General features: G+C 56.9%; 5 protein-coding genes across 16 annotated transcripts; 3 read left to right on the plus strand and 2 right to left on the minus strand.

Annotated features, from left to right (window-relative positions):
- The first annotated feature begins 242 nt into the window (after nucleotides 1-242).
- Nucleotides 243-31408, plus strand: CD72 (CD72 molecule). 2 transcript variants are annotated; one of them, XM_043515200.1, is made up of 10 exons: nucleotides 244-361; nucleotides 429-550; nucleotides 584-918; nucleotides 1014-1112; nucleotides 5174-5263; nucleotides 11430-11807; nucleotides 13420-13568; nucleotides 23237-23331; nucleotides 29173-29364; nucleotides 30366-31408. In XM_043515200.1, the coding sequence occupies exons 3-9, from the start codon at nucleotides 834-836 to the stop codon at nucleotides 29318-29320; spliced, it is 1044 nt and encodes a 347-aa protein (XP_043371135.1). In that variant the 5' UTR covers nucleotides 244-361; nucleotides 429-550; nucleotides 584-833; the 3' UTR covers nucleotides 29321-29364; nucleotides 30366-31408. The 2 variants fall into 2 exon arrangements, with proteins under 2 accessions (XP_038259111.2, XP_043371135.1); XM_038403183.2 differs by having other exon boundaries at nucleotides 243-361; nucleotides 429-918.
- A 3184-nt stretch (nucleotides 31409-34592) lies between these two features.
- Nucleotides 34593-59696, minus strand: TESK1 (testis associated actin remodelling kinase 1). Its single transcript, XM_038403647.2, has 10 exons — nucleotides 58920-59696; nucleotides 44595-44716; nucleotides 44160-44208; nucleotides 43483-43629; nucleotides 42021-42103; nucleotides 41360-41450; nucleotides 39857-39940; nucleotides 37985-38074; nucleotides 37426-37576; nucleotides 34593-36942 (listed from the first exon to the last, which is right to left on the minus strand). The coding sequence occupies exons 1-10, from the start codon at nucleotides 59163-59165 to the stop codon at nucleotides 35867-35869; spliced, it is 2139 nt and encodes a 712-aa protein (XP_038259575.1). The 5' UTR covers nucleotides 59166-59696; the 3' UTR covers nucleotides 34593-35866.
- Nucleotides 59697-83260: 23564 nt separating this feature from the next.
- LOC122460406 (complement factor H-like) lies at nucleotides 83261-104373 on the plus strand. 4 transcript variants are annotated; one of them, XM_043515201.1, is made up of 13 exons: nucleotides 83262-83492; nucleotides 87718-87906; nucleotides 88542-88721; nucleotides 89183-89365; nucleotides 89780-89968; nucleotides 91288-91467; nucleotides 92297-92479; nucleotides 92894-93082; nucleotides 94403-94582; nucleotides 99944-100126; nucleotides 101421-101609; nucleotides 102314-102530; nucleotides 104236-104373. In XM_043515201.1, the coding sequence occupies exons 1-13, from the start codon at nucleotides 83390-83392 to the stop codon at nucleotides 104303-104305; spliced, it is 2235 nt and encodes a 744-aa protein (XP_043371136.1). In that variant the 5' UTR covers nucleotides 83262-83389; the 3' UTR covers nucleotides 104306-104373. The 4 variants fall into 4 exon arrangements, with proteins under 4 accessions (XP_043371138.1, XP_043371139.1, XP_043371136.1 ...); XM_043515203.1 differs by lacking the exon at nucleotides 99944-100126 and having other exon boundaries at nucleotides 83261-83492; XM_043515202.1 differs by lacking the exon at nucleotides 92297-92479 and having other exon boundaries at nucleotides 83263-83492.
- On the plus strand, nucleotides 104307-120260 carry LOC122460407 (receptor-type tyrosine-protein phosphatase mu-like). Its single transcript, XM_043515205.1, has 9 exons — nucleotides 104307-104541; nucleotides 105248-105345; nucleotides 106072-106264; nucleotides 106708-106819; nucleotides 107512-107767; nucleotides 110140-110179; nucleotides 111138-111246; nucleotides 112088-112146; nucleotides 117981-120260. Exons 2-9 carry the CDS (start codon nucleotides 105298-105300, stop codon nucleotides 118607-118609), a joined length of 1446 nt encoding a protein of 481 aa, XP_043371140.1. The 5' UTR covers nucleotides 104307-104541; nucleotides 105248-105297; the 3' UTR covers nucleotides 118610-120260.
- A 1568-nt stretch (nucleotides 120261-121828) lies between these two features.
- LOC119856159 (receptor-type tyrosine-protein phosphatase U-like) lies at nucleotides 121829-190585 on the minus strand. Of its 8 annotated transcripts, none has more exons than XM_038403349.2 (33): nucleotides 190301-190585; nucleotides 167720-167908; nucleotides 166905-167084; nucleotides 166261-166443; nucleotides 165658-165846; nucleotides 164159-164338; nucleotides 158719-158901; nucleotides 155620-155808; nucleotides 154700-154915; nucleotides 152690-152995; nucleotides 151886-151983; nucleotides 150967-151159; nucleotides 150412-150523; nucleotides 149464-149719; nucleotides 147054-147093; nucleotides 145999-146107; nucleotides 144658-144722; nucleotides 144145-144293; nucleotides 142445-142532; nucleotides 141456-141526; nucleotides 140635-140671; nucleotides 137843-137940; nucleotides 136945-137061; nucleotides 135973-136130; nucleotides 135759-135894; nucleotides 134097-134246; nucleotides 131417-131516; nucleotides 130849-130928; nucleotides 130014-130148; nucleotides 127865-127990; nucleotides 126430-126587; nucleotides 123460-123595; nucleotides 121829-122839 (listed from the first exon to the last, which is right to left on the minus strand). In XM_038403349.2, exons 1-33 carry the CDS (start codon nucleotides 190401-190403, stop codon nucleotides 122765-122767), a joined length of 4605 nt encoding a protein of 1534 aa, XP_038259277.1. In that variant the 5' UTR covers nucleotides 190404-190585; the 3' UTR covers nucleotides 121829-122764. The 8 variants fall into 8 exon arrangements, with proteins under 8 accessions (XP_038259277.1, XP_043371143.1, XP_043371142.1 ...); XM_043515208.1 differs by having other exon boundaries at nucleotides 144145-144290; nucleotides 149464-149688; nucleotides 150412-150575; nucleotides 190301-190527; XM_043515207.1 differs by having other exon boundaries at nucleotides 149464-149688; nucleotides 150412-150575; nucleotides 190301-190526.
- Between the last annotated feature and the right edge of the window lie 45999 nt (nucleotides 190586-236584).

Raw genomic sequence — 236584 nt, forward strand, 5'->3', positions numbered from 1 at the left:
GGCATCTCCGTACAGAGCGTGGGGTGAATCGCTCCAGCCCCTCCAGCCTGCTCCTGGCCTGGGCTGGGGCCTTTCCTGTAAGTTCATTAGATCCAGGGGAGGGGTCGGGACTTTCTCTGCTTGGAGAAAGTAAAAAAGAAGTTGGCTGCTGGTGAAAGCCCGTCTGCGCTTGGCTAGTCCCACCTACTCCCAGCTCTATGCAAACTTCTGCTTTCTGCTCTCTGTGAGATCACTTTTCTTCTGCCACAGAGCGAGTGAGCTAGCTCCTCTGCCAACGCCGTGGGCACAGCCGCTGGTTCCCCCACAGCCGGCGACGCGGACACAGCCGGTCCCACCACAGCCGGCGCCGCGGACACAGCCGGTTCCCCCACAACCAGCGCCAAGGACACAGCCAGTCCCTCCACAGCCAGTGCCGCGAACAGAGCCAGTTCCCCCACAGGCAGCGCTGCAGGCACAGCCGGTCCCACCACAGCCGGCGCCGCGGACACAGCTGGTTCCCCCACAGCCAGCGCCGCGGGCACAGCCGATTCCCCCACAGCCGGCACCGCAGGCACAGCCAGTCCCTCCATAGCCGGCGCCACAGACACAGCCGGTCCCTCCACAGCCAGCGACGCGGGCACAGCCAGTCCTTCCACAGCCAGCATCACGGACACAGCCGGTCCCTCCACAGCCAGTGCCACGGGCACAGCCGGTCCCTCCACAGCCAACGCCGCGGGCACAGCCACTTTCCCCACAGCCGGCGGCACGGGCACAGCCGGTTCCTCTCCAGCCAGCACTGCACAGGCACTGCCAGCCCCTCCCCAGTGAGCCCCGGAGGTGCAGCCAGCTCCGAGATGGCCCAGAGCGTCGTTTATGCTGACCTGAAGTTCGTGAAGGCCCCTGGGGGGAACAGCGTGTGCCCCAGGTCTTGGGAGGCAGGTAAGAGCTGACATGCCCCCTTCATGGTGCCACCCCCTGCCCTGAGCCAGGCCTGCAAACTAACCAGCGCGTCTCCCGTCTGCCCCTCCCTGCAGCGCCCGCAGAGGACAACGATGCAGAGCTCACTTACGAGAACATCCAGCTGGCCCAGACTGGGGAGGTGAAGCAGGGGCAAGGGACAGAGCAGAGCAAAGGTGAGTGTGTGGCTGTTTGCCCTGCCCCTAGCCCGGGGTGCTGGGGGTAGCAAGCCGGGCAGGTACCCAGGGGCCTCCCGCTCCCTTTGCAGGGACCCTGCCCCGTCCCCAGGCCTGGCACATAGAGCGAGCGGGATCACTTGGTAGGCTGGGCCCAGGTAAACAGAGGCAGAGCCCTCCCCGTGGGGAGCAGGACCGCAGCCGGCGTGCAGAGAGGGGCTGTATCTGGGGAGCAGTGACTCGGAAGGGGAATTGGGGTCACAGTGGACAAAGGGAAGATGAGAGCCCAGCGCGATGCTGTGGCACAAGGGGCTAACGCAACCCTGGGGTGCACAAAGAGGGGAGTAGGTGGGGGGAGGGGTCGGTGAGGCTGAGCCGGGATCCCGCGCCCAGCTCCGGGGGCTGCGTTCTATAAAGGATGCTGGGGGCCAGAAGTGTCACACCAATGACTGGAGGGCTGGAGGAAAGGCCGGGGAGCGAGTGAGACGCCGTCTGGCAGCAGCTGGCCAGGTGACATGCTCAGTGTCTGACGCCGGCCCAGCCAGAGACCCCGGCGCTGAAGGGCTCCTCGGTCTAGCCGGGGCAGGCAGGACAAGAGCCCAGACCTGGAAACTGGAGCCAGACAAAAGCCAGTTCGAAACCATCCCATGTTTAACACTGAGAGTCGTTGACCCTTGGCACAGCCAGCCAGGGGCTGTGGGGGGTTCACCGTCTCCTGGTGGCGTCAGCGCCAGCCTGGTGACTGTCTGGAGCATGCGTTAGTCAGACCCGCCCTGGGCTCAGTCCAGGGGGCTGGGTGCGAGCCCATGACCTGGGCTCTAACTCTAGGACCCCCTGCAGTGCTGGCTCAGGCCCCCAGAGGGGACCTTACCCAGGTGGCTATGCCCTGAGGGGGCCCCCCCTTAGCATGGCCCCCAAGCCCTGACTCTGGGGAGGAAAGCCACTCACTATCACACCCTGCAGTGGTGCCTATGTGACCAGATCCCTGTCAGGAAAGCGCTGGAGCCCCCTGGCACAGGCTTGCACAGCCTGCCCCACTCCCCGCCCCACTGCAGCAGCCCCACCGCTGGAGGGCTGGAGGAGCGGTGCAGGACAAGGGGGAGCCAATCTGTGGGGCTGAGGGGTCCATTTGCAGGAATCCCCACCAAGGGACTCCAGGGTGTGGCTTGGCCCCGGGGTGTCTCCTTGCCCGGGCTGGGAGTGTAGCCCATAGGGCTAGCTTGCCTTTTCCTTCCTTCCCTTCATGATATTTAGCTGCTGTTGTGATAGTCAGCAGTAGCGCGAGGAGCCGACAGGCCTGTCTCCCGTAAGACATTAGCATCCGCAGTTAGCGTACGTCTTGAGACCTATGAGCTTTGAAGAGATCAACGGCCCAATGGAAACCCCAAGTATTTGGGGAGCTGAAAATAGAGGGTTTAAGGGGAATTTCTGTCCTCAGGAACAACCAACCACCAGTGTCGCGGCCGTGAATCCACGGACGTGTCAGCAGAGTCAGACTGAGCTCTCCCCTGACATCTGGTGGTGAGCTGTGGAAAAGGCCTTCAGGGGCTGATCTCGTTTGCATGGGCACCCACCCCGCCTAGCATGATGGGACTGCTCGCCCAAAGGAGGACTCGTGGCATCTTAGAGACTAACAAATTTATTTGAGCATAAGCTTTCGTGGGCTACAGCTCACTTCATCGGATGCATCTGATAGCTTACGAAAGCTTATGCTCAAATAAATTTGTTAGTCTCTAAGGTGCCACGAGTCCTCCTTTTCTTTTTGTGGATACAGACTAACACGGCTGCTACTCTGAAACTTGCCCAAAGGGTCACTTTGCCTGCTGTGGGATCCCCAGTCTCTTTGTTATTGGGGCAGGAGTAATGAAGTGTTGTTATCCTGGTTATTTGAATCAAGGACAGTAGACCTGTACTTGGCATTTTATGACTGAGAGACTCTCCCTCAAAATTTGTTAGTCTCTAAGGTGCCACAAGTACTCCTTTTCTTTTTGCAAATACAGACTAACACGGCTGCTACTCTAAATCCCTCAACTGAGAAGCACTCACTAGGCAAGGGACGTGGGTTCCAAAGGCCTGTGGCTTAGGACAGGTAGTTGTATGTGGTAGTATGGCTTTGAAATGTTGCCCTGTTGTTGTGGTTTTGTTTTGTTTTTTACTGTGTAATAACAGAGCTAATTTAGACTCATAAAAGAGTCCTGTTAAATGCTGTTGAGCTGAGATCACTGATACCTGGGTTTAAGCATGAGATCTGCTCTGGGCTAGTGATTCTAGCGTAAGAAGCTTAGGCAGGTGCACCAGCAGTGAGGCTCCTCTACTAACAGCTGAAATCACGGAGAGCTGTGTTACGTGGGGGGGCGGGCCTGAGGACATCTTGGTGAGTGGCTGGAGGAGAGGACTGGAGCAGAGCCCCACAGAGCAGTGAGGCAATCGGGCCTTACGGGGCTTGAGCAGCGGAACGTGTAAGGTGCCTCTGTACCTTCCACCTGGGCTGGGAGGTGAACTCTGCAGATGAACTTCTGAACTCTGGGGCTGCACTGACTTAGGACAGCGTCTGAGAGTTGGGTGACTTTTGGGTTGCTGGATTTAAGACCCTGAGAGGAAGAGGACACTGCCCAACTCACTTGAGGGTGGGTCTTTTGCTCACGGTTGGTGTTATGAATCCTCTTTGTGGTGTTTCCCCGACATAGTGCCGCATTGTTTCCCTCCTTTATTAAAAGACTTTGGCTACACTCAAACTCTGGGCTGGCGAGAGGGGACGTATTGCCTCCTAGAGGCGCCCAGGGGGTGGTGTGTAATTGTCCCAGGTCACTGGGTGGGGGCTCGAGCCAGTTGCATTGCGTTATTGAAACGGAACCCCTACATACTGAACCCGGCCCTTGTTGCTGCCAATGCTGATGGGCAGAAGGATGATATATATAGCAGGTACATGAGCTACATCCGCAGACACCTCAACACAAGTGGGCCACGGTAACGAATTGCCGTATATGATAACAAGGGCTGTGTCCTGGGTCCCCGCTGGCTGCAGAGCTCCTGTGGAACCACCCTGGGGCATGGAGCCCTACAGAACTGCCGCGGCCGATGCTCGCTGGAGCCTCCTTTGGGGGTGCCCGGCTGGAGCTGCCTCCCCCTGCCGCTCGGAGGGGCTGGGGCCTGGGCCCTGCCGCTCACCCAGCTCTGAGTGGAGCTGTGAGTGCCCAGAGTAGCCAGGCAGGCACGAGGCTCCAGGTCCAGTGCCTGCAGCAGGCCGCCTGGCCACAGAGAGGAAATCCAGCGGCTGGTGGGGCATGCGTGGGGAGAGCCCACACAAGGGAGCCCTCACAGGAGCTCAGACCTCCCACACTGCCCTCTCTGACACGGCCCCCATCAGGCTCCAAATGAGGGAGAACAGACCTCTTGGGCAGGGATGGGCACTATAGTGAACTGGCCCCTGTCTCCCCAGGAGGCTGAGCCAGGCCCCAGGCGATACCTGGCCCAGCCTCGGGGATGGGCTTGGGGGGCTGCTGGGGCTCTTCTGTCCACAGCGTCCATGGCTGGCTGACTCAGGGATCAGGTTGGAATGACCCAGCACCTGGGGTCAGCCCAGACCTGCCCACGGGGTGCTCTCCTGCACTCCAGCAGCTGGTGCTAGCCATGCCCCCAGGAGCCTGTCCCGACCCCTGGGCAGTGTGTCCCTGTTCCTGATGGGGATGGGGGAGTGTGGCTGGTTGAGGGCGGAGGCCCTAGCTGGGCTGGCAGGAGAACAGGGCAAAGCCTGCGTGCGTGGCCTACTGCACGGGCAGAGCTCCGGCGCCCACCCCACCAGGCTGCCAGCCATACACTGTGAGGGAACCGGAGCTGGTAGCCTAAGCCCAGATTGTGTCCCTGCAGCCCCATGGCACTGGGAGCTCTCCCCTGGCTCCCACTGCCCTCCTGGGGGGCTGAGCCCCATTCCCTGGGTGGCCGGAGGGGGAAGCTGGGCCATGGGTTTGGGTTCCCAGGCATGCTGCTCTCTCGGGGGAAGGGGATGGAGGACCCGGTGCCCAGGGTTCCCCCTCATTAATGCAGCTGGTTCTCTCTGGCAGAGCCCTGGTGGAGCACGCGGTACCTGCCCCTCGGCTTGCTGGGGACCTGCCTCTTCCTCCTGGCCACCACCATCGGCCTGGGGGTTCGCTGTGAGTAGGGGACTCGGGCTCTGGGGGGCTTGTGGGGACGAAACACCCGGCCAGGGGTGTGACGCAGCAGGGATGGGGCAGTGTTGACCTGGGAATGTGGCAGGGGAGTTTCACTGGGGATGGGAGACCTGAGAGCCTGTCACCTGAGCCAGGAGGGGGAGGGGGAGGTAACACCTCTGCCCTGGGAATGTGGACAAAGGCCACAGAAGAGAGCCTGAGGGGAGGTGGGGGGTGGTGGTGTTTAGTTTCAGTTTGGTGCTGAGTGCTGGAATGCAGGGAACCCCAAGGCTGGGGTCTAAGCTCCCTGCCCCCTAGAAGGACTTGACTGAGGGGTTCTGGTTGTACCCCCAAGCTCTGTTTTAGACTGTGTTCCTGTTGTCCAATAAACCTTCCATTTTACTGGCTGGCTGAGAGTCACAGTGAATCCCAGGAAGAGGGATGCAGGCCCTGGATTCCCCCACACTCCGTGACAACTGGTGGCAGAGGTGGGATCTACTGCACCCCATGAACGGCGCTTCCTGCAGTAAGTGAATAGGGAACAGTAAAACGAAGGGGGATTGACGGGGACCAGGCGAGCTGAAGATTCAGAGAGAGATGGTTTCAGGGGGTGGTTAACCCCTGGGAGTGTGTGACCAGAAAGAAGAACTTTTGCAGTAACTGGGTCCCCCGGGGGATTGCAGCGAGCGGTCCCAGGGGCGGAGGAGTCTGCGGCTCGACCCTGGCAAAGAGGTGGTGACCTCAAGAAGGGCTGGAACACTAGGGGTTCTCCCTGGAAACCGTGGAAAGCTGCCCAGGCCTGCGAGTGGCCAGCAGGGAGATGTATCCTAAATGCCTTAAGAGCGACCTAGTGGAGCTGTGCAGGCAGAGGGGCCTGTGCACTGGGAGGTCCACCCAGGAACAGCTGATTGCCCAGTTGGAGGAGAGGGATCGCTTGGATGACCCGATCCCTGTCCCTGAGGGAAGCTGCCCAGTGGATGCAGCGTGGACCCTGGCACCTGACCAGGCTGGGAGGGGTCAGACTGCTGCCGGGGACCTCCTGAGACCCTTCCTACCTATGCCTGGGGGAGGGGTTGGGGGAAGCCCAGCGAATACCGAGGGCACCCTGACCCCAGCAGCCAGCATGGGATCCTCCCAGAGGAGCTCCCCATCCCTGTAGCGGAGGCAGCTGGAATGGGAAAGGGAGATGAAAATGAGGGAGCTGGAGGATCATGAAAAGCAGTGTCAGCATGAGCAGGAAGAGAAGGAGAAACAGAGGCAGCATGAAGAGAAGCAGAGACAGCATGAGCTGGAGCTGGGCAGGCTGAGGAGCAGTGGGGCCCCAGCTGCGATGAGTGAGGGGGGACCCAAGACTGAAAGGAACTTTGATAAGTGCTTCCTGGCCTAGCATAAGGAGGGGGAGGACATAGATAGCTTCCTGAAGGCCTTTGAGAATGCCTGCAAGATGCACAGGGTTGACCCTGCAAACAGGCACCAGTTTCTCACCCCTTTACTGGACCCCAAAGCCATGGAAGTGTACAGCCGAATGAAAGGGGCGGAGGCAGGGGACTACGAACTGTTCAAAAAGGCCCTGCTCTGTGAGTTTGGGCTGACCCCCGAGATGTACCGGAAAAGGTTCCGGAGTCAGCGTAAAATGCCTGAGGTCATATACCTACAACTGGTCGACCGAATGCAGGGATATGCCCGCAAGTGGACAGCTGGGGCCCAAGCTAAAGAGAACCTGCTTAACCTAATTGTACTGGAGCAACCGTATGAACAGTGCTCTTCTGATCTTTAACCCTACCAACAAAGTAAAACTATTTCCCCATGGTATTTCTCCCTCCCACCCCACCCCCCACTGTTCCTCTGATATTCTTGTTAACTGCTGGAATTAGCCTACCTGCTTGTCACCATGAAAGGTTTTCCTCCTCCCTCCCCCCCTCCCCCGCTGCTGGTGATGGCTTATCTTAAGTGATCACTCTCCTTACAGTGTGTATGATAAACCCATTGTTTCATGTTCTCTGTGTGTGTATATAAATCTCTCCTCTGCTTTTTCCACCAAATGCATCCGATGAAGTGAGCTGTAGCTCACGAAAGCTTATGCTCTAATAAATTTGTTAGTCTCTAAGGTGCCACAAGTCCTCCTTTTCTTTTTGCGAATACAGACTAACACGGCTGCTACTCTGAAACCTTCTGATCTGAGGCTATGGTTGATGGACAAAAAGCTAGAGAACCCACAGCATGCAGGGCAGCTGGCCAACGAGTTTGTGAATAGTCGGTCAGGGGGTAGCAGGGAGGAGTCCCAAAAGAACAGGCCCCCCCATGATGCAGAGAGAGAGTCACCATGGGACCTCCCAGCAGGGAAATATGGAGAACCCCCTCCCAAGGGGAACGTCTGGCATTGGGACCCTCCGACTCGCTAGAGGGGACCAACGTGTCCTGAGCTGCTATCACTGTGGCCAGAGAGGCCACGTACGGACCCAGTGCCCCAGGCTCAGGGACAGACTGAGCAGACCCAACCTACCCAGGGTTAACTGGAGGCTCTGGACTCAGGGTTCTCAGTTTACAGGGTGGGCGTGGGACTGTCCCTGTGGAGCGAGTGCCTTGTTCCCCTGGAGGTGGATGGGAGGAAGGTCAATGGTTACTGGATACGGGCGTGGAGGTGACGCTGGATCGGCCCGAGGTGGTGCCCAACACCAACCTGACCCTGATGGGGATGGGTGGGACCCCATTCAAGGTGCCCGTGGCAAGGGTACACCTGAAATGGGGGGCCAAGGTGGGTCCCCAGGATGTGGGGGTGCACCACCATTTGCCCACTGAGGTTTTGATGGGGGGGGACCTGGAGGACTGGCCAAGCAACCCCCAGAACGCCCTGGTGGTGACCCGTAACCAGAGCCGGCAAGGGAAACTGCGCCCTGACCTTGGGGAGGGTACCACACCGGAGGCGCAGGACCCTACCCTGGTGGGGAGGGAGCGCCGAGGGGCACGGCTCAGAGAGGCTGTGGCCTCAGACCCGGCCAGCGAGAGGGAACCGGGCCCCATCCCTTCCCCAGACACTGAGTTCCAGGTTGAGTTGCAGAACGATCCCTCCTTGCGGAAGCTCAGGGACCTGGCCGACCTCAGCGTGGGATGGACCATGAGGAGAGGTTGCCAGGAGAGGTGCCTGTGGGAGGAGGGGTTCCTGTACCGAGAATGGGCTCCCCCAGGGGAAGTGGAGTCCTGTGGGGTCAGGAGGCAGCTGGTGGGTCCCCCAGAAGTATCGCCGCAAGCTCCTGTACCTGGCCCATGACATCCCCCTCTCAGGGCACCAGGGAATCCGGCGCACCCGGCAGAGGCTGCTACAGAACTTTTACTGGCCTGGGGTCTTTACCACTGTCCGGCAGTATTGCCGATCCTGTGACCCCTGTCAGAGGGTGGGGAAGGCCCGGGACAAGGGGAAAGCGGCTTTGAGACCTTTGCCCATCATAGAGCAACCTTTCCAGAAGGTGGCCATGGACATAGCGGGGCCTCTCAGCAAGACGACCCGGTCGGGGAAGAAATACATCCTGGTGGTGGTAGATTTTGCCACCTGCTACCCCGAGGCAGTGCCCTTAGCCTCCATTGAAGCAGACACCGTGGCAGATGCGCTGCTGACCATTTTCAGCCGAGTGGGGTTCCCCAAGGAAGTCTTGACAGACCAAGGATCCAACTTCATGTCGACCCTGCTCCAGTGCTTGTGGGAGAAATGTGGGGTCTGGCACAACTGGGCCTCAGCGTATCACCCCCAGTCCAATGGGCTGGTGGAGAGGTTCAATGGGACGCTAAAGATGATGCTGAAAACTTTCATGAACCAGCACCCACAGGACTGGGACAAGTACTTACCTCACTTGCTGTTCGCGGAGAGGGAGGTACCCCAGGAGTCTACCTGATTTTCACCTTTTGAACTGTTATATGGAAGGAGGGTGAGGGGCCCCCTGGACCTGATGAGAGACGAATGGGAGGGGAAGGCCACTCCCGATGGAGAGTCAGTGGTAGAGTATGTCCTGATCTTCCGAGAGAGACTTGCTGAAGTCATGGGCCTGGCCAGGGAGAATCTGGCCAGAGCCCAGAAGAAGCAGAAGCTCTGGTATGACTGCACGGCGCGGGCCCGCGCCTACGCCACTGGGGATCCGGTGATGGTTCTCATCCCCGTAAGAAAGAACAAACTACAGGCTGCCTGGGAGGGCCCTTCCCAGGTTGTCAAGCAGCTAAATGAGGTAAACTATGTGGTGGAGCTGTCGAACCGGGCGCACCACCGCCGGGTGTACCATGTGAATATGATGAAGCCAAATTATGCCAGAGGGAATGTGGTGTTGGCCGTGTGTGGACATTGGGAGGAGCAGGGAGATGACCCTTTAGTAGATCTATTCCCTGGGACCAGAGCTGGTTCCCCCCTGGAAACAATTCCCCTCTCGGATCAGCTCACCGCTGCCCAGCAAGCTGAGATCAGGGGGGTGCTGCATCCGTACCAACAGCTGTTTTCCAACCAGCCTGGACTCACTAGTCTGACTGTCCACCTGGTGCAGACAGGATCACACCCGCCGATAAGATGCTCCCCCTTCCGCGTCACAGGGAAAACTGCTCAGGACCTGGAAGGAGAGGTCAGGGACATGCTGGCTTTGGGGGTGATCCAGCCATCTGCCAGCCCTTGGGCCTCGCTGGTGGTCCTGGTCCCCAAAAAGGACACATCGATCCAGTTCTATGTGGACTATCGGATGCCTACCCCATGCCCAGGCCTGACGAATTGGGAGAAGCTCGGTACCTCACCACCATGGATCTTACAAAGGGCTACTGGCAAGTGTCGCTGGATGCAGATGCCCGGCTGAAATCGGCCTTTATCACCCCTCTGGGACTCTATGAGTTCCTGACCCTGCCTTTTGGCCTCAAGAGAGCGCCGGCCACCTTCCAGCGCCTGGTGGATCAGCTACTGAGGGGGATGGAGAGTTTTGCCGTGGCGAATATTGATGGGATCTGTGTCTTTAGCCAGACCTGGGAGGACCATGTGTCCCAGGTTAGACAAGTGCTGGACCGACTCCAGGGGGCTGGGCTGACCGTAAAAGCGGAGAAGTGCAAGGTGGGGATGGCTGAAGTATCTTACCTGGGCCATCAGGTGGGGAGTGGCCGCCTAAAGCCGGAACCAGCTAAGGTGGAGGTGATCAGAGACTGGCCTGCTCCCCAAACCAAAAAAGCAGGTTGAAGCCTTTATTGAGTTAGCAGGATACTACCGAAGGTTTGTGCCCCACTTTAGCACCATAGCCACCCCCATCACTGAGCTATGCAAGAAGGGGAAGCAAGACAAGGTGGTCCGGACTGAGCAGTGCCAGGAGGCTCTTGGGGCGCTGAAGGAGGCTCTAGTCAGTGGCCCAGTTCTGGCAAACTCAGACTTTGACAAGCCCATGGGGGGCCCTGTCCGGGCATTTGGGGGCCCTGTCCCAGAGTAGGAGGGGGCCCTGTTACCAGGGAGATGTGGGGGGCCCTGTCCTGGGGAAGCCAGGGGCTCTGTTACCAGGGAGTTGTGGGGGGGCCCTGTCCGGGGCAGTTGGGGGTCCTGTTACCAGGGAGATGTGGGGGGCCCTGTCCTGGGGCAGTCGGGGGGGGGGGCATGTCAGGGAATCCTCTCTGGGGAGGGGCCCATGGGGAGAGGGGTGGGGCCCTGTTTCTTGGCCCTCTACCGACCGCCCACCTGGCGCCCGCCCACCAGCACAGACGTTGCTGGGGCCAGTCAGCGCATGGGGGGCTGACGCTTCCCCAGCTCTGCTGGCCAAGGGCTGTAGAGCACAGGTGGGTCCCTGGCAGGGCCAGGAAAGGCTGCTGGGGTTGGCACTCGGCTGGCCCCCTGCAGGGCGCTCTGCCTGGCCCCTCGCTGCCTGGCACCGGGGCCCCTCGCTGCCCGCTGGCTGCAGCCCCCACTCGCCTCCAGCTGTTTGAACTGCCTCGGCCCAGCGTTTCTGAGTCTCCGTCGCTGCTGCTGGAGGCTCTGGCATTACGGGGCTGTGCTCCACGGTCGGGAGGGTCCCTGTCCCCCTGAGGCCCTGCTGGGGTGGATGAGTGAGCCCAGTTCTCGAGTCGCCCTCCCGGCCCCGTCCTGCCCTGCTGGCATGAGCCCGTTGGCCTGTGCCGGAGCACGTGCGCCCCTGCGTCCGGCCCAGCTCACGCTGTCTGTCCCCTGCAGACTGGCAGGTTTCCCAGCATCTGCAGCAGGCGTCCCGAGCGCACAAGGCAGAGAGCAGCCGCCTCTCCCAGCAAGTCAGCACCAAGGAGGCGACCCTGACGCAGACGGCGAGGGAGTTGGAGCAGGCCAGGCGGGAGTTGGAGCAGGCCAGGCGGGAGCTGGAGCAGGCGAGGCAGGAGCTGGAGCAGGCCATGCAGGAGCTGGAGCTGATGCGGCAGGAGAAGAACAGCACCCAGGAGCAGATGCGTCAGCAGGAGGCCGTGTTAGAGGGAACAAAGGAGGAGCTGGCGAGGGTACAGGAGGAGAAGAGAGAAATTAAAGAGAAGCTGAAACAAACAGAGAGTGCGCTGTCCAGCATCCGCCCCTGCGAGCAGACAGGTACTGCCTTCCCGGGGTGGGGGTCACCAGGGTGCCCCACCTCTCGGCAGGGACAGCCGAGCCCTGGGGGGGGCGAGGGGAGCACCCAGCACCAGGGCCATGCTGCAGCAAGTGGCTCTGGTCATTCAGGAGGGGCAGCTCTTCCCCCAGCAGTGCTGGCCCCCAGGTCTGCATGGTGCAGGGGAGTGTGTGTGTATTGGCGGGGGGGGTCACTTCTGGGTGACAGGACAAGACAGATCACCCTGGGTGGTGGGCACTGGCTGGTTCCATGGAACAAGAGTTGGGACCTGAACCTGCTGTCCTGGCCCAGCCTGCCCCAGTTCCAACCAGCTCCCTAAATCGCCCTGCTGTTTCAGCTGTTAAACACGCTGCATCCCACCCCAGAGGTGGCTGCATTTCAGGGGTGCAAGAAGCAATGCCTACGTGTGGCTGGTCTAACGGTTTATCTGTAGAACCAAGCTAGGATCTTTGGAGAAAAGGTGCTGGCTAAATACAAAATATAAACATGCTAATTAGTCAGACGAGCTCCAACGATTCAGTCTGGCTAAGAGATAACACCTGGACTAACTGAATTCAGAGTGGGAGGGCTGCTTCTCCACCACTGAGCTCTGCTTGCACCCCCCTGCTCTCCCTGCCCCTACCCCCCCGATCTGCTGGCGCTCCTCAGACCTGACCTGCAGCCCCACAATCCAGGTCCAGGCCTCTCTTCAGGCCTTTTTCCCATGTGTTCAGAACTGGGTGACGTGCGCAAACAGCCCCTGGGGCCCAGCACACAATGGCCCATTCGCCTTTGGGATTTTTTGCAGCAGACGCTCACACGCAGGGCAAGTTGAGTCACTTTTTGTGCCCGTGATGCTCTCGGTGCTTCACCCACCCCAGGCAAATAAACTATCCCAGGTCTTAAAAAATGAGATCAGATTCCCTGAGGGTGCCACTGCCCCTGCCAGTCCTGCCCTGGGCTCCCTGGCAAGCGAGCTGGTATTGACTCTCCAGCTGGGGCTCTGGTGCACTGGAAACACCCAGGGCCCTGCACCCTCACCAAGGGCAGAATCCCAGCCCTGAGGACGACGCGCCATCGCAGATAGCCTGCCCCCCCCAACGGGCAAAGCAGGGCACGGGGAGGAGGCAGCTGCCAGGTGACAAGGGCAGCGAGTCGCTGTCTGCTCACACGGAACAAGGAGCTCTGTCAGAATGAGGGAAACAGCCTGATCCCTAGAACGGCTCAGTCTGTCTGCGCATCACTGCCCAGCCCTCCGGCCACAGCTGTAATGGAGCAGTGCCCATGTCCTCACGGTGGCTGAATCCCTGGGGGTGGGGGAAAGCGAAAGGACAGGGATATGCGGCTTGTTTGCCCCACCAGAGAAATGTTGAACCCCATGAACAGTTACACTTGTATCCGAGTCCTGGACTCAGCTCCCAGCCTGCCCCAAACCCTCAAGAACCCTCCTCCCTTCCACCAGCTCGGAGCAGTTCCTGGGGCAGCCTTGAGTCTGGGGGAGTGTGAGCCCCTGGGGAGGGACCAGGCCTTCTTTGTACAGCCCAGGGCATGAGCCTGTTAGCTGCACTCAGGGCCAGGAACGCCTCTGAGAATCTCACCCCCTCTTCCCTGCAGGCTGCTGCCTGGCAGACTGGGTGTTGTACAGAGGAAAATGCTTGTTCATCTCGAAGGAGGTGAAGACTTGGGAAGAAAGCAAAAAAGACTGTGAACGGAACTCTGCTCGGCTTCTTATCACCAAATCCTGGGACTCGAGGACAGTGCCGGTACGGTACATGCACGGCCGGTGTGAGCACAGCCGGAACACTGTGTAAAGAGGGGGTGTCTCCAGGCTGGAGGGGGGAGGGGGAAGGGGACATTGGCAAATAGGCAGGGGCTCAGATAAGAGCAATGGCAATGATCCAGGGGCTGGAGGAGTGTCACCAGCTCACCTTCTCCACTGAGCAGCGCACCCGCACTGTCCTGGATTGTGATTTTGTGTCTGACAGATTTGAAGAACCCCCGTTCCCATTGTCTCTGACATTCCTTGCAAGCTGTAACTCGTTCCTTGCCTTGGCTTTCCTGATTTTGTCCCTGCATGCTTGCACCATTGCCATGTCTACTCCCTTGGTGCCGTGCTCCGCCCTCCGTTCCTTGGATTTGTCCCTATGGGGTTTGTAGAGAGGTAAAAAGCTCCTTGTGCAGCCACATTGGCCTCCTGCAGTTCCTCTTATCTCTCCTCTGCCTCGGAATAGCCTGAGTGTTAAAGTTTTTAGGAAAAAGAAAAGCAGTACCTGTGGCACCTTAGAGACTAACAAATTTATTTGAGCATAAGCTTTCGTGAGCTACAGCTCACTTCATTGGATGCATTCGCTTTTAGGAACTGCCAGCCCCCTTCGACTCCTTCTCTTCCTTCCATGGGACCCTGCCTGCTATTTCTCTGAGTCCATTGAAATCCACCTTTCTGAAGTCCAGTGTCTTTGTTTTGCTGTTCTGGGGTCCTCCTTTCCTTAGGGTCTTGAATTCCATCAGATCATGGTCACTTGCTCCCAAGCTCCTGCCCACCTTCACGGCTGCAACTGATTCATCCCTGTTGGTCAACACCAGATCCAAAATGGATGACCCCCTAGTTGTTTGCTCAACTCTTCCTGAATCAGAAAGCTGTCCCCGACACATACTAAGAACTTGCATGTTATGTCTTGTTGTAATAGTCTTCCAACAGATACCAGGGAAGTTAAAATCCCCCATTAATACGAGCTCATGTGTGTTAGCTAATCCTGTTACCTGCTTGTAGAATGACTTGCCCACTTCCTCTTCCTGATTTGGTGTCTATAACAGACAACCCCCATCCATAAGATCACTGCTGTTCTTTTCCCTTGTTATCCTCACCCAGAGACTCTCAGTAGTTCTGCCACGTACTTCGCCTCGCAGCAAGTGTGCCCATTCCTGACGTACAGCAAACACCGCCTCCTTTGTCCCCATATCTGTCCTTCTGGAACAAGCTATATCCCTCAAGGCTGGTACTCGAGTCATTGGAGTTGCCCCACTAAATCCCATTAATGCCAATTAAGTCATAATTTTCTTCATATGCCATAACTTCTAGTCAGGGCCGGATTAACTCTCTTGTGGGCCCGGGGCTATTAGATATTGTGGGGGCCCCTGTAAACAAATCTCCTTTCTGGAAGGGAGTTTGGTGCAAGATGGGCTGGGGCAGGGAGTTGGGGTGCGGGAGGGGGTGTGGGGTCTGGGAGGGAGTTGGGGTGTAGGAGGGGGATTCTGATCTGGGGCAGGGGGTTGGGGTGTGGGAGGGGGTGCAGGGTCTGGGAGGGAGTTGGGGTATAGGAGGGGGATTCTGATCTGGGGCAGGGAGTTGGGGTGCAGGAGGGGGTGCGAGGTGCAGGCTCCAGCCGGGAGGCACTTACCACAGGTGGCTCCCGACCGGCCGCAGCAGGGCTCAGGCTGCCTGCCTGCTGTGGCCCCACGGTGCTCCCTGAAGTGGCCGGCTGCTGGCACGTCTTCGCGGCCCCTGTGGGGAGCGGGACAGTGTGTCTCCGTGCACTGCCCACGTTCACAAGCGCCGTCCCCATAGCTCCCACTGGCCAGTTCCCAGCCAATGGGAGTTGCAGGGACAGTGCTGGGGGCAGGGGCAGCGCACGGAGTCGCCTCCCCCCACCCCGCCAGGGGCCTCAGAGATGTGCTAGCAGCTGGCCACTTCCAGGAGCGGTGTGGGGCTATGGCAGGCAGGCAGCCTGAGCACCCCGCTGTGCCAAGGGACTCTTAGTGGCCCGGAGTTGGAAATCCCTGCCTGTGATTTATTTTTGCGGGGTCCCCTTGAGCCGGGACCCTGGGTTCCAGCCCCTAATGCCCCTGCCTTAATCTGGCCCTGCTTCCAGTTCATCCTGCTTGTTCCCCAGACTCCAGGCATTGAAGATATTTTGCAGACTGCCTGCTGCTTTTCTTCTTGCCTTTTAATGCAGTTGTGGTTTCTAGTCCCTTCACCAGAAATTAGCCCCTTCCCCCATCTTCATTACTAGAGCCGAGATGGATGCTGGCTGGATTTTTGTCACCATTCGCCAGGAGACCGAGTTCAAAACTCTCCTTTACTAGTACTATGCCCAGTGTTGGATGCAAAGTCAAAGGGTGCTACCTTAATTCGCAGCCTGGTGTGTATGTGTTATGATACAGCATTTACTTACATGGCCACAGGCCATTGTTCCCCCAGGATCCCTACAGGATCATTCAGGGCACAAGATGGACCTGCTCTGGGGATGTTTCTTTTATCCTCCTCATTCAGGGTGTGGCCCCTGCCTTATTCACTGCACACTATTCAAACCCTGCTCTGAACACTGAATTATTGCTTTCCTCGTGGGCTTCTCCATGGGATGATCAGGAGTTCAGTGTTAAGCTGTAGGTGAGACATCCAGGAGGAGATGTTGCCAAGCCTGGCTGAAATGCGGGATCGGAGGGAGGCGATGGGGCAGGAGCTGGGAGGCAAATCTGTGAGTGGCTGTGAAGATGAGGTCACCCAGAGCGAGCGGTGAGTGGAGGGAGAAGAGGAGGGGGCTGAGCCTTGGGGGACCTGACACAGCTCATGGCTGATGGTTCATCTGGGCTGAGGAGCAGGGAGAAAGGGCTCATTAGCTAGGGGAGAAGCAGCCCCTCTCCATGCAGTGGGGCAGTACACTCTGGCTGGGGCAGCTGGGGCCAGGCAGGGTAAATGCAGCTCTCCCAGCTTCTGCAGCAGCAAACTCCCTCGCTATAGCCATGGAGCACTGGTCTGGTCTGGGCCTGCACGTCTGTTGTATTGATTTAGAGGGAATGTAGCAGCCCAAAGAGTCAAAGGTGTTAACACGACCCTGTCACTGTCCAGCTCTGAACAGTTTTAAACAACGTTCAGGGTTTGGTCTACAGAGACCTCGGCCTGCTGAGTGCCCCGGCAAACACACCATTCAACAGCCTCTTAACCTTTCATTAAAGATACAGAAGAGAAGGAAAAACAGTTAAAGCTTTTGGAATTAAAGTATTAAGTAAGGCCTGTGTGACGAAGCGGGACTGTTCTCAATGTTGCCTCTGAATAGTGTGGGGGTGCCTCAGTTTCCCCTATACAGTTTTTAAGTATCTAGGTGGTGGGATAAGGGTGCGTGATCCTTGCAGAGCCCTACAGGGCAGGTGTGTGCAGGGGTCTGGACACAGAGAATGGCCGACACCCTGTTTCCTGGCCACTGATGGCCTGGGCCCTTCCCCCCTGCAAGGTGAGAGCTAAAGGGTTGGAGAACAAAGGAATCCGGTGCCCTCCTGGCCCGGGAAAGGGACAAAGCCCAGAGGAGGAGGGGCTGGAGAGAGTTTCAGTTTGGGGCTCGCTGGGGACATGGAGAGAAGTGCAGACGTGGTTGTTTGGCTCACTGCCCCGCAAAATGGACCCAGCTGAGGGGTCCTGTTCTCTGCAGCTACAAGTTCTGTGTTAGACCCTGTTCCTGTCATCTAATAAACCTTCTGTTTTCCTGGCTGGCTGGCTGAGAGTCACGTCTGACTGCGGAGTTGGGGGGCAGGACCCTCTGGCTTCCCCAGGACCCCACCTGGGCGGACTGGCGGTGGGAAGGGCACGGAGGGGCAGAGGATGCTGGATGCTCCGAGGTCAGCCCCAGGAAGGGGGAAGCTGGGTGAGCTGTGTGTCCTGCAGACAGGCTGCTCCCAGAGAGGAGACTCCCCCAGAGTCCTGCCTGGCTTCGTAGGGAGCAGGTCCAGAACATCGCCCGGGAACTCCGTGACAACTGGTGGCAGCAGTGGGATGTACTGCTCCCCGTGGATGGCGCTTCCTGCAGTAAGTGACTGGGGAGCAGTAAAACGAAGGGGGATTGACGAGGACCAGGCATGCTGAAGGCTCAGAGAGGAGCGGTTTTGGGGGGGGTGGTTACCCCCTGGGAGTGTGTGACCAGCGAGAAGGGCTGTGCAGTAATGGGGTCCCCCTGGGGACCGCGGTGAGCAGTCTCAAGGGCGGAGGAGCCTGTGGCTTGGCCCTGGGAGAGAGAAGGACTTTTGCAGTAACGGGGTTCCCTTGGGGATTGCAGTGAGCGGTCCAAGGGGTGGAGGAGTCTGCAGCTCGACCCTGGCAAAGAGGTGGTGACCTGGAGAAGGGCTGGCACACTCAGGGTTCTCCATGGAAACCGTGGGGAGCTGAGAGCACACAGGCCTGTGAGTCCACCACAACTTGGGAAGAGTGGAGTGATGGCCTGTCACCATCTCCTTAAGAAGGACATTGTAACCCTGTGCAAAAGGAGAGGGTTGAACATTGGAAAGTTCATCAAAGCACAGTTCATCGTGTAGCTGGAGGAGGATGACCGCTTTAAGGAGCAGATTCCTCATCCCAAATGAGGCTATAGCAGGATCTGGGAGCAGCTGGAGTGGTGGCCAGGCATCCCCAAGACTCCTGTCCCCGACCAGATGGGGGTCTTCGCAATCGGGTTCCCATCGGGGGATCGGAGACAGACGGGATTGGAGCTGAGTCCGAGAGAGCAAAAGGACTGTGAGAGACAGCGAGAGCCCGAGAAAGAGCTGCAGGAGCAGCAGCAGCAGCATGAACTGGCGATGGTGGAGCGGAGAGGCAGAGGGGACCTCCCAGGAGTGAGCGGGGATAGACCCCGGGGTGCCAGTTCCACAGGGAACCTCGAGACTAAATTGCTGCCCCTGGTTAAGGATGGGGGGGGATGTGGATGCCCCCCTCACTGCCTTTGAGCAGGCTGGAGATTTGAACCAGGGGGACCCTGCAGAAAAGCCCCAGTGTCTAGCTCCCTTGCTGGGTCCCAAGGCCATAGACTCCGTCAGCCAGATGGGTGGGGAGGTGGACAGGCTCCCACTCCTGGTCCCAACCAATATGTCTGTGTGGAGTTTCCTGGGGTCAGGCCCCTCGGACCCACAGTGGGAGTAAAAGGTGACGGTCAATGGGGAGACATTCCTGGGGTGGCGAGATCCTGGGACAGAGAGATGCTCCCTGCCCCCTTGCACACCGTAGAGGGGGCTCACGCTGGCTCTGATGCAGTGAGGAAAGCAGCGAGCTCGCTGCCTACCCCCACTGGGACAGCAAGAGCAGCGCTGAGCACAGGGGGAGCTGAGACCCCAGCTGAATGGGGGGAGACACAGGCAGGGCAGGGGATTTGTGGGGAGTGGCAAGTTGCTTGGTAAGGAAAGTCTGGATGAGCCTAGGCAGCCTTGTGAGCTGATGACTTTGTCTAGTCAGCAGGGTGGGAAGGCGAGGAGAGTGGAAGACGAGTGTCCCTGCACCTTACCTGTTAGCTGGGTGGAGAATTGGGACAGGGAAGGAAACGTGCCTGTGTCTGTCAGGGGTATTGACTTGCCTGTGGAGGGAGCTACCCCGGTCTCCAAGCAGTTGTCTGTGAACAGCCCTGTGTGCTGGGACCAGGGGAATGATCCCGAGCTGTGTGTCTGGGAAAGGAGAAAGTGTCTCCGGCTCTTTGTCTGTGGAGCATCTTTCAGCCTGTGATGGTGGAGAATAGTGCAGTTGGTTCTGGATTCAGCTAAAGCCCAGGAAGGGAATGGTCCTAAGTTTGTGTCGGCTCGGGAGACTGGCCCTGTAACTAGGTCGCATCCAGTTAGTGTCTATGTAAAATCCCAGAGCCCAGACAATTCTGGTGCTTGTATTTTGCCTGTTGCTAGTGTGTTGTTGGGGAAAGGCTGTAGCAACTCTGTCTAATCAGGGTGAGATCCTAGCCAGGGCACAAGGAGAGCAAAAAGGTGATTTGATTGTGTTACCTCCTGAGGGTGTGGAAACCTGTAGCAAAAAGGAAAAGATTCCTGAACGTGTGTGTGGCAAAGGGAAGGAGAAGGCTTCTAACATTTATCTAGGAAGTCTGACAGTTTGCCTGAAAGGGGATTGTGTAGGAATCCGCCTGATGGGCCAGAGGTGATTCTGGATGTAAGTGAGACCCAGAAAGAGTCTGTTGTTGCTCAGGAAAGTGTTCCTCTAGAGCAAGCCCTAGGTGAAGAGGGTAAGGGCAGAATTTCTGTGAAGGGTGAATTGTTGCATAGAAAAGCCCCTAGGGAAAGGAATCCTCATGGAGTCTTTGCAAGCAGTTTACTGCCACTGAAGGGTGGGAAAGTGATTTAATCAAGAAAGTTTCAGTTCCTAACAGCCAGAAATTTTCTGTTGTGAATGAAGCCACTGACTTTCCGGTTGAAAGATCCAGTGTGGATAGCTTTGAGAAGGTCTCAGATGAAGTGAAAGCTGTTAAGAAAGTTAAACAGTCCTATAACCAAGTGGCTGTGTTTGGCCAGCTTATTGGGGAGACAAGGTTGTTGAGAAAGGGATGTCTCCATGCTAGTTCTGTAAGTGAACAGTATGTGGCCCAGGTCAAGATGGGGGCTCTTAACCAAGAGAGCCCGAATTGCAGGCCTCCAGACTGGAGCGCTGGGAGAAGACCCAATTCCAGTTTGACCCCCGGGGGTTTTGGGGTGGCAAAAGGGCACGGGCCGCATAAACCTTCCCACATGCGGCATGCAAGTGCTATCGACCAGCCCCGTCCCAAGGGAGGGTGTGAAACTGGAAGGGCCTGGTGTAACTCCCACCAAGGAACGGGAGAGATGCTGGGGGATCCATGGGAACATTGATGGCTTCGAACTTCCCCAGGTCACCGGCTAAGTGACCCCGCTCAGTTAGATCCTGAAGGGGGGAGAGATGTGTCAAAGCGGGACTGTTCTTAATGTTTCCTCTGAATAGTGTGGGGGTGCCTCAGTTTCCCCTGTGCAGTTCTTAAGTCTCTAGGTGGTGAGATAAGGGTATATGATCGTTGCAGAGCCCTAGAGGGCAGGTGTGGGTGGGGTCTGGACACAGAGAATGGCCGACACCCTGTTTCCTGGCACCTGATGGCCTGGGCCCTTCCCCCCTGCAAGGTGAGAGCTAAAGGGTTGGAGAACAAAGGAATCAGGTGCCCTCCTGGCCCAGGAAAGGGACAAAGCCCAGAGGAGGAGGGGTGGAGAGAGTTTCAGTTTGCCGCTGGCTGAGGATATGGAGTGAAGTGCAGATGGGGTTGTCTGGCTCACTGCCCCCCAAAATGGACCCAGCTGAGGGGTCCTGTTCTCTGCAGCTACAAGCTCTGTTTTAAACCCTGTTCCTGACGTCTAATAAACCTTCTGTTTTACTGGCTGGCTGAGAGTCCCGTCTGACTGCGGAGTTGGGGGGCAGGACCCTCTGGCTTCCCCAGGACCCCGCCTGGGTGGACTCGCTGTGGGAAGCGCACGGAGGGGCAGAGGATGCTGGATGCTCCGAGGTCAGACCCAGGAAGGGGGGAGCCGGGTGAGCTGTGTGTCCTGCAGACAGGCTGCTCCCAGAGAGGAGACTCCCCAGAGTCCTGCCTGGCTTCGTAGGGAGCAGTTCCAGAGCATCGCCCGGGGACTCCATGACAGCTTGCATTTGAACAACATCCCTTGTTCCCTTTCCCTTCAGCTGGAGAGAGTTTTTAAAAAGAACCTGCCCCCCTTTTGACAATCTCTAGATGGTATCAAAGATGGTGATAACTGTCCTTCTGGGGAGAAGAAAAGACGTTAGCTGAGTAGGGCTAGTGCTGCTGTTAAAGTCCAATCCTGTTTCTTAAAAGACAAACACCCAAAAGGGGAGAGAAGAGAACAGCAAAGAGAGAAAATGCAGCTTCTCTCTCAGGTGCTGACTCTCACGTGCACCCTCACTGCTGGAGAGACTCAGGCCCAGCACAAGGTCTGATCGGCCACTCTGAGACCTGAGAAACTCGTACCAGCATTGGGCTGGTTAGGGCATTGCATTCCTCTGCCTCCCTGGTCACAGGCTCACAGCTGTGCTGCAAAATGTACAGTCTTGGCTGGCTACCCAGACTCTTATTAGACAGAAGTCAAAAGGAGAAGACAGGGGAGGGAAGAAATAAGGTGGGGAAGGAAAGGGACACCCAAGGGAGATGGAGTCATGAAGTCTCACATCCCAAATGGTGTTCAGGACTCAGCCAGAGCTGGAGTCATCTGGGTCCCACTCTCTGGTCCGATCAGGTCAGGACAGAACATCTCAGGGTCCGGACGACGCTCCCAGGAGACAGGGTGAAGGGCAGCCAGGATGGTGAAGCTGGCTCCAGTAGGCAATTTGTCTCCCAAAATCTCTTTCTTTAAGGATGCCGAAGGGAGTAGTGGGTGGAACAGCCCCTCCGCTCCTTGTTTTGTCCACCAATTTGGCCTAATTTCCAACACACCAATTTCAGCTCCCTGACTTCAATCCCACATGTCTCTTGTTCACCAGGCAAGGCCTTAACACAGTCTTTGAGGTATATCTAGGGCCCTACCAAATTCTCCGTCCATTTGGGTCAATTTCATGGTCAGCGGATTTTAAAAATCGTAAATGTCATGATTTCAGCTATTTAAATCTGAAATGTCACGGGGTTGTAATTGTCGGGGTCCTGACTCAAAAAGAAGTTGTGTGTGTGAGGGATGGGGAGGAAGGGGGTTCACGAGGTTATTATACGAGGGGGTTGCGGTACTGCTACCCTTACTTCTAGGCTGCTGCTGGCGGCGGCACTGCCTTCAGAGCTGGGCAGCCGGAGAGCAGCGGTTGCTGGCTGGGAGCCCAGCTCTGAAGGCAGCACCGCCGTCAGCAGCAGTGCAGAAGTAAGGATGGCATGGTCTGGTATCATCACCCTCACTTCTGCGCTGTGGCCTGCAGAGCTGGGCCCTCAGTCAGCAGTCATAGCTCTCAGGCCACCCAACTCTGAAGGCTGCGCAGAAGTAAGGGTGGCAATATCACAACCCCCCCTACAATAACCTTGTGATCCCCCCCTGCAACTCCCTTTTGGGTCAGGACCCCCAGTTTGAGAAATGCTGGTCTCCCCTGTGAAATCTGTATAGTATAGAGTAAAAGCACACAAAAGACTAGATTTCATGGGGGGAGTCCAGATTTCACGATCTGTGACATGTTTTTCATTGCCATGAATTTGGTAGGGCCCTAGTTACATCAGGGGGCCTTTTTGTTTGGACTAATTCCGTCTCTGTCTCCTTTTTCCACCTTTTCCCATCACATTTGTTGTCCTAGGGGTATTGTGACATCTTAGGAACTGTTGCTCACTTTTCACAGCTGAGCTCACACTTCGTGGAAACTCATAGGTCCAGTTATCACAGCAGGTCCCAGCCGGTAAAGTACCCAGGGCCTCTCATTTCTGGTGGGCTGGGGTGAGTGGGATCCAGTACAATGGATAACAAATAGCAGGGCGTGCTGGGAGGATGCTGTTAGCTGCCCCACACCTGGCTAGCTGGTAACCTCACTTCCGGAGCAATGTGATCGTGCTCATGGAAACATCCTTTTCTCCACCAGCTAATCCTTTCCCTGCAGTTCAGCTCCCAGTCTCCACACACACATTCATGTGCGCACTCTGCTTCTTCACAGCTGTCACTTGAATGCAGGGGTGTCATTGTGTAACTCTTTTCTTCCTAGAATTTTCTGAAAAACACTGATGTCCTGTACTGGATTGGACTAGTCCAGAATAAGGATTCACCATGGCAGTGGGTTGATAACTCACCCTTTGAAAAGTAAGTATCATATTTATTTCTTAAGCTAGATGCTTCATTTGCTAACCAGTGGCACCATCCAAAAGAAACATGCACATTAGTAATTGTAGCTAAAGGTAGAGACTAAAGTGCGCTGGAGCATTAGAAGTGGCGTCCCTGTCATGGAATCAATGGGCCTGCAGTTCCTCATGTGGACCCTTGCCAGAGGGGAATATTTAAAGCAACACCATATACTTGAAAGCTGTGAAAAACGAGTTTCAAGCAGTTTCAAGTCCTCTGAGTAAATTCTTTATCGGTAGTGCCCAGGTGGTTACTGGGAGGGCAAGAGGCAAAACCACAGAGCAAATGCGTGTACAACACAAATCCAGATGTCAAGAACGTACTGAACTGCGCTGGCAGGGAACATGAAGAGGAGACATTTCTTAATTGTCTCTGACCCAATACTGGGAATCTGGCTAACAAACCAGAGGGATTGGAAATTCTCATTGATGAGAAAAAATTAGGTATTATTGTCATTACTGAGGCCTGGTGGGATGAGTCACAGGACGGGGATGTTAAACTCACTGGTTACAGCCTCTTTAGGAAGGTTTTTTTGGGGGGCGCTCTGCATGAGAGGCAGGATCATGCCTATGGATGAATGTGCTAACAAAGCCCAGCAGGTGCACGGGTGGGGTCTGTTACAAATCAAACCAGAAAACAGAATGGGATACTCACTAACCTCTTGTTTCTGACTTGGGAAGAAAAACTGTGTTATGGGGGACTTCAGTCTGGGAGAGGTGCAGGAGGTCTCCTGCAGCCAGTAGTAAAACCTCACTTAAGTTTCTAAACATTAGTGATAATATTCTAACACAGTGGGTGTTTAATAGGCAGCAGGTTTAAAATAAACAAAAGAAAGTATTTTTTCACACAACACTCAGCCAACCCGTGGAACTCTTTGCCAGAGGATGTTGTGAAGGCCAAGTCTATAACAGGGTTCAAAAAAGAGCTAGATAAGTTCACGGACGATAGGTCCTTCAATGGTTATTAGCCAGGATGGGCAGGGATGGTGTCCCTAGCCTCTGTTTGCCAGATGCTGGAAATGGGGTGACAGGGGATGGATCACTTGGTGATTCCCTGTGATGTTCATTCCCTCTGGGGCACGTGGCACTGGCCACTGTTGGGAGACAGGATACTGGACTAGATGGACCTTTGGTCTGACCCACTCTGGCTGGTCTTATGTTCTTACCCCCAACACGAGGTAGCTATTTTGGCCCTCATTCTGATGGATACAGCTGAATTCATCACTAAACTGGAAGCTGGTGGTTGTCTAGAGACCAGTGATCACGACCTGATCACATTCAGTGTGGGCACACAGAGGACAGTCCCAACCAGTAATTTATTCGTAGACCAGTAGGGACCATGATGTTCATTTAGCCTGATGTCCGTCACACTCAGACCAGAGCATTGCTACCCAAAGATGCACTAAAACATATCTTCTAGAAAGCTATCTGACCTCGATCTAATGACTCCAAGACACCACCACCTCCCATGGTCATAGAATCATAGAATATCAGGGTTGGAAGGGACCTCAGGAGGTCATCTAGTCCAAGCCCCTGCTCAAAGCAGGACCAATCCCCAACTAAATCATCCCAGCCAGGGCTTTGTCAAGCCTGACCTTAAAAACTTCTAAGGAAGGAGATTCCACCACCTCCCGAAGTAACACATTCCAGTGTTTCACCACCCTCCTAGTGAAAAAGTTTTTCCTAAAATCCAACCTAAACCTCCCCTACTGCAACTTGAGACCATTAGTCCTTGTTCTGTCATCTGCTACCACTGAGAACAGTCTAGATCCATCCTCTTTGGAACCCCCTTTCAGGTAGTTGAAAGCAGCTATCAAATCCCCCCTCATTCTTCTCTTCCGCAGACTAAACAATCCCAGTTCCCTCAGCCTCTCCTCATAAGTCATGTGTTCCAGTCCCCTAATCATTTTTGTTGCCCTCCGCTGGACTCTTTCCAATTTTTCCACATCCTTCTTGTAGTGTGCGGCCCAAAACTGGACACAGTACTCCAGATAAGGCCTCACCAGTGTCGAATAGAGGGGAACGACCACGTCCCTCGATCTGCTGGCAATGCCCCTACTTATACATCCCAAAATGCCATTGGCCTTCTTGGCAACAAGGGCACACTGTTGACTCATATCCAGCTTCTCATCCACTGTAACCCCTAGTTTCTGCAGAACTGCTGCTGAGCCATTTGGTCCCTAGTCTGTAGCAGTACATGGGATTCTTCCATCCTAAGTGCAGGACTCTGCACTTGTCCTTGTTGAACCTCATCCGATTTCTTTTGGCCCAATCCTCTAATTTGTCTAGTCCCTCTGTATCCTATCCCTACCCTCCAGCGTATCCACCTCTCCTCCCAGTTTAGTGTCATCAGCAAACTTGCTGAGGGTGCAATGCACATCATCCTCCAGATCATTTATGAAGATATTGAACAAAACCGGCCCCAGCACCGACCCTTGGGGCACTCCACTTGATACCGGCTGCCAACTAGACATGGAGCCATTGATCACTACCCATTGAGCCCAACGATCTAGCCAGCTTTCTATCCACCTTATAGTCCATTCATCCAGCCCATACTTCTTTAACTTGCTGGCAAGGATACTGTGGGAGACCATGTCAAAAGCTTTGCTAAAGTCAAGGAACAACAAGGCCACTGCTTTCCTCTCATCCACAGAGCCAGTTATCTCGTCGTAGAAGGTAATTAGATTAGTCAGGCATGACTTGCCCTTGGTGAATCCATGCTGACTGTTCCTGATCACTTTTCTCTCCTCTAAGTGCTTCAGAATTGATGGTGAGCTGTTCTAGTTGTTAATCACCCTCACAGCTAGGAAACAGCATCTTATTTCAAGATTGAATTTGTCCAATTCTAACTTCCAGCTATTGGACCTTGTTATGGCTTTGTCTGCTAGCCTGGAAAGCCCCTTGGTATCAGCTCTCTTTTCCATGTGTCAGAACCAGCTCTCAGGGACTGTCAGCTCTTGGGGGGGAACTGCCTTGCTGAACAGGCTGGGCAGAAACGCTGCCCCCCCCAAGTGTTGTCAGCTCTAGTGAGCAAGTAACGGAGCCACACTTAGCTCTGTCTGTGAACAGTGGGGAGGGGCAGGTTAAACTGTACCTGGGATCCTTAAGTATCATCCACACCTCCTAGCAGGGACACCTGTCCCCACCCCTCTTACTTTCACAGGGGAGGGCTCTGGCATTTGAGCCCCCGGCTTAGCAAGCTCCTTTTAGTTGAGGGGGACCCTCTCAATCAGAACAGGCTCAGCACGGTTCGGCTGCCCTTTAGTCAGACAATAAAGGTAACATGGATAACACCATTTCACTCCTCCTGCATTCAGGAGTGAAGTGATTTGTATCCCAACACCAGCCAACCTTGGTCACTTTGAGCAGCACCGCTCTGAATGCTGGATACCAACGCCGAGGGGGTGTGTTCATGTAAATACAGTCTGGTCCTGAAATCTTTTCCCCTCCCCAGCTAGCTGTCAGGGGAGAGCTCTTTCAGACCCTGCTTACACCTATACTGCAAGTTTTTAAATCAAAATAACATGTGGTACTAAGTCAACTGCCTTGGAGAAATCCAAGTACATTGTACCTTTATCACCACAGCTATCTTTATCACGCTGTACTTGTATGAACACAGCTACTTTTATCACACTGTACCTTTATCAACACAGTGCCTTGATCACACTGTACATTTATCCACTAGACCTGTAATCCTGTAAAAAAGGCTTGACAAGCCTGACCTTCCATGAAACCATGCCGACTGACATTCATCATATTATTAGTCTCTAGCAATAAAGAAGTAGAGTTCCAAATGAACCATTCCATTTTTCTGCCCAGGATCGACACCAGGTGAACTGGTCTGTAGTTCCCTGGGGCATCCCTTTTACCCCTTTTAAATATTGGAGCTACACCGGGAGGTCTGCAATCTTTTGGAATTGGTGTTTTCCAAGACTTATTAAAAATTAGCCTTAGTGTTTCAGAGAGCTCCCTGGCCAGTTTCTTTAAGACTCTGGTGTGTAAGCTATTGCTTTGAAAGTATACATTTTGAATGTAGAATGGTGTACTCACCACTGGTGCGCCCCTTCACAGCAGTGCAGGGAATGGCAGGATCGCTGCTTCGCACACCCCCTGTTGACAACTACTGTGGCCCTGCTGTGGTCTCTTTCTTCCCATGACTCAGCCCTTCGGCCAGGTCACATTTAGCCCACCTCTTCCAGGGTAACAAAGAACCACAGAAACAAATATCTGCCCTAGGAATTATTTTAGGGCAGGTCTCTAGCCTGTGCTGTAAAGGGAGTTCTGACAAAGTGGGGTTTTATTCATCTTGTTATGTTGCATGTGAGTCTTACTGTCCTATACTAATACTGTGTGTACCTTAGTTTCCCTGTGTACTGCACCAATACTTCGGGCTGGGAATTGGGTGTGTGATTTTGCTGAGGCCCTCAGGGCAGATGAGGTTGCCCAGCTGTTTGCACCTATGTAACCTGGGACCCAGGAGGGGGATGCGACCAGGTGACACCTTTTGCCTGGGAAGGGAGACAAAGACAAGGAGGAGGAGTGACATGGGGGCATTGGAGGTCCAGTCGCTGGAAGCTGGCAGTCAGCTTGGGGGACTGGAAGAGGGGGAATCCAGGGCGTCTGGCCCAGGACTCCCCAGGATGGACTTGGCTGAGTCACTGATTTCTGTGCTAACAAGTTCAGTTCTATGATGTGTTCCTGTCGTCTAATAAACCTTCCGTTTTACTCTGACTGAGAGTCCCGTCTGACTGCGGGACAGGACAGGACCCTCTGGGGGGCAGGACCCTCTGGCTTCCCCAGGACCCTGCCTGGGTGGACTTGCTGTGGGAAGCGCACGGAGGGGCAGAGGATGCTGAATGCTCCGAGGTCAGACCCAGGAAGGGGGGAGCCGGGTGAGCTGTGTGTCCTGCAGACAGGCTGCTCCCAGAGAGGAGACTCCCCCAGAGTCCTGCCTGGCTTCGTAGGGAGCAGCTCCAGAGTATCACCCGGGGACTCCGTGACAGGAGTCAGACTAGATTTGCAGTGGTCCCTTCTGGCCCTGCAATCCATGAAGCTGAGTATGGAGAGGCAGAGCGGAGCCACTGCAGAGCCGGGAGCGGGAGCAGCACGACTGGACCAGGGTGTACAGGGAGATGAGCCCTGTGCCAAGCCCACCGAGAGGGGCAGGGGGCAGGAGAGGCTGAAGGGAGCCGGCAGAAGCAGCAGCAGGCAGGGGAGGTGTGACTGCCTGGGGGGGGACAGGATTCCAAGGCAGAAGCTCAGCTGTGACCACAGCAGCCAGGGCCAGGAAACCTTGACTGCCAAAGTTTAGGTACCGAGTGACTTTAGGCTCCTCCAGATCTCAGCGGCAGCCAAGGGGGGATTTTCTGGATCGCAGGGTGTCTAGACCTGGGACGTACATGTCTTTGTGGATCTGGGCCCAGGCACCTACATGCAGAGCAGATTTCTGGGAGTAGGCGGCTCCTCAATCTAGCTGCAGATGAAAGCAGAACAAGCCCCAGTGGCTGGAAGACGAAGTGAGACAAAAATCAGACAAGAAATAAGTCAGAAAACCGGGATGGGTATTAACCAGTGGAACAGTTCACCCAGGCACGCGGTGGAGTCTCCATCCCCCAGGTTTCTGTGATGAGTGGGTGTCGCTTTCGCTGAAGGAGGGGCTCCTGGTGGGCTGCAGCTGTCACTGGGTGATGTGACTCTGGCCTTGAAATGGATGGCGACCTGGCATTAGTGCGCCAGGGTGGCACAGCTGACAGCCAGTGTAGGGCGGGATGTGCCGTCTCAGCAATGCCCCTTCTCTTTCCAGAGATTGGAGCTATCCGAATTACCGCTATGGGAAGTGTGGAGCAATAAGAAATGGCTTCATAAACAGGGAATTTTGCTACTATTCGAAGCCGTGGATCTGTGAGAAGGCACCCAGCCAGCGCAGCCCAGCCAGATTCTGGTTTCCTTAGAGTCCCTGGAGAGACAATCAGCGAGAGCCCTACAGGACCATCCTGTGAGTCTGCACCATCCTCGTATTGGGGACATCTCGGGCAAGGTCCAGGTTTGCAGGGTAGTGCTGGGGGGCAGGGCACATGGGGGCAGGGGAGCAGTGGCTTTCCAGGACGGTGATGGGGGGGCAGGGCACTTGGGGGGCAGGGGAGCAGTGGGTTTCCAGGGTGGTGATGAGGAGCGGGGCACACGGGGGGTGAGGGAATGGGGGGTTTTCACGGTGTGCTGGGGGGCAGGGCACATGGGAGCAGGGGAGTGGTGGGTTTCCAGGGCAGTGCTGGGGGGGCAGGGTACACGGGGGGCAGGCACATGGGGGGTTTTCAGGGTGGTGCTGGGGGGCAGGGCACTCAGGGAGGAGAGGAGCGGTGGATTTGCAGGGCAGGGCACACGGGGGGCAGGGGCGCGGGGGGTTTTCAGGGTGGTGCTCGGAGAGCAGGGCACTCGGGGAGGAGAGGAGCGGTGGATTTGCAGGGCAGGGCACACGGGGGGCAGGGGCACGGGGAGTTTTCAGGGTGGTGCTCGGGGAGCAGGGCACTCGGGGGGGAGGGGAGCGGTGGGTTTGCAGGGCGGTGCTGCGGGGCAGGACACACAGGTTAGCTGTGGTTCAGTGGGTTGTGCTGGGATAACGGGGGGCCCAGCGAGCACGCCCGTCCCCCTCCTCCCGTGGTGCAGATCCAGGGCTTGGTATAACCGAGGATGTTTCTGAACTAAAGCACCAGCCAGGCTCCCCTGTGGCTCCGGGCACCAGTCGGGTCGATTCACATCGCCCTGGGCATGCCCCAAATCAGCCGCCCCGAGCCAAAACTCACCCCGTTCCCCTGGCTGTGCAGAGCCACAGGATCAGGCCCCCTACACTCCACAGAGCTCCCCCATCCCGGCTGTACGAGGGGCAGAGGCCAGGCATAGCTGGCACTGCCATTGCATCCATTGGGGTCTTAGGCCTGCCCCAGCCAGGGGTGGGGGACTGACCCCCCGGCCCAGCTTACCCTGGTTGTTCCCTTACAGCTCCCGCTGCGCCAGGCTTGGCTCCTGTGTCATCTTCCTGCCCTGCTCCCAGTGCCGAGGACACAGCACCCGAGGGCCAGCCCCACCAGCACTGCCCGCTCCACACTCAGCCTTGTCCCCTGCCTGGGGGACAGGTCCCCTGCTCCAGCCTGGAGCCCGGCCTCGCCCCCAGAAGGTGCCAGCTTGTGCGCTGGGCAGGGCAGGGTGCTCGCAGCGAAGGGCTGGGAGCGTCATGCCCAGGAAAAGAGCTGCCGGCCATCAGCACACAGCCAGCCCCCTTCCCACACATGGGGCTGGGTTCCATGGGGGCGAGCGGCCACTAAATGTCCCAGTGGGGCAGGCTCCGGGGAGGGTCGCCCAGAGCTCTCCCCACCGCTGCCAACACCTGCCAGCAGGGTGGGAGCAGGGAGCTGCTCTCTGTCCCACAGACCCTCCTGCAGCCCCATGGCTGTGGGCGTGGGCCCCATGCAGGGCAAGCACCCTACCCCTTTCTAACGGTGATGGGCTCCACGCAGGCCGGGTCACTCGTGCGGGGCGATTTCTGCTGCCCACAGCCTGGCATGGCTGGGACTGGGGCACTGCCCGGCAGCTGGGGCAGCTGAGCAGTGACCCGGAGCAGTGACCCAGTGACCCAGGGGTGTCAGTACTGGGCCTGGGGCGCAGCCCTTGCCACCCCGCCTTCCGCACCCGGCGTTTGATGGGTCAGCGGGGCAAGGGCCGGGTGAGCACAACACGGCCGCCTCGGTCCTGCCCCCGGCCTTCAGAGACACAACACGCCCCCCCATGGCTCCCCCCGGCCTTCAGTGACACAACACACCCCACACACACACCCCTCCGGCCTTCAGAGACACAACATGCCCCTGCCCCTGCTCCCCTGGGCTTCAGAGACACAACATAGATTCAGAGACTCATAGACATTGAGGTCAGAAGGGATCATTCTGATCGTCTAGTCTGACCCCCTGCACAGCGCAGGCCCCAGAATCTCACCCACCCACTCCTGTAATAAACCCCTGACCTATGTCTGAGCTATTGAAGTCCTCAAATTGTGGTTTAAAGACTTCAAGGAGCAGAGAATCCTCCAGCAAGTGACCCGTGCCCCACGCTGCAGATGAAGGCGAAAAACCCCCAGGACCTCTGCCAATCTGCCCTGGGGGAAAATTCCTTCCCGACCCCAAATATGGCGATCAGCTAAACCCTGAGCATGTGGGCAAGACTCACCAGCCAGATACTACAGAAAATTCTTTCCTGGGTAACTCAGATCCCATCCATCTAATGTCCCATCACAGGCCATTGGGCATAGTTACCACTAATAGCCTAATTTTTGGCAATTAATTGTTCTTTGACTATCCCATCCCCTCCATAAACTTATCAAGCTCAGTCTCGAAGCCAGATATGTCTTTTGCCCCCACTGCTCCCCTTGGAAGGCTTTTCCAGAACTTCACTCCTCTGATGGTTAGAAACCTTCGTCTGATTTCAAGTCTAAAATGGCCAGTTTATACCCATTTGTTCTTGTGTCCACATTGGTGCTGAGCTTAAATAATTCCTCTCCCTCTCGTGTATTTATCCCTCTGATATATTTATAGAGAGCAATCATATCTCCCCTTAACCTTCTTTTAGTTAGGCTAAACAAGCCAAGCTCCTTAAGTCTCCTTTCATAAGACAGGTTTCAGAGTAGCAGCCGTGTTAGTCTGTATTCGCAAAAAGAAAAGGAGTACTTGTGGCACCTTAGAGACTAACAAATTTATTAGAGCATAAGCTTTCGTGAGCTACAGCTCACTTCATCGGATGCATTTCACGAAAGCTTATGCTCTAATAAATTTGTTAGTCTCTAAGGTGCCACAAGTACTCCTTTTCTTTTTTCATAAGACAAGTTTTCCATTCCTTGGATCATCCTAGTAGCCCTTCTCTGTACCTGCTCCAGTTTGAATTCATCCTTTTTAAACATGGGAGACCAGAACTGCACACAGTATTCTAGGGGAGGTCTCACCAGTGCCTTGTATAACGGTACTAAAACCTCCTTATCCCTACTGGAAATGCCTCTCCTGATGCATCCCAAAACTGCATTAGCTTTTTTCACAGCCATATCACATTGGCAGCTCATAGTCATCCTATGATCAACCGATACTCTGAGATCCTTCTCCTCCTCCATTACTTCCAAGTGATGCGTCCCCAGTTTATAACAGAAATTCTTGTTATTAATCCCTAAATGCATAACCTTACACTTATGTCCTTTCTCTTACCCACGGCTGTAGCCTTTCTTACTTCGTTTTCTTCCCTCTCAATGTTAAAATCTGGCGTGGAGATTACCTGGACATCTCCCAACCATCTCCCCCTAATTCCTAGTTTAAAGCTCTCTTTATCAGTTGTGCCAGCCTTGATCCTAGAAGTCTATTTCCTTCCCTACTCAGATGAAGTCCATCCCTAGAGAACTGTCCTCTGTCCGTGAATGCCTCCCCGTGGCCATACATCCCAAAGCCCTCCTTATAGCACCACTGCCTAAGCCATCTGTTGACAGTCATAATCTTGTCACACCTTTGTTGCCCTTCTCTAGGAACAGGCAGGATCCCACTAAAGATCACCTGAGCCTCAATTTCCTTAAGCCCCCCATACTCCCCCAGGCTTCAGAGACACAACACGGCACCCCCCGCTCCCCCAGGCTTCAGAGACACAACAGGGCCCCCACCCCCGCTGGGCTTGCAGGGGCCTGTCAAAGTGCAGCCCAGCAGCCATCCCTGGAGCTGGGCAGTGCAGGCGCCGAGAGTGGCCGGAGGCTGGGGGCGAGCAGAGGGCGTGGGAGGAGGCCGGGGCTGCAGGAAGGGGAGCAGAGCAGACCCAGGAGTTTGGCTGATGGCGGCGTGTGAAGGATTATGACCAAGGAGGGTCACTAAGCGGTGAGCCCAGGGGAGTGGGAGCCGGCCGCGTGCCTGGGGCAGGTGAGAAGGGGGCCAGGCTGGAGTGGGGAGCCGCACTGCAGTGGGGCTGGGCTGAGCGGGGGGGGGGGGCAGCACAGGGCCAAGGTGCAGAGACGGGGCAGTGCCCATGGCCCACCCAGAGATGCTGCTGTGACAAAGTGGGACTGTTCTTAATGTGTCCTCTGAATACTGTAGGGGTGCCTCAGTTTCCCCTAGGCAGTTCTTAAGTCTCTAGGTGGTCAGATAAGCAGGTGTAATTGTTGCAGAGCAAAGGGCCAGGTACATAAATGGCCGACACTCTGTCTCCTGGCACCTGATGGCCTGGTGCTTCCCCCCTGCAAGGTGAGAGCTAAAGGGCTGGAGAACAAAGGGATCAGGTGCCCTCCTGGCCCGGGAAAGGAACAAAGCCCAGAGGAGGAGGGGGCTGGAGGGAGTTTCAGTTTGGGGCTGGCTGGGGATATGGAGTGAAGTGCAGACGGGGTTGTCTGGCTCCCTGCCCCCCAAAATGGAGCCAGCTGAGGGGTCCTGTTCTCTGCACCTACAAGCTCTGGTTTAGACCATGTTCCTGTCGTCTAATAAACCTTCTGTTTTACTGGCTGGCTGAGAGTCACGTCTGACTGCGGAGTTGGGGGGCAGGACCCTCTGGCTTCCCCAGGCTGGGCGGACTGGCTGTGGGAAGCGCACGGAGGGGCAGAGGATGCTGGATGCTCCGAGGTCAGACCTAGGAAGGGGGAACCCGGGTGAGCTGTGTGTCCTGCAGACAGGCTGCTCCCAGAGAGGAGACTCCCCCAGAGTCCTGCCTGGCTTCGTAGGGAGCAGCTCCAGAGCATCGCCCGGGGACTCCGTGACAGCTGCGCCGAGCATTATGGTGCAGGGATGGAGCCAGGGTGGCCCCAGCTGCCATGCTCCCAGCACAGGACCGGCTCCATCCCTCCCACCCGTGTATCCCCCTGGGCCGCAGCCAGAAGGCAGCAAGGATGAGCCCCCTCCCCAGTAACATCTCCCTTCACACCAGCAGCTGCTGAGCCATACCTGCCCCACTGCCTGCTCCCCACGACCCCCTCCTCCCTGCGCTGCAACCAGGGGCCTCATGGGGCTGAAACCCACAGGAACAGCCTTCAGTGCTGCTGACACACTCCCCACCCCCAGGGCCGTGCAATCCCAAAGGCACAGATGGGGAAACTGAGGCACAGCACCGAGGGGCCTCACTTGAGGTGGGTTTTCCTGACTCTCACTCTCAGGCCAGGCTGTGTCCCTGTCCTGCGACCAGCAAGATCAGCACCGCCCCCCAGTCACGCGGCACACACACAGTGGGTGCTGGGACAGTCACTTTTATTGGAACACCTTAAATAAGCAGTATATATTACTAGCAATTATCAATCATAATAAAAAACAAGAGTTTGCATTCACCAGTGCATCGTACACGTTGGATGCGGGGAGCCTGGGTGCCGCCCCGGGCAGGGACTGGGCAGCTTGGGGACGCAGCTGGGGGGAGGGGGTCACGCCCCAGCCACCATATTGCAAACAGTCCTGCCCCATTGGCCACTCCACAGCCACCATGGAGGGGGCAGGGCCTGAACCAGGAAGTGATGATGGGGGTGTGTGGGGGGGTATTTATCCCCACTTGCCAGGGACTGGCATCCAGTCTGCTCTGTGCCTGGCGGCTCTGCCCCCCGCATGGACAGGCAGGTGCCAGGGGGGAGGGCATTGCGCTGTCTCCCCTGCTCAGCGCCCGGCTCACCCGTTACCCAGCCCCCTTACCCCTGGGCATGATGGACAGAGGGGAGCCCCACTGCACACTGCTGCTCCCCCAGGCTTGTGCTCCCATCGCCTCTGAGCATGGGGGCTGGGGAGTGGACAGGCAAGGACAAGCAGCCAAGGAGGAGCCCCAGGCCGTGGAGTGACCCCCTGACTGCACCTGCTCAGGGGTCACCCCTGCTCCTCTCCCCACAGCCGCGGGCAGGGAGGGTGGGATGGAGGGCCAGCCCAGCCCACCTGCCCCAGCGAGCCTTCCCAGAGACTCCTGAGTGGCACTGCGCCCTGCTGGTCCATCAGCACCACACCTGTGTCTGGTCGCTGGAGACCCCAGCTTTGAGTGGGGGCACAGAGCCCCTCCGCCCAGCCACGTCCCCACAGTGGGACATGAACCGGCACCGCTCCCCCCTCCTAGGAGAAGCGCTGCCCCCAACATGGTTGTGCGCACAAGGTTGCCATGTTATTGCACGTCAGCCCAGCACGACTCGCCCGCCGCAGAGCCACTGCAGGGAGCCAGCCCCGCACAGAGCCGGTGCCACCTCGCTGCTGGGTCTGTGCCCAGCCTGTAGCTCCCTGCGCGAGGTCCCCCTCCAGCCCGGACACACTTGGCCAGCCAGGACCCGAGCCCAGGTTGTGCGTGGCCTTGGCAATGGCTGATGGTCTCACCAACGTGGCGAGCGGCCCTGAGGTGGCCCTAGGGGAGAACCGGGGTCCCGGCCGGCGGGCCAGGTGCAGGGGTTCCTGGGCTCCTTGCTCCGGGCCCTGCTCAGCGCAGGCCGTGGGGGGAGCGGGAGCTGTGGCGGGGGGAGTGTCCATCGCCCCATCTGCCCCGCACTAGGACTGCGCCTCCGGCAGCTGGAGGCTGGGCTCGGGCAGGCGCTTGGGGTGGCGGCTCCTGTCCTGACAGAGGAGGCTCTTGGCCTCGCAGGTGAGGTGCTGGTAGCGGGGCGGGCTGGGCGCGGGCCGATGGCAGACGGAGGTGAAGCTGAAGCCGAAGGGGCCCAGGCAGCAGCCAGGGCAGGCCAGCACCTCGTCCTGCTCCAGCCCGGCGCTGGAGGCGTGCCGGGGCGGCGCGCTCGAGTGCTCCGTCCGCTCCAAGGCCACCACGCGGGGGATGCTGAGCTCCGAGCAGCTGCGCTCCAGGCCGTGGCCCCAGCCGTGCGGGGTGCTCACCACCACGCTGTTGTTGTTGAGGGGCAGGCCGTGGGGGGGCCCCAGCGGCCAGGGCTGGGTGCCCGACGCCGAGGTGCTGATGAAGGTGCCGTTGGTGAGTGGCGGGGCGGGCGCTGGCTCTGGCTCGGGGCTGTCGGGGCTGCAGTCCATCTGCTCCACGGCGGGGGGGTTGGGAAGGGGTGAGCGCCCTGCCACCTCCCCCGCCGCCCCCCAGCTCTGAGCGGGGAAGGGGTTGTGAGGCTGGGAGCCTTCCCCACACACCGGGGACTCCTGCCGGAGGCAGGCGCGGGCCAGCTCCCCCCACAGCGCCAGGCTCCCCCGGCGGGCCGGCTCGGGGGATGCGGGCAGCGAGCGGCACTTGCGTGTCAGCCCCAGGGGGGCGGAGAAGTCGCACTGCGCCTCCACCACGGGCTCGGGCGTGACGGGCGTGCCCAGCTGGTAGGGGGCGGCCGGCGGCAGGGCGAAGGTCAGCGAGATGACCGACTTGCTGGGTGTGTCGAAGAGCTTGATCTTCCCGCCCTTCAGGTCCTCGCGCCGGGAGAAGGGGTTGAGGCGCGGCAGCGTCTCCTTGGGGCGGGCGCCCGCGTCGGGCTCCTGGGGTGGCAGCAGGGCCAGCGACCTGGGGGGGAACATGTCCGAGCGGCTGCGGGCGAGGCGGGGGTCGGGCTGGAGGTGTGGCCGGCTCAGATCCCGCGGCGGTGGCTGCTCGGGGAGCACGGGCTCACTCGCTGCCTCGCCTGGCACAACACAGACAGCGGCTTAGCAGCCCCCCAGGCTGGGCCGGGCCCGCGGCCTCCAGCCCCTCCTGCCCGTTTGGAGAGCGCCAGGCGGGAGAACCCCCTGGGCAACCTGCTGCCCGGCTGTCTGCCCTGCCACAGCAGGCCTGCGTCACGCCAGCCCCCTCCCCTCCCGTCCCGCAGAGTGGGGCTGGCATTTCCGCCTGATCCCACCCCAGGGCTGTGGGGCCTCCCCATTAGTTCAGTGGGCTGAGAGACAGGTCCCTGCAGGGGGACACCCAGCTGCAGCGCTGTCCAGCTAGCACCCAGGGGACAGGCTCAGCGTCCGCAGTGCCCAGCTCTGGCCGCATGGGGGCAGCACATGCCCTACCATCCCTTCAGCACCCGCAGTGCCCAGCCCAGTGCCAAGTGCTGCTCGGGGTGCCGGGGGGGGGGGGGGGGTCAGCAGGACGGACAGGCCCGGGGGAGGGGCAGTCACGGTACCGTTCAGCGTGGCCGGTGTCCCGGGCGAGGGCACACTCTCCCCATCGCTCTGTGGGTCGGCGCCAGTGCCCCCCGCTCCCCGCTGGTGCTGCAGGATACCCTCCAGGCGCTGCGTGATCTCCACGAAGGCGGGTCGGGACGTCGGCTCCATCTGGGTGCAGGAGTCGCCACGTCACCGACAGCCACGGGGCACCAACACTCCCACCCGCCTGCCCAGCATCACCGGGGCCCCCGTGGGACTCGGGAGGGATTGCTGGACAGGAGACGGGGGCAGCTTCCCTCCAGAGCAGGGAGCAGCTTGGTTGTGCTGCCCCCGTCCCGCATGCTGGGGGTGAGAGAGGGGAGAACAGGTACGGATCCCAGTGGCTCTGTGGTGCCAGAATCCCCCCCATTCGTGGACAGGCTGGCAGGGGGGCAGGCCTTGGCACCAGGAATCTGAATTTCAGATGAGAGTCTCTGTTTGAGGCCATCACCCGGCTGCCTCATCTCGGTGTCTGGGAGACAGGGGCAGCCCAGGGACCCTGCCCAGGGGGAGGGAAGGGAAGAGAGGGACACGTACCCTGCAGCAGTGGAAGGCCAGCTGGAGGAAGGCTGCAGGGCAGTCATCCCCCACCATGTTGCAGAAAGCGGCAACGTCCAGCCCAAAATCCTGCCCGGGGAGACGAGGGGAGGTCAGTGACTGAGCCTGAATCACGGGGTCCAGGGGAGGAGGCCTGCCCCCATCCCCAGAGCCCCAGCGCCCCTCTGCATTGAGCTCCTGCCTCAGACAGCACCCCAGGGGGATCCCAGCCACAGGTGTCGCTGACCACTGGGGCAGGAAGTACCCCAAAGCCCTGCCCCACACAGGAGCCGTCCCTGGACCCAGGGAGCAGGGCCCCGTGTCTCCGGGGGTGGGGGGGTGCATGGCCTCCTGCGGTGCGTCTACACTGCACTAAAGGAGCCATGGCACAGCCACAGCTGGCCCAGCTCAGCCGACAGGGGCTGCGGGGCGATGGGGAGGGTCCCAGCGCCCACGCTGCTGTCTAGCCCCACAGCCTGAGCCAGCTGACTCGGCTCTGGGACGGTGCCGCGGGTTTCGCTTGCAGCGCAGAGGTGCCTAGGGGGGATCGGGGCCTTGGGCCGCAGGGTCAAACTGGGACCAGGAGTACAACTCCCCTGGCATGAGGAAGGGTTGAGGGCAGCCAGTGTCTCCTGGGACGGCGCCGGAGATGGCTCAGCCCGACAGGTCACTGCAGGGGCTCTACCTCCCTCCCAGCACCGGGGGCCCGGGCCCAAGAATTGCTTGGCCTCGACCTTGCCTCCCGCTGTAGCTGGGGGCGGCTCCTGCTCATCCCCAGCTCCCTGGACAGGGACACTGGGCAGGCTGGTCCGTGCGCTGAACACTGGGTCCAGATATTAGCACAGAGCAGCACGTCCCAGTCACCCCACACGTAAACCAGAGCCCCGACCCCAGGGCAATGCAGAGGGGAGCAGCACCTCCACCCCTGGGCAACAGGCACAGCCTGGGCAATGGGCTGGCACCCCCAGGGTCCTTGGGGCAGGACAGCCCAGCTAGAGAGACAGCGACCCTAGTGCGAGGGCTGCCCAAGCGTCCCCACTCAGCCCCTGCTTCAGTCACCCACAGCTCGCCGAGCTTCGGGCCAGCTTTGGAGCATGACCCAGCTGGGCAGTGGTGTCTGCACAGCTCTCGCAGCGTGTGGGAAGAGATCTCTTGGGGCTTGACGCCCGTCACCCTGGTGTCACCCTTGAGCCGGGGCGTGGCACATAGGGAGGAGACGACGCCGCGTACTGGCGCTGAGCGAGCTAGGAGCCTGTGGAACTCCCTGCTGCAGCGCAGCGTGACTGGCGGGATCACTGACCAGTGTGGGCCAGCTGCAGGGGCCTCCCCTCAGGCCATGCTTACAGCCCAGAGATGCTCAGCTTGCACAGCCCAGATGGCCCCGCGAGGGGACAGGAGGGGGCTCCCCACACAGCCCTGGCCAGCCAAAGGAAAGGGCGTCCCGGGGAGCAGGTCAGACACTTGAGACAGGAAATGCCAGGGGATGCCGGCTGTGGTGCCTCTGCCCCGTTGGCATTGTCTGAGGGGGTCCTGGCTGCCCGCAGAGAACGCAAGAGCCTGGCCCCCAGGGGCTGCTCCCCGCACAGGCTCCAGGTCACACGATCCGCTTGTGCTGGCTCGCAGCTAAGCAGTCCCATGGGCCGGGTGCCCCAGGGAGCCTGGCATCTGTAGCTGAGCCCGTGGCAATGCTGCTGGCACATAGGGGCAGAGTCATGGCTGCAGGGTTGTAGTGGGAGCCAGGCAGCATGCAGGCCTCTGCACCCCCGCCACGTGCACCCCCCCACGCTCCGCTTCACCCCCCCCCCGGCTCGCACCCAGCCCCGGGACAGGCCCTCGTCCCTCCCGGCACCAGGCGGCCCAGCCGAGCGTTACCTCGGTGCGGGGCAGGTAGTCCGGATCTGCGGGGACCCGCGCGATGGTCTCACACAGGATGATGCCGTAGGCAAAGACGTCGGCCTGCGGAGAGGAGCGGGAGGTGGAGGATTTGGCAGCAGTGCTGAGGGGAACCCGACTGCCCTTCCACTGGGCACGCATGAGCCACGACATCCCCGCAGCGCCCGCTGGGGCCACAGCCCCACCGTACAGCATGGCACATCACGGCTTCTGCAGCCCCAGCCTCTCCCAGTGCGGTGGGTGGGGTGCTGGCTGTGGGGGGCTCCCGGCTACTCCAGCCTGGCCTCTCCCAACAGGGTGTGTGTCAGGGGTGTCGGGGGTTGGCCAGGGGAGTGACAGGTTCAGGATGCCCTCCAGGAAACGCTGGAAGGACAGTGTCAGTAACCACTGTGACAAAGTGGGACTGTTCTTAATGTTTCCTCTGAATACTGTAGGGGTGCCTCAGTTTCCCCTAAGCATTTCTTAAGTCTCTAGGTGGTGGGATAAGGGGGTGTAATTGTTGCAGAGCAAAGGGCCAGGTACATAAATGGCCAACACTCTGTCTCCTGGCAACTGATGGCCTGGGCCCTTCCCCTGCAAGGTGAGAGCTAAAGGGTTGAAGAATAAAGGAATCCGGTGACCTCCTGGCCCTGGAAAGGGACAAAGCCCAGAGGAGGAGGGGTGGAGAGAGTTTCAGTTTGGGGCTGGCTGGGGACATGGAGTGAAGTGCAGATGGGATTGTCTGGCTTACTGTCCCCCAAAACGGACCCAGCTGAGGGGTCCTGTTCTCTGCACCTACAAGCTCTGTGTTGGACCATGTTCCTGTCATCTAATAAACCTTGTTTTACTGGCTGGCTGAGAGTCCCGTCTGACTGCGGAGTTGGGGGGCAGGATCCTCTGGCTTCCCCAGGACCCCGCCTGGGCGGACTGGCGGTGGGAAGCGCACAGAGGGCAGAGGATGCTGGATGCTCCGAGGTCAGACCCAGGAAGGGGGGAGCCGGGTGAGCTGTGTGTCCCGCAGACAGGCTGCGCCCAGAGAGGAGACTCCCCCAGAGTCCTGCCTGGCTTCGTAGGGAGCAGTTCCAGAGCATCGCCCGGGGACTCCGTGACACCCACATAGCCCCCTCGCCCTGCCATCCCCCAGCACCCCCCATGTCCCACCACCTCCCCATGACCCCCACACTCTGCCCCCACATCCCCCCCACACCATGCTGGCCCCCTCACCCTCTCCATGCCCTACCGCCCCCAGCAACCCCCATGCCCCCCGCACCCTGCTGGCCCCCCCATGCCCTGCTGCCTCCCAGCACCTTCCCCCCGCTGACCCCCATCACACATACATCCCCCTGCTGCACTGGGGCCCTGCTGGCTGCCAGGCTGGTACTGCCCCTGGAAATGGCCAAGCCCAGGCGTGGGAAAGGCAAGCAGTCCCCGGTCCCGCCAGCCTGGCCGTGCCCGGTGCCCAGCGCAGCGAGGGGAAGGCCCCGGGTGCAGGCAGCAAGTTACCTTCTCGTTGTACAGCTCCCCACGCAGCACCTCTGGGGCCATCCAGTACGGCGAGCCCACCACGGCCAGCGGCTCCTTCTGAGCATCCTCGCTGGTGGGGCAGAGCTGCAGGGTTAGCCCCGGCCCCCCGCCCTGCCGGGCAACCCCAGCCCCCTGGGTCTCCTCCCCCAGCCGGGGCAACACCCAGCTCCCCTGCGTCCCCTGCCCAGCCGGGGCAACCCCCCAGCTCTCCCCCCGGGTCTCCTCCCCCAGCCGGGCATGCCCCAGCCCAACCGGGTTGCTGCCCATAGTCTCCTCCCCTGGATCCCTGCTCACAGCCAGGGCAACCCCCAGCACCTAGGTCCCCTCCCCAAGCCAGGCAACCTCCAGTCCCCCTGGGTCCATCTGCAGCTGGGACAACCCCCAGTCCCATGGGTCCCTGCCCCAAGCCAGGATCAGCTTGCAGTGCTTCAAATCCCTTCCCCAAGCCCTCCCCATCCCCTCTCCAGCCAAGGGCAACCCACACCACCCAAACTACCCTCGATTTCCCTCCCCCAGCTGGCTCTGATTCCCAGGAGGGGGGGGTGCCGCCCTGCCTCGGGTGTGGGAAGGATCTAGAGGGGTCTGCCGGCCCCTCTGCCTAGGCCTGCCCCACTCCGGGGTGGGGAAGCTCCCCCTGCACCTGTAAGTGGGAATCTTCTCTGCCAGGCCGAAGTCGCCCACCACGGCCGTGTAGCCGTTGTCCTCGCTCTTCACCAGGCAGTTCTGAGAGCCAGAGGAGAGGAGACGTCACGCCGCCCGCCCCACCTGGCACCTGCCCCATGACGCACTGCCCCCTACAGGCAATCGAGAGGGTCGCAGGCAGGGGCAATCCCACCCTGCTGTCCCGGGGAAGGGCAGCGAGCGTCCGAGGGAGCGCAGGGGATCCAGCTCGGCCCTCTCTGTGTGTGTGATGAAGCTGGGGATGTTTGTAGCGTTCTACATGAATAGCGTGTGCGCGCCTCAGTTTCCCTGTGTGCTGCATGTTTAACAAGGGGGTGGGAGAGGGTTTGTTGTTGTAGAGGACCAGGTGTGACCTTGCCAAGCAGCTGGGACCCCCAGACAACGGCCTGGAAATGGGGAACCCCAACAACTGGCGCCCTGGTGACTAAGAGGCCCACCCCAGCTTGGCAGTCAGCTGGTTCTGGCCAGTGGGAGGACAACGGGCTGCGGAGGGAGGACCCTGGTGACCTGACGAGCTGGTCCAGCCAGAAAGGAACAAAGGACAGTGGAGAGTAGATTTCAGAGTAGCAGCCGTGTTAGTCTGTATTCGCAAAAAGAAAAGGAGGACTTGTGGCACCTTAGAGACTAACAAATTTATTAGAGCATAAGCTTTCGTGAGCTACATGCATCCGATGAAGTGAGTTGTAGCTCACAAAAGCTTATGCTCTAATAAATTTGTTAGTCCCTAAGGTGCCACAAGTCCTCCTTTTCTTAGTGGAGAGTAGAGGAGGCCAGGCAACCTGTTTACCTGGGACAGAAGACAAAGGACAGGGGAGGAACTGTTGGGGCTGGTGATTATCAGATGCCCAGCTGGAAGGGGGGGGTCTCTGAGCGGGGGGCGGGGGGGAGAGCTGCCAGAGCCCCCCTGGATGTGGGACAGCCCTAGATGTGCTGGGCTGAGGGAGGCCAGGCCTGAGGCTGGAGAGTTTCCTGTGCTGGGTTCAGATGTTCAATAAACCCTCCTATTTCACATGGGCTGAGAGTCGCTCCGGTGTAGAGATCGGGGGGTTATTCCCTCTGGGCGTGGAGGCCCCGGGGGCCCAGAACGAGGGAACTCCCCAAAGGGGCCCACGGCAGAGACAGGCGGGCTAAGGCTCAGAGCGGTGCACAAACGGACCCCCGAGAAGGGCTCTTGCACTGAGGGGGTCCCCCCAAGGACCATACGGGGCCGGGACAACGTGCCCTTCACTCTGGCCCGTCAGGGAAGCCGCCAGGCGGCAGAGCGAGGCTCGGGCTCAGCACCCTGCCAGCCCCGGCTCGTCCCAGGGGCCCCCGCGGCTTCCACGAGGCCGGGCAATGGAGGGGCGAGTGCTCCGGGGGGCCGGGGAGTGAGGGGAGGGGCCTGTCAGCTGGGGGGGAGCGCGGGGGAGGGCACTGCCCACCTTGGAGGTGAGGTCGCGGTGGAAGATGCCCTTGGAGTGCAGGTAGCGCAGGCCACAGGCGATGTCCAGGGCCAGCCGGACGCGCACGGCCCAGGAGAGCGGTTCCGGGCTGTCCAGCAGCTGCTCCAGGTTCCCGCCATTGATGTACTGCCAGGGAGAGGGGACGGGCAGCATGCCGTCAGCCCCCCGCACCCCCATGAGGCCCGTCCCCCAGCCTTGCACTGCCCTGTCGCCTCCCCACTGCCTCCCCCAGCCACCCTGCCCGCCTCCCCCATGGGGCCCATCCCACCCCCCATCTTCCCTTGCCCACCTCCCCACTGCCTTCCCCAGCCGCCCTGCCCTGCCCACCTCCCCCATGGGGCCCGTCCCCCCATCCTCCTGACCTGCCCTGTCGCCTCCCCACCGCCTCCTCCAGCCACCCTGCCCTGCCCGCCTCCCCCATGGGGCCCCTCCCCCCGTCCTCCTGCCCTGTCGCCTCCCCACTGCCTCTCCCAGCCACCCTGCCCTGCCCACCTCCCCCATGGGGCTCGTCCCACCCCCCATCTTGCCTTGCCCTGCCTGCCTCCCCACCAGTTCAGTGCCCACCAGCCCCAGCCCATGTGCCCCTGCCAAGGCAGGCACAGCTTCATGGGCCCCTGCGCAGCACCCCTAGGGACCCCTGGGTGACCCCCGCTTACCTCCGTGAGCGCGTGCAGCTGCCCCTGGTGCACACAGACCCCCATGAACCTGAGACACAGAGGGGGGCGGGTTAGACCAGCAGCGCCAGGGACCTGCCCCCCGGATGGGCCAGACCCTCTCGCGGAGAAGAGAGAGAATCACGAGGCAGAGAAGGGACCGGCTCCCTCTGCCCAGCACATGCCAATCCGGGGCAGGGACCTCACCCCCCCAGCCAGAGCTGGCTTCCCCATGCCCTGGGCAGAGGCACACAGGCAGAGCTAGGGCCTCCACGAGGGCCATAGAGCCAGGCTCAGCAGCCAGGCCAGGCAGGGCCAAGAGGGCCATGCTTGGCTGGGAGCAGGGGTCGCAGAAGCCAGCTGCCCCTCTCCGCAGGGCAGGGCAAGGGCCGCCCGTGTGGCAGAGGCGTCGGGGGGGGGTCACTGAGGGCCCCTCACCTGAGGATGTTGGGGTGCGAGAGGCGGTTCATGAGCTGCACCTCCCGCAGCATGTTCCCCCGGTTGCTCATCAGCTTGTTCATCTTCAGCACCATGATCTGGCCAGACTGGCGGTGCCGCACCTGGGGGGAGCAGAGAACGAGGAGCAATGGGCTCAAGTTGCAGTGGGGGAGGTTTAGGTTGGATATTAGGAAACACTATTTCACTAGGAGGGTGGTGAAGCCCTGGAATGGGTTCCCTAGGGAGGTGGTGGAATCTCCTTCCTTAGAGGTTTTTAAGGTCAGGCTTGACAAAGCCCTGGCTGGGATGATTTAGTTGGGGTTGGTCCTGCTTTGAGCAGGGGGTCGGACTAGATACCTGCTGAGGTCCCTTCCAGCCCTGATCTTCTATAATTCTAAGGGTGGGAAACAGCATGGCCTAGCGGGCAGAGCACAGGACTGGGAGCCAGGACGCCGAGTGCTGAGATGGATCTGCTGGGTCCCACCCTGCCAGGAGCCTCAGTTTCCCCATGTGAAGTGGAGAGGAAGGTCTGCAAGCACACTGTGGATGGCCGGCTCTGGGCACGTCAGCGCTGTTGTATGAACAAGGCCCCTTAGCAGGGGACTGAACGGCCCCTGGAGCCCGGCAAGGCCCTCGGGGCTAGGGAAGGAGCCAGGAGCTCAGCACTCTGCAACTGACCAGAACCACTTTCCCGAAGCGCAGCGTCGCCCTAAGCCTGCAGGCTCAGCACCAGGCCCTGGCAGACCCGGGAGCCCTGCCCGGGTGAGCAGCCAGCCGCAGGGAGCGGGGGCTCGGCGCCCAGCCCTGGCAGCCGTGGCAGGGCGGTATATTTAGCCTGCTCTGAACCGAGGCCACCACACGACCCGCGTTACTGGGGCTGCTCCAGGGAATCCCAGAGGGGCGGTGGCTGCCGGGGTCCATCCTCCCAGCACACACGGAGCCCCCATCTCTCGCACACAGACCCCGCCACACGCACGCACACACAGCGTCCCCACTGCAGGCACACACGGCTGACACACACTTGCACACAGAGCCCCCGTCTCTCAAACTCAGACCCTGCCACACGCACACACACACGGCTGACACACACACATACACACACGGCGCCCCCATCGCATGCACACACGGCTGACACACATGCACACAGAGCCCCCATCTCTCACGCTCAGACACCGCCATACGCACACACACACGGCTCACACACACACACACACGGAGCCCCCAATGCATGCACACATGGCTGACACACACATGCACACAGAGCCCCCATCTCTAGCACACACAGCCTGCCACATGCACACACACACACAGAGCCTCCATTGCATGCACACATGGCTGACACACACATGCACACAGAGCCCCCGTCTCTTGCACACAGACCCTGCCACTCGAACACACAGCTGACACGCACATGCACACAGAGCCCTCGCCACATGTACACACGGCTGACACGCGCACACAGACCCCGCTGCACGAACACACGGCTGACATGCACACGCACACAGAGCCCCTGCCACACACACACAGACCCCACCGCATGCACACACAGCTGACACACACATGCCATGGAGCCCCTGCCACACGCACACATGGCTGACACATGCACATGGAACCCTCACCACACGCACACATGGCTGACACACACATGCACCCAGAGTCCCCGTCTCTCGCACACAGACCCAACCACACACATACACACAGCTGACACACACGCATGCACACCGAACCCTCGTCACATGCACACATGGCTGACACACCCACCCACACGGAGCCTCCACTGCATGCACACACAGCTGACACACACACGCAGGCACAGAGCCCCCATCGTATGCACACATGGCTGACACACGCACACACACGGAGCCCCCATTGCATGCACACACGGCTGACACACATACACAGGCACAGAGCCCCCATCGCATGCACACACAGCTCACACACACACACACACACGGAGCCCCCGCCGCACACACACACAGCTGACACACACATGCACACAGAGCCCCCACTGCATGCACACATGGCTGACACACACACGCAGGCACAGAGCCCCCACCGCACACACACACAGCTGACACACACATGCACACGGAGCCCCCACTGCATGCACACATGGCTGACACACACAGGCACAGAGCCCTCATTGCATGCACACATGGCTCACACACACACACACACACACAGCCCCCACCGTGCACACACACGGCTGACACACGCACGCACACACACGGAGCCCCCACTATATGCACACATGACTGACACACATGCAGGCACAGAGCCCCCATTGCATGCACACACGGCTCACACACACACACACACACACACACACACAGAGCCCCCACTGTGCGCACACACACGGCTGACACATGCACGCACGCACACGGAGCCCCCACTACATGCACACACGGCTGACGCACACACGCAGGCACAGAGCCCCCATCGCCACACAGGCTCAGAGTCTTCCCCGGGGGTTCTAATTCCCTAGGGAGGGTCCCTGGGCTCTGGGGGTGCTGGGAACAACAAGGGGCCTCGCCCCGTTTCCGGAGAGCAGTGCAGAGCACCCCCCAGCCCAGCTGCCCACCGGGCAGGGCCCTGCGGTGGGGCCCAGCCGCTGACGGAGGAGCCCCAGCCCCCAGGGAGCCGCAGGCAGGCTCAGGCATTCCTCAGGGCTGCTGTCAGCTCCCCGCGTTTGCCCTTTTTAGTCAATGCAGCTCTGAGTCGCTGTGGCTGTGCCAGGCCCCGGCCCGCCCCCGGCCAGGCCTGCCCCCTCCCCGCGAGGGGCTCTGCTGGGCTCCAGGCAGAGTCTGCCTCCCCCAGTCAGTACCGGCAGGGCGCAGGAGCTGTCTGGGGGCAGATGTAGACAGGCCCTGGGCAGTTGCCGTGGCAGAGGCAGGAGGGGAGCAGGCCCCTCGCAGCACAAGGCTGTCCACCTCCCTTGCTGTCCTGAGCAGTTGGGCGGTGTTGCTGTGCACTGTTAAGAGAGCTGCCAAGCCTGCCCCAGAGGTGGCAGCATGCCAATGCTGGGCAGGGGTGCCCCACCTACAGAGTGTGCAGCACTTTGGGTGAATGGGGCCAAGGAAATGATAGTTACACTGTGAACCTGCCTCCTTCTGCTGCCTGCCCCCTCCCTCAGCACAGGACCCGAGGGCGTCATCCGGTGCGGGGTGCCCCATCCCACAGGGACCTGCGCAGATGCCTGTGCCCCCCTCCTGCCCCCCGGTGCACAGCGGGGCACGTGGCGATCCCGGCACAGTCTCCACCCTGGAGCAAGAGCCATGCGGTGACCTGATACCGTAGCTGGCAGGCCAGCCGAGGTTGGGGGGCAAGGGCTAGGGGGAGCCTGCCTCAAACCCAGCCCCTTCTCTGGGCTGGAGAGTGAGGGGTCACACAGAGCCCCCTGCCCCCGCCGGGCGCTCCCACGCACACACAGCACACAGGAGACGTAGCCGGGAGGCACCATGCCTGGCCCGGGGGGGCACTGTTGCTGTGCCTTGCCCAGGTGGGGCCCCAGGAGGTGCCGGGCCCAGCCAGACTAAGTGCCCCTTCCCTACAGACGTCTGTGGCCACACGTGGTGCATGGGGCCTAGGGTAGACGCACCCTCCCCATGGCACCCTGTGCTCATTCCCTATGGCTTTGGGGGGGCAGATTCAGGCTACAGCCAGAGCACCCCCCCAGGCTGGCGCCCCGTGTCCCAAGCCCGGATGTCTCCCCTGGGCCCCCAATGGCCTCGCCTGCGCCTGCCTCTCCATTCGTCCCTCCCCCAGGTCCTGCATTATTCAGCAGTCCCTCAGCCTGGGCGCTCGCGTTTCACCGGTGTCGCCTTCCCAGCCAGCTCCCCGCACCTGCGCCACCGAGGGGTGCGGGCGCTAAGGGCAGCGACTCCCTAGGGCAGCTCCCTGCTTAGCACCCACTCTCCTCTGGAGCCACCTGGCCCAAGGGCAGCGACCAGACAGAGACCCAGGCCTGGCCGCTCCCAGGGGCACCCTGATTCCTGATACCCCCCTCCCCAGCCAGAGTACCCGGGGCGATCATGATCCCTGACCACCCCAACTCGCCCCCGTGCACCCGCTCCCCTGCTGGAAGTACCAGCCTGCTGGGTTCCCGTCAAGCAGCGGGCACTCTCTCCCCACCCAGCGCTCCTGGCAGAGGGGGCCCACAGGCGCTGCCCCGCAGGGAGGGCACAAGCAGAGCTGCCCCGGCACACAAGCGCCAGCTAAGGCCCATCGGTGCGAGAGGCAGGAGCAGGTTCTGCTGCTACCCCCCAGCAGAGGGCGCACAGGGCACAGCAGCTCTCCCAGGCCCAGCCTGCACCGGGCCCCATTGTGCCGGGAGCTGCACGCACACGCTCGCACAAACACGTATGTACACATGCACACACAAACCTGTTTGCCCATGCACGCACACGCCCTGGCCTGCTGTTCACAGCAGTGCACTCTGGGGGAGCGCGGGCCCCTCCCCATCGGGCAGGGGACTGGGGTGCACTCCCAAGTGCCAGGCCTGCAAGAGCCCTGCTCACCAGCAGGGGATGTCCCAGCCCCCCTGCACCCCGGTGCCAGAAGCAGCAAGGCCCCCGTAGTGCGCAGCCAGCCCGGGTCCCAGCAGGGGAGCGGGGGTTGTGCAGACGGGCCCAGGGCCCCGATGCCCAGGGGACCCCAGCAGCCAGGGCAGGGAGCAGGATCCCACATGGGTCGGGAAGGGCCCGGGGCAAGTGGGCAGCCTCCTGCCACATGGGAGGGGTGAGCTCCTTCGGCTCTGCTGGCTGGGAAGCCTCCGTCCTCATGGGGGGAGGGATAGCTCAGTGGTTTGAGCATTAGCTTGCTAAACCCAGGGTTGTGAGTTCAATCCCTGAGGGGGCCATTTGGGGCAAAAATTGGGGATTGGTCCTGCTTTGAGCAGGGGGTTGGACTAGATGATCTCCTGAGGTCCCTTCCAACCCTGATATTCTATGATTCTATGATTCCCTCTAATAAGCCTCCTCCCATGGCAATTGGCCAGGACAGATGGAGACTAATGCGGCCTAATCCCCTTGTACAGGGGAAGGGAGGGGGAAGGGGGCTCCCAAGCGCTGCAGGACTGGGGGAAGGTGGGGGCCAGCACATGGCAGGGCCCCCCAGGAGGAGCTGTCTGAAAAGGTGGGGGGCAGACAAGACACTCCCCTTGCACTGGGAGCAGGACCCCTGGGATCCCTGCATATCTCTGGGCCCTGCCCACCCAGGGCAGCAGGACAGAGCAGGGTAGGGTGACCAGATGTCCCGATTTTATAGGGACAGTCCCGATTTTGGGGTCTTTTTCTTATATAGGCTCCTATTACCCCCCATCCCCGTCTGGATTTTTCACACTTGCTATCTGGTCACCCTAGAGCAGGCATGTGGGGCCATCTCCAAGGGGTCAGCTAGCTGGGCACAGACCCCTCCCTGCTCCAACTTCTTCCCATGGGCCGGCCCTGCCCTGCCTCATCTCCTGCCAAGGACACTGCACTCCCCCACTGCACCCCCCTAAATCTTCCCAAACACTCTCCTCCACACCCTGGGGAACAGGCACTGAGAGATCCCAGCTCTGTGTCAGTCCCTGCCCCCCCCCGACTCCTCCCATGTCACTGGATCCTGTAACAGGATCCCACAGCGGGGGGGGGAGGGGGCAAAGAGGTGGGGGGGCACACGGCTGCCATGCTCTGCTGGCCAGGAACCAGCCCTGGGAGCACAGGAGAGTGCCCTGATTGGGCAGGGGGCTGCCATGTGACAAACAGAGCCTGCACCCCCCACCCCACTCTGCTGCCAGAGGGCTGGGCGAACCCAGCACCCCAGAGCCAAGGCACCCCCAGCTGGCTGAAAGCAGCTTCACCCTGCCTCCTTGGCCCTCTCCCCAACCATCTCCCTGCAGCGCACACCCCAACACAGCCCTCCTTATAAGACAATATTTAAGAAATAATTCACTGCCCGCCAACTGATCATAAATCCCCACACGTGATCTGGTGATCCTCATGGAATGGTATAATAAAAACACTAGTCAAATCTTAAACCCCTTAAAAATACCAACGTGCGCACCTGGGAAGGGGAGGTGGGAATTAAAGTTCACTTTATAAACACCACAGAAATACCAAACCACTGGGGAATAGGGGTTAAAATAAAGAGTCCCTATGAAAATACCACCTGATGCTCCAGCTACCCACGATTACCATATCAATAAAAGAAGCCAGTTAAAAGAGGAACAATACTAACAGTTCTTGTGGGATCCTGTCCAATACCCCGTAGTAAATTGAACCTATGGTTCCCAAACTCATGCACCAAAACCTAAACCAAAAACTATGCATTCAAAAACGGAACCCCAATTAGCATAGAAACACCAGAGTCGTTTGTAGCTCAAAGTGATCCAGTAAAAGTCTTGTTAAATCCACTATTAATAAACATAAACATTGGTATAAATTAAACTCAGCTAAACGTGTCTAAATTGGAACCCAAATAAAACCACATCCACACCCCAATGGCCGAGCAAAACAAAATGTAGTAAACACCGCAGCAAAGGAAGTTAAATTTAACGCAAAGATTATAAACCCTGTAACCCAAAGGCAACTAAAACAAGTTAAGTTTCTTGTCACAGCTGCAAACTAGCCTCATTCTCAGCAGCAGGCAAATACTCCTATGAATGTGGTACAAAGAGGCCTAAACCCCTAAAAGCCACATAAACCCCGTGGAGGTGGCTAACCAGCCCCTCTCAGCTGCGAGAGAAACAAACCACGAAATTAGGAAGTAAAACTGCCTTGGGCATAGAAGGCACCAAAATGGGGCCCGTGCCCTGCCCAGCACTCCCAGGCTTGGGGAGCAGGGCCCGCTGGGCTCCCTGCAGACCCCCTGCAACAACTCCCCCAGCATGGAGAGGTACCAGCTGGGCCTACATATGACGCACCCCCTCCCAGTGCATTGTTCCCTGGCCCCTCCCTCTGCTGGGACCTCCACCATGGCAACTCCCAGGAGAAGGCCCCCCAGGCACCCCATGAACACACTGAGCCGAGGCAGCTCCTGCCCCGCCCCCTCCCTCACTAAAACAAGGGACACCAACCCCCAAGTCCCCATGTCGAGCACCTCTTCCCAGCCGGCTGTCTGAGGGGCTGCCGAGCCCTACCCTGGGGAGACCAGCTCCCCCCACATCCTGCTCCCCCCCAGGTACCCAGTGACCAGCCGGGCCCCCCAGAAACCTCTCTCCACGCAGCTCCCACACACCTAGCACATCACTACCGTTCCCTGCCCCAGCGCCCCCAGCATGACCCGCCCCAGCTTGCAGGCACCCTGGGCCAGTGGTGAAGGGGTTAAGTGGTGTACGTGCAGCCAGCCTCCCACACACGGCTGCAGTCGGTGGCTGGCGCCCTGCTCGGCTGTGCCGGGAGTGTGGGACGCAGCCACAGCACCCCCCGGCCCAGGCTCAGCTCCAGGGAGCAGCCAGGGTTGGGGTGCCCCTAGCGGGGCTGCCTGACCCCCATTCCCTGCACCTGCCCACTGGCATCAGGACACCTCCTCTGCCTGGCATCCCAGCTCAGTTACAGCTCCAGCTGGGCCCCACACCCACCCGATCCCCAGGACCATGGGGGCACCTCACCCGTCAGGGCCCACCCCAGCATGGCCCCCAGAGAGAGAAAACCCCAGGGCCATCTCTGGGTCCTGCAACTCCAGCTCCTCCCCCCACTTCCCCACTGGCGAGTGCTGTGGCCGTGTGCAGAGACAAGGCTCCCCCAGCTGCATGCTCACTCCCCAGTGGGCAACACCAGGGAACAGGCAGGTTCTGCCAGCCCCGGCCAGGCATGACCAGGGTCTAATGCACCCTCAGGCCCGGGACAGCCCCGCGAGATGGGAGCCGCGGGCGGAGCCCTTGTAGGCAGGCTGCCTGATCCCTTGCAGCCCAGAGCACAGGTGGCGGGGGGAGAGGGGGCAGAGATAAGCTACGCCACCCGCCCTCGCCTCCCCGTGCGCTGGCACCGTGCCCTGGAATCCCAGCACATTCCCCAGAGCTGAGCTCTGCCGGGCAGCCACATGCAGCCCTGCTCTGGGTGACGGGCAGGCAGCCTGGTCCTGCCCACCACCCACAGGGCTGGATGGGCCCTTCTGCTCCTCCCTGTGTGACACCTGCCCGGCACCCCGCGACTCCCCCCACCCCGGCGCCCTGCTACTGCCCACAGCACTGGCTGCCTGCTCTAGTTCATCCAGCACTTGGACCCCAGCACCGGGCCCCTGGCATACGCTAGCTCCAAGATCCATCCCCTGCCACGCCACCCGGGCACCAGGGAGCTGAGCTGCCTTAGCAGCCGACATTAGAAATGATTAACGACCACATTAATGAGAGCGAGCAGACGGCCCATGAGCCGCAGCCTGGCCCCCCCTTCCCCACGGACCAGTCCCCCCCATCCCTGGCAGAGCCCAGCAAGGTGCCATCCCAACAGGCACAAGCCTAGGGGGCCATGCTCTGCCTCCCCCTCTGCACCCTGGGCCTGTCCCTGCCTCAGCCCCCTCCTCCTGCAAGACGGGACAGTCCTGCCCGTGGGGGCGCGGGGAGACCTGCTCCAGCAGCCGGTGACTGGACAGCAGGTGGATTCCAGGGAACCTGCCCACTCGCCATTGATGGACACAGAGCGCACCCAGGCGAAGGGTGGCAAGTCTCTGGGGGCTGGCTCTACGCCCCAGCTGGGAGACTCACTGGAGTCGCCCGGGTCCAAGCGTTGCACCCATGGGCCAGGCTGATCCGGCCTGCTAGGAAGGAGCCCGAGTGTGGGATCCCCATCAGCAGCCTGTGGCTCCCCTGCCAGCCTTCTTTGCTCACAAGTCTCCATGCCTGGGCTCAGCACTGCCTGGGGCCCTTCGGTGCTGCGGGCACCTTGCCCTCCCATCCCCATGGTTACCAGCTGCTTGCCATGCTCCAGATTAGCCTCTCTGGGCTCTGGCATTCAGCACCTCCTCTGGGCACGGCCAGGCTCTGGGGAACTGGAACTCCCACAGCTGCGCTGTGCCCCCCCGGCCCTCACTGGGCCCCAGAGCATGAGCCATGGCAGGTAGCTGTTAGCTGCAGGATGGACCACACGCCCCAGCATGCATTCCTGACCCTAATGCCCAGGGCTCCTTATGTGTTTAGGCATGGAGGCCAGTCTGCACCTCAGGCTCTAGGCATGTTCCCAACATGGGCTAAAACCCATCCAGGTTCAGACACGATGTGAAGGCAGCAATTAGAAATAAAAAAGCAATTATCTAACAAATGGAAATAAGAGGAACAGAACGGGAATGGGGGCAAGCAGATTGCAACTGATATAAATGAGAAGTTATACAGAATGGAAAATTGATAAGGGAAGCTGAAGACTTCAGGGAAAATATCCATGGCTGGCAGGGCCAAGGACAATAAAAAGGAGGGGTTTTTTAAGATATGTCAGGAATAAAAGAAAACCTAGCAACGGCAGAGGTCCATTACTAGATGGAGATGGCAAAGTTTTTCACGACGCAGAAAATGCAGAAGCATTCAAAAATATTTCTGTTCTGTATTCGGAAAGAAGCAGGATGATGTATTCATATCACACAAGAATGAAGTACTACCCAGGCCAGTAGGAACTGAGGATGATGTTAGACAACATCTACTAGGGATAAACATTTTTAAATCAGCGATCTTGGTAACTTGCACCCAAGAGTCCTAAAAGAGATGACTGTGGAGTTGAGTTAATGAAGTAACGGCGCAGATGGAACAGACTGTTGGAAGGTGTGTGGCATTCTGGTTAAAAACAAGCAATGAACACTGTCAATATGGCACATGCTAAATCGCTTAAGGACTGGCTAACCGATGGATCTCAAGAAGCGGTCACTGATGGGGGATCACTGAATGGGGGTGTTTCTAGTGGGGTTCTGCTGGGATTGGTACTATGCCTGACACTAGTCACTGTAAGACATGGCCTAGACAAGTGGCTAGAATACTGGAATAGTGCAGTGGGCTGGGTCTCAGGAGACCTGGGTTCTAGCCTGAGCTTGGCCACTGGCCTGGGACAAGTTGCTTCCCTGCCCTGTGCCTCGATTTCTCCACCTGTAAAACTGGAGACTGATCCTGCCTTCCTTTGTGCAGAGCTACTGAGGAAAAAGCCAGGGATTATTACTGTCATCAGTGATCTGTGGAGAGCAGCCAGACGGGCAGGGCAGCGAGTAATGAGAACAGGGTGACGCTCGCTAAGCTGGGCCCATTCAAACAACATGGGCTTTAAAACAGCCAAACGCAAACAGCGACTCGGAAAAGGATCCGGGGTTCACAGTGGACGAGGAACCGAACAGGCGCTTCCAGCGCGGTGCTGTGCTGCAAAGGGCTAAGGTGAGCACGGGGGGGATTTTACCTCCATATACAGCGCTGCTGAGACGGATGCTGGATCCTGCATCTGGCTCTGGTGGCCACAGTATTAAAAAGATGTTGAAAACTTGTAGAGGTGCAGAGAAGAGACACACAAATTATTTTCCACTGACTGCATCCGATGAAGTGAGCTGTAGCTCACGAAAGCTTATGATCAAATAAATTTGTTAGTCTCTAAGGTGCCACAAGGACTCCTCGTTGTTTTTACAAATTATTCCAGCACTGGTGAAAACAACGAGGAAGAGACAAAGGGCTGGAAGCTGAGGCCAAAGAAATGCACCTTAGAAACAAGACCCAAATGCGTGCCAGGGAGGTGGTTCCCGCTGGCACAGACAGCCAGGGACTCCCTGGCTCGTATTGCCGATCCACACCGGAGCCCTTCTGGAGGGGGCTTTGGTCAAACCAGGGACTGGGCTCAGCACAGGGGTAACAGGTGAGATTCCCCAGCTGTGCCAAGCCAGGACCCCCATGGTATGGGACGACGCCTCCCACCGCACAATGAATGCCGACCGGCCGCTCTTCCCCCGTCACAGCCACCCTAACCCCAGCCCTTCCCCTGCCGCTGCCCACCCCCAACTGCGCCCTTCCCCCACTGCTGCCACCCTAAACCCCTGCCCTTCCCCCGCCGCTGCCCACCCCAACTGCGCCCTTCCCCCACTGCTGCCACCCTAAACCCCTGCCCTTCCCCCGCCACTGCCCATCCCCAACTGCGCCCTTCCCCCGCTTCAGCCACCCTAAGTCCCTGCCCTTCCCCCGCCACTGCCACCCTAACCCCCAGCCCTTCCCCCGCCACTGCCCACCCCCAATTGTGCCCTTCCCCCGCCACAGCCCACCCCCAATTGTGCCCTTCCCCCGCCACCGCCACCCTAAGCCCCTGCCCTTCCCCCACCACTGCCACCCCCAGCTGCGCCCTTCCCCCACCACAGCCATCCTAACCCCCTGCCTTTCCCCCACTACCCCAACCCCAACTCTGCCCTTCTCCTGCCACTATCCACCCCAATCCCTTTCCAGTGCCCGCTCCGTCCATGTCCCCGTGTGGGGAAATCACTAGCAGGGACAAACTCAGCCCTTCAAACGGCTCCCCTGCGGGCTGTGGGTGGCAGCACTGGCAAGGTAGGGGAGGCACCTGGTCTGCCGAGCAGCCGGGGGTGCAGGGCACGTGTATCCCGCCGGCTGGGGGCGCAGGGGGCGTGGATCCCGCTGGCTGAGGGCGCAGATCCCACCGGCTGGCAGGAGATTCCTTATTAGATGGAGCCGTATTCCCTGAGCAGCCAACCGTCCGCCTGGCTGTATTAAATGCCACCCTTAGCCTGCCTGGGCCAGCCTCTCGCGGGGACGGCCTGCGTCACCAAGACAGCAGCTGCTCCCCACGGCAGCCAGCCCTCCTGCTGGGCCCTGGGGCGGGGAAAGCATGCCAGAGCCAGATCCCTGCAAAGCAGGCCCAGGAGCCAAGGCCACAGCAGGCGGCTGGAGTAGGGGGACCTTACGGGGGCTCTTCCAGGCATGGAGCTAGTGAGCTCCATGGGACCCAGGCTGACCCCGCGCCCCAGAGGAGTGCTGCCAACGGGGGTTGGAGCTCACGCTGTCATGCTGGGCAGCACCCGCAAGCACCCTGGGGAGCCCCTCAGCTCTGCTCCCCCCTGGAAGGAGCCTGGGGATGAAGCCGCATGGGGCCAGGCATAGGGCGGGAGGGTGTTACCCGCCCAATGCCTGTGGGCGCCTCGAACACCTCGTGCCTTACGCTGCCAAACCATCCCGGGCACCCAGGCAGGCACACACTCCCATGCTCCTCTGCCGAGGGAGGGGCAGAGAAGGAGCCTCCCCCGCCCAGCGGCCCCTCCCCACACCACCTGCTGTGAAAACAAGCAGCGCCCTGTGGCGGTGAGACAGGCTGTGCCGAGAGCCCAGACCCTGCCGCTCCCTCCTCCAGAAACACCTTCGCTGGCAACCAGCCGGCACCACACAACCCAGCTGCCCGCAGCCCACGGACCCCGCGGCAGGCACGACCCCGGCCCCATGGCCCCTGGCACGATGGGCCACCCCTGCAGCCCACAAACCCTGCAGCAGGCATAACCCCGGCCCCATGGCCCCTGGAACGACGGGCCACCCCTGCAGCCCACAAACCCTGCAGCAGGCATAACCCCGGCCCCATGGCCCCTGAAACGACGGGCCACCCCTGCAGCCCACAAACCCTGCAGCAGGCATAACCCCGGCCCCATGGCCCCTGGTGCAATAAGCTGTGGAACCACAGGGGCAGGGCCCGACTCCCTGCAGCCCACGGTGTAGACACACCACCACAGCCAGCGTCAGGGCCCCTCAGCTGGGCTGCAATTCGATAATCAAACTGCTTCCCCAAGCCCCAGCCACCATCCGGGACAGCAATGCCACAGCTTCCCCCCGGCACCCTGTGCACCAGCCTTCCCCTGTACCCCAGGCAGACAGACGGAAGGGCCAGCCCTCTGCCCGCAACCGCGCTCAACAGTGGGTGGGACCCAGGTCATCGATGGGCTTAGCACCCCCATCCCATTCTGCCCAGTGCCACCTGAGCCCACAGCTGCACCCCGCTAAGCTGCCATACAGAGGTGCAAAGACATCGCTCTTCCCTGACCTGCCCCACAGAATTACAAGGGACCCCCTGTTCCCCCCTTGGCCCCATGGGCTCCGCTCACACCCAGAGCTTCCTGGCTTGGCTTCCCCTACAGCTGTAAACAGCCTGGACACGCCCCACACCCTGCGACACACAATCCTGTGCTCCGGCCCCAGCTGTCAGCCCTCTGCCCTGGGAGCCTGGGGCAGGGGCCCCCACAGCTCAGGCACTGCAGCCCCCTCCCCTGCGGCTGGGCGGACACACACACTGCCCCTCTGCTTTGGGAGTCCCGACACCCCCACACAGCCACGCACACACACTGCTCCTCTGCCCTGGGAGTCCCGACACCCGCGCACACACTCAGGAGCTCAGCAAGGGAGGGGTTCTGAAGCACCTGAGACCCAAGGGGACGGGATACCCCAGCTAACAAAGCCCCCTCCTCATGCCCTGGCCATGTGGTGCCTAACAGCCCAGGACCCAGCAAAGAGCGTGTGGTGTCTGGCGTGTCCCAGAGCCCCGAGGTGAGATTGCTCTGGCTGCGCAGAGGGGAAGCACTGCCCACAGCGGAGCTGCCTGATCCAGGTCCCCGCACCAGGGACCCTGGGCTCCCAGGTTTGGGTGGGGGAGGGGGAAGCCAGTGTCCTGGAGACGAGGTGCAGGGTTCAGGGTTCCCCTGGCCACGCCGACCAGCCTTGCTGAACTCCATATCTGGCCAAATGCCAGGGCCAAGGCCCGAAGACCGGAGGCCAGCAGGAGCCTGGGGGAAGCTGTGCCAGGGACCTGGGAGAGGGAGTGGGGTGTCCCGACAATAGCCCAATGGCCGGCGCTTCCTGGCACCCAGCCCCCATGGCCGGTGCCCACTGGTACCCACCCTCCTATCTTCTAGCCCCTGGCCCACAGCCCAGCCCACACGCCCATGGCCCAGAGGAACTGGAGGAACGGCTCTGACAGGTCGCTGAGCCGGCCCTCTCCACCCCCAGCCAGAGGCCTTGAGCCGGGGCATAGGACAAGGAAGAGGCAACTGCCACAAGGCAACCATGGTCCCTGCCCCATGTGCGATCCCCACACTGCCCAGTTTCCCACCCCTCCAAGGCGCCATCCCCTCGGTGCCCTCCCATCCCCATGCACCTGCCCCACCTCTTTGAAGCGCCAGTCTGTGCAAACGCCCATCCCCATGGCACCCATCTCTTGCCCCTCTGAGGTGCCAAACCCACGCACCAGCCCTGTCCCTGAAGTGCCCATCCCCATCCCACGCTGCCCATCCTCACATGTCCATCCTGCCATGCCCGTCCCCAGGTGCCCATCCCATCCCGCACTGCCTGTCCCCAGGTGCCCATCCCATCCCGCACTGCCTGTCCCCAGGTGCCTGTCCCCGTACCTTGAAGACCTCAGAGAAGAAGCCGGCTCCAATCTTCTCGCAGTAGAAGTCGTCGATGCGGGCCAGGGTGGAGACAGCGCTGCGCAGGGCACGGTACGAGGAGGGCCGGAGGCGCCCACAGCCCTGCCAGGTGGCCAGGGGCTCCCCGTCACCCTCGTCCAGTCGGTCCACCCGCAGGGACAGCCCGGACCGCCGGCTCAGCTTCTCCCAGTCCATGTCGGGCGCGCTGAGCACCCCCAGCGCCATTCACATAGTGCTCGGCTCAGCCCCCTGCCTGGGCACAGCTTCCCTCGCCCCCAGCTGGAGCCCAGTGTCCTGCCCGGGCAGGGGGCACAGCCAGGCACAGAGGTCTGGGGGCCTTCGGGGGCCCCAGGACCAGAGGGGATCCAGGGGAGTTTGGCACCAGGCTCAGGGGTAGGGGCAGGGACAGGGGAGGGGGCAGCCCTTGGGGAGGGGTGCGGATGGGGAGGTCATGCCCTGGGGTGGGGCCGGGGGGCTGCAGCAGGCCCAGGGCAATGGCCGGAGGGGGGGCGGAGGCCCCGGGTGGAGCCGGGGCAGGAGATCGGGAGCAGGGCGCTCCGGCGGGGGGGCGGCCCCGGGGCGCAGCGGAGTTCGGGCTCGCCAGGGGCCCAGCCGGGCTCGGCTCCGCCGCTCCGTGTCTCCGCTTCTTTGCGGCTCCGAGCGCGGCCCTGAGAGCGGAGGGGACCGGAGAGGCGGAGCCGGGGCGGGGCGAGGCCTTAACTCCTCGGGTACCAGCCTCCCCCTCCGCTGCTACCGCGCTCCCCGGCCCCTACCCGGCCGCAGCCCCGCTCCCCCCGACGCGCTCCCCGGCCCCTGCCCCGCTCCCCAGCTTCGTCCCCGGCCCCTACCCGGCCCCAGCCCCGGCCCCCGCCGCGCTCCCCAGCCCCAGCCCCGCGGCCCCCCCCCCCCCGCCGCGCTCCCCGGCCCCTACCCGGCCGCAGCCCCAGCCCCAGCCCCAGCCCCGCTCCCCCCCCCCCGCCGCGCTCCCCGGCCCCTACCCGGCCCCAGCCCCGCTCCCTCTGCCGCGCTCCCCGGCCCCTACCCGGCCGCAGCCCCGCTCCCCCCGACGCGCTCCCCGGCCCCAGCCCCGCTCCCCAGCTTCGTCCCCGGCCCCTACCCGGCCCCAGCCCCAGCCCCGCTCCCCCCGCCGCGCTCCCCGGCCCCTACCCGGCCCCGCTCCCCCCGCCGCGCTCCCCGGCCCCTACCCGGCCGCAGCCCCAGCCCCAGCCCCGCTCCCCGGCCCCTACCCGGCCCCAGCCCCGCTCCCCCCGCCGCGCTCCCCGGCCCCGGCCCCAGCCCCAGCCCCAGCCCCGCTCCCTCTGCCGCGCTCCCCGGCCCCTACCCGGCCGCAGCCCCGCTCCCCCTGCCCCGCTTCCCTCCCGGCCCCTGCCCCGCTCCCCAGCCCCTGCCGCGCTCCCCGGCCCCCTGCCCTGCTTCCCAGCTTCGTCCCCTGCCCCGCTCCCCGGCCCCCTGCTCCAGCCTCCGCCCCGGTTCAGCCTCTGACCTGACAAGCCGCAGGCCCTGCAAAGGGCCACAGGGACTGGGCAGGGGCACAGGCAACATCCCAGCGCCTGGCCCGGACGGGGCTCCCCAGGGCGTGTGGGGCTCTGCCCCCAAGGACACCTAGCCCCTGCCTGGGCAGGGTCCCCATGATTAAAGTTTAGTTATTCAGGTGGAGAATGCTATGAAGCCCCTGTAGAAATCCCCGGCCCCACCCTGTGAACGCAGCGGGCAGGGCTGGTGGCCCCAGCCCCAGACGGTACATTCGAATCGGAAAGGTTCAGAGGAGGGCGACTGAAATGGCCCCTCGGTGTGGGGGTGTCTCCACTACAGGCCTGGACGGATCTTAGACCTGCCCTCAGGTCCCAGCCCCCCCGAACCAGCTGCCAGCCCCCACCACGTCCCCTTGGCCTTGCTCCGTCACCCAGGACTCTGGGCTCCGCTTCCCTGCCAACCTCCCCGGCCTGCTGTGCCCAGCCCCGGAGCCCATGGGCTGAGCGCACCCTACGCCAGGAGGGCAACTGGACTCTGTGTCTTTGGGAACGGCAGCCCAGTAACCCCCCAGCCGAGCTGGCACCGCTGCGATGTCCCCCCGCAAGGCCGCATGCTCCGACCATGGCCATGGTGTTGAGGGCAGAGATTCTCCCAGCACCGCTCTGGCAACTTGGGGCGGCTCTGTGGGCTGAGGGACGGGGCCCCGATACCCGCCGCCAATGAACTCTCTGTGATGAAGGGGGATGGTCTGTAATGTCTGGATGACTCCTGGGCGTGCCTCAGTTTCCTGCTGCACTTTGCATTGTTACCCATTGGGGGGGGCAGCGCAGAACAGGAAGTGCGTGTCCCGGGGCTGTCTGGGCCGCAGTGCAGAAGGTTGTTAAGGAGGTGGCCACACCCCGTGGTGATGCTGGATCCCAGCCCGGCCTTGGGACTCCCAGTGCCCAGGACCTGGACACCCAGGGACTCACAGCCAAGGGGCAGGAGGTCCCCCCAGCTCTCAGCAGGGAAGCTGGGCAGAGATCCCCGCTCGAGGACAAAGGGCTGAGATAGGCCAGGCAGGGGGTACAGAGCAGGCTCCTGGAGGGAACTGGCTGCTTGCACCTGGGACTGACCAGCTGAGGGAGCGAGAGAGGGCCAGGGCCTGAGCTGGGGCTAAGCCGGCCTGAGCTGGGGCTAAGCCAGCCTGGCTGGGGAGCTGCTCTACTCAGCCAGGTGGACGATGCTTCAGCCTGCAGGTCTCTGGGCTGAGCTTAGGGCTGCCCACGGGGGCTCCAGGTGCCTGACAAACCCTGCTCTGGCTGGAACAGGCTGCCGGGCACCGCTGCAGACCCTGGCAGCGGGCATCGGTCCCTGCGACGGGGACACATCTCACCCAGGGTCTGGCTGGGTGGGACTCACTGGGCAGGGCTCTGGGGGTGGAGCAGGAGGCTGTGGCCCAGGGGCTCAGACTCGGAGGCGATGCGGCTGTGGGGCTGGGGGAAGGAAGAATGGCCAGACTGGGTCAGACCAAAGGTCCATCTAGCCCAGTATCCTGTCTCCTGACAGCAGCCAAGGCCAGGTGCCCCAGAGGGAATGAACAGAACAGGGAATCATCCAGTAATCCATCCCCTGTTGCCCATTCCCAGAGCAGGTCCCTGTGGGAGTCTGGCCCTCTGAAGGGATCCTCCAAAGGACTGTTTACAAGCCGGGCATAGCACACATCTTGTGGATCCATGACACCTAGATAGAGCAGGGAAGGGGGCAGGACTCCTGGGTTCTATCCCCAGCTCTGGCAGAGGAGTGGGATCAAGTGGTTAGAGCAGGGACCTGAGAGCCAGGACTCCTGGGTTCTCTTCCCAGCTCTGCCATTCTCTCAGTATGTGATCTTAGGCAGGTCACGTCCCTTCTCTGAGTATCAGTTTCCCCTCCAGTGACAGCACCTCTCCTAGGGAATGGGTGAGGTGTAGGGAAGGGTGAAACTCTTGTTATTTGCCAGGGAAATTGTGAACTGGGCAAACTGTATATGTGCCTGGGCACCTCTGCCCATGCTTGTCCCACGGGGCTGCACGCTGTGTGGCTCCCTCACGGGCAAATAACAGCAGCTCCGTCCTGTGGCTTGTGGCTCAGAGGATGGGCTAAGGATGGCAGGTGCCAGGGGAAGGGGCTGCCATGGGCCCTGTTTACCCAGCCGGGCTAAGGATGGGCTAGATTGCCTGACGGGCTGTCCCCCCGCCGACTTCAGCAACTCTGATCAGTGAACTATGGAGGAGGGGTGGCCATAGCAGGGGCCAGCTGGTCCTGGCTTTCTTGGCAGGCTGGCCTGGCTGCACGGACACCGCTCAGACCAAGACCTGTCCTGAGGGGCTGCTGGGCCAGGACTGCTCATTGGGGCTCAGGGTTAGGGCCAGTTTGGGTTCTCATGGTGCCCGTTGCATGCAGAGCACTGCGGTCCCATCGCTTGCTGGAGCAGAGGATGTACAGGGGGCAATCGCTCCGAATCCACCTGGAACCGTGTGGGCCCCTGGCTGCTCCTGGTGCAGCTTGGAGCCCAGAGGCAGCCCTGCCCGTGGGGTGCAGGGACTGGCATTTGCATGCGACAGCAGGAGATAAGAGCGGCTCAATGTGCAGGAGGCTCATTAACCAGATGGCACTGCAGGTTCAGATCAGCTGAGCACGGCAATGCCCGAGTGACTGATAACAAACCCCGGGCTGATAACGAATGCCCTGGAGCTCCCAGCCACTCCCCCAGCAGAGTGACCCCGTCCGCCCAGCCTGGCAGCTGGAGTGCTGGTGGGAGTCACTTGCTGGTACGGGGCGAGGCTGAGCCCTGACCCGAAGCTCCTTGCTGGAAGTGGATTGCAGAAGCTCATGGCTAGACGTGGGGGGAGACTGCAGATCCCAGCATGCAGCGGGGCCAAGCTGCTCAGAGCTGTCTTATGCTTTGCATGCCAGGGCCCCTGGTTTCCATGGGTCCCCCATCCCAGAGCAGCCTTGGGCCCCTGTGTTACCTGGAGTTTAGCTAGTGAAGCTGGGACCTTCTCCCTAGGCCAGGGCCCCTCACGCTGGTCTGGCTCCTGGTCCCTTGCCTGGCTCATACGGCAGCAGAGATGCTCAGATGGGAAGAAATGTGCCAGGGACAAACCTCCAAATACAGCAGGAGACTGGGCACCACAATGTGGGGGATGCAAAGGGGAAGTTGGGAGGGGGCCCTGGTGGATGCTGGGGAGATAGGGGTCCCTGGGGTGGGATCTGGGAGCTGAAGGGGACATAGGGGTCCCTGGGGTGGGGTGGGATCTCGGGGCTGCTGGGGAGATGGGGTCCCTGGGGTGGGCTGTGTGGGATCTGGGGGCTGCTGGGAGGGTGAGCTCACTTAGGGGTGGGCTGGGTGCTGCTCACATTCTGGTGAATTTCAGGTTGTTTTCTTCTGAGACAGGTGAGAGAAAACAGCTGAGACCAACCCTCCCCCCGCCCCCCAACTCCACTCTGCTGGGGGGCCCTGACCTGGGGGTAAGTGAGAAACCCTCCCTTGTGTGCCCACATGGGGCCTGCCTGTGATGTTGGGGTGACCCCTGAGCCTGGCAGTGCCTGGCCGGATAGGAGATTGCTCCCCAGTGGGCAGAGCGAGAGACGGGGTGGGGTGGGTCACGTGACCATCGTCTGGCTGGAGCATCCCAGAACACAAGGGGAGCCCCAGGGGCAGAACGAATCCCCTGCAGGCGGAGCCCGTGACCTGGCCTGGGGCTGCTGAGGGCAGTGGCCTGAGATGCGAGGAGGTGTCTGTGTTAAGAGCTGAGCTCAGGAGACTCAGCAGCTCTCGCTGGGACTGACTGACAGACAGGCAGAGCCAGGGAATGGATCCTGCAGCCGCCTGGCTACAGACTAACAGACCTGCTCTGGCGGGGCCAGGCTGCCAGGTGTCCCTGCAGGGCCGAGCTGGGTGCGTCAGTACCAGGGTCTGGCTCAGTGGGCAGGGCTCCGGGGGTGGCAGGAGGCTCAGCCCCGGTCCCCACTGCAGAATTACTTGGGTGTAACTCCGTCGCTTGGGGTAACCCACATGCCATCACACCGCCCTTAGCCCCGTACAGGCAGCACTATGGCTTCTACCGCCCCTTGGGGAGGGGGGTTCACCACGCCCACGGGGAATTGCTCTCCTCCGGCTTGCAGCGTCTGCCCTCAGTCTCGGAGGCCAGCGGGTGCCGGAAGGAAGAGCGGCCCCGGGGGGGTCTGACCTATTGAAGGGATCCTCCAAGAGCCTGTTTCTAAGTTGGGGCTCAGCCCCAATCCTGTGGGTCTGGGACACTTGACAGTCCTTCTCCCTGTGGCCCCAGCCTCGCCCGCCCGCTCCCCGGCTCCTGCTACACTCGCTGTCGCTAGCGAGGCCTGGCTGTGCTCCCTAGGGCACAGCCATCTTCCCTCCCGGCCCCTGGCTTCCAGCGCATCTCCCCAGCGCTGCCCCCTGGCCGCTCCCCCCCTCTGCCCCAGGGTCTCATGCGACTCTTGTCCCCTCTGCTCCCTACGAGGGCCCCCAGCAGAACCGCCTCCAGCTCCCACGCCCCTGCGAGCCCTGCTGCATGGCTGGGGATGGGAACCCGGGTGCAGAGTCCGCCATGGAGAGGCTGCTGCTGGAGGTGTTACAGCCCCGGGACTGGCCCTGGGCTTTGGTGATGGGGTAAACCCAGGCTTGTGCCCCAAGGAGCATCCCAGCGGTGTGGACGGGGGACTGAGCCGGGGGAGCTGGGAGGGTTTGTGCTCTCACACACTCGGTATTATCTCACCTCGGTATTGAGCCACCCACATCTTGCATCCCCCCACCGTGGTCCTGTGCCATCGCTCGGGGGAGCCGGGGCGTCAGGGTGAATCGCTACCACCTGCTCACAGTGCGAAGGCGTCTTGTCTGAGCCCACCAGGGGAAGTTCCCCCAAAACTACCGGCTACACACACACCCCACTCCGGGCTGCTGCAGGTCCTGCCCTTTCCCTCCGCAGGCTTGCAGCTTACACACCCTGCTTTGCTACGCTCAAGTGCCCCCTCCCCTATATTCTGGCCACCGCCGTGCCCACCGACCTGCTGCCCTCGGGGAAGCCGTGTCCCCTGGGCCCTGTCTCACTTCAGCTCAGCTCTCCTAAGCACCAGGCACCTAGACCGGTTCATAGTCAATCCTGACTGATGTTTATTTACCAGAGCCTGAGACAGAAATTCAAACAAAAGGGTTTGAAAAGATCTGTCTGCAGAGAACAGAAAAATGTACCGTGCAATGTAGAGCCCGCACCTCTTCACACAGTCCTGCCCAGTCTAACAAGGCTCTTCCCCCACCACGCCAGTCAATCCACATGGCGCTTGTCCCCTCCTGAGAACTGGGATCCACCTTTTATGAGCCACCCCCGCCGGCAGAGTGTCGCCTCCGTGACGGGTAACCTTTGTGCCCTCTTCCTTCTCTTCTGGTCGCAGCCCTTTGGCTGGGTCAGCACTCAGCCTGCATCCCCCCCGGCCATAAGCACAGCGCGGGGCTAGGTCAGGGATCTCAGCTGTTCTCACTGAGCCAGGTGACAGGTCTCATCTCTACCCGCATTCACCAGGTCCCAGAGTCCTGCCAATGTTCGCCATGCTAGGATCCAGCAGTGACTAGGAAACAGCTAATTCTGAGCTCTGGGCAGACCCCTGGCCACCTGTGGCCCGATAGCAGACGTGATGCACCAGCCAGGGCCTGTCAGCATGGCGGGTATCCAGGTGTGAGCCCAGGACAAGGAGGCCAAAGGCGCAAGCTCTGGGGCAAGACAAGGTGCCAGGCATGCAGAGGGGGCTGCTCTGAGCATAGGGGCCCTGTGGGTGTGTCGAAGCGGGACTGTTCTTAATGTTTCCTCTGAATACTGTAGGGTTGCCTCAGTTTCCCCTAGGCAGTTCTTAAGTCTGTAGGTGGTCAGATAAGCAGGTGTAATTGTTGCAGAGCAAAGGGCCAGGTACATAAAGGGCTCACACTCTGTTTCCTGGCACCTGATGGCCTGGTGCTTCCCCCCTGCAAGGTGAGAGCTGAAGGGTTGGAGAACAAAGGAATCAGGTGCCCTCCTGGCCCGGGAAAGGGACAAAGCCCAGAGGACGGGTGGGGGGCTGGAGGGAGATTCAATTTGGGGCTGCTGGGGACATGGAGTGAAGTGCAGATCTGGTTGTCTGGCTCACTGCCCCCCAAAATGGACCTGGCTGAGGGGTCCTGTTCTCTGCACCTACAAGCTCTGTGTTAGACCATGTTCATGTCATCTAATAAACCTTCTGTTTTACTGGTTGGCTGAGAGTCCCGTCTGACTGCGGAGTTGGGGGGCAGGACCCTCTGGCTTCCCCAGGCTGGGCGGACTGGCTGTGGGAAGCGCACGGAGGGGCAGAGGATGCTGGATGCTCCGAGGTCAGACCTAGGAAGGGGGAACCCGGGTGAGCTGTGTGTCCTGCAGACAGGCTGCTCCCAGAGAGGAGACTCTCCCAGAGTCCTGCCCACTTTCGCAGGGAGCAGCTCCCGAGCATGGCCTGGGGTCTCTGTGACAGTGAGGTTGGTGCCAGCTGGGTGCAGGGGGCAGGGTGCAGGCGAGTGGTACTGACAGCAGGAGCCGAGAGTAGGGCAGGGCTGAGGATGAGGGGCTAGAGCGTGATGTACAGGCTGAGGGACGGGAGGTCACAGCAGAAGAGGAAGCTGATCTCACCTCTGTTTGTCCTTCACTAGCCAGGCAGCCCCAGGTTCAGACAAGAGCGGGAGCTGGTGCAGCCTGGCTGTGGGGCGATCCTTTCGTGGGTCCGTGCTGAGCCCCCATGAGCTGCCAGCTTCTTGGACCCTCTCCCCCGCCCAGAAGAAAGCTCCCAGGATATGGTGCATTTCAGCTCCTTACTTGTAGCTCCATCCCCTCCCTGGCTGAGGGTGTTAACCCAGCACCGCCCGGCCTGAGGCTGGTGCCTCACCCCCTCCCGTGGGGTGGAGGAGGCATCGTGTGGGCAGGGCACTTTTGGGATGTTGCTAAGGAACCACCACAAATGGAGAGAGCGTTAGCCTAAGGCACCCAGCCCCCACGCTGCCCACAGCAGCTGCTTCCTGTGCCAGGAAGGGGGCAGAGAGCCCCGGGGAGAACTGCTGGGCTCAGCCCCCCAACTCCCTGAGAGCGCCCCACTGACCATCACAGAGCCCAGAAGGCTGGGCCCATCCCGCTCTGATGCTGCAGAGCTGAGTGGGGGATGGGACGAGGGGTCTGGACGGACGGGGGCATGGCGCAGGAGGCCACTGGCCTTTATTGCTTCTCCCGGCCTGGCAAATCCCATCTAGAGCTTAATAAGCGACCATGCGGCTCGCTGACATTTCTCATCCTCTTCTGCTGCTCCGCGCTGAGGCAGCCCCCAGCGTGAGCCGAGCGTGGACCAGAACCAGCCGGCCCGGGGAAAACCTGCCTCCCGCAGCTGCTGCAGTGGCCAAGCCCAGGCTGGCTGCTAGGAATGTCCCTTGCCCCACCTGGGCAGATGTGCCTGGGTCCCACAGCCCGGGCAGACAGGGAAATCCTCTGCGGGATGGTCTCTCTGACACTCTGAGGCCAGAGAGCCGCTCGCTGCACGGAGCAGCCTGCGCTCCCCAGGCAGGCTATAAATGGGGAAGGAAAAGGGTTCAAACAGCATCCGTGTTCCCAGCTCCCCAGGAAGGTGTGGGCTGTGTGGGGCACTGGGTGAGAGAACAGCCTGGTGCCACCCATGGCTGGAGCTCCCAGCCCTGCTGCACCGTAGCTGTGTCTGGGCTAGTGCAGGGGGGCCGCTAGTGTAGACAGGAGACCAGCGCTCTCCCCATTGTGCCACCTCTCGCTGCCCGATAGTGGGGCCTGTCTCCCACTGCGTCTGGGCAGCAGCTGGCAGAGCGCCTGGTGCAACAGGGCCCTGCTCCCAGCTGGGGCTCCAGGGACCTCCATGACATGAATAAATAACCAGACTCGCCCTGGCCTAGTTTCTCTCCTGTCCTATTTCAGGATGTCAATTACCCCACCCTGCTGATCCCTGGCTGGGCAGGTTCCACTGGCTCTGGACAAACAGGTCTCCGACCGTCTCCCAGAGGAAATTACCATCCTAGCAGGCCAGGGGCTTTTACAAGTGTGTGTGCAAGCCAGTGCTCATGGTGAGCCAAGTGTGTCAGCACTGGCTGCAGGGCAGGGGAGCGGCCCGTGACAGATACCCAGGCAAAGGGGCTCTGGGGCCCCTGGCAGGGCAGGATTGTTACCTCTTTGCCTTTCAGCAGCACCCACAGGCCCTGAACAGGACCACCCTGCTGTACTGGGTGCCTTGGCACAGAGGTGTCACGGACCCACAGGGTCAGTGCTAGGCCCCAGCTTTGCAATGGTCTGTAAGAGGAACCCATCAGTGTGCCAGATCCCTAGGGGTCTTGGTCTTCCTTCAGGGTGAGCCACGCAGTTTCACCGCCTCCTTAGGCTGGACCCCTGGGCCTGCAGCCCCCCCCACTTCACCCCATGAGCTCCACTCAATGAGTCCCACTGAGACAGACCCAGATGGAGACTTGTCCACTCCGCAGGGATTAATGCACCTCGCCCAGCATCTGCGGTGACACTCCCACAGCGCTGCTGATTGAACAGTCCGGTCAATCAGTCACCTGGACACAGCACAGGGAGCCCTTAGGGTAGCTGTAACGATGCTGGTTCTGGCGGGACCCAACTGAGAGTGCCAATTCAGGACAAAAAGAAAAGGAGGACTTGTGGCACCTTAGAGACTAATTTATTTGAGCATAAGCTTTCGTGAGCTACAGCTCACTTCATCGGATGCAGCTGTAGCTCACGAAAGCTTATGCTCAAATAAATTTGTTAGTCTCTAAGGTGCCACAAGTACTCCTTTTCTTTTTGTGAATACAGACTAACACGGCTGCTACTCTGAATTCAGGACAAATTGCTTAAAACAGGGCAGTCACAGCCCAAGGCTGGGGTTTTTTCCACCTCTAAGGCAAACCAAACCAGCCAAACAGAGAGGACCTTGGTTTTACCCCACTGGCTAACCATAAGTCACACAAGCAATTCCCTTAGATACTCCGATGAAGTGAGCTGTAGCTCACAAAAGCTTATGCTCAAAAAAATTTGTTAGTTTCTAAGGTGCCACAAGTCCTCCTGTTCTTTTTATGGATACAGACTAACACGGCTGCTACTCTAACACCTGTCCAATTTCCCAGTATCACCACCAGTGCCACTCGTTATGGGGACAAATGGCTATGAAAACCAATACCCCAGTAAAAGAAAAAAAGGTTCTCTCGATCCCAAAGGACCAAGCCCCAGACCCAGGTCAATATACAAATCAGATCTTACCCACAAATCACGCTGTTGCCAATCCTTTAGAATCTAAAATCTAAAGGTTTATTCATAAAAGGAAAAAAGATAGAGATGAGAACTAGAATTGGTTCAATGGAATCAATGACATACAGTAATGGCAAAGTTCTTGGTTCAGGCTTGTAGCAGGGATGGAATAAGCTTTTGGCACAAATCAAGTCTTGGAGAACATCCCCAGCTGGGATGGGTCATTCAGTCCTTGGTTCAGAGCTTCAGTGTAGCAAAGTCCCTCCAGAGGTAAGAAGCAGGACTGAAGACAAGATGGAGGAGCTGCAGCAGCTTGTTATAGTCTCTTGCCATGTCGTCTGTCTTTCTTTGGCCCAAAGACAAGCTGCCCATCACCTGGCCTGGAAACACCTCCGAGTTCTGTCCATAGGCAGGTCCCTGCAGACCGTGCTGAGTCCCCAGGCGTGTCTGCCTTCTCTCAATGGGTCAGGTGTGTAGCTGATGGTCCTTAATGGGTCATCCAGCAGGCTAGGCAGAGCTGACACCAACTTGTTTGGTGTGTCACCCAGAAGCACAGCACAAGTTTGAACTACAGACAGTGTAGAGCCAATGCTTATATCTTTAAATACAAAAATGATACACACAGACAGACAGCATAATCATAACCAGCAAACCATAACCTTGTCTGAGACACTTCATTTGACCCCTTTATACAAGATTTGGTGCAACTGCAGGACCTTGGTTGCAACAATGATCTATACGATCCCAGATTATGTCAATAACATCACAGTAGCCCAGAGAACTGAGGGTTGGAGCATCCTCCAGTCTGGTCAGCCCAGAGCCCAGCCAAGCTGTAGGGAACCCCTTGGGTCAAGCTCTGTCTGATCTAGTAGATCAGACTCCAGATGAGAGCCCAACTCCTCCCAGCTGCCAGCTCTGATCCCCCACCTTGTTCTTCCCCAGGCCTTTGCTCTCGAGCTGGGGATTGTTCAGTTTCCCTAAGGAGAGGCGGGACCGTCCATATCCCCTGGGTCATTGGTTGCTAGGTGCCAATGTCCTGTTGATTGGAGTTGCCCTCTCTTCCCAGGCCCAGACAGCTGGGGACACCCGCACCTCTGTGTGTCAGCCTGCCCTGAGAACAAGCAGTCCCCTTCCACCCACTAGGTAACAATGCAGCATATGGGGAAACTGAGGCACAAACAGACCTCATAAAAATATTACAAACTGTTCCCACTTTGTCACACCCTGCCCATGAAGCGACCTGCAGAGGAATTGGTCCCACACTCCCCTGCCCCACAGAGTGATGCCAGCTGTTCCCAGCAGGTGGGAGTGCAAGGGAAGGTGGGAGGAAGACAAGTGCCTCTGAGGAGGGGGAGCAGGGCTCTGGATGCCCTAAGGGCTTCCACCTGTGCCTTCCCTCAGCCAGCAGGTGTGGGTCTTTGCTTGACCAGCCAGCATGGCTCTGTCCTCCACCCGGCAAGGGGAGCCCTAAGGGGTCCCTGTCAGCAGAACAGGGGTTGGGCTGGCCTGATGGGGACCCCCGGGCAAGGGCTTCTGTGTGAGTCAGACTAGCCCAGGTGGGAGCTGAAATGACCAGCTCACCGCAGAGGGACCCCTGGGGCCCCCGAAGCTCAGCCAGCCATGTCCTCCAGTGAAGGGGTCGGGGGGCACATGTCCTGCAGGATGCCCTGCATGGCTGCCATGGCCGTGACTCCCGGTCACACCCCGTGTCTGTCCGGGCTGTGGGTTCAACGGCTGCTGAGCGAGAGGCCCTGCCCCCACCCCTTCTGCCTGAGGCCCCATCCCCTGTCCACCAGAGCCCCAAGCCCCCCCGCCGGCTGCTGGCTGGAGCTGAGACCCCGCCGTCTTCAGAGGAGAGGGGGAGCGAGGTCAGGGCCTTGGGGCAGAGCATGGGTGGGGCCACAGCCTGGTTTAGGGGCGGCTCAGCCTCCCTGGCCTTCTGGACCCACCGCTCAGGCCTAAGCCCCAGTTCAGTGTCATTAAAGAGGCTGAAGGCGTGTGGCTGCAGCCGGTCGGGGGTGGCTGACTTTGGCCTCTCCTGGGACAAGCCCCAGCCTCGGGTCCAGGCCATGCAGGCCCCTGCCCTTAGTGCTGAGCTCCGAGGGTCATTGGCCTTTGTTTATTTCCTCCCAGCTGGCTCCTCCAGTGACACCAAACCAGCACCCCTGCCAGCCAGGGTGACCAGATGTCCCAATTTTATCAGGACAGTCCTGATATTTTGGGGTAATAAGCACCTATTACTCCCCACTCCCATCCCGATTTTTCACACTTTCAATCTGGTTACCCTACTGCCAACCTCCCGCCCGCCCTCCCCCTGGAGCAGGGCAGAACAAGCAACTGCTTGGCCCCAGCCCCTTCCCTCAGGCTCCTCCCAGCATGCTCTGCAGGGCCACATTCTGCAGACTCGGCCAAGGGGGCATGGAGTGAAGCTCACAGTTGAAGGGCCTGCATGGCAGTGCCCTGCCGGCAGCCTCCCCTCTGCTAGGGTGACCAGGTGTCCCGTTGTTGACCGGAACATCCCGTCAAAAAGGGACCCTGGAGGCCCCGGTCAGTACCACCGACTGTGCCGTTAAAGTCTGGTCGGCAGTGCTGTGGCGCTAAGACAGGCTAGTCCCGACCTGTCCTGGCACCGCACTGTGCCCCGGCAGCAGCCAGCAGCAGGTCCAGCTCCTAGGCAGGGGGGCCATGGGGCTCCATGTGCTGCCCCTGCCCCAAGCACCAGCTCCGCACTCCCATTGGCTGGGAACCCACCAATAGGCGCTGGGGGGGGAGTGCCTGCAGGTCTAAGGCTAGTCCCGACCTGTCCTGGCTCTGTGCTGCGCCCTGGAAGCAGCCAGCAGCAGCAGGTCCAGCTCTTAGGCAGGGGGCCACAGGGCTTTGCGTGCTACCCCCGCCCTGAGCACCGGCTCCGCACTCCCATTGGCTGGGAACCGGCCAATAGGAGCTGGGGGGCGGTGCCTGCAGGCAAGAGCAGCATGTAGAGCCTCCTGCCCATCTGCCTGATAGTGCCGGACCTGCTGGCCACTTCTGGGGCATACGCAACAGGGTGTCAGGACAAGCAGGCAGCCTGCATTAGCCCCCATGCTGTGTTGCTGACCGGGAGTGGCCCAAGGTAAGCCCACGCCCCAACCCTGAGACCCAACCCCTTATCCCTCCCCTGAGCCCCCCCAAACCCGGAGACCTCTCCTGCACCCCAAAACCCTCACCCAGCCCAGAGCCTGCACCCCCTCCCACACCCCAACCCCGTGCCTCAACCCACTGCCCCCTCCCACATTCTGAATCCCTCAGCCCCACCTCCCAGCCTGGAGTCCCCTCCTGCACCTCAAACCCCTCATTCCCAGCCCCACTCCAGAGCCAGCACCCCCAGCCGGAGCCCTCACCCCCTCCCGCATCCCAAGCCCCTACCCCAGCCCAGTGAAAGTGAGTGAGGGTGGGGGAGAGCGAGCCACTGAGGGAGGGGGATGGATGGGGTGGGGCAGGGCCTCAGGGACAGGCAGGTATGACGGTGCTGCCAGCTGAGGTCACTCAATCAGGGTGATCTGCAAACAGACCGGGGCAGACAAACCCCACACGCTGGTGGATATTCCAATACTTAGATTTACCCAGCCAGCCCAAAACAGCTTCTACAGCACCTCCGTGGGTACTCAGACGTCCAAACAAGGCAGTTCCCTTAAAGTACCAGCCTCAGGCCTCCATCCAGACACACATGTCAAATTTTCCTCCAGGGCAGATTGGAAGAAGCCCTGGAGGTTTTTCACCTTCCTCTGTAGCATGGGGCATGGTTGACTTGAGGGAGCCTTCTCTGCTCCTTGAAGTCTTTAAACCACGATTTGAGGACTTCAATAGCTCAGACATGGGTGAGGTTTTTCGTAGGAGCGGGTGGGTGAGATTCTGTGGCCTGCGCTGTGCAGGAGGTCGGACTGGATGATCAGAATGGTCCCTTCTGACCTTAGTATCTATGAATCTATGTATCTATATGATGATGAATTCTGAAAATCTTATTTCATCATTGTCACTGAGTCCCCGGGCGATGCTCTGGAACTGCTCGCTACGAAGCCAGGCAGGACTCTGGGGGAGTCTCCTCTCTGGGAGCAGCCTGTCTGCAGGACACACAGCTCACCCGGCTCCCCCCTTCCTGGGTCTGACCTCGGGGCATTCAGCATCCTCTGCCCTCCGTGCGCTTCCCACAGCGAGTCCGCCCAGGTGGGGTCCTGGGGAAGCCAGAGGATCCTGCCCCCCAACTCCACAGTCAGACGTGACTCTCAGCCAGCCAGTAAAACAGAAGGTTTATTAGACGACAGGAACATGATCTAACACAGAGCTTGTAGGTGCAGAGAACAGGACCCCTCAGCTGGGTCCATTTTGGGGGTCAGTGAGCCAGACAACCCTGTCTGCACTTCACTCCATGTCCTCAGCCAGCCCCAAACTGAAACTCTCTCCAGCCCCCTCCTCCTCTGGGCTTTGTCCCTTTCCCGGGCCAGGAGGTCACCTGATTCCTTTGTTCTGGCTGGTGAATCTTGCCCATATACTCAGGGTTTAGCTGATCGCCATATTTGGGGTCGGGAAGGAATTTTCCTCCAGGGCAGATTGGAGAGGCCCTGGAGGTTTTTCGCTTTCCTCTGTAGCATGGGGCATGGTTGATTTGAGGGAGGCTTCTCTGCTCCTTGAAGTCTTTAAACCATGATTTAAGGACTTCTATGAAAAACCTCACTCATGTCTGAGCTATTGGAGTGGGTGGGTGAGATTCTGTGGCCTGCGCTGTGCAGGAGGTCGGACTAGATGATCAGAATGGTCCCTTCTGACCTTAGTATCTATGAATCTAAGTGATCCTACGGCCGGGAGGGAGCGACCAGGGACAGGGCTCAGGCGGGCTGTGACCCCAGGCCCAGCCCACGAGAGGGAGCAGGTCCCGCTCCTGCCCCAGCAGCTGAATTCCAGACTGAGCCGCAGAAGGATCCCTCCTTGGAGGAGCTGAGGGAACTTGCTGGCCACAGGCTGCAAACCCCCGTGGGGAAGGCTGCAGGGACAGATCCCCGTGGGACAAGGGATTCCTGGACCAGGAAGGGGCTCCCCCAGGGGAAGTAGAACTGTGGGGATCAGGAGGCAGCTGGGGGTGCCCCAGAAGTGTCGCTGCCGGCTGTCGTACCTGGCCCACGATGTCCCTCTCTCGGGACACCAGGGGATCCAGGGCCCCAGGCCGCGGCTGCTGCAGAACTGTGACTGGCCCGGAGTCTGGGACGCAGCCCAGTGGCACGGCAGGTCCTATGACCCCCGCCGGGGGGTGGGGAAGGCCGGGACAAGGGTGAAGCCCCCTTGAGACTCCCTGCCCGTCATAGAGGAACCTTTCCAGAAGGGGGCTATGGACATAGTGGGGTCCCTCAGCAAGGCGACTGGGTCAGGGAAGAAATACGTCCTGGGGGTGATGGATTTCGCCACCCGCTACCCAGGGGCAGGGGCTCTGTCCTCCACCGAGGCAGACACCAGGGCAGACGCGCTGCTGACCATCTTCAGCAGAGGGGGGGTCCCCAGCGGGGTCCTTACACACCAGGGGTCCAATGTCCTGTCAGCCCGGCTCCGGGGCTGGTGGGAGAAATGGGGGGTCTGGCCCAGGTCACCCTCCGTCCTATGGGCTGGTGGAAAGAGTTTATGGGAACCTGGATGAATCAGCATCTGCAGGACGGGGACAAGGACCTGCCCCACCTGTGGTACGGGGACGTGGCCCAGGAATCCACCGGGTCCTTCCCTTTGAGCTGCTGTGTGGGAGGAGAATGAGGAGACCCCTGGATCTTGTAAGGGACGGTTGGAAGGAGAACGGGGAAGACGCCCTGGTGGATCTCTTCCCTGAGGTGGGGGCCAATCCTCCCATCAGTTGTCCCCCATTCAGAGTCACTGGGAAAACAGCCCAGAATCTGGAGAGAGAGGTTAAGGACATGCTGGCTTTAGAGGTGATCCAGCCATTCAACAGCCCATGGGCCTCACCCGTGGGGCTGGTCCCCAAGAAAAATGGGTCGATCCGATTCTGTGGGGACTATCAGAAGCTTAAAGCCATCACCGTGTCCAATGCCTACCCCATCCCTAGGCCTGATGAGATTCTAGACAGGCTGGGGGGGCGGGGGGGGCTCATTACCACTCTACTATGGATCTCACCAAGGACGACTGGCAGATGCCTTTGAACCCAGATGCCAGGTGCCTTTGAACCCAGATGCCAGGTGCCTTTGGACCCAAATGCCAGGTTGAAATCCGCCTTCACCACCCCTCTGGGGCTCTTTGAGTTCCTGATCCTGCCTTTTGACCTCAAAGGGCATTGGCCACCTCCCAGCGCTGGGTGGATCGGCTACTGAGGGGCATGGAGAACTTGGCCCTGGCGTCCATTGATGACAGCTGTCTCTCTAGCCAGACTTGGGAGGAACACGTGTCTCAGGTGAAGAGTGGGCTGGGCTGCCCCAAGGAGGCAGGACTGACGGTAAAAGCTGGAAGGTGTAAGGTGGGGATGGCAGAGGTGTCGTACCTGACCCACAAGGTGGGGAGCAGCTGCCCAAGCCCAGAGCCAGCCAAGGTTGAGATGATCAGAGATTGGCCCATTCCCCAGGCCAAGAAACAGGTCCAGGCCTTTTTCGGGATGGTGGGGTGTCACGAACTCACAGATCGTGCCCGCTCTTGGCCCCGCGCGGTCCATGGGGGGTGCCCTTCTCCTGGGGGTCCACTCTCTCTTGGGGTTCAGCCCCTCCGCCTCCTGGGGCTGCTCCTCTCTGAGCCTTAGCACACCTGTTTCTCGCCGTGGGCCCCCTCAGGGAGTCCACTCACTCTGGACCGCCGGGGCCTCCACCCCCCCGAAGGGGATGATGCCCCCCTGTTCTCTAGACCGGAGCGACTCTCCGCCAGCATAACACAGGAGGGTTTATAACATAACATAACACAGCCCAGGAAACTCTCAGGGCCTCAGGCCTGGCCTCCCTCAGCCCAGCACATCCCAGTCTCCCCTGCATCCAGGGGGGCTCTGCCTGCTCTCTCCCTCCAACCCCAAGCCCCCCTGCTTCCCAGCTGGGCCTCTGATAGCACCGGCCCCAAGCCTCCCCTCCGTCCATTGTCTTATCTCCAGATAAACAGGGTCACCTGGGCCCCCTCTCCTCTCTCCGCAGCCCATTGTCCCCCCACTGGCCAGACCCGGCTGGGACTCCTGAGCTGGCCTCCGGGTCCCCAGGTCACCCATTGCTGGGGTCTCCATTCTCCACGCCAGTGGTTGGGCTCCCAAGTTCCCTCACCGGTCCTGTGTAACAACCAACTCCCTCTCCCATCTCCTCAAACCCGTAGCACCTAGGGAAACGGAGTCCCACCCCCCCCCCCCCCGCAGGCAAACCATAGGGAAAAAACAAGAAACTCCCCCCACTTCATCACACAGGGTGCTACCAGAGGCTTGTACCCCACTTTAGCTCCCTAGCCACCCCCATCACTGAGCTATGTAAGAAGGAGAAGCCAGACAAGGTGGTCTGGACCAAGCCATGCCAGACGGCTCTCTGTGCGCAGAAGGAGGCTCTAATCCAGGTCCTGGTAAATCTGGTAAACCCGGACAGTACCAAGCCCTTTTCAGTATCACCGACGCCTCAGACACAGGGCTAGGCACAGTGCTAATGCAGGTCGATGCGAAGTGTGGGGGAGACCCCATTGGGTAGCTGAGCAAGAAGCTGCTGCCCCGGGAGCAGAATTACGTGGCCATAAAGAAGAAAGGCCTGGCCACGGGGCAGGCACTTAAGAAGCTGCAGCCGTATCTATTGGGGCAGCGCTTTGCGAGGTATCCTGACCCCTCTGCTCCGACGCGGCTGCATCCAATGAAAGGAGCTGATGCTGAGCGGCAGATGACAGAAACACTTGGTCAGAGGGTGGCCCAGGTCAAGATGGGGGCTCTTAACCAAGAGAGCCTGAATCACAGCCCTCCAGATTGGAGCGCTGGGAGAAGACCCAATCCCAGTTTGACCCCTGGGGGTTTTGGGGTGGCAAAAGGGCACGGGCCGCAGAAACCTTCCCACATGCGGCCTGCAAGTGCCATCGAGCACCCCTGACCTAAGAGAGGGTGTGAAACTGGAAGGGTGTAAAACTGTAAGGGCCTGGTGTAACTCCCACCAAGGAATGGGAGAGATGTTGGTGCCAACTGAAGGTGTTGGAGAACAGAGATCAGGTGGCCTCCTGGCCCAGGAAAGAGACAAAGGCCAGAGGAGGGGCTGGAGAGTTTCAGTTTAGAGCTGGCTGGGGAAATGGAGGAAGACCCAGAAATGGGATCTGGGCTCCCTACCCCCAAGATGGACCTGACTGAGGGGTCTTGGTCTCTGTACCTACAAGCTCCATTTTAGACCACGGTCCTGTCGTCTAATAAACCTTCTGTTTTACCGGTTGGCTGAGAGTCATGTCTGACTGCAGAATTGGGGTGCAGGACCCTCTGGCTTCCCCAGGAGCCCCGCCCGGGTAGACTCGCTGTGGGAAGCGCACGGTGTGGAAGGGGATGTTGAATGCTCTGAGGTCAGCCCCAGGAAGGTCGAAGTTGGGTAAGCTTCTTGCCCTGGAGACAGTCTGCTCAGAGAGAGGAGGCTCCCCCAGAGTCTGACTGACTTCGTAGGGAGCACTTCCAGAGCATTGCCCAGTGACTCCGTGACGGTGATCTACTTCTCTGGGGGAGTGTCCTTGTTTGGTGAAGGCAGTTTTGATCATGTTAAAGTGTATATCCTGGACTTTCTTCTTGGAGCATATGCTGTGGTACGAGTGCCTGGCTGTAGATAACAGATTTCTTTGGTGTGTTTGGGGATCTGGGGGTTTCTTGTATATAGTTATCCGTAGAGTTCCATTGTTGAAGCTGATCATAGTGTCCAAGATGTTGATGCTAGTGTGGGAGTGTCCAAAAGAGAGTTTACTGGATGGGTGTTGGTTGTTGATGTGGTGGTGGAAATCTATGAGGGAGTTTAAGCTATCTGTCCAGAGGACCAATATATCATTGATTTATCTCAGGTATATCACTGGTTTCATGGTGCATTTGTCCAGAAATTCTTCTTCCTGTTGGGGAGCCATCCTGGATGCTCCCATGGTTCAGTCACAGTGTTTGCTGTTTAATGTAAAATCGTTATGGGCTGGAAGGAAATGGATGAGTTTGGTGATGTGTTTGGAGTGATGTGTGAGGGTTGTCCAGTGTCTTGTAAATATTTGAGGCAGGCAGCTATGCTGTCATTATGAAGGATGTTGGTGTATAGAAAGCTGACATCCATGGTGGCGAGGACACCATTGTTCTGAGGGAAGTTGTTAATGTTGTAGTGTTTATGGAGGAAGTCAGTTGTGTCTTGGAGGAAGCTGGCACTTTGTGTGGTAAGTGGTTTGAGGTTGGTTTCATGAGTCCCAATACTCAGTCAGTCAGAGTGCCCAGGCCAGGTACGATGGGTCTGCCTGGGTTCTCCTGTGCATATCTTGGGAAGCATGTTGAAGGTCTCTGGTGTGTGTTCATGGCGGATGAATTTGTAGAGTTTCTCTTGCAGTTGTTTGGGGAAGGATTTAGTGATAGCCTTAAGTTCCTGGGTAAATTGTGGTGTGGGGTCTTCTCTGAGTTTTCTATAGTAGGTGGTGTTGGAGAGTTGTTGGTTGGCCTTGTTAACAAAGTCATCTTGGTTGAGGGCTACTGTGGTGCCCCCTTTGCCTGCTGCTTTGATCACTATCTGGTGCTTTGATCACTATCTGGTGGTTAGATTTCAGAGACTGTATGGCTGTCCTCTCGGTGGGGGAGAGATTATGGAGGATGTGATGTTTGTTAAGGATTTTGCAGTCAATGTGATGATCAAAAGTATGATTTCGTGCACTCTGTGGTCTCCAGTCAGACGGTTCTTTTTTCTTACGATTGCCAGCAGGGGTGTGGTAGTTGTGGGTCGTGTCACCATTGTTATGAAAGTATTCTTTGAGGCTGAGACAGAGGAAGAATTCTTCTAGTTCTCCACATTTTAGTATGACATCAGGTTCTGTGGTGGCACAGAAGGTCAGTCCCTTGGAGAGTACAAATAATTCAGCTAGCATGAGATGTAATCTTGATAAACTGATGATGTTTGGGTGTCATGTAGTGTCCGTGTGGCGCCATAGTTTCTCCCAGAGGTGATATTCTGTGGGTTGTGGAGTAGTTGTAGTTGGTTCCACTTTTTTATTGTTGTTATTGTATGGCTGTCACCATTTTTTTTTTATAGTTCTTTGGGATTTCTTGTACGATGTCCAGGTAACTTTCCTGGCTTTTTTCCTCCAGTGTGTGGGAGCATGAGATAATTTCTTGTTTGAGATGGTCCCTTTGGGAAGGTGTGAGGTGCAGTGAGTGGTTCCTCAGTTTCTCTGAAGTCCGTCTGCCAAGCTGTTCGGCATATCTGGAGTTATAGGTAGTGGTCAGAGAGTTACAGAGGGTGAAACCTCTGAGCAGGATGTTTTGTTTCTTGCGTTTGCTCAGGAAGTAGATGTCGCTGTTAAGTTTTGCTTCCTTTTACATCGCCATTTCATCCTCACCCATAACAATTTGACATTCAACACTGGATTTATGGCTTATTACAACAATCTGTAACCCCTAGCCCCCTCTTTCTGTCCTATGACTGCAGAGGTGTTAACGGGCCACTACCTCAAATGGTCCCTTACCACACTAGTGCTAACTACTTACGCTAAACAATCTGCTCCATCTTGCATTTAGCTGTGAGGCTGGAAGCAATTTTCCTAGACCTGAAGAAGAGCGCTGTGTGGCTTGAAACCCTGTCTCTCTTACCAACAGCAGCTGGTCCAATAATAGGCGTCAATGTGTAATTATAGAATCATAGAAGATTAGGGTTGGAAGAGACCTCAGGAGGTCATCTAGTCCAACCCCCTGCTCAAAGCAGGACCATCCCCAACTAAAAATCATCCCGGCCAGGGTTTTGTCAAGCCAGGCCTTAAAAACCTGCAACGATGGAGATTCCACCACCTCCCTAGGTAACCCATTTCAGTGCTTCACCACCCTCCTAGTGAAATAGTGTTTCCTAATATCCAACTTAGACCTCCCCCACTGCAACTTGAGACCATTACTCCTTGGTCTGTCATCTGCCACCACTGAGAACAGCCGAGCTCCATCCTCTTTGGAACCGCCCTTCAGGTAGTTGAAGGCTGCTATCAAATCCCCCCCTCACTCTTCTCTTCTGCAGACTAAATAAACCCAGTTCTTTCAGCCTCCTCTCATAAGTCATGTGCCCCAGCCCCCCAATCATTTTCATTGCTCTCCGCTGGATTCTCTCCAATTTGTCCACATCCTTTCTGTAGTGGGGCCCCAAAACTGGACACAATACTCCAGGTGTGGCCTCACCAGTGCCAGATAAAGGGGAATAATCACTTCCTCGATCTGCTGGCAATGCTCCTACTAATGCAGCCCAATATGGTGGGCTGTAATCCCCAGGTCCTTTTCTGCAGAACTGCTGCTTAGCCAGTCAGTCCCCTGCCTGTACCAGTGCCTGGAATTTTTCTGTCCTAAGTGCAGGACTCTGCACTTGTCCTTGTTAAACCTCATCAGATTTCTTTTGGCCCAATCCTTCAATTTGTCTAGGATACTCTAGACCCTATCCCTACCCTCCAGCATATCTACCTCTCCCCCCAGCTTAGAGTCATCTGCAAACTTGCTGAGGATGCAATCCACACCATCCTCCAGATTAATAAAGATGTTGAACAAAACCGGCCCCAGGACTGACCCCTGGGGCACTCTGCTTGATACCGGCTGCCAACCAAATATTGAGCCATTGATCACTACCCGTTGAGCCCGACAATCAAGCCAACTTTCTTTCCACCTTATGGTCCTTTCATCCAATCCACACTTCTTTAACTTGCTGGCAAGAATACTGTGGGAGACCCTATCAAAAGCTTTGCTAAAGTAAAGATATATCACGTCCACTGCTTTCCGCATATCCACAGAGCCAATTATCTCATCATAGAAGACAATTAGGTTAGTCAGGCATGACTTGCCCTTGGTGAATCCATACTGACTGTTCCTGATCACCTTCCTCTCCTCCAAGTGCTTCAAAATGGATTCTTTGAGGACCTGCTCCATGATTTTGCCGTGGACTGAGGTGAGGCTGACCGGTCTGTACTTCCCTGGGTTCTCTTTCTTCTCTTTTTTAAAGATGGGCACTATATTTGCCTTTTTCCAATTGTCTGGGAACTCCCCTGGTCACCACGAATTTTCAAAGATAATGACCAATGTCTCTGCAATCACATCAGCCAACTCCCTCAGCACCCTCGGATGCATTAGATCTGGACTCATGGACTTGTGCATGTCCAGCTTTTCTAAATAGTCCTTAACCTCTTCTTTCACCACTGAGGGCTGCTCACCTCCGCCCCATACAGTGTTGCCCAGTGCAGCAGTCTGGGAGCTGACCTTGTCTGTAAAGATCGAGGCAAAAAAAGCATTGAGTACTTCAGCTTTTTCCACATCCTCTGTCACTGGGTTGCCTCCCCCATTCAGTAAGGGGCCCACACTTTCCCCGACCTTCTTCTTGTTGCTAACATATCTGTAGAAACCCTTCTTGTTCCCCTTCAGATCCCTTGCTAGCTGCAACTCCAATTGTGCCTTGGACTTCCTGATTACATCCCTGAATGCTCGAGAAATATTTTTATACTCCTCCCTAGTCGTCTGACCAAGTTTCCACTTCTTGTAAGCTTCCTTTTTGAGTTTAAGCTCACCAAAGATTTCACTGTTAAGTCAAGCTGGTCGCCTGTCATATTTGCTATTCTTTCTGCACATCGGGATGGTTTGTGCCTGCACTCTCAGTAAGGCATCTTTAAAATACAGCCAGCTCTCCTGGACTCCTTTCCCCCTCATATTACCTGCCCAGGGGATCCTGCCTATCAGGTACCTAAGGGAGTCAAAGTCTGCTTTTCTGAAGTCCAGGGTCTGTATTCTGCTGCTCTCCTTTCTTCCTTGTGTCAGGATCCTGAACTCGACAATCTCATGGTCACTACTGCCTACGTTGCACTTCTACTTCTACTTCCCCAACTAAGTCTTCTACCAGGAGGCAGTCTGTTGAGCATCTGGTTTTGGATCGGGGCAAAAACCGATCAGGCCCAATCTGCTCGGCACTTCAGAGCTGTCGGTGTCCAGAACCTACAAGTCTTCTGAAGAACCATCGCTCAGCTGCTGAAAAATTTACAGGAAGAAATACGTATAAGGCATCTTTGTACTTTTTCATAACATGATTTTAAAACCTTTTACACTGTGTGTCAAGAGACCCCTTCGTGTGCAGCGCAATGGGGTTAGTGCCGAGGGCTGGCTGCGCTCACGTCCGCTGACTGCCTCCCCTCCCCCAGGCCCCGCAAGCTGGGCATGGGCCAAAGGGACCCAGGAGTCCTGGCCCAGTGATGAGGGGAAGCAGCAGACTGTGTGTTCCCCTCAGAAGTCTGACCGCTCACAGAGCAGCGAGGTTACAGAACAGGCCTGGAGCCACATGGTGCCCCAGCACACCCGGAGAGGAACAAGAGCAGCTCTGACAGGACTTTCCATCTCCAAGGAGGAAGCTCTTGCACCACATACAATTTCTGTGTGTCTGGCTGTTTCCTTTCTTCGCTGGTCTCTGTCACGCTGAGCTCACACAGGAGCTGAGCCGAGAGGCAGAGCGCCTGGGGCTGAGTTCTGCCCTGGGGCTGTCTGGGAACATGGCCCTGCAGGTGTCAGCTCTGGCCCTTCTCCTGGCCCTTCCCCCTGTGCTGTCTGCCCAGGGAGCAGGACTGCCCAGTTCCAGCCGCCCCAAGACTCCAGGTAGGACCCGACTCAGGCTTTGCTGCTCCCCTGCCTGCAAGTGGCTGCTGGGCTTTGCCCTGTCAGTCTTGCTGCAGCTGTCCCGGGAGGGGGCTGCCCTCTGCATCCATGCCAGATGTTTAGATGCCAAGCACCGCTCAGAGAGCTGGGGTGAAAGGCAGCTGAGGGTGACACTGGGGCAGGAAACCATGTTCCCCTGGGGGGGCCCAAGCGAGACCTGCAGCTGTGCGCCCCTTGGGGAAGCAGGTCCCTCCTCTGGGAGCAGCAGACAGGTCAGCGTCTGTCTCTGGACTGGGGATAAGAAGCCCGGGGAAGTGGCCTTCACGCTACCCTACAAATAGTATCACCAGTTCCCTGCGGGGCAGGTGTGAGTCCCACACGTGGGTGGGGGAGAACCTGTGGGGTTCTGTTTCTTTTTCGCAAAAAACTCTAGAACCAGGAGCAGGAGTCCAGCCAGCCACCCTGAGCTCCCTGCTCCCTCTGAGCCATGCAGATCCTCCTGGAGCCCCCAGCACAGTGGGCTCATTCCTGTAACGAGTTCATTGTGTTCTCAGTGCCCACTGGGGGGGGAGGTACCTGGTATGAGTGATGGGACCATGCAGCAGGGATTTGTTTCCATAGCAGATGCACGTTGACACAGGCACTGTACTGTGGGGCTGGCAGATTTCTGTACGGAGCACCTTGGAGTGCCCCAGTAAGCACCCCTCTCTGCCAGGGGAGCCTGAACTATGAGTAGCCTCAGCAGAGCTTGTATTTTTGTATAATTTCCATGGATAACAGCAATGCTTATTTCTAAGCATTTTTTCAAACTGATTTAAATTTTCACAGTTTTGGGAAGTGACCGAGGGAGGGTTGGACAATAATTATTTAATGACAGTAGATGTTGCGATTCACAATGTTAAAGCTTTACAACCATTAAAAACAAACTGTCGACATACAGACTAAATATCCTTCAATCAAACTTGAGTGAGTTCTCCAGTAGCATTTTACTTCCTTTGCCCTAGCTGTACATTTCTATCATGGATGGAAATAGCCCTTCTGCCAGTGTGAGTGCGGTGAAATCAACATCTACTGACACATTCCTATTAAAAACCGCATCCTTCCAAGCCTAGCTATGAGTCGGTGTCCTGCTGGTAAATGACCTGCTGTGTGCGATACCCATCTGTGGTCATGGTGGGGACCCTCCGCTCAGCAGGGCAGAGTGACTGCAGGCATGAACCCGGGCAAGGAAGGTGTGCAGGGAGCGTGGCTCACACCAGCCTGAGCAGGCCCAAGCAGAGGTGGCCGGCAGGAGTAAGAAAAACCACCAGGTCACTGCTCCCTGCCCTTGTCTAACAACTGATGGCTCCAACCTCCCCACAGTGCACAGCGCCGCCTGCTGACAGCACCAGCCTGCAGAACCTGCATCACAGCAATAGGTGCAAAGGGCGGTGTCAAGGTCCCTTCCCCACTCTGAACTCTAGGGTACAGATGTGGGGACCCGCATGAAAGACCCCCTAAGCTTATTTTTACCAGCTTAAGTTAAAAACTTTCCCAAGGCACAAACTTTGCCTTGTCCTTGAACAGTATGCTGCCACCACCAAGTGATTTAGACAAAGAACAGGGAAAGGATCACTTGAAGTTCCTATTTCCCCAAAATATCCCCCCCAAGTCCTTACACCCCCTTTCCTGGGGAGGCTTTAGAATAAACAAGATGAACACAAACCCCTTGGATTTTTAAGACCCCAAATACCCAATCAGATTCTTAAAAATCAGAACTTTATTAGAAGAGCAAAAAAAGATAAGAGAACAACTCTGTAAAATCAGAATGGAAGATAATCTTACAGGAAGTCAGATTCAAAACATAGAGAATCCCACTAGGCAAAACCTTAAGTTACAAAAAGACACAAAAACAGGAATACACATTTCCTCCAGCACAGCGAATTTACAAACTAAAACAAAGAAAACCTAATGCATTTTCTAGCTAGATTACTTACTAACTTTGTAGGAGTTAGAGGGTTTGCATCCTTGATCTGTTCCCGGCAAAGGTATCACACAGACAGACAGACAAAAGCCTTTTTCCCCCGCTCCAGATTTGAAAGTATCTTGTCTCCTCATTGGTCATTTTGGTCAGGTGCCAGTGAGGTTACCTTAGCTTCTTAACCCTTTACAGGTGAAAGGATTTTGCCTCTGGCCAGGAGGGATTTTATAGCACTGTATATAGAAAGGTGGTTACCCTTCCCTTTATATTTATGACAGGCAGTAATGCCCTACTCAGCGCCCCAATCTCGGGAAGAGCAAGCCATACCCAGGGATACAGAGCTAAGGTTTCTGGGAGTCCCTGGATGACTGTGGCTGAGGACTTGGTTCCCCTGGGATGGGGTGTAGGTAAGAGACTGGGGGCCTGTGTGAGTGACAAGGAGATGGATAGAGCTGTCTGACATCTCTCTGTGTAGCCCAGGGGTTGTGGTTGTGAGCTGGCGCTATTCCCGTTGTGTGTTTGATCCATTACCTGCTTGTCCTGCCCAGCTCTGATTTGCACCTTGGTTTGGATCACGGGCATGTAAGCTCCCTCCTCTCCCCTCTGGGGCAGTTGCAATTCTCTGTGTTTTGAGCCTGTGTTGGGCAGCAGCTACTGGCAGTCTGAGAAGCTGCAGAACCCACCAACCCCCACACCTGGGTGGTACCGGCAGTGGGATGGGTCTGGGGGAAGTGATCAGCTCCTGGCGCCCTGTGGGTTTGCAGGGAGGGAAGTGAAGCCGATTAGCAGAAGCGAGGAAGGCATGGAAACAGCCAGCTGCCCTGAGAATGCTGACGGGGCTGGATTAGTGAAGGCTGGCTGAAGACGCCAGCAGGAGGGGTGCTGCCAGGGACTGGCTTGGCCAGTGGGTCAGGGCCCACGGGGTGTGGTCAAGTCTCCTGTTATCCTGCTGGGGAAGGACAGAAGCGACGTAACAAATCCTGCCGCTCACATCCTGTGATCCCTGTCAGGATGACTTGTGCCCTCAATCCCAGCCCAGGTCACCCTGGGAGGGCCCACAGCCACGCACAGGCAAGGACAGAGAGATTGGGATGCTGTGGGGTGGGAGGAGGGAGAGGGTCCAGACCCAGCGGGGTGTGAGCGCAGGATCCGGGGTCACTGGCGGAGGAGGGAGAGGGTCCAGACCCAGTGGGGTGTGAGCACAGGATCTGGGGTCACTGGTGGAGGAGGGTCCAGACCCAGTGGGGTGTGAGCCAGGATCCGGGGTCACTGGCGGAGGAGGGAGAGGGTCCAGACCCAGTCAACTAGGTGTCAACTTCCTCAGTTCCCAGGGGGGGAGTGCTTGACCCCTGCTCCGCCCTAGGCCCCACCCCCACTCAAGGACGCAGGCCCAGTCACACTCTGCTCCCTGCCCACCCAGATCCCACCCCTCCTCACAGGGACCCTTCTGCGGGGTTTGGGGTGGGGAGGGTCCCTGCAGGGAGCTCTGTGCACAGACACCCCCCTGCACACACATGTCTGGGTGGTGCTCTGGGTGTAGGGTGACCAGATGTTCTGATTTTATAGGAACATTGCCAATACTTGGGGCTTTTTCTTAGATCGGCACCTATTCCCCCCCCCCCCCCGGTCCTGATTTTTCACACTTGCTATCTGGTCTCCCTATGTGGGGCAGAGAGATATAGATAGAGAGGGCTGAATCCTGCTCTTGATTTACCCCCTGCAGCCTCAAGAAGGCAACAGGGGTGCTCTGGGTTTGCCCCGCAGCTAACGGAGGGGGACTTTGAGAGGAACAAGTGTGGACTGAACTGGGTGCTGCTGTCTGCTCCATGCACTCACCTGGCTTGGGTGGATTCTCATGCCCTCCCCTACCTGTCTGAGAGGCAGCTCTTGGGGCAGGGACCTGCCTGTGCAGGGCCTCTCCCTGCTGGAGCCGGGCAGTTAAAAGAGAGGGAGGAATCCCGCCACGTTCGGGACTAATCTAGGGCCAGGGGACCGGGAAACAACCTGTCCCCAGAGCTTCCACAGGGAACTGCTGAGGTCGCCTCCCGCTGGGCTCTGTCACCTCTGGGTGCTGGGGCCCTTCTCTGACCTGACCGGTGCCCCAGCCTGCCACCCTCTGCACCTCTGGGGGCACTGGGAGCAGGTGCTGCCGCTTGGGCCCTTCCCGGGGTGTTCCTTGGGCTCCGGGCAGGCCGCAGCGGCGCTAAGGGGGTGACCAGGCTCTGTCTCCAGCCAGGCCTCAGCCTCTCGTTCCCCCCGTCACAGACACGTGCAGGAGGGAGGGAGCCTGGACCACGAAGGTGACGTTTCCCTCCGAGCTGACGGCGTTTCCGATGAATGGCACGGTGCTGGTGATATGCACTGAGAAGCCTGAATCCGGGACGTTCCCTGCAAAATGCACAGAGCTGAAGGACCGCGGGGCAGTCTGGGATATCAGCGGAGTCCAGTGTCTCAGTGAGTGTGTGGAGCCTGGTACACCCCCCATGCCCACCCCCCGGGCATGGGGCCAAACCTCCCCAGCCAGCCCGGGCATGGGGCTGCTGCCAGTTACGGGCAGGAAATGGCCAGGGAAACCGGGCCGTGATAACCAGCCATGGAGATCAGTGACGTGATGCCAGGGGTGGGAGATCTGGGAAGCCGTGACAATGGGCAGAGAAAGGGGGACCCCACTCCCTCAGCCTGCTGGGAACCCCCTCATAGGGCTGTCACCATGGGCCCTCCCCACAAACACAGGCTTCCTCTCCCCCGGTGCACACGGCTCCCCACCAGGCCCTGAGGCGGTTGCTGGCGGTTGTGGCCATGGCCCGGCAGGAGTCTCCGCTGGGCACTGCTGGGCAGCTCTGCGAGGAGCAAAGCCCTGAGGCCTGGGAACTGATCTCAGCATTTCTCAAGGTGCTTCTTCCAGCACCGCTTCTGAGAGCGCCAGGCCCGGGCCTCCTGGACACGTGGTCCCCTCCCTGCCCCAGACTTGCTCCCCGAGCCTTCCCCATGGTCACAGGGCCGTTCGTGCAGGGCCAGACCCCACACCTGTGCGATCCTGGGGCCGTAGGGCAGACGCCCCCATGGCCCCTCTCCTGTTCCTTTCCCAGGGATGTGCAATGATTGGGTGAGGCAGGTGGATTTTGACCCTGCACAGACGGAGTTCGGCGTCGGGGCCGAGGGTCGGGTGACCTGTCGTCAGCAGTTCCAGCAGAACTCGTTCAATGTGACGTGCAGAGAGACAGAGTCGGGGCACTTCGAATGGGAACTGGGTGCACACAAGTGTGTCAGTGAGTGCGGGGAGCCGGCCCTGGGGCTGGCCGGGCGCCGTCTGGCCAGGGAAGGCTCCAGCCGGGCTGCTGAGAGGCCATGGGGAGAGTCCTGCTGCAATGAACAGCTTCCCACCCCTGGTGTCCTTGGGGGGGCAGGCGCGTGGATCTGATGCCGGCTCCTGGCCCTGCTCCCTGTGCAGGAGCAGCAGAAATCAGGAACAGCGTTCTCCCCACGGCCCAGTGGGGCTGACTGGTCTGCACTCACCCTGCCCACAGTGGCCCTGAGCGTGTGAACGGAGTAAATGTACCTGAGCACGTGGGGCCTGATCCTGAGAGGGACTGATCCTTGCAACCCCCCCGCCCCCCCACCAATTGCTCTTGTGGGCGCCCACCATGGTTCAGGGTCAGCCCATAATACTCAGTGGAGTCTGCCTGGTTCCAGTGACCCCCAATACTCTGCTTTCACTCCATGCCCATAGGAAAATGTAAAATATTCCAAACCTGGGACTCCAGATTGCAGTTTTCCCCCAAGAGGCAGTTCTACTCCCCGGGTGAATCGGTGACGCTGAGCTGCTCTGAGGGGTATCGGCCATCACCACCTGTGATTGAATGTGTCAGAAATGGGAGCCTGTCTGTCTGGAGTGAGACACCCACCTGCCAGGGTAAGTGTGAGACCCCCCGAGTCACTGCGGTCTCAGGGGCCAGGCCAGCAGCCAGACTCTCCGTGACACTTTGCTATCTCCGGAGCCAGGTGGATTCTCGCCCCATAAACCCTCTGGTTCATTTTGGCCTCTCAGCCTCTAGTATGGGGACCCTAAATCCTGATGGAATTGCAGAGGGCCTCAGTCAGACACACACCCCCTGGCCCGCAGGCCAATAATGAAGGGCAGGAACAGCCCAGAAACTCCCTGTCACCAGCATGTCCATCTTCCTCGCTTCTCCCCCAGCCCTTTGCTGTGCTGGTTTCTCCAGGGCTCCCTTTGGCTCAGCTCTGCCCCAGGATCACCCAGTGGCAGCCAGCTGCGCCTTTCACCAGAACAGGATTTCCCAAGACTCGGACATTTCTTTCCCTCCAGGGGTTTGTACGACGGCAGGAAACTGGCCCCCGTCGGTCTCTGCTGTGTCCGCACGGACAGAGTTTGCCGTTGGCGAGAGGGTTTGGGTGACCTGCCTCCAGGAGCAGTACGAGGGGCGCTCGGCTTGGATGCAGTGTACGGAGAGGCCTGGGCGCGTGGAGTGGGACACGAGCCACGTGAGCTGTGTGGGTGAGTTCTGCACAGACGGGCTGCAGGATCCAAACCCTGTGACACCAGGAGCCTCCAAGGAGGCCCCGCGACTTCCTGAGGGTGTATTTATGTCTTGAGTGTTCAGCTCAGACCTTCTGAAGGGTATGAAGTGACAGTGACAGCGAGTGTGTGGGGAAAGCAGCCTGCGTGGGGAGAGTGTGGTGAGGTTATAGGCTGTGTTGGAGGAGTGTGAGGGGATGTCTGTGGGGTGTATATGTGTGTGTGTAGGGGGTTGTGTGGCCAAGTATTACAGGGGTGCGTATATGGGGTTGTGTAGAGGGTGTCGGGTGGTATTCTTGTGTGTATAGGGGTTTGAGGATATATCACAGGGGTTGGCAACCTTTCAGAAGTGGTGTCCCGAGTCTTCATTTATTCACTCTAATTTAAGGTTTCACGTGCCAGTCATATATTTTAACATTTTTAGAAGGTCTCTTTCTATAAGTCTATAATATATAACTAAACTATTGTTGTATGTAAAGTAAATAAGGTTTTAAAAATGTTTAAGAAGCTTCATTTAAAATTAAATTAAAATGCAGAGCCCCCCAGACCGGTGGCCAGGATCTGGGCAGTGTGATCAGCCACTGAACGTCAGCTCTCATGGCGCCTTTGCACGCGTGCCATAGGTTGCCTACTCCTGATACATCAGGTGTCTGTAATGGTGTGGGAGATGTGTGTTAGCTTGTAACGATGTGTATTGCTGTGTCTGTGGGATGTAGGTGTTAGGGTGTGTCATTGTGCATCAGGGCATAGGTGTCGACTTCCTCAGTTCCCGGGGGGGGGAGTGCTTGACCCCTGCTCCGCCCTAGGCCCCACCCCCACTCCACCGCTTCCCCCCATACCTCCACCCCTTCCCTGCCTCTTCAAGCCCCTGCTCCTTCCCCTCCCCCATAGTGCCTCCTGCACACCGCTGAACAGCTGATAGCAGTGGGCGGGAGGCACTGTGGGGGTGGGAGAGGGGCTGATCCACGGGGATGTCGGTGGGTGCTGAGCCACCCCAGAGCACCCATGGAGTCAGCGCCTGCACATAAGGGTGTCTATCAGTGTGTGGGGATGTTGGTGCCTGTACATGAGGGCATGTATCAATGTGTGGGTTCATGGGTCAGTCCTGTTGTGATTATTTATTTGTGCTACCAGTAGCCCTTAGGAACCCCAGCCATGGCCCAGGACCCCCTGACGCTAGGCGCTGTACAAATGCTGGACAGACAGACAGCTCCTTGGGGCAGGGACTGACAGTTTAATGTGGGGACTGGAATCTCTCCTTTTTCTACTGGCGCCAAACCTGATTGTTCTCCCAACAGAAAAGTGCCCCAAACCCAGCTGGGCCTCAGCTCTGCGGTTCGCACCGGACAAGATATATTATAGCAGGGAGGAGCCAGTCACCCTGAGCTGCCCTGAGGCGTTCAAACCCTCGCATCCCATGATCACATGTACCGGACAGGGGAACCGGAGCGTCTGGAATGAGATTGCTACCTGCCTGGGTAAGTATGCGCCCCCAACGTGGGTCACGATGATTCCAGGGGCCTGGACTAGTGCAGGATTCTCCATGACCCTTCAATACTGTAGGTAGGAAGGAATTGCCGTCCAAGATCAGAGCAATGGTCCAGCTCAGGCACTGTGGGGATGTGCCGTACAGGGCCCTAGGCAGATAGACAGAGCTCAGGGGGCAGGGAGAGCTGAGGCTCTGTTCTACTGAGACTCCTAGAGCTGCCCCCAGGAGCCGGAGCTGCAGCCTCTGTCACTGTGCCAGACCCTCGGACATGATGGGGTGAGGCCATTTATGGTGCAACTTTTTAACAATGAGGGTCATTCCCCAGAGGAACAGACGCCCCAGGGAGGGGGTGGGGTCTCTGACACATGGAGCATTTACATCGAGGGTGGCTGCTGCCTTTCTAAAGATTCGCTCTAATTCAACCACCAGTTACTGAGTGCCACAGAGTCGCTGACAGAAGGGAAAAGGATCCCCCCTCAGGGACCCCGGGGCGGGTCTCTGGCCTGAGCTAGGCAATAGGTCAGACGGGATGGTCAGAATGGCCTTGACACCCAGGGAAATATGTTCTCCCCCACGACTCAGTGGGGCTGACTCGCCTGCACTCACCCTCACTCACTTCACCCCACTGGGGCCCTGAGCAATGTGAATCCTGTAGAGAGAAAAGGGGTAGATAGACCTGATCACAGTAGAGCTGATCCCGGCAAGCCCTGCTGTAGTGTGGGTGCCCCGCGTGGCTCAGGATCGGGCCCATGATGGCTGGGGAAAGCCTCATGATTCAATAACCCTCAAAAGTCTCCCCTTATTTCTCTGATACGCAGAAAAATGTGAAATACGAAAACCCTGGGACTCCAGATTGCAGTTTTCCCCCAAGAGGCAGTTCTACTCCCCGAGTGAATCGGTGACGCTGAGCTGCTCTGAGGGGTATCGGCCATCACCACCTGTGATTGAATGTGTCAGAAATGGGAGCCTGTCTGTCTGGAGTGAGACACCCACCTGCCAGGGTAAGTGTGAGACCCCCCGAGTCACTGCGGTCTCAGGGGCCAGGCCAGCAGCCAGACTCTCCGTGACACTTTGCTATCTCCGGAGCCAGGTGGATTCTCGCCCCATAAACCCTCTGGTTCATTTTGGCCTCTCAGCCTCTAGTATGGGGACCCTAAATCCTGATGGAATTGCAGAGGGCCTCAGTCAGACACACACCCCCTGGCCCGCAGGCCAATAATGAAGGGCAGGAACAGCCCAGAAACTCCCTGTCACCAGCATGTCCATCTTCCTCGCTTCTCCCCCAGCCCTTTGCTGTGCTGGTTTCTCCAGGGCTCCCTTTGGCTCAGCTCTGCCCCAGGATCACCCAGTGGCAGCCAGCTGCGCCTTTCACCAGAACAGGATTTCCCAAGACTCGGACATTTCTTTCCCTCCAGGGGTTTGTACGACGGCAGGAAACTGGCCCCCGTCGGTCTCTGCTGTGTCCGCACGGACAGAGTTTGCCGTTGGCGAGAGGGTTTGGGTGACCTGCCTCCAGGAGCAGTACGAGGGGCGCTCGGCTTGGATGCAGTGTACGGAGAGGCCTGGGCGCGTGGAGTGGGACACGAGCCACGTGAGCTGTGTGGGTGAGTTCTGCACAGACGGGCTGCAGGATCCAAACCCTGTGACACCAGGAGCCTCCAAGGAGGCCCCGCGACTTCCTGAGGGTGTATTTATGTCTTGAGTGTTCAGCTCAGACCTTCTGAAGGGTATGAAGTGACAGTGACAGCGAGTGTGTGGGGAAAGCAGCCTGCGTGGGGAGAGTGTGGTGAGGTTATAGGCTGTGTTGGAGGAGTGTGAGGGGATGTCTGTGGGGTGTATATATGTGTGTGTGTAGGGGGTTGTGTGGCCAAGTATTACAGGGGTGCGTATATGGGGTTGTGTAGAGGGTGTCGGGTGGTATTCTTGTGTGTATAGGGGTTTGAGGATATATCACAGGGGTTGGCAACCTTTCAGAAGTGGTGTCCCGAGTCTTCATTTATTCACTCTAATTTAAGGTTTCACGTGCCAGTCATATATTTTAACATTTTTAGAAGGTCTTTCTATAAGTCTATAATATATAACTAAACTATTGTTGTATGTAAAGTAAATAAGGTTTTAAAAATGTTTAAGAAGCTTCATTTAAAATTAAATTAAAATGCAGAGCCCCCCAGACCGGTGGCCAGGATCTGGGCAGTGTGATCAGCCACTGAACGTCAGCTCTCATGGCGCCTTTGCACGCGTGCCATAGGTTGCCTACTCCTGATACATCAGGTGTCTGTAATGGTGTGGGAGATGTGTGTTAGCTTGTAACGATGTGTATTGCTGTGTCTGTGGGATGTAGGTGTTAGGGTGTGTCATTGTGCATCAGGGCATAGGTGTCGACTTCCTCAGTTCCCGGGGGGGGGGAATGCTTGACCCCTGCTCCGCCCTAGGCCCCACCCCCACTCCACCGCTTCCCCCCATACCTCCACCCCTTCCCTGCCTCTTCAAGCCTCTGCTCCTTCCCCTCCCCCATAGTGCCTCCTGCACACCGCTGAACAGCTGATAGCAGTGGGCGGGAGGCACTGTGGGGGTGGGAGAGGGGCTGATCCACGGGGATGTCGGTGGGTGCTGAGCCACCCCAGAGCACCCATGGAGTCAGTGCCTGCACATAAGGGTGTCTATCAGTGTGTGGGGATGTTGGTGCCTGTACATGAGGGCATGTATCAATGTGTGGGTTCATGGGTAAGTCCTGTTGTGATTATTTATTTGTGCTACCAGTAGCCCTTAGGAACCCCAGCCATGGCCCAGGACCCCCTGACGCTAGGCGCTGTACAAATGCTGGACAGACAGACAGCTCCTTGGGGCAGGGACTGACAGTTTAATGTGGGGACTGGAATCTCTCCTTTTTCTACTGGCGCCAAACCTGATTGTTCTCCCAACAGAAAAGTGCCCCAAACCCAGCTGGGCCTCAGCTCTGCGGTTCGCACCGGACAAGATATATTATAGCAGGGAGGAGCCAGTCACCCTGAGCTGCCCTGAGGCGTTCGAACCCTCGCATCCCATGATCACATGTACCGGACAGGGGAACCGGAGCGTCTGGAATGAGATTGCTACCTGCCTGGGTAAGTATGCGCCCCCAACGTGGGTCACGATGATTCCAGGGGCCTGGACTAGTGCAGGATTCTCCATGACCCTTCAATACTGTAGGTAGGAAGGAATTGTCGTCCAAGATCAGAGCAATGGTCCAGCTCAGGCACTGTGGGGATGTGCCGTACAGGGCCCTAGGCAGATAGACAGAGCTCAGGGGGCAGGGAGAGCTGAGGCTCTGTTCTACTGAGACTCCTAGAGCTGCCCCCAGGAGCCGGAGCTGCAGCCTCTGTCACTGTGCCAGACCCTCGGACACGATGGGGTGAGGCCATTTATGGTGCAACTTTTTAACAATGAGGGTCATTCCCCAGAGGAACAGACGCCCCAGGGAGGGGGTGGGGTCTCTGACACATGGAGCATTTACATCGAGGGTGGCTGCTGCCTTTCTAAAGATTCGCTCTAATTCAACCATCAGTTACTGAGTGCTACAGAGTCGCTGGCAGAAGGGGAGAAGATCCCCCCTGCAGGGACCACCGGGTGGGTCTCTGGCCTGAGCTAGGCAATAGGTCAGACGGGATGGTCAGAATGGGCCCTTCTGGCCTTGATCCTATGAATGTGTCACTACCTACAGATTTCAGAGTAGCAGCCGTGTTAGTTTGTATTCGCAAAAAGAAAAGGAGGATTTTGTGGCATCTTAGAGACTAACACATTTATTTGAGCATAAGCTTTCGTGAGCTACAGCTTCACTTCACTTTACGAAAGCTTTTCTTTTTGCGACTACCTCCAGAGAGATCCCTGCAGCCGCAGCCCAGACCAGCACTGACTTCTCTATCGTAGCATCATAGAAATGTGGGGCTGGAAGGGACCTCGAGAGGCCGTTTAGTCCAGCCTCCTGTGCTGAGGCAGGGCCAAGTAACCCTGGACCAGCCCTGACAGGGGTTTGTCCAACCTGGTCTTAAAAACCCCTCCCGGCCTGGTGTCATTTACAAACTTTATAAATGTACTTTCCACTCCATTATCCACGTCATTTATGAAAATATTGAGTAGTACCAGACCCAGGACTGACCCCATGGGACCCCACTAGATACAGCTTCCCAGTTTGACAGTGAACCACTGATAACTCCTCTTTGAGTATGCTCTTCCAACCTGTTCTGCACCACCATGTAATAATTTCATGTAGACCACATTCCCCTAGTTTACATATGAGACTGTCAGGTGGGACTGTATCAAAGCCTTACTAGATGCAAGATATATCAAGTCTACTGCTTCCCCCAGCTGTTGTAGGAAGAGAGCCTAAGATATAAGCCTTTGTATCAGAGGCCCAGTATGAGGCCTGAGCTAAAGTAGTGGCCAAGCTTTGCTGATATAAAGCAAAGTTGGCAAAAGTTAGGCTGTGAGCCAACATCAGGCTCTGCCTGCAAGCAGGTTCACAGACTGTGGCAAGAACAGGGCTGATATTGCAGAAACACACATTCCTAAGGAGTGCTAGGCTCAGCGCATTCACACAAACACATTCCAGAAGTGTGGTACCAGAACATCCCAGTATCAAGGATAGTACAAAAATATTCCCCAAGGAGAACAGGAACACACTGACCCCATCCTCCTGGAGCTCTGTGAGATAATTGCTAATGCTTCAGCCAGTTCCTTAGTTACCCCAGGGTGAATCATGCTGAGGTGCTAGGTGTGACGCAGCAGGGAGTGGGGCGGATTTGACCTGGGGATGTGGCAGGGGAGTTTCATTGGGGAGGGGAGGCTTCCCTTGAGGGAAGAAACCTGATCCTGTAACCTGAGCCAGGAGGGGGGTTGGGGTGAGGTGACACCTTCTGCCCAGAAACTGGACAAAGGCTGGAGGAGGAGCTGGGGGAAGGTTGGGGGAGATGGCTGGAGGGGTTTCCAGTTTTGGGGAGTTGGCTGGGGAAGAGGAGGGAGCCCCAAGGCTGGGGTCGAATCTCCCTGCCCCGCAGAAGGGCCTGACTAAGGGATCCTGTTTATGCCTGCAAGCTCTGGTTTGAACTGTGCTCCTGTCGTCTCCAATAAACCTTCTGTTCTACTGGCTGGCTGAGAGTCACGGTGAATCACCGGAAGTGGGGGTGCAGGGCCCTGACTCCCCCTCATGCTGTGATACTAGGTCCTAGGGGCTGTCGCCAAGAAGAAGCCCCACCCTGCTCCTCCCACGGTAGCTGCACTTGGCTGCTGGCTGAAGTGGTCCCTGTGTGTAGGTGAGGTAGAGCCTGGGATCCTGGGGGTGAAGCTCGATAGGATGATAGAGACCAGGTGGGTGAGGTCCTTTTATTGGGCCAATAAGAGAGAATTTGGTGGAAAAAACAGAGGAGAGATTTATATACAGACACAGAGAACATGAAACAATGGGTTTATCATACACACTGTAAGGAGAGTGATCACTTAAGATAAGCCATCACCAGCAGCAGGGGGGGAAAGGAGGAAAACCTTTCATGGTGATAAGCAAGGTAGGCTAATTCCAGCAGCTAACAAGAATATCAGAGGAACAGTGGGGGGTGGGGTGGGGGGGAGAAATACCATGGGGAAATAGTTTTACTTTGTGTAATGACTCATCCATTCCCAGTCTCTATTCAAGCCTAAGTTAATTGTATCCAGTTTGCAAATTAATTCCAATTCAGCAGTCTCTCGTTGGAGTCTGTTTTTGAAGCTTTTTTGTTGAAGGATAGCCACTCTTAGGTCTGTGATCGAGTGACCGGAGAGATTGAAGTGTTCTCCAACTGGTTTTTGAATGTTATAATTCTTGACGTCTGATTTGTGTCCATTCATTCTTTTACGTAGAGACTGTCCAGTTTGGCCAATGTACATGGCAGAGGGGCATTGCTGGCACATGATGGCATATATCACATTGGTAGATGCGCAGGTGAACGAGCCTCTGATAGTGTGGCTGATGTGATTAGGCCCTATGATGGTGTCCCCTGAATAGATATGTGGACAGAGTTGGCAACGGGCTTTGTTGCAAGGATAGGTTCCTGGGTTAGTGGTTCTGTTGTGTGGTGTGTGGTTGCTGGTGAGTATTTGCTTCAGATTGGGGGGCTGTCTGTAAGCAAGGACTGGTCTGTCTCCCAAGATCTGTGAGAGTGATGGGTCGTCCTTCAGGATAGGTTGTAGATCCTTGATGATGCGTTGGAGAGGTTTTAGTTGGGGGCTGAAGGTGATGGCTAGTGGCGTTCTGTTATTTTCTTTGTTGGGCCTGTCCTGTAGCAGGTGATTTCTGGGTACTCTTGTGGCTCTATCAATCTGTTTCTTCACTTCAGCAGGTGGGTATTGTAGTTGTAAGAACGCTTGATAAAGATCTTGTAGGTGTTTGTCTCTGTCTGAGGGGTTGGAGCAAATGCGGTTATATCGTAGAGCTTGGCTGTAGACAATGGATCGTATGGTGTGATCTGGGTGAAAGCTGGAGGCATGTAGATAGGAATAGCGGTCAGTAGGTTTCCGATATAGGGTGGTGTTTATGTGACCATCGCGTATTAGCACCGTAGTGTCCAGGAAGTGGATCTCTTGTGTGGACTGGTCCAGGCTGAGGTTGATGGTGGGATGGAAATTGTTGAAATCATGGTGGAATTCCTCAAGGGCTTCTTTTCCATGGGTCCAGATGATGAAGATGTCATCAATGTAGCGCAAGTAGAGTAGGGGCATTAGGGGACGAGAGCTGAGGAAGCGTTGTTCTAAGTCAGCCATAAAAATGTTGGCATACTGTGGGGCCATGCGGGTACTCATTGCAGTGCCGCTGATTTGAAGGTGTACATTGTCCCCAAATGTGAAATAGTTATGGGTGAGGACAAAGTCACAAAGTTCAGCCACCAGGTTTGCCGTGACATTATCGGGGATACTGTTCCTGACAGCTTGTAGACATCTTTGTGTGGAAAGTTGGTGTAGAGGGCTTCTACATCCATAGTGGCTAGGATGGTGTTTTAGGAAGATCACCGATGGATTGTAATTTCCTCAGGAAGTCAGTGGTATCTCGAAGATAGCTGGGAGTGCTGGTAGCATAGGGCCTGAGGAGGGAGTCTACATAGCCAGACAATCCTGCTGTCAGGGTGCCAATGCCTGAGATGATGAGGCGTCCAGGATTTCCAGGTTTATGGATCTTGGGTAACAGATAGAATACCCCAGGTAGGGGCTCCAGGGGTGTGTCTGTGCGGATTTGTTCTTGTGCTTTTTCAGGGAGTTTCTTGAGCAAATGCTGTAGTTTCTACAAGCCATTACCCTCTGATCCCACTGAGAGTTACCAAAAGAAAGTGTCGGAGAGCTGCCGAGTAGCCTCTTGTTCATACTCCGACCTATTCATGATGACGACAGCACCTCCTTTGTCAGCCTTTTTGATTATGATGTCAGAGTTGTTTCTGAGGCTGTGGATGGCACTGTGTTCTGCACGGCTGAGGTTATGGGGCAAGTGATGCTGCTTTTCCACAATTTCAGCCCGTGCACGTCGGCGGAAGTACTCTATGTAGAAGTCCAGTCTGTTATTTCGACCTTCAGGAGGAGTCCACCCAGAATCCTTCTTTTTGTAGTGTTGGTAGGAAGGTCTCTGTGGGTTAATATGTTGGTTAGAGGTGTGTTGGAAACATTCCTTGACTCAGACACATCGAAAATAGGATTCTAGGTCACCACAGAACTATATCATGTTCGTGGGGGGTGGAGGGGCAAAAGGAGAGGCCCCGAGATAGGACAGATTCTTCTGCTGGGCTAAGAGTATAGTTGGGTAGATTAACAATATTGCTGGGTGGGTTACGGGAACCACTGTTGTGGCCCCTTGTGACATGTAGTAGTTTAGATAGCTTTGTGTCCTTTTTCTTTTGTAGAGAAGCAAAGTGTGTGTTGTAGATGGCTTGTCTAGTTTTTGTAAAATCCATCCACGAGGAAGTTTGTGTGAAAGGTTGGTTCTTTATGAGAGTATCCAGTTTTGAGAGCTCATTCTTCATCTTTCCCTGTTTGCTGTAGAGGATGTTGATCAGGTGGTTCCACAGTTTCTTTGAGAGTGTGCGGCACAAGCTGTCACATAGTCTGTGTGGTATGTAGATTGTAATGGATTTTTTACCTTCAGTCCTTTTGGTATGATGTCCATCTGTTTGCATTTGGAGAGGAAGATGATGTCTGTCTGTATCTGTATGAGTTCCCACACACTGAGTTCCCCAGCCGAGCGCGTGGCGTTGAATCCTGGCGTGGGTGATGAATGCACCAGTCAGGATAATAACAGCCCATGGGCGTGAAATCTGTCGGAGACCAGCCAGCCCAGCCCAGGGCCCAGAGCCCTCCGGATGTGACAGCCTGTGGTGTGGTAACAGCGCACATGGCTCAGCCAAGGTGCCCCAAGAGACCTCTGTTTAAACCGTGTCTCAGACCCCTCACCCCCATCGTCTTACTCCTGTGAACAGAAAAGTGTAAAGCTCCAGAAACGAGGGACACCAGGGTCCAGTTCGCCCTTGAGCAGCAGTTTTACAGCCAAGGGGACTTGGTGAAATGGAGCTGCCCTGCGGGGTACCGACCCTCACAGCCTATGATCAGATGCACTAGACACTGGAACCAGAGTGTCTGGAGTGGGACTGCCACCTGCACTGGTCCCGAGTGACCGGCCTTCGCGCCCCCCGCCACTCTCCCGGCACTAGCCCTGGCGTCCATGTTGGCGTCTCAGCCTGTGTCCTAGTGACAGGTGTCCCCTTGTCTCTGGCAAGCCTGAAACGAGGCTCCCTCTGCGAACACCCCCTGCGGTGTAAATCACGGGCCAGACCCAGCGAGGTGTGAACACAGGGTCCCGGGTCAGTGGCAGAGGAGGGAGAGGGTCCAGACCCAGCGGGATGTGAGCGCAGGATCCGGGGTCACTAGTGGAGGAGGGAGAGGATCCAGACCCAGCGAGGTGTGAGCACAGGAACTGGGGTCACTGGCGGGAGGAGGGAAGAGGGAGAGGGTCCAGACCCAGTGGGGTGTAAGCGCGGGATCCGGGGTCACTGGCGGAGGAGGGAGAGGGTCCAGACCCAGTGGGGTGTAAGCGCGGGATCCGGGGTCACTGGCGGAGGAGGGAGAGGGTCCAGACCCAGCGGGGTGTAAGCGCGGGATCCGGGGTCACTGGTGGAGGAGGGAGGCAGGGACAGCGCCAGACCCAGCCGGGCTCTGTGGGCCCAGGTGAGAGCATGGCAGGCTCGGGCAAAGGACGCAGTGGCAAAGCCCCGAGAGGCTGGGCCTGGAGGGACGTGGGAGACGAGGCCGAGATGCTCCGGGGCAGGGTTCAGAGAGTGGAGAATCTGAATTCAGCCCTGGTGTGACCGTGACCCCAGCTCCTCGGCCCAAGTGAGGGGTTGCTCAAGGGGGAGGGGTCCTCGGGGAGCAGCTCCCAGGAGCGGGCAGAGGGCTGTGGGGAGGGGCGCTCAGGGGCTGGGATCTGTCTGGGGACAGAGGTGGCAGGTGGGTGAGGGAGCAGATGTTACCCAGGCAGGTGTGCCAGGGGCTGGGTGCCAGGGGCAGGTGGGTGGCTCAGGAGACACTAAGGTGCTATGGAGACACTGGGGCAGGAGCTGAGTTGCCATAGTGATGTGTGCAGCACGGGGACCCAGACGGGCATATTGGGGTGTTCGTGGTCTGGGGTGTGGGGGAGGGACATTGGCTAACGGGGAGGAGACGCGGTGGGATATGGGGCACAGGCCAACAGGTGTCAGCATCCCTCAGGTGACGGGGGTGGGGCCCAGCCTGGGCAGATGGGCTGACAGCCCCTCTCACAAGATTATGGGGCAGGAGCGGTATCAGCTCTGGGTGCCCCCTCCCAGGGTGGGGCGCAGTCCAGGTCGCTCTGCTGGGATGGGAGGACGCAGTGGTCATGAGGGAGGGATTTGCGGAGACTGGGCATTTTTTTCCCTCCAGGGGTTTGTACGACGGCAGGAAACTGGCCCCCGTCGGTCTCTGCTGTGTCCGCACGGACAGAGTTTGCCGTTGGCGAGAGGGTTTGGGTGACCTGCCTCCAGGAGCAGTACGAGGGGCGCTCGGCTTGGATGCAGTGTACGGAGAGGCCTGGGCGCGTGGAGTGGGACATGAGCCACGTGAGCTGTGTGGGTGAGTTCTGCACAGATGGGCTGCAGGATGGACTGGGGGGATTCGAACCCAGGACCTGAGGTCCCCTGCGAGGTTCTGAGCCGGTGCGAGGTCCATGGACCTCAGGGAGCTGGATGGGGTGGAGGTCTCTGCTCTCGGTGACATTACCCCGCTGCCAGGAGAGCAGCACCCAGGGGCCAGTTCCCATCTCAGGACCCCAGCCGTCGGGGTGGGCGTTTGCCCTGCCTGACCGCTCAGGCCCTGGTCGCGCCCTGCGGGGGGCGTGTGCCGGAGGCAGGAGAAGCCCCAGGCTGGGCAGAGGGCGATGGCCCAAGGGCATAAACCTTCCCAAAGGAGCCTTGTGGCTGAATCGTGGCCTCACCGCCCCCACCACGAGCTGCCTGGGTCAGCCCCCGTCCCAGCCGGGTTCTTCCAGTGTGTTCAGACCCCTGGTGCTTCCACAAGCGGCTGAGTTCGTTCACGGACCTGCCCCACAGAGGGGGCAAGTGAGCCTGTGGGTCGGACCAGTGAGAGCCGGCAAAGCCCGGTTCGACCCCCACCCCCGCAGGGCTCCACAGGCCAGGCCTCGTGCTCCGGCCCTCGTTTTAAATGGCCCAGACGAGGGGGTGCCAGCCCGTCCCTGGGTGATTATCCCCCAGCGTCAGACGTCTCCCAGCCGGGCTGCCCCAGCCCTCACTAACACCACACCCCCTTTCCTCTGGCAGAGAAATGCCCCAGGCCCCAGTGGGACCCCAGACTCCGGTTTGTGCCAGACTGGCCGTTTTATGGCCAGAATGAACAGACGAGGCTGAGCTGCTCTGGGGGGGTCCCAGGCTTCGCTCTCTGTGATCAGATGTGTGAGATGGAGTCGGACCCGGAATTACTGGGCAGTGTGGGACCGGGGCACATGGCGCCCTACCAGAGGGAACGTTACCTGTGCGGGTAAGTGAGGACACAGCGGCTCCCGGCCCTGGCCAGCTCCCTGCTCACGCGGCTGGAAACCCAGCTGGGGTATGGGGTAACTGAGAACTGTCTGGGCGCGCACAGAGCAGGGGAGCGGGGAAAGCCTGAGGTCAGGGGTCAGTGCCTGCAAGAGGAGCCCACGAGGCCAAGGCACATTTGGGGGGGATGGGAGGGGGGCTTTAAGGGTATTTTTTAAAGACTTGTAGCACTTGGAGCCAGCAAAGCCCCCTGGGGCCCAGCCAGCCCATCCGCAGGCCAGGGCAGGATTGTTCCCAACAGGGGATTCCCCAGTGATCTGAGTGGCTTAGTGTTAACTGCTCCCTCCACACCCCCAGAGAGGATTCCACACCTGGGGGCGGGGGTGTCCCCGTCAGGACGTCTGTCACAGAAACAGGCAGCGCCAGGCTGGACCGGAGCTGTGCTCCATTGAGCCCCGGATCCTGGGTCCAAACTAGCAGCTTCAGACAGAGAGGTAGGAATGCCCCAGGAGGGAGCGATGGGGTCACCTGCCCCAGGGAGAGTCCCCACCCCCCAGTCAGAGGTTGGCTCACGTCCTGGAGCAGGAGGGGCCGGTCTGCTCCCAAACATTTGTCCTGCTGTTCAGTCTAAGCTCTCCCCGTTCCACCCGGTGCGCCCAGCTACAGACCCCCCGGATCAAGGCTGTCTGCAGACTCAGGCAGACATCACTGCATCACTCACACTCAGGGCACTTTTCAAGTTCTTCTTTGCAGCCCACTGGGCTAGAAGCAGTGTTTTAATGAGCGTTGGGATTGTCGTCATCCCGTGAGAGGGCCTTAGGCACGTGCCTGCAGTGCCTGGGCCATAAACCAGCCCTGCCCCAGGGCATGTCCGGCCCCTCTGACAGGGAGCCGCGCCCTGGGAGCCCCAGCAGCACCCCCTATTTTCAAGAGCCCCTCAATGCACTGTCAGTGGCCTCTTGGGTAATATTTAAAAACCGCACAGTCCAGCAGGAGTGCTGGAACCACCCCCGCTCTGCCCCTTCCCCCCAAGACCCAGCCCCCGTTCGCTCGCTGCTATTCCCCTGTCTCCCCTGCCCGGGTGGGGAGGGACTCGCCTGCGGAGCCACCGCTGGGAGCTGCAGCCGCCCGAGGCAGGGAGGAGGCAGCCCCGGCTGAGGAGGGTCTGGCGCGGGTGGTGACTCAGCACCTCCCTGCCGCCCCCACCCGCAGTAACTGGACTTTGCGTGTCCGGTCAGTAGATCTGACAATCCCAGCATGCACTCTGCTGCCGCTCGGGACCGCATGGCTCAAGGCACCTGTCGTCTCCATGGGCTGCGTCCCTGTTTCACTGCAGCCGGCATGTCCCCTGGAGCAGGGAAGCCCCAGAGTCCAGCTCCCTCAAAGGGCTGTGTCCTGCTTGGCTGCCAAGCGACGGAGGTACCGACGGGAGCACCGGGGGTGTTTGCAAAGGGGGTGAGGTTGCCTGGAAGAAAAGGAAATCAGGCTTGGATCAGAACCCCCCCGGGGCTCAGTTGGGCGATACTGATGGTAATCCTGTGTCCTCTGTGGTGCCTTCCACCCGAGGAGCTCAGATGTTGGTGGGTTTGGCCTCTCACCCCGCTGTGGGTGGGGAGTAGGGGCTATTTGACTGGAATGCCTTTGCAGAGCTCTGTGCGTCCGGAAGGATCAGGAAAGTAACCCTCATGCTGGTGCTTATTCTCCAGTGACCCCCCGGATCATCCCAGGGGCCCTGGAGATTTCACCCACCACCATCAAACTGCGCTGGACTTGTGAACCCCCCGAATCCTGCCAGGGCAGCTGGAAGATACAAGCCCAATGCTGGCTGGATGGACCCCTGTCAGGCCCCTGCTGGAGACCAGAGCACACCACCAGCGAGCAGCCGTTACAGGGACTGGAAGGAACAGTAACGTGCAGCTCCCTGCACCCCTTCACCTCCTACACAGTCACCATCTCTGGGGGCTACCCAGCGACCGTCCTTTATAGCCAGCGGGTCCGCACAAGTGAAACAGGTAGGGGAGGTGGGGGAGTCACCCTGTGGCTGTGAAACGTGGGCTCGGTGCTGAGCATGGGGGCAGACAGGCCCCTGTCGCTCTGCAACTCAACCTGCCTGTCCGAGCAACTGAGCAGACTTAGCTGGTGATCGGGGCCCTGCCTGGAGGTTGAAGGCTCAGGAGAAAGGGGTGTGGGGCTCATTACAGCAAACAGAGTCCCCCAACCCCATCTCCCTCCCCATCTCCCCAGGACAGGCCTGTGGGGTGAGCTTGGAACCTGAGGCTCGGTGTGGGGGGATCCCACAGTGTGTTTGGGGCTCTGAAGGCCCAGGAGTGGGACGGTTGGGAGAGGAGTCACTAGGTGCCCTAGCCCAGCTGGTCGGCTGCCCACCTTCCCAGCAATCTGTCCATCCAGTCCAGTCCCGGTACCACGCCCCTCACTGTGGTGTCTGAGCCCCTCGTGCAGCCGAGGCAGGGACAGGAGCTCTGTGTCTCGGCTGCCAGGGGCTGTCAGGGAGGAGCTGTAAGGCGCTGCCAGCTCTTCATGCCCAGCCAGCCAGCATTGCCCAGGAGAGGTGGCAGGGCCTGGCCCTCACCCTCCTGCTGCCGGGACCACCCAGAACGGTGATCCCTGTGCCGGGAGCCCACCCCAACCCCACAGTGCTCTGCACACTGTGTCTCATCCTTGGGCCTAGTCAGTGACCCGGGATTCCTTCGCTTTCAGCCCCAGACCAACCCGAGATCGAGCCGCTGGATCCCAGCACCAAAACCTTCATGTGGAAGCAGCTGCCGCCCTGCAAAGGGGAGATCGTCGGGTACCAGGTACCGGGGCCAGCGACTCGCTGGGATGCCTCTGGAGGGTGTCTCAGCCCGGGGCACAGTCTGAGTGGGCAGGGACAGCGAGAGAGGGAGGGAGATTCAGGGGGCATCGTCCAGGTGTCATTATCCATCTCTGCTGCCCTTCCCGCAGCGTCGAGCCCTGCCCCAGAGCGAGGGGCACCTCGCCCCCACTCTCCAGCTGCTCCATGGCCCTCCCTGAGCTTTCCCCCTTTATGGCCGGTTGGGACTTTAAAACTACCCAATCCCTCCTGTCTCCAGCATTGCATACATCTTGCTGCGTGCCCCTGTGCTGCAGGCTCTGACCCAGATCCTGCGAGTGCAACAAGCAGCTCCGTGCCCCTGTGCTGCGGGCTCTCGCCCGTCCCCTGCCTGGCACAGCATGCAGCTCCATGCCCCAGCACTTCCCCGGGGGACACTGACAAATGGGGGACCCCTGTGAGCGGGAGCGGCCCTGGGCATGCACCCTACCTGAGCAATGCCCGTTTTGCTGCCCAGGTGGCCGTGCTGGCTGCCACAGAGGAAGAAGAAACTCCCCGTGCTGCTGGGCAGCTCTGCCATGCTGGGGCAGGGGAGGGAGAGAAGGAGGGTGAAGTCCCTGCTGGCAGAGGGGTGCTCAGACAATTCCTTGCAGCGTGGGGCTTGTGCCCATTGTCAGGTGGGGCTGGGGGTCAGAACCGCTCCTCTCCAGAGCCGCGTTCCTTTCTCTAGCTGAACATCACGGCCAGCAGAGAGTACAACAGCAGTTTCCTCGAGGTCGAGAAGCTGCGAGTGAATCAGTCGGTCACCAAGTACCTGCTGCACCCCTGGAGACACGGGACCAACTACACAGTGACAATCCAGGGCCTGACGGCTGCCGGCCTTGGGCAGGAGTCACGCTGGGACTTTGAAACCAACATCTCTGGTAGGGGCCTCCCTGCTCTAGGATGAGTCTGAGGGGGCCGAAGACCAGGGCACGGACCAAAAGCAACTCCCTGAGCTCTCTGGCATGGCTCCCGGCCCCTCTCCTTTCCCACGGCACTGTGTCCCAGGGAGAGCGCAGGCCCAGCTGAGCAGGGTGCGGCGTTACATGCTGGGCCCGCATGGGGCACAACTCCATGTTGTGCACTCCCTTAACCCCAGGGCAGGCACAGCATGGGCAGGAGCAGGGGTGTTTATGCCCAGACAGCCTGACAGTGTTCCTGAGCCATGCCTGGCAGCACCCCAAAATGGGTTGGTGCAGACTGAGACCCGGCATTAGCTCCAGGGCAGTTCTGTGCTTCTGGCTGTCAGATGGGCCCTTCCTGTCTCCCCAGACAGCATGCGATGCTGCCCGCTGACGCTTTGCCTGTTGGTTAATCCCTGCAGAGCCAGCCATCCCCCCCAGCGTCACCGCCCTGAGCGTCTACAGCATCTCCCCGTCGAGCGGGACGGCTCTGCTCCCCCTGCAGCCCCTCCCTGGGCTCCATGGACCCATCAGGTACAGGCAGCTCAGGCAGGGAGTATTGCTGTGACCGCAGGAAACCCACCCCTGGAATCAGCGAGAGGTCTTTGCAGCCAGAGGCCTCAGCCACACACAGCACGTCACCACGCCCGGGGGTGCGCTTAGACCACCCCGGCCTGGGCGCCAGCAGCGCCTGGCTGCGGTCACGTGGCTGGAAGGTGTCAGGAGGTGTTGCTGGTCATTATTAGTACGTGTGTGTCGTATAGCGCCCAAAGGGGTGCTGGGCACTTCCTAGAGGGAATGGGACGCCCAGGCCCCTTCCCCAAGGGGCTTTCACCTAAACCTCAGACCAGCCCCCGTGGGTGGGGTGACTAGCACTAGGGGGATGGGCTGGGGAGGTTTGTTCTCCACGGCTTTGTCCAGTCTGTGATAAACACCCAGCGATGGGCTCCCCCATTCCCAGAAGGTTCCCCAGCCTGGACCAGCCTGCGGCAGGAATTTTCCCTGACAATCACCCTGCATTTCCCCTGTCACCCCTCAGCCCCCATCTGGCTAACTCCATTCCCCTGCCCGGTTCAGTTCCCCCATCACTCCTCAGCCCCCACCTGGCTTAACCCTCCCCGCCCCGTTCAATTCCCCCTCAGCCCCCATCTGACTAAGTCCTCCTCTGCCCCATTCAGTTCCCCCATTTCCCCTCAGCCCCCACCTGGCTAACCCCTCTCTTGCAGGGAGTATCAGATCATTGTATCTGCGATGCAGAATGGCAGCGAAGTGGATGCCTGCTGCTCACCAGGTCTGCAGCCCTTCAACTCCAGCCTGGAGCTCGACATGTACCTGGCTGCCGTGCTCCCCGCGCACAACCTCACAGGCCCGACTGACTTTGTGCTGGGCGACGGGGCCCATCACTATGGGTACTACAATGCTCCCCTCCGCCCCCACAGGAACTACACGGCTGTGGTGCGTGTCATCAGCCGTTGGAACCAGGTAGCTCTCGATTCCCCTGGCACGCTGACCACTCCTCTGGGGTTCCCAGGCCAGGGGTGGCTTCGCTCAGGGCTGCCCATGCTGCAGTGGGCAGGCTGGGAGGTGGCAGCTGAGGGCTGGGGTATCAAAGACGGGGAGGACCTGGCTGGCCACCCCATGCTCCAAGGAGTGCAGCGGGATGGCCCCTGTGGGTGGGATACCGCTTCTGCCCCTATGCACTGTGGAGGCTGGAAACGGCCTCCACAGTGGGTCACATCTAGTCCGTCCTTCGCCCACCCCACAAGCTCCATTGGTCCCTTTTGTTAGGATTTGTCCAGCCCAAAGCTAACACTCCTGAGATGGGGCTTCCAACATTTGCCCTTGGAAGCCCATCCACAGGCCGAGACATTGCAGGGAGTATTATCTAAAGGTTAGAGCAAGAGGCTGGCACTCAGGACTCCTGGGTTCTATTTCAGGCCATGCTGATGGTTTGCTGTGTGACCTGGGCAAAACTGAAGTAATAGAATTTATTTTCTCTAATTTGAGCTAATTTTAGGATTTTAGGGCATCAACCCCCGTAATATCCAGGTGCAAAGTCACTGAGCCTGGCTCTGCCTCAGTTTCCCCATCTGTAAAGTCAGTACAATATCTTACAGGGAGATAAGGGCTGTCGATTAATCGCAGTTAACTCGCCCAATTAACTCAAAAAATGAATCACGATTAAAAAAATTAATCACAATTAATCGCAGTTTTAATCACACTCTTAAACAATAGAATACTAATTGAAATTTATTAAATAGTTTTGGATGTTTTTCTCCATTTTGAAATATATTGATTTCAATTACAACACAGAATACAAAGTGTACACTGCTCACTTTATATTATTTTTTATTACAAATATTTGCACTGTAAAAATGATAAACAAAAGAAATTCTATTTTTCAGTTCACCTCATACAAGCACTGTAGTGCAATCTCTTTATCATGAAGACAACTTACAAATGTAGATATTTTTTGTTACATAACTGGACTCAAAAACTAAACAATGCAAAACTTTAGAGCCTACAAGTCCACTCAGTCCTACTTCTTGTTCAGCCAATCGCTCAGACAAACAAGTTTGTTTACATTTACAGGAAATAATGTTGCCTGCTTCTTATTTACAATGTCACCTGAAAGTGAGAACAGGCGTTCACATGGCACTTTTGTAGCCAGCATTGTAAGATATTTACATGCCAGATCTGCTAAACATTTCTATGCCCCTTCATGCTTTGGCCACCATTCCAGAGGACATGCTTCCCTGCTGCTGATGCTCGTTTAAAAAAAATGTGTTAATTAAATTTGTGACTGAACTCCTAGTGGGAGAATTGTATGTTCCCTGCTCTGTTTTACCCGCATTCTGCCATATATTTCATGTTCTAGCAGTCTCGGGTGATGACCCAGCACATGTTGTTCATTTTAAGAACACTTTCACTGCAGATTTGACAAAACACAAAGAAGGTACCAATGTGAGATTTCTAAAGATAGCTACAGCACTTGACCCTTCCAAACTCTGAGAGGGATGAGGTGTGGAGCATGCTTTCAGAAGTCTTAAAAGAGCAACACTCCGGTGCAGAAACTACAGAACCCGAACCACCGGAAAAGAAAATCCCCTTCTGCTGGTAGCATCTGACTCAGATGATGAAAATGAACATACGTCAATCCGCACTGCTTTGGATTGTTATCAAGCAGAACCCATCATCAGCATGGACGCATGTCCCTGGAATGGTGGTTGAAGCATGAAGGGACATATGAATCTTTAGTGCATCTGGCACGTAAATGTCTTGCAACGCCAGCTGTAACAGGGCCATGTGAATGTCTGTTCTCACTTTCAGATGACGTAAACAAGAAGCAGGCAGCATTATCTCCTGCAAATGTAAACAAACTTGTTTGTCTAAGAGATTGGCTGAACAAGAAGTAGGACTGATTGGACTTGTAGGCTCTGAAGTTTTACATTGTTTTATTTTTGAATGCAGTTATTTTTTGTACATAATTCTACATTTGTAAATTCAACTTTGATGACTACAGTATTTGTATGAGGTGCATTGAAAAATACTATTTCTTTTGTTTTTTTATGTGCAAATATTTGTAATCAAAATAAATCTAAAGTGAGCACTGTATACTTTGTATTCTGTGTTGTAATTGTAATCAATGTATTTAAAAATGTAGAAAACATCCAAAAATATTTAAATACATGGCATTCTGTTTTTGTTTAACAGCGCGATTAATGGCTTGACAGCCCTAGAAATTATGTTTGTGAAGCACGCAGCGATCCGTGCCTGGAGCCCTTATCTCAGGGATCACAAGGCATTGATAGAAATGGCTAGTTTGGACTCATCCCTCTCTGTCTCTTCCATAGATGGAGAAATTCAGCTGTGTGCACTATGACTTCTTCGTCGGTAAGCAGCCCGTTGTGGCTTGGCTTTGACCCAGTGCCAGGGAGAAATCCCCTCCACACCCTTCCTTTTATTAGGAACTCTTGTTTACAGCTGAGTAGAACTAGTTTGGACCCTGACAAACGGGCTCTGCCATGCTGGGGGCAGACGGCTCACCCCCGAACCTGAAAGACGAGGTCAGCACCCCAGGGGTGGGTAGAGCCAGCCCCATCATGACACTTAGCCTGGGCACCCAGCAGTGTGGAAATCACCTGGAACCCAAGGGCCACTCAGCTGGGCAGAAGGGGGCAGATTGTAGTCACCCTCACCTCGAACAGGGAGCTACTGCCCGCAGTGACCAGTTGTTCCAGCAAGCTGTGCTCAGGCTTGATCTGACGGTCATACCACAGAGACCACCCATCCCAGCACTGGCTTCAGCCTGGCTGTGTGGTCCAAGGTGAAGCATTGCATGCTGGGTCACATGGTGCTGGGCGGCCCAGGGGACAGCACCAGCATGCAGAGTGAGCTGGGTTTAGGCCCAGCTCTGCCGTGGACCATCTGTGTGACCTCGGGCAAATTACTTCACTTCTCTCCCTCTCCCCCTCGTTGTCCTTGTCTATTCCAGTGCAAGCGCTTCGGGGCAGGGGCTGCCTCCCTGCATGTGTGTGCAGCACCCAGTGCAGCGGGGCCTGGAGCCTGGCTGGGGCCTCGGGGCACCGCTGTCAAATGACACACACCCAGTCTGAAAGGGCTGGGAGTGGCCATGTGGGTCACACCTGGGGTCCCTGCCCTAACTAGGGTAATGGCAGGTGCCAATGTCTGTCCTGGGCACCTGGCTACGCTCTGTGCCTGGCTGATGTCCCATGGCAGCTGTGCACTGTGCATGCCGTGGTTCTGCCAGGGACCCGCGAGCTGCAGGCTGGCTCAGCAACTAGAAAGGAGTCTGCCACATGCCCACTGGTTCTGGTTCTGTTGCTTGCAGGAGAGGCCCAGACTCCCCAGTCCGGGGGCCTGGCAGTAGCCGTGGCAGTGCTGGTGGTACTGGTGCTGTTGGTCGCAGGGGCCCTGCTGCTGTGGTTCATGCTCTCCAGGTCAGTGTGACTGAGTGGGTCCCAGCCTGCCTGGACTCCTGCTCCATCCCAGCCCTCCTGGCTGTAGGTTTATTCCTACCTGGGAGGGGCTTTCCCAAACTGCTCATTGTGCCCACAGCTAATCTGTGTAGCCCACTCTGGCCCCGCCTTGCCTAGCCTGCCCCCCGCCCACCCCGCCCCCACCTTGCCTAGCCTGCCCCCAGCCTAGCCTGTCCCCGCCTTGCCTAGCCTGCCCCCAGCCTAGCCTGTCCCCGCCTTGCCTAGCCTGACCCCCATCTTGTCTACCCTGCCTACCCTGTCCCCGCCTGGCCTACTCTGCCCCCTGCCCAGCCTGCGCCTCACCTGCCCTAGGCATTGTTACACCCACTGGCCCCTCTGGTTTCCACGGGGGTTAGGAGCTCTCTGGGGCCGGCTGCGTCTCCTGCAGGCTGTGCTCACGCGAGGAGCTCGGCAAGGAATCCCTGCAGGCGTGGCTAGCAGCTCAGCTCCCCCCCGCCGCGCCTGAGCCAGCCCTGGGGTAGACGGGTATTGGGATTTTGACCTCTGACGCCTCCAGCTCTGTGCACAATGGGCCCAACTGCAGTAAGGGCATTTTATGAGCAAGGGGCTTGGCAGGGGGTCCGTCCCTGTCCTCCACCACAGCCCCTGGGGCCCCTGGCCGCCCAACCCAGCACAGGGACCCCCAATGCACCAGCGCTGTGCTGTCACAAGGTGTAGAAAGCCAGCCGGGCCTTTTGCTCAGAGGTTCCCCCTCCCGCAGTGCTCCTTTTCAGCCGGGTGCGTGGGGGGACTGCGCCGGCCCCGTCCCATCAGCTCAGGGCATCCCTCCCGCTGTCCCCAGGAAATGCCAGGCTTCGGCGAACCGCCCTGCCAAGGACACGGAGGATGCGCTGTACACAGGTAGGAGCCATCCACACCCACCGCGTCCCCTGCTCCTGGGTTCCACCCACGGGGCTGAGTTGCGTGGAGAAGGAGAGCAAGTCCCTCCCAGCCAGACTCGAACATGTGGCGGTGGGGGGGCCTTGCAGCAGGCGGGGAAGGCGGACATACGTAGCATCCCATCGGCTGCCCACAGGACCCAGTTTCCCTTTGGAGGAGTGGTCTGGCCTGTCGGACTCGCTGGGGCTTAGGGTCGCATGAGGCTCTTAGATCCTTGGCCTGAGCTGCAGCTGCCCCCGGTTTTCAGGGCTCTGGAGTTTTTACAGCTGTTCCCCAGGAAACCCCAGGCAGTGAAAGAGCAGGAACTAGGCTATGCAACCCTCCTGTCACGGAGTCCCTGGGCGATGCTCTGGAGCTGCTCCTCACGAAGCCAGGCAGGACTCTGGGGGAGTCTCCTCTCTGGGAGCAGACTATCTGCAGGACCCACAGCTCCCCCGGCTTCCCCCTTCCTGGGTCTGACCTCGGAGCATTCAGCATCCTCTGCCCTTCCGTGCGCTTCCCACCGCCAGTCCGCCCAGGCGGGGTCCTGGGGAAGCAGAGGGTCCTGCCCCCCAACTCTGCAGTCAGGCGGGACTCTCAGCCAGCCAGGAAAACAGAAGGTTTATTAGACGACAGGAACATGGTCTAACACAGAGCTTGTAGGTGCAGAGAACAGGACCCCTCAGCTGGGTCCATTTCAGGGGGCAGTGAGCCAGAGAACTGCTTCTGCACTTCACTCCATGTCCCCAGCCAGCCCCAAACTGACTCCCCCTCCAGACCCTCCTCCTCTGGGCTTTGTCCCTTTCCCGGGCCAGGAGGTTACCTGGTTCCTTTGTTCTCCAACACTTTAGCTCTCACCTTGCAGGGGGGAAGGGCCAGGCCACCAGTGGCCAAGAAACAGGGTGTCGGCCATTCTCTGTGTCCAGACCCCTGCCCACACCTACCCTCTAGGGCTCTGCAGCGATCATACATCCTTATCCCACCCCCTAGAGACTTAAGAACTGCTTAGGGGAAACTGAGGCACCCCCACAATATTCAGAGGAAACATTAAGAACAGTCCCGCCTTGTCACATCTCTCCCCGCTTTGAGACTGAACTGAGTGGGGTCACTTTAGCTGATGACCTGGGGAAGTTCGAACCCACCAATGTTCCCATGGATGCCCCAGCATCTCTCCTATTCCTCGGTGGAAGTTACACCAGGCCCTTCCAGTTTTATGCCTTTCCAGTTTCACGCACTCCCTTAGGTCGGGGCTGGTCGATAGCACTCGCATGCCACATGTGGGAAGGTTTCTGCGGCCCGTGCCCTTTTGCCACCCCAAAACCCCGGGGGTCAAACTGGGATCGGGTCTTCCCCCAGCGCTCCAGTCTGGAGGGCTGCAATTCGGGCTCTCTTGGTTAAGAGCCCCCATCTTGACCTGGGCCACATACTGTTCACTTACAGAACTAGCATGGAGACATCCCTTTCTCTACAACCTTGTCTCCCCAACAAGCTGGCCAAACACAGCCACTTGGTTATAGGACTGTTCAACTTTCTTAACGGCTTTCACTCCATCTGAGATCTTCTCAAAGCTATCCACACTGGATCTTTCAACCGGAAAGTCAGTGGCTTCATTCACAACAGAAAATTTCTGGCAGTTAGGAACTGAAACTTTCTTGATTAAATCACTTTCCCACCCTTCAGTGGCAGTAAACTGCTTGCAAAGACTCCATGAGGATTCCTTTCCCTAGGGGCTTTTCTATGCAACAATTCACCCTTCACAGAAATTCTGCCCTTACCCTCTTCACCTAGGGCTTGCCCTAGAAAAACACTTTCCTGAGCAACAACAGGCTCTTTCTGGGTCTCACTTACATCCAGAATCACCTCTGGCCCATCAGGCAGATTCCTACACAATCCCCCTTCAGGCAAACTGACAGACTTCCTAGATAAAAGGTTAGAAGCCTTCTCCTTCCCTTTGCCACACACAAGTTCAGGAATCTTTTCCTTCTTGCTACAGGTTTCCACACCCTCAGGAGGTAACACAATCAAATCACCTTTCTGCTCTCCTTGTGCCCTGGCTAGGATCTCACCCTGATTAGACAGAGTTGCTACAGCCTTTCCCAGCCACACACTAGCAACAGGCAAAATACAAGCACCAGAATTGTCTGGTCTCTGGGATTTTACATAGACACTAACTGGATGCGACCTAGTTACAGGGCCAGTCTCCGGAGCAGACACAAACTTAGGACCATTCCCTTGCTAGGCATCAACTGAATCCAGAACCAATTCTGAGACAACTGCACTATTCTCCACCATCACAGGCTGAAAGGCCCCTTCTGTCCGCTCCACAGACAAAGAAGAGCCGGAGACACTTTCTCCTTTCCCAGACACACAGCTCGGGATCATTCCCCTGGTCCCAGCACACAGGGCTGTTCACAGACAACTGCTTGGAGACCGGGGTAGCTCCCTCCACAGGCAAGTCAATACCCCCGACAGACACAGGCACGTTTCCTTCCCTGTCCCAATTCTCCACCCAGCTAACAGTTAAGGTCCAAGGACACTCGTCTTCCACTCTCCTCACCTTCCCCAACTGCTGACTAGACAAAGCCACAGCTCACAAGGCTGCCTAGGCTCATCCAAACTTCCCTTACCAAGCACCTTGCCACTCCACACAGATGCCCTGCCCTGCCTGTGTCTCCCCCCCTCAGCTGGGGTCTCAGCTCCCACTGTGCTCAGCGCTGCCCTTACTGTCCCCGTGGGGGTAGGCAGCGAGCTCGCTGCTTTCCTCACTGCATCAGAGCCAGCATGAGCCCCCTCTCTGGTGTGCAGGGGGCCAGGGAACATCTCTCTGTCCCACCCAGCCCCAGGGCTCTGGTTACAGGCAGGCAGGTACCCTGAGCCTAGCAGCTCCTCCCTGCTGCCAGCCAGGTCATCTGCATTTTCACTGACCATTTCCCTCTCCACCGATTGGTTCCCTCAATTCAAATTCAAACCCTTGGCCGTTACAGGAGCAGGGCCTGGATCCTGTCCCAAAGAGACACAGTCACCCCACAACAGGGTCTCACAGCTGATATCCTGGAGCACCCCAACGACCAGCCAGCCCCACCCCTCCTGTGTCTGCACAGGGATCTGGGCCATAGGCAGGGTGAGGGGCTTCATCCCTGGGACCCTCACCCACCTCACACAGCCCCTCAGCATCTGAGGCTGCACCACCAGGGGCCTGACAACAGGTCTCTGTGTCCCAGGATCTCGCCACCCCAGGAATGTCTCCCCCTTGACCATCCCCTTCCGCTCCCACTGGATGTCCGAGGGGCCTGAGCCCAGGAAACTCCACACAGACATATAGGTTGAGGTCAGGAGTGGGAGCCTGTCCACCTCCCCACCCATCTGGCTGACGGAGTCTATGGCCTTGGGACCCAGCAAGGGAGCTAGACACCGGGGCTTTTCCGCAGGGTCCCCCTGGTTCAAATCGCCAGCCTGCTCAAAGGCAGTGAGGTGGCCTCCACATCCCCCCCATCCTTAACCAGGGGCAGCAATTTAGTATGGAGGTTCCCTGCGGAACTGGCACCCCGGGGTCTAGCCCCGCTCACCCCTGGGAGGTCCCCTCTGCCTCTCCGCTCCACCATCGCCAGTTCATGCTGCTGCTGCTTTTGCAGCTCTTTCTCGGGCTCTCGCTGTCTCTCACAGTCCTTCTTAAGGAGATGGTGACAGGCCCTCACTCTGCTGTTCCCAAGTTGTTGTGGACTCACAGGCCTGTGGGCTCTCAGCTCCCCACGGTTTCCAGGGAGAACCCCGAGTGTGCCAGCCCTTCTCGAGGTCACCACCTCTTTGCCAGGGTCGAGCTGCAAACTCCTCCACTCCTGAGACTGCTCACCGCAGTCCCCAGGGGGACCCCATTACTGCACAGTCCTTCTCGCTGGTCACACACTCCCAGGGGTTAACCGTCCCCTGAAACCACTCCTCTCTGAGCCTTCAGCACGCCTGGTCTTCGTCAATTCCCCTTTTACTGTTTCCCAGTCACTTAATGCAGGAAGCGCCATCCACGGGGTGCAGTACATCCCACCTCTGCCACCAGTTGCCACGGAGTCCCCGGGCGATGCTCTGGAGCTGCTCCCTACGAAGCCAGGCAGGACTCTGGGGGAGTCTCCTCTCTGGGAGCAGCCTGTCTGCAGGACACACAGCTCACCCGGCTCCCCCCTTCCTGGGTCTGACCTCGGAGCATCCAGCATCCTCTGCCCCTCCGTGCGCTTCCCACAGCGAGTCTGCTCAGGCGGGGTCCTGGGGAAGCCAGAGGGTCGTGCCCCCCAACTCCGCAGTCAGATGTGACTCTCAGCCAGCCAGTAAAACAGAAGGTTTATTAGACGACAGGAACATGGTCTAACATAGAGCTTGTAGGTGCAGAGAACAGCTGGGTCCATTTTGGGGGTCAGTGAGCCAGACAGCCTCGTCTGCACTTCACTCCATGTCCCCAGCCAGCCCCAAACTGAAACTCTCTCCAGCCCCCCCTCCTCTGGGCCTTGTCCCTTTCCCGGGTCAGGAGGGCACCGGATTCCTTTGTTCTCCAACCCTTTAGCTCTCACCTTGCAGGGGGGAAGGGCCAGGCCATCAGTGGCCAGGAAACAGGGTGTCGGCCATTCTCTGTGTCCAGCCCCTGCCCCCACCTGCCCTCTAGGGCTCTGCAAGGATCATACACCCTTATCCCACCCCCTAGAGACTTAAGAACTGCCTAGGGGAAACTGAGGCATCCCCACAATATTCAGAGAAAACACTGAGAACAGTCCCACTTCATCACACCTCCCACCTGCCCTGGGCCGGGAGTCCAGCCCCCCCAGACAGTGGGAGTCAGGGGAGGTTACAGCTATCCCTGAGCCATCTGGCGCTGGCCGGTGCCCTAAGGAGCAGCTCCGGAGCATGTCAGCCGCAGTGCGGCTCCATCAGCCTGCCTCAGCTCCCCTGGCCCCTGCCCCAGGATTTAGTAACATGGTCGTTCCTGCCCCTCCCTGGGGGGGAGCTCTGCCAGGGGTATTCCCACCCCACACCTCTCTGGAGGGACTTTTGCCTAGCCCCGGGGCTCCGACTCCTGCCTCGGGCCAGGGTCTCCACAGCCCTCCTCCCTGAGCCCTGGCTGGTGTCGCCAGCCTGCTGCACCCAGGGTCAATCGCGGGCTCTTCCCTGCAGGTCCCTGCTCCAGGCTCCCCTGACTAAGCGTTATAACCCTCAGTCCATGGTCCCCTGGCTTAGGTGCCTGGCCCCGGTGCCAGCTGGGTCTGGGTATCCTTCCCTGAACTACCTGCTTAGGGGCCAGGCCTTGGAGCAGGGCGGGCTGGCCCTGGCCTGCCCCTGCCCCGACTGCGGACAGTCTGCCCTGTTCCGCCGGATTACTGGGCGTGGGTGGTGGCTAAGGGCCAGACCCAGGCCACAGATCCTCTGAAGACCCCTGTGCCCTGCTGCATCTGGAGGGCACCTGCTGGAGCGTTCCCTGGCAGCACACGGCTAACGCTGACTAGCCCTTGGCCACCCTCGGCGCCTCTCCCTGGGGCAGGCGGCTGGTGGATGGTCGTGGCAGGAGCTCTGGGCGTCTCCACTGGGCCAGGAGCTGACTGCCAGGGTCGTTGTACTCCAGGCAGCTCCTCTCCCCAGGCTTCTCCCAGTGCCACCAGTATTAGCTCCCAGCAACACCAGGGACCATGGGGAGTAGGGGTGATGCCCCCCCCACCCCTCCAAGGATGGGCACCAGCCACATGCTGCCACTTAGTCTTGCCTCTCCTGTCTGCGGCCTGCTCTGGCCCCCTCCTGCCAGCTCAGCGCAGTGAGTGTGCTTCTGCATCTCCCACCCCCAGAGCTCCAGCCCTCGGACACCCCAGATATTTACTGCACGATCCAGGCGCCGGCACACAGAGCTGCAGGTAGGAACGGCACAGCCTCTGGCTGGCAGGCTGCACCCAGGGCCCCGCCTGCAGGGTCCCCAGCTGTCGGGGGATGGGGGATGGGCACCAACTACGACTCTGCTGGTCCCACTAAGTGCCCCAGATCCCAGAACACCCCCTGCTGCCCCACACGTGGCAGAGACATGGCTCAGCGCCTTGCTGCAAGGAGCCAGGCTCCAGCCCCTGCTCCCCAGGCCCCGGGAGCGAGCCGGCTCGGGAGTCTCTCCACAGGGATGGCTGGGGTGCTGCTCAGTCCTGCAGAGCAGGTGGCCAGTGGTTCCCTTCAGGGCCCGGTTTGGGCTGATGTGTCCCCCCTTTGGGCTCTGCGAGTGGGGCCAGGGCAGGGCGCGGGGTGGAGACGAGGCCCTGTATCCAGCTGTAGTGGGGAGGAGGGTTGTGCAGGTGTGAGGCTCCCCAGGAGTCCCGTCCAGGGGGACTCGCTGCAGGGAGCTCCTGGGGTGACCAGGAGAGGTGCCTGGTGGGAGACGCTGCCCCAGAGTCGTCTAACTTCCTCCAGAGCCGTTCCCGCGGTGACTCCGTGACACCCAGACCTGGCTCTGCACACGCGGCCCCCAGCACGGCTGCCCATTGCAGAGCAGCGCCAGGACCCCGCTCCTCTCGGCACCATTGGCAGAGCAGCCGGGGCCCACCCCGGGGATCGTAGGATGAACAGAGGCCCCTGAACTCAGAGGGATGGGGAGGTTCTGCTCGCCCTGAAGGGCCCAAGGCTCAGTGTTGGCGCTTCCTCACGCCAGGCTGGGCACCAAGGAACACGTCTGAGTAGAGAGAGGAAATGCAGGAGCTGAGGGATCTGGAAAGGGGGTACAGGGCCTTTCGCGGTGGGGAAGGGCTGGCTCGGGCGGAGCGGGGAAGGGGGTACAGGGCCTTTCCACTCCAGGGCACTGGCTCCAGCTGTGTGCCCACTTCCTCACCAGCCAGCCCCTTGCACCACTGTACATACCCGTGCAGAGGGGCGAGAAACGTTGCCACATCCCCAGGTGCCAGGCGGTGCCGAAGCAGGCCCCGGCCCCTCTGGCGCGTCGTGAGGCTGTGTCTGGCCGTGTCTGGCTGCCTGCTGCAGTGTCACACTGCCCAGAGTGCGAGAGGCCGGTCTCGCGTGTGGCTGCACCCAGGCTACGGCGCCCAGTGCAGGGACCAGTTCCTGGGGCAAGCTGGGGGGCAGTCAGGAGAAGAAGCGAGATGCCTGGTGAGCTGGAGCAATGGCTAATGGAGTGAGATGGGCTCAGCGGGTGCGAAGGGGAGGTGTCAGAACAGCTGCCTGTCTGTAGCGATTACGCTTGCCTGCAACTCCCCCCCCCCATGCCCGACCCAAACTCTTCACTGCCCCTGGAGCTAGAGCCCATGAGGTGCAATAGGCCCATCTCGCCAGGCGGGCGTCTCGCGTGGGAGCATTGACTGCGCTAAGGTTCCCTGGGCCTGTCTGGGGATCCCCCAGCTGTGAGCTCCTCCCTCCACAGCCTTCATAAGTCACTTGTGGGGCAGCCTCCCGTCTCTCTTGGGCCAGCTATTGAGCAGCCCTGCCAGCCCCAGGCAAGACTAACTGCCCCTTTTCCTGGGCCGGGTGCCCTGTTGTCTCCCGTGTGTGAACGCAGGGCCAGGGCCGAGCATGGGAGTTATGGGTGTTAAACCAACTAGCAATAGCTTGCTGTGAGACCCAGAAAAGTGAAGGTCAAATGGGGCAAATCCCCCTTACCCCAAGAAATCCAACGCCCCCCTTCACTCAACCCCTACATCAGGCTGTCTTGTGAATCAGCGCTCCCTCTGGCTTGTCTCTTGGTCCTCCCCCGTCCTGTGTGCCCCCTGGGGAGTGTGAAATTAAAGGTACTGGATATAATTGGGGTAGGAACTAGAGGGGATCTGTGTTTGGTGTCTCGTGCAGCGATTGGTGCACAAGAGCAGAGGTAGGAATTGTTCGGCACCTGAGGGGAAAAGACAATTAATTACCTGGGTCTAGACGAGACCTTCTGGCTCACTGAGCATCGAAGAGTCTTAGCACCGAACCAGGGTGGAACTTTGGAGCATTAAAAGATATTGCTGAAAAGGGGGGACCCAGGTGCTGGTCTGGGCGAATTCTGACCCACAGCCCAGGGAATGAGCTGACCCTCCCGGCTACAAGACAGTGAGGAGATTTCAGAGTAGCAGCCATGTTAGTCTGTATTCGCAAAAAGAAAAGGAGTATTTGTGACACCTTAGAGACTAACAAATTTATTAGAGCATAAGCTTTCGTGAGCTACAGCTCACTTCATCGGATGCGTTTGGTGGAAAAAACAGAGGAGAGATTTATATACACACACACAGAGAACATGAAACAATGGGTTTATCATACACACTGTAAGGAGAGTGATCACTTAAGATGAGCCATCACCAGCAGCAGGGGGGGGAAAGGAGGAAAACCTTTCATGGTGACAAGCAAGGTAGGCTAATTCCAGCAGTTAACAAGAATATCAGAGGAACAGTGGGGGGTGGGGTGGGGGGGAGAAATACCATGGGGAAATAGTTTTACTTTGTGTAATGACTCATCCATTCCCAGTCTCTATTCAAGCCTAAATTAATTGTATCCAGTTTGCAAATTAATTCCAATTCAGCAGTCTCTCGTTGGAGTCTGTTTTTGAAGCTTTTTTGTTGAAGGATAGCCACTCTTAGGTCTGTGAACGAGTGACCAGAGAGATTGAAGTGTTCTCCAACTGGTTTTTGAATGTTATAATTCTTGACGTCTGATTTGTGTCCATTCATTCTTTTACGTAGAGACTGTCCAGTTTGGCCAATGTACATGGCAGAGGGGCATTGCTGGCACATGATGGCATATATCACATTGGTAGATGCGCAGGTGAACGAGCCTCTGATAGTGTGGCTGATGTGATTAGGCCCTATGATGGTATCCCCTGAATAGATATGTGGACAGAGTTGGCAACGGGCTTTGTTGCAAGGATAGGTTCCTGGGTTAGTGGTTCTGTTGTGTGGTGTGTGGTTGCTGGTGAGTATTTGCTTCAGATTGGGGGGCTGTCTGTAAGCAAGGACTGGTCTGTCTCCCAAGATCTGTGAGAGTGATGGGTCGTCCTTCAGGATAGGTTGTAGATCCTTGATGATGCGTTGGAGAGGTTTTAGTTGGGGGCTGAAGGTGATGGCTAGTGGCGTTCTGTTGTTTTCTTTGTTGGGTCTGTCCTGTAGTCGGTGACTTCTGGGTACTCTTCTGGCTCTGTCAATCTGTTTCTTCACTTCAGCAGGTGGGTATTGTAGTTGTAGGAATGCATGATAGAGATCTTGTAGGTGTTTGTCTCTGTCTGAGGGGTTGGAGCAAATGTGGTTATATCGTAGCGCTTGGCTGTAGACAATGGATCGAGTGGTATGATCTGGATGAAAGCTAGAGGCATACTGACACCTTCCACTGCACCCAAGCGAAGCAGCAGAGAACCAGTGTGCTGAAAGCTGCACGCCAGCTGGTCAGTGCCCGGTGCAGAGCTGCCTCCTCCCGGCCCGGAGACAGGCTAGAGCCCTGCTGGCACTAGGCAGATCTCTGAGCTTTGCTGACGCCCTGCAGAGAGCCTCTCCCCTGCCCCTTAGGTTACAGGCTAAAGGAGGGGTGGTGAGATTTCAGGTCAGAACTTGGATTTCTCCGGCTTGTTCCTAACAATAACTGAAGGTTCACTTGTTCAGGCGACACTTTAGCGAGACCCCAAGTTGGATTTGCGCTAAAGCTGGGTGTGGCCTTGCCTTGTAAGCACAGGCAACGTGGCCCAAGAGAACTTTAAACTGAGCTTTAATCAGCTGCTTTTGATGTTTAAACTTGTCCCAGTTATACCAAGTTGTTCAAATGGCAGCACCCAGCCTCTGGGCAGTGCCTGAAGACAAGTGCAACCATAGTCCATAGTGCGGCCTGGAAGCGTGTTAATGCGTCTGAGCTTTGACAGAATTGATAACTAAGGACAATAAGGCAAGAAACAGGGATCTGGGGGATTCCAAGGTTTTCCTTGGAACAGCTGCTGTCCCAGCACTGGACCGTGTTCCTTGCTTACAAGACGACAGGCTGGGCTACACCTAAAATGTGGGTTGAACTGAGGTGAAGCTGGTAAAGTGAGTTCACCGTTTCCACAGGGCAGCAGATCGGTGTGTGTTGCTGGTGTCCAGGAGACACGAGATCAGGCCCGTGAGTGTAACAGGGCAAGGTGTGTAAATTACCAGCCTGCAGAGGGAAAGCACAGGGCTCGCGGAGCCCAGAGTGGAGTGCTCCTGTTGCCGGCAGCCAGGACTTTGGGAGAGTTTTCCCGGTGGGCATGGCCAGGGCTCCCTCCCGCTGTGAGCGGTGGTACTGATTCCCCCCGGACACCTCGGCTAACCCTGAGAAGTCACAATGCACACGCGCTCTGGCTCCAGGTAAGTTACCACCCAAGTCCCTGGCTGGGCAAAGTCTGGGATAGCAGATTCAGAGCATCCAACCCACACCCTGGAAATGAGTCCCAGAGGAAACCGTCTGCTTCAGCCAGCTGCGTCGGCTCCAGGGTAGGGCATGTCAGGAGTCCAGAGCGTCCCAGCTGGCACCACCAGGGCCCTTCTCATCTCTGCCAGTTTCCATGGCCCCGGCTCGCTCCCCAGGACACGGGCTTCTGCCCAGGCACAGAGCAGCCACGAGAAGCAGCAGCAGCAGCAGGTCGCGACTCGAGAAGGTCCCTTGCTCGCCTCTATTTGAAATTCCCATAGATTTTGAATGAGTCCAGATAGCTCAGGGCTAACTCATAGCAGAATGTGTACTGCTCCTGCGGAGAGAAGGCTGCATGTCAGCACCCCGTGTGACAGGCCCAGACCCACCCGCACATGCCCCTGCTCTTGCCCCTCGGCGTGCAGGGCCGGCTGCGGGTCTTGCAGCTCCTGAGTGACCCATGCTCAGGTGTGTGTCCCCCTGCCAGATCTAGGGTCAGAAACCCAGCCTCCATCAGGAGCCTGGCCCCCGGCCGCAGCCTCCCCGAGCCAGACCCGGCAGGAGCCCGGCCCCCGGCCGCAGCCTCCCCGAGCCAGAGCCCGCAGGAGCTCCCACTCCTGCCGTGCTGTCTTGGCTCTAACAGATCCCACCACTATAGCCTCTGATGTGAAGCACAATCCCAAGAGGCTGCAGGTCGTTCTCCCCCCACACCATGCCGAGGCAGCTGGGGCTGGGGTTTGTTTCCCTCTCTGGGAGCTCTGGAATCAGCCTGGGCCCAAGGAGCTGGAGAGGGAGCGACAGAGCAGCGCACAGGACGCCAGGGGCGGCAGGACCTTTGATTGTGTGACTGTCCCCAGGCCAATTGGGGCAGTCCCTGGGGCTGCCTGAGCTGTGGCTCCTGGCCTTGGGGCTGGCAGCAGGAGCACCAGCCTCTCTGGGCCAGGCTGGGGCACTTACCACGTCCTTGATCATCTGCTGTCGCCGGCGCTTCAGCAGTCTCACCGCCTGCGAGACGTCCAGCAGCCCCTCGCTGCGGATCTGCTCGCACAGGAAGGTGGCGGCACAGAAGAGCCCGCAGCGGCTGGCACCGTCCCTGTGGGAGAGAAGGGAAGTACAGATCAGTGCAGGCCAGAAGTCGCCCAATGGCACCGAGCTGCCAGCGGCCAGACCTGTAGCTGTTCTACGTGGCTGGCGCACCAGGGAGCTGCAGCCCAGGCTATGGCTATGGCTGGGGCGGGGCAGCCTGGGCTGCCACATCTCGGACAGGGGTGCCCGGTCCACATGCTCCCACCAGCCAGTCAGTCAGGGGGCTCGCAGAAGGAAGCCCTGGGCACTGTGCTGGGTGGTTTGGGTGCGAGTCCCAGGGGAGGGAGCAGAGATGGGTCTGCTGTAGAGAGGCCGTTCCAGCTGACGAGGACCTGGAAGCTCAAGGGTCTATCAACTGTAAGGAGGATCTGAATGAATTCTCCCCTGACAGATGGCTGGGGGTGGGTGGCAGGGAGAGATCTCAGGACTAGACTGTATTTACATAAATGTCCTACTCTTCCTAGGTATCCAGCTGTGATGTTATTGACATGAATTGTGACCGTATAGATCATTGTTGCAACCAAGGTCCTGTAGTGGCACCAAATCTTGTACAAAAGAGGTCAAGTAAGATGTCTAAGACATGGTTATGGTTTGCTGGTTATGATTATGCTATCTGGGTGCAGGTATCATTTTTGTATTTAAAGTTATAAGAATTGGCTCTGTACTGTCTGTATTTCAAACTTGTGTTGTGCTTCTGGGTGACACCCCAGACAGTTTGGTATCAGCTCTGCGTAGCCTGCTTGATGGCCCATTAGGGACCATCAGCTACACACCTGACCCATTGAGAGAAGGCAGACACGCCTTGGGACTCAGCACGGTCTGCAGGGACCTGCCTATGGACAGAACTCTGAGGTTTTTCCAGGCCAGGTGATGGACAGCTTGTCTTTGGGACAAAGGAAGCACAGGCCACATGGCAAGAGACTATAAAAGGCAGCTGCATCTCTCCATTTTGTCTTCATTCCCTGCTTCTTACCTCTGGAGGGACTTTGCTACAAACAGAAGCTCTGAATGACCCATCCCAGCTGTGGATGTTCTCCAGAGACTTGATTTGAACCTGCAGTTTATTCCATCGCTGCTGCAAGCCTGAACCAAGAACTTTGCCATTACTGTATGTCATCGATTCCATTGAACCAATTCTAGCTCTCATCTATATTTCTTTTTCTTTTTATGAATAAACCTTTAGATTTTAGATTCTAAAGGATTGGCAACAGCGTGATTTGTGGGTAAGATCTGACTTGTATATTGACCTGGTCTGGGGCTTGGTCCTTTAGGATCCTTTTTTCTTTTACTCAGGTATTGGTTTTCATAATCATTCATCCCCATAAGAAGTGGTGCTGGTGGTGATACTGGGGAACTGGAATGTCTGAAGGAATTGCATGTATGACTTTGGTTAGTCATTGGGGTAAAACTGAAGTCCTCTCTGTTTGGCTTGTTTGGTTTGCCTTAGAGGTGGAGAAACCCCAGCCTTGGGCTATAACTGCCCTGCTCCAAGCAATTTGTCCTGAATGGATACTCTCAGTAGTGTCCCGCCAAAGGCCGCATCGTTACACTAGTATACAGAGTGGTGTTGCTCAAAATGATCAACGTTGGGTTACAAATCACTTTAGTACCGAATGCAGGGGGAGTGAAATGCTGTTATCCATGTTGTTGTCTTTGTTGTATGAGTAAAGGGGAGTAGGGCTGTGCTCAGCCTGCCCCAAATGAGGGGCTCACCCTCAGCTGAAAGGACCTTGTTAAGCCAGGGGCTCGAATGCCAGATCCCCGTGAAAGTCAGAGGGGTGGGCACATGTGTCCCAGCCAGGGTGTTTGGATTCTCCCTAAAGGTCCCTAGACTGGTTTAACCTGTTCCCTCCACTGTTCAAAGAATAGAGCTAAATAGGCTTCATTAGAAGCCTCTTTCTTCTGTTAAATGCCCAATCAGAGCTGGAACCAGTTGTGGTAGGACTGTGTTTCTGCCCTACCTGCTAAGAGCTAAAACCACTGAGAGCTGGAATCCCTTGAGATGGGGCAGTGCACAGAGCTGGCAATTACTAAGAGACAGATGTGCCAAGGTCATAGCAGGGGGCAGCAGAAGGCAATTGACAGTCAGCTGGTGACCGAGTGGCTGGTGCAGCGGTGAGCAGAATGAGCGACTGGCAGGGCAGCCAACTAGAGCAAGTGCTCAGAGGCCGGCGCAAGCCAGGTGCCTTCTTCCCCAGGTGGGAGGGGAACTCACAGCTGCGCCTCTGAACCCTGGGTCCTCACTGTCCCAGGACAACCCCTGTGAGTGGGGTGAGGTGAGGGAGCAGAGGGGGGCACAGAAAAGGAACTGTTGGTTGTAGATCTCAAGAACATGAGGCGGAAGCTCTGCCCTACGCACTCTGGGCTGGGTGTCCTGCTCACAGTTTATGTTTATGAATCTTGTTTGTGGCATTTTCCCTAATTAATGTCAGGTGACTTCCCTCCTTTCATTAAAAGTTTCTTTGCTACACTCAGACTGTGCTTGTGAGAGGGGAAGTTTTGCCTCTCAGAGGTGCCCAGGGGTGGGGTGTAATTGTCCCAGGTCACTGGGTGGGGGCTTGAGCCGGTTCTGTGTTGTATCGATGGAAAGGAACCCCCAGGTATTGAACCCGGCCCTGGTTACGGTTGCTGCTAGCTGCACCTGGCAGAAAGGTTCCACAGCTATCGACGCTCCCAGTCTACGCCAGCCTCCCCCCGGGAGAGTCTGTGCCAAGCGCCCGCTGTGTTGACTCACCTCCTGCTGCAGGGCTTGGGAGTGAGCTCCTGCTACACTCGCCGACTCCGTGCCGGGCAGAGCCAGCCTTTCGCACCAGGCCTGCCTGGCCCAGAGCCCTCACTCACCAGCAAGTGACGAGAACGTGGCTGTCCTGGCTTGTCCGCTGGCTCCGCTCCACCTCCCCCAGCAAGCTGATGATGGTGGCAGGGCATGGGGGGAGCCGCTGCTGCATGGGCCAGTCATCTACTTGCCAGAACCTGATCTCCAGTGCGGCCTTCTTGGGCTAGTGAGAAGACAGGTGAGGAGGGGAGGAACCGCAGCAGAGTCAGCCTTGGGCAGAGAGGATACCCTGGCAGCGAGGCTGGTGGGCAATTCAGGGAAGGCTAATGGGCAGAAAGGGGGCAGTCCCAGAGAGGGAGGGGGCTACATGCCAACTCACCTTTCCACAAGCTCAGCCATTGGCCCCCAGCCCGAGGACGAGCTATGGGACTGGGACCGGTCCTAAGTCGTATCAGACCCTCATGCAAACCTGGGGGAGCGACCTTCCCAATGGTGAGAGCCCACGTCTCTGAACAGCCTGGCTCCGGCCCACCGCAGAGCCACAGGCCAGACTCCAGGAAATGTGGGACTGGAAGGGACCTTGAGAGGCCGCCAAGTCCAGCCCCCTGCGCTGAGGCAGGGTCAAGTAACCCTAGACCATCCCTGAGAGGGGTTTATCCGACCTGGCCTAGGACCCTCCAGTGACGGGATCCCACAACCTCCCTTGAGAGCCTCTTCCAGAGCTTAACTACCCTGAGAGTCAGAAAGATTTTCCTAATAGCTAATGGACAGCTCCCTTGCTGCAGATCATGCCCATCACTTCCTGTCCTACCTCCAGTGGCCATGGAGAACAATTCATCCCCATCCTCTGGATAACAGCCCTTAGCATTTGAAAACTGTTCTCAGGTCCCCCCAGTCTTCTTTCCCCAGCCCTGAACACGCCCAGTTATTTGAACCTTCCCCGCACCGGTCAGGTTTTCTCAATCGTCTCTCATGTGTGTTGCTGTCCTCTGGCCTCTCTCCAGCTTGCCCCCCCTTCCCAAAGCAGAGGGTGCCCAGACTTGGGCACAGGACTGCAGCCAAGTAGAGCAGGACAGCTGGAAGTTACGATACTGTCTGTGGGCCCTGCCTTCTCTCCAGCCTGGCTGCTGGGCTGCCTGCCGCAGAGGACGGTTCTGAAAGGCGGGACTCACCAACACCCTCCCCACACAGTCCCATCCTCTGGGGGGCAGTGATCGCTCTCTAGGCAGGCGAGGGCCCAGTCCTGCTCCGAGGGTCCCACCTGGAGTTCCCAGGGGCCCTGGCCATGCGAGGGTCACCCTCTCAGGGCAGCGATAGCGTCTCTGATCTCAGTGGTCGGATCAGTGGCTAGCCCTGAATCTCAGCTCTGAGCTGGCTCTCCATTGACCTGGGAGCCCTGCTGGGCCACCTCGGGCTCCTCCGGGGGCCAGGGCCCTGAGGGCTGATCTCAGAGGATGACCCAGGACCATCCCAGGCACCTCACTCTGGGGCAGAGCCTACCTGTTGCCTGTTGGTTACAGCGAGTGTGCGGATGGTGAAGCCAGCTCCCGGCTCCTCCGAGATCAGCTTCACGTGGAAACGGCCGTAAGAGGCCTCTCCGTGCATAGGCCAGAACGCCAGGTATGTCTGGGGAGTGAACACACGGACCTGCTCACAGACGTGTGCTCACAGGGCACGCACGGACCATGCACACGCAGTCACACGCCTAACGCCGGCCCACAGGGGAAATGCTCAGACCCCACACACGGACCTACTCACAGACGTGTGCTCACAGGGCACGCATGGACCAGGCACACACAGACATAGGCCTAACGCCGGCCCACAAGGGAAATGCTCAGACCCCACACATGGACCTACTCACAGACATGTGCTCACAGGGCACGCATGGACCATGCACACACACAGACATAGGCCTAACGCCGGCACACATAGCAGTGTTCTGATGCACAAAGCATCCCCCACCCCCACATGTGCCCACAGACTGGCCCGGCCAGAGACAGGGCACACACAGCCTGGTGTCCTCAGGCATGTACACTCATAAGCTACAGGAACCACTCCAGCCAGGGTCCATGGGTGCAAGTGCAACCTCAGCAATCCGGCCAAGATGTGCACCACCATGCCTGCATCTCCTGTCTCAGCCAGCCCTGGGTCCCACTCCACGGGCTAGGACCGCGCAGCTCCACTCAGGGCTGCGGGCTGGCAGATGCCCCGAGTGAGATGGGAGGGGCTCAGGTTACACAGGGCAGCGGGGAGGTGAGCCGGGTTCTTCTACGTGGCTGGCAGGCCGGGGAGCTGCAGCACGGGCTATGAATGGCGGGGGAGCCTGGGCTGCCACTGCTAGGCACCCGCCGGCAGGGGGGAGCAGAGTGGGAGGTAGCACAGCGCCCACCTCTGAACAGGGAGGCTGCAGCTGCCCGACACGCACAGACACACGGCGTATCCCCGTCTCTCTGCAGACAGTGCCAGTGTGTAATGGTGAGGGGGAGTAAGCAACAGAGCCCCAGAGCCAGCCAGCCAGACACCATCCCCCATCCCCAACCCCACTCCACACCCGACTGCACCCGCCCTCCCGGAGGCACCCAGGCATCCCTGACACTCTCCGCTGCCTGGCCTGGATCTGGGGATTCCCATCGGGAGTCAAAAAGGCAGCTCTGGGGGCTATAGCATGGGCAGACAGCCCCGCGGCAGGGAGGGAAACCCCGTCACTGTGGTGAGGCGGGGAGGTGGAGGTTCTCCTTCAAGCTCCAGAAACTAAGCTGCTCGGATCAGGCCCCCTTGTGACGAAGTGGGACTGTTCTTAATGTGTGCTCTGAATACTGTAGGGGTGCCTCAGTTTCCCCTAGGCATTTCTTAAGTCTCTAGGTGGTGGGATAAGGGGCTGTAATTGTTGCAGAGCAAAGGGCCAGGGTACATAAATGGCGACACCCTGTCTCCTGGCCACTGATAGCCTGGGCCCTTCCCCCCCTGCAAGGTGATTGGTAAAGGGTTGGAGAACAAAGGAATCAGGTGCCCTCCTGGCCCGGGAAAGGGACAAAGCCCAGAGGAGGGGGGGCTGGAGAGAATTTTAGTTTGAGGCTGGCTGGGGACATGGAGTGAAGTGCAGATGGGGTTGTCTGGCTCACTGCCCCCACAAAATGGACCCGGCTGAGGGGTCCTCTTCTGTGCATCTACAAGCTCTGTGTCAGACCATGTTCCTGTCGTCTAATAAACCTTCTGTTTTCCTGGCTGGCTGAGAGTCCCGTCTGACTGCGGAGTTGGGGGGCAGGATCCTCTGGCTTCCCCAGGACCCCGCCTGGGCGGACTCGCTGTGGGAAGCGCACGGAGGGGCAGAGGATGCTGAATGCTCCGAGGTCAGACCCAGGAAGGGGGAAGCCGGGGGAGCTGTGTGTCCTGCAGACAGGCTGCTCCCAGAGAGGAGACTCCCCCAGAGTCCTGCCTGGCTTCATAGGGAGCAGTTCCAGAGCATCGCCCGGGGACTCCGTGACACCCTCCAACCCCCATTTGTGCTACAAGCCCTCAGCTGGCTACCCTGAACCTCAGCAGGGTGTGCCAGGGCCCTGCTCTGATATGCTCATGCCCCATGGCTGGCAGAGTCCGGAGTAGGCCCCGTGTGTGCAGGGGAGTTGGCAGAAGGGTGCACAGGGCTGACCTGGTCCAACTCCTCGATGCGGTTCAGCATGACCAGCGCGGTGCAGGTGTAGTCCCAGAGCAGGGACCAGAAATCCACCAGCGTTTCCCTGAGCGGTAGCTGAGTGACTATGACGTTGTCTTCTTCCGCATACGTCTGCAAGACAGACAGACCCAGTGGGAGCCACCGGCCTTCTCCCCTGCTTCAGGCACTAACCAGAGCCTTCACCCCCGCCAGCCATGCTGCTGGTCCCAGCCCTGCCATGGGGACCGGCCAGGGGCTCTGCCGAGAGGAAGCATGACCCAAACCCAGGAACACACAGGCTGCCATGCTGCCCCGGACCATCTCCCCCCTACCCAAGGCGGCCAGCCCAGCTTCAGGCTCTGAGTCCCTCCTGCCCCCAGCCAGAGCCACCAGGGTCCCCAGCCCAGACACAGCAAGAGGGCTCACCCTGGGGGGGCAGGGTCACTCCAGGAAGCCACGGGCAAAGGGGTGAATGCGCCATAGCTGGGCTGTGGGGGGGAGAGGAAGGGATGAGGCACAGCTGGGCTGGGGGGAGGCGATACCGCAGACTGGGCTGTGGGGGGGAGGGAGGATGCTGCACAGCTGGGCTGGGGGAGGGGAAGGGGGAGGGGATGCGGTGCAGGGGACTGAAGCTGATCCATGGGGACCATCTCCTGGTGCTGAGGCCCGCTGTGTGCGGGAGTCCCAAGGGAAGACTGGTGCTCGGCAGCCCCATCGCTGGGCACTGCCAACGGGCGCAGACGACGCCCTGGCAAACAGACATAAGGGCTGGGGCTGGAGAGCTCCGGGGGCTCATTTCTCGCACCCACGCTCGGGCCAGACGGAGCCTTACGCCAACAAAGACTGCATTGATGTAGCCGGGCGAGCCGTCCGCTTTCAGGGAGGACATCAGGATGGGGCGGCTGCAATCCGCTGGGAGGGGATGGAAGGAGAGAGGCCGTGTCTGAGCCAGGCGGTCTGCACCCAGCGGGAGCCCCCGGCGTGGGCCGAGAAGCAGCTGCGCCCAGCCCCCCAAAGCTCACAGGGCCTGTGCCCGGGGCCTGGCTGAGCAGCGCTGCGGAGGAGCACACCCCTTCCGTTCCCAGTGTCATAGCCTCAGCGCCCGCTGCACATCATGCAGGGGCAGGATGCTGGTGGCACGGGGTGGGGGTCCCAGCTGGTGGATGCTGGGTGGGGCTGGGCCATGAACGTAGGGATCTGGCCGGGGCCCTTGGCAGAGCACTGCCTGGGAGCTCTCCCGGCCAGGGACAGCGGCTGGGAGGACGGAGAGGCATGGCACTCCCTGGGCCACAAGTCTCCACAGACACCCACCAGGGCCTCGGGAAAGCCAGGTCCCTGAGGGCTCCCGGGCCATGGTGCCCACCCAGTGCCCCAGGCTAGGCCCGGCCCCACCGTGTTACCTGGCAGGATCGCCGGCTTGCGGTTCTTAGGCTGGTTGCTGGGCTGCTGGGCCTCCTTGCATGGGGAGAGCTGGAACAGTTCGGAAAACTTCTGCAAGGCCTGCCGGGCGGGAGGATGCAGCGGCGTCAGCTCCCAGCCGTGGCTCCCTGCTCCCACCCGAGACCCGATAGCACCATGCCCACAGCCTGCCTCCACGCTGCAACTCAGCCGTCTCGGGGCTGACCGGGCAGGCAGAGGGGTCATGCCAGGGAGCGGATCCCACCCGAGTCTCCAGGGGCCGGGCCCCGTGGGCCAGTGTGGGGCAGCAAGCATGAGGGGGACTCTGCTGTTCAACATGTCAGGAGAGGGGCTGGTGGAGTGGGCCCTCCTCACTGCACACAGCTGCCTCCAAGGCAGCCCAGAGAAGTGCAGGGCAGGTCGCTCTCAGGCAGAGCTGGGTTCTGGTGCTTGGCCTGCACCAGGATCGTCAGCACCAATCCCACCGCAGGAGCCTTGTAATAAGCAACAGCCTGGGACGCTGAGCCCCCGACACGTCCCACGGCCTGGGAAACGCTGCTCCCGGACGACACGGAGCCCCCGACATGTCCCACGGCCCGCGAAACGCTGCTCCCGGACGACACGGAGCCCCCGACACGTCCCACGGCCCGCGAAACGCTGCTCCCGGACGACACGGAGCCCCCGACACGTCCCACGGCCCGGGAAACGCTGGTCCCGGACGACACGGAGCCCCCGACACGTCCCACGGCCCGGGAAACGCTGCTCCCGGACGACACGGAGCCCCCGACACGTCCCACGGCCCGGGAAACGCTGCTCCCGGACGACACGGAGCCCCCGACACGTCCCACGGCCCGGGAAACGCTGCTCCCGGACGACACGGAGCCCACGACACGTCCCACGGCCCGGGAAACGCTGCTCCCGGACGACACGGAGCCCCCGACACGTCCCACGGCCCGGGAAACGCTGCTCCCGGACGACACGGAGCCCCCGACACGTCCCACGGCCCGCGAAACGCTGCTCCCGGACGACACGGAGCCCCCGACACGTCCCACGGCCCGGGAAACGCTGCTCCCGGACGACACGGAGCCCCCGACACGTCCCACGGCCCGGGAAACGCTGCTCCCGGACGACACGGAGCCCCCGACACGTCCCACGACCCGGGAAACGCTGCTCCCGGACGACACGGAGCCCCCGACACGTCCCACGGCCCGGGAAACGCTGCTCTCGGACGACACGGAGCCCCCGACACGTCCCACGGCCCGCGAAACGCTGCTCCCGGACGACACGGAGCCCCCGACACGTCCCACGGCCCGCGAAACGCTGCTCCCGGACGACACGGAGCCCCCGACACGTCCCACGGCCCGGGAAACGCTGCTCCCGGACGACACGGAGCCCCCGACACGTCCCACGGCCCGGGAAACGCTGCTCCCGGACGACACGGAGCCCCCGACACGTCCCACGGCCCGGGAAACGCTGCTCCCGGACGACACGGAGCCCCCGACACGTCCCACGGCCCGGGAAACGCTGCTCCCGGACGACACGGAGCCCCCGACACGTCCCACGGCCCGGGAAACGCTGCTCTCGGACGACACGGAGCCCCCGACACGTCCCACGGCCCGGGAAACGCTGCTCTCGGACGACACGGAGCCCCCGACACGTCCCACGGCCCGGGAAACGCTGCTCTCAGACGACACGGAGCCCCCGACACGTCCCACGGCCCGCGAAACGCTGCTCCCGGACGACACGGAGCCCCCGACACGTCCCACGGCCCGGGAAACGCTGGTCCCGGACGACACGGAGCCCCCGACACGTCCCACGGCCCGGGAAACGCTGCTCCCGGACGACACGGAGCCCCCGACACGTCCCACGGCCCGGGAAACGCTGCTCCCGGACGACACGGAGCCCCCGACACGTCCCACGGCCCGGGAAACGCTGCTCCCGGACGACACGGAGCCCCCGACACGTCCCACGGCCCGGGAAACGCTGCTCTCGGACGACACGGAGCCCCCGACACGTCCCACGGCCCGCGAAACGCTGCTCCCGGACGACACGGAGCCCCCGACACGTCCCACGGCCCGGGAAACGCTGCTCTCGGACGACACGGAGCCCCCGACACGTCCCACGGCCCGGGAAACGCTGCTCCCGGACGACACGGAGCCCCCGACACGTCCCACGGCCCGCGAAACGCTGCTCCCGGACGACACGGAGCCCCCGACACGTCCCACGGCCCGCGAAACGCTGCTCCCGGACGACACGGAGCCCCCGACACGTCCCACGGCCCGGGAAATGCTGCTCCCGGACGACACGGAGCCCCCGACACGTCCCACGGCCCGGGAAACGCTGCTCCCGGACGACACGGAGCCCCCGACACGTCCCACGGCCCGCGAAACGCTGCTCCCGGACGACACGGAGCCCCCGACACGTCCCACGGCCCGGGAAACGCTGCTCCCGGACGACACGGAGCCCCCGACACGTCCCACGGCCCGGGAAACGCTGCTCCCGGACATCACTGAGCACTAAGGCACAAATGGAGGGTGACTTGTCCAATGTCACAAAGCAAGTTCAGGGCAGCAAAGGGCGCAGGACCCAGGAGCCCTGGCTCCCAGCCCCCTGCTTTCCTGGACCAGGGGAGAAGGCAGAGTCCAGACCCTGGGCCAGCCCCATGGTTCCTCCCACAGGTACCTTGAACTCCCGCGAGAACCCGTTGCTCTGTGTCTGGGCGTCGGGCTGGCGCAGGAGGCTGACGTGGCTAGGGACACTCTCCACCAGGACCCCGGTGTTCCCGCACAGCAGCCCCTCCAGCAGCACCTCGTAGAGGAAGGTGTACTGCTCCTGGGGAGAGGAACGCAGGTGTTGGCCCCAGAGCCCAGCCCATCACAGGGGGCCAGCACCTGGGGCCAGAAGGTGATGCCTGGTGCTGCGGGGAGCCCAGATACCATGTGCCATCAAGTGCACCCTGAGGGCAGGCTGGAGACCCACTCCTGCGCTAGGCACGCTCGCGCCAACGGAACAGACTCTTGGCACATTTCGCTTGGGGGGGGGGGAGAGTCCCCATTTTCTGTCCCCACCCCCAGCCCATCCTTTGGCTCCAGATGGTGGAAATCCTCCCTTTTGTACCAGTGGCCTGAGCGTAGTCCCCCTGAGCCTGCCAGTGCTGCCCCAGGTGCCAGACAGACCCTACAGTGATGGGTGCTCCAGATAAAGCAGTTACAGGGATGGGTTAGTACCCCCTGCCCTAGCTGGGGACCAGCGACCTCCTCTGCCACATTCTCACCACCCAGGCCCCATGCAGCCAGGGCGCCCTATTCACCCGGCAGCCTCTCCGGCAGAGTGACACCATCTGGGGGAGAGTCCCACCTGCAGCGAGCCGTACCAGCAGAGCCGTGGGACATGCTCAGACTCATGCTCCAGAGGAAGATGTGACGAAGCAGGGAGTGGGGCGGATTTGACCTGGGGATGTTGCAGGAGAGTTTCATTGGGGATGGGAGACTTCCCTTGAGGGAAGAAACCTGAGCCTGTAACCTGAGCCAGGAGGGGGGTTGGGGTGAGGTGACACCTTCTGCCCGGGAAACTGGACAAAGGCTGGAGGAGGAGCTGTGGGGAGGCTGGGGAGATGGTTGGAGGGGTTTCCAGTTTTGGGGAGTTGGCTGGGGAAGAGGAGGGAGCCCCAAGGCTGGGGTCGAATCTCCCTGCCCCCCAGAAGGGCCTTACTAAGGGATCCTGTTTATGCCTGCAAGCTCTGGTTTGAACTGTGCTCCTGTCGCCTCTAATAAACCTTCTGTTCTACTGGCTGGCTGAGAGTCACGGTGAATCACCGGAAGTGGGGGTGCAGGGCCCTGATTCCCCCTCACGCTGTGACAGAAGGAGACAATCCCCCTGGATCCTGCCCTGGGTGCAGGCCCCCGTAACTCCAGCCGGGTGATCAGTTCCCTGCAGGCACATGTGTGAGCGTTCCCATCCCAGGAGCACCTGTGGGAGCTGGGTACCTGTCCAGGATGCTCTCAGATCCCAGCTTGGGGGTTCTGCCAGCACCTCCGGGACTCAGACCTCTCCTCAGAGACAGGATCCCAAAATCTAGTCTCTAGGTAGCTTCAGTGCTGGCTCCCTGCAGCTGGGCCACATGTCGCGTGGTCGGGCTGGCTTTGCAGGGCCAAATCCATGCGGAGGGTCCCTTGTGGGGGGAGTAACCGGCCTGAGCCCAGACCCAGGAGCTGAGCTCAGCAGCCAGGGGGCGGAACCCTGAAAGTACCTGCCCTTTGAATTGGGCACTACGAGCAGGGCAGGCAGCAAACCCCTGCTCGGGCGGCCTGCCCGTGGCACAGGGAACTCAACTGAGCTCCTCACCTTTGTTTGCACCATGCTGACCCGCTGTTCCCGCAGCCTCTGCACGCAGCGGAAAACATCCACGCTGCCCTCGGCCTGCGCCATCTTCAGGAGGAAGTCCAGGGCGATGAAGGTGCCTGTGCGGCCGATCCCCGCGCTGGGGACAGGGGAAGAGAGTGAGGTGCTCGCCGGGCCCTGGGCCTGCCCCCCCCACACCAGCCCTCTCTGCCAGTACCTGCAGTGCACAAGCACGGGGCCGGCAGGTGCCTGCGACACCCTCTCGTTCACCATCTCCACCAGCTGCAGAAGCCGGGCCGGGTTGCTGGGGACCCCATGGTCTGGCCACAGCAGGTAGTGAAACTGCTGCATGTTTCTCGGGAGAGGGGAACCTGCCTGAGGAGAGGGCAGACAGGAGAGGTGGGAGGACAGAGGGTTGTGAAAAGGGCAGTGGGGGCGGGGAATTGAGCAGGGGCTCCGAGCACTCAGAACTCCCTCCAGCACCAGCAGCCCCCGTGGCCAGGCTGCTGGGAGCCCCGGAGTCCTGAGAACATAGAGCTGCAGGGGAGTCCCCGCACCAGGAGGGCTGGGGCGATGGAGTGGGGCTGGCTGGCGGGTGCAGGCTAGTTTCAGGGCCCAGCCAGGCTACACTCCACAGGCTGTTTGGATCTAGAGCCACCAGGGCCCAGCCATACTGCATGGGCACCTGCCCACCTGTGCTGCAAGGGCCTGCATGCTCACCTTTGCCCACAAGCCGCTCTCCCGTCTGTGCGGCTAGAGACCGGGCATTGGCTGGAGCTGACGGTTGGGCGGGCTAACGTGCAGGGTGTTATTCTCCAGGGCCTGCTTGCATCTCCCGGGCACAACAGCAACACAGGGCACGCCTCGCATCCAGGATGGGCCGGGTCCCCAGGTGAGTGACGGGTCAGCAGCTCCTCCCAGCCAGCTGCTGGGCCCTGGGAAATGCCCGCACCCCTGGAAACGCCTGCACCCCAGCACTGAGTTTATACATGCTGCAACAGCTGCTCTGGGTTAGGTTTGCTTGTGAGTGTATCATGGGCCTGCAGAGGGTGCTCCCGGCCCCTGGAAACTTCCCCCTGCCCCCTCCCCCCCACATTGCCCTCCCCCCCACAGCTCTGCGGAGTCCCTGGGGCCCTGGAGGGGCAGGGCTGCCAGGCTGTCGGTGAAGCCCAAGGATGCTCTGCCTTACCCTCTGCAGACGGAAGGTGCGTGTGACCAGGCCCGTGGTTGTCCAGATGTTGCTGAGGGTCACAGTGAAGTCCCCGCACACCTGTTCATCCTCCGGCCAGTACTGCTCACACTTGGTCTGTTAACAGCGGGCGACACCTGAGCGCTGACAAACCCCCACTCTGCGCCCCCCACCCTGCGCGAGGTCTGTGCTGGTGAGTGGGGAGGGGAGCCCCTGGCCAGGAATGACTCTGGGCTGGGCTAGCGGGGCCTGCCCTGGTCTGGGCATGCCCCGGACACCAGCCAGGGGAAATGTCTGGCATCACCTTGGTGTTACAGGTGTTCCCTACACTGCACATGCCTGCGATCCCACCGTACTCCTCCCGGCATGCAGGCCAGCCTCCTAATAGCTCTCTGGCCGTGCTGTGAGTGCGGAGTGGAATGGCCCCATCCCTTTCCCATCCACGGGCGCAGGGATCTCCCCATGCCAGGCCCAAGGATCGCTGGCCCCTGACTGGCAGGCAGATATGCTGGGAAGTTGGTCTGGAATTTCTTCCCCTCTCCCCACAGCTGCCGGAGGCACCCTCTCTTTCTCCACCCCCGTCTCCATCTCTCCACCCAGGACCGGGGTTCCTCTCAGTGCACCATTCCCTTAGCCTCCCCCTCTCGTGTCTCTGCTCAGCTCCCCCATTGGTGCCCCAGGACAGGGCCCCCTCCAAGAGTGCATCTCACCCTTGGCTGCCCTTCCCCTCCCGCGTGGGGACAGCTATGCAGAAGGGAAAGCAACAGCCGGGGTCCCCAACAGCCTGGCTGGGCTGGGCGAGACCTGGCTGGCTGAGGCCCCAGCTGACCGTGGACCCCGGCTGGGAGGGGCTGGAGTGTTTGAGGACCTGGGCCCCAAAGGAAGCTGGGTTCTCTACCTTGTTCTGCTCCACCAGGCCCGTTAACATCACAATGGCCGAGACCTTCTCCTGCCAGATCATCTGCCAGAAATCCACCACGGTGCCAGGCAGTGGGCCTGGGGGAGAGGAACATACCATGTCAGTATCCGCATGCTCCTGAGCCAGGGCGGGGGCTGTGGCGCTATGCCCGTCCTAGGGATCAGGGAGGGACTGAGTGAGTGCACCACCGGGACCGGGCAGCTGGCATGCTAATGGACCAGGAAGCCCAGTTACACAGTGTGATGAAGTGGGACTGTTCTTAATGTTTCCTCTGAATAGTGTGGGGGTGCCTCAGTTTCCCCTAGGCAGTTCTTAAGTATCTAGGGGGTGGGATAAGGGTGTATGATCATTGCAGAGCCCTAAGGGCAGGTGTGGGCAGGGGTCTGGACACCGAGAATGGCCGACACCCTGTTTCTTGGCCACTGATGGCCTGGCCCTTCCCCCCTGCAAGGTGAGAGCTAAAGGGTTGGAGAACAAAGGAATCCGGTGAAAGGGACAAAGCCCAGTGGAGGAGGGGCTGGAGGGGGAGTCAGTTTGGGGCTGGCTGGGGACATGGAGTGAAGTGCAGACGGGGTTGTCTGGCTCACTGACCCCCAAAATGGACCTGGCTGAGGGGTCCTGTTCTCTGCACCTACAAGCTCTGGTTTAGACCATGTTCCTGTCGTCTAATAAACCTTCTGTTTTACTGGCTGGCTGAGAGTCCCGTCTGACTGCGGAGTTGGGGGGCAGGACCCTCTGGCTTCCCCAGGCTGGGTGGACTGGCTGTGGGAAGCGCACGGAGGGGCAGAGGATGCTGGATGCTCCGAGGTCAGACCCAGGAAGGGGGAAGCTGGGTGAGCTGTGGGTCCTGCAGACAGGCTGCTCCCAGAGAGGAGACTCCCCCAGAGTCCTGCCTGGCTTCGTAGGGAGCAGCTCCAGAGCATCGCCCGGGGACTCCGTGACACCCAGCCCATGGGCCTGTCCCCGAGGACTCCAGCTCAGAGCAATGCACAGCAGCCAGGCAGCCCAGAGAGCACAGTGGCTGAGATCAGAGGTGCCAGGGCCCAGTGTGGGGGCTGCTCAGCCGCTGGGCACAAGGGGGCAGGGTGGGGATGAGGATGAGCCGGGGGCGGGGGGGGGCGGTGTCAAGGCAGGTGCTGCTCTCAGCTGTTTCCCACAGTCCAGTGACCAAAGGGGTAAGTACGTTCTCTGCAGTAGCACGTAATTTGGCTCTGAGCTCAGCACCAGGCGGATTCTGTGGGCTGGGGGGTCTCACGCTGGGGTGTCTCCTATCTGCATGGGAGCCTGGAGACCAGGACCCGGGCGCTGCACAGAGCCAGGGGGCTGGGGCTGCAGGGGGTGGAATCTGGAGGGGGAAGCTCCCAGCACTTACAGTGACTAGCGCCGTGAGCCCCTAGGCTCATGGGAGCCGTCTGCGCCTGACTGCGCGCTTGTCTGTGCCTGCCTGCACCTGTCTGCGCACCTGTCCATGCCTGCCTGCACCTGTCTGCGCGCCTGTCTGTTCGCCTGTCTGTGCCTGCCTGCACCTGCCTGCGCGCCTGTCTGCGTGCCTGTCTGTGCACCTGTTTGTGCCTGCCTGCACCTGTCTGCGCGCCTCTCTGCGCGCCTGACTGTGCCTGTCTGCGCCTGCCTGCACCTGTCCGTGTGCCTACCTGTGCCTGCCTGTGTCTGTCTGCGCACCTGTCTGCACCTGCCTGCGTGCCTGTCTGCGCCTGCCTGTGTGCTTGTCTGTGCCTGCCTGCGCCTGTCTGCGCGCCTGCCTGCATGCCTGTCTGTGCACCTGTCTGCGCCTGCCTGCATGCCTGCCTGTGCCTGCCTGCACCTGTCTGCACCTGTCTGTGCGCCTGCCTGTGTCTGTCTGTGCGCCTGTCTGTGTCTGTCTGTGTGCCTGCCTGCACCTGTCTGTGCGCCTGCCTGCATGCCTCTCTGTGCGCCTGTCTGTGCGCCTGTCTGCGCCTGCCTGCATGCCTGTCTGTGCCTGCCTGCACCTGTCTGTGCGCCTGCCTGTGTCTGTCTGTGCGCCTGTCTGTGTCTGTCTGCATGCCTGTCTGCGCCTGTCTGTGTGCCTGTTTGCTATTAGAAAAGATCAGGGCTCTAGCTGCAGGGTCAGGGCAGGAGCGGTTCAGTCTCTGTTGCTTGGTGCATCACCCTCCCTCTCCTTCAAACTCCTCCGGAGCATTCCATCTGCGGTGCTGTAGCTGCTGATGCCCGGTCGCCCCGTTGAGCAGACAATGACTGGGACAGAGGGGTTCAGACAGAGGCCCCCATTCACCCTGTCTCAGAACCTGGAGCAGGGCCATGGCCCCTGGAAGTGATCAAAGAAAACCCTTTTTGTGCACAGCACGTAATGAGCATGTGGAACTCACTGCTACAAGATGTCACTGAGCGCAGCACTTAGCAGTCCGCCAGGGCTCGGCACGGCGCGGAGGATGAGAACCACCAGCATTGCCTCAGAGGGGATAACGAAATAGCAGGGTCTAACACTAGCTGCCTTGGGTGGATGCAGGTTAGGAAGAGACTTCTCCTGCCGCTGGCCACTCCAGAACTGGCCACTAGGCATTGTCCACTGCAAGAGGTAGGAGCCCAGGCTAGATGGGCACTGGGCTAGGCTGGCTGGCAGTCCACGTGTCAGCTCCACACGTCTTGGGAATGGCTGGACTGGGCGCGCCCCAGAGCTGGGACTGACTGCCCTGGGCCTGGACAGGGCCACGTGCTGGACAAAGCTCCCCCCCCCGAGCATTCCCCCATTGTCCCCAGCAGGGAGCACTCACCCTGAGCAGCGATGAAGAAGCGGGGGCTCCGGTAGCTCTGAGAGGGAGGGGAGACAGTAACAGCGTTAGTCACATGATCTCAACACTTAACAAATCAGAAGTATGAGATGAAATACCCAGGGCCAGCCCTGAGCTGGGCCATGTGCCTGGGCCACAGGGCAGGGCCAGTTCCCACAGCCCCCACCCCCCAAACGGTAGCCAAGCCCTCTGCCTGCTGGGATCTACGCTCGGCTCTCTGGGCCCACATGCGCTTCTCTTTGACAAGGAGATCTCTGCTCTGGGGCCCCTCAGACGCAGGTGCTCAGGCAGAGTGCGAGTGTGAGACTATCCAGAGTGCGAGTGTGAGACTATCCAGAGCGCGAGTGTGAGACTATCCAGCTCCTGCCGTATCTGGCATCCCCAGAGGGAAGCACCTGGGCCTGGTGTCACCAGAGTGTGCGAGTAGGGTGACCAGCTGTCCCAATATCAGGGGCTTTGTCTTACATATGCAGCTATACATGCCCCCCCACACACACACACATCCCCTGGGAAAAAAAAAATCCCCATTTTTCACCCTTGCTACTCGGTCACCCTCTGTCACCCTCTGTGAGAGACGCTGCCCAGCCCCGTGCACCCTGGAGGGCCTTGTGTGTGCAGCCTCTGCCCAGGACCTATGTGACCTGGAGCAGGGCTGAGGGAGGGCGGCTGTCGCTCAGAGCAGGGGTGTGTGTGTTCCTGTGGTGCCAGGAGGGTAGGGCTGCCCCGTGTGCCCCAGAGCTTCCCCTGCCCCCTTTCCCCGCACTGAGCAGCAGCAGCGTGCCAGTCGCTGCCTGGGTACCTACATCAACGTAGCTGGCGTTGATGTAGTCATCGCCCACGTTGGCAGACTGCAGCACCACGCGGCAGTGATCATCTGAAAGACAAAGGAGAGCCGATCACTGATCAGAGAAGCCCAGTCAAGGGGCTGTGCCCATGCTCCTGCCCATGCTCCCTCCAGACTGACAGACATGGCCGGACCCACAGCTTTGAGCCAGTGCCTCGGCAGTGCCATGCCCAGCTTTGCCGTGACCCTGGAGTTCTCAGGACAGCGCTCAGATGAGGAAGGACAGCCCTGCTTTGACTCCCTTTGCGATCTTGGGCAAGTCCCGTAGCCTCTCTGTGCCTCAATTCCCCACCTGCACAATGGGGACAGCAGCCCTGCCCCACCACACAGAGCAGCCACCTCTGGCAGGGGAGGTGGCAGCTGCTTAGCTACATTGCAAATCTACTCAGGGGAAGAATGAAGAGACACTCATACGTGCAAAGAAAGGCGCCAGTGGGGGAATGTCATGAGGCAGAACTGAATTATCTGAGTTGATACTTGATCAGGACGGCAGGTTGACCCCCCAACTCTGGGGAAATGTGCCGTGAGACCTAGAACAACCATGAGAGGTCAGGGGCTCCGTTTTACATAGCAGCCAAATGACGGCACCTCCAGCAACACAGGGCCTCAGTGCCACTTGTGGGTCAGCGTGGACTTGGAGGGGTCAGCAAATCCTACTAAGTCACCCGCCCCATCCCTGCTGCACAGCACCCCCTAGCGCCATGCCGGGGCATTACACTCAGCACTCACTCCTAAGGGAGAGCACCCCACTGAGTCACCCACCCTGCTCCCTGCTGCACCTAGGTTTCCTTGGCAGTCTCTCATCTGCAGCAGCACCCAGGCCCAGCATTGCCAGGCTTCTATGCTCCGCTGGGATCCCAGCCCATGTGGCCTGGCTGCAGCTTCTCCTTTGTAAAACGAAGCGTTTACACAGTGCTCAGCAAAGATACGAGAAGAGGCTCTGCTCACATGGGATGACACTCTTGTAGCGGTTCTTGGACTGGTTGCAGGGCTCCTTGCCGGCATGGCCTGGGTGCAGCAAACCTGAGACCAGTTTCTGCAGGGGAAGAGAAGGGACTTAGGTTAGGCACATCCAGTTGCCAGCCCTATCGGCACAGGATCCAGCCTGAGGGCACCACACCCGCCTGGGCGCTGGGGCCAGAGCACGACCAAAGCAGCCTGGACAGCTGTCACGGAGTCCCTGGGCGATGCTCTGGAACTGCTCCCTACGAAGCCAGGCAGGACTCTGGGGGAGTCTCCTCTCTGGGAGCAGCCTGTCTGCAGGACACACAGCTCACCCGGCTCCCCCCTTCCTGGGTCTGACCTCGGAGCATCCAGCATCCTCTGCCCCTCCGTGCGCTTCCCACAGCCAGTCCGCCCAGGTGGGGTCCTGGGGAAGCCAGAGGGTCCTGCCCCCCAACTTCGCAGTCAGACATGACTCTCAGCCAACCAGTAAAACAGAAGGTTTATTAGATGACATGAACATGGTCTAAACCAGAGCTTGTAGGTGCAGAGAACAGGACCCCTCAGCCGGGTCCATTTTGGGGGGCAGTGAGCCAGACAGCCTCGTCTGCACTTCACTCCATGTCCCCAGCCAGCCCCAAACTGACTCTCTCCAGCCTCCCCTCCTCTGGGCTTTGTCCCTTTCTGGGGTCAGGAGGGCACCGGATTCCTTTGTTCTCCAACCCTTTAGCTCTCACCTTGCAGGGGGGAAGGCCCAGGCCATCAGTTGCCAGGGAACAGGGTGTCGGACATTCTCTGTGTCCAGACCCCTGCACACACCTGCCTCTAGGGCTCTGCAAGGATCCTACACCCTTATCCCACCACCTAGACACTTAAGAACTGCATAGGAGAAACTGAGGCACCCCCACAATATTCAGAGCAAAGATTAAGAACAGTCCCACTTCGTCACAACAGCTCAGCCAGCATGGCTGATAGAGGCTTGTCTACACGGGGAGTCATTCCAGAATAAGGTGGGGTCGAGCACTATAGCTGATAGCTCCAGCTAGTCTGGAATGGTGCCCCCTGAGGTCATTCTGGAACTGCGCCCCTTGACGCCGTTCTGGAATGGCACCCCATGTTGCTGGGATGTGTATATATATCTATCTTCATATATCCATGAAATAGTTTATAGGCTATTAAGGCCTAGTGTAAATGAAGTATGCTTAACATAAGTACGTGCATTACGTGTTAACAACAAAAACAAAAACTAATGACGTCACAAAGTAAATTATAAATGAAGGCTTCACACATTGGCAATTTAAAGTCATTTATTAATCCAAAGCCTGGTTTAAATATGGTGCAGTATTTGCAAACTTCCTGCACCTTGTAATTAAAAAAACCTCAACTAACCATCAGAACTTCTAACTATGAACTCTGGGGTAGTATGTTTGGGATATAAATGTAAAGTAAGTAAGGTTTATTTTATAAGCAATAAAAAATACGTAAAGTATTATATACCAGCACTGTGTCCAGTATCTGCCTGCTCCCCCATCCTGTAGGGAGGCCCCTGCTGTGGGTCTAACAATGTGGCCACTCTGGAACAGCGCCCCATAGGGCCATTCTGGAATCAGAGTGTCCCAAAGGGGAGCTATTTCCCCATGTAGATGTGCCCTACAACCTCACTGCAGCGTAGTGAGACAAAATGCATAGTGAGTTCTGGCACCAACCTGGTACTCCGCATTGCGCCCCACTGGGGGCCGTTCAGGATTTGCGTCGTCCTCTGCCTCCTCGTCCTCCATTTCTGCTCTCTTAAACCGCTTCAGAGACTCCAGCAGTTCAGCCACCAGGATCTGTGTGCGCAGCCTGTTTGCACCTGCTGGGATCGGGAAACCAGGAGTTAGCCTGTCCCTGGGGCCTGGGAGCTCTGCCATTCGAATGGGCTGGTGTCACCAACTTCGCTGGCCAGGGCCCCCTTTCCTGGGAGGCTGTCAGCACCCCCTTCTGGCCAGGGTCCCCCATTCCTGTGAGAGTGTCCCTCCCCCCGCCGGCCAGGGCAGGTCCTGGTCCCAGGGAGGGCATCCCCATCCCCTGCCAGCCAGGGCACCCCAACCGCTGTAAGGACATCACCCTCCCCGCTGGCCAGGTCCCCATCCTAGGGAGGGCATTAGGAGCCCTCAGCCTGTGTACTGAGCTGCCAGCACATCCAGACAGGGCCAGGGTTGGCCTCGCTCCACCCACACCTCCTCGGTTCCTCTTCAGGGGGATTGCCCCGTTGCTCTTGTCCTTTGGCTCGTCCCTCTTCTTCCTGCGGATTAGCAAGGTGAGACCCCGGATGAGCAGCGGAGAGCCTGAGAGGGGAGAGCATGTCCCCCGATGCCCTGGGAATGCCCCCCAGCTGGTCGTGGCTTCTCCTGGGGCCTGCAGGCCAAAGGCAGCCCATGTAACAGCCCCTGCTGTCATCGGCGTCAATCAGCCTGGCCAGTCCGTAGAGAGAACCCTCAGCCCCCAGGATGCAGTGCTCTGCCTTGCTCCAAAGAGCCTGGCCCACGGCATGCTGGGATGTCCAGGTGCCCAAGCCTCACCCCCCAAGACCCCACGATGCAGAGTATGGGGCTAGGCCAGACTCCCCAGAGTTGCTTGGGCCTTCAGGTGGCTCTGGCTCTGCTGTCCAGGCAGGGGCTGTTCCAGTGAGCAGGGCAGGCAGTCTGGAACCGCAGGGGAGCTGCGCCCAGGGAGGGGCTGTACTTTGTGAATTACAGTCGCTCTGGTGCTGCTGAAAGCAGCCAGCTCACAGCCCTGCAGCCAAACTGGCAGCCTTGTTCATGCCCAGCTCCGCAAGACACGCATCCCCCACAGTCCCTGCCAATGTGGTTTGGGATGTCGCTGTCTGTGCATTCGGCAGGGCTTCATTTGTGCCACGGCTGAGCCCTGGCACCTCCGGGCCTGGCAGTTCAGAGCCCTGGCAGTTCAGAGCCCGGCACCTCTGGGCCTGGCAGTTCAGAGCCTCGGCACCTCTGGGTTTGCCCCATCAGTTATGAAAGTAAAAAAGTTGCTTGAGCCCTGGCACTGCTTTCATTACCAATTAAAGTCTAGCACTAGGAAGTGGGCTGCCACCCACACTAGGTTTCCCACGCCGTGGAGAGGTCACTGAAGGCCCAGGGGACACCGGTGACTCAGTCACGTCCATCTGTGGCTGGACTGCAGCTGGAGTTTATTCAATATCAGAGGCTCTGTCCCACTGCCCAGCCAGCAGTGCCGGGTGCTCTGTCCTCAGGCACATCAAGGCCAGTTCAGAGGGCCTGTTACCAGGCCAATGACCTGGGTGCCAACTAGGAGGTGTGTCTGGCTCAACCATGGGCCAGGTGAAAAGAAATGTACTGACCCCAATGCCCCTTAGCTGCTTTCTGGTGAGCGACAGGGTCGAGGGACTCAGGGACAAGCTACCCCAGGCACTGTTCATCACACCCCATGGGATTCGCCGCCTGGCACTACCAGCCCTACAGCCTGAGGAGACGGGTTCCCAGCTGCAGAGCAGGAGTGGTGCAGGATGTGACCCCTGGGACCCACTCAGTCACACTGACCTGGAGAGCACAAACCACAGAAGCAGGGCCCCTGCGACCAACAGCACCAGTACCACCAGCACTGCCACGGCTACTGCCAGGCCCCCGGACTGGGGAGTCTGGGCCTCTCCTGCAAGCAACAGAACCAGAACCAGTGGGCATGTGGCAGACTCCTTTCTAGTTGCTGAGCCAGCCTGCATCTCGCGGGTCCCTGGCAGAACCACGGCATGCACAGTGCACAGCTGCCATGGGACATCAGCCAGGCACAGAGCGTAGCCAGGTGCCCAGGACCTGCCATTACCCTAGTTAGGGCAGGGACCCCAGGTGTGACCCACATGGCCACTCCCAGCCCTTTCAGACTGGGTGTGTGTCATTTGACAGCGGTGCCCCGAGGCCCCAGCCAGGCTCCAGGCCCCGCTGCACTGGGTGCTGCACACACATGCAGGGAGGCAGCCCCTGCCCCGAAGCGCTTGCACTGGAATAGACAAGGACAACGAGGGGGAGAGGGAGAGAAGTGAAGTAATTTGCCCGAGGTCACACAGATGGTCCACGGCAGAGCTGGGCCTAAACCCAGCTCACTCTGCATGCTGGTGCTGTCCCCTGGGCCGCCCAGCACCATGTGACCCAGCATGCAATGCTTCACCTTGGACCACACAGCCAGGCTGAAGCCAGTGCTGGGATGGGTGGTCTCTGTGGTATGACCGTCAGATCAAGCCTGAGCACAGCTTGCTGGAACAACTGGTCACTGCGGGCAGTAGCTCCCTGTTCGAGGTGAGGGTGACTACAATCTGCCCCCTTCTGCCCAGCTGAGTGGCCCTTGGGTTCCAGGTGATTTCCACACTGCTGGGTGCCCAGGCTAAGTGTCATGATGGGGCTGGCTCTACCCACCCCTGGGGCGCTGACCTCGTCTTTCAGGTTCGGGGGTGAGCCGTCTGCCCCCAGCATGGCAGAGCCCGTTTGTCAGGGTCCAAACTAGTTCTACTCAGCTGTAAACAAGAGTTCCTAATAAAAGGAAGGGTGTGGAGGGGATTTCTCCCTGGCACTGGGTCAAAGCCAAGCCACAACGGGCTGCTTACCGACGAAGAAGTCATAGTGCACACAGCTGAATTTCTCCATCTATGGAAGAGACAGAGAGGGATGAGTCCAAACTAGCCATTTCTATCAATGCCTTGTGATCCCTGAGATAAGGGCTCCAGGCACGGATCGCTGCGTGCTTCACAAACATAATTTCTAGGGCTGTCAAGCCATTAATCGCGCTGTTAAACAAAAACAGAATGCCATGTATTTAAATATTTTTGGATGTTTTCTACATTTTTAAATACATTGATTACAATTACAACACAGAATACAAAGTATACAGTGCTCACTTTAGATTTATTTTGATTACAAATATTTGCACATAAAAAAACAAAAGAAATAGTATTTTTCAATGCACCTCATACAAATACTTTAGTCATGAAAGTTGAATTTACAAATGTAGAATTATGTACAAAAAATAACTGCATTCAAAAATAAAACAATGTAAAACTTCAGAGCCTACAAGTCCAATCAGTCCTACTTCTTGTTCAGCCAATCTCTTAGACAAACAAGTTTGTTTACATTTGCAGGAGATAATGCTGCCTGCTTCTTGTTTACGTCATCTGAAAGTGAGAACAGACATTCACATGGCCCTGTTACAGCTGGCGTTGCAAGACATTTACGTGCCAGATGCACTAAAGATTCATATGTCCCTTCATGCTTCAACCACCATTCCAGGGACATGCGTCCATGCTGATGATGGGTTCTGCTTGATAACAATCCAAAGCAGTGCGGATTGACGTATGTTCATTTTCATCATCTGAGTCAGATGCTACCAGCAGAAGGGGATTTTCTTTTCCGGTGGTTCGGGTTCTGTAGTTTCTGCACCGGAGTGTTGCTCTTTTAAGACTTCTGAAAGCATGCTCCACACCTCATCCCTCTCAGAGTTTGGAAGGGTCAAGTGCTGTAGCTATCTTTAGAAATCTCACATTGGTACCTTCTTTGTGTTTTGTCAAATCTGCAGTGAAAGTGTTCTTAAAATGAACAACATGTGCTGGGTCATCACCCGAGACTGCTAGAACATGAAATATATGGCAGAATGCGAGTAAAACAGAGCAGGGAACATACAATTCTCCCACTAGGAGTTCAGTCACAAATTTAATTAACACATTTTTTTTAAACGAGCATCAGCAGCAGGGAAGCATGTCCTCTGGAATGGTGGCCAAAGCATGAAGGGGCATAGAAATGTTTAGCAGATCTGGCATGTAAATATCTTACAATGCTGGCTACAAAAGTGCCATGTGAACGCCTGTTCTCACTTTCAGGTGACATTGTAAATAAGAAGCAGGCAGCATTATTTCCTGTAAATGTAAACAAACTTGTTTGTCTGAGCGATTGGCTGAACAAGAAGTAGGACTGAGTGGACTTGTAGGCTCTAAAGTTTTGCATTGTTTAGTTTTTGAGTCCAGTTATGTAACAAAAATATCTACATTTGTAAGTTGTCTTCATGATAAAGAGATTGCACTACAGTGCTTGTATGAGGTGAACTGAAAAATAGAATTTCTTTTGTTTATCATTTTTACAGTGCAAATATTTGTAATAAAAAATAATATAAAGTGAGCAGTGTACACTTTGTATTCTGTGTTGTAATTGAAATCAATATATTTCAAAATGGAGAAAAACATCCAAAACTATTTAATAAATTTCAATTAGTATTCTATTGTTTAAGAGTGTGATTAAAACTGCGATTAATTGTGATTAATTTTTTTAATCGTGATTCATTTTTTGAGTTAATTGGGCGAGTTAACTGCGATTAATCGACAGCCCTTATCTCCCTGTAAGATATTGTACTGACTTTACAGATGGGGAAACTGAGGCAGAGCCAGGCTCAGTGACTTTGCACCTGGATATTACGGGGGTTGATGCCCTAAAATCCTAAAATTAGCTCAAATTAGAGAAAATAAATTCTATTACTTCAGTTTTGCCCAGGTCACACAGCAAACCATCAGCATGGCCTGAAATAGAACCCAGGAGTCCTGAGTGCCAGCCTCTTGCTCTAACCTTTAGATAATACTCCCTGCAATGTCTCGGCCTGTGGATGGGCTTCCAAGGGCAAATGTTGGAAGCCCCATCTCAGGAGTGTTAGCTTTGGGCTGGACAAATCCTAACAAAGGGACCAATGGAGCTTGTGGGGTGGGCGAAGGACGGACTAGATGTGACCCACTGTGGAGGCCGTTTCCAGCCTCCACAGTGCATAGGGGCAGAAGCGGTATCCCACCCACAGGGGCCATCCCGCTGCACTCCTTGGAGCACGGGGTGGCCAGCCAGGTCCTCCCCGTCTTTGATACCCCAGCCCTCAGCTGCCACCTCCCAGCCTGCCCACTGCAGCATGGGCAGCCCTGAGCGAAGCCACCCCTGGCCTGGGAACCCCAGAGGAGTGGTCAGCGTGCCAGGGGAATCGAGAGCTACCTGGTTCCAACGGCTGATGACACGCACCACAGCCGTGTAGTTCCTGTGGGGGCGGAGGGGAGCATTGTAGTACCCATAGTGATGGGCCCCGTCGCCCAGCACAAAGTCAGTCGGGCCTGTGAGGTTGTGCGCGGGGAGCACGGCAGCCAGGTACATGTCGAGCTCCAGGCTGGAGTTGAAGGGCTGCAGACCTGGTGAGCAGCAGGCATCCACTTCGCTGCCATTCTGCATCGCAGATACAATGATCTGATACTCCCTGCAAGAGAGGGGTTAGCCAGGTGGGGGCTGAGGGGAAATGGGGGAACTGAATGGGGCAGAGGAGGGCTTAGTCAGATGGGGGCTGAGGGGGAATTGAACGGGGCGGGGAGGGTTAAGCCAGGTGGGGGCTGAGGGGTGATGGGGGAACTGAACCGGGCAGGGGAATGGAGTTAGCCAGATGGGGGCTGAGGGGTGACAGGGGAAATGCAGGGTGATTGTCAGGGAAAATTCCTGCCGCAGGCTGGTCCAGGCTGGGGAACCTTCTGGGAATGGGGGAGCCCATCGCTGGGTGTTTATCACAGACTGGACAAAGCCGTGGAGAACAAACCTCCCCAGCCCATCCCCCTAGTGCTAGTCACCCCACCCACGGGGGCTGGTCTGAGGTTTAGGTGAAAGCCCCTTGGGGAAGGGGCCTGGGCGTCCCATTCCCTCTAGGAAGTGCCCAGCACCCCTTTGGGCGCTATACGACACACACGTACTAATAATGAACAGCAACACCTCCTGACACCTTCCAGCCACGTGACCGCAGCCAGGCGCTGCTGGCGCCCAGGCCGGGGTGGTCTAAGCGCACCCCCGGGCGTGGTGACGTGCTGTGTGTGGCTGAGGCCTCTGGCTGCAAAGACCTCTCGCTGATTCCAGGGGTGGGTTTCCTGCGGTCACAGCAATACTCCCTGCCTGAGCTGCCTGTACCTGATGGGTCCATGGAGCCCAGGGAGGGGCTGCAGGGGGAGCAGAGCCGTCCCGCTCGACGGGGAGATGCTGTAGACGCTCAGGGCGGTGACGCTGGGGGGGATGGCTGGCTCTGCAGGGATTAACCAACAGGCAAAGCGTCAGCGGGCAGCATCGCATGCTGTCTGGGGAGACAGGAAGGGCCCATCTGACAGCCAGAAGCACAGAACTGCCCTGGAGCTAATGCCGGGTCTCAGTCTGCACCAACCCATTTTGGGGTGCTGCCAGGCATGGCTCAGGAACACTGTCAGGCTGTCTGGGCATAAACACCCCTGCTCCTGCCCATGCTGTGCCTGCCCTGGGGTTAAGGGAGTGCACAACATGGAGTTGTGCCCCATGCGGGCCCAGCATGTAACGCCGCACCCTGCTCAGCTGGGCCTGCGCTCTCCCTGGGACACAGTGCCGTGGGAAAGGAGAGGGGCCGGGAGCCATGCCAGAGAGCTCAGGGAGTTGCTTTTGGTCCGTGCCCTGGTCTTCGGCCCCCTCAGACTCATCCTAGAGCAGGGAGGCCCCTACCAGAGATGTTGGTTTCAAAGTCCCAGCGTGACTCCTGCCCAAGGCCGGCAGCCGTCAGGCCCTGGATTGTCACTGTGTAGTTGGTCCCGTGTCTCCAGGGGTGCAGCAGGTACTTGGTGACCGACTGATTCACTCGCAGCTTCTCGACCTCGAGGAAACTGCTGTTGTACTCTCTGCTGGCCGTGATGTTCAGCTAGAGAAAGGAACGCGGCTCTGGAGAGGAGCGGTTCTGACCCCCAGCCCCACCTGACAATGGGCACAAGCCCCACGCTGCAAGGAATTGTCTGAGCACCCCTCTGCCAGCAGGGACTTCACCCTCCTTCTCTCCCTCCCCTGCCCCAGCATGGCAGAGCTGCCCAGCAGCACGGGGAGTTTCTTCTTCCTCTGTGGCAGCCAGCACGGCCACCTGGGCAGCAAAACGGGCATTGCTCAGGTAGGGTGCATGCCCAGGGCCGCTCCCGCTCACAGGGGTCCCCCATTTGTCAGTGTCCCCCGGGGAAGTGCTGGGGCATGGAGCTGCATGCTGTGCCAGGCAGGGGACGGGCGAGAGCCCGCAGCACAGGGGCACGGAGCTGCTTGTTGCACTCGCAGGATCTGGGTCAGAGCCTGCAGCACAGGGGCACGCAGCAAGATGTATGCAATGCTGGAGACAGGAGGGATTGGGTAGTTTTAAAGTCCCAACCGGCCATAAAGGGGGAAAGCTCAGGGAGGGCCATGGAGCAGCTGGAGAGTGGGGGCGAGGTGCCCCTCGCTCTGGGGCAGGGCTCGACGCTGCGGGAAGGGCAGCAGAGATGGATAATGACACCTGGACGATGCCCCCTGAATCTCCCTCCCTCTCTCGCTGTCCCTGCCCACTCAGACTGTGCCCCGGGCTGAGACACCCTCCAGAGGCATCCCAGCGAGTCGCTGGCCCCGGTACCTGGTACCCGACGATCTCCCCTTTGCAGGGCGGCAGCTGCTTCCACATGAAGGTTTTGGTGCTGGGATCCAGCGGCTCGATCTCGGGTTGGTCTGGGGCTGAAAGCGAAGGAATCCCGGGTCACTGACTAGGCCCAAGGATGAGACACAGTGTGCAGAGCACTGTGGGGTTGGGGTGGGCTCCCGGCACAGGGATCACCGTTCTGGGTGGTCCCGGCAGCAGGAGGGTGAGGGCCAGGCCCTGCCACCTCTCCTGGGCAATGCTGGCTGGCTGGGCATGAGGAGCTGGCAGCGCCTTACAGCTCCTCCCTGACAGCCCCTGGCAGCCGAGACACAGAGCTCCTGTCCCTGCCTCGGCTGCACGAGGGGCTCAGACACCACAGTGAGGGGCGTGGTACCGGGACTGGACTGGATGGACAGATTGCTGGGAAGGTGGGCAGCCGACCAGCTGGGCTAGGGCACCTAGTGACTCCTCTCCCAACCGTTCCACTCCTGGGCCTTCAGAGCCCCAAACACACTGTGGGATCCCCCCGCACCGAGCCTCAGGTTCCAAGCTCATCCCACAGGCCTGTCCTGGGGAGATGGGGAGGGAGATGGGGTTGGGGGACTCTGTTTGCTGTAATGAGCCCCACACCCCTTTCTCCTGAGCCTTCAACCTCCAGGCAGGGCCCCGATCACCAGCTAAGTCTGCTCAGTTGCTCGGACAGGCAGGTTGAGTTGCAGAGCGACAGGGGCCTGTCTGCCCCCATGCTCAGCACCGAGCCCACGTTTCACAGCCACAGGGCGACTCCCCCACCTCCCCTACCTGTTTCACTTGTGCGGACCCGCTGGCTATAAAGGACGGTCGCTGGGTAGCCCCCAGAGATGGTGACTGTGTAGGAGGTGAAGGGGTGCAGGGAGCTGCACGTTACTGTTCCTTCCAGTCCCTGTAACGGCTGCTTGCTGGTGGTGTGCTCTGGTCTCCAGCAGGGGCCTGACAGGGGTCCATCCAGCCAGCATTGGGCTTGTATCTTCCAGCTGCCCTGGCAGGATTCGGGGGGTTCACAAGTCCAGCGCAGTTTGATGGTGGTGGGTGAAATCTCCAGGGCCCCTGGGATGATCCGGGGGGTCACTGGAGAATAAGCACCAGCATGAGGGTTACTTTCCTGATCCTTCCGGACGCACAGAGCTCTGCAAAGGCATTCCAGTCAAATAGCCCCTACTCCCCACCCACAGCGGGGTGAGAGGCCAAACCCACCAACATCTGAGCTCCTCGGGTGGAAGGCACCACAGAGGACACAGGATTACCATCAGTATCGCCCAACTGAGCCCCGGGGGGGTTCTGATCCAAGCCTGATTTCCTTTTCTTCCAGGCAACCTCACCCCCTTTGCAAACACCCCCGGTGCTCCCGTCGGTACCTCCGTCGCTTGGCAGCCAAGCAGGACACAGTCCTTTGAGGGAGCTGGACTCTGGGGCTTCCCTGCTCCAGGGGACATGCCGGCTGCAGTGAAACAGGGACGCAGCCCATGGAGACGACAGGTGCCTTGAGCCATGCGGTCCCGAGCGGCAGCAGAGTGCATGCTGGGATTGTCAGATCTACTGACCGGACACGCAAAGTCCAGTTACTGCGGGTGGGGGCGGCAGGGAGGTGCTGAGTCACCACCCGCGCCAGACCCTCCTCAGCCGGGGCTGCCTCCTCCCTGCCTCGGGCGGCTGCAGCTCCCAGCGGTGGCTCCGCAGGCGAGTCCCTCCCCACCCGGGCAGGGGAGACAGGGGAATAGCAGCGAGCGAACGGGGGCTGGGTCTTGGGGGGAAGGGGCAGAGCGGGGGTGGTTCCAGCACTCCTGCTGGACTGTGCGGTTTTTAAATATTACCCAAGAGGCCACTGACAGTGCATTGAGGGGCTCTTGAAAATAGGGGGTGGTGCTGGGCTCCCAGGGCGCGGCTCCCTGTCAGAGGGGCCAGACATGCCCTGGGGCAGGGCTGGTTTATGGCCCAGGCACTGCAGGCACGTGCCTAAGGCCCTCTCACGGGATGACGACAATCCCAACGCTCATTAAAACACTGCTTCTAGCCCAGTGGGCTGCAAAGAAGAACTTGAAAAGTGCCCTGAGTGTGAGTGATGCAGTGATGTCTGCCTGAGTCTGCAGACAGCCTTGATCCGGGGGGTCTGTAGCTGGGCGCACCGGGTGGAACGGGGAGAGCTTAGACTGAACAGCAGGACAAATGTTTGGGAGCAGACCGGCCCCTCCTGCTCCAGGACGTGAGCCAACCTCTGACTGGGGGGTGGGGACTCTCCCTGGGGCAGGTGACCCCATCGCTCCCTCCTGGGGCATTCCTACCTCTCTGTCTGAAGCTGCTAGTTTGGACCCAGGATCCGGGGCTCAATGGAGCACAGCTCCGGTCCAGCCTGGCGCTGCCTGTTTCTGTGACAGACGTCCTGACGGGGACACCCCCGCCCCCAGGTGTGGAATCCTCTCTGGGGGTGTGGAGGGAGCAGTTAACACTAAGCCACTCAGATCACTGGGGAATCCCCTGTTGGGAACAATCCTGCCCTGGCCTGCGGATGGGCTGGCTGGGCCCCAGGGGGCTTTGCTGGCTCCAAGTGCTACAAGTCTTTAAAAAATACCCTTAAAGCCCCCCTCCCATCCCCCCCAAATGTGCCTTGGCCTCGTGGGCTCCTCTTGCAGGCACTGACCCCTGACCTCAGGCTTTCCCCGCTCCCCTGCTCTGTGCGCGCCCAGACAGTTCTCAGTTACCCCATACCCCAGCTGGGTTTCCAGCCGCGTGAGCAGGGAGCTGGCCAGGGCCGGGAGCCGCTGTGTCCTCACTTACCCGCACAGGTAACGTTCCCTCTGGTAGCGCGCCATGTGCCCCGGTCCCACACTGCCCAGTAATTCCGGGTCCGACTCCATCTCACACATCTGATCACAGAGAGCGAAGCCTGGGACCCCCCAGAGCAGCTCAGCCTCGTCTGTTCATTCTGGCCATAAAACGGCCAGTCTGGCACAAACCGGAGTCTGGGGTCCCACTGGGGCCTGGGGCATTTCTCTGCCAGAGGAAAGGGGGTGTGGTGTTAGTGAGGGCTGGGGCAGCCCGGCTGGGAGACGTCTGACGCTGGGGGATAATCACCCAGGGACGGGCTGGCACCCCCTCGTCTGGGCCATTTAGAACGAGGGCCGGAGCACGAGGCCTGGCCTGTGGAGCCCTGCGGGGGTGGGGGTCGAACCGGGCTTTGCCGGCTCTCACTGGTCCGACCCACAGGCTCACTTGCCCCCTCTGTGGGGCAGGTCCGTGAACGAACTCAGCCGCTTGTGGAAGCACCAGGGGTCTGAACACACTGGAAGAACCCGGCTGGGACGGGGGCTGACCCAGGCAGCTCGTGGTGGGGGCGGTGAGGCCACGATTCAGCCACAAGGCTCCTTTGGGAAGGTTTATGCCCTTGGGCCATCGCCCTCTGCCCAGCCTGGGGCTTCTCCTGCCTCCGGCACACGCCCCCCGCAGGGCGCGACCAGGGCCTGAGCGGTCAGGCAGGGCAAACGCCCACCCCGACGGCTGGGGTCCTGAGATGGGAACTGGCCCCTGGGTGCTGCTCTCCTGGCAGCGGGGTAATGTCACCGAGAGCAGAGACCTCCACCCCATCCAGCTCCCTGAGGTCCATGGACCTCGCACCGGCTCAGAACCTCGCAGGGGACCTCAGGTCCTGGGTTCGAATCCCCCCAGTCCATCCTGCAGCCCATCTGTGCAGAACTCACCCACACAGCTCACGTGGCTCGTGTCCCACTCCACGCGCCCAGGCCTCTCCGTACACTGCATCCAAGCCGAGCGCCCCTCGTACTGCTCCTGGAGGCAGGTCACCCAAACCCTCTCGCCAACGGCAAACTCTGTCCGTGCGGACACAGCAGAGACCGACGGGGGCCAGTTTCCTGCCGTCGTACAAACCCCTGGAGGGAAAAAAAATGCCCAGTCTCCGCAAATCCCTCCCTCATGACCACTGCGTCCTCCCATCCCAGCAGAGCGACCTGGACTGCGCCCCACCCTGGGAGGGGGCACCCAGAGCTGATACCGCTCCTGCCCCATAATCTTGTGAGAGGGGCTGTCAGCCCATCTGCCCAGGCTGGGCCCCACCCCCGTCACCTGAGGGATGCTGACACCTGTTGGCCTGTGCCCCATATCCCACCGCGTCTCCTCCCCGTTAGCCAATGTCCCTCCCCCACACCCCAGACCACGAACACCCCAATATGCCCGTCTGGGTCCCCGTGCTGCACACATCACTATGGCAACTCAGCTCCTGCCCCAGTGTCTCCATAGCACCTTAGTGTCTCCTGAGCCACCCACCTGCCCCTGGCACCCAGCCCCTGGCACACCTGCCTGGGTAACATCTGCTCCCTCACCCACCTGCCACCTCTGTCCCCAGACAGATCCCAGCCCCTGAGCGCCCCTCCCCACAGCCCTCTGCCCGCTCCTGGGAGCTGCTCCCCGAGGACCCCTCCCCCTTGAGCAACCCCTCACTTGGGCCGAGGAGCTGGGGTCACGGTCACACCAGGGCTGAATTCAGATTCTCCACTCTCTGAACCCTGCCCCGGAGCATCTCGGCCTCGTCTCCCACGTCCCTCCAGGCCCAGCCTCTCGGGGCTTTGCCACTGCGTCCTTTGCCCGAGCCTGCCATGCTCTCACCTGGGCCCACAGAGCCCGGCTGGGTCTGGCGCTGTCCCTGCCTCCCTCCTCCACCAGTGACCCCGGATCCCGCGCTTACACCCCACTGGGTCTGGACCCTCTCCCTCCTCCGCCAGTGACCCCAGATCCCGCGCTTACACCCCACTGGGTCTGGACCCTCTCCCTCCTCCCCCCTCCGCCAGTGGCCCCGGATCCCGCGCTTACACCCCGCTGGGTCTGGACCCTCTCCCTCCTCCGCCAGTGACCCCGGATCCCGCGCTTACACCCCACTAGGTCTGGACCCTCTCCCTCTTCCGCCAGTGACCCCGGATCCCGGGCTTACACCCCACTGGGTCTGGACCCTCTCCCTCCTCCGCCAGTGACCCCGGATCCTGCGCTTACACCCCACTGGGTCTGGACCCTCTTCCTCCTCCCCCCTCCGCCAGTGACCCCGGATCCCGCGCTTACACCCCGCTGGGTCTGGACCCTCTCCCTCCTCCGCCAGTGACCCCGGATCCCGCGCTTACACCCCACTGGGTCTGGACCCTCTCCCTCCTCCGCCAGTGACCCCAGATCCCGCGCTTACACCCCACTGGGTCTGGACCCTCTCCCTCCTCCCCCCTCCGCCAGTGACCCCGGATCCCGCGCTTACACCCCGCTGGGTCTGGACCCTCTCCCTCCTCCGCCAGTGACCCCGGATCCCGCGCTTACACCCCACTAGGTCTGGACCCTCTCCCTCTTCCGCCAGTGACCCCGGATCCCGGGCTTACACCCCACTGGGTCTGGACCCTCTCCCTCCTCCGCCAGTGACCCCGGATCCTGCGCTTACACCCCGCTGGGTCTGGACCCTCTCCCTCTTCCCTCCTCCCTCCTCCCGCCAGTGACCCCAGATCCTGTGCTCACACCTCGCTGGGTCTGGATCCTCTCCCTCCTCCGCCAGTGACCCCGGATCCCGCGCTTACACCCCACTGGGTCTGGACCCTCTCCCTCCTCCGCCAGTGACCCCGGATCCCGCGCTTACACCCCACTGGGTCTGGACCCTCTCCCTCTTCCCTCCTCCCTCCTCCCGCCAGTGACCCCAGTTCCTGTGCTCACACCTCGCTGGGTCTGGATCCTCTCCCTCCTCCACTAGTGACCCCGGATCCTGCGCTCACATCCCGCTGGGTCTGGACCCTCTCCCTCCTCCGCCAGTGACCCCGGATCCCGCGCTTACACCCCACTAGGTCTGGACCCTCTCCCTCTTCCGCCAGTGACCCCGGATCCCGGGCTTACACCCCACTGGGTCTGGACCCTCTCCCTCCTCCGCCAGTGACCCCGGATCCTGCGCTTACACCCCACTGGGTCTGGACCCTCTTCCTCCTCCCCCCTCCGCCAGTGACCCCGGATCCCGCGCTTACACCCCGCTGGGTCTGGACCCTCTCCCTCCTCCGCCAGTGACCCCGGATCCCGCGCTTACACCCCACTGGGTCTGGACCCTCTCCCTCCTCCGCCAGTGACCCCAGATCCCGCGCTTACACCCCACTGGGTCTGGACCCTCTCCCTCCTCCCCCCTCCGCCAGTGACCCCGGATCCCGCGCTTACACCCCGCTGGGTCTGGACCCTCTCCCTCCTCCGCCAGTGACCCCGGATCCCGCGCTTACACCCCACTAGGTCTGGACCCTCTCCCTCTTCCGCCAGTGACCCCGGATCCCGGGCTTACACCCCACTGGGTCTGGACCCTCTCCCTCCTCCGCCAGTGACCCCGGATCCTGCGCTTACACCCCGCTGGGTCTGGACCCTCTCCCTCTTCCCTCCTCCCTCCTCCCGCCAGTGACCCCAGATCCTGTGCTCACACCTCGCTGGGTCTGGATCCTCTCCCTCCTCCACTAGTGACCCCGGATCCTGCGCTCACATCCCGCTGGGTCTGGACCCTCTCCCTCCTCTGCCACTGACCCGGGACCCTGTGTTCACACCTCGCTGGGTCTGGCCCGTGATTTACACCGCAGGGGGTGTTCGCAGAGGGAGCCTCGTTTCAGGCTTGCCAGAGACAAGGGGACACCTGTCACTAGGACACAGGCTGAGACGCCAACATGGACGCCAGGGCTAGTGCCGGGAGAGTGGCGGGGGGCGCGAAGGCCGGTCACTCGGGAGCTGTGAGGTGCTAGAGGGTGGGACGCCGGAGCCCTGTGATCGCGGTGACTCCAGGGGCTCACACTCACCAGTGCAGGTGGCAGTCCCACTCCAGACACTCTGGTTCCTGTGTCTAGTGCATCTGATCACAGGCTGTGAGGGTCGGTACCCCGCAGGGCAGCTCCATTTCACCAAGTCCCCTTGGCTGTAAAACTGCTGCTCAAGGGCGAACTGGACCCTGGTGTCCCTCGTTTCTGGAGCTTTACACTTTTCTGTTCACAGGAGTAAGACGATGGGGGTGAGGGGTCTGAGACACGGTTTAAACAGAGGTCTCTTGGGGCACCTTGGCTGAGCCATGTGCGCTGTTACCACACCACAGGCTGTCACATCCGGAGGGCTCTGGGCCCTGGGCTGGGCTGGCTGGTCTCCGACAGATTTCATGCCCATGGGCTGTTATTATCCTGACTGGTGCATTCATCACCCACGCCAGGATTCAACGCCACGCGCTCGGCTGGGGAACTCAGTGTGTTGTAACTCATACAGATACAGACAGACATCATCTTCCTCTCCAAATGCAAACAGATGGACATCATACCAAAAGGACTAAAGGTAAAAAATCCATTACAATCTACATACCACACAGACTATGCTGACAGCTTGTGCCGCACACTCTCAAAGAAACTGCGGAACCAGCTGATCAACATCCTCTACAGCAAACAGGGAAAGATGAAGAATGAGCTCTCAAAACTGGATACTCTCATAAAGAACCAACCTTCCACACAAACTTCCTCGTGGCTGGATTTTACAAAAACTAGACAAGCCATCTACAACACACACTATGCTTCTCTACAAAAGAAAAAGGACACAAAGCTATCTAAACTACTACATGTCACAAGGGGCCACAACAGTGGTTCCCGTAACCCACCCAGCAAAATTGTTAATCTACCCAACTATACTCTTAGCCCAGCAGAAGAATCTGTCCTATCTCGGGGCCTCTCCTTTTGCCCCTCCACCCCCCACGAACATGATACAGTTCTGTGGTGACCTAGAATCCTATTTTCGATGTGTCTGAGTCAAGGAATGTTTCCAACACACCTCTGACCAACATATTAACCCACAGAGACCTTCCTACCAATACTACAAAAAGAAGGATTCTGGGTGGACTCCTCCTGAAGGTCGAAATAACAGACTGGACTTCTACATAGAGTGCTTCCGCCGACGTGCACGAGCTGAAATTGTGGAAAAGCAGCATCACTTGCCCCATAACCTCAGCCGTGCAGAACACAGTGCCATCCACAGCCTCAGAAACAACTCTGACATCATAATCAAAAAGGCTGACAAAGGAGGTGCTGTCGTCATCATGAATAGGTCGGAGTATGAACAAGAGGCTACTCAGCAGCTCTCCAACACCACTTTCTACAAGCCATTACCCTCTGATCCCACTGAGGGTTACCAAAAGAAACCACAGCATTTGCTCAAGAAACTCCCTGAAAAAGCACAAGAACAAATCTGCACAGACACATCCCTGGAGCCCCGACCTGGGGTATTCTATCTGCTACCCAAGATCCATAAACCTGGAAATCCTGGACGCCCCATCATCTCAGGCATTGGCACCCTGACAGCAGGATTGTCTGGCTATGTAGACTCCCTCCTCAGGCCCTACGCTACCAGCACTCCCAGCTATCTTCGAGACACCACTGACTTCCTGAGGAAACTACAATCCATCGGTGACCTTCCTAAAAACACCATCCTGGCCACTATGGATGTAGAAGCCTCTACACCGACATTCCACACAAAGATGGACTACAAGCCGTCAGGAACAGTATCCCCTATACTGTCACGGCTAACCTGGTGGCTGAACTTTGTGACTTTGTCCTCACCCATAACTATTTCACATTTGGGGACAATGTATACCTTCAAATCAGCGGCACCGCGATGGGTACCCGCATGGCCCCACAGTATGCCAACATTTTTATGGCTGACTTAGAACAACGCTTCCTCAGCTCTCGTCCCCTAATGCACCTACTCTACTTGTGCTACATTGATGACATCTTCATCATCTGGACCCATGGAAAAGAAGCCCTTGAGGAATTCCACCATGATTTCAACAATTTCCATCCCACCATCAACCTCAGCCTGGACCAGTCCACACAAAGAGATCCACTTCCTGGACACTACGGTGCTAATACGCGATGGTCACATAAACACCACCCTATATCAGAAACCTACTGACCGCTATTCCTACTTACATGCCTCTAGCTTTCATCCAGATCACACCACACAATCCATTGTCTATAGCCAAGCTCTACCATATAACCGCATTTGCTCCAACCCCTCAGACAGAGACAAACACCTACAAGATCTTTATCAAGCGTTCTTAAAACTACAATACCCACCTGCTGAAGTGAAGAAACAGATTGATAGAGCCACAAGAGTACCCAGAAGTCACCTACTACAGGACAGGCCCAACAAAGAAAATAACAGAACGCCACTAGCCATCACCTTCAGCCCCCAACTAAAACCTCTCCAACGCATCATCAAGGATCTACAACCTATCCTGAAGGACGACCCATCACTCTCACAGATCTTGGGAGACAGGCCAGTCCTTGCTTACAGACAGCCCCCTAACCTGAAGCAAATACTCACCAGCAACCACACACCACACAACAGAACCACTAACCCAGGAACCTATCCTTGCAACAAAGCCCGTTGCCAACTCTGTCCACATATCTATTCAGGGGACACCATCATAGGGCCTAATCACATCAGCCACACTATCAGAGGCTCGTTCACCTGCGCATCTACCAATGTGATCTATGCCATCATGTGCCAGCAATGCCCCTCTGCCATGTACATTGGTCAAACTGGACAATCTCTACGTAAAAGAATAAATGGACACAAATCAGACGTCAAAAATTGTAACATTCAAAAACCAGTCGGAGAACGCTTCAATCTCTCCGATCACTCGATTACAGACCTGAGGGTGACTATCCTTCAACAAAGAAACTTCAAAACCAGACTCCAGCGAGAGACTGCTGAATTGGAATTAATTTGCAAACTGGATACAATTAACTTAGGCTTGAATAGGGACTGGGAATGGATGAGTCATTACACAAATTTCAGAGTAGCAGCCGTGTTAGTCTGTATTCGCAAAAAGAAAAGGAGTACTTGTGGCACCTTAGAGACTAACAAATTTATTAGAGCATAAGCTTTCGTGAGCTACAGCTCACTTCATCGGATGCATTTGGTGGAAAAAAAACCGATGAATGCATGCATGGATGATGCATCCGATGAAGTGAGCTGTAGCTCACAAAAGCTTATGCTCTAATAAATTTGTTAGTCTCTAAGGTGCCACAAGTCCTCCTTTTCTTTTTGCGAATACAGATTAACACGGCTGCTACTCTGAAACCTCTCCTTACAGTGTGTATGATAAAACCCATTGTTTCATGTTCTCTCTGTGTGTATATAAATCTCCCCTCTATTTTCCACCAAATGCATCCGATGAAGTGAGCTGTAGCTCACGAAAGCTTATGCTCAAATATAGGTGCCACAAGTACTCCTTTTCTTCAGGCATAAACAGGATCCCTTAGTCAGGCCCTTCTGGGGGGCAAGGAGATTCGACCCCAGCCTTGGGGCTCCCTCCTCTTCCCCAGCCAACTCCCCAAAACTGGAAACCCCTCCAGCCATCTCTCCCAACCTTCCCCCAGCTCCTCCTCCAGCCTTTGTCCAGTTTCTGGGCAGAAGGTGTCACCTCACCCCAACCCCCCTCCTGGCTCAGGTTACAGGATCAGGTTTCTTCCCTCAAGGGAAGCCTCCCATCCCGAATGAAACTCCCCTGCCACATCCCCAGGTCAAATCCGCCCCACTCCCTGCTGCGTCACACCTAGCACCTCAGCATGATTCACCCTGGGGTAACTAAGGAACTGGCTGAAGCATTAGCAATTATTTCACAGAGCTCCAGGAGGATGGGGTCAGTGTGTTCCTGTTCTCCTTGGGGAATATTTTTGTACTATCCTTGATACTGGGATGTTCTGGTACCACACTTCTGGAATGTGTTTGTGTGAATGCGCTGAGCCTAGCACTCCTTAGGAATGTGTGTTTCTGCAATATCAGCCCTGTTCTTGCCACAGTCTGTGAACCTGCTTGCAGGCAGAGCCTGATGTTGGCTCACAGCCTAACTTTTGCCAACTTTGCTTTATATCAGCAAAGCTTGGCCACTACTTTAGCTCAGGCCTCATACTGGGCCTCTGATACAAAGGCTTATATCTTAGGCTCTCTTCCTACAACAGCTGGGGGAAGCAGTAGACTTGATATATCTTGCATCTAGTAAGGCTTTGATACAGTCCCACCTGACAGTCTCATATGTAAACTAGGGGAATGTGGTCTACATGAAATTATTACATGGTGGTGCAGAACAGGTTGGAAGAGCATACTCAAAGAGGAGTTATCAGTGGTTCACTGTCAAACTGGGAAGCTGTATCTAGTGGGGTCCCATGGGGTCAGTCCTGGGTCTGGTACTACTCAATATTTTCATAAATGACGTGGATAATGGAGTGGAAAGTACATTTATAAAGTTTGTAAATGACACCAGGCCGGGAGGGGTTTTTAAGACCAGGTTGGACAAACCCCTGTCAGGGCTGGTCCAGGGTTACTTGGCCCTGCCTCAGCACAGGAGGCTGGACTAAACGGCCTCTCGAGGTCCCTTCCAGCCCCACATTTCTATGATGCTACGATAGAGAAGTCAGTGCTGGTCTGGGCTGCGGCTGCAGGGATCTCTCTGGAGGTAGTCGCAAAAAGAAAAGCTTTCGTAAAGTGAAGTGAAGCTGTAGCTCACGAAAGCTTATGCTCAAATAAATGTGTTAGTCTCTAAGATGCCACAAAATCCTCCTTTTCTTTTTGCGAATACAAACTAACACGGCTGCTACTCTGAAATCTGTAGGTAGTGACACATTCATAGGATCAAGGCCAGAAGGGCCCATTCTGACCATCCCGTCTGACCTATTGCCTAGCTCAGGCCAGAGACCCACCCGGTGGTCCCTGCAGGGGGGATCTTCTCCCCTTCTGCCAGCGACTCTGTAGCACTCAGTAACTGATGGTTGAATTAGAGCGAATCTTTAGAAAGGCAGCAGCCACCCTCGATGTAAATGCTCCATGTGTCAGAGACCCCACCCCCTCCCTGGGGCGTCTGTTCCTCTGGGGAATGACCCTCATTGTTAAAAAGTTGCACCATAAATGGCCTCACCCCATCGTGTCCGAGGGTCTGGCACAGTGACAGAGGCTGCAGCTCCGGCTCCTGGGGGCAGCTCTAGGAGTCTCAGTAGAACAGAGCCTCAGCTCTCCCTGCCCCCTGAGCTCTGTCTATCTGCCTAGGGCCCTGTACGGCACATCCCCACAGTGCCTGAGCTGGACCATTGCTCTGATCTTGGACGACAATTCCTTCCTACCTACAGTATTGAAGGGTCATGGAGAATCCTGCACTAGTCCAGGCCCCTGGAATCATCGTGACCCACGTTGGGGGCGCATACTTACCCAGGCAGGTAGCAATCTCATTCCAGACGCTCCGGTTCCCCTGTCCGGTACATGTGATCATGGGATGCGAGGGTTCGAACGCCTCAGGGCAGCTCAGGGTGACTGGCTCCTCCCTGCTATAATATATCTTGTCCGGTGCGAACCGCAGAGCTGAGGCCCAGCTGGGTTTGGGGCACTTTTCTGTTGGGAGAACAATCAGGTTTGGCGCCAGTAGAAAAAGGAGAGATTCCAGTCCCCACATTAAACTGTCAGTCCCTGCCCCAAGGAGCTGTCTGTCTGTCCAGCATTTGTACAGCGCCTAGCGTCAGGGGGTCCTGGGCCATGGCTGGGGTTCCTAAGGGCTACTGGTAGCACAAATAAATAATCACAACAGGACTTACCCATGAACCCACACATTGATACATGCCCTCATGTACAGGCACCAACATCCCCACACACTGATAGACACCCTTATGTGCAGGCGCTGACTCCATGGGTGCTCTGGGGTGGCTCAGCACCCACCGACATCCCCGTGGATCAGCCCCTCTCCCACCCCCACAGTGCCTCCCGCCCACTGCTATCAGCTGTTCAGCGGTGTGCAGGAGGCACTATGGGGGAGGGGAAGGAGCAGAGGCTTGAAGAGGCAGGGAAGGGGTGGAGGTATGGGGGGAAGCGGTGGAGTGGGGGTGGGGCCTAGGGCGGAGCAGGGGTCAAGCACCCCCCCCCCCGGGAACTGAGGAAGTCGACACCTATGCCCTGATGCACAATGACACACCCTAACACCTACATCCCACAGACACAGCAATACACATCGTTACAAGCTAACACACATCTCCCACACCATTACAGACACCTGATGTATCAGGAGTAGGCAACCTATGGCACGCGTGCAAAGGCGCCATGAGAGCTGACGTTCAGTGGCTGATCACACTGCCCAGATCCTGGCCACCGGTCTGGGGGGCTCTGCATTTTAATTTAATTTTAAATGAAGCTTCTTAAACATTTTTAAAACCTTATTTACTTTACATACAACAATAGTTTAGTTATATATTATAGACTTATAGAAAGAGACCTTCTAAAAATGTTAAAATATATGACTGGCACGTGAAACCTTAAATTAGAGTGAATAAATGAAGACTCGGGACACCACTTCTGAAAGGTTGCCAACCCCTGTGATATATCCTCAAACCCCTATACACACAAGAATACCACCCGACACCCTCTACACAACCCCATATACGGACCCCTGTAATACTTGGCCACACAACCCCCTACACACACACATATACACCCCACAGACATCCCCTCACACTCCTCCAACACAGCCTATAACCTCACCACACTCTCCCCACGCAGGCTGCTTTCCCCACACACTCGCTGTCACTGTCACTTCATACCCTTCAGAAGGTCTGAGCTGAACACTCAAGACATAAATACACCCTCAGGAAGTCGCGGGGCCTCCTTGGAGGCTCCTGGTGTCACAGGGTTTGGATCCTGCAGCCCGTCTGTGCAGAACTCACCCACACAGCTCACGTGGCTCGTGTCCCACTCCACGCGCCCAGGCCTCTCCGTACACTGCATCCAAGCCGAGCGCCCCTCGTACTGCTCCTGGAGGCAGGTCACCCAAACCCTCTCGCCAACGGCAAACTCTGTCCGTGCGGACACAGCAGAGACCGACGGGGGCCAGTTTCCTGCCGTCGTACAAACCCCTGGAGGGAAAGAAATGTCCGAGTCTTGGGAAATCCTGTTCTGGTGAAAGGCGCAGCTGGCTGCCACTGGGTGATCCTGGGGCAGAGCTGAGCCAAAGGGAGCCCTGGAGAAACCAGCACAGCAAAGGGCTGGGGGAGAAGCGAGGAAGATGGACATGCTGGTGACAGGGAGTTTCTGGGCTGTTCCTGCCCTTCATTATTGGCCTGCGGGCCAGGGGGTGTGTGTCTGACTGAGGCCCTCTGCAATTCCATCAGGATTTAGGGTCCCCATACTAGAGGCTGAGAGGCCAAAATGAACCAGAGGGTTTATGGGGCGAGAATCCACCTGGCTCCGGAGATAGCAAAGTGTCACGGAGAGTCTGGCTGCTGGCCTGGCCCCTGAGACCGCAGTGACTCGGGGGGTCTCACACTTACCCTGGCAGGTGGGTGTCTCACTCCAGACAGACAGGCTCCCATTTCTGACACATTCAATCACAGGTGGTGATGGCCGATACCCCTCAGAGCAGCTCAGCGTCACCGATTCACCCGGGGAGTAGAACTGCCTCTTGGGGGAAAACTGCAATCTGGAGTCCCAGGTTTGGAATATTTTACATTTTCCTATGGGCATGGAGTGAAAGCAGAGTATTGGGGGTCACTGGAACCAGGCAGACTCCACTGAGTATTATGGGCTGACCCTGAACCATGGTGGGCGCCCACAAGAGCAATTGGTGGGGGGGCGGGGGGGTTGCAAGGATCAGTCCCTCTCAGGATCAGGCCCCACGTGCTCAGGTACATTTACTCCGTTCACACGCTCAGGGCCACTGTGGGCAGGGTGAGTGCAGACCAGTCAGCCCCACTGGGCCGTGGGGAGAACGCTGTTCCTGATTTCTGCTGCTCCTGCACAGGGAGCAGGGCCAGGAGCCGGCATCAGATCCACGCGCCTGCCCCCCCAAGGACACCAGGGGTGGGAAGCTGTTCATTGCAGCAGGACTCTCCCCATGGCCTCTCAGCAGCCCGGCTGGAGCCTTCCCTGGCCAGACGGCGCCCGGCCAGCCCCAGGGCCGGCTCCCCGCACTCACTGACACACTTGTGTGCACCCAGTTCCCATTCGAAGTGCCCCGACTCTGTCTCTCTGCACGTCACATTGAACGAGTTCTGCTGGAACTGCTGACGACAGGTCACCCGACCCTCGGCCCCGACGCCGAACTCCGTCTGTGCAGGGTCAAAATCCACCTGCCTCACCCAATCATTGCACATCCCTGGGAAAGGAACAGGAGAGGGGCCATGGGGGCGTCTGCCCTACGGCCCCAGGATCGCACAGGTGTGGGGTCTGGCCCTGCACGAACGGCCCTGTGACCATGGGGAAGGCTCGGGGAGCAAGTCTGGGGCAGGGAGGGGACCACGTGTCCAGGAGGCCCGGGCCTGGCGCTCTCAGAAGCGGTGCTGGAAGAAGCACCTTGAGAAATGCTGAGATCAGTTCCCAGGCCTCAGGGCTTTGCTCCTCGCAGAGCTGCCCAGCAGTGCCCAGCGGAGACTCCTGCCGGGCCATGGCCACAACCGCCAGCAACCGCCTCAGGGCCTGGTGGGGAGCCGTGTGCACCGGGGGAGAGGAAGCCTGTGTTTGTGGGGAGGGCCCATGGTGACAGCCCTATGAGGGGGTTCCCAGCAGGCTGAGGGAGTGGGGTCCCCCTTTCTCTGCCCATTGTCACGGCTTCCCAGATCTCCCACCCCTGGCATCACGTCACTGATCTCCATGGCTGGTTATCACGGCCCGGTTTCCCTGGCCATTTCCTGCCCGTAACTGGCAGCAGCCCCATGCCCGGGCTGGCTGGGGAGGTTTGGCCCCATGCCCGGGGGGTGGGCATGGGGGGTGTACCAGGCTCCACACACTCACTGAGACACTGGACTCCGCTGATATCCCAGACTGCCCCGCGGTCCTTCAGCTCTGTGCATTTTGCAGGGAACGTCCCGGATTCAGGCTTCTCAGTGCATATCACCAGCACCGTGCCATTCATCGGAAACGCCGTCAGCTCGGAGGGAAACGTCACCTTCGTGGTCCAGGCTCCCTCCCTCCTGCACGTGTCTGTGACGGGGGGAACGAGAGGCTGAGGCCTGGCTGGAGACAGAGCCTGGTCACCCCCTTAGCGCCGCTGCGGCCTGCCCGGAGCCCAAGGAACACCCCGGGAAGGGCCCAAGCGGCAGCACCTGCTCCCAGTGCCCCCAGAGGTGCAGAGGGTGGCAGGCTGGGGCACCGGTCAGGTCAGAGAAGGGCCCCAGCACCCAGAGGTGACAGAGCCCAGCGGGAGGCGACCTCAGCAGTTCCCTGTGGAAGCTCTGGGGACAGGTTGTTTCCCGGTCCCCTGGCCCTAGATTAGTCCCGAACGTGGCGGGATTCCTCCCTCTCTTTTAACTGCCCGGCTCCAGCAGGGAGAGGCCCTGCACAGGCAGGTCCCTGCCCCAAGAGCTGCCTCTCAGACAGGTAGGGGAGGGCATGAGAATCCACCCAAGCCAGGTGAGTGCATGGAGCAGACAGCAGCACCCAGTTCAGTCCACACTTGTTCCTCTCAAAGTCCCCCTCCGTTAGCTGCGGGGCAAATCCAGAGCACCCCCGTTGCCTTCTTGAGGCTGCAGGGGGTAAATCAAGAGCAGGATTCAGCCCTCTCTATCTATATCTCTCTGCCCCACATAGGGAGACCAGATAGCAAGTGTGAAAAATCAGGACGGGGGGAGGGGGGAAATAGGTGCCGATCTAAGAAAAAGCCCCAAGTATTGGCAATGTTCCTATAAAATCAGAACATCTGGTCACCCTACACCCAGAGCACCACCCAGACATGTGTGTGCAGGGGGGTGTCTGTGCACAGAGCTCCCTGCAGGGACCCTCCCCACCCCAAACCCCGCAGAAGGGTCCCTGTGAGGAGGGGTGGGATCTGGGTGGGCAGGGAGCAGAGTGTGACTGGGCCTGCCCTGGGTGGGGACAGCCCAGGGGCAGGGTGGGTGCACAGTGCCCTCCATCAGCCCTGAGGAGTGCATCACTAGCTGCATTTCCTGCTGCGCTAGGACCCCTTTCAGAAGGAGCTGGGGATGCCGCACCCAAGGGAGTTCCGAATCGCGTGGGTCCTTGGAGCTGTGCTGCCAGGCAGGAGAAGGGAGCCCCAGGACTGGCACAGGGCCTGCTGTCAATCACACTAGGCCAGGGGGCAGGGCTTTCTCTCCTACCACCACAGCACACACTGAGCAAACCAGTGGGGGTGGCAGTGGCAGGAGGGGGTGGGGGGGCCCCAGAGCTCGGGAAAATTGGCAGCAACAAGAGATCCTAAAACTTCACACGAAAAAGTAATGTTGTGGAGTCCAAGGCAAGTCTGCCATGTTAGCAGATCCCCTGCCTCCACCCCTGCCTCTTTCTGACCCCCACCTCTGCTCCGCTGAGCAAGGGAACAGCGTCATGGGGGGAACCACGAGGGGACGTAGGCATTGCAACGCTGAGCGTCACCGCTCTTAACTTTTGGGTGCTTAGAAAATCATAGGAGCACCCTGGGATCCACAGAGCAGAGTTGGGCACCTGGACTCCCTGTACAGGGACTGGGCAGAGACTGGCGCCCGTGATCCACAAAGCTAGCACGAGCGGTAGCGAGCCACTATAGCCAGCCAATGGGCAATGCCAAAGAGCGGGTGGGGGTGCTAAGCCCCGCCCCCTCTCAGAGCTGGGGGTCTCAGGTCTGGTCTAGGTCCCGTGAGCTGTCAGCTGGGGGCATAGTGACTGCAAGCGTGCGGGCAGTTGTAACAAGCATGGATGCCAATCATGCACACATCTGTTTTCATACACGGCTATGCACAGCCTGCTCTGAAACGTGGTCATGTAACTTTATGGAATTTTTGAAATGGCGCCTCCATTTCTACTGGCTTCATCTTCCTTCTTCTCCAGCCTGCTCTCTGTGCCAGAGCCTGAGGAATGTGCAACTGCCTTCGCTAATGAAGCTAGCAGGACTTGCGCTGTCCTTGCCTCTGCTAGTGGTGCCCGGAGTGCGGTGTCTCTTTTCTCTGATATTCGAAGGGGGCTTTTGGGGGTGATATTGCTGCACTAGGACCTTGGGGAGGTCTGCCAGCAGGAGCTAGTAAAGTGAGGGATGCTATAGAAAAAAGGCAGAGAGAACCTCTTCCGACGCCACTGCTATGATAACGCAGGTGTGTTCGGATCTCAGCCCTCGGCTTTCTCGTTTCTCTGAGCCATGTGGTTTACTGGGGTGTTCTAACAGCGTGTTGGACAGGTGTTGTGTAGGTCTGTGCAGAGCTGGCGGGACGCTGAAGAGACCCAGCAGGGGACTGAACAGAGAGCGGCCTAGAGGGAATTCTCTGGACACAGCCAGCTGCCAGCCTAAGGGGCAGGAGCCTGCTGACGGCTATTGCAGCTAAGGTGCCCCAGACACAGGGGATGAGCCTGGGAAGTTGGCAGCATCCTCAGTCGGGGGTTGAGCCCAAGAGAAGGGGCTGCTGTACAGGTTATATACACCCAGCAGGGACTGTGAGGGGGCTTGCAACCTAACTGCCTCCCACAGTTCGGGCATCCTGCTAGCTGGAGCTAGGCAGGGACAACACAGGGGGGCCCATAATGGTACACACATGGACTGATCCCAGTCAGGAGACCTGGGGCCAGGTGATGGCCTGTAATAGGGGACCCGGCGAGGGCTCCCCAGGCACGAGGCTGTAGAAGCCAAACCCCTCTGTTGGACAGCCCTGGGGCCAAGATAGGAACTGCAGTGCTTGACCTTGAGGTGTAGGCTATTGGCAACCTTTCCTTTGGGCCAGCCCTAGCAAAGGCCTCTTCGCTTTAGCTGGGTGTCCAAGTGGTCACCGGAACCCAGCAGGGTGAGCTCCCAGAGGGCCCAGCAGCTGAAGCACCTTCAGCCCTTGCCTCCACGCTGTGGGGTGCTTGGTGCTGCTGGGCACCGTAAGAGAGCTGGTGTAGCACAGCACAGAGCAGCCAGGCGAACCACCCGACCTTCACCACCAGGTGCCCTTGGGTGTTGCTATGGTTCTAATAGGCATTGAGGGCAGAGGCTGTGGAAATCTCTTGCTTACCTTGCTGCAGGACTGGAAGGTCTCAGACTTCGTCTCTCTTTGGGTAGGTCTACGCTGGAGTAATTTTCAGCTTGAGCAGACGTACCTGCACTTGTTATGATGGCATATTGTGCTAAAAACAGGAGTGTAGTCATGGTGGCACAACCAGTGGGACAGCTGAGCCACCCCAAGTAGTCTCCCCTCTGCCTGAGACCCGTGGCATGTACCCAGGCAGTTAGCTCCTCCTGCTGCTGCTACTTTGCTACTTTTAGCATGCCAGCTTGATCAGATCTAGCACAGGTATGTCTGCTTGAGCTGAAAATTACTCCTCAGCCCCAGTGCAGCCGGACTCAGAGTCTCAGTGGCATCCCTGAACAGAGCCAGGTGGCCCACCCTTCATTCATTGTTAAAGCTGGGGAAATGGGAATGCCATTTTTGGCTCTCTCATTTGCCTTTGGACCTGAGATTCCATGTCTATTATTATTATTATTTGTATTGCTGCAGCACCTAGCACCCTTTGTCATGGACCAGGAGCCCGTTGCGTGAGGCCCTGTACAAACACTGAACACAAAGATGGTCCCTGCCCAAGGAGCTTCCAATCTAAGTTGTACGACAAGTGACAGTGGATGGATGGTTGGATGAATGGATGGATGGATGGATGGATGGATGGATGGATGGATGGATGGATGGATGGATGGATGGATACAATGATGAAAGGTCTAGAAAACATGATCTATGAGGGAAGATTGAAAAAATTGGGTTTGTTTAGTCTGGAGAAGAGACGACTGAGAAGGGACATGAGAACAGTTTTCAAGCACATAAAAGGTTGTTATAAGGAGGAGGAAGAAAAATTGTTCTTCTTAACCTCTGAAGACAGGACAAGAAGCAATGGGCTTAAATTGCAGCGAGGGCGGATTAGGTTGGACATTAGGAAAAGCTTCCTAATTGTCAGGGTGGTTAAGCACTGGAATAAATTGCCCAGGGAGGTGGTGGAATCTCCGTCATTGGAGATTTTTAAGAGCAGGTTGGACAAACACCTGTCAGGGACAGTCTAGATAATACTTAGTCCTTCCTCGAGTGCAGGGGACTGAACTAGAGATCTCTCAAGGTCCCTTCCAGTTCTATGATTCAAAGACTGCATTTGTCAAGGCCTGAGAGAAGGATGTTGCAATATTGAGATGATGAGACCCCTCAGGAGAGGTGTAACTGTGTGGATGGATAGCAAAGGCCTATCTTAGAGATGCTATTCAGAAAGAATTGGTAAGTTTTCTCCCTGGGCCTAGATCCTCACATCCAGGCTGAGTCAATGATGATGTCCCCGTTATAGACCTGCCTGACAGGCAGGATGTGGTGTTGGCCCCAGTGACAGAGAAGAGAGGGAGCAGGGAGGGCAGATTAGGAGCTGGGGTTTAGCCATGCTGAGGTCAGGCTGCTGGCTCGACCGCCATGAGGAGATGTCAGAGAGGCAGGTTGAGGTTCTAGGTTGGAGAGAAGGAGACAGGTCTGGAGCACAGAGGCAGATCTCTGTGTTGTCAGCATAGAGATGGTAGCTGAATATGTGTTTGCAGAGGAGATTACTCAATGTAAACTGCCGGGAAATGTGCACACTGGGTCTAAGTTAGTCAGACTGTAACTGGCAGAGTCATCTCAGTGTCAGCCACCTGGAATTCACCAGTCAGGCAAAAGGAGATGGACTCCCCTTGGTCTCCAACTGTTGGTGTAGCTGGAGCAGGAACTGTGCTCAGTCAGAACAGGGAAAGTCACAACGAGGCATTCAGAAGGGCTGGGCACAGCAATGACTAACAGAAGCTAGGGGAGGGAGAAAATGCCCCCAGCTTTCTTTCGGTTACCCTTGCACTATAGCAGAAATCCTTACCATCCTCAGCAGCCCATGCCAAGCCCCCCACAACCAGCTGTGGGAAAGAGGTTGTCAGACCCAAGGGCTTTTCAGCACTGAAAACAGGTTTTAGATATGATGAAACAGGCAGATTTTATAATATGTAAGTAGGGGAGGTAAATTGAAAATGCTGACTGCTACATTCCTAGCCAGGGATTATTGTAAAATGTATTGATAAGAGATTCATCCATTTACCTGATGCAATCAGAGATCATTATATTTTCCCTTATTTAATTTTATTATTATTATTTTGTAGCACTCTCAGCTGGGCTAAGAACTTGACAGAAAATGTATGGAGCTTTGGGCCCTGTCCCTAAGAACATACAGTCTAAATGATGGGCTTAGTCAGGCTCTAACCTAGCCTAGGACCGAGAGGCAAGGAAGGGTAACAGAAATCAGATGTCCTTGCTACTCATCTTAGGTGCCTGAGAGTCTTGGGCCTTGTCCTCACTAGGAAAAGAGGCGCGTTCTTACCTGGTGTTAGCTGACACGTGGTAACTGACATGAGGGAAAATGCTAGTGAAGACCAGGTAATTTGTAGCTTTAACCTAAGGGATCAGGTCAAGATAAACTCTGCTTCCCCGCCCTTTACCCTTCTGGCACAGCACACTCCCCATCACTAAAGTGCAATGCACTGTACTTCCCTCCCCTGAAGCACATGCACACACCCGGGCAGTGTGAACAGAGAAGTGCCTCTGTAGTTCACAAATGCATCATGCACAGAAACCACATCCTGTCCCTGCAGCTGCTCTTCGTTCTCCAGCAACCTCACCCTCGAAGCAAAACACCTTCCCGCACTTGGCATATGCAGCACATGGTACCCCCAGCTCTGTGCAGATGTCACGTTGTGCTGCACCTTGCGCTTTTCAGAGAGAGCAGAGCTCCTCTGGCCCCAGCTACGCTGCCCCAGAGCCTCACCCAGGGGGCACAGTGACCTGAATTGCTTTCCAAGAATCAATATTGATAACAACCAGGACTGGGATGAAAGACCTGTGTGAATACAAGCCCCCCACTCCCACCCCCCAAAGCCAGGGGAGGGTCCCCCCTAGGGATCCCAGGCACAGTTTGCTTCAAGAAAGACTAAGGCAGCAGCCACACTCAGGAAATGCCCCTGGACTGAGAAATGGCATCTTCCATGGCTGACCCTGGCCAGTGCCTGCTTCACCAGTGCTGAAAAGGATCTGGTCCCAGACTGCCCAACACCCATTACAGAAAGGCTGTGAGACCCTCATTCCACGATCATGCTGCCAGAGGTCCTACCCAGTGCCCTCTGAAGCCATGTCCCACATGGGACCCATCATGCTTGGGTGGGTGGGGATGGCACTTGAATGCCCTCCCACTGCCCTACATTGGTCCAGCCCTCTTGCCAACATCAGTCTGGCCTGGGGGAAAACCCTCTCTGCCTGCCCCAGCGGCCTGCCCTACTGCATACCTCACAACAGTCCCGAGTTTTGCTGGACTGTCCCGCTTTGGCCCCCAAGCCCCCTGGCTTGGTTGAAGAAGAACATTTCCCACATTAACCTTGCTACCTTAAAGGCAAATCAATTACCATGGGTGAACAAAAATACTGTTACAACTGAGTGTGCACACATAGCCACAAAATTGTATTTCATTTGTTGTGCAGGTTTCAGAGTAGCAGCCATGTTAATCTGTATTCGCAAAAAGAAAAGGAGTACTTGTGGCACCTTAGAGACTAAAAGTTGTTGATCAGGTGGTTCCACAGTTTCTTTGAGAGTGTGTGAGTGAGAGTCTAATCTCTAAGGTGCCACAAGTACTCCTTTTCTATTTGTTGTGCAGAGTAACATCTCTGTATTTCTCTCTCCAACCCCTCAGACAGAGACAAACACCTACAAGATCTCTATCATGCATTCCTACAACTACAATACCCACCTGCTGAAGTGAAGAAACAGATGGACAGAGCCAGAAGAGTACTCAGAAGTCACCTACTACAGGACAGGCCCAACAAAGAAAACAACAGAACGCCACTAGCCATCACCTTCAGCCCCCAACTAAAACCTCTCCAACGCATCATCAAGGATCTACAACCTATCCTGAAGGACGACCCATCACTCTCACAGATCTTGGGAGACAGGCCAGTCCTTGCTTACAGACAGCCCCCCAATCTGAAGCAAATACTCACCAGCAACCACACACCACACAACAGAACCACTAACCCAGGAACCTATCCTTGCAACAAAGCCCGTTGCCAACTCTGTCCACATATCTATTCAGGGGACACCATCATAGGGCCTAATTGCATCAGCCACACTATCAGAGGCTCGTTCACCTGCGCATCTACCAATGTGATATATGCCATCATGTGCCAGCAACGCCCCTCTGCCATGTACATTGGTCAAACTGGACAATCTCTATGTAAAAGAATAAATGGACACAATTCAGACGTCAAAAATTGTAACATTCAAAAACCAGTCAGAGAACGCTTCAATCTCTCCGGTCACTCGATTACAGACCTGAGGGTGGCTATCCTTCAACAAAAAAACTTCAAAAACAGACTCCAACGAGAGACTGCTGAATTGGAATTAATTTGCAAACTGGATACAATTAACTTAGGCTTGAATAGAGACTGGGAATGGATGAGTCATTACACAAAGTAAAACTATTTCCCCACGTTATTTCTCCCCCCCACCCCACCCCCCACTGTTCCTCAGATGTTCTTGTTAACTGCTGGAAATAGCCTACCTTGCTTGTCACCATGAAAGGTTTTCCTCCTTTCCCCCCCCCCCAGCTGCTGGTAATAGCTCATCTTAAGTGATCACTCTCCTTACAGAGTGTATGATAAAACCCCTTGTTTCATGTTCTCTGTGTGTGTATATAAATCTCCCCTCTGTATTTTCCACCAAATACATCCGATGAAGTGAGCTGTAGCTCACGAAAGCTTATGCTCAAATAAATTTGTTAGTCTCTAAGGTGCCACAAGTACTCCTTTTCTCTCTTGGGTGATTACTCTCACGGTAATCAGAGTCATTGTTTAAATGACTCTCACCCTCCTTGTTATTAAAAACCCCACACCCAGCTTGAACATCATGTCCAGCAGTAGTTATGTGAGTTGTAACTCAAGAAGTAGTTCAGAAGAGGCAATCAGCCACAAGACCCAAGTATTAAACAAGGAACAGTAGGGATAGGCCTATCGTAGTGGTAGTGTAGTCTCCAATAACTAAAAATTCAAGTTGCATATAGTTGAGAAATTGAAAGATTACAAAGAAAAGCAAAGACTCAAAGGCATCCATGGTGGATGACGACACCCAGGCTCTACTAAAAAAATCCATGAAAAGTCTTTATCCATTTAAAGACTTGTGGCAGATGCAAGACCTTTTCCTACAAAAATCAAGGCGAGGGCTAACACTGATTTTTGTGAGCTGGTAGTCCTGGCGGATACAAGGGTGTTTCACGCTATATTGCTACAGAGAAACGTGCAAGCTGTGCCACAGTCAAAATCAGCAGCAGCTTTTTTCCCACCTGCTGGGTCAAACATGCATGATGGTATAACCAAAGCTGAAGTTTTAGAGGATTTCTTCGGGAGTACAACATCCCTTGTGCTAGCAGTGATCATGTTAGATCTTTAGTCAAGAAATGTTCCCAGTCTCCAAAATTGCCAAGAGCTATGAGCATGCTTCCCCCCAAAACAACTTATGTTACACAAGGGGAAATCGCACCTAACACCTGAAAATGTACAATGTGAGACTGAAGGCCATGAACATCGATTTGGCACAGGATGCTAGTTCGGACAAGTCTGAGAAGCATTTTCCATTCTTGGTTACATATGCACACCCAGAAATTGACTGTACAGTGACAGAGTTTTTAGCTATGGTTTCTTAGAATCATAGAATATTAGGGTTGGAAGAGACCTCAGGAGGTCATCTAGTCCAACCCCCTGCTCAAAGCAGGACCAATCCCCAACTAAATCATCCCAGCCAGGTGTCACGGAGTCCCCGGGCGATGCTCTGGAACTGCTCCCTATGAAGCCAGGCAGGACTCTGGGGAAGTCTCCTTTCTGTGAGCAAAAAGAAAAGGAGTACTTGTGGCACCTTAGAGACTAACAAATTTATTAGAGCATAAGCTTTCGTGAGCTACATCCGAAATGCATCCGATGAAGTGAGCTGTAGCTCACGAAAGCTTATGCTCTAATAAATTTGTTAGTCTCTAAGGTGCCACAAGTACTCCTTTTCTTTTTGCGAATACAGACTAACACGGCTGCTACTCTGATTTCTGTGAGCAGTTTGTCTGCAGGACACACAGCTCACACAACTTCCACCTTCCTGGGTCTGACCTCAGAGCATTCAGCATGCTCTGCCCCTCCATGTGCTTCCCACAGCCAGTCCGCCCAGGCGGGGTCCTGGGGAAGCCAGAGGGTCCTGCCCCCCAACTCCACAGTCCGACGGGACTCTCAGCCAGCCAGGAAAACAGAAGGTTTATTAGACAACAGGAACATGGTCTAAAACAGAGCTTGTAGGTGCAGAGAACAGGACCCCTCAGCCGGGTCCATTTTGGGGGGCAGTGAGCCAGAGAACCCCGTCTGCACTTCACTCCATGTCCCCAGCCAGCCCCAAACTGAAACTCTCTCTTTAGTCTGCAGAAGAGAAGAATGAGGGGGGATTTGATAGCTGCTTTCAACTACCTGAAAGGGGGTTTCAAAGAGGATGGCTCTAGACTGTTCTCAATGGTAGCAGATGACAGAACGAGGAGTAATGGTCTCAAGTTGCAATGGGGGAGGTTTAGATTGGATATTAGGAAAAACTTTTTCACTAAGAGGGTGGTGAAACACTGGAATGCGTTACCTAGGGAGGTGGTAGAATCTCCTTCCTTAGAGGTTTTTAAGGTCAGGCTTGACAAAGCCCTGGCTGGGATGATTTAACTGGGACTTGGTCCTGCTTTGAGCAGGGGGTTGGACTAGATGACCTTCTGGGGTCCCTTCCAACCCTGATATTCTATGATTCTATGATTCTATGATTCTCTCCAGCCCCCTCCTCCTCTGGGATTTGTCCCTTTCCTGGGTCAGGAGGGCACCTGATTCCTTTGTTCTCCAACCCTTTAGCTCTCACCTTGCAGGGGGGAAGGGCCCAGGCCATCAGTGGCCAGGAAACTGGGTGTCGGCCATTCTGTGTCCAGACCCCTGCCCACACCTGCCCTCTAGGGCTCTGCAACAATCATACACCCTTATCCCACCCCCTAGATACTTAAGAACTGCATAGGGGAAACTGAGGCACCCCCACAATATTCAGAGGAAACATTAAGAACAGTCCTGCTTCATCACACCAGGGCTTTGACAAGCTGGGCCTTAAAAACCTCTAAGGAAGGAGATTCCACCACTTCCCTAGGTAACCCATTCCAGCGCTTCACCACCCTCCTAGTGAAATAGTGTTTCCTAATATGCAACCTAGACCTCCACCACTGCAACTTGAGACCATTGCTCCTTGTTCTGTCATCTGCCACCACGGAGAACAGCCGAGCTCCATCCTCTGTGGAACTCCCTTCGGGTAGTTGAAAGCTGCTATAAAATCTCCCCTCACTCTTCTCTTCTGCAGACTAAATAACCCCAGTTCCCTCAGCCTCTCCTCGTAAGTCATGTGCCCCAGCCCCCTAATCATTTTTGTTGCCCTTCACTGGACTCTCTCCAATTTGTCCACATCCCTTCTGTAGTGGGGGCCCCAAAACTGGACGTAATACTCCAGGTATGGCCTTACCAGTCCCGAATAGAGGGGAATAATCACTTCCCTCGATCTGCTAGCAATGCTCCTACTAATACAGCCCAATATGCCGTTAGCCTTCTTGGTAACGAGGGCACACTGCTGACTCATATCCAGCTTTTCCTCCACGGTAATCCTCAGGTCCTTTTCTGCAGAACTGCTGCTTAGCCAGTCAGTCCCCTGCCTGTAGCGGTGCATGGGATTCTTCCGTCCTTAGTGCAGGACTCTGCACTTGTCCTTGTTGAACCTCATCAGATTTCTTTTGGCCCAATCCTTTATTGCACACTGAATAAATCTCAGGAATTGTTTGATGGAACCAACGTGCTACCAAAACACAATGCTGATTGGATTAAATGTGCTATATATTCAGAAGATAATGCTGCAATCATGCAGGGTAAGCACAACAGTATATTGTCTCAAATTAAAGCCAAGCAAACAACGAACAAGGGAGTGTGTGTGCAGAGGAGTGCCTCTGCCACCCGTGCACCTAATGGTCAAGCATGCCTCAACATCACTGCAGATGAGTGACTGACATTTACTACCACTTTCAGAGAAGTGTCAAAAGAGTGGCATCACTGAATGAACACAGGGCATTTTGCAGTACTAGTGTGAAGAAAATTGAAGCATACGAAAAAGTGCTGGCTGTCTTTGGAGGGATCTGCTGAATGCACCTTGGCTACTCGGGATGGGCTCTACTACTACTTTGTCAGTGGTTTTGACAAGGAAAAGCAAAGAGCTGCTGCTGGACCATGGGAACTAAGAATCCTTTGACAAAGGTGTATTTAGTGGTTTTGCATGCAGTGCTGCCCACGTTTAACAAGTTAAACGTACTCCAAACTGAAGCACCAGTGAGTCACCTTTTGATCTCAGCAATGATGACGCTACACAGTTATTATTTTGAGATTTGTGCGGTCCTCTGTGCTAGCTGTATGTGAAAATGTTATGAAACTAAACGTCAAAGACTCTTCTGTGTGGTTAGGGGCCCCTGAACTATTTGTAGGCTTTGAGATATGTAACTGTGCAAGAAAGGAAAACATGATTAACACAAAGCTATGTAAAAACATTCTTGGCTGAAGCTGTGGAGTTTGCGTTCTTTTTTTTTCTTCTTCTTTTTTTTCAAAAAGCACTGGATTACACTGTCAAGGCATCCCTGGGCGATGCTCTGGAACTACTCCATATGAAGCCAGACAGCTCTCTGGGGGAGCCTCCTCTCTGTGAGCAGACTGTCCCCAGGGCAAGAAGCTTACACAGCTTCGACCTTCCTGGGTCTGACCTCGGAGCATTCAGCATCCTCTGCCCCTCTGTGCGCTTCCCACAGCCAGTCCGCCCAGGCGGGGTCCTGGGGAAGCCAGAGGGTCCTGCCCCCCAACTCCGCAGTCAGGCGGGACTCTCAGCCAGCCAGTAAAACAGAAGGTTTATTAGACGACAGGAACATGGTCTAAACCAGAGCTTGAAGTTACAGAGAACAGGACCCCTAAATCAGGCCCATCTTGGGGGGCAGGGAGGCCAGAAGTCCATCTGGCCTCTCTCCATTTCCCCAGCCAGCTCCAAACTGAAAACTCTCCAGCCCCTCCTCTCGCCTTTGTCTCTTTCCTGGGCCAGGAGGTCACCTGATCTCTTTGTTCTCCAACACCATCAGTGGGCACCTTTGCAGGGGAGGGGCCCAAGCCATCAGTTGTTAGGAGACAGGGTGTTGGCCATTCTCTGTGTAGATGCCATCACACTGGCCCTCTTGGGCTCTGCAACAATCACACACCCTTATCCCCCCACCTAGATATTTAAGAAATGCATACGGGAGACTGAGGCACCCACACAGTATTTAGAGAAAGCATAAAGAACATTCCCACTTTGTCACATCCATGAAAAAGGCAATGCATCTAGAAGACCCAGTACTTAAGAGCCTGATTTTGTTAACCCAACCAGTTGTTTATCAGTGTCTTTCTGTGATAAGGAGTTGACGATTGATTTCCTGGACCTGATGTGATCAGCATGCAACAAATGAATCCTCTGCTTTCCAAATTTAGGGATTATCAATCTGTGAGGCACTTCCTGAATATGACAGCCTATGAGAACTGATGGGTTTTGGCATACAAGATCTCAAATGAACAACCCAGTAAGTGGACAGGCAAGATTCTCTGTGCTTTGAAAACTTGAAACATTCAAATGTTTAATCTCCCACAGCAACGCTTTATGTTAAAGACTATTCAGCATAGTTCAGAAAATAACCAGCATGAGAAGTTCCTTGGGGGTGGGAGGGGAGAAAACACAATTCACCCAGCAACCTGTGCCCAATGTGTATGACGAGGCAACGGTGGGACACACTACATGCTACGCTGGCAGCAAAACTCAATATCTTTTCCCATATGAAGTGTCACTGGTGGCAGCCTTCACCTGAACTGTGCAAAAAGGCAAAGTCTGCCACGTATACCAGTTTGTTCAGACAAAAGGAAACACTCTGCAGAGTAATGGACGCAGGCACTTTTATGTACATAATACTTACTTTTGTTCTCTCCAAAACCAGCGGTAAAAATGGAAAAAATCCAATTGCTCAAAGTCTTTTCAAAAGTTGTCTGTCAGTCATGAGGACAGATAAAGAAACATTTACCTGTCTTAGTTTCTTCCATTATTTTGAACATGTCATTGGTACAGGTGTTACACCAAACCTTCCCCAGGAAGTCATCATTGTATGGATTTGATTGCACTGCATCCCGCTTTGGCCACCTTAAATGTTGGGAGATACGCCACTGCCCCGCCTCCTGAGGAAGAGCAGCCAATCAGGGCTGCTGCAGGAGGCAGGCAGAACTGCCCCCACTTCCCCACAGGAGGCAGCACTGTTCTCATAGGAAGGGTGGGAGGAGCAGAAAGAGCCCAGCAGCTCGGGATGACTCCACTGCCCCCTCTGCTCCATGAGCAATAGGGACAGCTCCTCTGTTCCTCCCCTCCCCACTGTCACAACTGGGTCTTGGGCAGTCTGACCTAGTGGTCAGAGCAAGAGCCAGGTGTGATGTTATTGACATAATCTGGGACCATATAGATCATTGTTGCAACCAAGGTCCTGTAGTGGCACCAAATCTTGTATAAAGGGAATCAAATAAGGTGTCTAAGACAAGGTTATGGTTTCAGAGTAGCAGCCGTGTTACTCTGTATTCGCAAAAAGAAAAGGAGTACTTGTGGCACCTTAGAGACTAACAAATTTATTTGAGCATAAGCTTTCGTGAGCTCACGAAAGCTTATACTCAAATAAATTTGTTAGTCTCTAAGGAGCCACAAGTACTCCTTTTCTTTTTAAGGTTATGGTTTGCTGCTTATGATTATGCTGTCTATATGTGTGTATGATTTTTGTAGTTAAAGTTAGGAATATTGGCTCTATACTGTCTGTATTTCAAACTAATGCTATGCTTCAGGGTGACACCCCAGACAAGTTGGTGTCAGCTCTGCCTAGCCTGCTTGTTTCAGAGTAGCAGCCGTGTTAGTCTGTATTTGCAAAAAAGAAAAGGAGTACTTGTGGCACCTTAGAGACTAACAAATTTATTTGAGCATAAGCTTTCGTGAGCTACAGCTCACTTCATCGGATGCATTCCTAGCCTGCTTGATGGCCCATTAAGGACCATCAGCTATACAACTAACCCATTGAGAGAAAGCAGATACGCCTCGTGACTCAGTAAAGTATGCAGGGACTTGCCCATGTGACTCCAAACTCCATTTTGCTGTAATTTTCCACAGTAAGAACAAAGAGGTATTCTTACACCTGGAAAAGGCTGATACCTCATCTCCATCTTGTCTTCAATCCTGCTTCATACTTCTGGAGGAACTTTGCTACACTGAAGCTGTGAACCAAGGACTGAAAGACCCATCCCAGCTGCGGATGTTCTCCAGAGACTTGATTTGAACCTGCAATTTATTCCATCACTGCTACAAGCGTGAACCAAGAACTTTGCCATTACTGTATGTCATTGATTCTATTTAACCAATTCAAGCTTCATCTATATCTTTTTCCTTTTATGAATAAACCTTTAGATTTTAGATTCTAAAGGATTGGCAACAGCATGATTTGTGGGTAAGATCTGATTTGTATATTGACCTGGGTCTGGGGCTTGGTCCTTTGGGATCGAGAGAACCTTTTTTATTTTACTAGGGCATTGGTTTTCATAACCATTTGTCCCCATAACTAGTGGCACTGGTGGAGATACTGGGAAACTGGAGTGTCTCAGGGAATTGCTGTGTGACTTGTGGTTAGCCAGTGGGGTAAAACCAAAGTCCTCTCTGTCTGGCCGGTTTGGTTTGCCTTGGTGTGCATATGTAAGGGGACTGTTGCCCCCTTACTAACATTCAATGGGGGTGTTTTGGTTGGCTAGCTCCCAGTACTAAAAGGGGAAGGATCTATGGGAAATCAGGACCCTGAGACTGATAGTCCCCAGGAACAATGGGGAGAGACCAATGCTCCAGGTTAGCCTGAATGACAGGGCGGGCAGGCTAATCAGGGAGTCAGGAAGCCAGGGAGGTCCCGTCCTCCCAGTGAGCTGGACTTGCCTGGGTCAGACAGAGTGGGGCTGAGCTAAGGAGAAAGCAGGGGCCAGAGCTGAGCTGGGGAGCAGAGCTGGGCCAGATCCAGAGAGAGCGACCCTGTCCTGGGAGCAGAGCTGCAGCAACCAGAGCCAGAGGGGCCAAAGAAGCAGCCCAGGGAGCTGGAGCTGGAGCTGGAGTTGGGGCTGGGGCAGTCCGGAGCCGGGTGTGGTGAGCAGCTGGGGAGAGCGAGGGGGTACCCTGGGCAGTGGGCCCAGCACAGGGAGATGCCTCAGCCAGAAGGCTCTGCCGGCCAGACTCGGAGGGGGATTGGTAACCCCAAAAGGGTGGGGGCAATGCTGGGAAGAAGGGCCCTGCCACTTAGAGCCTGAGAGTGTGTGGCCACCACCAGAGCGAGTGTCCAATCCACAGCATCCCTGCAGCACAGCCAGGGCCTGAGAAGAAGGCTTGGGACTTACAAGGAACAGACTGTGAACTACGCTGACGTTCCATAGACACTGTTTGTGATGTTCCCTGCCACAGAGCGGGGTGATGTGTTTCCTTTAACCTTTTCCATTTCCCCTTATTCTTTTAAAAATTAATTGTTGATTAAATAACTTGCATTTGCTTTAAATTGTATGTAATGATCAGTGGGTCAGAGAAGTGCCCAGTGCAGAGAGGATACCCCGGAGTGGGGACACCCTAGCCTCTGTCCTAGGTGACCACAGCAGGGTTGGGGGTCGAGCCCCCCAGGAATCCTGGGCCCAGCCTTGTTGGGGTTACGAGGACTCAGCCAGATGGGGGAGGGGAGTCCTCAAGGGCAGGGAGGCCTCTGGGTAAAGGAAGTGGGAGCGAGGACTCAGATCCTTTCGTTAGCCCACTTCACCGGGGTAGTGCAGAAGCCAGGAAAGTTCCCCACAATAGTGGGACTATTCCCCCGTTTACACATAGAAACCCCAGACTTGGGCTGTAACTGCCCTGCTTTTAGCAATTTATCCTGAATTGGCACTCTCAGTAGGTTCCCGCCAGAACCAGCATCGTTACACCAGGCCAGGTCAGATACCGGAGAACAGAGCCCAAGGCAGGCCAGAGGGCCAACGGAGTCAGGTGTCAGGCAGGGTCAGGTTGCAAGGAGAGCAGACACACCTACTGCAGGCTTGAGCAGGGAGAATTCAGTTGCATCATCAACTTCCTGTTCCTGTGCTTGGATTAAACTGAGGCTGGGCCAGTCCCGACCCCCAGGGTTTCATGAATCAGATCGCAGACTGGCGTCCTCTGCTAGAGTTCAGCGGCTATTCTAGCACTTGCTAGCAGGCCAGCAGGCCGCAGGTTGGGGCTGCTTAGCTCTTAAGAGCTATGTAGACTAGGATTCAAGACCCACAGTTCTTGATATCACCTCCCGCTCCCTCAGGGTGATGTGGGGCCAGGCTGTTCAGGTGAGTGTTTGCACAAGTGTGGGCAGGGGTATATTTTCTGCAGGCTCCCAGGTGTGTTCCGTAGGACCATACCCCTCCCAATCAATAAAACACCAAAGCCTGCCACAGTTATGTTTAGAGTCCAGGTTATGAGGAATCATGTACCCCTCATGGCCCTGTACCTGTACAGGTGGAAGAGCCGGTTGGGTCATATCAGGGAAAAGGTTTTTTATGTAGGGCTTCAAAAACAATATGGGAAATACTGGGTGTATCTTCAGAGAGCAAGATCGCTGAAGTTCAAACCTGACTGGATTAACCTGTCGCAGGATCTTAAAAGAGCCAAGAACTGAAAGTCCAGCTTGTGAGTGGGTCTGTTGGTATGGATATGCTCCATGGAGAGCCATGCCTTTTGTCCCACAGTGTAGGTGGGACCTCGCTGTTGATGCTTGGCTGCATGCCACTTATAGTCTGCTCTTGCTTTTTCCTGGTGCTTATTCACTTCTTCCTGGGCCAGACAAATCTGCTGCACTAGGTCTGAGGCGGCCAGGTTGGGAAAGGATGTGGGTAATTGCAGATGAATCAGGGGTGCTGCCCATAGGTGGTAAAAAAGGGGCTTTGACCTGTAGACGCATGGTCTGTGACGATGTAGGCAAACTGTGTGTAAAAGAGAAATGAGGACCAATCATTCTGGTGATGACTGATGTAGCATTGCAGATACTGCTCAAGAATTTCGTCGGCCCTCTCCGTCTGGCTTTTGGACTGGGGATGGCAAGCAGAGGAAAGACATGTGCGGACCCCCAGCAGACCCAGGCTGTGAACTGAGACCCTTGACTGGAGGTGATGCATTCCGGAAGGCTTGGAGCTGGTCTGTATGGCTTATCCATAGCAGGGCTATCTCTTCAGCTGAGGGGAGACCTGTGCAAGGGATGAAGTAGGTCATTTTGTACAGTGGTCCGCTACTAGGAAAACTGTTGTAAATTTGTTGGACGCTGGTAATTCTATACTAAGGTCTATATCAGTGGTCCCCAAGCTTTTTGTGGGAATAGCATATTCCTATTCCCAGATGACTGTGGTAGGCGCCACAGACTATGCCACCAAGATGCGGCAGCGACAAGAAGTGTCGCTGCTGAACTGCCACTGAGAAAAGGCAAAACGTCTCAGCGGCATTTCAGCGGCGCAGTATCATGGGGCACACATGACTGCCCCGGCGGGCACCATTGCACCCACAGGCACCACGTTGGGAACCCCTGGTCTATGTGATGGTCCCCCAGGTCAAGATGGGGTGTCCAAGGGCTGGAGGAGACCGCAGGACTTGTGGCTTGGTGTCTTGGTGCAGGCATAAACATCACAGGAGGCAATGAATGATTGCATCATCGGTCACATCTGAGGCCACCAAAAGGAGCAGGATATTATTCGTTGGGTCTTGAAGCAGTCCTGCTAGGGGAGAATCATGGCAAAGATGCAAGGCTGCAACTCTTGTGAGTCCAGGGTGAACAGAGACACGGTCCCTCAAGTATGTGATCCCTTCCTGGGAGTCATGCAGTTGCTTGTGGATAATAGCTTGCTCATCAGGTGGAATTCCTGAGGCGGAGGCTGAGTGTATCAATCTGAGAAAGTCCTGGTGACAAGTGGCACTGAGAAAGTGATGGGATTGGAGAATGTGGGTTGTTCCTGGCTGAGGCCTCATGAGTTGATATTGTGTCTTCGGAGCAGGGCGTTGGCCTTGCCATTTTTGGATCTAGGGCGGTATGTGATAATGAAATCGAATCATCAGAAGAACAGGGCCCACTGAAGCTGCCATTGATCGAAGGCTTTTTCCCTACATACGTATTCCAGTTTTTTATGATCAGCGAATAACTGGACTGGGTCGCGAGCTCCTTCCAGGTAGTGCTGCCATTCTGCAAAGGTGGTTTGTGTCGCCAGGACTTCCAGTCTAGTCCTGCAGGAGTGAGCTTCCTTGAATAACAAGTGCACGGGCGTAACAATAGTTTGGGATCAAGCCACTGGGAGAGGACAGCCCAAGTCACCTCGCTCTATACACTTGGGAGCACTGGTGACACTACTTGCCACCCGCACACTGGGGAGGGGGAGTCCCCAGTTAAGAGACCGAACAAAACAACCACTTCATCCTTAAAACATCTCATGATTTTTGGGTCTGGCTTGTGACTTTTGAACCTTTGGGGTTGGCGATGCTGCAAGTGTGTGTGGGCAACGGGGCCGTGTCCACTCTCGGCCCTTCTGGGCGGGGGGCCCCAGTCTGCTCTCTCACCCCTCTGGGGGGTTCCTCCTGTTTCTCCTCAGGAGACGTCCCATTTATAATTGCCCTCAGCTTAGAGCCTTCCCTCCTTGAGGCCCTATTGGAGGAGCAGGATCCTGCGTTGGCCTCCTCTCCAATTAGATTCCTCCTGCACCAAGGGGGCGGGGCTTACAGGGCCCAGCATTCTATGGGGTGACAGTTGGAGCCCAACTGCCATGGAGCCTTCTCACCCCAGAATCCCCCTGCCCCATTGGCTCTGGTGGGGCTGCACTGGCTGCTGGGCAGCTCTTGGGATGGGCTTGGCTGGGCCCTGGGGGGATGGTTGGTGTCGTCGAGGGGGCCTGGCCACGTCTCTCGGCCGGGCCCTGGGGGGATGGTTGGTCTCCGAGGGGGCCTGGCCACGTCTCTCGGCCGGGCCCTGGGGGGATGGTTGGTCTCCGAGGGGGCCTGGCCACGTCTCTCGGCCGGGCCCTGGGGGGATGGTTGGTGTTCGTCGAGGGGGTCCCTGGCCACGGCTCTCGTCAGCTGGGCCCCGGGGGGATGGTTTGTGTCTCCGAGGGGGCCTGGCCACGGTCTCTCGGCCGGAGCCCTGGGGGATGGTTGTGTCGTTCGAGGGGGCCTGGCCAACGTCTCTCAGCTGGGCCCTGGTGGGATGGTTGGTCTCCGAGGGGGCCTGGCCACGTCTCTCGGTTGGGCCCTGGGGAGATGGTGGGTGTTGTCGAGGGGGCCCTGGCCACGTCTCTCGGCTAGGACCCTAGGGGGTGATGGTTGGTCTCCGAGGGGGCCCTGGCCACGTCTCTCGGCCGGGCCACTGGGGGGATGGTTGGTCTCCGAGGGGGCCGGCCCCGTCTCTCCGGCTGGACCTGGGGGGATGGTTGGTCTCCGAGGGGGCCTGGCCACGTCTCTTGGTTGGGCCCTGGGGAGATGGTTGGTGTCGTCGAGGGGGCCTGGCCACTCCCCTCGGCCTAGCTTGGCCCTGTTGCATTGATGGGTGGGGCTGGGGTGGTTTATGGCATGGTTCCTCTTTTCGCACACAGCTCAACTTTCAGTTCAGCCTCAGCGTGAGAGATCAAGGCAGCCCTTCCCGCTTCTGCCTGGGCACCATTCATGGCAGCAGCCCCTCATGACACACCCAAAGGGAGATGGTCTTGACTGCTGGGGTGCCGGGGTGGGTGGAACCCGCCCAGCTCCCTCAGGCTCCTGGCCCGCTCACTGGCGTGAGTCTCCTGCCCTCTCTGAGGGCATTGGTGCCACCATGGGTGCCATGGCCCCGGCTGGGAGCGTCTCACAGGCTGCGCAAGTGGTTTTACTCAATATAGCACTGCCAGCCTGAAGCCCCACGGAGAGGAAGCCTCTGTTCCTCCTCGGGGCAACGTCAGCCCAGGCAGCGCCAACTTCCCCGAACGCTGCCTGGCCTGCACTGAGCTAGTGGAAGCTACAGTGCTGGAGGGGAGCTGAGCCTCCATGGCACAGCCAGTTGGGCTCCCTGCTGCGGTTGCCAGCACAGCTGGGTGCTGTAGTGTGGACACCTGTCCACTAGGAACCTGACTGAGACACACCAGCTCGTTTCACATGAGCCCGAGACAGCTGTCAGGTCAGGACTATGCCTCCTCTTTGGCCACATGAAAGCCAGCAACCTGCGGGTCTCAGGCCCATCTCCGTTCTCCTGAGCCAACCTGCAGGGCCCTTAAAGCACCAGTGCTTTTAAACAGGCCCAGCCCAGAGCCAGCTCTGCTACGATGCAAACTGCTCCTAATTTACCGAGCTTGTCAGCTCTTTCCAGACAGATCCATTTCAAGAAACAACTGATTTAAGAAAGATCCTGCCAAAAGGTGTTGAGTTGCTGGGAGGGGTGCTACAGCCTCCATGGGAGTGGCTGGGTCATTACACATATTGAATCTATTTCCCTAAGTTAAGTATCCTCACACCTTCTTGTCAACTGTCTATTTCCCCATGTTACCCCCCCCCCCCCACACACACACACTGTTCCTCAGACCTTCTTGTCAACTGCTGGAAATGGTCCACCTTGATTATCACCACGAAAGGTTTTCTTCCTTCCCCCCACCCTCCCTACCTGCTGGTAATAGCTCATCTTAAGTGATCACTCTCCTTACAGTGTGTATGATAAACCCATTGTTTCATGTTCTCTGTGTGTGTATATCAATCTCCCCACTGTATTTTCCACCGAATGCATCCGATGAAGTGAGCTGTAGCTCACGAAAGCTTATGCTCAAATAAATTTGTTAGTCTCTAAGGCGCCACAAGTCCTCCTTTTCTTTTTTGCGAATACAGACTAACACGGCTGCTACTCTGAAACCTGTCTAAATGGGCCGTCTTGATTATCATGACAAAAGATTTTTTCTCCTGCTGATAATAGCTCAGCTTACAGTTTGTATGGCAACTTCCACCTTCTCTGTATGTGTATATATATATATATATCTTCTTACTATATGTTCCATTCTATGCATCCGATGAAGTGGGCTGTAGCCCACGAAAGCTTATGCTCTAATAAATTTGTTAGTCTCTAAGGTGCCACAAGTCCTCCTGTTCTTTTTTCATGGAAACAAACGCAACTAATGAACAGAGGTTGAGGCAGTCGCATTCTGCTCAAACCCAAACGCCCTCTCAGAGCCATGTTTCCACTGACCAATGACTGGGCTGGCAAAACAATGCAGGACACAAGCCTGGCTCCTGCACAGGCTGGTGTGAGCCACGCTCCCTGCACACCTTCCTCTCGCCCGGGTTCATGCCTGCAGTCACTCTGCCCTGCTGAGGGGAAGATGAAAGTTGCACCTTGGTAGAAGGGGTGGGTCCCCACTGTGAACAGAGATGGGTATCGCAGGCCATGTGATGCAGGGGAATTGTTATGGCAAGACACTTCTGTACCACATTTTCCACCACAGACAATGACTCATAGTTCAGGCTCCCCTGGCAGAGAGGGGTTCTTACTGGGGCACTCCAAGGTGCTCCGTACAGAAATCTGCCAGCCCCACAGTACAGTGCCTGTGTCAACGTGCATCTGCTATGGAAACAAATCCCTGCTGCATGGTCCCATCACTCATACCAGGTACCTCCCCCCCCAGTGGGCACTGAGAACACAATGAACTCGTTACAGGAATGAGCCCACTGTGCTGGGGGCTCCAGGAGGATCTGCATGGCTCAGAGGGAGCAGGGAGCTCAGGGTGGCTGGCTGGACTCCTGCTCCTGGTTCCAGAGTTTTTTGCGAAAAAGAAACAGAACCCCACAGGTTCTCCCCCACCCACGTGTGGGACTCACACCTGCCCCGCAGGGAACTGGTGATACTATTTGTAGGGTAGCGTGAAGGCCACTTCCCCGGGCTTCTTATCCCCAGTCCAGAGACAGACGCTGACCTGTCTGCTGCTCCCAGAGGAGGGACCTGCTTCCCCAAGGGGCGCACAGCTGCAGGTCTCGCTTGGGCCCCCCCAGGGGAACATGGTTTCCTGCCCCAGTGTCACCCTCAGCTGCCTTTCACCCCAGCTCTCTGAGCGGTGCTTGGCATCTAAACATCTGGCATGGATGCAGAGGGCAGCCCCCTCCCGGGACAGCTGCAGCAAGACTGACAGGGCAAAGCCCAGCAGCCACTTGCAGGCAGGGGAGCAGCAAAGCCTGAGTCGGGTCCTACCTGGAGTCTTGGGGCGGCTGGAACTGGGCAGTCCTGCTCCCTGGGCAGACAGCACAGGGGGAAGGGCCAGGAGAAGGGCCAGAGCTGACACCTGCAGGGCCATGTTCCCAGACAGCCCCAGGGCAGAACTCAGCCCCAGGCGCTCTGCCTCTCGGCTCAGCTCCTGTGTGAGCTCAGCGTGACAGAGACCAGCGAAGAAAGGAAACAGCCAGACACACAGAAATTGTATGTGGTGCAAGAGCTTCCTCCTTGGAGATGGAAAGTCCTGTCAGAGCTGCTCTTGTTCCTCTCCGGGTGTGCTGGGGCACCATGTGGCTCCAGGCCTGTTCTGTAACCTCGCTGCTCTGTGAGCGGTCAGACTTCTGAGGGGAACACACAGTCTGCTGCTTCCCCTCATCACTGGGCCAGGACTCCTGGGTCCCTTTGGCCCATGCCCAGCTTGCGGGGGCAGGCAGTCAGGGAACTTGAGAGCAGCTGGGCCTTAGCATAATAATGCAAGCCATGGACCAGAGTTCCAGGATGTGGGCTTCCAGGGTGCCAGCTTGTGGACCAGCATGTGCCAGCATGGTACAGCTTGTGAATCCTGGAGTTCATAGGGCAGGACTGAGAAGGGTTTTTGAATCCTCCCCTCATCAGACGAGATGGCTAGGTTGTGCTAGGGCTGTGATAGGGAGCCGGTTTAGGATGGGTGCTCTGGAGAGCCCCATGGAGTCGCTGCTCAGATAATGTGGTGCCCTCGGAGTAAAGTGTCTCCCTCCTGCCCTAGAGCTCGTAGAGAGAACCCCATGATTTAGGGGCATAAAGCCCTCCAAACTCAGGAACAAAGTTCCCCACCTTTTTACTGTCACCAAGTGCTGGGCCGAGGATACTCCTTCCCCCTTGCATGGATGATGGTCTTCATCAGGGTGGTAAGATCTGGAAGCAGTGGCAAACCTGACCCCTCAGAGCCAACCTATGCCAGAGGTGGAGTAACTCATCCTGTGTCTGTTGTGCACTCCCTCCCCCTCTCTCCCTCTCTCATGCCACTGCAATATGCAGCTGGGACTCGGGGAGGAAGTGAAACTCTTCAGCATCTGGATTGCCTCCCTGTCATTCCCAGCACAGACTCTGTGCCTTGCACTTGGCTTCCTCTTTTCTGTGCCATTGGGGACTGGCCTGGGACTCCCCAGCCTGGAGCCTGACCTTGCTTTCTGTTGATTCACATGTCCTCTTTGCTGTGCATTCCCTGACATGCACCTGCTTCCATATGATCGAGATTGGGGAGGGGAGGGAACTCGACTTGCCTGACAAAAATCGACTTTTCCATAAAAAGATTGAACAAAAATAGTTTTACTTGGACATGCTGCCACAATGTCTCATGGGAGTTGTTCTCTTAGATTCATGGATTCCAAGGCCAGAAAGGACCATTGTGATCATCTAGTCTGACCTCCTGGATAGCACATGGTTCTCTATAGGCTGGGCTCTCTAGTCATATTACGTGTCTCATGATTAAGGCTCTGTGTTTGTCATGGAGGTCATGGATTCCGTGACTTTCCATGACTTCTGCAGCGGCCCATGCGCCTGACCCGGGAGCCAACTGAGCAGCTTGGGCAGCCAGTTGCACCAGCTGCTGCTGGGGCAGTCTCGGGCCCCCCAATCCCACAGCAGTAGGAGTTTGGGTGTGGGGGGACTGGGGGTTGGTAGGGGTAATGCTTACCTGCAGGGGGGCTCCCCGGAAGGGCGACAGGAACTCCCCTCCCCCAGCACCTAGCTGCACATGCTGCCTCCGCCCACATGCCAGCTCTGCCAGCTGCCTCTGCATGCTGGTGGCTGAATGATCACAGTGCCTGGAGGGGTTTGCTGCTTGTCACTGACAAAACATAATGAGTGACAGCCCAGTTAAGGGGGTACAGTGATTCCACAGTTCCAGGTTGTACACTGGGGTTCCCATCACACTTATAAGTTAAAAAATGTGTTTTATCTGGGTACCTAGAAAGCATCTCTTTGTACCTCTGCATTCCTGTTAACACTTCTGCTCTCCCAACTTGTATAAACTCAATGTAGATATTAATGTTTTCCAGTATGTAGGTATCCTGACATCCAGCCATTAAAGCAATGAGATGGTGTGCCTCAGTTTCTCCTTCCACACAGCACACCATGTTTATTATGATTTCTCTGTTTTGACAAGCTTTAAGTCTGTTTACAGTTGATAGCTGAGAAGCAGCATTACCATAAGGCTCCTTGACATTACATGTGTTCCGAGTTACCTTCATGGCATGTCCAAAGACTTTTTCCAAAAATTGTACATAATGTGTCTTATCACAAGGTTTAATATTAATACCATTTTTTTATAACAGGTTGGCATTTTACAAGTATTTTTATCATATCACACCTTCTGTTCAGGCAGTTTGGTTTTGAGGTTGGTTTGGTCATGTAGTGGGGCAGCTGCCCCACTCCGATAGGCAGGGGTTAAAAGCAGTCAAGCTAGGCTGATTGGGGAAGCAGCCACAGCTGTGGCCAGCTCAATTAGGGCCCAGCTGGCCCTGATAAGAGGGCTGTGGGCTAGAAGCTGGTAGAGTCTCTCTTCAGGCCAGGAGGGAGAAGGGTGAAGGGCTAGCTGCCTGAGAGGAAGGTAACTGGGGCTGGGTAAGCTCCAGCTCGGTAAACCCCCAGGCTGCAGGCCTTGTTGAAGGCCTACAAAAGGTGCTGGGGCTGCAGAGGAGCAGCCCAGGGAGAGGCAAAGGCAGCTGGTCCTACCCCACTGCCAGTGATGAGTGGCCATTAGACTGTAGTCTGCCCCTGTGAGTGGTGGCTAAATGATGACTGGCAGTAGCCACTGAGGCAAGGTGGGTTTAGAGGGTTGGGGGTTTCCCTGGGAGGGAAGACCCAGAGAATGGGGTACTGTGGGGCAGAAGCCTGAGGTAAAAGGGTACTGGGGTCTGGGAGGGACACAGGGCCAGTGGCAGGAGAGATCCCAGCCTGCAGAGGATGTTCTGTATGTTGGAAAAGAGCTAATTCCAAGATGATGAGCAGGAGGTGCTGCACTGGTGAGGCTTTGCTTCACTACAGGTAAAGAACCATTGTCTCTTCCTCCTTCTTGAACCTTTGCATGTAATAATGTATTGGCTTTCCTTTTGCTACAGTGTCCCCTTCTGTTTGGGTTCTTAATCTAGTCCTGTCTCTGAGAATCTGGTACCTCAGGGTCTAGTGAGATAAGTAGATCCTATGTATTGGCTGGCACTTTGTGGAGCTGTCTCCCAGTGCCAGGACTGTACATATGCAAACACTCCATCTCCTCTCTTGGGATTATCCTGTGTTCCCCACTCCCAGCACTGGGTCCTTCCCTGCCCCCTTTTCCTAGAGGGTTGTGGTCTCTGGGTTAAGAGAGCTTGCTCTTTCACTGGATGCTTCTGTTCCCAGTAGCTCTCTCTCAGCAGCGTTCTGTGTCTCCCCAACCTGGGGGAAGTCCCCTTCCCCTCTGCCAGCTGGGTCATTTGCATGCTTACAGACAACTGCTTCCTGGACTCCACTTCTTGGCTATTACAGGTGTGTGACCTGCGTCTTGACTTAGACATGCTTGTTTTCCACAAGTATCAGGACCAGTGTTATGACAAGATTATGATTTGTTGGCTATAATTATGCTATCTGGGTGCATGTATCATTTTTGTATTTAAAATTATAAGTATTGGCTCTAGACTGTCTGTAGTTCAAACTTGTGCTGTGCTTCTGGGTGACACACCAAACAAGTTGGTGTGAGCTCTGCCTAGCCTGCTGGATGGCCCATTAAGGACCATCAGCTACACACTTGACCCATTGAGAGAAGGCAGACACACCTTGCGACTCAGCAAGGTCTGCAGGGACCTGCCTATGGACAGAACTGAGGTTTTTCCAGGCCACGTGCTGGACAGCTTGTCTTTGCCCAAAGAGAGCAGGGGCCACATGGCAAGAGACTATAAAAGGCTGCTGCAGATCCCTCCATCTTACCTCTGGAGGAACCTTGCTACAGACTGAAGCTCTGAATGACCCATTCCAGCTGTAGATGTTCTCCAGAGACTTGATTTGAACCTGCAGTTTATTCCATCACTGCTGCAAGCCTGAACCAAGAACTTTGCCATAACTGTATGTAATTGATTCCATTGAACCAATTCTAGCTCTCTTTTCCTTTTATGAATAAACATTTAGATTTTAAATTCTAAAGGATTGGCAACAGTGTGATTTGTGGTTAAGATCTGACTTGTATATTGACCTGAGTCTGGGGCTTGGCCCGTTGGGATTGAGAGAACTTTTTTTTTTACTGGGGCATTGGTTTTCATAACAATTTGTCCCCATAACGAGTGGCACTGGTGGTGATACTGCAAAACTGGAGTATCTAGAGGGAATTGAATGGAATGGAAATGGAGGAATGGAAAACTTGTCTTATGAAAGGAGACTTAAGGAGCTGGGCTTGTTTAGCCTAACTAAAAGAAGGTTGAGGGGAGATGATTGCTCTCTATAAATATATCAGGGGATAAATATAGGAGAGGGAGAGGAATTATTTAAGCTCAGCACCAATGTGGACACAAGAACAAATGGGTATAAACTGGCCACCAGGAAGTTTAGACTTGAAATCAGACGAAGGTTTTTAACCATCAGAGGAGTGAGGTTTTGGAATAACCTTCCAAGGGAAGCAGTAGGGGCAAAAGATCTATCTGGTTTTAAGATTCTACTCGATAAGTTTATGGAGGAGATGGTATGATGGGATAATGGGATTTTGGTAAGTAATTGATCTTTAAATATTCAGGGTAAATAGGCCAAATCCCCTGAGATGGGATATTAGATGGATGGGATCTGATTTACTATAGAAAACTCTTTCCTGGGTATCTGGCTGGTGAATCTTGCCCATGTGCTCAGGGTTTGGCTGATTGCCATGTTTGGGGTTGGGAGGGAGTTTTCCTCCAGGGCAGATTGGAGAGGCCCTGGAGGTTTTTTTTGCCTTCCTCTGTAGCATGGGGCATGGGTGACTGGAGGGAGGCTTCTCTGCTCCTTGAAGTTTTGAACCAGGATTTGAGGACTTCAATAGCTCAGACATGGGTGAGGTATTTCATAGGAGTGGTGGGTGACATTCTGTGGCCTGCGCTGTGCAGGAGGTTGGACTAGATGATCAGAGTGGTCCCTTCTGACCTTAGTATCTATGAATTGCTTGTGACTTTGTTTTTACCCCACTGGGTACCCATAAGTCCTCTGTCTGTCTGGTTTGGTGCCTTGGAAGTGGAGAAACCCCAGCCTTGGTCTGTAACTACCTGCTCTGAGCAACTTGTCATGAATTCATAGATACTAAGGTCAGAAGGGACCATTCTGATCATCTAGTCCAACCTCCTGCACAGCGCAGGCCACAGAATCTCACCCACCCGCTCCTACGAAAAACCTCACCCATGTCTGAGCTATTGAAGTCCTTAAATCATGGTTCAAAGACTTCAAGGAGCAGAGAAGCCTCCGTCAAGTCACCCATGCCCCATGCTACAGAGGAAGGCGAAAAACCTCCAGGGCCTCTCCAATCTGCCCTGGAGGAAAATTCCTTCCCGACCCCAAATATGGCGATCAGCTAAACCCTGAGCATATGGGCAAGGTTCACCAGCCAGATACCCAGGAAAGAATTTTCTATAGTAACTCAGATCCCATCCATCTAATATCCCATCTCAGGGGATTTGGCCTATTTATCCTGAATATTTAAAGATCAATTACTTACCAAAATCCCATTATCCCATCATACCATCTCCTCCATAAACTTATCAAGTAGAATCTTAAAGCCAGATAGATCTTTTGCCCCTACTGCTTCCCTTGGAAGGTTATTCCAAAACTTCACTCCTCTGATGGTTAAAAACCTTCGTCTGATTTCAAGTCTAAACTTCCTGGTGGCCAGTTTATACCCATTTGTTCTTGTGTCCACATTGGTGCTGAGCTTAAATAATTCCTCTCCCTCTCCTATATTTATCCCTCTGATATATTTATAGAGAGCAATCATATCTCCCCTCAACCTTCTTTTAGTTAGGCTAAACAAGCCCAGCTCCTTAAGTCTCCTTTCATAAGACATTGAATTGGTACACTCAGAAGTGTCCCACCAAAGGCAGCATTGTTGCACCCCTACTAATAACATCTGTGCTTTGTCCTGTCCAATATGTCACCACCTTGAACTACACTCTGCTAAACCACTGATCCCTGCACCTTTATCTTCCCATCCTAAGTAGTCCCTGCCATTAATTTTGACAAGCTTTATTTGCTCCATGTCTGGTTCTGTGGAGTCCAATCCTACAAAAAGCAATGAAAGTTTCAGAGGCTTCTGTGCTGAGGACAGCAGTATTAAGATAGGTTACTTGTTGCCTGCACCCTTCCTGCACAGGGCATTTATTCCTCAGGTGATCAGTGGAAATGCAGTGATGGCACCTTTTAGGCTCTTCTGTTTACACAGGAGGTTAGTGATTGGGAATTAGAAGGATGGTTCTGGGGTGGTGAGTGCCCTACCTCCTAGCTACCCTCCTTTCTCCCAGGAGTAAAACAGGAACCACCCTTCCCACCAGGTTCAAACGCCTTTCTGTGGTTCACAAAAAGAAAAGGAGTACTTGTGGCACCTTAGAGTAACAAATTTATGAGAGCATAAGCTTTTGTGAGCTACAGCTCACTTCATCGGATGCATTACTAATGCATCTAATAAATGTTAGTCTCTAAGGTGCCACAAGTACTCTTCTTTTTGCGAATACAGACTAACACGGCTGCTACTCTGAAACCTTTCTGTGGTTCTTTCAATAGATGCCAGGGTCCGCTCAAAGTATCTGCTAGAGATGCCATTTCCTCCAGTCTTCACATTTCTATCCCACAAACACTTTTTACATCTTAGTATAAGAAATATACTTGATCAGTCACTGGATCAAGGTTTTCCCCTTAACCATTTTCTTATCAGGTCATTCATCCTGTTTACATATTCACCATTACTACTACCAGCACCCCCTGAAGATTTCTAAATTTCACCCTGTACCTGGGATGAAGCAGGACTGTTCTTAATGATTCCTCTGAATATTGTGGGGGTGCCTCAGTTTCCCCTATGCAGTTAAGTCTCTAGGGGGTGGAATAAGGGTGTATGATCATTGTAGAGGGCAGGTGTGGGCAGGTCTCTGGACACAGAATGGCCAACACCCTGTTTTCTGGCAACTGATGGCCTGGGCCCTTCCCCCCTGCAAGGTGAGAGCTAAAGGGCTGGAGAACAAAGGGATCCGGTGCCCTCCTGGCCCAGGAAAGGGACAAAGCCCAGAGGAGGAGGGGTGGAGGGAGTTTCAGTTTGGGGCTGGCTGGGGACATGGAGTGAAGTACAAATGTGGTTGTCTGGCTCACTGCCACCCCCTCCCCCCCAAATGGACCCAGCTGAGGGGTCCTGTTCTCTGCACCTACAAGCTCTGGTTTAAACCATGTTCATGTCATCTAATAAACGTTCTGTTTTCCTGGCTGGCTGAGAATCATGTCTGTGAACTTGGGGGGCAGGACCCTCTGGCTTCCCCAGAACTCCACCTGGGTGGACTCGCTGTGGAGGATGCTGGATGCTCTGAGGTCAGACCCAGGAAAGTGAAAGCCGGGTGAGCTGTGTATCCTGCAGACAGGCTGCTCCCAGAGAGACTTCCCCAGAGTCCTGCCTGGCTTCATAGGAAGCAGTTCCAGAGCATCGCCCAGGCACTCCGTGACAGTACCTATCAGAGGTAATTCGAAACCTTTGCAAAAAACCATATTTTTAAACTTAGTGGTTTAAAACACCCTCAATTGCCACTTCACTGAATATAGTTTGTTTTACCAGTTAATAAAGTCCCTGATTGCAAAGTTAGCAGGAATTTCATGTACTGCACACACAGCCTCTCAAATAGTAAAATATTCTGTGATATCTGTTTCCTTTTATAAAGAAAAGGAGTACTTGTGGCACCTTAGAGACTAACAAATTTATTAGAGCATAAGCTTTCGTGAGTTACAGCTCACTTCATCGGATGCATCCGATGCATTCGTAACTCACGAAAGCTTATGCTCTAATAAATTTGTTAGTCTCTTTCTTTTTGTGAATACAGACTAACACGGCTGCTACTCTGAAACGTTTCCTTGTATGTAACTGGTCCCAACTGTGCTGCCTTCAGTGATGGGAACCTTTGGGCTTGGTGGTTCTGTTTCTCTAGCAAGTCCAGATGGTGTGTTTTGCTCTCTGTTTCTCGCTTCTTTAGCTTTCAGCTCTAGGACCCACTGATATGCTGCCTCCTCTCTGGCAGCCTCTACCTCTTTCTCCTTGAGCTCCAGTTTTCATTTCCAGCCACCACTCATGGGTGCGCTCTTTTTTTTTTTTTTTTTTTTTTTTGCTGCCTGTAATTGGTACATCTCTAACTTTGCAACTGTTTAGCTCTCACTCATCTTTATGCCTTGCTGTCCCTGTTTCAGAGTAGCAGCCGTGTTTGTCTCTATTTGCAAAAAGAAAAGGAGTACTTGTGGCACCTTAGAGACTAACACTTATTTGAGCATAAGCTTTCGTTGAAGTGAGCTGTAGCTCACGAAAGCTTATGCTCAAATAAGTTAGTCTCTAAGGTGCCACAAGTACTCTTCTTTGTCCCATTTCCTTTCCTGAAAATAACAAACTTGTCACCTCCTCTCTGACTACTCTCAGCCACCACACTTAAAATCATTACACCAGTGCATAAAGTATAAATCTCACTCAGCACGACAGGTTGTGCAATCCTGCTTGCTGGACCACTCTGATGGGATCCCTAGGGTACAACCTGTGTCCCCTAACTTTCCAGCCTGGGCTCTCTCACAAAGCTATGCCAGCAGCAAACTGCTGCAGGTGCTATGATCATTCACCTGCCAGCATGCAGAGGCACACCCAGCTAAGTTGCATGAATACTCTCCAAGCCACTCCTGGGACTAGATTCTGTGAACTATACACAGGGAAACCCCAGCAAATCTATACTGTAATATACTGTCTTACAGTGCAGGCTTATTAATTGGCTCACCACTTCATCAAAGGAAAATGGACATGCACCAGCCTTTGTAACTGGAGCAGATTTCCCAAGCACTTTAGACACTCACTGGTAAAGATAAAACATTTAAAATAAGCTTAACTACAGAAATTTTTTTTAAGTGATATGTGGTAGGCATAAAGGTCAGATGGTTACCTTCAAGTAAAACGTAAACATGCATTCTAAATCCTAAACTTTTAGACTAAGCATGTGTTGAATCAAACAGCTTTTCTCACCTCACTGGACATTGCAGGTAGGTGACAGTTCTTAATGCATGGGCTGAATTTTCTTCTCAGCCTGGGAGCAGTCTCCTCAGTTCAAGTCTGTCTTGCAGTGTTCTTGCCACCTTTCACATAGGTGGGAGAGGAGAACAATGTTCTCAGGATGCCACTGTTCCTTATTTTATACTCTCAATCCCTGCTCCTGGAGAGATGCTGGCCCAGGCATGTCCTGGTGGGCCTCCCTGACTCACACAGTTGAGCAATAAGTCTCTTGTTTATAGTTCCCCTGCTGGCTAATGGTGGCTTAACACCTGCCTCAGGGCAGGTCACCTTCTTCCCACCCATGTCCCTTTTCCCATCTCTCTCCCTCTACTCCCCCATCCTGGTGGTTTGGTCTAGTGCCTGGCCTGCCCACACACTCAAAGCACAGAGGAGGCTCCCCCTCCTTGGGGTAGGAAGGGTGGCCTACTAGTTAAGTCAAAGGCCTAGGGGCCAGGTGTTCTGGGTTTGGTTCTCTGCTCTGCCACAGACTCCCTGCTTAGCCTTGGGAAAGTCACTTCACCTCTGTGTGCCCTAGATCCCACCTGCCAAAGGTGGGTAACGCTGACCCTGCTTCCTAGGCTAAATCCATTCATGGCTGTGTGATGATGGGGGAGGAGGAGATGAACATACCAATGTGGGTAGATTTGGGCTGAATTTCTCCACAGCCTGAGAATGAGAGCCAACTCCACATAGGTGAGAACAGGAGAGAGAGGGGCTCAGGCCAGCTCTGCATGGGGTGGGGGGGGTTGGAGCTTCAGCCCTGCAGCTTCTGCCACTGGGGCAGCTGGAGCCTTCAGTGCCACATCTCCTGCCTGGGTTGGGGCTTCTCCTCCCCCTAAACTGCCACTGTACCCACCAGCCCTAGGCTAGCTGGGCACTGATGGCTGCTGTGGCCAGAGTGGAGCCTGAAACACTACAGATAGCCACCAGCCCAAGAGGTGCAGGGAGGTTCCTGGTGAGCAGGGGTGGGAAGAAGCAGGGCGGGGGGCAGGCTTCCTGGCCAGCTGATCCAGCCAGAGGTTCAGGCTGGCTGGGGCCCCTTCTGACTCTGGGCCCGGTGCCATGGTAAACCTGGTACTGAATATAGTGCCCATCTTTATGAAAGAGAAGGAGAATCTGGGGAATTGCAGACTGGTCACCCTCCCCTCAGTCCCTGGATAAATAATGGAGCAGGTCCTCAAGAAATCCATTTTGAAGCACTTGAAGAGGAAGTGATCAGGAACAGTCAACATGGATTCACCAAGGGCAAGTCATGCCTGACCAACCTGACTGCCTTCTATGATAACTGGTTCTGTGGACATGGGGAAAGCAGTGGACATGACATCTTGAGTTTAGCAAAGCTTTTGCTAGTCTCCCACAGTTTTAAACTTGCTGGCAAGAATAAAGTATGGATTGGCTGAATGGACTATAACGTGGATAGAAAGCTGGCTAGATCGTTGGGCTCAACGGGTAGCGATCAACAGCTCAATGTCGAGTTGGCGGTCGGTATCAAGCAGAGTGCCCCAAGGGTCAGTCCTGGGGCCAGTTTTGTTCAATATCTTTAGTAATCATCTGGATGATGGGATGAATTGCACCCTCAGCAAGTTTGTGGATGACACTAAACTGAGGGGAGACGTAGATACACTGGAGGGTAGGGATAAGGTCCAGAGTGACTTAGACAAATTGGAGGGCTGGGCCAAAAGAAATCTGAGGGTCAAGAAGGACAAGTGCAGAGTCCTGCACTTAGGATGGAAGAATCCCATGCACTACTACAGGCTGGGGCCAGACTGGCTAAGCAGCAGTTCTGCAGAAAAGGACCTGGAGATTACAGTGGACAAGAAGCTGTATATGAGTCAGCAGGGTGCCCTTGTCGCCAAGAAGGCCAATGGCATATTGGGCTGTATTAGTAGGAGCTTTGCCAGCAGATCGAGGGAAGTGATTATTCCCCTCTATTCGGCACTGGTGAGGACACCTGGAGTACTGTGTCCAGTTTTGGGGCCCCCACTACAGAAGGGATGTGGACAAATTGGAGAGAATCCAGTAGAGGGCAACAAAAATGATTGGGGGCTGGGGCACATGACTTGCAAGGAGAGGCTGAGGGAACTGGGGTTATTTAGTCTGCGGAAGAGAAAAATGAGGGGGGGATTTGATAGCAGCTTCAACCCTCTGAAGGGGGCTCCAAAGAGGATGGAGCTTGGCTGTTCTCCGTGGTAGCAGATGAGAGAACAAGGAGCAATGGTCTCAAGTTGCAGTGGGGGAGGTCTAGGTTGGATATTAGGAAACACTATTTCACTAGGAGGGTGGTGAAGCACTGGGATGGGTTACCTAGGGAGGTGGTGGAACCTCCTTCCTTGGAGGGTTTTTAAGGCCCAGCTTGATAAAGCCCTGGCTGGGATGATTTAGTTGTGGATTGGTCCTGCTTTGATCAGAGGGTTGGACTAGGTGACCTCTTGAGATCTCTTCTAACCCTGGTATTCTATGATTCTATGCTGCTGGCCCGGTGGCATGCTGGGCTCGGGTTTCCCATGACAGGGAGGACTAATGGTGAACTGGCTGAGACAGATCAGCAAGGGGCCAGAGTGGCTAGTGGACGCCCAAGGCGGAGAGCAGCTGGTAAGTCTCATGTTTACAGCCAGCTCCAGCCTCTCAGGCATGGGTAGGGCTGCTGGTTTGTGACGGAGATCACAGCGCAGGCCTGGTAAACTGAGTGGAGTCGGGCTTTCGGGGACAGGGTGTTTGTGAAGTCTTGGGTGTGAATTTTGTGAGGGGATCCTGCAGTGGGCCTTCTCCACTGCCAACTCCTCCTTGCCTCACTGTGGGGGCCCAACCACGCATCAGCCCTAATCTAAACCTGGGGAGGGTGGCTCCTGGAAAGGGGGTAATGGAGAGCGAGCTCACTCCGCAGCAGGGGCTCCTGTCCACGGGGCTGGGCCAGGCTCCTCATCCTGGCATTGCAACATGGTGCTGGGGGCCGCAGCACAGCTCAGGTTTGACCCAGCCACCCCTCTGTCTTGATGGGTGGGGAGAAGAAGGGATGGCCAGGCCCAATTTGAGTGAGTGGCACTACCACCCATGTACCCGGTTCCAACACCACTACCTCAAATTTGGCTCAGCCATCCCCTGTCATGGCAGAGGAGCAACCAGACCAAACCCGAGCAGTGCTGCAACCCCGTGCGCCAGGTCACAATGTCTGAAGCGGGGGACTGGGCCTGCCCTTGCAGGCCAAGAGCTGCCATTGTGGGGTAGGCTCACTCTTCAACAACCCCCTTCTGGAGCTTCCACTCAGCACTGGACTGGAAATCCACAGAGAACCTTCTCTTGGAGAAGCTGATTAGATGAAACTTCCTAGACCTATCACTGGAAGGCAGGTTTCCAGACCTCCTTGTCACTCTCTTCTGAACCCTTTTCAATTTGTCAACTTCCTTTTGAAGTGTGAACACTGGAAGGAGACACTCTGTTCCAGAAGCAGTCTCACTACTGCCATGTAGAGGGGTAATGTCACCTCCCTACTTCTGCTTGACATTCCCTCGTTTACCCATCCAACAATCACATTAGCTCTCTTAGGCACACCAGCCCACTGGCAGCTCATGTTCATTTGGATTCCACCATGATCCCTTGGTCTGTTTCAGTCACTGCTTTCCAGGATACAGTCCCTCCCCACCCTGGAAATGTGGCCTCCATTCTTTGTCCCTAGACATATAATGATGCATAGATGTTTGGCTGTTAATTAATAACATAAAGGCCATTCTGGGTCAGACCAAAGGTCCATCTAGCCCAGTATTCTGTCTTCTGACAGTGGCCAATGCCAGATGATTCAGAGGGAATGAACAGAACAGGGAATCATCAAGTGATCCATCCCCTGTTGTCCAGTCCCAGCTTCTGGAAGTCAGAAGCTAGTGACATCCAGAGCATGGGGTTGCATCCCTGCCCATCATGGCTAATAGCCATTGATGGAACTATCCTGTATTAACTTATCTAATTCATTTTTTTTTTTTTTTTGAACCCTGTTATACTTGTGGACTTCACAACATCCCCTGGCAACAATTTCCACACGTTCATTGTGTGTTGTGTTTGCTTTAAATCTGCTGCCTGTTAGTTTCATTGGGTGATCCCTGGTTCTTGTGTTATGAGGAGTAAATAACACTTCCTGATTCACTTTCCCCACACCAGTCATGATTTTATAGACCTCAATCATCTTCCCCCTTTAGTCATCTCTTTTCCAAGCTGAAAAGTCCCAGTCTGATTAATCTCTCCTCACAGGGCAGCTGCTCCGTACCCCTCATCATTTTTGTTGCCCTTTTCTGAACCTTTTCCAATTCCAATAGATCCTTTTTGAGATGGGGCGACCACATCTGCACACAGTATTCAAGGTGTGGGCGTACCATGGATTCATATAGTGCCATTATGATATTTACTGTCTTATCTCTCCCTTTCCTAATAGTTCCTAAAAAAGCAAATGGAATGTTAATGGCCGCTGCACATCGAGTGGATGTTTTCTGAGAACTATCCACAATGACTCCAAGATCTCTCGAGTGGTAACAGCTAATTTAGACCCCATCATTGTATATGTATAGCTGGGATGATGTTTTCCAATGTGCATTACTTTGCATTTATTGACATTGAAATTCATCTGCCAGTTTGTTGCCCAGTCACCCAGTTTTGTGAAATTTCTTTGTAACTAGTCGCAGTCTCCTTTTGGACTTAACTACCCTGAGTAATTTTGTATCGTCTGCAAATTTTGCCATCTGACTGTTTTACCCCTTTTTCAGCTCATCAAGGAATATGTTGAATAGGACTAGCCCCAGTACAGATACTTGTGAAACACCACTATTTAATTCTCCATTCTAAAAACTGACCATTTATTCCTACCCTTTTTTCCCCATCTTTTAACCAGTTACTGATCCCTGGGAGGACTTTCCCTCTTATCCCATGGCAGCTTACTTTGCTTAGGAGCCTTTGGTGAGGGACCTTGTCAAAGGCTTCCTGAAAATCTAAGGACACTATATACACTGGATCCCTCTTGTCCACATGTCTGCTGACACCCTCAAAGAATTCCAGTAGATTGGTGAGGCCTGAGGTTCCCTTTATAGAAGCTGTATTGACTCTGTCAGAAAGGAGTTTAAAATTCAGCCAGCAGAAAAGATAAATTGCTGAGAAGCAAGGACATATAGTTTCTGTCAATACCTGATACCTTAGCTCATCTTATTGGTAAGAAAGAACAAGGCGGGCCACCCCAAGGCCCCTGCTATCTGTAAGCACTCATCCCTACCCACCTCTTCGCCCTGAAAGTAGTCACAGATAACGGATGTAATTTGGATGGGTCTATACATAGGTACTGTTTTTTACTGGTATTTTTGTTGAGTTGTGGTTTTTTTGGTAACAATGTTTGCCCCATAAGTACAAAATAAATGTAAATGTATAAATTGTATATAACTGGTCACTATAACACCATACTTTTGAAGCTGCTTGTCAGTCTTCCCGGTACCGTGCATAAACCCCCTTCAGTATTGTCTGTGCCTGCCTGATCCTTGGGGAAAATTATCTTTTTTGCCTAACAACTCTTCCCTAATATATTGTGCTCATCTATGAGTTGGGATAATTCTATTGTTTACCATAATTTCAACCAATTTGCCTGGTACTGAAGTCAAGCTTCCTGGCTTGTAATTGCCAGCATCCCCTCTGGAGCCTTTTTTAAAAATTGGGGTCACATTAGCTCTCCTCCAGTCATTGGGTACAGAGGTGGTTTACATACCACATCTAGTGGTTCTCCAGTTTCACATCTGAGTTCGTTCAGAACTCTTGGGTGATACCATCTGGGCCTGGTGACTTCTTATTGCTTAATTTATCAACTTGTTCCAAGTTCTCCACTACTGATTGACATGATTTTGGAGACAATCTGGGACAGTTCCTCAGATCTGTCACCTAAAAAGAATGGCTTAGGTGTGGGAATCTCCCTCACATCCTCAGCTGTGAAGACCAATGCAAAGAATTGATTTAGCTGCTCTGCAATGGCCTTATCATTCTTGAGTGCTCCTGTAGCATCTTGATCATCCAGTGGCCCCACTGATTGTTTGGCAGGCTTCCTGCTTCTGCTGTACTGTGGTGGGGTGTGCTCTCTACACTGGCTGTGAAAGAACTGAATTAGGCCAGGGGGCACCAATCAGCTAATTAGCTGCCTCCAGCCTAAAGCTCCCCTGTTTGCAGCCTAATCAGATAGATGCTCACCTGCAGGAGACAGGAGGGATTTCTACAAAAGCCAGGATGCTGGCAATGGAGGAGGCAGCTGGGAAAGGCTACAGTCACTCCCTGGGAAGACGGAGGAGTGTTTGGAGGCTGCAGAGATGAGTTCCCCAAAGTTAATCCCTGGATAGAGGGAGGGAAGAGACTGGCAAGCCCAGAGGAGTAGGAAAGGCCAGGAGGTACAGAAGCAGCTCAGGGAAAGGCAGCAAGGTGCAGGGAATGGACCTTGGCTGCTGTGTTGAGGGTCCCTGAGCAGGGACCCAGAGTAGAAGGTGGGACCAGGTTCCCCTGTGGGAATGGCACTGTGAGGCAGAAGGCTGCCCGATACCGCTGGAGAGCGGGAACCTTGATACGCTCCCCCAGAAAGGGAAATCACATTAGTGACCCTGCCTGGAAGGCTGAGTCCCGAAGAGGATGCCACAGCTCCTGAGAGCGACAGGGGGCTCCACGGGGAAAACTGACAGGGTGTAACTGCTGGAAGGGGCTCCAGCCTGACCAAGCAAATCCCCAGGAGGAGGCACCATCCAGCGGTAAGTGGAGCAAACCTGTCACATGCACTTTTTTTTTTTTTTTGCCTTTAGGTTTTGAGTGTTTTGCTAGTTGCAAACTTAATTTAAACTTCGAACGGCAAGCCAAGTGGGATGCCGGCAAGCCACAGGACTCCCCTCAAGAAAGAGGTGGCACAGGGTAGAAGGCCTGAGGGCAGGAGCATTGTTGCAATGTGAGAACTCCTGACTCTGAGGGGCCCCCCAATCCCTTCTACAGCAGGGCTCAGGCTGTCCCCTCAGAGCAGAGAGTACAGGTGGTGGAGGGGCAGGATGCCTCAGGCTCCTGTGCCCCCTGCCGCTCTAGCTCAGCAGGCTCGTCTCTAGCGGTGGATCTGTTCTCTCTGGGTCTGGTTCCTCGCTCCTGAAATGCTTTGCCTTGGCACGCTGCCTATCAGGTCAAGCAGCTTCCTGCAGCTGGCACCAGTCTGCTGATCAGTCTGTGCAACTAACCTTCCTTCCCATTCTAACCCGGACCCTGAGGGGCTGTCACCATGGGTATGGCAGACCCAGAGGCACGGCACAGACAGTGGGAAGGCGGGGTGCTGATACGTCACAGAGCACACCATGGAAGTGGAGTCTGGAGCTAGCCTGGTGGGGTTGCGGGAAGGACTCGAGTGAGCAGTACAATATTCCCCCATCACCCAGATCTCCTTTGAACAATGAGCAGCAGCTGAGGCCCAGCTGAGTTCAAGGCCTCATTGCCCTCAGTGCTGCACACGCACTCTGTCCTATACAGGGCCTTACCCTACCCTGATGGTCACTCGAGTAGCCTAGCACCTTCCAGGAGGGCGTTTAAACATCCACCATGTGTGGTTTGTTCTTCCTCTCCCCTGGGGAGAAGTACGTGCACTGGGGTGGTTGGGGGTTTTGCTGTGTGTCTACACAGCACGCCCGAGGGAGAAGTGAACATGGCACGTGCAGTGGAAGGTGGAGATGGCTGTGGTTGCTCTTAGTTCCTGTGGGAATTCATTCCATGTCCTGGGACTGACCCGCTCTGCGCAGGCGAGCTTTACCCTGTGCCGGAGGAGCACAGCTGTCCGCCATGCTCTGCACCCCAGAGCCTTCAGCTGCTTAGATGTGCTGGGACCCAGACCACTGAGACCTTGGAAATGGAGTGACCAACGGACCGTATCAAGGGAGGCTGCCAGCAGGCTGAGCAGGTGAGCTCAGTGTGGCGGTGCCGCAGGAGAGGGGGCCGGGATAGGAACCACCTGGGGACACAGCTGATCTCTTGCCTGGGACTAGCCAAAGGGACGGAGACAGAAGGGGAGCCAAGATGGTTCCCACAGGAGCCCTGGCTTGCCTTCTCTGTACTGACCTACGGCTCTCCCCCTGCTGGGTACCGAATAAAACCCAACTCAAAAGACTGCAGGGGGTTGCTGAAGCTCCCCAAGGGAGTAGAAATCTCTGAGCAGGGATCTACCTCGCAGGACGGAGCTCATGGGGAGAAGAGCTGGAGCTCAAGGCTCAGCCACATGGTGGGGTGTGGCCCACTGATGGGCTCCTCCCAAGGGACTGTTTAAAGGGCAGGATAGGGCACAGAACAGAGCCTGTCCAACTGAGGCGAGGGAAGGGACAAGGCAGGCGAAGGGTAGGGAAAGGAATTCACGTGCACCCCACTGAAACAGTGCACCCAGGGAGTCCGTGGCAGGGCCTGAGGTAGAGCCCAGATCGCCGGAGCCCAATCTTGTGCCTGCCCCATAAGGCCACCCTTCCTCTCTAAGCAGCTGAAAAGAAACTCGCAGCCATTCAGAGTGTGCTGGTTTCCAAGCACACCCCCCTGTGTTCCTCGTTGTGCAATCCCCCATGACGATTCATACAATAAGCAATAGCAACACTCCCAGTGACGTGGGCGTCTTTGCTTCAGTACGTTCCTAGGCTGGGTTAGACTGGAGCTGGAGTTCCCCCTGAGAAACCGGTAGGGGGCGGGGGGGGAGTCAGTTGCCGTTGTGCCACTGGGCTCTGCGGTAAGGGCACTGTCCGAGAGGTGGCGCTGCCTGGGCTCTATGCCATGCCTGGGCTCTGTCACCCGTTCCATGGCACAGAGCCCCAGGCTGTCCCGGGGCTGGTATCCGCGCACTCTGGGTATAATCTCAAGAGGGTGGCAGTGGGGCCATTGCCCAGAGAGCCTTTGACTGGCATTGTCTCCCGGTCCGGCGACACCCACCTGGCTGGGGCATCCTCCCAGGCAAAGCTTGGGCCACTGTTGCTTTGTGAGCTATTTGAGGGGGTGCTGGTGGTTTCTGCTCTTGCTCCAATGCTGCTGGGCCCCACAGCATTTGGTTCTATGCTGTCAGGTGCACAGAGGGCCAAGCCCTCGGGGCCAGAGCCTAGCAGCTGTCCACGCTGGGCTTCGACTTTCCAGACTCCAGCCATGCCCTAATAAAGCACTCGAGATTCATCACTGTACAGACCTCCTGGAGAACGCCTGCTGGAGTGTGCTGTGCTGCCCCCCCGAGGCCAGTGTCCTGCAGACAGACACCCAGATGCTGAACAGCTTGGCCAAGGGATAGGAGTGCAGTGGTGGGGGGCCCACCCAAAGGGTGGGCCAGCAGCAGGGAGGTAAGCTGCTTGGAGGACCCAGGATGAGCCTAACAGAGGGTGCTGCAGGTTGGGATTGAGGAGCAGCAGCAGAACCACCTGGAGAGCCCAGCACTGCATGTGTCTAGCTTGTCATGCAAGTGATGTCTCCGGGTCCTGAACGGGACTAGGAGGGAGCTGGCTGGGGATTAGGACGGGGCTCAGCGGTCTGTATGGCTTGTTTCTATTGGAGCCGCTCCACTCCCATTGCCGGCCACATGTTTATCAGCAGAGTGCTCTACGCGGCTGGCTCTTCGGGCCTGGGAAGAACCAGCTAACAAGTCACATCACACAAAGTGACTGTGATGAAGTGGGACTGTTCTTAATGTTTTCTCTGAATATTGTGGGGGTGCCTCAGTTTCCCCTATGCAGTTCTTAAGTCTCTAGGTGGTGGGATAAGGGTGTATGAGCATTGCAGAGTCCTAGAGGGTAGGTATGTGGAGGGGTCTGCACACAGAGAATGGCCAAAACCCCGTCTCCTGGCAATTGATGGCCTGGGCCCTCCCCCCGCAAGGTGAGAGCTAAAAGATTGGAGAACAAAGGAATCAGGTGCCCTCCTGGCCCGGAAAGGGACAAAGCTCAGAGGAGGAGGGGCTGGAGGGGGAGTCAGTTTGGGGCTGGCTGGGGATGAGGATTGAAGTGCAGACATGATTGTCTGGCTCACTGCCCCCCAAAACGGACCCAGCTGAGGGGTCCTGTTCTCTGCACCTACAAGCTCTGTGTTAGACCATGTTCCTGTCGTCTAATAAACTTTCTGTTTTACTGGCTGGCTGAGAGTCCTGTCTGACTGCGAAGTTGGGGGGCAGGACCCTCTGGCTTCCCCAGGACCCCGCCTGGTTGGACTTGCTGTGGGAAGCGCATGGAGGGGCAGAGGATGTTGGCTGCTCCGAGGTCAAACCAGGAAGGGGGAAGCCGGGTGAGCTGTGTGTCCTGCAGACAGGCTGCTCCCAGAGAGGAGACTCCCCCAGAGTCCTGCCTGGCTTCGTAGGGAGCAGTTCCAGAGCATCGCCCGGGGACTGCGTGACAGTGACCCTCTCATTTACATCTTTCATGTAAATATTTAAAGCGCAGGTGGCCCCTCTTCTGTTAGGGGGCTTATTCCTTCACCCACTTACTTTCCTGGTCTTTCTCGCATGAACAGAGCAACAATACTCACAGTCCAAAGGTGCAAACAATTTGATGTTTATTGGGGTGCACTTCCAGCAAGCATGATTCCAGTTTCCTTCTTTAATGTCCCCCTTCCTAGCTCTGCCACCACAGAGCCTTACCTGTGTCCCTGTTCCCATTTCCCCCCTTAGCTAAACATGATTCCAATTTCCCCACCCCTGTTCCCATTTCCCCCTCCCGCTTCCTGATTGACTGCGGACTATATAGTAAAACTTGAGTTCTGCTTAGCTACACCTTAGCCAATCATTTTCCTGAAATCACAGGTTTTAGAGTAGCAGCCGTGTTAGTCTGTATTCGCAAAATGAAAAGGAGTACCGGTGGCACCTTAGAGACTAACAAATTTATTAGAGCATAAGTTTTCGTGAGCTACAGCTCAAGTGAGCTGTAGCTCACGAAAACTTATGCTCTAATAAATTTGTTAGTCTCTAAGGTGCCACCGGTACTCCTTTTCATTTTCCTGAAATGTAATTTACCAATCCTAACATATTGTAACATGATTATTTAACCAATTATATACCACTACATTAATTAGTTTACACCCAACAAAATTAATTATACAGCAGCCAGGAACAATCCCAGAACCAGATAGAGATTATACAGACAAACAATAGGGAAATGGGGACCATAATGATAGAACAACACAGAAATCAGGATTTCGCATCTCAGCTATTGATAAGTGAGGATGCTGTCGCACTAAGTTTCCTTTTATATTTTCTAGGCACTTCTCTTTCTCTGGAGGTGACAGGAATACAATCCTGTCCTGATAGTGCCTAACGGCCCAATAGCACCTGATGTATCCTGCAGCATTTGACTTTGTGTCTCCCACTATGGGGCAGAGACATGGGTGTAGTTGATACTGTGTCTTTGCATAGGTGCAGAGGGCAGGGCAGGGCAACTTAGTCAGATGGCCCCAGGAACATCCAGAAGACAGTGTGACAATCACTGGCCATGCTGAGTAGCTGTTTCTGAAGCTATAGGGTACAGCCCAGCCCAGGAAATTTTCATTGTGGGCAACCTGCCTGGCAGGTCACCTCATAGTCACCCTTTGAGAGCTGACTCAATCAGAGCACAAGTGGGAGAAGGTGATAAATGCAGGAGTGGGCATGGCTGACAGATGTAGGATCAAGAATTGTGCTTGCTGCTGAGGGCTGGGTCCCAACCTAGCCTGGATACAGGCTCTAGATTCCTGTTGCACCAGCAGCTGAGGTGGGCCCAGTCTGCTGTTAACCCCAGGGCTGCCCTGCGGCTAGCTGTAGATCCCCAGGCTGTGGGTTTGCTGACACGGCTCTAAGCCACGTGAAGAGACAGAGATGCCGCTGCCCTTGTCACGCCCTGGGTGACACGTTACGGCCATGCCACAAGGCTGCGAAACGATCTCTGAGAGCAGATCAGAGGGGAAGTGGTTCTGATATGTGCGCCGAAGTACACAATCATGCTGACCCCTCAGATTTGAATGTATGGAATAGACACAAGGGGGGGGTGTCTGTGCAGGGAACTTTTCTTTAAAAGTTACCCACAGTTTTCCCAGTACTGCTGCCAGTGTTTCAGACTCTTTCCTGTGTTTTCTGAGGGGATTCAATGTTCGTTTTCCAAGAAAGCAGATGGTGCTCTCTCCTGGACATCGATGGGGAGCGATTACCATCTACTTATCAGGGTTTTACACCCAAGAGCCCCAAGGTTTAACTCAGTCTGTCCAGAAAGCATTCCCCAGAGCTCTGGCCTGTGCTGGTGCAGAGAGTCAAGGTGACCGGAAGGAGGGGGTGTAATAGAGTTAGACATACATTGCCTCTGTGCTCCCTGCTCCTGTTACAGATGCTCTCTTAGCCCATCATAAACCAAACCCAGCTACTGCCCACCTTGGGTTTCTGATCCACCCAGCTTGAAAATAGCTGTGTGTGGACAGGCCAGCCCAGCGAAATACTTAAGGGTGTTAGGATATAGATATTCAGGCCTGTTTGTAAAGGCCTAGACTTTAAGAATTTAGGTGTATTCTTATCACTTGGCTAGTTCTAGAGGTATAAGAGAAGGAATCAAAGTCACTGTCTGCTGGCGTAAGGGCCTCATCTCCCCGCGACAGTCTGAGGCCCTGTGCTTAGGCTCAGGCCTTTGGCTAAGCAGCAGGGGCAGCCATAATCGACTGGTCACCTCCTCACATCCCAAACTAATCAGGTGGACCACACCTCTGTGGAGATGGGGGTCAGATTCTGGGCTTTGTATTCAGCAGCTGGGGGAGGTCCCTTCACTTAAAAGCCTGCACCAGCCTAATGTCATGGTTAACCACTTCAACTAACAGGCCTGGTTCCCCTGGCTGCTCACTCCCAGCCCACAGCAGGGGCTCTCCTGAGCTTGCACCATTTGTCCCAGCTCCAGATGGCAAAGTGCGAGCCTGCTCCAAAGCTGCTGTGGTGATACGAGATGCCAGCTGCTCCTGATGGAAAGGGAGAGTCCAAAGACTTTAGATTTGCTCTCCTCTCTTTGCACTAATTTCACCCAGGCCAATTCTTTGCCAGCCTTGCAAACCACAGGCGAGCCACTGCTAGAGCCCAGTGGCCCTTTCATGAGCATCCCATGTTGCAGCTGCATGTCCAGTATAACAACGGACAGCTGCTATGTGACGCCCAGTTTCCCCAAGTATCATCTCACACAAAACTACCGCATCTCTGTGTAACCCTTCCACCAGGCGGAGCCAGCAGCAACGAGGGCCGGGTTCAATATCTGCGGATTCCTTTCCATCCATAAAACACAGAACTGGCTCGAGCCCACACCCAGTGACCAGGAACAATTACACCTCACCCCTGGGCGCCTCTCACAAGCACAGAGTCTGGATGTAGAAAAGAAACTTTTAATAAAAGGAGGGAAGTAACGCGGCGTTAATTTGGGAAAACACCACACACAGGGTTCATAAACCTAAACCATGAGCAAAAGACCCATCTCCAAGTAGGTCGGGCAGTGACTTTTCCCTTCAGGGTCTTAACTCCAGCAACCCAAAAGTCCCTTTCATATGCCCGGCCCAACCCTTCTCTGCAACCCCCTCACAGTTGCTGTCCTTGGTCAGTGCAGACCCAGAGATGCATCTGCAGAGTTCACCTTCCACCCTGGTTGCCAGCAAGAGTTGGGCCCTGTTCCCCTTTGGAACCACAAATGCTGGCGGGGCAGGCAGGTGGTGGGGCTTCGGCTTCAGACCTGGGGTGGCGGGCGGCAGGCTCCTGCTGTGAAAAGTGATATTAACAAAATACAAATATCACTTTTCACAGAAACAGACTTACTAGCTACCAAGTCTTAAGAATTTTAGTTATAAGTTGGGGACGCATCAATTAGAAGTAACGGAAGAGGAGAAGGACCTTGGAGTATTGGTTGATCATAGGATGACTATGAGCTGCCAATGTGATATGGCTGTGAAAAAAGCTAATGCTGTTTTGGGATGCATCAGGAGAGGCATTTCCAGTAGGGATAAGGAGGTTTTAGTACCGTTATACAAAGCACTGGTGAGACCTCACCTAGAATACTGTGTGCAGTTCTGGTCTCCCATGTTTAAAAAGGATGAATTCAAACTGGAGCAGGTACAGAGAAGGGCTACTAGGATGATCCGAGGAATGGAAAACTTGTCTTATGAAAGGCGACTTAAGGAGCTTGGCTTGTTTAGCCTAACTAAAAGAAGGTTGAGGGGAGATATGATTGCTCTCTATAAATATATCAGAGGGATAAATACAGGAGAGGGAGAGGAATTATTTCAGCTCAGCACCAACGTGGACACAAGAACAAATGGGTATAAACTGGCCACCAGGAAGTTTAGACTTGAAATTAAACACAGGTTTCTAACCATCAGAGGAGTGAAGTTTTGGAATAGCCTTCCAAGGGAAGCAGTGGGGGCTAAAGATCTATCTGGTTTTAAGACTCTACTTGATAAGTTTATGGAGGAGATGGTATGATGGGATAATGGGATTTTGGTAAGTAATTGATTATTAAATATTCAGGGTAAATAGGCCAAATCCCCTGAGATGGGATATTAGATGGATGAGATCTGAGTTACTACAGAAAATTCTTTCCTGAGTATCTGGCTGGTGAATCTTGCCCATATGCTCAGAGTTTAGCTGCTCGCCATATTTGGGGTTGGGAAGGAATTTTCCTCCAGGGCAGATTGGAGAGGCCCTGGAGGTTTTTCGCCTTCCTCTGTAGCATGGGGCATGGGTGACTTGACGGAGGCTTCTCTGCTCCTTGAAGTCTTTAAACCATGATTTGAGGACTTCAATAGCTCAGACATAGGTGAGGTTTTTTGTAGGAGTGGGTGGGTGAGATTCTGTGGCCTGCGCTGTGCAGGAGGTCAGACTAGATGATCAGAATGGTCCCTTCTGACCTTAGTATCTATGTAGTGCCTTAAGTTTGTTTTTTCTTAAGAAAGAAAAGCAACCAAAAAAACAAAAGAAATAACAAAAAAGGACAAGAACATGCAAAGCACCTTATTTGTTTCTATTCTGTTTAGGTCCAGTAAAGAATAGAGACAACTGTACATTATTTTTATTATTGAGTCTGCAAAAACCCTACATAGATAAATTACAATGATTTGGACATGGCTATGTGCATATTTATTTGTTTTTCCTAAAGTTAATTGAGCATTTTAGAAAAAATTGTCAGAGCGGCCACCAGTAAGAGTTGGTGGCCGCACTCTGAGGCCACCAAAAAATGTCTTGTGAGAACCCCTGGGCTAGAGTGTGTGGGCTTGCTCTGCGAACAGGGAGTGAAGTACATGGACTCATTACCGCCAGTCAGTGGAAGAGGTGAATCTAGGGGCTTGTCTCCACCGGGAATCTAGTGCACACTAAGCTAGCGGGGAACTGAAAGCACACTACTGACTCTGAACTAATTCTCCATGTGGACACTCATACCGTGCACTAAAAGTGTCTGCAGGCAATTTAACTTCCAAAGTGTGTTACGCTACCGTGGTGACCTGAGGAGGTGAGGCTAACTGTGAGGAGAGGCCAAGGCAAACCAAGACAACAGGGATCATTTCAAATGTTTAGAACTTTATAAGGGAAAATCCCAAAATTGTACCAGGAGCATAAATAATGCAGAACGTTACCAAAGACTCACTACTTAAAAGAAACAATATGTTACCACCTCACTAGCCTTTGGGAGCTTGTACATGCTACTCTGTGCACTTAGTACCAAACGCATTGTTAACAAGAACAAAGGAAGTTACTTATCAGTCTATCGTGTCACCTCAGAGACAAATCAGCTTTGCCTCTTCATGGCTCTATGTCCAGCTCTACTCTTGCTGTCCTGTTCATTGCTTCTCTCCCACTGGAAGTGCTCTCTTGATTTGCTGTTCCTGTGGCCGGACCTCTCTTCACCTGGTTTGTCCTCAAGCGGGGGTTGTTCACCTAGGGGCCCCCTTGTCCAGGAGGCACCTCTTACCTGTATCCTGTCACTAGATGTTCAGACACCCTCTCTCTGTTCATGTACTTCAGGTCCTTGGTGGGTGGGCTCCTCACATACTGTTCTCAGGATCTGATTTCACCTAACACAGCTCTTGGACCAATTCCCTTTCCCCATCTAGACAAGCCCTAAAAATCATGGTCTCCTGATTCCCAGCCCAATGCACCTTCCCCTAGTTTAAGGGGCTTTTTGTTAGGGTGGGCTCTCTCTCTCTCCCACACACTCAGGAATTTGCACACCATGCCAGTGATCTACAAGTGGACTCTCAGCCCTGTGCTGTGGCACTTGATTGTTTCAAAGAGAGTCTAATAACTGTCTCAGAGTAACAGCCGTGTTAGTCTGTATTCGCAAAAAGAAAAGGAGTACCGGTGGCACCTTAGAGACTAACAAATTTATTAGAGCATAAGCTTTCGTGAGCTACAGCTCACTTCATCGGATGAAGTGAGCTGTAGCTCACGAAAGCTTATGCTCTAATAAATTTGTTAGTCTCTAAGGTGCCACCGGTACTCCTTTTCTTTTTAATAACTGTCTGTATTTTACATTATGGACCTTTCAGTGCCAAGCATAGATTTCTGCTAATAGAGCCTAATGCCCCAAATTTTTAGGGAAAAGAAGAATTTTTACTAAATTCTAAAAATGAGCCCTTGGTGAAATTGCTTCAAATTTCCCCACTAACCGTATTCAGGACCCTAAACTGAGCTACCAATTTTCAGGTGGATCTGACAGTTCGGGTGGGATTAGAGAGGATGCAAAATCCAGCTTTAAACAGCAATTTAGCTGCAGCTTAACTACGGAGTGACAAGTGTCTCCCGAATGAAAGCAAGTTGACCAGCAAAACAGGCTCCCCAGAGGGCACTTCCAATCTTCCTTCTCTCTCCAGATACACGCCTCCTTCCAGAGCCTGGCAGCGCTGCAAGCAGACAAAGGATACAGCTGGCCCAGGTGCAGCTCTCGCAGGTCAGCACTGTCAGTTGCATTAGTTATCTCGGAAAGCACTTTCCCGAGTGCAAACAGGGTGTGTGCAGTTAGCAGATCTCCCTGAACCCAGAGCTGTTTTATTTCGATGCCTGTGCTCTTGGCCTTGCAATGCCAGCTGCTTTGACACATTTAAAACCGATCAATGAACAGGGATAAAGAATCAGCATCACCAGACCGGCCTGGCTGAAATAATGCCCACAAGAGTTACTAGCCTTCCCTGCCCTTCCCCACAGCCCACGTACATGGAGAGCTTTGCTGGACACCCTAAAGGTTAAAAATCTGGGCTCCGGCCAACCAAGACAAAGCAGCTTCCTAACGGCCCTCATTTGGCCCTTCTGGGAAGGAGCATTTCTAGGGCTTAGAGCAGGGTTCCTGGGCTCTTGGCCATGCCCAGGGAGGAGGAGGGGATCCAGCTTGCTCCAGAGTACAGTGCATTGGCTCTATTGCATATTCTCCAAGGTAGGGGATACCCCCTGAACAATCCCCGCCCCCCATCCATGGGAACCGTCGGCACAGCAAGAATGGCAGTACTGCTTGAGGAGATCCGCTCTGTTATGACACCACAGACATGACCATTGTCCCTCTGAGTGAAGGACCCAGCCCCCTCCTACTCACCAGCTAGGGCCACTTATGAGATCCAGGGCTAGTGAAGGTTTGAGCACGTGGAGTAAATTCAGCAGCACGTGGGAAAGTGCAACAGAAGCCAATCCTGCACGCAGCAGGAGGTGGGCCTAGTGGGGATGGGCAATTGCTGGGCTCTAGAGTTCGTTCACTCCCTGTATTGGGGTGATTCCCCAGGGGGGCAGGTTTGAGGCAACGTGTGGCAGTTTCTTTTGAAGAAACATCCAGGCTTGATTGTACAACAATTGCCAGTGATGGAGAATCCACCAGGACTTTTGATAAATTATTCCTATGGTTAATTACCTGCACGGTTAAAAAATTGCACCTCATGTCCAGTCTGAATGTGCCTGGTTTCAGCATCTACCTTGGGATCTTCTTTCACCCTTGTCTGCTAGACTGAAGAGCCTCTAACTTATCTCTGTTCTGTGCTCAGGGACTTACACGCTGTTCAAATCACCCCTTAGCTTTCACTTTGTTAAGTTAAATATAGTGGACTCCGGGCATCTCGCACTGCAGGGCTGGTTTTCCGACCCTTTTGTTCTTCTCATGGCTCTTCTCTGAGCCTGCTCCAGTTTTTCAACGTCCTTCTGGAAGTGCTGACTCCAGAACTGGACATGGGATCCCAGCAGTGGTTGCTCCAGTGCCAGATACAGAGGCAATATAACTTCCCTACTCCTCGTCAAGATTCCCCTGCTTATACATCCCATATTAGCCCTTCTGGCCTCAGCGTCGCACTGGGAGTGCAAGTTCTGATGATTATCGATGACCCCCAAGTCTTCTTCTTCAGAGGAACCATGGCCGGCATTCTTTGGTCCCAGCTGTATGACCCTACATTTGGCTATACTGAAATACACCTTGTTTGCTTGTGGCCAGCTTACCCAGGGACCCCGATCGCTCTGTCTGAGTGGCATGTTCCCTTCGTTATTTTCCACTCCCCACACTTTGCATCATCTGCCACCCTGATCAGTGATGGCTTTATGTTTTCTTCCAGCTCCTGGATAAAAATGGTAAATCGTGTAGGGTTAAGAGTTCCACTACCAGCACACCCACTTGAGGCAGATTCCCTGCTGACACTTCTGTCGTGAGACCTTCGGTTAGCCAGATTTTAATCCATGTAACAAGGGCCATGTTCATTTTGTATCATTCTAGTTAAATATCTTGCACTACCAGAGCGAATGCCTTACAGGAATCTAAGACTATTACATCAGTGCTAGTATCTTTATCAACCAGATTTGATGTATTTTTATGAGCTCACAAATTATCTTGACAAGATCTAGTGTCCATAAACCCACGGTGACTGGTTTTAATTCCATTACTCTCCTTTAATTCTTTTCAGAGTAGCAGCTGTGTTAGTCTGTATCTGTAGGGTGACAATTTTGCAACAGAAAAGCTTCAAAAACTCAAAAAGAAAAGGAGTACTTGTGGCACCTTAGAGACTAACAAATTTATTAGAGCATAAGCTTTCGTGAGCTACAGCTCACTTCATCGGATTAGTCTCTAAGGTGCCACAAGTACTCCTTTTCTTTTTGAGAATACAGACTAACACGGCTGCTACTCTGAAACCTTCAAAAACTGACTCCAAGGAGAAACTGCTGAGCTTGAATTAATATGCAAACTAGATACCATTAACTTGGGTTTGAATAGAGACTGGGAGTGGCTGGGTCATTACACATATTGAATCTATTTCCCCATGTTAAGTATCCTCACACCTTCTTGTCAACTGTCTAAACGGGCCAGTTTGATTATCACTAGAAAAGTTTTTGTCTCCTGCTGATAATAGCTCATCCTAACTAATTAGCCTCTTACAGTTTGTATGGCAACTTCCACCTTCTCTGTATGTGTATATATATATATATATCTTCTTACTACATGTTCCATTCTATGCATCCGATGAAGTGGGCTGTAGCCCACGAAACTTATGCTCTAATAAATTTGTTAGTCTCTAAGGTGCCACAAGTACTCCTGTTCTTTAAATCTTTGTTAAGCGAGTGCTACACCAGCTGGTTTTTGCCCAGCTTCCATGTCAGGCTGACAAGCCTGTTATTACCCCTGCCAATCAGGGCCAAGCAGGCCCATATAAAAAGGGAGCTGCAGGGTAGAAGAGCGCAGTTCTTTGCTAGGAGCCCAGGGAGGAAGGACTGTGTCTTTGGAGGGCTAAGAGAACTGCCAGCATCCTGGACAGATCAGTGCTGCAAACAGGAGCCAAGGGAGCCAGCAACAGCTCCTGGCTGGCTGCCGGGGGGTTGCAGACTGAGGCCCTGATACAAGGGTAAAGAGGGTGCCGGAGCCATGCGGGAAGTGGCTAGACCGTGGACTGCAGCACTGGCGGGAAGTGGCTGAACAGGGGACTGCAGGTCCCCCGGAAGGGGGGAGCACAGTGTGTGGCGGCCGGGGGGCTGTGTCGCTGAAGAGCACACTGCGGTCCTTGGAGAGATGTGGGTCCAAGAGCGGGAGTCACGGCGGCAAGGCACCACCCAAAGGGGGCACACTCAGCTGCAGAGCCAATTCCCAAGCCAGGCTGAGGAGGTGCCAGAGTGGTGAGTGGACCCCGTTACACAGCCCTTTAAATCACCCTGCCGCAGTCTGAGTCGTGCTGTCCCTCAGTGTCTTTTTCCCTCTCATCTCTCAGAGCCTTCTGATCCCCAGGCGTGGGGCTGTCCCCTAAGTGCCCCCCTGCCCCCGGATCAATGGGTCCTGGGCTAGGTTCCCTATAAGCTGCATGGCCTCACAGCAGGCTATTTAGGGCCGCACAGGTCTCCCGGCCCAGGCCCCGCTGGAGCTGCTGGGGAGAGGAGCCCCTCTCCCTCGGCCCAGGTACTGCTGCAGGGAGAGAGAGAGTTAGAGGGAGTCCTCTCTCCCCGCCATAGCCCCATGGCAGCCTGCATCCCAAACCCCTCATCCCTGGCCCCACCCCAGAGCCCGCACCCCCAGCCAGAACCCTCACCCCCCCACCCCAACCCTCTGCCCTAGCCCTGAGCCCCCACCCGTGCCCCAAACCCCTCATCCCTGGCCCCACCCCAGAGCCTGCACCCCAACCCTCTGCCCCAGCTCTGAGCCCCCTCCCACACTCCGAACCCCTCGGCCCCACCCCCGCCACCTGGATTTTGTTATGTGCACCATACGGAGATGACCTGTCACACAGGGTATGGGGGTGAGAAAGGTCAGTGGGAATGCGGCTCCTGGGCTCCTTGTGCACTTCGCGCTGACGGCTGGTCGCCCCTGAGCTTGCTGGTGTTCTGAACACACACCGCCTCCACCAGCAGGCAGGGGATGAATATCCAGCCCCTACAGCCTCGCTCACATTAACGTTACATTTAAAAGGAACCAAGGACCAACCAGTTGTGAGAAGAAACAAACCCTTTATAGGGACCAGGATAGGGTTACACTGACGGAAGGGGCATAGTTAGGAACCAGTGCTCAAAGGAACAGGCCTGGGAATCAATGAATAAACTAACCCCAGCGATGCCCAGACCTTGCCTCCTGCAAAGAATCACAAGCCCGCTAAGAAAGGGCAGCTGGGCTGGTGGCTAGGCTCTGGCCTAGGGGCCCCAGAAATGTGAGGGCAGTTCTCTGCCATTGACTCCCCGCGCAGCGGGGCCAGTTCAGACTTTGGGCGATGGGGGAACTTTATCCATGATTCCCGGGGCTACTTTCTACTGCATCAATAGTCCCCAGTCACTTAAAAACTAGCCCCACATAGCCCAATCTCTTTATTTAAGGTTTCAGAGTAGCAGCCGTGTTAGTCTGTATTCGCAAAAAGAAAAGGAGTATTTGTGGCACCTTAGAGACTAACAAATTTATTAGAGCATAAGCTTTCGTGAGTTACAGCTCACTTCATCGGATGCATTTGGTGGAAATTTTTTTTTTCCACCAAATGCATCCGATGAAGTGAGCTGTAGCTCACGAAAGCTTATGCTCTAATAAATTTGTCTCTAAGGTGCCACAAGTACTCCTTTTCTCTTTATTTAACAATCTTTTTATTAACACTAGGGTCTATACCCTTAAAAAGAATCACTATCTAGAGTGTAATTAAATGATCAATGTTCACAGCATAGTTCTATAACAAACACATTTTGGCAGCCAAATCTTACCAATTGCCTTGGGCTTCTGTGCACTGACGGGTCATACAAATCGTTCCGATAAATACAAAGGATTCCATTGTAAGGAGGTTTCTAGTGCTTTGCTGGAAGGATTTGGGAGAGTAAACATCACCTCAGTGACATTCATGGATGGTCCCCATGTCTGTGAGACTCTGCCACCGTCAGAAATGTTAAACAGTAAGTACAACCGGAGATAAGAATATTTACCAGCTGGAAGAGAAGGAGATACAGCAGAAAGCTGCAAAATGGCTGTTTGAGGGCAGCAATTGAGGGGCAGCAGCTCCTCAAAAGGTATCTGGGAAAAAGGAGATTTGGTAAAATCCCAGCATTCGCAGAGGAATCTGTGTTGCTGAGTCAGAGCCTATGGACGTGACCCAAAGCAAAGGAAAGACTCCCACAGGCATGTGGGACTAAATGGCAGAATGAATGGCCACTCTGGGGCACTGCCATTCACTGCAAAATTAGAGAGTTGGAAAAAATTGCCAAGTTGACTTAGAACAACGCTTCCTCAGCTCTCGTCCCATAATGCCCCTATTCTACTTGCGCTACATTGATGACATCTTCATCATCTGGACCCATGGAAAAGAAGCCCTTTAGGAATTCCACCATGATTTCAACAATTTCCATCCCACCATCAACCTCAGCCTAGACCAATCCACACAAGAGATCCATTTCCTGGACACTACGGTGCTAATAAGCGATGGTCACATAAACACCACCCTATACCGGAAACCTACTGACCACTATGCCTACCTCATACTTCTAGCTTTCATCCAGATCATACCACACGATCCATTGTCTACAGCCAAGCTCTACGATACAACCGCATTTGCTCCAACCCCTCAGACAGAGACAAACACCTACAAGATCTTTATCAAGCGTTCTTACAACTACAATACCCACCTGCTGAAGTGAAGAAACAGATTGATAGAGCCACAAGAGTACCCAGAAGTCACCTACTACAGGACAGGCCCAACAAAGAAAATAACAGAATGCCACTAGCCATCACCTTCAGCCCCCAACTAAAACCTCTCCAACGCATCATCAAGGATCTACAACCTATCCTGAAGGACGACCCATCACTCTCACAGATCTTGGGAGACAGGCCAGTCCTTGCTTACAGACAGCCCCCCAACCTGAAGCAAATATTCACCAGCAACCACACACCACACAACAGAACCACTAACCCAGGAACCTATCCTTGCAACAAAGCCCGTTGCCAACTCTGCCCACATATCTATTCAGGGGACACCATCATAGGGCCTAATCACATCAGCCACACTATCAGAGGCTCCTTCACCTGCGCATCTACCAATGTGATCTATGCCATCATGTGCCAGCAATGCCCCTCTGCCATGTACATTGGTCAAACTGGACAGTCTCTACGTAAAAGAATAAATGGACACAAATCAGATGTCAAGAATTATAACATTCAAAAACCAGTTGAAGAACACTTCAATCTCTTTGGTCACTCGATTACAGACCTAAAAGTGGCAATTCTTCAACAAAAAAGCTTCAAAAACAGACTCCAACGAGAGACTGCTGAATTGGAATTAATTTGCAAACTGGATACAATTAACTTAGGCTTGAATAAAGACTGGGAGTGGATGGGTCATTACACAAAGTAAAACTATTTCCCCATGTTTATCCCCCCCCCCCGCCCCACTGTTCCTCAGATGTTCTTGTTAACTGCTGGAAATGGCCCACCTCGATTATCACCACAAAAGGTTCCCCCCCCCCCCGCTGGTAATAGCTCACCTTAAGTGATCACTCTGGTTACAGTGTGTATGGTAACACTTATTGTTTCATGTTCTCTATGTATATAAATCTCCCCACTGTATTTTCCACTGACTGCATCCGATGAAGTGAGCTGTAGCTCACGAAAGCTTATGCTCAAATAAATTTGTTAGTCTCTAAGGTGCCACAAGTACTCCTTTTCTTTTTTTATGTGAAAGGGGTCACCAGTACAAAAGTTTGAGAACTAGGAGTTCCCACAGAGTTTTTTGCCTCTTGGGCTTCTGTGAGCAGTAAATACGACATTTGAAGAGGCTCTTAGAAGGAAGACAATATGGACAGTGAGCAATCAGCTGTTGTGACCTAAACAGTATGTGCCATGTTTGTCTTTCTCCCAGAGGATAGAAGCGACTTCGTCTGTATAAAGGGCAAGGTGGTCTCCATACTGGAAAAGAAGGTTAAAGGACTAGAGACCCAAGTATCAACCCTGCGTTGCATCAGAGAAAATGAAGACTTTCTGGATAGAAGTCAGTGTTTGGTTCTGCAGGCATAGCATGCTGAAGAATCAGAGAGGGCAGTGCAGAACAGGGAAGAAAATTGGTAGCATGTGACCTCCAGAAGAAGAAAGAGGAGAACCCATGTTCCCCCAAGACAGATAGAGGTAAGAAACCATTTTCAGGCTCTCTGCACAGGTACTATGGCAGAGAATGGTTTGGAAGAGTCACCTGAAGGAAGGGATCAGAAGGAGACCCCATTGACCGGAAGGCATGGGATGATGCGCCCTAGGGATGGGAGTTCCACCACCATCACTTCCAAGAGGAGGAGACGGGAACGGAGTCATCCATCTGCCGTCCAGACTGGGAAACTCAAGAAGTGTGCTGCTTGCCTGGAGCTAGAATTCGTGATATGACGGAGTGTTTGCTGAGACTGATCATAAGAACGGCCATACTGGGTCAGACCAAAGGTCCTTCCAGCCCAGTATCCTGTCTACCAACAGTGGCCAACGCCAGGTGCCCCAGAGGGAGTGAACCTAACAGGTAATGATCAAGGGATCTCTCTCCTGCCATCCATCTCCACCCTCTGACAAACAGAGGCTAGGGACACCATTCCTTACCCATCCTGGCTAATACCCATTAATGGGCTTAACCTCCATGAATTTATCCAGTTCTCTTTTAAACCCTGTTTTAAAGCCTTCACAACCTCCTCACGCAAGGAGTTCCACAGGTTGACTGTGCACTGAGTAAAGAAGAACTTCCTTTTATTTGTTTTAAACCTGCTGCCCATTAATTTCATTTGGTGGCCCCTGGTTCTTATATTATGGGAACAAGTAAATAACTTTCCCTTATTCACTTTCTCCACACCACTCACGATTTTATAGACCTCTATCATATCCCCCCTTAGTCTCCTCTTTTCCAAGCTGAAAAGTCTTAGCCTCTTTAATCTCTCCTCAGAAGGGAACTGTTCCAAACCCCTAATCATTTTAGTTGCCCTTCTCTGAACCTTTTCTAATGCCAGTATATCATTTTTGAGATGAGGGGACCACATCTGTATGCCATAGTCAAGATGTGGATGTACCATGGATTTATATAAGGGCAATAAGATATTCTCTGTCTTATTCTCTATCCCTTTTTTAATGATTCCTACCATCCCGTTTGCTTTTTTGACTTACACTGCACATTGCGTGGAAGCCTTCAGAGAACTATCCACGATGACTCCAAGATCTTTCTCCTGATTAGTTGTAGCTAAAATTAGACCCCATCATATTGTATGTATAGGTGGGGTTATTTTTTTCCAATATGCTTTACTTTACATTTATCCACATTAAATTTCATTTGCCATTTTGTTGCTCAATCACTTAGTTTTGTGAGATCTTTTTGAAGTTCTGCACTGTCTGCTTTGGTCTTAACTATCTTGAGCAGTTTAGTGTCATCTGCAAACTTTGCCACCTCACTGTTTACCCCTTTCTCCAGATCATTTATGAATAAATTGAATAGGATTGGTCAAGCCCTCGGACTGCTACCCCTTCCTACTTCTCCACATGGGCACCAATGATACTGCCACGAATGACCTTGAGCAGGTCACGGCAGAGTACATGGCTCTGGAAAGCAGGATAAAGGAGTTTCAGGTGCAAGTTGTATTCTCATCCAGCCTCCCTGTTGAAGGAAAAGGGCCAGGTGGGGACCATCAAATTGTGGAGGTAAATGCATGGTTGCACAGGTGGTGTCAGAGAGAGGGCTTTGGATTCTTTGACCATGGGATGTTGTGCCAGGAAGAAGGATTATTAGGAAGAGATGGGATCCACCTAATGAAGAGAGGGAAGAACATCTTCACAGGCAGGCTGGCTAACCTAGCACGGAGGGCTTTAAAAGTTTAAAGCTAGGTTCACTGGGGGATGGTGACCTAAGCCTGGAGGTAAGTGGGGAAGTGGGATACCGGGCGAAAACACAAGGAGGAGGGTGCAGCAGGGGAGGCCTCCTGATTCATACTGAGAAAGTAGGGCGATCAGCTAGTTATCTTAGGTGCCTGTACACGAACGCAAGAAGCCTGGGAAACAAGCAGGAAGAATTGGAAGTCTTGGCACAATCAAGGCACTATGATGTGATTGGAATAACAGACTTGGTGGGGTAACTCACATGACTGCAGCACTGTCATGGATGGGTATAAACTGTTCAGGAAGGGCAGGCGGGGGAGAAATGGTGGAGGAATTTCACTGTGTGTAACAGAGTGGTCTGATTGCTCAGAGCTCCAGTATGAAACTGGAGAACAGCCTGTTCAGAGTCTTTGGGTGAAGTTTAGAGGCAAGAGCAACAAGGGTGATGTCGTGTTGGGCATCTGTTATAGACCACCAGTCCGGGGGGAGGAGATAGAAGAGGCTTTCTTCGGACCACTAACAGACGTTTCCAGATCACAGGTCCTGGTTCTCATGGGGGACTTCAATCACCCTGATATCTGCTGGGAGAGCAATACAGTAGTGCATGGACAATCCAGGAAATTTTTTGAAAATGTAGGGGACAATTTCCTGGTGCAAGTGCTGAGGGAACCAACTAGGGACAGAGCTCTTCTTGACCTGCAGTTCACAAACAGGGAAAAACTGGTAGAGGAAGTAGAAGTGGGTGGCAACCTGGGCAGCAGTGACCATGAGAGAGTCCAACGGAGGGCAATGAAAATGATTAGGGGGCTGGGGCACATGACTTACAAGGAGAGGCTGAGAGAACTGGAGTTATTTAGTCTGCGGAAGAGAAAAGTGAGGGGGGATTTGATAGCTGCTTTCAACTACCTGAAGGGGGTTTCCAAAGAGGATCTAGACTGTTCTCAGTGGTAGCAGATGACAGAACAAGGAGTAAGGTTGCAGTGGGGGAGGTTTAGGTTGGATAATAGGAAAAACTTTTTCACTAGGAGGGTGGTGAAGCACTGGAATGGGTTCCCAAGGGAGGTGGTGGAATCTCCTTCCTTTGAAGTTTTTAAGGCCCAGCTTGACAAAGCCCTTGCTGGGATGATTTAGTTGGGGGCTGGTCCCTTCCAATCCTGATATTCTATGAAAAAGTGCTGCAGACGCTCCCAGCCCTGCTATTGCCTCATCCAGCTACACCTCTGCATTCCTACTGGCGGAGCAAAGAATGGGAGGGGAGAAGGGAGAGGAACAAGCAGGATTGCTCCCAAATGTGACCCCCTGCCCCACCTAAATGGCGCCCCTGCCCCTGCATAATCCTCAGCAAGTCATGTACTTGACCCTGGCCCTCAATAGCCCACCCCTGAAATGGGGTCATAACAGCCACTCCTCCCGTCTTCCACCCTCAGTCTGCATGCAGTTGTAGACAGAGTTCTTTGAGGCAGGGCCTGTCTCTCCCCATGTGTCTGTACAGCACCTCACATCATGGGGCTCTGCTCTCAGCTGGGGCAGGGCCTGTCTCTCTCTGGCTGTGTGTCTGTTCAGCGCCAGGCATGACGCGGGTCTGTTCTCAGCTGGGGCAGGGCCTGTGTCTCTCTCGCTGTGTGTCTGTGCAGCGCCTGGCACACGGGGCTCTGCTCTCAGCTGGGGCAGGGCCTGTCTCTCTCTCTCTCACTGTGTGTCTGTGCAGTGCCTGGCACACGGGGCTCTGTTCTCCTCTGGGGCAGGGCCTGTCTCTCTCTCGCTGTCCGTCTGTGCAGCGCCTGGCGCACTGGGCTCTGCTCTCAGCTGGGGCAGGGCCTGTCTCTCTCTCGCTCTGTGTCTGTGCAGCGCCTGGCACACTGGGCTCTGCTCTCAGCTAGGGCAGGACCTGTCTCTCTTTGGCTGTGTGTCTGTGCAGCGCCTGGCACACGGGGCTCTGCTCTCACCTGGGGCAGGGCCTGTCTCTCTCTCTCTCTGTGTCTGTGCAGCGCCTGGCACACGGGGCTCTGTTCTCAGCTGGGGCAGGGCCTGTCTCTCTCTCGCTGTGTCCGTACAGCGCCTGGCACGACAGGGGTCTGTTCTCAGCTGGGGCAGGGCCTGACTCTCTCTCACTGTGTGTCTGTACAGTGCCTAGCACGACGCGGTCTATTCTCAGCTGGGGCAGGGCCTCTCTCTCTCGCTGTGTGTCTGTGCAGCGCCTGGCACACGGGGCTCTGCTCTCAGCTGGGGCAGGGCCTGTCTCTCTCTTGCTGTGTGTCTGTACAGCGCCTAGCACGACGCGGGTCTGTTCTCAGCTGGGGCAGGGCCTCTCTCTCTGGCTGTGTGTCTGTGCAGCGCCTGGCACGACGCGGGTCTGTTCTCAGCTGTGGCAGGGCCTGTCTCTCTCTCGCTGTGTGTCTGTGCAGCGCCTGGCACACTGGGCTCTGCTCTCAGCTAGGGCAGGGCCTGTCTCTCTTTGGCTGTGTGTCTGTGCAGCGCCTGGCACACGGGGCTCTGCTCTCACCTGGGGCAGGGCCTGTCTCTCTCTCTCTCTCTGTGTCTGTGCAGCGCCTGGCACACGGGGCTCTGTTCTCAGCTGGGGCAGGGCCTGTCTCTCTCTCGCTGTGTCCGTACAGCGCCTGGCACGACAGGGGTCTGTTCTCAGCTGGGGCAGGGCCTGACTCTCTCTCACTGTGTGTCTGTACAGCGCCTAGCACGACGCGGTCTATTCTCAGCTGGGGCAGGGCCTCTCTCTCTCGCTGTGTGTCTGTGCAGCACCTGGCACACGGGGCTCTGCTCTCAGGTGGGGCAGGGCCTGTCTCTCTCTCGCTATGTGTCTGTGCAGCGCCTGGCACACGGGGCTCTGCTCTCAGCTGGGGCAGGGGCTGTCTCTCTCTCGCTGTGTCCGTACAGCGCCTGGCACGACAGGGGTCTGTTCTCAGCTGGGGCAGGGCCAGTCTCTCTCTCGCTGTGTGTCTGTACAGCGCCTAGCACGACACGGGTCTTTTCTCAGCTGGGGCAGGGCCTGTCTCTGTATCGCCGTGTGTCTGTGCAGCGCCTGACACACGGGGCTGTGCTCTCAGCTGGGGCAGGGCCTGTCTCTCTCTTGCTGTGTGTCTGTGCAGCGCCTGGCACACGGGGCTCTGCTCTCAGCTGGGGCAGGGCCAGTCTCTCTCTCGCTGTGTGTCTGTACAGCGCCTAACACGACGCGGGTCTGTTCTCAGCTGGGGCCGGGCCTGTCTCTGTATCGCCGTGTGTCTGTGCAGCGCCTGACACACGAGGCTGTACTCTCAGCTGGGGCAGGGCCTGTCTCTCTCTCGCTGTGTGTCTGTACAGCGCCTGGCATACGAGGCTCTGTTCTCAGCTGGGGCTGGGGCTGGGGCTGTCTCTCTCTCGCTGTGTCCGTACAGTGCCTGGCACGACAGGGGTCTGTTCTCAGCTGGGGCAGGGCCTGTCTCTCTCTCGTTGTTTGTCTGTGCAGCGCCTGGCACACGGGGCTCTGCTCTCAGCTGGGGCAGGGCCTGTCTCTCTCTGGCTGTGTGTCTGTACAACGCCTGGCACAACGGGGGTCTGTTCTCAGCTGGGGCAGGGCCTGTCTCTCTCTCGCTGTGTGTCTGTACAGCGCCTAGCACGACAGGGGTCTGTTCTCAGCAGGGGTAGGGCCTGTCTCTCTCTCGCTGTGTGTCTGTACAGCGCCTAGCACGACGCGAGTCTGTTCTGAGCTCGGGCAGGGCCTCTCTCTCTCGCTGTGTGTTTGTGCAGCGCCTGGCACACGGGGCTCTGCTCTCAGCTGGGGCAGGGCCTGTCTCTCTCTCGCTGTGTGTCTGTACAGCGCCTGGCACACGGGGCTCTGCTCTTAGCAGGGGCAGGGCCTGTCTCTCTCTGGCTGTGTGTCTGTGCAGCGCCTGGCACACGGGGCTCTGTTCTCAGCTGGGGCAGGGCCAGTCTCTCTCTCGCTGTGTGTCTGTACAGCGCCTAGCACAACGCGGGTCTGTTCTCAGCTGGGGCAGGGCCTGTCTCTCTCTCGCTGTGTCCGTACAGCGCCTGGCACGACAGGGGTCTGTTCTCAGCTGGGGTAGGGCCTGTCTCTCTCTCGTTGTGTGTCTGTGCAGCGCCTGGCACACGGGGCTCTGCTCTCAGCTGGGGCAGGGCCTGTCTCTCTCTCGCTGTGTTTCTGTGCAGCGCCTGGCACACGGGGCTCTGATCTCAGCTGGGGCAGGGCCTGTCTCTCTCTCGCTGTGTCCGTACAGCGCCTGGCACAACAGGGGTTTGTTCTCAGCTGGGGCAGGGCCAGTCTCTCTCTCGCTGTGTGTCTGTACAGCGCCTAGCACGACGCGGGTCTGTTCTCAGCTGGGGCAGGGCCTGTCTCTGTATCGCCGTCTGTCAGTGCAGCGCCTGACACACGGGTCTGTGCTCTCAGCTAGGTCAGGGCCTGTCTCTCTCTCGCTGTGCGTCTGTGCAGCGCCTGGCACACGGGGCTCTGTTCTCAGCTGGGGCAGGGGCTGTCTCTCTCTCGCTGTGTCCGTACAGCGCCTGGCACGACGCGGGTCTGTTCTCTGCTGGGGCAGGGCCTGTCTCTCTCTCGCTGTGTGTCTCTGCAGCGCCTGGCACAAGGGGCTCTGTTCTCAACTGGGGCAGGGGCTTTCTCTCTCTCGCTGTGTCCGTACAGCGCCTGGCACAACAGGGGTCTGTTCTCAGCTGGGGCAGGGCCAGTCTCTCTCTCGCTGTGTGTCTGTACAGCGCCTAGCACGACGCGAGTCTGTTCTCAGCCGGGGCAGGGCCTGTCTCTCTCTCGCTTTGTGTCTGTGCAGCGCCTGGCACACGGGGCTCTGCTCTCAGCTGGGGCAGGGGCTGTCTCTCTCTCGCTGTGTCTGTACAGCGCCTGGCACGACAGGGGTCTGTTCTCAGCTGGGGCAGGGCCAGTCTCTCTCTCGCTGTGTGTCTGTACAGCGCCTAGCACGACGCGGGTCTGTTCCCAGCTGGGGCAGGGCCTGTCTCTGTATCGCCGTGTGTCTGTGCAGCGCCTGACACACGAGGCTGTACTCTCAGCTGGGGCAGGGCCTGTCTCTCTCTCACTGTGCGTCTGTGCAGCGCCTGGCACTACGGGGGTCTGTTCTCCTCTGGGGCAGGGCCTGTCTCTCTCTGGCTGTGTGTCTGTGCAGTGCCTGGCACACGGGGCTCTGTTCTCCTCTGGGGCAGGGCCTGTCTCTCTTTCGCTGTGTGTCTGTGCGGCGCCTGGCACACGGGGCTCTGCTCTCAGCTGGGTTAGGGCCAGTCTCTCTCTCGCTGTGTGTCTGTACAGCGCCTAGCACGACGCGGGGTCTGGTCTCAGCTGGGGCAGGGCCTGTCTCTCTCTGGCTGTGTGTCTGTGCAGCGCCTGGCACACGAGGCTCTGTTCTCAGCTGGGGCAGGGCCTGTCTCTCTCTCGCTGTGCGTCTGTGCAGCGCCTGGCACACGAGGCTCTGTTCTCAGCTGGGGCAGGGCCTGTCTCTCTCTCGCTGTGTCCGTACAGTACCTGGCACGACAGGGGTCTGTTCTCAGCAGGGTAGGGCCTGTCTCTCTCTCGCTGTGTGTCTGTGCAGCGCCTGGCACACGGGCCTCTGCTCTCAGCTGGGGCAGGGACTGTCTCTCTCTCGCTGTGTGTCCGTACAGCGCCTAGGACGACGCGGGTCTGTTCTCAGCTGGGACAGGGCCTCTCTCTCTCGCTGTGTGTCTGTACAGCGCCTAGGACGACGTGGGTCTGTTCTCAGCTGGGGCAGGGCCTGTCTCTCTCTCGCTGTGTGTCTGTGCAGCGCCTGGCACACGGGGCTCTGCTCTTAGCTGGGGCAGGGCCTGTCTCTCTCTGGCTGTGTGTCTGTGCAGCGCCTGGCACACGGGGCTCTGCTCTCAGCTGGGGCAGGGCCTGTCTCTCTCTCGCTGTGTGTCCGTACAGCGCCTAGCACGACGCGGGTCTGTTCTCAGCTGGGGCAGGGCCTCTCTCTCTCGCTGTGTGTCTGTGCAGCGCCTGGCACACAGGGCTCTGTTCTCAGCTGGGGCAGGGGCTGTCTCTCTCTCGCTGTGTCCGTACAGCGCCTGGCACGACGCGGGTCTGTTCTCTGCTGGGGCAGGGCCTGTCTCTGTATCGTCGTGTGTCTGTGCAGTGCCTGACACAGGGGGCTGTGCTCTCAGCTGGGTCAGGGCCTGTCTCTCTCTCACTGTGTGTCTGTGCAGCGCCTAGCACGACGCGGGTCTGTTCTCAGCCAGGGCAGGGCCTGTCTCTCTCTCGCTATGTGTCTGTACAGCGCCTAGCACGACGCCGGTCTGTTCTCAGCTGGGGCAGGGCCTGTCTCTGTATCGCCGTGTGTCTGTGCAGCGCCTGACACACGGGGCTGTGCTCTCAGCTGGGTCAGGGCCTGTCTCTCTCTCGCTGTGTGTCTGTACAGCGCCTGGCACACGGGGCTCTGCTCTCAGCTGGGGCTGGGGCTGTCTCTCTCTTGCTGTGTCCGTACAGCGCCTGGCACGACAGGGGTCTGTTCTCAGCTGGGGTAGGGCCTGTCTCTCTCTCGCTGTGTGTCTGTGCAATGCCTGGCACACGGGGCTCTGCTCTCAGCTGGGGCAGGGCCTGTCTCTCTCTCGCTGTGTCCGTACAGCGCCTGGCACGACAGGGGTCTGTTCTCAGCAGGGGTAGGGCCTGTCTCTCTCTCGCTGTGTGTCTGTGCAGCGCCTGGCACGACAGGGCTCTGCTCTCAGCTGGGGCAGGGCCTGTCTCTCTCTCGCTGTGTGTCTCTGCAGCGCCTGGCACACGGGGCTCTGCTCTCAGCTGGGGCAGGGCCTGTCTCTCTCTCGCTGTGTCCGTACAGCGCCTGGCACGAAAGGGGTCTGTTCTCAGCTGGGGTAGGGCCTGTCTCTCTCTCGCTGTGTGTCTGTGCAGCGCCTGGCACACGGGGCTCTGCTCTCACCTGGGGCAGGGCCTGTCTCTCTCTCGCTGTGTGTCTGTACAGCGCCTAGGACGACGAGGGTCTGTTCTCAGCTGGGACAGGGCCTGTCTCTGTATCGCTGTGTGTCTGTGCAGCGCCTGGCACACGGGGCTCTGTTCTCAGCTGAGGCAGGGCCTGTCTCTCTCTCGCTGTGTGTCTGTGCAGCGCCTGGCACACGGGGCTCTGCTCTCAGCTGGGGCAGGGCCTGTCTCTCTCTCGCTGTGTTTCTGTGCAGCGCCTGGCACACGGGGCTCTGTTCTCAGCTGGGGCAGGGGCTGTCTCTCTCTCGCTGTGTCCGTACAGCGCCTGGCACGACAGGGGTCTGTTGTCAGCTGGGGCAGGGCCTGTCTCTCTCTCGCTGTGTTTCTGTGCAGCGCCTGTCACACGGGGCTCTGCTCTCAGCTGGGGCAGGGCCTGTCTCTCTCTCGCTGTGTTTCTGTGCAGCGCCTGGCACACGGGGCTCTGTTCTCAGCTGGGGCAGGGCCTGTCTCTCTCTCGCTGTGTTTCTGTGCAGCGCCTGGCACACGGGGCTCTGTTCTCAGCTGGGGCAGGGCCTGTCTCTCTCTCGCTGTGTCCGTACAGTGCCTGGCACAACAGGGGTTTGTTCTCAGGTGGGGCAGGGCCAGTCTCTCTCTCGCTGTGTGTCTGTACAGCGCCTAGCACGACGCGGGTCTGTTCTCAGCTGGGGTAGGGCCTGTGTCTGTATCGCCGTGTGTCAGCCGTGTGCAGCGCCTGGCACGGCAGGGCTCCACTGTGGATTGCGGCCTCAGGGTGGTAGCATGATAGAAGTAAATCGGAAGCACAATCGCAGACACGGTCAGGGTAAAGTGGGTGCCCCCGTTTCTGAGCCTTGGAGCTGCAGGGGTCACACTGAGCTGGGCTCAGCTCCTTAACATTCATGGAACCCGAGGACTTTGCAATTCTGCCCGTTGTGGGGTGACCTGCCCCTTTCCCCAGTGTGACCCCCTCCCCTTGGCTGTGGAGCAGAGCCGGCCCCTCCCCAGCCCCCTTTTCCTGGCTCCGGTTCTCGCTGCCACGCTGGCACCTTCCAGCCCAGCGAGGAGAGCGCTGGCTTCTCTCCCCACCCGCCTCATGCCTTGGGGGGCAGCAAGCTGGGGCGGCAGGTCCTGCTCCGCATGGAGCTACCTCTCTGGCCTTCCCCAGGGAGGGGGGTGCATGGCACCCCCGCGCCAGCCGCCTGTCCTGGCCCCTCGGCAGGCAGCCTGGCATCGCCGGCGGGCTCCGAGCCCAGACCCTCCTCCTCGGGGCTGTGGCAGCCACGGCAGGCGGCTGTTTCCGGCCGCTCCGTCTCTCCAGCCCCCCACGGCGAGGGGGCTCCCCCGGCCGGGGCTGCGCCCAGCGGGTCGCTCCTCTGCCAGCTGCTGCCCCCGGCTCCAGCCTCCGCTGCGGGCAGCCGGGCCTCGCCCTGCCCGTGTGGCCCGGGCCAGCCCACCGGGGGCGGGCGCTGTCCCCGGCCTGTGTCCCCGGGCACGGGCTGCTCCGCCCGACTCCGCCCGCAGCACCCAGCCGCCCGCGGGCCATGGCCGCCGCCTGCGCCCCCCAGCTCGGCCGGAGCCTGGCGAGCCCCGCCCCGCCCCACGGCCCCGCGTAAGGATCTGCCCCGCCCGCGCTGCGCCCTGCGGGGGGGACATTGCAGGGGGGGTCCCGCGGGGGGGGCTGCAGGGAGCCGGGACCCGGCGCGCTCCCGGGGGGGGACATTGCAGGGGGGGGTCCCGCGGGGGGGGGGCTGCAGGGAGCCGGGACCCGGCGCGCTCCCGGGGGGGGACATTGCAGGGGGGGTCCCGCGGGGGGGGGCTGCAGGGAGCCGGGACCCGGCGCGCTCCCGGGGGGGGGACATTGCAGGGGGGGTCCCGCGGGGGGGGCTGCAGGGAGCCGGGACCCGGCGCGCTCCCGGGGGGGGACATTGCAGGGGGGGGTCCCGCGGGGGGGGCTGCAGGGAGCCGGGACCCGGCGCGCTCCCGGGGGGGGGACATTGCAGGGGGGGGTCTCGCGGGGGGGGCTGCAGGGAGCCGGGACCCGGCGCGCCCTGCGATTGGTGCCTGCCCGGCTCAGCCCGGGCGCTATGTGCGGGGGCTGCCATGGCAACAGGACGCTGAGCCCAGCTGGCCGGAGCGGAGCGAAAAGCCTCGAGCAGCAGGAGGGGGAGGGGCAGGAGTGGGAGGAGCAGAGCGGGTGGGGAGGGGGAGGCGCAGGAGTGGGAGGAGCAGAGCGGGTGGGGAGGGGAGGGGCAGGAGTGGGAGGAGCAGAGCGGGTGGGGGAGGGGGAGGGGCAGGAGTGGGAGGAGCAGAGCGGGTGGGGAGGGGGAGGGGCAGGAGTGGGAGGAGCAGAGCGGGTGGGGAGGGGGAGGGGCAGGAGTGGGAGGAGCAGAGCGGGTGGGGAGGGGAGGGGCAGGAGTGGGAGGAGCAGAGCGGGTGGGGAGGGGAGGGGAGGGGCAGGAGTGGGAGGAGCAGAGCGGGTGGGGAGGGGAGGGGAGGGGCAGGAGTGGGAGGAGCAGAGCGGGTGGGGAGGGGAGGGGCAGGAGTGGGAGGAGCAGAGCGGGTGGGGAGGGGGAGGGGCAGGAGTGGGAGGAGCAGAGCGGGTGGGGGAGGGGGAGGGGCAGGAGTGGGAGGAGCAGAGCGGGTGGGGAGGGGGAGGCGCAGGAGTGGGAGGAGCAGAGCGGGTGGGGAGGGGAGGGGCAGGAGTGGGAGGAGCAGAGCGGGTGGGGAGGGGGAGGGGCAGGAGTGGGAGGAGCAGAGCGGGTGGGGAGGGGGAGGGGCAGGAGTGGGAGGAGCAGAGGGTGGGGAGGGGGAGGGGCAGGAGTGGGAGGAGCAGAGCGGGGTGGGGAGGGGGAGGGGCAGGAGTGGGAGGAGCAGAGCGGGTGGGGAGGGGAGGGGCAGGAGTGGGAGGAGCAGAGCGGGTGGGGAGGGGAGGGGCAGGAGTGGGAGGAGCAGAGCGGGTGGGGAGGGGAGGGGCAGGAGTGGGAGGAGCAGAGCGGGGGGGGGGGGGGGGAGGGGCAGGAGTGGGAGGAGCAGAGCGGGTGGGGAGGGGGAGGGGCAGGAGTGGGAGGAGCAGAGCGGGTGGGAGGGGGAGGGGCAGGAGTGGGAGGAGCAGAGCGGGTGGGGAGGGGGAGGGCAGGAGTGGGAGGAGCAGAGCGGGGGGGGGGGGGGGAGGGGCAGGAGTGGGAGGAGCAGAGCGGGTGGGGTGGGGGAGGGGCAGGAGTGGGAGGAGCAGAGGAGGGGGAGGGGAGGAGTGGGAGGGGGGAGGGGCAGGAGTGGGAGGAGCAGAGCGGGTGGGGAGGGGAGGGGCAGGGTGGGAGGAGCAGAGCGGGTGGGGAGGGGAGGGGCAGGAGTGGGAGGAGCAGAGGGGTGGGGAGGGGAGGGGCAGGAGTGGGAGGAGCAGAGCGGGTGGGGAGGGGAGGGGCAGGAGTGGGAGGAGGAGAGCGGGTGGGGAGGGGAGGGGCAGGAGTGGGAGGAGCAGAGCGGGTGGGGAGGGGGAGGGGCAGGAGTGGGAGGAGCAGAGGGGGGGGGGAGGGGAGGGGGCAGGAGTGGGAGGAGCAGAGCGGGTGGGGAGGGGGAGGGGCAGGAGTGGGAGGAGCAGAGCGGGTGGGGAGGGGAGGGGCAGGAGTGGGAGGAGCAGAGCGGGTGGGGAGGGGAGGGGCAGGAGTGGGAGGAGCAGAGGCGGTGGGGAGGGGAGGGGCCAGGAGTGGGAGGAGCAGAGCGTGTGGGGAGGGGGAGGGGCAGGAGTGGGAGGAGCAGAGCGGGTGGGGAGGGGGAGGGGCAGGAGTGGGAGGAGCAGAGCGGGTGGGGAGGGGAGGGAGGAGTGGGAGGAGCAGAGCGGGGGTGGGGTGGGGTAGGGGCAGGAGTGGGAGGAGCAGCGGGTGGGGGAAGGGGGAGCAGGAGTGGAGAGGGGTGGGGAGGGGGAGGGGCAGGAGTGGGAGGAGCAGAGCGGGTGGGAGGAGGGAGGGGCGGAGTGGGAGGGAGCAGAGCTGGTTGGGAGGGGGGCCAGGAGGGGATGAGCAGAGCGGGTGGGAGGGGAGGGGCAGGAGTGGGAGGAGCAGAGCGGGTGGGGAGGGGGAGGGGCAGGAGTTGGGAGGAGCAGAGCGGGTGGGGAGGGCAGAGGGGCAGGAGTGGGAGGAGCAGAGCGGGTGGGGAGGGGAGGGCAGGAGTGGGAGGAGCAGAGCGGGTGGGAGGGGAGGGGCAGGAGTGGAGGAGCAGAGCGGGTGGGGGAGGGGAGGGCAGGAGTGGAGGAGCAGAGCGGGTGGGAGGGGAGGGGCAGGAGCGTGGGAGGAGCAGAGCGGGTGGGGAGGGGGGGCAGAGGCAGGAGTGGAGGAGCAGAGCGGGTG

The sequence above is a fragment of the Dermochelys coriacea genome, chromosome 5 (genome assembly GCF_009764565.3).
Source record: "Dermochelys coriacea isolate rDerCor1 chromosome 5, rDerCor1.pri.v4, whole genome shotgun sequence".
Lineage (NCBI taxonomy): Eukaryota > Metazoa > Chordata > Testudines > Dermochelyidae > Dermochelys > Dermochelys coriacea.

Coding starts and splice junctions, on each gene's coding strand:
- CD72 (XM_038403183.2), top strand. CDS start 834: ATGGCCCAGAGCGTCGTTTATGCTGACCTGAAGTTCGTGAAGGCCCCT. Junction 5,264..11,429: donor CATCGGCCTGGGGGTTCGCT/GTGAGTAGGGGA, acceptor TGTCCCCTGCAG/ACTGGCAGGTTTCCCAGCAT. Junction 23,332..29,172: donor GATAACTCACCCTTTGAAAA/GTAAGTATCATA, acceptor TTCTCTTTCCAG/AGATTGGAGCTATCCGAATT.
- LOC119856159 (XM_043515206.1), bottom strand. CDS start 190,403: ATGGCCCTGCAGGTGTCAGCTCTGGCCCTTCTCCTGGCCCTTCCCCCT. Junction 165,847..166,260: donor TGAGACACCCACCTGCCAGG/GTAAGTGTGAGA, acceptor CTTTCCCTCCAG/GGGTTTGTACGACGGCAGGA. Junction 127,991..130,013: donor GCATCGAGGAGTTGGACCAG/GTCAGCCCTGTG, acceptor TTCACTCCCCAG/ACATACCTGGCGTTCTGGCC.
- LOC122460406 (XM_043515201.1), top strand. CDS start 83,390: ATGGCCCTGCAGGTGTCAGCTCTGGCCCTTCTCCTGGCCCTTCCCCCT. Junction 87,907..88,541: donor CAGCGGAGTCCAGTGTCTCA/GTGAGTGTGTGG, acceptor TTCCTTTCCCAG/GGATGTGCAATGATTGGGTG. Junction 100,127..101,420: donor TGGGACTGCCACCTGCACTG/GTCCCGAGTGAC, acceptor TTTTCCCTCCAG/GGGTTTGTACGACGGCAGGA.
- TESK1 (XM_038403647.2), bottom strand. CDS start 59,165: ATGGCGCTGGGGGTGCTCAGCGCGCCCGACATGGACTGGGAGAAGCTG. Junction 42,104..43,482: donor ACCGCGACCTCACCTCCAAG/GTGGGCAGTGCC, acceptor TCTGGCTCTCAG/AACTGCCTGGTGAAGAGCGA. Junction 37,577..37,984: donor TGGCCTTCCACTGCTGCAGG/GTACGTGTCCCT, acceptor TCCTGCACCCAG/ATGGAGCCGACGTCCCGACC.
- LOC122460407 (XM_043515205.1), top strand. CDS start 105,298: ATGTGGAAGCAGCTGCCGCCCTGCAAAGGGGAGATCGTCGGGTACCAG. Junction 106,820..107,511: donor GGGCTCCATGGACCCATCAG/GTACAGGCAGCT, acceptor CCTCTCTTGCAG/GGAGTATCAGATCATTGTAT. Junction 110,180..111,137: donor GCACTATGACTTCTTCGTCG/GTAAGCAGCCCG, acceptor TGTTGCTTGCAG/GAGAGGCCCAGACTCCCCAG.